This window comes from Macaca thibetana, chromosome 18 (genome assembly GCF_024542745.1).
Source record: "Macaca thibetana thibetana isolate TM-01 chromosome 18, ASM2454274v1, whole genome shotgun sequence".
Lineage (NCBI taxonomy): Eukaryota > Metazoa > Chordata > Mammalia > Primates > Cercopithecidae > Macaca > Macaca thibetana.
In genome coordinates this window covers 25246980-25535337 of record NC_065595.1, presented here as the reverse complement: position 1 = coordinate 25535337, position 288358 = coordinate 25246980, and the positions used below count along the sequence as shown (strand labels likewise).

The 288358-nt window shown below is 38.1% G+C and overlaps 2 protein-coding genes and 1 long non-coding RNA gene across 6 annotated transcripts; 2 read left to right on the top strand and 1 right to left on the bottom strand.

Annotated features, from left to right (window-relative positions):
* Positions 1-92944: 92944 nt before the first annotated feature.
* Positions 92945-127588, top strand: LOC126941373 (uncharacterized). The gene is made up of 4 exons (XR_007721275.1): positions 92945-92975; positions 97883-97983; positions 126016-126154; positions 127574-127588. It is a non-coding gene; the product is annotated as an uncharacterized LOC126941373 (long non-coding RNA).
* A 29174-nt stretch (positions 127589-156762) lies between these two features.
* RAB27B (RAB27B, member RAS oncogene family) lies at positions 156763-218816 on the top strand. The gene is made up of 6 exons (XM_050767896.1): positions 156763-157455; positions 206280-206451; positions 208082-208167; positions 213028-213131; positions 216800-216923; positions 218062-218816. Exons 2-6 carry the CDS (start codon positions 206299-206301, stop codon positions 218249-218251), a joined length of 657 nt encoding a protein of 218 aa, XP_050623853.1. The 5' UTR covers positions 156763-157455; positions 206280-206298; the 3' UTR covers positions 218252-218816.
* Positions 218817-230778: 11962 nt separating this feature from the next.
* Positions 230779-287186, bottom strand: CCDC68 (coiled-coil domain containing 68). 4 transcript variants are annotated; one of them, XM_050767864.1, is made up of 13 exons: positions 285647-285913; positions 273172-273259; positions 271438-271566; positions 269741-269827; positions 266906-267046; positions 265787-265912; positions 263677-263805; positions 257715-257797; positions 248231-248336; positions 246873-246956; positions 236659-236735; positions 234211-234303; positions 230779-233280 (listed from the first exon to the last, which is right to left on the bottom strand). In XM_050767864.1, exons 3-12 carry the CDS (start codon positions 271552-271554, stop codon positions 234246-234248), a joined length of 1008 nt encoding a protein of 335 aa, XP_050623821.1. In that variant the 5' UTR covers positions 271555-271566; positions 273172-273259; positions 285647-285913; the 3' UTR covers positions 230779-233280; positions 234211-234245. The 4 variants fall into 4 exon arrangements, with proteins under 4 accessions (XP_050623821.1, XP_050623820.1, XP_050623822.1 ...); XM_050767863.1 differs by lacking the exon at positions 285647-285913 and adding an exon at positions 287014-287186 and having other exon boundaries at positions 230779-234303; XM_050767865.1 differs by lacking the exon at positions 285647-285913 and adding an exon at positions 287014-287151 and having other exon boundaries at positions 230779-234303; positions 271438-271562.
* Between the last annotated feature and the right edge of the window lie 1172 nt (positions 287187-288358).

The window sequence follows — 288358 nt, the reverse complement described above, 5'->3', positions numbered from 1 at the left end:
TGAGGATTTTTGCATCGATGTTCATCAGGGATATTGGTCTAAAATTCTCTTTTTTTGTTGTGTCTCTGCCGGGCTTTGGTATCAGGATGATGTTGGCCTCATAAAATGAGTTAGGGAGGATTCCCTCTTTTTCTATTGATTGGAATAGTTTCAGAAGGAATGGTACCAACTCCTCCTTGTACCTCTGGTAGAATTCAGCTGTGAATCCATCTGGTCCTGGACTTTTTTTGGTTGGTAGGCTATTAATTATTGCCTCAATTTCAGAGCCTGCTATTGGTCTATTCAGGGATTCAACTTCTTCCTGGTTTAGTCTTGGAAGAGTGTAAGTGTTCAGGAAATTATCCATTTCTTCTAGATTTTCCAGTTTATTTGCATAGAGGTGTTTATAGTATTCTCTGAGGGTAGTTTGTATTTCTGTGGGGTCGGTGGTGATATCTCCTTTATCATTTTTAATTGCGTCGATTTGATTCTTCTCTCTTTTCTTCTTTATTAGTCTTGCTAGTGGTCTGTCAATTTTGTTGATCTTTTCAAAAAACCAACTCCTGGATTCATTGATTTTTTGGAGGGTTTTTTGTGTTTCTATCTCCTTCAGTTCTGCTCTGATCTTAGTTATTTCTTGCCTTCTGCTAGCTTTCGAATGTGTTTGCTCTTGCTTCTCTAGTTCTTTTAATTGCGATGTTAGAGTGTTAATTTTAGATCTTTCCTGCTTTCTCTTGTGGGCATTTAGTGCTATAAATTTCCCTCTACACACTGCTTTAAATGTGTCCCAGAGATTCTGGTATGTTGTATCTTTGTTCTCATTGGTTTCAAAGAACATCTTTATTTCTGCCTTCATTTCGTTATGTACCCAGTAGTCATTCAGGAGCAGGTTGTTCAGTTTCCATGTAGTTGAGCGGTTTTGATTGAGTTTCTTAGTCCTGAGTTCTAGTTTGATTGCACTGTGGTCTGAGAGACAGTTTGTTATAATTTCTGATCTTGTACATTTGCTGAGGAGTGCTTTACTTCCAATTACGTGGTCAATTTTGGAGTAAGTACGATGAGGTGCTGAGAAGAATGTATATTCTGTTGATTTGGGGTGGAGAGTTCTATAGAAGTCTATTAGGTCTGCTTGCTGCAGACATGAGTTCAATTCCTGGATATCCTTGTTAACTTTCTGTCTCGTTGATCTTTCTAATGTTGACAGTGGAGTGTTGAAGTCTCCCATTATTATTGTATGGGAGTCTAAGTCTCTTTGTAAGTCTCTAAGGACTTGCTTGATGAATCTGGGTGCTCCTGTATTGGGTGCATATATATTTAGGATAGTTAGCTCTTCCTGTTGAATTGATCCCTTTACCATTATGTAATGGCCTTCTTTGTCTCTTTTGATCTTTGATGGTTTAAAGTCTGTTTTATCAGAGACTAGTATTGCAACCCCCGCTTTTTTTTGTTCTCCATTTGCTTGGTAAATCTTCCTCCATCCCTTTATTTTGAGCCTATGTATGTCTCTGCGTGTGAGATGGGTCTCCTGAATACAGCAGACTGATGGATCTTGACTCTTTATCCAGTTTGCCAGTCTGTGTCTTTTAATTGGAGCATTTAGTCCATTTACATTTAAGGTTAAGATTGTTATGTGTGAACTTGATCCTGCCATTATGATATTAACTGGTTATTTTGCTCGTTAGTTGATGCAGTTTCTTCCTTGCCTCGATGGTCTTTACATTTTGGCATGTTTTTGCAATGGCTGGTACCAGTTGTTCCTTTCCATGTTTAGTGCTTCCTTCAGGGTCTCTTGTAAGGCAGGCCTAGTGGTGACAAAATCTCTAAGCATTTGCTTATCTGTAAAGGATTTTATTTCTCCTTCACTTATGAAACTTAGTTTGGCTGGATATGAAATTCTGGGTTTAAAATTCTTTTCTTTAAGAATGTTGAATATTGGCCCCGATTCTCTTCTGGCTTGTAGAGTTTCTGCCGAGAGATCTGCTGTTAGTCTGATGGGCTTCCCATTGTGGGTAACCCGACCTTTCTCTCTGGCTGCCCTTAAGATTTTTTCCTTCATTTCAACTTTGGTGAATCTGGCAATTATGTGTCTTGGAGTTGCTCTTTTCGAGGAGTATCTTTGTGGCGTTCTCTGTATTTCCTGTATTTGAATGTTGGCCTGCCCTACTAGGTTGGGGAAGTTCTTCTGGATGATATCCTGAAGAGTGTTTTCCAACTTGGTTCCATTTTCCCCCTCACTTTCAGGCACCCCAATCAGATGTAGATTTGGTATTTTTACATAATCCCATACTTCTTGCAGGCTTTGTTCATTTCTTTTTCTTCTTTTTTCTTTTGGTTTCTCTTCTCGCTTCATTTCATTCATTTGATCCTCAATCGCTGATACTCTTTCTTCCAGTTGATCGAGTCGGTTACTGAAGCTTGTGCATTTGTCCCGTATTTCTCGTGTCATGGTTTTCATCTCTTTCATTTCGTTTATGACCTTCTCTGCATTAATTACTCTAGCCATCAATTCTTCCACTTTTTTTTCAAGATTTTTAGTTTCTTTGTGCTGGGTACGTAATTCCTCCTTTAGCTCTGAGAAATTTGATGGACTGAAGCCTTCTTCTCTCATCTCGTCAAAGTCATTCTCCGTCCAGCTTTGATCTGTTACTGGCGATGAGCTGCGCTCCCTTGCCGGGGGAGATGCGCTCTTATTTTTTGAATTTCCAGCTTTTCTGCCCTGCTTTTTCCCCATCTTTGTGGTTTTATCTGCCTCTGGTCTTTGATGATGGTGATGTACTGATGGGGTTTTGGTGTAGGTGTCCTTCCTGTTTGATAGTTTTCCTTCTAACAGTCAGGACCCTCAGCTGTAGGTCTGTTGGAGATTGCTTGAGGTCCACTCCAGACCCTGTTTGCCTGGGTATCAGCAGCAGAGGCTGCAGAAGATATAATATTTCTGAACAGCGAGTGTACCTGTCTGATTCTTGCTTTGGAAGCTTCCTCTCAGGGGTGTACTCCACCCTGTGAGGTGTGGGGTGTCAGACTGCCCCTAGTGGGGGATGTCTCCCAGTTAGGCTGCTCAGGGGTAAGGGACCCACTTGAGCAGGGAGTCTGTCCCTTCTCAGATCTCAGACTCCGTGTTGGGAGATCCACTGCTCTCTTCAAAGCTGTCAGACAGAGTCGTTTGCATCTGCAGAGTTTTCTGCTGCGTTTGTTATTGTTTACTGTGCCCTGTCCCCAGAGGTGGAGTCTACAGAGACAGGCAGGTTTCCTTGAGCTGCTGTGAGCTCCACCCAGTTCGAGCTTCCCAGCGGCTTTGTTTACCTACTTAAGCCTCAGCAATGGCGGGCACCCCTCCCCCAGCCTGGCTGGTGCCTTGCGGTTAGATCACAGACCGCTGTGCTAGCAATGAGGGAGGCTCCGTGGGTGTGGGACCCTCCCGGCCAGTTGTGGGATATGATCTCCTGGTGGGCCTGTTTGCTTAAAGCGCCGTATTGGGGTGGGAGTTACCTGATTTTCCAGGTGTTGTGTGTCTCAGTTCCCCTGGCTAGGAAAAGGGATTCCCTTCCCCCTTGCGCTTCCCAGGTGAGGCAATGCCTCGCCCTGCTTCAGCTCTCGCTGGTCGGGCTGCAGCAGCTGACCAGCACGGATCGTGCGGCACTCCCCAGTGAGATGAACCCAGTACCTCAGTTGAAAATGCAGAAATCACCGGTCTTCTGTGTCGCTCGCGCTGGGAGTTGGAGACTGGAGCTGTTCCTATTCAGCCATCTTGCTCCGCCCCCCTTATTTCTCTTTCCTATTTCTTAAACATCCCTCAGGGTGATCACTTTCTAAAAGAGAATATTTCAGTTAAAACTCCTGATCATATCTTTATTCAGCTCAAACTTGTTCCATAGCTCCAGGAAGCTGAAAGGGAAAGGAAGTTCCAGTCTTTTCTTTCAGGTCATTCTCCCTCCTTCATCTTGTTCTGGATTTTCCAGGAACAAGAGGAAAGATGGATAATGGGCAGCGGTGGTGACAAATATTTAACTTGTTATGAAATGCCATAGTTTGTGGTTATTCTTGTCTGGTTAGCATTAATTAATATCTGCTCTTTGCCAAGTGTTCAAATATTGGCTCTCCCATGAGGCACAACTGTGGCTTCAGGGAACATCACACTATTCCTTGGTGTATTAGTTGGGGCAAACTAGGCTTTGCTGCAGTACAAACAGCACCATAAAATTAGTGGCTTAAAAATGAGAAAGTTTTTTTTTTCTTTCCTCATATGTTGCATGTCCATCATACACAGAAGCTAGAACTTCTACTCCAAATGTCCTTGTGGTGGCATCCTAGCTGATGGTATCTTAAATATGATCTCCACTGCAGACACCCCATGGGTCTGATACCAGCAATTCATGTTCAGGTTTTTATAGCAGAGGGTAAGAACAGTTCTTGATGAAACCAAGTGATACTATTTTATTGTCCCATAACTAGCATCCTTCAAATGAGCAAGACACACAGGAACCCTAGTCAAAATTCAACTATTTAGTTCTTGGTAGCGTTTTGTGATTTTATCCTTGAGCTTGTTCAACAGAGTGTTACATCATCAGGAAGAGTTGTAAACAATACTTACATTCAAGGGTAAAAGATAAAAGATCTAAGGTAGTTGATGCTATAAAAGTATGAAATACACACTGATATGTAAAAGCAAATTCAACTGCTTGGCCACTTACTATAATTACTGTTCATAAGTTCTTCTAATTGATTGGAGCTGAACATATGGGTTTTCATTAATACTTTTAACTTTTGCCTTTTTAAAAAAGAATAATTGAAAAGATCCTTTTTCTATGGTTCTACATCCTTAGAAGATGATTTTCTCAAGTCACTTGGCTATTAAAATAGTCTTATTTCTCATTAAAATAGTCTTATTTCTCAGCAAGCAGACTTGTCAGTTCCATGTTTCTACAGCAATTTAATTTAAAAAGCAGTATAATTCTGTCCTTGAGTATCAAGTTGAAACTCAGTTTATCAAATGCCCCTGAAAATTATCATATAAGCCAGGCTGAAACCCAGTGAAGGCTTCCTACTCTGAAGATAAAACATATTTACTTTAAAATGCCATATTGGATATCTCAATAACTTTAAAATACAAGTGTTTCATGACCAAGAAATTACACTTCTAGGAATTTTATCCCGAAGGAATAATCTGTGAGATGAAAAATGATTTTTGCATAAGAATGTTCAAGCTAGTGCTACTTATATTGAAAAAATAAGAAACCACTAAAATGCTCATCAAAAGGAGATTCATTAAATAAATTAACCTATAGCATATAGAAAATATCCTTGCCAAAAATGGTATCGTAGAGGAATATTTAATGACATGGAAAAGTGAAGAAAGGAGCTGAAAAAATAGTACGTGTAATATTGCCTTGATGTTATATGTAATCATTCATTTACTTATTGGAGAATGTTTATTGAATTTCAACTACATGAAATTTAATATGATGGGCCCTGTGATAAAATGCAGACGGTATGGGAAAAATAGACTGATATAGATCAGATTTCAAAGTTATAATATGGTTTGGCTGTGTCCCCACCCAAATCTCATCTTGAATTGCAGTTCCCGAAATCCCCACATGTGTGGGAGGGACCTAGTGGGAGGTAATTGAATTATGGGGGCAGTTTCCCCCATGCTATTCTCATGATAGTGAGTAAGTTCTCGTGAAATCTGATGGTTTTATAACAAGCTTCCCCCATCACTTGGCTCTAATTCTTCTCTCTCCTGACACCATATGAAGAAGGATGTGCTTGCTTCGCCTTCTGACATGATTGTATGTTTCCTGAGGCCTCCCCAGCCCTGCCAAACTATAAGTCAATTAAACCTCTTTCCTTTATAAATTACCCAGTCTCAGGTATGTCTTTATAGCAGTGTGAGAATGGACTAATACGGTTACCATTAACGGTTATCTCAACCCAGGTTTCTAGAGTGTTAGGAGTGTATTCGTCCCACAAGTTTATTTGCAAGGATTTCTCCACACCAATGCCAAGTTCTCATTGGATAGTAGGACTTCTTATGTCACAGCTCAGGACTTGAGTCAACTATTCCAGCAAACCAAGTGGAAGCTACATTGCCTTTTATGACCTATCCTCAAAAGTCATATAACACCATTTCTGCCTACTCCACTCATTGACCAGTAATGAATGGTGTAGGTTCAATGCTCAGCCTTCAATGGGACAATGCTAAAGAATTTGTGGACATGATTTAAAACCTCCATAGGTAAGAACTCAATCATCTTATCAATCACGATTTCTAGTTTTACTTTAATTAAAATTAAAGTTTAATTTTTAGTTTTAGTTCTAAAGAGTAATGGAAGAGTATCAAACCATTTTAAGCAGAGGAAGAACTAGATTATGTGTGCATTTTGCAAAGATCCGTCTGGGAATGGGGATGGAGATGGGGAAAGGTCAGGAGCAGACATCATAAAACAAAACTATTGAAGTGAACTAAATGGGAGGTGTAGGACATTTGACAAATGGGCTAGTTTTAGAGACTGAGAAGTGGACTGATTTCAGAAATCTTTCAAAAGTGAAATCTACAATGTAAAAAAGAGAGACTCCATGGAGTTAGTTTTTGGTGAGGATGAATAATGGAAGCTGATCAAGTTTGTGGGAAAATTCCATCTTAAACATGTTCAGTTTGAGTTATCCTGGAGAAGTTCTAGAGAAGATGTCAGATATACCTGGAGCTTTGAAGAGATGTCTGGGTTAAAGATGCAAACTTTTGATAAAAATAAAAATAAACATATTTAATAGGATATTGAGTGACACTTTTTCTGTTGCCTTAATTCTCACTGAAGCCCCAAATCTGAACACAGTAGGCATGAGCCACATCCTAAGATGCTTATATCATAGAGCGTCACGGAGGGGCCAGGCAGCCCTGCAGGTCTTACTGCAAAGTGACCAAAGTGGTTCTGTGACCATCATCCTATCACCCACTTCCCTGCTACATAGGATTAGAAATTATAAGAGTGTACTATAGTTGTGACTTTTCAACCTCTCAGATGTTGGGGATGTGCAAGGATGTGCAGAGCCAGGGATGTGCAGAGTTCATAATGAAGAGGCTGAAGAGACTTTTCATTTCTATTCCCTACAGGAAAGAGGAAAAAGTGGCCCACCCCCATCTCAAAACCATGTGAGAAGGGCTCTAAAAACAATCTCTCGGAAAGAGTAGCGGTGCCAATAAGAAGCAAGTAAGGAGAGGAAACTGGCATCTCATGCCCTGGTTGGATGTTTACTTAGATTTGTTGGTCTGCCCTATGCCTACCTATGCAAGAGGACAAGAAAGAGACTACAGAACAATAAGATGGCCAGCATTACATTGTATTTCATGGCAAGGGTGAACAGGGAGTTTATGCAGGGGAAGCAGCCAGGCATGAGCCTTTTTGTCCATATAAATGTAGATAGCTGAGAAGCAAAGGGGGTCCCTATTGCAAGGATCTGTGCGTGATGTGCTGGTGAGGGTTGGTGGGAAGATTCATCCTGGGCTGGAGCCTGCTCTCATGATGCTGGCAGAGGCCCCAGAATGTCTCCCCTCATCCAATAACTTTACATATGCTCTGTGGAAGAGCCAGCGTTGAGCACCTGCCACCAGGGACATCCCAGAGAAACTGCAACAACTTCCTGATGAGTTTACAGTCTCTCTTCCTGCTAAGCAAAAATCTTTTTAGCCGTTTACTCCAAATTTTACACTCTCCTGTTTCCCTATGCCCTAGTAACAGTAGAGCTACAGCAGGAAAGAAATGGAAGAGCAAATGATAGCCTCCTCCCCTCCAATTTCAAGCAGAAGCTGGAGAGAAAGAAAAGGATGAGATTAGAGCTTAACTAGAAGGAAAAATTCCTGTAACTTTAAGGAACTCAGCCTTGTTTTGTAGCAGACCCTATTCTAATTGCTTTACAACTATTAATTCATCCAACTCATAATGACTCTAACAGACACAGGGAACTGAAGCACAGAGAGATGTAATCAGTTTTCCAGAGGTCACACAACTTAAACTGGCAGGCTAGCTAGCTCTTGGGTTACCACTACATGATACGACCTTTCTACATGTTAAGAACTGAAGAAGGAGATTTGAGAGTAGTTGTTGAAATGATTGTAAATGGAAAAGTAAATAAATAAAACTATTTAATGACTGGACCTCTAGCAAGTTCAGACTAATCTGAACTGGAAATGTGCACATATGAGCAAATGATAGTGCATGCAAATATACACATAAAATAATACTTTTATTTTATTAGAGGATGCTATTTTATTTAGAGGATGTTCACCCAAATATTAGCAGCAATTATCGCTGCGAGATAGGATTATGACTGTTAGTTTTTCTTTGTATATTTTAGTATTTTCCCCCAAATTTTCTACCATGAATAAATATATAGTACTTTTATATACTAATTAGTAGAAATACAAGAAAAACTCATATAAACAATCACAAGTTGAATCCAAATTAAAACATACCATTTACCACCTAATTGCTTTTTCTGTTCATAATGCAAGTAAGATAATCTAATGAAGCTACCACATTCTTAGGAATTCTATTTACAATCAGTAAAGGAGATAGAGAGTAGAGAAAAAGAAATGACTACCAGCAAATTCCATGAGGTAAGGGTCATGCTTTTCTGTTTCACCATGGTGTCCCCAGAAGTTAGCCCAGCACCCAGTGCAAACTACCTCCCACAAAACCAAATGGCTCCATGGCCTCAGTGGCTCAGTTGTGATGGTGAACTTCAGTGCCCAGTACACATAGTGGCAAGAGTGGCAGAAGCGCCCAGGAGGCCCCTAGGTATCCAGCAGAGATGGCGCTAGTTTAGACGAGAAACGAAAAGGCAGAGAGCACGATGGTAACTGAATAAGAGACCATGGGGATCTTTCTGAACCCTTTAGAAGGGGTGCACATTTCAGGGAGCTGAGGTCCTGCATGCACAACTAGGGGCACAAATGAAGTGCCATCAAAGTGATCACCATTAAGGTTACCCCATCTTTATACAACAAAATGGGTGCAAGGTAACAAATGCACTGCTTGCAAAGCCATCTAGTATTTGACTATGCATTTTGTAGCTGAATGTCATCAACCTCCAAATAAGTTAGTGGAATATTTCCAAATACGTTAGTGGAATGCTTCCATAGGCTAACACATACAAATATCCTGACCATTATCTGAAACCTGGAGCTTTTGTCTAACATTTTGGCTTTGTGCAACTATGTTATAAAACTTCCAGTTTTATGATTTAATTTACAAGTTCAATACCTTCTACAAAGGTGGCTCTAAATGCCAGAAAACCCTAAAGAAGTTAAATTTTTTTTACATTCATCTCCCCTTACCAGCCCTTGGTCAAGAATAGTTATAATTATCAGTTCAAACTATATAAAAATTATTGCTCCTGGAATTCTTTTTCATTTTTTTGTTAGTGCAGTTTAGCAAAGTCTATTTCTTCGTAAATACTAAGAAAATCCAGGCTTTGGTCGGATACTGGAATTTTAGTGGAATTCAGATTAGTGCAATTTAATCGTAAGAACCATTTACATTTTTCCATTTGTGTTAAGATCTAGCTATTTGCCCTGCATATAGAGAATATAGAGTAGATAGATTTCAATATCACCTTATGTGTAATTTAGTGACTTTGAGACTAGATGTGTCTGTCTGGAACAACTGTCTCATTAATCATTAGAATTCTTGGATCATTTTCTTGACCTGGTATAAAGGCATTGTCAGAAAAATTTTGACAGTTGTTTAGTGCCATCTAGTGGTTAGTTTCTTGTGAACAATAAAAAAATCTTATTTAACAGAAAGGCTTGTTGCATTTTATTATTTATAAAATCACTGTATGCAATTTTAATTTCAGATTTTATAAATTAGGATAAAATAGAACTATCAAATTTTAGAATTGTTTCCTATTACATTAAATAACTTGTTTTTCAATTAGCTAAAAAATACATTGATTGCCCAAACCGCTTACAATCACTCTCTTTTATTGAAAAAAATTGAAGTTTTCACACCTAATATAAAACTCCACAACATATATTTCTCATTAATTCAAAATTTTAAATTATTCTATGCAGAAGAAGTGAGTTGATAGTGCTATTAAGTGTACAAGTGTTAATAAAGAATGTAATTTCTCACCAAATTACTTAGTTTAGATAGCATATGATTTACTACAAATAAATACTTCAGGGAAATAATCTAGCATATTTCAGCATAACAATCATGATGGTAATTCCATAAAATTTTGTTCATTAGTTTCAGAAACAGGGTATCAAGTTATATTTTACCATTATTAAATAAAATTTCTTTTTAAATAATCACTTTTTCTAGCTCAACACAGAACATATGTGCGTGCTTATTGGTCAACATCATTTATTGAATAGCAGGTGCTTCAGAGTGATAAATAGATAAAAAACATCTTTGGCAATGGTGCTAGTGCATGAGCACAGTTGAAAATATATTGGGATGCAAAAAACTAGAGTTCACACATACTAAAATCTGAAGCCTTTCTCTTACCTTAATTGACAAGAACTTGGTAATAATGAGAGCTACACAATGTTGAGATGACTTGTCTTGTGAGATATGGATCTCTCTTTCACTAGATATGTTCAAACAGTAGTTGCATGATGATGATGATGACAATCATGTACCAAGACTGTTCTCTTGCTTTTCATGAATTATATTAACCTATTCCTAATCATGAATTATATTAACTAGCAATTCACACGGTAGTATTCATCATGTGAATATGATTTATTAATGTGTCCTGTTCTCAACATAGCTAAGAAGATAGTCTTGCAATATTTTTTGCATATTACAATACACATTCTCATGCTCAATTAGATTATTTAAACTATAAATCATAGCTTTCTCACTAATTTCCTTCAGATTTTGACAGCTGAAACAGAGGGTGAAAGACAGGGAAGCCAGCAGTGATATGATTACATTTCCCAAGAGCCAAGTGGTAAAAGGATTCACATATACACCATGGGATACTATGCAGCCATAAAAAAGGATGAGTTTGTGTCCTTTGTAGGGACATGGTTGTAGCTGGAAACCATCATTCTCAGCAAACTATCGCAAGAACAGAAAACCAAACACCGCATGTTCTCACTCATAGGTGGGAACTGAACAATGAGATCACCTGGACTCGGGAAGGGGAACATCACACACCGGGGCCTATCATGGGGATGGGGGAGGAGGGAGGGATTGCACTGGGAGGTATACCTGATGTAAATGACGAGTTGATGGGTGCTGGTGAGTTGATGGGTGCAGCACACCAACATGGCACAAGTATACATATGTAACAAACCTGCATGTTATGCACATGTACCCTAGAACTTAAAGTATAATAATAATAATAATAAGGTTTTATTTCATTTTATGCAAATTAAATAAAATAATAAGTCATTTCTTTCTTATCTGAGTCTGTATTTGCAAAATGATACCCGTAAGATGGGTACTATGTGTCAAAATATAGAAGTCAAACATTTAAGTTGAAAATATTCTTTGCACTGATATCAAAATATAGAAGTTAAACATTTAAGTAGAAAATATTATTTGCACTGAGGTCAACTTTGATTTCAACATCTGATAAATGAGCAACAAGGCCCTCCATTCAGGACTTTCCCACCTGTTTAGACTGAGAGGACTGAAGAAGCAGAGTAAGAAATCTGTGCTCCTGAGACTAAGGGTCATAGTAGCGTGGGCGTGCAAGGCAACAAAACAGGTTGAACAAACAAAAGAAGATGACATGGGCTGAGCAGGGCACGTGTGTGTCAGGGGTCAGGCCAAGAGAGACTGTCAGCCACAAATGCCTGCTTCCAATCAGCATGGTTAAGTGTCTCAGGAATGGGAGGACAGGCAATTAGAGAAGAGTTTTACCTATTTTTCACTATCTACCCCATTAAGAGTCAGTCTTTAGCGATTCTAGCTGAAACATCTACAAAATATAACCAGGGATATTCAGAGGCAATGACTCCCTGGCATGGACCTTGGCTGATACTAAAAATCCACAGCTCAGGGAGGCGCAGGAGTAGGATTGGAATGAGTTCCCTTTCATACCCATTAGCAGTTGTCTGATGGGACCTAGACTTTGAAATGTATTCATCAAAAAAAAAAAAAAAAAAAAAAAATTAGCAGCACTGTGTTTTGTTTCTAATGGTATTATAAAAAATATCTTCTGATACATAGTTCACAAAAATATTAGCGTATCACAGGCTGGAGAAATCCTTTTCTCCTTTCCCTGAAATAGATAATATAATTCTATGCTCTATAGCAGGACTCCTCAACCCCTAACAGTCCATGGCCTGTTAGGAACTGGGCCGCGCAGCAGGAGGTGAGCCACGGGCAAGCGACCAAAGCTCAGCTCTGCCTCCTGTCAGATCAGTGGTGGCATTAGAGTCGCATAAGAGTGTGAACCCTACTGTGAACTGTGCATGTGAGTGATATAGGTTGCACCCTCCTTATGAGAATCTAATGATAAATGTAATGGGCTTGAATCATCCCGAAACCATCCTACCACCCTCCTATCCATGGAAAACTTGTCTACTATGAAACCGGTCCCTGGTGCCAAAAAGGTTGGGGACCACTGCTCTGTAGGGAATCCTGGCTTCAAAGAGATTATTTTGGATGGCACCAAGAGCAACCCTTGTCTTTGTTCACACAGTTGCTGGCCTATCAACACCAGCACACACAGAGTTCATCCTCCCAGCTAAAATGTTGGACACGCTCACAGATTGGCCCATGGTTAACCAAGGGTGAAATAGTGTTTGCTTCTTTGTGGAAAATTTCCACTTTCCAAGTTTGGCATTTGGAGGTCTAAGTCAAGAGCATTGATTTCACAACAGTGGGCTCTTTACTTCTAAGGCTGTGTTTTACTCATGTTGGTTTGTCATTGGATGGGCTCCCAGTCTCACTTGAAAGCATTTCTGCTAAAAAAAAATAATAATCTTGGCAGAACATAGACTAATATTTCTTTTAAAGGTACATCTCCAATCTCTCCTACACAAAGTCTTCTCTGATTTGTGGCCAAAAGTGGCCACTCCTTCCTCTAAATGTCGATGCAAATGTGTTTGTAGTTCATATGTCATTCACCACATTCTAGTTATATTACACCACGGTGTAATTACTTTTTAGTATAACATAGTGTTTAATTCTAATTAAAAACTTGGGCTCTGAATTCATAGATATTTGGGCTTGAATTTTTGCTCAGACACTTGCAGGTTATGTGACTTTAGACATGTTGCATGACTTTGTCTCACCTGTAAAATGAGGATAAAGAGAGAATGTAGCCCTCAGTGTAGCTGTGGGAATTAACTGAGAATTAAGCATCTAGCACAGAATAATTGCCCAATAAATATTAACTTTTATTATCATCTCTTTAACCTATAAGCTTTTTTTAGAGCAAAACTCATGTTTTATTCAACAGTGTACTAGTCTAGTAGCCCATGGCATAGTGTCTTAACACAAAGGAAGCACTCAAAAGTGATTTTGAATGGATAAGAGAATGGCAAGGCCTTGAGATGATGAAACATGAAAAGGAGACAGGAAGAGAAGCTCATGAAGGAGCCTGTATGAGTCCATTCTCTCATTGCTGAAAGGAACTACCTGAGTCTGGGTAATTTACGAATCACTTGAACCCGGGAAACAGAGGTTGCAGTGAACCGAGGCTGTGCCATTGCACTCCAGCCTGGGTGAAAGAGTGAAACTCTGTCTCAAAAAAAAAAAAAAAAAAAGAGAGAGAAAAAAATTAAATAACTTGTCCAAGGTCACATTGTTATTAACAAGCAGAACTGGGCTTTGAGTGAAGTACTTGTCCTATGATGCTCTCCATCCAACTAACCTTTGCCTTCCATATTTGTTGGCTTATTTTGTCCTGGGAAGGACAGTGTTTCTAGAGTACAGACTTTTCTCACCTTGTCTGAGTCCTTAACATCAGCCTAAGGGATGCTGTGTCACACAAGGTCTAACATGTTCAGTCAGATTACTCAAAGTCTAATTTGGATGGCTGCATGCTTAATCTATTTAATCCTGTGCTTAATAGTCCATTAAAATGGCTGACAACACAGTCCCCAGAATGCCTTGGGAGATTCATTAGTCACACACAGAGGCTGCTTTTGTACTTCACACAAACCAGGCCATCTGAGAAAGCAAGAGAGGATAACATTTTAAATCCTCTATTCCTGCACTTCATTTTTTTGTTTTCTTTTAGCTTTTGCTGATTTTCTCTTTGAACATAGGGAACTTTTTTCACATTCTTTAGATCCAAGGCTCTGCCCCAAATTTATCTCTGCCAGAATTCACCTAGGTATAAATTCAAGGAAAGAACTAAAGTGAAATATGATGAGCAGTTTCTAAGTACTTTAACTGATACGGTGTATAACAAATATTTTGAGAGAGATGTAAATTTAAAAAAATATACCTAGCTTATTATGTTACGCTACTTCATTAAAAATTAGAGTCAAAATTGAATTCCTGTTTATACACACACACTGTATCTCTTATACCAAAACTAAGAATTATAAACATAAATGTTAGTAAATGTTAATCCGTGAAAGTCTTTCCATTTTCACATGGAAAAGACACAATAAACCAAAGTCAATAACAAACCAGGAAAAAAATACTTTCAACACATAGAAAAAAATTTTAAATATTGCTTACATATAATGAGTACTTACAAATTAATAAGATTTTTATAGACACACACTGAGAAAGAGGAACAAAGGACATTAATGTGCTCGTCACAGAAGAAGTCTATGTAATGAATAAAAACAGAGGGTAAAATACTTGACCTCATTATAGTTAAATACATGGAAATTACAATGAAAGTGATATATTTTTATTACCAGGTTTAGACAAATTTTCTGAAAATTAGTGACTTTTTAGGAAGACATAACTATTTGATATTTGTGGCCCCACTATGAAAAGGAACATGCCTGTAAGAACACTTCTTGAAATATACACTAAAAAGTAAGATATCAGCAGACTCTGCTACTAGCTTTGCTCATTGGATGTGAAGACATGAGCTCTCTTTCTCACTATGTTTCACCACCTTCCAGCTATTTCTAGAGAGTTGGCCATGAGCCTCAGTGGACATATGACCCAGGTCCCCAGGGGTTCCCAAAGGAAATTTGAGTTTTGAGGCATTTGAAAGAGTTAGGAAGAAATATCTCTTCCTCTGAATTTTTCCCAAAGGAGATGAGGAGATATTTTAACAAAGGCATTTCAATCCATGAAAGGCAGTGATTACGACAGAGGTTCCAATGTCAGTTCTGCCACTTATTATCTGAGTTACTCTGGGAAAGGGCCTTATTTCCTCTAAGTGTCAATATCCAGATGTTTTTTATACATTCTGAAAAAGTAGAGCAATCAAGAGTAACTCCCAGATAATAAAACATGCTATCAAGAACTAATAATTAAAACAGTGTGGTACTGGTACACAAACAGAGACCCACGCAAAAGCATATAGAATCTAGAAAGAGATTCCCTCTCCCAATATAAGAATTAGTAATAAAGATGGGATCTTATACCAATAAGCAAAATGTGAACTATACTTAATAAACAGCATCTCTATTTAACAGCAATCTGGGGCAGGGGGAGGCTGCATCCACACCTCATACCTTACACCAGGATAGGAGAGTTTAACTTTCTGAGTTGCCCAAATGAAAAGACCTATAGTTACAGATACTGGGGGTTTTCTTCCTGATCATCTAATGGTAAAATCCACAGTCAACAGCCTCACCCTCTAAGCAATATACAGAAAGCTTTTTTTTTTTTTTTTTTTTTTTTTTTGAGGCAAAGTCTTACTGTGTCTCCCAGGCTGGAGTGTAGTGGTCCATCTCGGCTCACTGCAACCTGCAACCTGTGCCTCCCAGGCCTTACCCTCCCAAGTAACTGGGACTACTGGCGTGTACCACCATGCCTGGCTAATTTTTTGTATTTTTAGTAGAGACAGAGTTTTACCACGTTGGCCATGCTGGTCTCAAACTCCTGACTTCAAGTGATCCACCCACCTCGGTATCCCAAAGTGCTGGGATTACAGGCATGAGCCACCGTACCTGGCCTCATACATTCTTTTAATCAAGAAATATAGGCCTGGTGTGAGGGAGGCTGAGGCGGGCAGATCATGAGTTCAGGAGTTCGAGACCAGCCTGGCCAACATGGTAAAACCTTGACTCTACTAAAAATACAAAAATTAGCCAGGCATGGTGGTATGTACCTGTAACCCCAGCTACTTGGGAGGCTGAGAGAGGAGAATCATTTGAACCGGGGAGGCAGAGGTTGCAGTAAGCCAAGAACATGCCATTGCACTCCAGCCTGGGTGACAGAGCGAAATTCAGTCAAAAAAGAAAAAAAAAGAAAAAGAAAGATATACAACATTAACTTTAAGTTTTATGAGGACAGGGCTCATGTCTGTTTTGCTGACTCATGTCTGTTAAATGTGCAGCAAAGGTCTTGAGATATGTGAAGCACTCTATGTCCTACTTGTTGAATGACTCCAGAGGCAAGAGGAAGAATGAATCGTGGCATTGTGAGGAGAGAAGACTATCCATCTACTTTCTGGATTTGGAGGAAAACTGTATAGGAGGTGATAGATGATAAAGGAGATAGAGGATCATAGCAGAGCTACGAGAAATGGAAAGACCCTCAGTAGAAAGATCATACCCTCTGCTCAACACTTTGTGTCAAAGAACCCTGTCCTCTCAAAAGGGAAATGAGGGGAGATCCAAATCTAGGTAAATATAGACTGCATTTAGAAAGGATGAAGTAAATATTATCTGTATTACAAGCAAATATATCCTAAACATACTTAGTTTAGAAAACAAAGCAGCAAGCAGCAACCAGGTGACAAATGAGTACTATGGTAGGTTTTCACATTTATGTTTATGTGTGTATATGTATGTTTATATATACATGTAAATAATGAAAAACATATAGCAATCTCTTTGCAGTGGTCTTCTCTGGAAAATCGTAGGATAATGAGAGGTCTGAATTTTTACAATGTGCATGTGCTTTCATAATCATCAAAAACAATAGGAATCCTTTTTCATGGCTAATACTTATGGCAATATGATCAATTCTAAAATTAAGTAAACCAAAGGAAATGTGTCTTTTCTTTTGTGTGCCTCTTCATTTCTCTTCTGCAAATCAATATCAATGTACTGTTACTCTTCTGTTACATGGTAATGGAGATGTATTTATATGAAATCTGCTACACAGATAATGTTTCTTCTCTTTGGTTCTAGTATAAACATATGCTTTCTCTTCATGTGGGAGAGAAAGGCCATAGGAATAAATCATAACTATTGTGTCAAATAGTTAGGCCTATGATGACTTAAGATCCATGAATCGGCCAGACGCGATGGCTCACACCTGTAATCCCAGCACTTTGTGAGGCCGAGGCGGGCAGATCACGAGGTCAGGAGATCAAGACCATCCTGGTTAACACGGTGAAACCCTGTCTCTACTAAAAATACAAAAAAAATTAGCCAGGTGTGGTGGCGGGCACCTGTAGTCCCAGCTACTCAGGAGGCTGAGGCAGGAGAATGGCGTGAACCCGGGAGGCGGAGCTTGCAGTGAGCAGAGATCGTGCCACTGCACTCCAGCCTGGGTGACAGAGTGAGACTCCGTCTCAAACAAACAAAGAAGCAAATCCATGAATCACCTCATATGTTCCAAATTCATTCTACAATTGATTCAAAATTCAATCAAGTATTGCACAGCTCAGCTAGGGCTATCACTGTTCTCCACAATTGTATTTGGGGTTAAAGTATTCCGTGGAGTGAAACCTAAAACCACCAGGCCTCCAAAGACGTCCATGGAATATAAAAATACAGAACAACAGTTGAGCAATTCTAGAAAAGTAAAAATAGGCTTGCAAAAGATTAACCTATCACAAGGCAGGGATGACCAAAGCCATGATCCCTTTCTGTCCAAGAGGTCAGCTCCTTCTAAAGCAGAGCCCAATAGCCTTGGAGACTTACTACCTGATCTTTCCTCTTAAAAGTAAACCTTAGGGTCTCAGCTTCAGATGTGATTCTAAGAAAATGTCTCAAGCAAGTATTTCTAACCCTTTTCATAATTATTGCCTGCTTCCTGAGTGATAGAAAATAATCCATGAAAAGATTGGAATGGCATCTACAGATTTTTCTAAGTGGGCTGTATTTGTGAATTTTCCTGTTGTTGCCTATCCTCCGCCTCACTTGCTGGATTTAACAGAGTTGGCTCTTTGCCATTGACTGTCAGAAATGCTATAAAAAACAGTAGAATGCCTGTCATGGAAAGATTGGACTGTGAGTACATCAGTCCCTCCAGACTTCCAATTAATCGTCCCAGGTTTTGTACAATATAGTTGTCTGCACAGTTGAATTACACAGTACCTTTATTCATTGCTGAACAGTGCTGTTGAGCTAGGATTCCTTATGACACAGAAATTAATCTCTAAAAAGACAGACCACAAGAAAAGAAACCAACCAGTAGATGTCTCTGTGGTGCTTCAGTTGATCATGTTCTTTCACGATTAGCCACAGATGTCTGTAGGTTTGGAAATGCAACGATATGAACATTTGTACCTTTTATTTGGGGCAAGTAGCAGGAGAGACCAAAGTGCTCTAGAAATATATCAAAACTCTTCAACAATAAGCTTTCTATACTTTCTGAAAATAAACCTAACATCTGCACGTCTATCTTTTTTAAAAGTGTGTTTTACTTACAAAGATGAGCCAGTATGAAACTTTGAAAAAATTTTGTAAAACGATCACATTAGTAACTTCAGAAGTGTGTATCCAGGTAAAAGAAGTTTATGCTGAGAAAAAATACCTCATTTCCTATGAAACAGTTCCAACCCCCGAATAGCAGAGGAAGTGGTTCTATGGAAGGAAACAGGACAGCATTAAAGAATGTCCAACAGTACAGACGACTCAGAATTCTGGGGACCACTGAGAACTCATGTTTCTGTCTGTTTTACCTTTTAAACATTTTCCTGTTCACCCCAGTGGTGGGCCCTGAGATGGAGCTTGGAGCATTGAGATGCTGGGTATCTGTCCTTGGGAAAATCACATGCTACTAAAGACTCTCCCCAACCCTCTTTAGCATGTCAGGGTTAAGATTTTCTAGATTTTGCTAACACTAAAGCAATCACCCTGAGTCCATTTTGTAAAGAAAATATTTGAAGCAAAATCATTAGAGAGCAGGACTTGCCTATCACAAGGCAGGGATGACCAAAGCCACCATCCCTTTCTCTCAGGGCTTGCCTGCTCTCTAATAATAAAAGTAAAATTTTAGAAACACATGACTCACTTTAAACAAAGGGTATATATCTGCACAGTCTACACTTTTTCCTCCTTGTGAATTTATCAAAGAAAAAAATGCGTATGTAAATTTAGTTTAAATATATCTATGAGAATTATCTTGTGAGGTTAAAATCTTTTTCTTCATTTAGTCAAGGGAATAATAAACCCCTAATATGTCTTTCCTATAGGTGTGAATTTTTAAATCAATTTTTAAATTGATATTTTTGTTGAGGTGATTATAGATTCACATGCAGTTATAAGAAATAATAAAGAAAGATCCCTTGCACACTTTACCCAGTGTCTCCCAATACTATAATTTTTCAAAACGATACCAACATAAACAAAATAGTGATACTAATACAACCCCCCAATTTTTTCAGATTTTTCCAATCTTACTTGTACTCATCTGTGTATACTTAGTATGTATGCACGTGTGTATGTGTTTAGTTCCATGTAACTTTATCAAATGTGCAGTTTTGTGTATCCATCACTACAGGGGAGATACTAAACAGGACCCTCCTGTGCTTTTATAACTGTTCAGTTTTAATCACATCCACCTCCCTCCACCCGCATCATAGCTCCCCTTACTCCCATCAGACCTTGGCAATCATCCATCAATACTCCATTTCTACAAGTCTTCATTTCTCAGATGTTATATGAGTGGAATTATACAGCATGTAATCTTTGGAGACTGGCATTTTTGGGTCAACATAATTCCCTGGAGATCCACTCTCAAGTTGTTATGTGTATCCGTGGTTTGTTCTTTTCATTGCTCAGTAGCATTCTGGCATATGTATATACCACAGCATGTTTAACAACTTACCTTTAGAAGGACATGTGGAAAGGTTTTGCTATTACAAAGAAAGTTGCTACAAAGATTCATAGACAAGTTTATGTATAAACTCAAGTTTTCATTACTTTGGAATTAATGCTGAGGATTGTAATTGCTGGGTCACAGGGTATATGTAGTTTTTTAGCAATTTTCTAAACTGTTTTCAAGAGTGTTGTATCATTTTAAGTTCCTACCTACAATATCTGAGTTTCTCTGCATCCATGCCAGCATTTGATGTTGTCATTGTTTTTCATTTTAGCTATTCTGATAGGTATGTAGTAATTCCTTGTTCTAGTTTTAATTACATTTCCCCAGTAGTTAATGCTGTCGAACATCTTTTCGTATACTTATTTGCTATATACTTATTAATCTTTTCAATGAAATGTCTGCTGTGTCTTTTGTCCATTTTCTAATTGCAATGATTATTTGGGAGTTTTACTATGACTTTTGAGAATTTCTCATATATTCCTGATACCAGGCCTTTGTTGTATATGTGGTTTGCAATTATTTTCTTATGGCTAAAACTTATCTTTGCATACTCTTCATATGAGCTTTCATGGAGCAAATTTTAAAAATTCTGGGCCAGGTGCAGTGGCTCACGTCTGTAATCCAAGCACTTCGGGAGGCCAAGGCAGGCGGATCAACCTGAGGTCAGGAGTTTGGGACCAGCCTGGCCAACATGATGAAACCCCGTCTCTACTAAAAAATTACAAAAATTAGCTGAGCATGGTGGTGGGCACCCGTAATTCCAGTGACTTGGGAGGCTAAGGTAGGAGAATTGCTTGAACCCAGGATGGGGAGGTTGTAGTGAGCCAAAATAGCACCATTACACTCCAGCCTGGGCGACAAGAGCGAAACTCCATCTCAAAAACAAGAACTTTTTTTTGAAGAAAATGTATCAATTTTCCCTTTTATAGATCATATTTTTTGGTGTCATGTCTAAAAACTCTGTCTAGCCTTATATCCCAAAGATTTTATATTTTTCTAAAGATTTTATAATTTTACATTTTATATGTAATTCTATGATTCATTTTGATTTAATTTTGTATAAAATATGAGAGTTAGGTCAAGGTCCAATTTTGCCTATGGATATTAAACTGCGTTAGTACCTTTGAATTGATTTTGTACCTTTGTGAAAAATAACCTGAGCATAGTTGACTAGGCCTATTTCTTGGTCCTCAGTTGTGTTCCACTGATCAATTTGAAGTATAAATTTTATTGTCTAAATTTTATTAAAATCATATATATATATATATATAATCTCCCCTCTCCTTCTCCATATATTAACATTTTTATTCATTATTTCACATTCAACTTTCATGCTCTCCCCCACTTCTAAGTTCTCTTTCAGGGTTGATGATTAATCTCACTATAGTACCATAACTCTTTATGTATCTCTTCCAGGTTTATTTAATGTTAACTTCTGTTTTATAATAACTTGTTATTTGTAGTCAAAGATTCATAGTTCTACATTTCAAACTTACTGAGTATTACATGTTACAGAGACAGAGTATTACTGGCATGTCCTAGTTTTTAGAAACCCCTAACTGAGATCTCAACCTTTCTGCATCATTCTCTAATCCTCACATGGGAGATCTGGCAAGCTTGTTCTTTCAAGTGAAGCTATAACTCAGAGCCTTTGAATTACAGACCAATCTCTAAAGTGAAATCTAACTCTGTTTTTCAATGTTCTTAGCTAAGCAGAGAGAAATTCTGGCACCTGGGCACATAGTGATCTTGAGTTTTATTGTGTGCTGTCTTAAAGTAATAATTTTGAGATTAGAATGTCTTGTTTTGTTTCTGCCCTCTGGTCTTGATATTCATAGTGACTTTGAAATTGGTTGACCTTCCCAGAACTCCCCCTTGGGGTGGTACATGGTCTCAAGAGATGGATGGTAGGTAACATGGTTAACAGTTTCTCCACTGCTCACCTAAGGATGTTATTTTTCTTTCCTAGGTTATAGCCAAAGTTTCTCTGCCTTTGACCCCATTGTGATTCTGTAACTCATCCCAAACATTCCAGAATTCCCTAAGGGAGTGTGCTTATAATGCACATTATGGTCCTAATTTCTGGATCCATTAAGATTTTTTTCAGACAAATAAATTGATTCTATTAAATTAACACCAAAATAAATAAATAAGAAGACTGGATCACTAGAAAAACTGTAAAAACTAAGAACTACGTGCTTAAGTCTTGGGAAAGACAGGAACCAGGGCAGCTGTAGGAATCACAGTAGAAAAAGCTCACTGGAATTTCTCTCTGGCACATTGCTGTCAGAAGACTGGCTTCACTCATCATTCATCCCTGTGTGTTGTGCATGCTTTCAAAACTCAAATAACTTGCGAGAGAAACTCCAAGAAGCCAGGCTTAGATCATGTGCACCCCCGTGGGGTGGTGGAAGGGGAACATGAAGGGATGGAAGCTTGGCTAGGATGATGTAATTTGTCATTACAGACTTCATTATCACAACCATATAATGATCATTCTTAAGCTTAATAATTTGCCTGAATTTCATTTATTTTCTTAGGATGGACATCTGGAAGTCAATTTGCTGGGTCAAAAAGTTGGGAAGTAAAATGAAACTATGATTTCAGACTCTTGGTATCACAATTACTCCCAGAAAGCCTAAACTGGTTTATCAAGCTTCGAAAAGTACAAAACAAACATTTCATCATGTCGTATGGACACTAGTTATTACCCTTTCAAAAACTGGCAGTTTGGTAGGTTAGAAGAGATCTATTTTTTGTTGTTTGATTTAATGCTAGCATAGGATAGTCCAAATCACAATGCTGGATATTTAAATTTTTCTTTCTCAGATTTTTTCAGATTTTTGTTAAATAATAAGGGGTTTATTTTAACATATTTAGAAAGGAAACTACATGTTTAAATAAATCAATGTATTACATTTAATTAGGTTTTAATGGTAATTCATTGGGGGGAATACAAATAATTTTAACTTTTAACATATTTAATTGTTTAGTGCAGTCTCTCAAATGACCACACACAGCTTGTAGCTAGTTTTATGAATGTTTGAAGGAAAAAGAGTTACTAATGAATGCAATTTTGTCATTGAGTTTTTGACTTAAGTGTGGAAAAATTCCAGAATATGATGTAAAATCTAGAGGAAAAGTCAATAAATTATGTGTGATTCTTAAATGTACTTGTTTCAGTGCTTATAATGCAATCTACAATTAAATAATCAGGCCAAAAATGAACATAGCATAGTGAAAAAATGTAAGATTGAGAAATCTTAACTGGTTGCCCATGAGACTCATTCCAACATTTAATAATTAAAAAAAAAATCCTGGGAGACATCAAAAAAGAAGGCTTCCTAAAGAAGAAATCAGATAGAAATCAAGCTTTAAAATATAAGGCATTGTATACTATAGTTTATCAAAACTCAAAATAGTTTATCAAAACTCAAGATTCAGGGCTACAGTTGAGAATGTTGGAAAAAAATGAGATTCAAATTGTAAAAACAAATAAAAAACAGTAAAACAAATCATCCATCTGAGGGAAAGCACACGCACAGTAAAACCGCCTCCCGGGACTGGTTGCATAGCAACCAAAGAGGGATGCAGTAGCAGGAAAGGTCTAAGCCAGGAAGGCAGCAGGTCAGCGGTCCTGACGTGGCAAAGGAATTTCCTCAGAACAGGGCAGCAGCAGAATTTCTGAGCAAAATTACTGGACAGGAAGATCCGTAAGGTTTTAAAGGAGAATGCAATTATGGATAAGAATCAAAAGAGATCTAGTTGCTGAAACATTTCTTTTCACATTTACCCACATTTTATTCCATGTCTAAAAAGCCAAAAGAAAAAAAATAAAATAAAAAGAAGGAAAAGGACCATTTGATATTTTCAATATCAAGTAATACACACACATACACATGCCCGGGATCACTGCATTTGCAATCTATTCAATAAATACTTGATAGTATTCTACTGTACTTTATCACAATGGGAGCTGTACAAAGAAATATAAGGTATCCTCTGCCCTCCCCTCGAGAGGATTGTAACATAATTGGGAGAATAAGGCTCCAATAGGTGGGAAGTTTGAATAAGTGATAAAAGGGAAAGGAGGCTGGGCGCGGTGGCTCATACCTGTAATCCCAGCACTTTGAGAGGCCAAGGCAGGCAGAATGCCTGAGCTCAGGCGTTTGAGACCAGCCTGGGCAACTCAGTGAAACTAAAATATAAAAAATTAACCGGGCGTGGTGGCGGGATCCTGTAGTCCCAGCTACTCGGGAGGCTGAGGCAGGAGAATGGCGTGGACCCGTGAGGCGGAAGTAGCGGTGAGCCCAGATCGCGCCACTGCACTCCAGCCTGGGCAACAGAGAGAGATTCTGTGTCAAAAAAAAAAAAAAAAAAAAAAAAAAATGAGAGAGAGAAAGGGAAATGAACAAACATGCATGGAGTGTTCTGTGTACTGTGCTAATAACTTTTCGTACATTTTTCATTAATCTTTGTAACTATTATTGACATTAATGTATTTTAACCCTGTTTTGGGTCATGGATACCTTCGAGAATCTGATGAAAGCTATGTGTCTTCTACAGAAAAAATGAAAATATGTACACATAGAAAATATTGTTTACAATATTCAGGAGATTTGAGGACTTGCTGAATTTCATCCATGAATTTCAAGTTAAGAAATTCTGCTATTAGGCTTATGGATCATTGCTCTCATTAATTAAGGTTAAAAGTGAGCCTAGCAATTTACCTGCCTAAGTTACTCTATAAAGTCATATAGCAAGTAAGTAATGGATTTGGGGCTCAAATGCCTCTTTTATTACATGTAAGAAACCTCTGTAGTTAATATATCAAACTATACAAGGAAATATATATAAAACTTACTTATAAACATTACCTTGAACCTTGCAGAATGTATTAGAAACTTTGCAAGAGGCTCTAGACTATCTCTAGGATATTGTTGTTGTCTCTGTGATAGATTGCCTCTTTTCCACTAGAGTTTTCCTCTATTAAATATTGATGAAAGGGCCAAGTGCGGTGGCTCATGCCTGTAATTCCAGCACTTTGGGAGGCCGAGGCGGTCAGATCACGAAGTCAGGAGTTCGAAACCAGCCTGGCCAACATGGTGAAACTCCATCTCTACTAAAGATAGAAAACATAAGCCAGGTGTGGTGGCGCACGACTGTAATCCCAGCTACTCGGGGGGCTTACACAGGAGAATCGCTTGAACCCAGGAGGCAGAGGTTGCAATGAGCCGAGATCATGCCATTGCACTCCAGCCTGGGTGACAGGGCAAGACTCTATCAGTCTGTCTATCTATCTATCTATCTATCTATCTATCTATCTATCTATCTATCTATCTGCCTACCTACCTATCTATCTCTAACTATCTATGAAAGCTTTCTGGAAATTTTAATTACAAGTTTTTGAAATCAGTATCTGTGAATGCTTTTTTCCACTCAAAGTATAAGAAATGCATACACACCAGCTCGAGTAGGTAAATTAGTCAATTAATTAAAGAGTATTGAAAATAAAGATAAAGGGATATTTTATGTGAGCAAAGGAAATATGCCATACCTGTAACCAAGAATGGAAGAGCTATCAAGGGACCAAGAATTCTTCTCTCACACTTTCCTTCTTGTAATTCTGTGACTCTCATCTCTGCTCCTCTGAACCCATGTGGAACAACAACTGAACTTAGCTCCCAAATAATCTTGGTCTCACTTTCAGCAGTTATAAACACCTGACATATCTTTATAATCTCCTCAATTCCAAGTTTTACTCCAATATCCATAAATAGATAATTGTATTTGTTCATTCTGGGTCAGTTTTCAACTCTTGTCTAACCAGCTATCTTAGGGAGGGGGGAATCAACTAGTAGAAATATGATGCTAGGGCATGATGATAGGGACCCATCCCGTGTGTGCCTAGGAGATGGGGGGCACTGACCCCACAAGATTTCTATGAAGAGCCAGATAGTAAACATTTTAGGGTTTGTGGTCCAGATAGTCTTTGTCACAAATACTCAAGTTTTCTTGCAGCACAAAAGCAGCCAATGCATAAGCAAATGAGAGCATCTGTGTTTCAACAAAAATTTATTCGTGGGGCCAGGTGCGGTAGCTCATGCCTGTAATCTCAGCACTTTGGGAGGCCGAGGCAGGTGAATCATTCGAGGTCAGGAGTTCGAGACCGTCCTGGCAAACCCGGTGAAACCCTATATTTACTAAAAATACAAAAAATAGCTGGGCATGGTGGTGCATGCCTATAATCCCAGCTACTTGGGAGGCTGAGGTAGGAGAATTGCTTGAACTCAGGAGTGGAGGTTGCAGTAAGCTGAGATCATACCACTGCACTCCAGCCTGGGTGACACTATCTCAAAAAAAAAAAAAGTTTATTTGTGGACATTGAGGTTGAATTTCACATAACTTCACATATCACGGTATATTATTCTTTGGCTTTTCCTTCCCCAACTGTGTAAAAATTTAAAAACCATTCTTAGCATGCAAACCATACAAAGTATGCCATATTTGGCTCATGGGTCATAGTTTGCCAACTCCTGGCTTAGCACAAGAAGAGCTTACTTCTTCCTTATAAAGTTTTTGAAGTGCTCTCTTCCATCTAGTGACTTGGAGATCCATAATTTCTTCACCTTGCAATGTCCCTATTTCAGCGTACAGCTCCCAAAGTCACTGCAGCAAGGGGAAAGGAAGAATGAAAGGAGAACACGTACACTTAACTGTCTTGACCTAGAAGTGATGCACATCACATATTATTGTTCACAGTTCATTGGCCAGAAATAGTCATGTGACTGTAAACTAATTACATGGGAATTGCAGAATGTCGGGCAGCAGATGAGATATGTGGTGAGTAGCAACTATCTAGCCACAATATTAAACCAAATAGTGGTCAATAATTTATGGCTATCAATCAAACTTCTTCCAAGTTTTGCATTCCTATTCTTCCAAGTTTTGCATTCCTAATAAATAAATTCCTATTATTTATCATTGTACAGCTGGATGCAAACAACTTCAGAAAACTTTCACCCAAATAATATTATAGTACAAACTAAAGAATTCTGGCCAGGCATGGTGGCTCACGCCTGTAATCCTAGAAATTTAGGAGGCTCAGGTGGGCGCATCACTTGTGGTCAGGAGTTCAAGACCAGCCTGGCCAACATGGTGAAACCCTGTCTCTACTAAAAATACAAAAACTAGTGTGGTGGTGCTCACCTGTAATCCCAGCTACTTGGAAAGTTGAAGCACGAGAATTGATTGAACCCGGGAGGGAGAGGTTGCAGTGAGCCACTGCACTCTAGCCTGGGCAACAGAGCGACACTTTGTCTGGGAAAAAAAAAAAAAAAAAAAGAATACAGACCTAGTATAGTAAATTTAATTAAGGTTTAAGATAGAATTCATTCTCATTTCTTAAATTCTTTGGTAGTATATTCTAAGTTTATTTTTATTACTACTTTATAAAATGCCAAAATCTGTTCTTTATGCTCATTCTATCATAGAAACAATCCATGTCTCCAGCTCATTAAGATGATTAGAAAACATCTTCCACTACTCAGTTCTATATACCAATCAAAATGCCCATGCAAAAATTATGTTCACTTTTATCATGTAATAGCTCCTGTATTTTTCCTATTAATTTATGTTAAACTTTACCTTCTTATTTGATTAATTTAAATTTTTAATCTGCCTGGTAATTAAAGTTCTCCATCAACTGTTGTTATCTGACTCATCATCCCAGTATACAACTTTCAAATCACATAACACACTTCTTTACCATCTCTGTTCATTCTTCATTTATTTCTCTGTTGTTCTACTGTGTAAAAACTTTCTTCCCACCACTGTCATCACCTTCTGACATTATTCATCTTACATTTTATTCAAATAAAATTTTATATTTCTCTGCTCTCTGAAGTCCTACTGGATTAGTTGAACTTTATGGAATCTGTTCCTAGTCTTGATTTCCTCACACTATTGAGGATCTGAATCATACTATTATGTACTTACTATTATAGTGACAGTGATGTGCAGTTTCATGTAATTTCTTTAAATCTTATTTTTGCATTTAGATTTTAGTCTTCTAAATGACAGGGACAGTCTGTTTTCCATTCAACACAATATTATTACATAAAATTATTTTTGAAATTCATCAGTCATCATATAAAGGGAAACAAAAAGACCATAAGATATTTTAGTATTTAACATTTTCAGAAATAAAAATATTATTAAATATTATTTACACATATTGCTGAATTTGAGAAGAATTGCTTTTCATGAGTCAGTTACTGAAAAATGCAGTCTAGAAGACAGATGGTCAATGTGCTATGGATGTATTCCAAAAGCATTGATAATCATTTAATTTAAAGCTTTACTCACAAGCATGAGCCCAAACCTGTATATGCACCATTTTATGGAGAACATTTTGCAGCATTGCACAAATATTAAAGATACAACAGACATGTCATTTTAAAAATGAAGGGTTAAAAATTGAATAGGCACTTTTCTTCATGGATTATTTTTGTTTTCTTAGGAAATAAAATTGTGGTCAGAATTATTCATTTCGTACATAGAGAAGACAAGAGTTACAATGAGGTGTATGCAGATGATAGCTTTTGTGAGAAGAGAAATAGCCCAGAAGGGAAAGTATAGATTACAGTACAAGGAGGATGACTTAGTAGCCAAGCAATGTGCTGCAGAATCAGGGGCTGTAAGTTGTAATTACAACATCTTACAACGGTTAGTCCTTTTCTAGCTGAGAGCTCAGAGTATACCCAGGCTAACAACTTGGTCCCAAACCGAGTCATTCATCCTCAGTTCAGTTGTCTACAAAATGTAGATGAAGAATGACATACTAACAATTATATGGATAGCTTCAACATAGAAGAGAGATGAAAAGAAATTAATTCAGGATGTGAGCAAGCCTGGTGACTCAATATCAAAATGAAAGAAACAAGAAGAAATATAGGAAACACACACACAAAAAAAAACCTGCCTCTAATTCTCTCTCTGATCTCTAAAAATTCTCTCAGATTGCTTCAGAAACTCATTTCAATGACTTCTAATCATGTAATTTCAGAAACTGTTAGCTTTCAAACCTCTTAGTCCAATAGAAAGTAGTTTCAAGTTTCATAAAGAATCATACAGAGATTTCCTTTGGAAGTCATTTTAGATTTGCTTAAAATATAGATCTGCTAAGAGAAACATTTTACACAAGAAAAATAAAATACTGGTTTTAAATATAAACATAAATACCTCCCATTTTTGCATATTTGTGCTGTAGCAAATGAAAAGTGCTGAATTTAGGACAAATACAAACAAAGAAACTAGGTTAAAACTGTCATTGATTGACTCCATACCTTAGTTTCCTTGCTTGTTTTTAAATTATACATTGGGTCAAATATCTTTGCATATATGGAATCTTTTCCAATATTTAATCATGGTGAGGGTGACAGAATATCTTATACATTTACTCAACATTTATATATTAATTTATTGGAGTTTTAGTATCTGCCCAAATTAGGGATCCTTCCTTACACACTCTGGCCAGAAAGTACCATAGTTCTTTTCATCACAATGAGAAGTAAATTGTAGACAACAGAAGACAAATAATCTTCTCTTTTAAGAATAATGGTGAAAGCGTATTTAAATATTTCCCTCACTGTTTTCTGGCCTTTATCTGGATATTTCCCTCACTGTTTTCTGGCCTTTATCTAAAGGCAAGAAACTTCTTGCATTTGGATTATCTTGGGCTTCAGAACCAACATACATTCTCATAAATAGGCTTCAGAGAAAGAACAAGAATTTGCCCATTTGTCTACAACTAAATCCCTATAGGTTCAGACTACCTTTCCAGCAACCCCAGGTGGCCTTCTAATCCATTGTTGGAGCTTACTCAAGGACCAAGACCTCCCTCAGGTGAAATTCCACCAGATCTATTATTTTACTTAGAGAAAAGGTGACAAGTCTCCCCTTAAAAGCAGAGTATTTAAGACAGAGAGGAAATTATTTGAATACAGGTGCAAAGAGGGAATATTTATGTTTGTGATGTTTGAAGACCAGTAGTCATTAAGTTTTGTGTAAAGGAATGCTATAAGCATTGGATAGGAAAGTAGGTTCACACCATTTTTTAAAAGATCTTAGATGCTAGATTGTGACATTTAAAGTTTTAGCTCCCCAATAATGGGGAGCCATTGATGGTTAATGAGCAAAACGAAACAACATAAAAATGGGTACTTTAAGAGGAAGTTGAAAATACATAGGGTAGATTGGAGGTTTAGGAGACTAAAGGAAAGAATAGTTAGGAGCTATTTCAATGACAAATAAGTATAAAAGTGGATTTTTTTTTTCAAAAAAAGGAAGATAAATACAAGAAACATTATACATAGGAAATCAAGCAACTCAATATAATTTCTTTCCAAACCATTAAGAGAATAATGCAACCCACTTTCTTCATTAAGACACTAAAACATATTTAATCTTGTAATACTTTACAATCATAATTTAATACATTGAGTAGTAAAAATAATTATTTTAAAAAACGGACATAGAATGAATCAATTTTCCTAGTTTACTTCAGTGATTTTTAAGTACTGTTTATAGTCTTCACATTTTATTTAATCAAAATAAAAAAAGAACCAGATGATTGTGTTCCCTATAGTTGAAGTCTTGGCAAATTGTCATACAGACAGGGTTGGTTTTCATATGGCTTAGATGTTTTTGAGGATGGATAGGGTAAAATTTTACAATCTCTTTGAGCTCTGTAAATCTGTGAAACTCTAAACAAAAATATCACCCAGCATTAGGAAGAAAAGAACGAAGAGAACAAGAAAAAAAACCCTTTATTTCATTCAGTAAAGTTCATCTTTAGCATATTCCTTGTGCTAATCCAAGAAAATGAGGAAGAGGACATTTATTTTTTAAAGATAGAAAATAAAGAGCGTTTAAAGTAAGATAGAGAATGAGCTTTCCAGTTTGTGCTGGCTAAATCCAATAACCATTTTCAATTTAACACTGAAGGCAGATTGTATCTTTTAAGTCCTATTTTTGTATTCCATACAGTGATGAGCATGTCTTTCTCTTTAGTTGTCAGGATAATGAACGCTAATCTGAAGATACTCTAAGGTATTATTTTTCCAATGCATTCACCTACGCCTTCTGTGTATGCCTACTCACTGTAGTTATTAGTCTTATAGTCAAGCAATGATGCATTTCATTTATAAATGTTGAAGTGGAATTAAGCTTCATAATTTTAACTGGGAGTGATAAATCTCCTCTGGTAATATCATGTCATAAGAAAGCACTGACTTTCCTGATGAAATTTTATAGATGGTTAATGTTCTAATTTTCTGGTGTTTTCACCATTTTACTACATCCGACATTTTACTAATCTTTTATATTTGTATTGCTTTTCAAAGATGAGATAAGTAAGACAAAACATCACAGAACATCTTTGTCACCTTGGAGTAGACAGGTTTCTTAATCAGGGCACCAGAAGCATTAAGCATGAAAGAAAAAAATGATAAATGAATTACATTAAAATAAAAAACTTCTTCAAACAATATCTTTAAAAAGTTAGGAAAAGCAACCCACAAAATGAAAGCAGATTTTTTATATATATATATGTATATATGTATATGTTGATATATTATAATCAATATAATAATATACATAGGTATACTATATATGTATACATAGATATATATATCTATATTATCTATATAGATATACAATATATATCTATATTATCTATATAGATATACAATATATACAATATGTAATATACATCTATATATTTTATATCTATATATATTTGAAAAAATATAAACCAAAATACCCTGATAGAAACATGAACAAAAGACTTGAACAGATACTTCATAAAAGAGGATGTTTAAGTGTCCTTTAAATCTGTAAAAAGGTGTTCAACTTCATTAGTTATTTTTTTTAAATGCAAGTTAAACCACAAGATGCCGGCCGGGCGCGGTGGCTCAAGCCTGTAATCCCAGCACTTTGGGAGGCCGAGACGGGCGGATCATGAGGTCAGGAGATGGAGACCATCCTGGCTAACACGGTGAAACCCCGTCTCTACTAAAAAATACAAAAATCTAGCCGGGCGAGGTGGCGGGCGCCTGTAGTCCCAGCTGCTCGGGAGGCTGAGGCAGGAGAATGGCGTAAACCCGGGAGGCGGAGCTTGCAGTGAGCTGAGATCCGGCCACTGCAGTCCAGCCTGGGCAACAGAGCAAGACTCCGTTTCAAAAAAAAAAAAAAAAAAAAAAAAACCACAAGATGCCATCAAGTAACCACCAAAATGGGCAAAGGAAAAAGGCAGATGATACCAAGTGTCAGCAAGAATATAGAGTAAACTGAACTCCATCCACCACAAGTTGAAGTGGAAATTGATAAACACCATTTTTGAAAAATGCTTGGCAACATCTTTCTCAAGAAGAATACATGAAAAGCTTATAGCCAGTAGGTCCACTTCTGGGTGTTTCCCTAGCATAAATGTATACCTATGTTCACTCACCAAAAGACGTGGGAGAATGATCAGTGCAGCTCTACCCAAAGGACCATCAATAATAGAGTGGACAATACATTCTGGTATGCACATCTAGTAGAAAGCAATGAGACTGAAAAATCTAAAACTGCAATAATAGTGACTCAAAATCATAATATTGAGCAAAGGAGCCAGGTACAAAAAAATTACAGTACATGATTCCTTTTATATAAAATAACAAAATACGCAAAAATAATATTAATTGTAGGTGTCAGGATGATGATTACCTCCCATAGTGGGGAGGGGTGGGGAGGAAACAGGAGAAACCTTCTGGAATGTCACTAGGGTGCCACAAATAAAGTACGAGAGTGAGTATCCCCACTCTCTTGCTACTTAACAATGTAATTAATCTTTTGAATTTTGGACAATGTGATAAACAAAACATGATTTTAGTTCATTTCAGTTAGCATGGCCCAGATTTGTAATGAGGTTGAGCATCTTTTATCTTACCACCTCCTCTTTTGAAAATTTGCTGTTCATGTAATTTGACCATTTTTCTATTAGGTGACCTGTTTTTACTTTCTTTAATTTGATTTAATTTGTTCTGTATTAATTATGGAGATCAATCTTTGCTCTGATTTATAGTTTTCATTTAGATTTGTATGTATTTAAAATTCTTATTTATCAATCTTATAGTTTCTATGTTTAGTGTATTGCTTAGAAAAACTCTTTAGATTATAAAGATAATCCATTATAGTTTCTTTGTATTCATTTTTAAGTTTTTAGTTACTTAATCTATTTAGATTTATTTTTGTGTCTTGTATGACATAGATATCTGATACCTTTTCTCTAAATGGATAGCCAATTGTACCCATACTATTCCTTAAATAGTCCGTCATTTTCTACTGATTTTAAATTGTACCTTAGTCATAAATAATATTTTCATATTATATTTTCATATATATCTTTCTTTTTCATGCTGAATTGTTCCACTGTGAAATTTGTAGATTATGCATCAATGCCGCACTTTAAAAAATTATTCTAGTTTTATGGTGTGGTTTGATATTTAATAGAGAATTAGCAAGGGAAAGCTAATTATTCTTTTCCAAATCAGCTTTTAATTCCCATAAAAATACTTTTGGTAATATCATATTCATTGGCCTTATGTTTATAGATGAATTTAGTGAAACTTATCCCTATAATGTTAAATTATTTCAATACAGGAAGTTAGTCTCTCTCAATTTTTCTCTCACTGTCTGTTTTAATTGAGTCTTCCTTTATGTCCTTTAATAAAGATCAATACTTTTCTTCATGAATTTATTCATGTAATTCTGCTCATTTCTTCATGCTCATTTCTAGTTGAGTTTGTACATAGGAATTTCATGTATTTTTGTTGCTATTAGGAATATTTATCTTACATAACATTTTAATCTCATGGGTTATTGAGGGTTTATGGATCTATTTATTTAGCTTCTCTAACTGACTGAGATCAAGCTCACACTCCTGTCTTTACTTAGCTATTCCATGTGACTGACTTCACGGCCTTCCCACCCTGACCTGACTGTAACTATTATTCAAGCCAAGTTCCACCTCCACCCACTCGTCCCACACATCCTTCTTAGACTCCTTGCAGTTTTCTGCCATGTCTGAATCAATGCTGCATTTGTCTCAGAGCCATTTCTTTAATATTTAGCATATTACTAAGCTACATGATTTTACAAGTATAAATAATGAAGAGTTTTAATAAATCTTTTATTGTTATGGTTTTAAATTTTATTCTGAGCTTTTCTCAGAATAACAGGGAAGGAGACCTGAAAAGGAAAGATTCAACAAAGAAACAGAGCTGTCTCTTGGTACACCACATTCTCCTGAGCCCACCCACCGCAACCCCCACCTTAGGTAGCAATTTTTAAATTATGGTTTTTTATTTTTATTTATTTATTTTTTTGAGACAGAGTCTTGCTCTGTCACCAAGGCTGGAGTGAATGGCGTGATCTTGGCTCACTGCAAACTCCGCCTCCTGGGTTCAAGCAGTTCTCTGCCTCAGCCTCCCGAGTAGCTAAGATTACAATGCGCCCACCACTACGCTCGACTAATGTTTTGTATTTTCAGTAGAGATGGGGTTTCACCATCTTGGCCAGGCTGGTCTTGAACTCCTGACCTCGTGATCCACCCGCCTTGGCCTCCCAAATAAAATTATGTTTTTTAAGGGCCCCACCTTAGGTAGCAATTTTAAAATTATATTTTTGGTGTTATACTAACACATGTGACTTTCAGTGGACAAGGAAGAGTTGCAAGAGAAAAGGTGTTTCCTAACACTGTAGTTTGAAAAATTCTTTAGGAGGTATGGCTGAAGACCAGTAGAGAGAGTGCTTCTACTAGTTCCACAATGATCACCCATGACTAAATGTCTGTGATAAATCAACCTGCAGCTATGATGAAATAATTCAGAGCCTGAAGCTTTTATTGAATTGACTGACTTTCACTTCAGTCTACTTTTGGGGAAAATTTTCACACTGTTTTATAAATAGAAAATTTAAGTAAAATATGAGTTTATACAATAAAATAGGAGAATATGCACAACAAAATTGGGGTGAAAGTCATATAATTCTAATTAGATATATTTTCTTTTAATTTTCTTTTCTGTGGCATTTTGAATTTTTAGAATTGAATGGGAGTTGATCCTATTCCTTTCAACTAGGGTCTTTTCTGACCTTATTTAGAGGTTCAGGCAATGATTTCTTTGTTTCTGTGTATTAATTGGGCATTTATACCTGAATTGCTATGAAACATATAAGTGCTTATCTCTTGATAGGTTTGGGGGGCAACAGAGTCAATAAAATGTTTGTCTCAAAGGACAGTGATCTACGCACCAGGATTTAAAGTAGAGCCTTCAAGGTGGAAGACAGAAATTGGGTAGTTTGTGACAGAGCATTTTAGGTTTGGTGGGTCCATTGAGGGATGGGCTTGAATAGAATGTTGATAAATTGTTGTTTTATAAGTAAGCTGTTTGCCCAGATGAGCAAACTTTTCCTAGACAGATGGGTTTGCAAGAATTTTCTAATGTAAACAGAGACTTTAAAAAAAATTTTGGTTTATTTTTCTAATGTAAACAGAGACTTGAAAAAAATTGGACAAGCATTTTTCCAGAACAAATAGTCGTCATGTTGACACAAGTGTTCTTAGTTCTCAATCCTTATGGTTGAGTTGTTTTCAGGCAGGTGACGTTAATTCACATAAAGCAGTGTAGCTGCAATAAGCTAACTAAATAAGAATACAGAGAATCTTGAAAGATGCTGAAAAACTTGATTGTTCTTCTGAGTATTAAATTTGTTTCAGGATAGTAGACATTGCTACTATGAAGCTATTTGGCAATATTGGAGCCCTCTTCAGTTTGTTCTTGGGCTTCCCTGTCTCCCAAATCCTCAGCTACTTGTTCTGCTTTGGCAGTTAAAATAGAAACAAACTCCATTTGGGCTCTAGTGTTTCTGTTCCCTGTGGCTTCCAGTTCCACATCCAGAGCCTCTGGCTCCTACCAATACTTCTAGGCAACACGTCACAGTGCATGGGATTCGTCTTCCCCAGAAGATGCCGAAGTGGCCAGGTGACATAACCTGGAGGTGTAGGAGAGTGTGAACTCCCTTCATGGTAAACCTCAAGGAGTGATAGAAAGAGAAACATGTTGGATCCAGCAGTAAATCCTCTCTTCCCTGCTCTGACATACTATTTTGAGGCATGGTACAAATGTCTGGAATTCTCTTACTAGACTGAACATACGTATTGCTGAGTGGCCAGCTTTCTGGGAATCAGTGGTCAGCTTGATAATGCATTTGCTTTCTCTCTTTGCCTCCCTCATTTACCATTTTAAAAATTCTTACTAAGCAGGGTTTTCCTTCCCAATAAAGCATTAGTATTTAAGCCATGCCTCAGGTTCTATAATATTTTCTGGGAAACGTAGGCTAATACATTTACCTGAAGCTACTAAATCTCCCAGTCCTCAGTTTTCTTGACTGTAAAATGAAGGGATTTACCTAAATTATTTCTATGATCCTTTCAGCTCTAGATATACCATTATTATAATTTAGCCACTAACATTTTTGTGCAAGGAAGTATGATAGAAAGCTGACTCTGGTGGCACACACAATCAAGATTGGTGGAAGTATAAGGAAAATAAGCTAATGCAATCTGGGGAGAACAGGTACTTGCAAAAAGGGTTGCCCTGGTCTGATGACTACTATAACGAAGATGATTTAATCATGGCTCTCAGAAAAGTCACTGAAATTGCACTATTGTGAAAATAAACGTAGAAAGAAAGATTATATAAAAATTCATTGAAAACACATGACTGATGCTGACAGAGTCATTGAAAAAAGGTGGGCTTCATGAATTCATTAATTCATGCTTCTGACCAGGACATGGTATCTACTTTGCTGCCAGAACACTGAACTCCAAAGGATTTCTAAATAGAAAATAGCATATTTTTCATATTAAGAAATTCCTTGATAGCTCAGTGGCTTCTAAGAAAATCGAATTCCCCAGCATGTTGATTTGGGGCCTTCCCAGCACACATAGTCTGTATAAGCCACTGAACAATGAGGGTTCAGTTTTGGGTAAGGAGGGAGATGTCCAAAAAGATCTTCCAACAAAAAAACTTCCAGTGGCAGCCACAGGGCATAAGGTAGGCTTTATGGCGGTGGGTTTAGAATGTCTATCTGAGATGTTGTCCTTCCTTGTCTACATAGGGTGACATGGAATCTAGATGTTCAGAGGTGGAAAGGGTCTCAGATATCACCTAGTTGAGCCCCTTCACTTTACTAGTAGGGAAAAAGAAGCCCAAAGAAGTGAAATAACTTACCCAATATTACAAACCTGGACAATGAATGACCCTAGGAAAAAAAATAGGTTGTACAGATTGTTTTTTCTCCACATTTTACAAAAGAATCAAAATAAAGCCAATGTTCTGTAAAAAATGCATGAATGTACTAATATACCATGGTGGGGAAGTTTTTACTTCCTCCAGTAACGAAAGCTTCTTTATCATTGAACTCAGTTATAGTCCATAGATAATATTAAGTATGAACAGTATACTTTCTTGTCCCTCTATCATCTGGAACTTTGCAAATAGACAAATCTTTGACACTATAAAGATATGGCAAAACCCATGATTTAGTTAATGTCTAATGTAATGAATTAGAATAGAGAAGTCTACACTGCTTCTCAATTGGCCACGTCAGCCCCATACCACACATCATCTATTCAGTGCAATGGACGAGCAGGAACTTCCCTTGTCCCTGGTTGACTTGAAGTGCCACTACTGTGTCTTGATGTATTATGAGGTGAGTATATTGTGCTAATATTTACCTCTTTTTCCATGAGTAAGCTGTAGCAACATTGATGTAATAGGTTATGCAATACCGTTGAAGGCCCGAATCTACCATTCCCTGGTTTTTATTTCAATGTTGCATAAATCACAAGGTATTGAACTACCTTCATACTCTCTATCGTCTATTAGGGTAATAATCAGTTCATTCACCGAGTCATTCATTCGATACTAATATCTCCATCTTGTGGAAGCCACAGCACAATGAAGATTCAAGGAAAAAGAAGGCTCAAAGCACATAGTAATGTAGTATAAAAATAAACAGCAAGATAAAATACTTTCAGGAATCACTGTGTAAGAAAATATTACATATGACAGGTACAGATAAAATAGAACTACTATGGAGAGTTGATAGGAGGGAGATAACATTTTCTGGCTGATGGGATGAAGCAAAAGTAAATGAATGACTTTCAACATAGGCCATGAGGAATTGGTATGATTTGAATGACTGTGCAGCAGGTATCAGGGTAAATGATATAAAGACATCTTATGCACATAGAATGCACCACAAATGTATAAGGGCTTAAACATTCAGACTAGGAAAGGAAATTATGGTCAGAAAGGCAAGTTGAGGCTGATTTAAAGAGTATTAACAACGAATTAAAGGAATTTTAATTTTATTCTCTAAGCAATCTAAATTCATTGAAGATTTATGAGCAGGTTGATATGGTTTGGCTGTGTCCCCACTCAAATCTCCATTGTAATAATCCCCACATGTCAAAGGCAGGGCCAGGTGGAGATAATTGAATCATGGGGGCTGTTTCCCCCACACTGTTCTCGTGGTAGTGAATAAGTCTCACAAGATCTGATGGTTCTATAAATGGGAGTTCCCTGCACAAGCTCTCTTGCCTGCCGCCGTGTAAGACACTTTCCTTATACTTCCAACAATCTTGACTTTGCTCCGCCATCACCTTCCGCCATGATTGCGAGGCCTCTCCAGCCATGTGGAATTGTGAGTCAATTAAACCTCTTTCCTCTATAAATTAACCAGTCTCAGGTATGTCTTTATTAGCAGTGTAAGAACAGACTAATACACAGGACATTAAGTTAATTAGAACTTTTTAAAAAGAAAACTTAATCTGGCACAAGTATGTAAAGAAAAAAGTTGAGGAAGATGTGACTGTAAGAAGTAGACCAGTAAGGAGGCTACTTCAGTGGTATAGTCTAGAGGTAAAATATGCCAGAGTGAGGAGGAGACTGATGGTAGGATGCTAAGAAGCTGATGTGAGAAAAGATCAGGTGTGAGTTGTGAGAGAAAAAAGAGCCAAAGCCTCTTCTTGGGAAATTTCCACCAGTAAGATACAAGAGGAAGAACACCTAAGGAGAAAAAGAAGGAGCAGAGGAAAAGCGAAAACTGGAGGGCTTTGGAATCCAAGAAAAAGAGAGCCAGAAAAAAGGATCTGTCATGTCAAAGGCCTGGAGAGGTCAAGTAAACGAGGAATTCTCACTGTAACTAGCAGCAATGACAAAGCAAAGGGTCACAAGGAGGTGCTGACAGTGTCCTTGCAGAGGATTTGGATGTATTCTTTCCAGAAGTTTGGCTGTGAATATCGGTGGTGATATCAATGGGTACAACCTTCTGGAAGAAAATGTGGCCGGCTACGTGCTTAAACTCTTTACACAGGACATATATACTTTGATCCAGCAATTTCATTGTAAGAGTGGTGGCAAAGATTAAAATATATAATAATGAGGAATTGTTAATTTATAATACATTCATAAAACAGAATACTATTAATAGATAGGCACTAAAGTATGTCTTTTAGCAAATTTTAGCACCTTTTCTGCAAAGGCCAATTAGCTTTATGGTGCAATCTCCATCACAACTACTCAACTCTGTTGCTAAAACTTTGGTTTATATGTAAGCAAATAAACATGGCTGTGTCCTCATAAAACTTGGTTTACAAAAGCAGGTGGCAGGCTACACTTGACCTAAAGGCCATGATTTGTCAACACCTTTCTTTGAAGAATATGTAGTGAGTTGAAGACAATATGACAATTTAAATAATTACAATTAACCATGTGAGAAATGACAGGCTTTCCAAATTAGTGAAATAAAATGTGGCATGTGTGTATGTGTGTATACCAGTCTTTAAACAGAGTGTAACTTTGAATATTGGCATCACAGTGAATTTTATTTCTCTTTAATGCCTATTTGTATTTTCACATTTTCTACAATAACTATTTACTCCTTTTTTGTAATCAGGAAAAAATGCTATTTTTATATAAAATTTTGTAGTAAGAAAAGTAAAATGAGATTACAACTGAAATGGTACCTTAAATGATGGTTCCAAACTGAAAACCCAGCAGGTCTTCATGAAGAGTTGAAAAATTCCATTGATACATGAATTCTGAGTTAATGGTCCATAACTTTAAAGCCTTCTCCAGGAGCTCTGTCTGTTGAGGAACTTAGCCAGTCACGGCAAGGCTAATCAACACTTGCTAATTAGCAAGATCAAGTTTTTGTTGCTGTTGTTGTTGTTGTTTTTCTCTAGATGAAGTCTTGCTCTGTCACCCAGGCTAGAGTGCAGTGGCACGATCTTGGCTCACTGCAACCTCTGCCTCCCGGGTTCAAGCGATTCTCCTGCCTCAGCCTCCTGAGTAACTGGGATTACAGGCACACACCACCTGGCCCAGCTAATTTTTGTATTCTTTGTAGAGGTGGGGTTTCACCATGTTGGCCAGGCTCGTCTCGAACTCTTGAACTCATGATCTGCCTGCCTTGGCCTCCCAAAGTGCTGGGATTACAGGCATGAGCCACCAAACCCAGCCCAAGATCAAGTTTACAAGGACCATCTTCCTAACAAGGTGATAAGATAATGTCTATGATAGCACTGGCATTGGTATTTCAGAGGTGTTCACACGCCGAACTCCTCCTCCCTACTACCATCCTAACATCTTTCAGAGCTTTCTTTCTATTTCTCATTTTTCCATGTTATTCCTCGAACTTGCTGCTTTAAAGTCTTTGCACATGCTCTTTCCTCTGAGTGGAATAGGACTTTGCTCTCTCATTTCTTTTTAGAGAAGATAAAAATTATTTGTTACGTACAAAGGATTAATATAAGATGCACATAAGAGTTAAAGTATAATAATATAAGGAATGCCCATAAACCCAAGAATTAGATCATTAGTAATAAATAGATTGCTTGCCATGCTTTACTATCCCATCTTGAAAGTAATCACTAGCCTAATGATCCCCTGCTTTTTCTGAATACATAGTTTTATCCCATTTGCATGTATGTTTAGTTGTTTAATTCTGCTAATTTAAAAAAATTTCTATAAGCATTGTATTGAAATTATTCTTCTGGAATTTACTTTTTTAGTTAACGTTATGTTTCCAAAATTTGGTTGTGTATAGTTTAAGGTTCTACATTTTTACTGTTGTATATTATTCTACATTTTTACTATTGGATGTTATTTTTTGTGTAAAAAGAGTGCTGATGGTTTATTTAGTCTCTTTTTCACGGCAATTGGAATGTTTGAGTTTTTATTACTCAAATATTGTTCTCATGAGCATTCTTGTATATGTCTCTTGGGTATTACTCCATGAGCAGAGTTACTGGATTATAGGATATTTGTTTTAACTTCTTTCATAATGTTAGGATGAATCAGACTTTCTGTTTCTTTTGAATCTGTTTTGGTAAATTGTATTTTTTTCTAGGAATTTGTCCATTTTCAAGTTTCCAGATCTATTGGCATGAAGTTGTCCATAGTGTTCTCTTGTTACCTTTATCTGCCATTATCTGTCTTTATTGTTTTTTAAATTTTAATCAGGCCTAATTTGCATACAGTAAACCACATATATTTAAAGCGTCTAATTGGCTGAGGCTGGCAACCATGGGGATGTGCTTCTCACATCTTCTACTGCTAGGAGAGTGAGCGAATGAGGACACCAACACTGGGCTCTGAATCCATCGCTGTGTTTGTGCCAAGACCACAGTTTCCCAAGGCTGCTTCTTCCACCCAGGGACAAAGTGCAGTAGGGAACTGAGATAGGTCCATTCCTGCAAAAGGCAGCACTCTCCATCAGCCTTGCCAACCTTTCTTAGAGCTCCACTCTAGCCCATGACCTTCCTATCTTCCATCCTGCTTTCCTCAGGTTTCTCTCCCCTACACCTGGGTCGGTTCTGCCACTTGTCTGCGGGCTCTCCCAGCCTCCCCCGGATCCTTTCTCCAACTCCCTTGCAGTCTATTACCCCAGTAGATCTCTCATGATCTGGTCCTGTCATGGTATCTATCTGCTTCTGTGATGATATCTGCTTCTTGAGGACTCCACTTAACACCGACACAAGTACACTCTATGAAAGCATCACCACAATCGAGATAATGAGCACATCCATCAGGCATTGTTTCCCAAAGTCTCTTCTTGCCCTGTGTAATCCATCCTTTCTTCTGCCCCTGTCATCATGCAACAACGGATCTAATTTCTGCCACTATAGATTAATTTCCATCCACTGGTAGTTTATAGAAATGAAATCATACAATCTGTGCCCTTTTTAAAATATGGTTTTAAAAATTCAGCATACTTATTTTGAGATTCTTTTACATTGTTACATCTTTCAATCATTAATTCCTTTTTACTGCTCAGTGGCATTTTACTGTACAGATATACCACAACTCGTTTATCCATTGTTATCCATTATCCAGTTGCTTATTATGAGATAATCTCTTGATGGAGATTAATGTTGTGTTCCATTTTCAATAATCATGATTAAAGTTGTGATAATGGAAACTAAACTAAAGTTAGTTAAAGTGAAACTAATAAAATTTAAAGTGAAACTGAAGTTGCTAAGAAAATTTACGTATAAGTCTTTGTATAGTTTTTATCTTTCTTGGACAAATACCTAGAAGTAGAATGAATGGCTGGAGCATATGAGAGATGTATGTTTAAATTTTTAAGAAACTGAAAAACTTTTTTCTAAAGTGTTTTTAAATGATTTTTGTGCCTTTTCTCTCTTATATTACATAAAAAATAACTTTTGACTTTGTTGATTCTCAATACTATTTCTTTCTTTTTACTACAGATTTCTTTCTTATTTCATTGATTTCTTCTCTAATATTTACTATCTCCTAGCTTGATTTTCTGCCTTATTATTTGCTAATGTAAGAATTTAAGACCTGGAATTTATCTATCTCTAAGTGTGCTTTCATGGATTTCCATATGTAGTGTTTTCTGATTTCTAATTATTTTAAAACTTATGTTGTGATTTAGGTTTTGACCTATTAATTTTTGAGAAGCATGGTTGTATTTATGAACTGTACAGGAAAGGTTTATTTATCATTTTGTTCTGATATATATAGATCTCATATGTATATATCATATATATCTCATATATATCATATATATCTCCTGTATATATCATATGATATATACATGATACCATATGATACGATACATGTATATGATATATATATGTGTGTGTGTGTGTGTGTTCGTGTGTGTGTGTGTGTGTATGAAATTGCACTCTGGCCAAAGAACACAGCCTGTGTGATACTGATTCTTCAGAAAATTTTGTGGCTGGGCATGGTGACTAACGCCTGTAATCCCAACATGTTGGGAGGCCAAGGCGGGAGGATCCCTTAAGCTCATGAGTTTAAGACCAACCTTGACAACATGGAGAAACCTCATCTCTAAAAAAAAAATACAAGAATTAGCCAGGCATGGTGACATGTGCCAGTAGTCCCAGCTAGTTAGGAGGCTGAGATGGGAGGATCACTTGGCCTGAGAGGTCAAGACTGCAGTGAATCATGTTCATGACACTGCACTCCAGCCTGGGCAACAGAGCAAGCCATAAACCTGTCTCAAAACAACAACAAAAAAGTTTTTACAATTTGAATTAGGACCAAGCACATGATCAATTTTCTTTTTTTGAGTCAGGGTCTCACTTTGTCATGCAGTCTAGAGTGCAGTGACATGAACACGGTTCACTGTAGCCCCGACCTCCCACACTCAAGCAATCCTCTCACCTCAGCCTCCTGAGTAGTTGGGATTACAGGCATGCCCCGCCATGCCCAACTAATTTTTGTATTTTTTATAGAGGTGGGGTCTTGCCACATTGCCCAGGCTGGTCTCGAACTCCTGGGCTCAAGCGATCCTTCCTCCTTGGCCTCCCAAAGTGCTGGGATTACAGGTGTGAGACACTGTGCCAGTCTGATCTATATTGATAAATGTAACATGTCTATATAAGAAGGAGATATATTCTCTGTTTTTCTTCATATCTACTAAATCAAGATTTTTTTTTAATGTTGGGTCTTTTTGATTTTTCTAATAATTTTATTGACCTATTGATAAATGAGAACTCTTTGTGTTCCTATTCATTTTTGCTCTACAAATTTTCAGACTATTTTATTCATGACATAGAACTTTCTCTTCTTGAGCGATAGATCTTGAGATTATACATGTCTTCCTAAAACATAATGATACACTAAAATTTTCATCAGTGTATAGTGCTCATCTCTCTTCCTATAAAGTTTCTATTTTAATGCCTCTTTAATCTGATACTAACAAGTCATGTCAGCTTCATTTTGGTTAGTATTTGACTGATTTATATTTTGCTTTATTTTGTTTTTGTTCATTCAAAATACCTGTGTTCTTATGCTTTAAGCAATATCTCTTGCTGATGATATAGAGCTGTATCCTTTTCTCAAAAATCAAATCTGATAATCTTTGTCCTTAAAATGGTGAGTTTAGGACATTTACTACTATGGATATTGATCTATTTGTACTTGTTTCTTTTGTGTTACTTTTGCTTTGTAATTGTATGACTTTTTCTAAGCTGATACAGTTTAAGGAATTGTTGAGGTTTTTTGCATTTATATTTATTTAATTTTATTTATTCCTGTCACTTGATTGAATGCATTCAGTGTAGATTTTACTCTTTCAGTGATTGCCCTCAAAATTTTATCATGCATATTCTCTTTAAAAATCTGAATAAACCTAAACATCTCTTATCCTTCCAAACAATAAAATATCTGTGGAATAATTTAATTTGCAAAACTCCCTTTCTATTTGCATGCTATTTAATTCTTTTTCCTTTTTCTTTTCTTTTTTCTTTTTTGAGATGGAGTCTTGCTGTGTTGCCCAGGCTGGAGTGCAATGGAGTGATCTCGGCTCACTGCAAACTCCGCCTCCTGGGTTCACGCCATTCTCCTGCCTCAGCCTCCCGAGTAGCTGGGATAATTCTTTCTTCTTAGCTACACAAATTAGACTTCATTGTCTGCATTTTCCCCCATGGATATACAACATAATTATAATTTAATTTGTGTATCATTCTTTATTGCATCTCTGATGTTCTCCTTGAATTATTTTCCTATTTATGATCCTTTAGAAATTGTCTTATATGGTTCTTTTTGTGATAAACACCCACATTTTTAAATCTATAAAAGTCTTTGCCTCATCCTAATTCTTAAAGGATGTTTTTTTTCTGGATATTCGATTCTACATTGATTCTACTGTCATTTGACTTCCACGGATGCTGTAGAGGAATCTGATCTAATTTTAATTTCTTTATAGGTGATCTGTTACCCCCACTTTTAAGAGCTTCTGTCTTTGATGTTAAGTAGTTTCACTATGATGATTCTAACTGTGAATTTTTATTTTTATTGTTATTGTCCTATATTCTGCCTAGTGTATGTGTTTTCTAGATCCATACAGATTCTTTTTAAGCTTTGAAAATTTAGATCCATTATCAAATTAAATGTTGTTACATCTCCACTTTCTTTAATCTTTAATTTTGGGCTTTTCACTAGATATATTTTTGATTTTCTTATTCTAGCCCCTATATCTCTTAATGTCTCTCATTTTCTACCTCTTTATCACTCTATATTGCATTTTGGATAATTTCTAATGATATATATTTCAACTCATGTAGTCTTTCTTCAGCTATATGTACTATGTTATTAGGTTGATGGATGTAGATATTATTTCAACAATTATATTTTTATTTTATGAAACATCATTTTTCCTCAAACTTGCATGATTATTCCTTGGCTATTTCTTCTTCATTGGTCAGTTTATCATATTCCTTATTTTTTTAAGCATGAAATACGCAGCTCTTCTGTATTCTGTACCTAGTTGTTTCAAATTACAGTTCTTGATCATTTAAATATGGTATTTTGAACATTTGAGTGATTCTTTCTTATTGTGGCTTTTTTGTACGTTTGGTGATATTTATTTTTATTTTTGTTTTAAGTTCTGGGATACATGTGCAGGATGTGCAGGTTTGTTGTATAGGTAAATGTGTTCCATGGTGGTTTGCTACACCTATCAACCCATCACCTAGGTGTTAAGCCCAGCATGCATTAGCTATTTTTCCTAATGCTCTCCCTCCCCTCACCTACCCCACAAGATGCCCCAGTGTGTGTTGTTTCCCTCCCTGTGTCCATGTGTCCTCATTGTTCAGCTCCCACTTATAAGTGAGAACATGCAGTGTTTGGTTTTATGTTCCTGCATTAGTTTGCTGAGGATAATGACCTCCAGCTCTACCCATGTACATGCTAAGGACATTATCTCCTTCCTTTTTATGGCTGCATAGTATTTCATGGTGCGTATGTACCACATTTTCTTTATCCAGTCTATCATTGACGGGCATTTTGGTTTATTCCATGTCTTTGCTATTGTGAACAGAGATGCAATGAATATATGTGTGCATGTATCTTTATAATAGAATGATTTATATTCCTTTGGGTATATATCCAGTAATGGGATTGCTGGGTCAAATGGCATTTCTGGTTCTAGATCTTTGAGGAATCTTCACACTGTCTTCCACAATGGTTGAACTAATTTATATTCCCACCAACAGTGTAAAAGCATTCCTGTTTCTCCACAACTTTGCCAGCATCCGTTGTTGCTACACTTTTTGATAATTGCCATTCTGAATGGTAGGAGATGGTATCTCATTGTGGTTTTGATTTGCATTTCTCTAATGATTAGTGATGTTGAGCTTTTTTTTCATATGTTTGTTGGCTGCATGAATGTCTTCTTTTGAGAAATGTCTATTCATGTCCTTTGTCAACTTTATTTATTTATTTATTTATTTATTTTTTGTAAATTTGTTTAAGTTCCTTGTAGATTCTGGGTACTAGACCTCTGCCAGATGGATTGATTGTAAAAATTTTCTCCCAACCTATAGTTTGCATTTGGTGATATTTAATTGTGTATTAATACTTGATTTTAGTCATTGGGAGTGCTGAGTTTCTAAGTTGGGAATTGGAAAGAATTCCTCCCGAGAGAATTTTTTCCTGTCAAAAGAAGGGCTTCAAACCAACACCTGTCCCCAGGATACCCTTATGCATATTGCAGATGACCTAAAGACCAGTTTGCAGACAGAAGAAATGCTGTGAGCATCCATCCTGGGGTAACCCTGCCCTTTCCAGGCACCCATTCCTGTCACTGGCCTACGGGCAGCTCCTTATTATCCTGGCATTAGCTGATGTAATTAGTTTTGTGTTTCTTATTTGTTTCATATTCAACAAATATGATATCCATGGGATATCCATGGAGACTTCTTTGGATAGTCACCTGTGAGAACACTGCTATACCAGAGAGAGAGACAGAGCGCGCGTGTGAGAGAGAGTGTGTGTGTTTTAAGGTTTTTGTTCCTGATGCGAAAGTGGAAGTTGAATACCATTATTACAGTCTAACTGCAGATTAATAAGTCATAACTAAATTTTTAAAATGAAATTGAAAGTAATAGAAAAAAATTAGTGTGGATTGCAGGTAGTAAGGGTTAGTGTCATTGTAAGAAAGTTTTGTTTAAATTTTATGTATGTATATGTTTGCATGGGTATGATAATTTAAAATATTTAATATATATTTGTGGTTACAGAAAGGTTTGAGAGCTATTGGTTCAGAAGTCTTCCTCTTTTGCCTTCCTTTTTTCACCTAATTAACTCTCTCCCATCTTTTAAATGTCAGCTCAAATGTTACTTGCTAAGGAAAGCCTTCATCATACTCAGATAGATTTGGTTCTATTGTCAATTGCTTTCAAGATTCATTTCCCTTTACTTTCAAGACTTCACCTCAGATTGTAAATGAAATTTCCCAGTGATATTGTTTGATTGATGTCTGTCTCCCACAGCAGACTGTGGGCTCCATGAAAATAGACTCTCCATAGATTTGTTCATTCTCGTATCCTCAGTGCCTAACACAATGGTTGAAGCATAGTAGGCACTTAATAAATATGTGTTAAATAAATGAATGTGTCTTATCATGAAATCTTCCCATGTGAACTCATTTTAGTGAAACCAGCAATATTGGAACACCCCATGGGGTGTGATGAGCAGATTGAGGGCATCTTGTTTGACTAGATGTGCAAGCTCTTCTGTGAATTAACTCTTTAAATCACAAAAGCACATTCCTAGTTTTCACAAAACTGGGACAGTGATTGAATACAGATGGAATAAAAAGGCTTCCCCTATTGAAACTCACAGCAGCTCAAAGTAAAATTTGACAGTTCTTTTTTTTTTTTAGACAAAGTCTCTCTCTATCGTACAGGCTGGAGTGCAGTGGTGCGATCTCAGCTCACTGCAACCTCTGCCTCCCAGGTTCAAGCGATTTTCGTGCCTCAGCCTCCTAAGTAGCTGGGATTACGGCCACGTGCCACCATGATTGGCTATTTTTTTTTTTTTTTTTTGTATTTTTAGTAGAGATGGGGTTTCACCATGTTGGCCAGGCTGGTCTTGAACTCCTAACTTCAAGTTATCTGCCTGCCTCGGCCTCCCAAAGTGCTGGGATTACAGGAGTGAACCACCGCACCCAACCAAGAATTCTTTTAATAATGACCTCCAGTTTAGCCCTTCTGATAGTGTGAATGCCAGGTACACTAAATGGTAGAAATATGAACTGGGGTCTTTCCGAAAACTTTCTGCTACAACTTCTTGTGAAGGCAAGAGAAGGCTTTGCTCTAAAGAAGCAATAAGGCATACTCACTATACATCTTTTAGCAATTATTCTGCAATCATGAAAATTCTGAAGAATACAAAATAACTTCAACACCTTTAACAAAGAATTCAGTGAAGATGAAAGTGTTTTGGAAAGTAGATTAAACATTGATATACTATAACTGTTACAGCAGGTAGCTAGTCAGGCATGAGTGGAGCAGGAGAGCCTCTGCCTCCCTAGGAATATCAGGCAACCATCAGGTGATGGCCAAGCAGTTATTACACTGTTTCTCTAAAATAATAATTGGTCACCGCTGGTGCCAGGGAAAGGCAGTCTACCAATAGAAAAACCTGAAACAGGTGATTAGTAGCTTCCTGATAAGATCTCAGGATTTGGGTGAGTGGGCTCAAGCATGCGCATTAAGAGGTAAAGTGATGGAGTTGAACTGTTCCTTCTAGGAACATTCAGCTGGTAAGGGAAGAATGCCTCAAGTGAGTATCCATACAACTCCAGTAAACACACTGTGCATAGGGCCCCTCCCAAGTGCTAGCAGGCCACTGTGCATGCAGACAGCCCACCCCAAGGGAAGAATCAGGGGAGAAAAGAAACAAGACCTCAGAAATATGCCAACATATAAAACCTCAAGTCAAAGGTCAAACTGTGCACTTGATCTCCCAAGCCACCTGCTTGGCCCTCTTTCAAGTGTACTTAATTTCTTTCATTCCTGCCCTAAAACGTCTTAATAAACCTTCACTCCTGCTCTAAAACTTGTCTTGGTCCGTCACTCTGCCTTATGACCCCTCGGTTGAATTCTTTCTTCTGAGGAGGCAAGAATTGGGGTTGATGCAGACCTCTATGGATTCACCACCGCTAACATAACTATATTCATTTCCATCATGTTTTTATGACAAGTAAAAACTATATGATGATGATGATGAAGTTCCTAATAATGGGGTTTTGTTTTGTAAATAATGAAAAAATCACTGATGGCAGCTGATGAGATTATTTGTGGCCATTTTTTGGTCTTCATTTTCATAGACTTTAGAGAATATATTTTCAAGATATTTTCAAGGTGACCTTTCCTCGGTAGAGCATACCTTCCGTGCCATTAAATATACACACAAACTGGGTACGACTCCTTCCATCTGTTTAGGAATTTTTGTGTAGAGTTCTCCTGTCTATGTACATTTCCTGGACTCTACTTAGCTTATTGACAAAGATGCTCTATGCTATGTGATTAAAAGCATTTATATTAGATGATACTGCTTTAATTTCTATTACATATAGTGGAGCAAAGTCCATATTAAGTCCTTTCCTTGTGCCACTATAAATGTTTAATTTGGTTCAGGACAGGAAGACTATTGAAGTTATATCCAAACAAAGCACATGATGTATTACAAGGGAAGTCTGATGTGATCAGGATGCCACCTTGGTCATTAAAACAAAAATGCTAGTTACATTATATATTCAGATGGCTTTGCAAGGGTTTTGTGTTCTTGCTCCACTTAACAGAACTAAAACTAGAAATTATAGACACTCGTTGATACTCATACACACTCAAAGGAAAGAACTTGTCCTCATTGTAAAACAGTGGCAAATAAGTTAACATTTATCTATTTTAAGTTGAGGTAAAAGATTTAAAGTATATGTCTTATGCTTTCTAATGTAACTAGCAGTTTCACTCTTGCTGGAGTGCAATGATGTGACCTTGGCTCACTGCAACCTCCACCTCCCAGGTTCAAGCAATTCTTGTGCCTCAGCCTTCCGAGTAGCTGGTATTACAGGTGTGCACCACCACACTCAGCCAATTTTTGTATTTTTAGTAGAGACAAGATTTCGTCATGTTGGCCAGGCTGGTCTGGAACTCCTGACCTCAAGTGATCTGCCTGCCTCAGCCTCCTAAAGTGCTGGGATTACAGGCATGAGCCACCGTGGCATAAAATTTTACTTTGAATTCCCTAGAATATTTTGGGCCCATACCGGATTTGGCAACAATTTATTTTAGCAACTCATCTTTATCTACTTATTACAAAGCATTACATTTATTTTTCTTAGAAATAATAACTTCCTTGTGCACTCATATTTTATCAGTATAAACACCTTTCAATTAAATTATATAGTTACACTAAAAGTACATTCAACATTAACAGGTTTGGTACGATATGCTAATGAATCTTGGTTTATGTGCAACTCAAATAGTGAGAGTGGAAGAACATGGACATGCTTGAGAGTAAACACTAGCCTTCTGCATGTGTGGACATCAGTCAGCATGTTTTGTTGAGCAGATTGGAGTAAGTCAGTTAAAATGAGGGGCATAGGGACTGGAGGTGAGGCAAAAGTGATGGCAATGATGATTTATTGAAGTTTCCTTAAAAGGGCTTTACTCTATCTACAAATACGAATTATTCTCAGTGTTGGTGTACTCTTCTACCGGCGTGCTCCCTCCATGTCCTCTCAATGTCCAGCAGCTTGTCTTCTTCCACTGATGTGTTCCCCTCGCTCTCCAGCAGCTTCTGTCTCTGCCTTGCGAGGGTCTTGGCTTTTTATAGGCCCAAAATGAGGGCATGGTGGGCCAGGGTGGTCTTGGAAAAATGCAACATTTAGGCACAAAGGCAGAAGCATCTGTCCTCACCTAGGTCTGGGGGGTCTATGGGGTTAGGGCCCTAGCCAGGGAACTGCCTTACTCTACCCAGCATTTCCCTGCCCTCCGCCTGTATCACCTTCAAGAGGTAGAGGTTCCGTTTTATTTTAATAACCACCACAATTTATTTAACCATTCTTTGATCCACATGTAGAATATTCATGCTAAGCACTCTGCATGCATGATTCTATCTAATCCTAAACAAACTCTTCACAGAGGTATTATTACTGGATTATACTTATGAGGAAACTGAGATTCACTTTGTAAAGCTTCGAAGTAAAAGAAGCTTGAAAGTCATTGCTGTTGTCAATGCTGCACATCTCCAGACTGGCAGCCTTTGGCTTTATGCTGCTAAATATAGCAGTTTCCTTTTTTAAAAATAAACACTTTTTTTTTTTTTGAGATGGAGTTTCGCTCTTGTTGCCCAGGCTGCAGTGCAATGGCATGATCTTAGCTCACTGCAACCTCTGCCTCCCGGGTTCAAGTGATTCTCTTTTTTGGGCCTCCTGAGTAACTGGGATTACAGGCATGTGCCACCACGCCTGGCTAATTTTGTATTTTTACTAGAGACGGGGTTTCACCATATTGGCCAGGCTGGTCTCGAACTGCTTACCTCAGGTGATCCAGTGGCTGTGGCCTCCCAGAGTGCTGAGATAACTGGCGTGAGCCACCATGCCCGGCCAGTTTCCTTTTTGTAATGGGCGGCTGTTCTGTGCTAGGCCTTTAAATGTAGTTGACGTGGAGTCATCACAAGAAGCCTATGAAGTACTATTTATTCAACTATATGGAAGCACAAAGAGTCAGATTTAAATCCAGGTCTATAGTCTTAAAGTCAGTGATTATCCCACCCTATTATATAACAGGTGCATTTGCATATGGCACCTGACTGCTACAATTCACTAGCACATGAGTACACATAAGGTCACATGTAATAGATAACCAGTCCCATAGGATCTGAGCCCCCCTTCACCGGCTCATCCATGAATTCTAGCTCCTTACAATGTCCTTCACTTCAGAGTCATCTTGAAAAGCCACAGACTGGTCCAAGTCACACTGTGCTTATAGTCACCATTGGCTTTTGGCAAGTTGAGCCCAAGATCTGTGATACCAGCACCCCCCTTTACAAACCTGGGCACTATGACACAGCTGTCCTTGCAGAACCAGCAGTTCCTGGACTGACGGGGGTCCCCGATGATTCTTCCAGGCACCGAATCTCACACACCTGTGTTGGCCAAACAGCCTGAAAGGGAAGATGATATCAGCACTCACACATTTCAAGTTTTCTCAGGGCCAAAATACTATAGAGTTTATGAGCTATCTATCTTAGTCAATTCAGGCTTCTGTAACAAAGTGTAGACTGGGTGATTTACAAATAACATAAATTTTCTTTTCACAGTTCTGGAGACTGGAAGTCCAAGGTGAGACTGCCAGCACAGTCAGGTTCTGCTGAGGGTCTTCTTCTGAGCTGCAGGCTGCCAACTTCCCTTTCGATCCTCACATGGCAGAAAGTGGGTGAAAGAGCTCTTGGGAGTCTCTTTGATAAGGACACTAATCCCACCCATTAGGGCTCTACCCTTATGACCTAATCTTTCAACAACTACCACATTCTGAAACCATCACATTAAGGGTTAGAATCCCAACATGTGAATTCTGGGGAGACACAAATATTCAGTCCATTGCAGTATCTTTGTGTTTTAAGTTCGTGTGGAGTCTTTTTCTATTACAAGTGTGTCCATCTCAGTCACAAAGCTCTACAGAGACCCACCACTCCCCTCTGCTCCCAGGTCCTGTGGTGAGGTCTGTTTCCTCATGCTGGGATCTTTCTGACTTATGGTGACATGTCTCTCAGCTGCCCCACTTTTCCTCACTCCACCTGGAGTCATTGCACAGATGACATGTCAGTGTATGTCTGAGGCCCAATTATGGACATAGTGCTTTGTTTCTCAGGGAGCTCTCCAACATTATAAAAACCAGTAGCCACAGAGAAATGCTTAATGATGGGGCATTGCCTCCCTCACACACTAGCCACTCCCCTTCTACAGTCCAGCCCATTCACCACTTTGTAGTAACAAGGATCTCATTGAGGGTACATTAGTGTCTTTTGTTGCTGATCAACTTTTTTACAAATAAAAAAAGTCTCATTTCAGAAAACATGCTGAATTAGGAAGAAGCGGAAAGAAGTGCAATGGATAAGCAAATCACAATCCTCAGGGCTCAACAAGGCATTCTTTCATTGATCACTAATCACTCTGGGGTTCGCCTGACTCTAGTGATCAACATAGCTCCCTAGTCTTGAAGTTCTTCAACCACAGTCAAAGCTGTCTGACCTGCACATGACAAGCAGATTGATTTCTGAATCCTTATATCGTATAAAACATCACTGTCCCTTGTGGCTGGGTTCACTGTCACCCCATGCCTTTTGGAACCGTACTTTTCCCATGAGAAACACCAGCCTCGAGTTCTTCATAGCAAGAGTCTTACCTTGATTTTTTTTCTCCCTCCCTTTTTGGTTGCAGAAGCCCTGAGTCTCAGCCTCAATAGCACGTTGCCTTGTTATGGGGTGATATACTTTGTTACTGCTGCTACACTTCATCACATGGTCTGAATGCCTGGACCACAACCTATGAGCTGCCCTCCCTGCTCTGGAAGGCAACCATCTCTTGGTGGAGAGGAACACTCTCCTACTGACTACCTGCCAATGTTAGGCTTTGATCCAGGGCCTACAGTGCCCACATACCTGTACCTGTACTCACTCTCTTCACCTGTCTTAATACCTGTATTTACTCTACTAACCAATCTTACTAGAGTTAACTTTCCAGATTCTAGTCTCTTCTGTACCAACCTGCCCACTGCCACCCGAACTCTATATACTCTGGGAAAAAAAAGAAATCAATTGGGTTGAATTTCTCAAACCCAATCCCTCAGCTCCACTCCATACTTATAACATCCAGACATAGAAGCCCTTAGCAAATATAGCATATTCTGACTCATATTGTCCTTTCTTTTATGGCAAGTATTTTATATACATGTAATTATTTGATTATAGACATACACTAATATTTTTCTCTACATTTAAATTATAAGCTCCTGGCTGGGCACAGTGGCTCACACCTATAATCCCAATACTTTGGGAGGCCAAGGTGAGCAGATCACTTCAGCTCAGGAGTTCAATACCAGCCTGACCAACATGGTGAAACTCTGTCTCTACTAAAACTACAAAAATTAGCTGGGCATGGCATGCACACAAGAATCACTTGAGCCTGAGAGGCGGGAGGCTGCAGTAAGGTGAGACTGCACCACTGCACTCCAGCCTCCGCGATAGAGCGAGACTCTGACTCAAAAAATAAAAAATAAAAAATTATAAGCTCCTTAGAGGCAAACATATACTTAGCATAGTCCCTTATTAAAAGTAGTTGTGCAGAGAAGTATGCTAAATTGAATTTAATCGCTTATGAGATTAACTTCTGTACCTGCATTCTGTAGTGTAATTTCTCAGCTTCCTGCCTCTTTCATCTTTTCACAAATATTTACTGAGGGCCTGTTACATTCTGGTAATCTTCCAGGGGTTAACTTTTCAAAGTCAAAGAGACTGGGCGTGGTGGCTCATGCCTGTAACCCCAGCACTTTGGAGGCTGGGGCAAGTGGATTGCTTGAGCTCAGGAGTTCGAGACCAGCCTGGGCAATATGGTGAAATCCCGTCTCTACCCAAAATACAATTAATTACTCAGGTGTGGTGGCACACACTGGTGGTCCCAGCTACTCTGGAGGCTGAGGTTGGAGAATTGCTTGAGCCAGGAGAAGGGGGTTGCAGTGAGCCAAGATGGCACCACTGCACACCAGCCTGAGTGACAGGAGGGAAACCCTGTCTCAAAAAAAAAAAAAAAAAAAAAAAAAAAAGAGTCAGTAGAACAGATTCCTTCACAGATACTATATTGCAGGGGAGTTCAACAATAACTAAATTAAAAAATATAAATGTCATGAGGGTAAAAACGTGGGGGAAATGAATGGAGAAAGATGAAGTGTGGTGTTTACATGAAGCAGCACTTGAACATTTTCCCTCTTTTATAGGATAAGCTTCTGGAGGTCTCCATTTTGTTTGCTATTCCTTCTATTTCATTTTAAATGTTTGAACAGCATAGGCTACTAAAGGACTTTAGGCTTTTAGCAAATACTTTTTGAAATTGTTATGTAAATATATCAGACTTTCAAAAACCTCCTACTTCTTTATTTTTATCCTTTACACATTAAAAATGGAAAAAATAAAATAAAACAAATGGATTTTAGTAGATACAGTATATTATCAAATTAGTTCTCTTTTTAACAGCCCTCTGGCTTCAACATTTTCATGAACATCATTTATTTAACAGACAAGACCTATAATCCTTTCTAGTTTCAACAGCAGTTTCTGATTGACAGTAGCAAACTGTATTCACTTATTATTTTTCCCAAACCCAAACCCCACTGCCCTGATGCTTAGCTGGCTGACATCCCTGAAAATCTTTGGTGATAATCACTAGAAGAATTAGCAGAAACAGGGAGGCTCTTTGGAGCTACCTTGTGTGCTAACCTGGCGCAGGCACTAGGACCGCCCAGGAGCCGATAGGCAGCCACGCTTCACAGCCCGTCAGAGGGACTGAGCCGCCTTTGCTGTTACACAGGAAGAGAGCAGGCAGCATCAGTATCGGCTCAGCATCCTTCCCCTTTCTGTTCGATTAGAAGGTATTTACTTGCTATTTATCACTCAGACTTTGAATACTGTCATGTACCTTTAGTGTTCCCTTAAAATGATGCTCTGAAATGCCGTCCAGCACCTATTGGGTTACTATATTATTTTATGTTAATTCCCACAGCTGATCGAAGCAACAGTGCCATAAAGAAATGGGCTAGATATTTCCAGAGGCTGCAATCTGGAGGCATTTGGAGATGTGAGTACGTTGGTCACAGATCTCTAATGTGTTGGCTGTCTTAGTCGTGTCTCTTGACCTTCCTCTTCTTCGTTGAAAGAGCCAATGTGAGATGCTATCTGCATAAAAAAATCATTCATAAAGCAAATGCAATTAGATGGTGACAGAAACCACTAATGATGGGCCTGAAACTCTACTTTGGAGTGGCTGTGGTTTCCTCTTCCAGCCTGTGGGTTTGCAAGAGAAGCTGGGTTTGCAACTGAGTTTGGATGGGAAAGAGATTATGCTCAGGGCTGTAGACTGCATGCTTGGATTCTGCTTTCTGTTTTCAAAGCTCAAAGACTGTCCTTTCTAATCATTGCCATGGTGCAGTGTAGGAGTCCTTTTATGCTTTCTTTATTTCTGCAAATACTCCTATCATAGATGTGGACTGCCAGAAAACTATGAAGCCATTTGGTGCCTCACAGTGTAAAGCCACTGAAGAGAAATCTAGTTTGCCTTTTCTTAACAATATACCATACACTTTTTCCTGACTCAATACCACAGCTAGTAGATGGCACACAGCAGCATTAAAAAGCAATGCTAATCTAAGATTCGTTTTTCCTTTTCAAAAATAATCTTGATTAGGCGTGATAAGGGAGTAGTTTGCTGTTAGAAAACCCAATGATTATGATTTTATGGCAGAAATGGAAAATTCTTTTTGAGCATTTTACAAATCAATTGAAGGTGCTTTTTAAGAGCCTTGGCGCCAATTTTATGCATTCAAGTCTCTTTTAAAAGTTTAAAGCCTTCCCAAACTGTTAGATGTGGTTTTGACCACAGTAATTAGTTTAAATGTATATATATTATGCCAAAATGTAATAGGTAAATGTATTCATAAAGGAACAAAATATTAAGTTCTGCTAGTGGTCAGTTCATGAAAAATTGTAAGATAAACAGTACCCTCAAAATTTATTTCAGGAAAGAAAATATTTAACTAAGACACAATGCAAGGCATCAACATGAAAAGTGTGGCTTGAATGACAAGCATTTGTTAAAGAATTTTTAAAATACTTTTAATGGTTCAAAAAGGTATATGTTTTAGTTTCTTATATTTAATATATTGAAACACCCTAAATGTGATTTCAAAATGCTTAGGTATCAAATTTTTGAAAATGTGCCTATAGTTCCCTTAAAACTCTTTATTTGGTAAACAAAAGAGGGGCAGAGGATATGAGGGAGAAAGAGACTAAGTTTTGCTTTACTGGTTTTTTATATTTTGAATATTCTGATATAATATTTACTATATAAGGATGATACCTATACTTTTTAAATGTAAGTAAAATTACAAATGATTGTAATCATTAATTTGCAATATCTTTAGCAAATGAAAAGAAATATATTAAAAAACATGTTTATATTGCTATATAACATTTCTTAGGCAGAGAAAGTCATTTTTTATAGACAATGACTTGCTTCTGAAGGAAGTTAGGGAAATTAGATTTGGGGCAGTAATAAACTTTCGTTAGTTTCTGAGGCAAAGTAATTTTTTAAACTTATTTTTGCATTGGTGCACCTACAATTTATTTTCAAGTTTGTGTATATTACATATCTTCATAAACTTTGTGTTACTAAAGTTTTCTCCTTTCTCTTTTAAAAATACTTCCTATACTCCAAGTCTGTGAAGATGACTCAATTTTTCAAATTAAAACTTAGTTTTGAAAATTTTTACCCATCATATAATGATTTGCAGCCTTAAACTTTGGTTTCATGTCTATAAAGATTCATTGAATTCAATGATGACAGGGGAAAAATCCCAAGAATGTATGTTTTTATTCAGAATTTGACAGACACACTTTTCAGAACATGAATTTTGAACTTTCTTCCTGAATTTAGGTCCTAAAATTAAGTCCAGTGGCTTGACCTAATCAAATGAACACAGTTGGCACAGTACTTAGCAGAAGTTCAGAATTACTAGCAAACAAATGGGACTTAAGCTAAGAAATAAAATGTAAAGGCTAAAACAAATTTGTTAGAATGTGAAAGTATTCTTTCACTGACACTCGTTGACAATTTGTCAATGAGTTTGATGCCTGAGGATATCCCTAGGCCTTGAAAAGTCGTGCAGCCCAAGAGATTCAGGTGGATATCAATATTATATAGATTTACTGGCTAGTGTTAAGGTAGACATTTCTAACAGATGGATTTTAACATGCATATTTTTAGCTAAAAGAGTTCCAATAAATAGTAAATCTCATTCCACCAATTTCACCAACAGCAGTCCTTTTCCATCCGCAAAGACAGACAATATTCCCTAATAGAAACTCTTTCATGAATAGAATACTTAGAAAGACATTTCTGAAAGACAGCTTTTACATTATTTCTACATAGGAAAATATAGCATTTACAGTACTAAGCCATCCAGAAGAAGCTAACATAAAGGAAGAAGTTATCAGTAAAATTATTCTGGTATTGCAGTTTGCTTAAAAAAAGTTTTTTTCTGAGCATCTGTATAAGCAGGAAAACATATCTCCTAGTAGAAACCACAGAAAAATGCAATAAGGCATCCAGGGACAAATGGTAGGCCAGTGGGAGACAGTGTTTACTGAATGGATGAAAAAAAGAAATGCAGAAGAATAACAAACGATCCTTTTTTATTTGTCATGAAAGATAATTGCAGTTCTAATATGAGTTTTTAAGAATCTGTTGGCCACATACATACACATGCCACAATAAATAGGAATTACATGTAACTTGAGATTTTCCCATTATGATTTCCCCTTAAATAAAAGACTTAAAGGAAAGAAAATGAGAGTATATGAGTGATGTGTCATCTCCACATCAGTTATAGTTGTCTGAACTGGGAGGCACAAATAATGTATTTTGTTGGAGTTTGGCAAAAGGCAAAGTTATTATCCATATAGTTTTGGAAGAAGTTTTTCTCCAGAGCAAAGGTTTTGTTGTTTCCAGAACTGGATATTACTTATAAAGAAATAAGTTTGGAGATATAGCAGAAAGCTTTTAATATGTGAGACTCAGTTTTTGAGTGTAAAGGACATATGTGCAATGTGTTGATGCATTTGTTGATATGCACGTTTATCCAAAACATTGCTTTAACTCGTCCCTCCTGGTTGACACAACTGTAACTGATGTGAACATGGGAGACGATTAATATACCTTCACTCCTGTTCCCTTAAATATATTATTTGATAGGGAGGAAGTTAACACTAAGGAAGCTTGTCGATAAATATCAATCATGATTTCACAGATGTTTAAATTGCAAATAAGATTTACTCTTTCACATAATAGTGATCATTGGAGTTTGCATGTTGCAATCAGTGTAAGGTTTTTTGGACACAGCATTTAATGTCTTTGGATTATTTTTCATTAATACGTATTAATGATCTCTTGCTATATCGCAAGTATGGGAGTTGGAACAGTAAACAAGTTATGTCCCCCTTTGCACAGTTTACATCATTTCATGAAGGACTAGAGGCAAAAAGCAAGCAATTAAATATTATTAACCAAAGGCATTGTTACTAAAATTATGTTGTTATTATTGCTATAATTTATTACCAATTAAATAAACCAGAATTTATCTGATAAGTGCTAACTGGAAAATTAAAAGACAATACTGTGATAATGAATGACTTCGTGGCATTTTCAGTTAGGGTTGTTTGGAAGACTTCCTGAAAAAGTTATGTATCATCAGGGATCCAGGTGAAAAAGTTAACCAGATAATGAGAGGCACGATGCTATGACAGCAAGAGTATGGATATAGAAGCAAACCTGCTGCAGTTTAATTTCATTCTATGTCATTCTTAAACCTTGAAATCTTGAGCAATTTACCCTTGGAGCCCGTTTGATAAAATGTTACAGAATTTTGACAAGAGGAAAAATGAGATGATATACATTGAGTGTCCGTGACACTATGGAAGAATTTAATTTCCATGATGACTTACGAAGTGCTGAGACTTTATGAACTAACTCCTTCAAATACTTCATCCAATAAACAAGTATTTGACTGTTTTACCACTCCTGTGCCCCTTTCTTTAATTTTTTTGGGTGAATTCTATCACAGAGTTGAGGGAGAAAAGACTGGCACTTCCACAGACAACAGAAAAAGAAAGCATTGTTCCTGAATCTTCTAAAGAGCAAGCCTCAACTAGGATCTTTGTTAGATGCAGATGTTATTAATTTTGCTCATCTCCCCAGAAACCACCAACACACTGGTAGATGGGTGTTAATTATGGTGCTGTTCCTCTCAGGCAATACTGGAGTGAGATGACTACATCCACAGAGGTTAGACATAGCCTCTGGCAGGACTGTGCTTACTGGGCTCAGCCCATCACATCCGCCTTCTTGAGAAGCTGAGTGAGATGCACATGGCATTTCATAGTGCACAGCACAGTTTTCAGCTCAAGTAGAAGAGGCAATTGATAAAAATAAGTAGTTCTTTGATAAATTTATGGATAAAGAAGGTAGTTCATTGACACTTGGAAAATTCACATCTAAAGATGCTTGGGGTTTTGTCATCTCATAGGCATGCAGAAATACATACCTGCACACAAACATGCACATGTATTCCCCCAAGTAACAGCTATACATTTTTTTAAAGTAGAAAATTGCTAGGTTATGATTTTAAGTATTTTCCTTCTATTGTTCTTGACACTACAGTTATGGATGGATAGGATCAAAATGGTTCAACAATGTTTTTCCCCCAGTTATTTCAAAGGAAAACCTTCCTCCTAGAGTCTATCAGCTGGCTGTATTTGAAGGTACTTTATCAAACAAAAGTCAAAACAGAAAACTAAACTAAATTTTTTAAAAATGGAAAAGTCTGGCAAAGAAAAGAGGCATGGTTGGGGGAAAATGTCTGTGATGGGTTTGGACTTGATTGGGACAACTTTCAAATCTTATAAAAGAAAACGGAATTCCCCTGAGTGGCAGCCACAGACAAATTGACGTGTTCAGACTAAAATGTGTCCTTGTTCAGAACCAGGAAGGAGCAAAGCCTCTTGCTGGGGATTAAAGAAGCAGTGGGAGAGAGTTAGGCCAGTAAGTAAAATTCAAGTTTATGAGACTTTGTGCTGCTACTTGTTGAAAATCTACCTGCTAATCTGAGGTGCCCCACCGGCACGTTATTAGAGACGTAACTTGATCTACTTGGGTCCTATTCTTTATTGCTTTGTATTGGGATTGGATTTTATGATAATCAACAATCTCAGGTATTTTGTCATTTTCTTCAAAAATTTATCTATTATTCAACTATTATGCTTGGAACCACTCTGGAACTTATGTTTATTGCAAATACAACATTAGAAATCTGGAAGGAATAAGTCAGTACAGGAGGTCTACTAATGCCACATATAATATAATCCTGAATATAAGTAGTAATATTGACTGTAAATAATAAAAAATTTTATCGATTATGTAATTCTGAGAGAAACAATAGATAGAGAATTAGATAGATAGATAGATAGATAGATAGATAGATAGATAGATAGATAGATCAGTAGATAAACAGACAGATAAAGTCCCTAGTAACACATCAGCTTTTAAAGACAATCTTCAAGGTATGCATCTAGCAGTTTGCATAATTCTTTCTATCCCACATTTTAATTCAGACAATTGAGTATTTATTTAAAACACCAAATTATTTACAACTTTGTTTTAATTATGATAGCTATGATTCCTTTCAGTGTCACTACCAATTAATCTACCAGTAAATGTCATAAAGCAATAAGGGCAACAGGTCATGATATATAAATATATTTGTTCATATAAATATTTATTTGCAAAGATGAGACTGTAATACAACTGTTGGATGGCACCAGAACCATGGCATAGTGGCCAAAATGTGTACTCTTTAGGGAACATATTTTATAAATTCACACTTGGTTTTTCAAATGTGATTTTAGTGATGAGGAGTATCATGTGTGGAAATGTGGGGAATTTTTATTTACATCAAAAGTTGAATGTCAAAATAGAGGTAAAACTGGCTGAGTCTCACAAAAATACTGATGAAGCAGGAAAAATTAAAAATATTTTAGAAGCATCCAAAAATTCAACCAGGTCAAGAAAGACATGACTTAGCAACAGCATGTATATAAAATTACTTAGTAGTTTGAATTCTCAGTAAACTCAATTTGTGTGGACAATATGATGTGGCTGCTAGAAAAGTTAATGCATGCTTAGGCTACATTAAAGGGAGCAAGGTATCTAGAACATGAGAGATGACAGCCCAATATGTATTACTGGCTGGGTGCCGTGGCTCATGCCTGTAATCCCAGCACTTTGGGAGGCTTAGGTGGGTGGATAACTTGAGATAAGGAGTTCAAGACCAGCCTGGCCAACATGGTGAAACCCCATCCCTAATAAAAGTACAAAAATTAGTCAGGTGTGGTGGTGTGCTCCTGAGGTGGGAGAATTGCTTGAACCTGGGAGACGAAGGTTGCAGTGAGCCGAGATCACATGCATTCTAGCCTGGGTAACAGAGTAAGACCCTGTGTCAAAAACAAACGAACAAACAAAAACCTACTGTACTACTGTATTACTCAGTGATTCTGTGTCCATTTCTGGACTTCTCACATTAGGAGGGCTCTAGATTCATTAAAAACCATATCAAGGAGATTTTTAAGAGGATGGAGAAGTTTCAAACTTTTTCAAAGGATGAACAGAGGATATTTTGTTTCGTGAACAGAATGGTTAAGAGTAACCTTGATTCTTACTTATGATCTGTCGTTAACGATTTGAACGGCTATTACATGAAAGAGGAATGAGACTTGTACTTCAGGGCACAGTAAGATAACTTTTCTAGACCAATAGTGTAATCTCAGTGGACCTCATTAGGGATGGTGACTCCTGTGGCAGAGAGGTATGTTTCATGGCAATGTGGTGTAGAGGGAAGAACGTGGTTTGAGGAATCAGATCTGTAGGCACCTCTTAAGGGTGCCACTTATGACTTATCTCTGTGATCTATACTTCTTTAAAAGGAAAATGGGAAGATTGCCTTTCAAGGTTACCAGAATGATTACATGAGATAATATATGTAAAGCACTGAAAACAATAGGTATCCAGTAAACATTAGTTCTTTTTTTTCTTCCTTCTGTCTCTGGTGGTGATCAACCTTTGAGAACCATTTTAGGGTGAGTTTACTAAGGATTCAAGTTTCCAAACAGTGACAGAACTACATGACTTTAATGTACCTTACTTACCTCATTGAAATTCCATGTAAAAATACAATACTGGATTTCTTTATAGGAGTTGTGTATGTTCTTTAAAAGGTAATATTTGTAGCTTGTATTAGTGCATTCTCATGCTGCTATAAAGAACTGCCCGAGACTGGGTAATTTATAAAGGAAAGAGGTTTAATTGCCTCACAGTTCAGCATGGCAGGAGAGGCCTCGGGAAACATCCAATCATGGCAGAGGGCACCTCTTCACAGGGTGACGGGAGGGAGAATGAGCCTAGTGAAGGGGGAAGCCCCTTATAAAACTATCAGATGTGGTGAGAACTAACTCACTATCACGAGAATAGGATGAGGGAAACCACCCCCATGATTAAATTATCTCCACCTGGTCTCTCCCACAACATGTGGGGATGATGGGAATTACAATTCAAGATGAGATTTGGGTGGGGACACAGCCAAATCATATCATAGTCTATGCAATGTGTTCATAAACACTAGCTTACAGAAAATTTAAAGAACTCTTTGGAATCTAACTTGTTATGGAAATAATTGGTGAACCTGCTGCATAATAAAGTGAAAGAAGACAGCTTCAATATATTGATACCTCATGACAGCTCATCTATGAGACCTGCAGATGTCCTGAAAGTTAGAGTGGAACTAATTTAGAACATTTCACTTTACATGAAACAGCCTGTATTTTCATAAGCAAGGTCCAATATACTACAAATCTACTTTTTTAAGTTAAGTTGAATAATAATTCAAGCAAGAAAGACTCTAGGCCCACTCTTTCCCCCAAGTTCCTCAATAGCCTATTGTATTTTTAAATAAAAACTCAAGTATCATAAATCTGACGATTGCAAAGTATATTTAGTATTCCAGTTTAAATTATCTAGGTGATACTGTCATTAAACTGGTGACCACAACATTAAGAAAAAGTGGTTGGCCGAAGAGAATTTCTAACACATCTCACACTGAAGTATGATATCATTTTTGCTTGTTTTCAGGTTTCCAAAAAATTCATGATGTTTAGCAGTAAGATTTTCCCCCACAGTCTGCCTTTTAAACTAGCCTGCGTTATGAATATCTATCACACAGACTACACCACTGTTCTTGCTGTTTGCTAACATTCAGCAGAGTTGATTTCAAATTGTTTCACAAAAAAAACCCTGTTAGGAAGTGAATTTCTAATTTCACACATGATTAAAAGTAAACACACAAAAAGGCCTTTTAACCCATATTTTGAAGGGCACATAGATTTAATTCTACAGTAATAATACTTGAGGAAACATTGTTTTAGATTCTTGTAAAATATATTATGATTTGTATGATTTTCTTTATATAAACACTTCTACCTTCAAATTGTGATTCAGTGTCATTAATTTTGCGGTAATTTCATTTATTCTGTAAGGGCAATTCTACCTTTTCAACCATTATATTGCCAGTTTTGAAATACATCTATTTTGTAAAGAATCTCTAGACTGCTAATGGGTTTGCCTGTTGGCAAGGATACAGCAGAATAAACAATAACTAAAAATCCACGTTGACCTGTTGTCATCATTGTCATATCAAAATAAGACTTTATTTTAAAAAAAAACAGATTTAAGACAGAGTTTTGCTCTTATTGTCTAGGCTAGAGTGCAATGGCACAATCTCAGCTCACTGCAACCTCTACCTCCCGGGTTTAAGCATTCCCCTACCTCAGCCTATAGCTGGGATTACAGGCAAGTGCCACCATGCCCAACTGATTTTTGTATTTTTAGTAGAGACAGAATTTCACCATGTTGGCCAGGCTGGTCTCGAACTCCTGACCTTACGTGATCTGCCCACCTCGGCCTTCCAAAATGCTGAGATTACAGGTGTGAACTACTGCGCCCAGCCCAGAGTTTTATATATATATATATATATATATATATATATATATATACACACACACACACACACACACACACACACACACACATATAATCTAAATTTGTTAAATACAAATTGACACAGAAGAGTAGAAAGTCAGGTGTATATATAAAATAAAAAGCAAAATGTAAGTCCAAGACAGAAAATTTTGGAAAGCTAACTTTGATTTCAAATTCAACTTCATAAATATGATTTGGGATTTTCTTAGTGGGTGAATAAGGGCAGGCAGGTAAGGTCCATTCTCTTACTTTCAAGAGCTTCAGTTCTGGTAGTGGGGTGCCTCGGAGGCAGATAGCAAAATGTATGCATTAAAACAAGCTTTGTGTAAAGGATGTTAGACAAAAAACTAAATATTTGTGGGTGAGTTCTTAATACTAAATAAAGATATTTGTATATTGTTTTAAACAAATTTAGATTTGCCTTTTAGATATAATCACATGCATTACTATAAATTAATTTTTTCCCTTTTAATATAGTCAGGAAAAATCCACAGCATTTAGCAACAGCACACCTTTGGATAAAACTGTTTATAGTTATATGTTTTGTTTCAGCATCAGTGAGAAAATACACATTATTTTGCCACCATTTAAAATGCTGGTACTCCTTTATTTTATATAGTGTTTTGTTTCATATGTGGAATATTAAAATCACCTTAACAACTGCAGATGAAATAATCACACTCCATGCTACAGCTCCCTGACTACAACTAAAAACTCTGCATAAAATATGACAGGTTTGAAGGTCTCTGAAAGGACTCTGAAAAGTGAATAAGAATAAGGGGACTCATAGGAAAGTCAGAAATAGAGGGGAGAGTGAGCAGTGTATTTCCTGAGGTTATTACATTCTGTATATCCCAACAGGCTCCAAATCAGACTAAACTGCAGATCTTTGAATAGGAACACACCAAAAAAGCTTCAGAAAAGTTCACTTCCTCTGCCCAGAAGATGGGAGTGGGATAGGGGTGGGGAGGCTACAGAAAAGCCTTTAGACTCTTCTTGGCCATCTCCATCCAAGTGTCAACAAAGAACTAGTAGCCCTCCCCTCCCTATCATGGGGGTGGCAGTGCGGATGGCAGCCTCAGTGGGGTGAAGTTTTTGTTACCTTTTACTCTTGCCCCCCTCAGCTAGAAAGACAATCTCAGACCCTAAGGGGTGAAGCCTATGGTAACTGTCAATCCAGAATCCTCTATCTAGCAAAATTAAATCTCTCAGAAATAGAGCAAATTGAGAAAATTATCAAGTGAAAACTAAAGAAATTCATCACTAGTAGGTCTACTTAAAGGAAATACTAAAGGAAGTTCTTTGAGTGGAAGGGAAATGGTTAAAAGGGGAAACCAGCTGGTTGTGGTGGCTTATGCCTGTAATCCTAGCACTTTGGGAGGCAGAGGCAGACTGAGCACTTGAGGTCAGGGGTTTGAGACCAGCCCAGCCAACATGGCAAAATCCTGTCTCTACAAAAAATACAAAAAATTAGCTAGGCCTGGTGGTGCACACCTGTAATCCCAGCTACTTGAGAGGCTTAGGCAGGAGAATTGCTTTAACCCGGGAGACAGAGGTTGCTGTAAGCCAAGATCACACCAGTATACTTCAGCCTGGAAGACAGAGTAAGACTCTGTCTCAAAAACAAAACAAAACAAAAAAACAAAGGAAACCTGCCTACAAATTCAGGAATTTTTGTTTAAAAATTAGTAGAAATCTTCAATATCTGAGTAAACAACATGGGCTATTTTTCACCTCTTATATTCATTATAACGTATACGACTGTTAAAAGCAAAAAGCATAACATTGCCTGATGGACTTTGTAACAGGCTGACATAGTTACCTGTGAAAACTGTAACATCAAGGAGACAGTCTACAGGGACTTATATATTTGTAAAGTGTCTATTTATTAGTGCCATTTGGAATATAAAATATCACTCTAAGGAGATTCAGGAAAATTAAAAGGGAAGCACAAAATACAAGGAACCTAGAATTATTAAGTTTAAATATTTACCTAGTAAGAATTTCAAGATAAGAGACTAGGGAGAAAAGCAGAAGAGTGATATTCTAAGGGTTGATGACCAATAGCTTTCCTGAAAAAGGCCAGAAGAAAGACAATAAGCACACTTAACCCCAAGAAGGGTATCTAGAAAGGAGCCTACATCCTCAATATATTACAGTTAGATCGTGGAACACCAATGACAAGAGAAAATTTGAATGAGTTTAAAAGCAAGGTGGAATTAAACTACTAGAAAACAATAACATGGAAATAGGGCAATCGTTTGATTTATAGCATTCTAAAGTATTTTGTATTGCTTGAGAAAAGGTTAATTCTGTTAGTTAACTTCAGACATTGTTAAGTCAAGTGTGTTATAAAGTTGTTGAAAAGGAATAAGAGGGAATTTTTAAAGCCTAATTAATCTACAGAAAACAGGCAAGTATAATAGTAAAAACAAGCAAAACAGGCAAGTATAACAGTAAAAACATGCAAAACTTAGTAAATGGAAAGCACAAAATAAATCCCCCATCAAAGAACAGGATACTGTAAGTGAATTAATCAAAACAACTTTAGATTTAAAAAAAAAAAATCCACTTATGTGCTTCTTATAAGAGATACCTTTAAGACAAAAGGACCAGAAAAAAAATGTTGAAAGTTAAGCCCAGCCTCACATTAGTGATTGTTCAGTTAATGCCTTTTGCTTTAAATGACTCTCGAAGAGTTCTAATTTACTGAAGACTCTTTTTCTCCATTTGGTATAATTCACTAGGGAAGGATGCCATAAGAAGTGATAATTTGGGTTTTTTTAAGGTAAAGTCATGCCCACCAGTTTACTTAATATAACATTTTCTGATCAGAAAATATCTTTAAAAAACAAATTTATATATTCATAATTCTAATTATGCATTGTGTTTGGGTAAACCCAAAGAGAGAGGTGAAGAGGTCATATCTTTTATGACATTTTAGTCTGTCATGTACATCACTGTTTCCATAGATTTAGGAAGTGCTCTTGTGTTTAGTTTTTATTTTGTCCTGAAGACGTTGTCTGTGCCTATAACTATGTTCAAGTGCATTTGGAATGAAAAGCTAACCATAAGTTCCGAAAAGTTGAAAACCAGGTGTTGATATAGACTGCAGCTTCTGACAAATGCATGGTTCTCCGCCAATGCCCCCCCATCATCATGTCCTCCTCACTTGACAAGTACAATAAACTGTCATCATGCTGTAGTTATATTTGTGCTGCAATTATTTCTTTTTATTTTTTAATTACCTATATGATATGGTTTGGATGTGTGTCCCCTCCAAATCTCATGTTGAAATGTGACCTTCAGTGCTGGAGGTGGGGCCCGGTGGAGGTGTTTGGGTCACGGGGGTTGATGCCTCATGAGTGGCTTAGTGCCCTCCCGTGGTTATGAGTTCATATGAGAGCTGATGTTTATGCAGCCTGACTGCTCCTCCTCACTCTCTCGCTCCCTGTCTTGCCATGTAATGTGCTGGCCCCACTTCACCTTCTGCCATGAGTAAAAGCTTCCTGAGCCCTCACCAGAAGCAGATGCCAGCACCATGCTTCCTCTACATCCTGCGCAACCATGAGTCAAAATAAACCACTTTTCTTTATAAAGTAACCAGTCTCAGATATTCCTTTATAGCAATGCAAGAACGCACTAACACACTATATGACTTTGTTTACATTATTACTGTTTTTCTGGCTGTGCTGTGAAAGCTTTTGAGAATCTTGGATTGGGATGAAACACATTGTCACTTTTGTTACCGAAGTAATAGTCTTATGTATTTTTTCATTTGAAATTATTTAATTTGGCAATAAGGATTTTAGGAATAAATTCATATCACTAAACAAGGGATAGGTATGATACACAAACGTCTAACAAGCAGATATGAAATGAAAGCTGGAATAGCAATAATCATAGTAGGGAAAAAAATTTTAAAGCAGAAAACAATTAGGATTTCAAGGGATTGTGAAATAATGATAAAAATTATAATTCACTGGTTCAATACATACTGAACCTGTAAGCACCTAATGATGTAGCCAGCCTAAAATGTATTAACAGAATATACAGAGCAGGGAAAAGTGGGCAAATTCACAATCATAGTGAGAGATTTGACCAAAGTTCTTTCAGAAACGGGGCAAAAATTCATAAGGAGATAGGAAGTTTGACCAACACAATTTAAATCTCAATCCAATGGATGCATATGAAATCTTCACCCAATCAGCTGGGCACAGTGGCTCACGCTTGTAATCCCAGCACTTTGGGAGGCCGAGGCAGGCGGATCACCTGAGGTTGCATGTTCGAGACCAGCCTGACCAATGTGGAGAAACCCCGTGTCTACTAAAAATACAAAATTAGCCAGGTGTGGTGGCACACGCCTGTAATCCCAGCTACTTGGGAGGCTGAGGCAGGAGAATTGCTTGAACCCGAGATGCAACAAGAGTGAAACTCCATCTCAAAAAATAACAACAACAAAAAAAGAAATCTTCAACCAATAGAAGTTATTCTTTTTTAAGTATACATACAAATTCTTTTTATGCATAAATGTTTCCAAAAATGTACTAGGTTCCAACACAAAGCAAGTCTCAACAAATGACCAAGATCAATATCATACAATTAACATCTTTTACTCACAATATTAAAAAATTATTTTGTAGGCTATTGTAACAGAATCTTAGGATATAGAAGTTTGTATGGCCCTTAACAGACTATTTCAATGTCTTTCCTTGATAAGTTTAGTTGTTTAAAATTTCCCATTTGTCTAAATTCAAACTAGATCAAAATTTTATTCCAGATCTTTAGCAACTTTGCTGTCAGTATAAAAAAGGTGGAAAGACATACTGAGTATTGTGTAAGCTCTCTGATAAAGAATTACCATTTTTTATGTCTTGGCAAGAAGAAAACTCTAGGAAAGACATAAATCTTGTCTCATTCTATGTGCATATCAAAAGTTATCTATCTAAAGAACAAATGGCTCAATAAAAGAGCAATTGCTCCTGGCAAAGTTATTTAAATGGTACTTTTTCATTTAGAATGGATCATGATGGTTGTTATTACAATGAAAAGATTTGGTGTATTCCAGGCCTGTTTGAGTTGTCTTAAGAATGTTCAAGTTTATTTCTTTCAATAATATTCCGTCTCTGTTAATATATTTCAAACTTTTCAGTTTTATAATATATAAAGTGACATTTGAAGGAGACATTTGAGATCTTGGCCAACACCCACAGTTTAGAGGTGACAAGCCTGAGGTTCTAAGTGTGACACATCATTACTGGAAACAGAAGCCATGGCTTATGATTCTTAACCAGGTATTTTTGTACCAGAATATAGTTTTGTTAAAATATAATTTTAAAATAAAAAAAATCATAACTCTCAGGAAATATGTAATCAACATGTGTAAAAGATTTTCTTTAGCTTATTAGTTAATAAAGAATATCAGTAAGATATAATGACCAGTTCAGAGAGCATTTAAGAAATTAGATATTAATTATCAATTTTAAAAACAAATATTAGGATAAGATTGCTGAGTTAAAAATAAAAGGTATGGAAGTTTTCTGTTCCACTAGACAAAAGTAATTTATATTTCTACAGGACAAACCTCTACAGGTTAACAAGCAACTTCACCAATTCTGGGACTTTTAATCAATAATAACATTGATACGAACTAAATCCCTTCCCCTAGACAATCCTAAGTGGCTTTTCCCCTCATATATTATTGAAAGGACTTTCTGCTCATCTTTTGCATTATTTTCATGGTTTAGATTAGGTCAACCAACTAGGTCTATGTGTCAAATTCAGCTCATCACCTGTTTTGTAAATGAAGTCTTTTTATTTTTTATTCTTTTAGAGATGGGATTTTGCTCTGTTACCCAGACTGGAGTGTGGTGGCATGATCATAGCTCACTGTAACCTCAAACACCTGGGCTCAAGCAATCCTCCTGCCTCAGCTTCCCAAGTAGCTGGGACTATAGGTGCACACCACCATGCCTGGCTAATTTTTTAAAATCTTTTGTAGAGATGGGGTCTTGCTATGTTGCATAGGCTGGTCTTACACTCCTTAGCTCAAGTGATCCTCCTGCCTCTGCCTCTCAAAGCACTGGGATTACAGGCATGAGCCACCATACCCAGCTATGAATGAAGGTTTCTTGGAGTCCAGGTTTGATTTGATTATTTCTGGGGGTGTGTCAATAACATTAATTAATCATACAGTTCTTCTTGAGTTTGCTCTGCCAATCTAGAACTCTACAATATTGAGCAACTACTAAGGCCACAAAATTCACTTCTGTCTAGAAATTTTCAGAAGGAACTTGGGTTGGACTCTTGATCTCTCTTGTTGTTGTTTTCTAAGGCTAGGAAACCAACCCAAAAACATTCCCTCCACTAGATTTTGCCCGTAGTACCTATAAATTTAGGTGAAATCTTCTATTCTAGAGGCCCGTCAAATTTGCTAAGTTCTTTAGCCTTCCAGAATTTTACTTCTTTCCTATTCCCTGTCCTAGGACTCTAGAAGCAGGTCCTGCATCAACTCACATATGTTCCTTAATGGTGAGTTGCTGCCATACTTGATTAAATATGAATCCCTCTCAAATATGACACTCCAAGTGTAGATTTGGTTGCTACAGTGATTTAGGCAGTTAAGTTCTGGTAAAAATAGGCAGAGATTCTTATCAATCCTATGCAAATAACTTATTACCTTGGAAAGTAAGAAGACTCTAAATATTTGCTTCCAAATTTTGAGTGGGTCAGTGACACTTAGATATCATTTAGAACATTTGACTTAAGTTTACAAAAGCATAATCTACTAATATAGCTTAAGAAGAAAGATAGTGATTCTCTATATACTTACTAAAAGTAGAAAATTAAAACAATGTCAGTCATATCCCAGACAAATAATCACAATTAAATTTTCCTCATGAGCTCATTTTGCCCTGGTGATTAATTTTTCTCGCCTTGGATCTGAGGTCAGCGGTCTGCCTTCATATAATACGTCTGCTAGTGGACTGAAAGGAGCCTAGGAGATGATGACTCACTCCACTGTAGAGTCGGAGAATTGTCTAAGCCGTGAGAATTTGGAAACCTATCCCTAAGAGCCTGTTCTTTGCAGAGTACTTGATACTGTCTCTTCTATGAGACTCTGGAACTGTCTTTTGTGCCAGATACCAATTCTAGCCTATACCTTAGAGCAGAGACTTCAGGCAAGCACCAGGAAGCAGAGATGTATTGGCTGTGGTTAATTTATTACAATAACCAATAATATAAGAACAAACGACAGTAAAATCTTCCAATAGGTTTTCATAATGACTTGATCAATGTTTTCTCTGAGGGTAAGATTAGATTATGGAAGGCACTGAAGAATCTCCAAAGCCTTTTTAAAAACCACATAATTTCTGATATATTTATATGAATATTTTAGTTATATAAACAGCCTAAGGAAGCCTGGGCATCTTCTTTGGTTTTATTATTCTTTCTACAAATCTCTTGGAATGGTATTGAACAAGTTAGTAAATAGGAAGCCACCAAACAAACCTAAGTATTTCTAGCATCTTTCATTTTATAAGATAAAAGAACAAATTTCTCAGGTGCCCTCTATGAAACCTGAGAAATAATTCTATGGGTGAATTTTAGGGGATCCAAAGCTGAAAGACAATTTCCAAATTATGAATCTCAAACATAAATGTACATATGTGAATAATTTTGTATAACACATTAATTAATAAGAACTAGATTTATGGTTTGGGAAAATGTGAGAAATTATGTGTATCTAGACAATTTAACAAAGACTTGTTAAAACAAAATTACTGAGTCACATTATAAAACTGGCCAATATCTACCATAAATCTTTGACATTACTTGTTCCACCAGGCAAAAATTATTTGCGTATCTAACAGACAAAATTCTACAGATTAACAAGTAATTTTACAAAGACTAGAACCTTTCATTAATAACAATAAATGAGACAAAAGTGCATTCCTCTATACCTGTGCTGTCCAGTAAGGTAGCCCCTAGCTATTTAAACGTGGCTACTTCAATGTAACTCTAATTAAAATTAAATCTAATGTAAAAAAAGCAGTTCTTCAGTCACACTCTGCACTTTTCTTGTGTTCAGTAGCTACACTTTCTGAGGCTACCATACTGCACATTACAGAAATGTCTTTGGGACAAAGCTGTGCCTATCTAGACAGTGCTTTGGTGACCATGGCCCTTGTATGATATTACTGGGACATGCTGACCACCTTTTTGCCTTATTTCAGATAATTTTTCTAACACTTTTTTTTTTTGAGATGGAGTCTCACTCTGTTGCCCAGGCTGGAGTGCATCTCAGCTCACTGCAACCTCCGCCTCCTGGGTTCAAGCAATTCTCCTGCTTTAGCCTCCTGAGTAACTGGGATTACAGACACCTGCCATCATGTCCATTTTTTTTTTTTTTGTTTGTTTTTGTTTTTTTTGTAGTTTGAGTAGAGAAAGGGTTTTGCCATGTTGGCCAGGCTGGTCTCAAACTCCTGACCTCAGGTGATCCACCCGCCTTGGCCTCCCAAAGTGCTGGAATTACAGGTATGAGCCACCACTCCTGGCCGACACTTTTGTGATAGAATTTATAACAATTTAAAAGTAAAACTAGGTAGTAAATGCCTGTTGCATGAAAGATCTTTTCATATATCATGATGATGCCAAACTGGATAATTGTATGAGTAAACCAAATTATACATAATAATTTTTGGTAGTGTCACATTATAGAGAAGTGGCTTTAGAGCAACACATACTTTTAAAAATGTATAATATTACCAAAATATAGTACGTATTACTTGGTTTACTTGGTTTTATAGGGTTTGATTCAGTCAACCTCTACAAAACCATGCAAGTTGGGATATTTGTGAATGGTCTGGTAAAACTGAGTAGGGTCAAAATGGGAAGATGTGAGGTAAGGCAACCGCAGTATCTAAGAAAATTTGTGCTGCCTTTTGCTTCATGTAGAATTTTATTTTTCTATGCTCGATTATGATGAAATGGAATTACAAATATTGCTGCAAAAGTAACTTTCGTATTCAATAGAACCTAGTTTTATAACAGCACCCAATGGTCAGTAAGGAAATACATTATCTGATTGGATGTTATTAAAATGAAGATAGTTAACTTTATAATAAAGAACTACTTTACAATGGTTTTCTCATTAGCAAAATGAAAGTCTTATTTCCCTGAATTTCATTATTGTAAATTTCTTCATTTAGTAAAAAAAATGGCTATTAATAGCTATTAGGTGCCCATTACATAAACAAGATAGAAACCGGGTCTTCCCATCTGGAGGGTGCAGACTGATAAGGAAGACAGAAAATGAATAACTAATTAATAAATTTTATGAAGAAGTACAAAGGGAAGACTCTAGTCTCTGGGCGTGTGTGTATGGAGGATGCAGTCAAGTAAGTCATCTCCAAGCGAGTGATATTTCAAGAAGACCTGAGGATAAGCAGGGATTTTCTAGGCTAAGGGGGGTTGTGGAGGGAATTGAGTGAGGAATTTAAGGAGATATCAGGTAGATAAGCCCTGACAAAAGAGATAGCATAAGCATTTGAGTTTTTCATTGTATGGGACACTGCCGGAGGGTCGTATGTAATGGCAAAGTATGAACAAATAAGCTATGTTTTGCCAGACAGAAATGTACACTCACCCACGGGAATGTAATCATCAGGAATGGGAAGCTTTAGGGACTTGAAAGTACAGTTTTTAAATGTTATTTCCTTTTGTGGCAAAAAGAAAGAGAACAAATTGGTACAGATTATCTTCATACATCAGATTGCAGAAGAAAACTGCATAAATAAACCACCTCCAAATGACATGCTTCTCATTCACAATTGCTCAAAATGATTCTCTCTGTGGAAGAAAAAACTACTTACATAGTCATGGACTTTCCACAAAGGTCAGTTTTGAACCGTATCATAGTTTACTTATTCACTGTTGACTCTCTGGGTTGTCTTATGCACACAAGGCTTCTTCCCTGGATGGGTTAAGAGTTAAGTCTTGGATGGGCTTATTGGCTTTAGGCATCGAGAAGAGAAAGAGGCTACTCCCTTTGTCTAGAATAACAACCACAATTTTATTGCCAAAAGTACTCAACCTTTATTTATAGTTTCAATTATAGGGCATCTACATTAAGATACGTAAATAACATTAAATTTGATTGCAGAGTTTTATATTAGCTAATGAGTAGATTGATCAAAATTTAATTTTGAAGTTTATCGGGTACATCTTGGCATCATTCTCCCTTTCCACATACCTCTTATGATATATTTATCCAACTCTGTTAGAAATATATGTTGCTGGGTTTGGCATTCTTTCTTGAATGTGAGCACATAATAATCTTTGTATTTCCAGCACTTACCACTGTGCCTGGCAAAGAGAGATGCTCAATATATGTTTATTGAAAGAATAAACAAGGGAAAAAATGAATGTGAACATACCAGGAGAAAGGAGAAATCTTTAAATTATTTTCTTAAATAAATGAATTTTTCACTTCAAATGTATGTGATCACATCTAAATTATTTGACTAAATAATATTGAAGAAGCAAGAATTTTCAAACATAAGAATATCAATATAATCATTCATAATATGTTCAACTTTTATTGAACACCAACTAGGTTCAAATCAGCCATAAAAAGAGGTGTCAGATATGCTTCTTGGCCTTCTGGAAACTTGTGACAAAGTTGAACAAGAAAAATGTGTGCTTAAAAATGTAATGGCCAATGTATAAAATGTATATTAACTGATGAATGGGTACAATAAAAAGTGAGAGATGCCAGACTTTGGAAGGTAAAGAGAAAATGTCTTACAAATCACAGGTTTATAAGAGAGAAGAGCTTACATATTATACCACACTCCTCTGTTCTTAGATGACTAACCACTGAGTCATAATCTTGTCTTTCTGCATATATTTCTTATTATTTATTTTATAGCTGACTGCCTTTGAATACATTGCTTACATTTTCCACATAAGAAGAACTGGAAAAGAGGAGGAAATGAATATTTATTGATCACCTATTGATATAGTTGGGCTCTGTGTCCCCACCCAAATCTCATCTCAAATTATAATCCCCATAATCCCCACATATTGAGGGAGGGATCTTGTGAGAGGTGATTGGATCATGGGGGTGGTTTCCCCCATGCTGTTCTCATGACAGTAAATGAGTTCTCTTGAGATCTGATAGTTTTGTAAGTGACAGTTTCCTCTCTTTCTCTCTCTCTCACCTGCTGCCATGTAAAACATGCCTGATTCCCCTTCCGCCATGATTGTAAGTTTCCTAAGGCTTCCCCAGCCATGCAGAACTCTGAGTCAATTAAGCCCCTTTCTTTATAAATTACCCAGTCCCGGGGAAGTTCTTTACAGCAGTGTGAAAATAGACTAATAGACCTATCATATCCCAGGCATTGCAATCAGATTTTTCCATAATGTACCTCTACCTTAAATCCCTTTTTAGAACATAACCACATTCATCTGTTTTTTAATTTAATCTGTACCTTTTGCTAGTTGTGGAACAAAACTTACCTGAATGTTTTTCATAAAACAATTTTGTTGTAATATACTTTACCTAAAATAAGCCTCACCTATTTTAATTGTAAACTCAATGAGTCTTGAAAAATGTATATCTCTGTGCAACCATGGGTGTCTTCAAGATAGAGAATATTATCACCCCCCAAACTTCCCTGATGCTTCTTTGCAGTCAACCCTCATCTTGGGCTGCCTTTAATATGCTATTTGTCACTATAAGTTGATTTGCCTTCTCTGGAATTACATATAAATGGATCATACAATATGTACTCTTTTGTATATGTCTGCTTTCACTCGGTGTCATGTGTTTTGTTTCATTTTAATTGATTAGTTTTCAATAGTATTCCACCATATAGAAATACTACCTTTTGGCCAGGTACGGTGGCTCATGCCTATAATCCCAATACTTTGGGAGGCTGAGGCAGGTGGATCACCTGATGTCAGGAGTTCGAGACCAGCCTGGCCAACATGGTGAAACCTCATCTCTACTAAAAATACAAAAAGTTAACCAGTCATGGTGGCGGGCACCTGTAATCCCATCTACTCGGGAGGCTGAGGCACTAGAATTGCTTGAACCTAGGAGGCGGAGGTTGCAGTGAGCTGAGATCGCGCCATTGCACTCCAACCTGGGCAACAAGAGCGAAGCTCTGTCTCAAAAAAAAAAAAAAGAAATACAGAAATACTACCTTTTTAAAATCAATTTTTCCTGTTGATGTACACTTAATCTTTCTCTTTCTTTCTTTCTTTCTTTCTTTCTTTCTTTCTTTCTTTCTTTCTTTCTTTCTTTCTTTCTTTCTTTCTTTCTTTCTTTCTTTCCTTCTTTCTTTTCTACTACAGATAAAGTTGCTATGACTTTGATCTTCAAATCTTTGTGTGGCATATTTTTATTTCTCTTGATAAATATCTAAGAGTGGAATGGCTGAGTCACATGCTAAGTGTACATTTAGCTTTGTAAGAAGTTGCCAAATTGTATTCCAAAGTGATTATTGCATTTTACTTTCTCCAGTACAAATAGTTTCTCTACATTCTCATCAGCATTTCGTATTCTTAATATTTTTAAGTTTAACCCTTCTAGTGGGTATGTAGTGGTATCTCATTATGATTAATTTGCATTTCTTTGAAGGCCTAATGGTATTCAGTATCTTTATGCGAGCTTATTAGGTATGCATATGTCTTCTTTTGAGAAATGTCTACTCAAATAATTTGCCCATGTAGATGTGTAAGAGTTATCTATATATTCTGGATACAAATTATTTGTAAGATATATGTATTGCAAATGTGTTCTTCTCTCATTCTGTAGCTTGCCTCTTTATTTTCATAACAGCTTAATTTGATGTAGTCCCACTTACCTATTATTGTCTTTTATGGTTTTTCATGGTCTGGTGACAAGTTCACAGAGGAAGAATTCATCTCAAGGCTACAATTATTAAAATTCAGTTACTTGATTGATTCTGCATAAGGCAGTAATGATTTCTATAAGGACTTTTCTATAAGAATGATTGTATCTTATGTTTTCTATTAGCTAATCCCCCAGATAATGAAACAATTCTCAGACATTGTCCTCCTAACCCCTTAGATGTCTAAATAGAAAGAGTTATAGAGCGTCAGGGATATGAAGGAAATAAGTCATTCTTGCTATCCTTACGTTGAATAAATATTTTAGTATTCAGACCATTTTTCCAACACAAATTTCCAGAACGTATTTTTATTAAAGAGAGCAATGTAGCATAACTCATCTGGATATTAGAAGAAGAAAGCAAATGAGTACCTTCTTTCCAGTGTTTTATTTATAGGATGCCTGCCTGAGTTTCCACAGCTTGACAGTGGAAAGTCTCTAGTCAACGTATCACCTTCTCTCAAGTAGAATCATGACCCGGCAATGGCTAAAGTGGTCCTGTTGGCACAGTGAGAGCTTTCTAATTAATTAGAGCTAGGTATGCATGCTGGATTAGCAACTTTGGCAAGTCTCTTAAATATTCTGAGCCACAGTTTTCTTCATTTGTAAAATGTAAAGCTTGGGATATATAAGCCAGTATATAGCAGGCTCTCACTAAGTGATAGACAGATAGACATAGACAGATGATAGATAGATAGATAGATAGATAGATAGATAGATAGATAATAAATAGATAGAGATAGACGATAGATAGATAGATAATATAAAGAATGAAATGAGGAGATTTTATTGCTAGTGCATTTTTATTAACAGAAGAAAGGAGGCTGAGAAATTGATGAAAACATATAATAAGACTAAAACTTGGTCTTCATTTTCAATAAACTCTACCTAGGTTTTTGGTCATGATGATAATCTAATAACCTGCTTTCATAAGAAGCATTTATTCTGGAAGTCACGGATACTAAATAATGTCCCTGGCATACAAAACCTAAGAGGCAAGTGGTATCACAATAATTTTCAAAGATAAGGCGAAATACAGTTAAATGTTACTAAGACCTTATCTCCCTATGACACCTTTTAAATTTTTAATTAGTAAATCAAAACTTGAAAAATACAAAAGGACTACATTAGAACACTCACCTACATTCCTCTGCCCATCCCACCATGTCACCCACAGCCCTGTTCCTTAAAGCTAAAGTGGTTTATTACCTATTCAGGGTTTCCTTTTGCCAATACAGTCAAAGATAAATGTATATTCTTTCCTACCTTTTGTCACACAAAAGTTAGTGTACTAAGCTCACTGTTGCGCATCTGGCTTTTAAGAAATATAGTGGCCATGAGAAGCCAATAAGAATCATTCCAATCTTAGGTACTGTGCTGCTGAACCAAGAACTCTAAGCTCTTTTTTTCTTCTTTTTTTAAGACAGGGCCTCGCTGTGTTGCACAGGTTGGAGTGCAGAGGTATAATCTCAGCTCACTGCAACCTCTGACTCTTGGGCTCAAGCCATCCTCCCACCCCAGCCTCCCAAGAAGCTGGGACTACAGGCATGCACCACCATGCCCAGCTAATTTTTTGTTTGTTTGTTTGTTTGTATTTTTTGTAGAGACAGGGTCTTGCCATATTGCCCAGGCTGGTCTCGAACTCTGGGCTCAAGTAGCCCACCCACCTCTACCTCCCAAAGTGCTGGGATTATAGGGGTGAGCCACTGTACCTTGCCTCTAAGCTTTCTTTAAGTAAAAAGTGACCTACCTACTGGCAATGACTTAGTTCTCCTTTTGCCTAGAGACAGAAGGTGACAGTAGGTAAAAAGTCAAGGCCTCTACAATGTCTGAAGACATAATCTAGAGTTAAATACTTGTGAAAACAAGCCCTGAGGATTCTGACATTCTACCTTCTGGCAAAATCAGTCTTAAGGAGTTTGTTTTAGCCTGAAGGCTTGTGCTACAAATCAAAGTATATTTCAGCGTAAAAGTTAATGCAGCTTTTAATAGAGGAGTGAATGTTTTCATATGCAAAGCTTGAAAGGGAAAGAGAATCTAAAGCAGTCTTATTTTTCTGATTAGGACAAATGACCAGGAGAAGGCCTTTAAGGCAATTGTTTGCAAGGTGACTTAATTGTCACCCTAGAGGAAACTGTAAGCCTCTTGAAACACTGTCCTTCAGGAAATTTATAGGAGAGACCTTTCTGGCAGTCGTAATGGTGGGTGGAGCACAGTGTTGAAGTCATTATTGTACATGCAGTTTATTTGATGACTAAACTGCCTGGAAGCAGTTTCATCTTTCTGAGTTTGTAAGCATCCTAGCTTGTTTTTCAATAACCTAAAAGTACATGTATATGATGTTACTTAAATCTATCAGAACGGAAGGCAGGAGGAAGTTGGGGTCAGTGATACTAATATCATAGAGTATAAGGTCATTTAAATCATTCGTAATTTATTTTCTAAGAATACATTTGCTATGTCTGCAATAGATTGGCCTTCATTTCTGTGTTTTGCCTCTGCTGATAATCAAGTTTATTTGCATTTTCTGAGTATAAAGCAAGTAATTATGAGAACAAGTGCCCTGAAGACAGCTGAGTGGTAGGTGTAAGGCAGTCTGGCTTCCAGATTTTCTATGTTTCTAGATTGTGAGAGAGAAAACAGCAAATCCCTGGAGTCTAACCACAAGGAGGATGCTGCCCACTTGCATATGAAGACCAAAAGCTTCCAGTTGCATAACACTGTGCTTACCTCTGTGGATGTTGGCCATATCCCAGGACCTTGATAATAGGGCTCATGCCTCCTAAATTGTGCAGGAAAGCCTTGCAAATTTTGCATCTATGTCAACTCACCCTGTGAGGTCAGCTTTTGGCAGGATGACCAGACCATGTACTACTTTTGGAAGCCTGCAGAAGTTGCTGGCAATCCTCAGAAGTGTGTCTTCCAATTTGGAACAAGATTTTGAAGCCTAGATAGAAACAGAGAAAATCACTTTTCTTCCGGGTCCTGTATAACATAATCTCAAGCTTTCTTGGACGCCCACTCTTATTGCCTAAGCCAATTATTGTGTATCTGGCCCTTAATTCCACACTACTCTGCAGCATCTCATTCAGCTATTGTGCTATTTAGCTTTTACATACTGTAGTTTTCAACACTTTATGTCACTATATTAACAAAACTGAATTAGAAGCTCTTTTGTGGCAATATTCTATTATTCATTCATCCCATATTGATTGAGTTCCTACTATGAATCAGATCCTCTTCTAGGGGCTGATAATAGAGTTCCTGTTATCTTGGAGCTCCGGACAGTACAATGCAAATATGGAAATGCATCTATAATATGTCAGATGTGAATAATTAATGAAGATCAAGGGCCAAGAGAGTAGGAGCTGGTTTCCATTGAATCATGAGGGAAGAAAACTCAGTCCGTGTGGAACTAGGCAGAGTCCTGAGTTTAGTGAGGGAATGAGCCATTCAGACAATAAATACGGGAAAGAGCACCTAAGGCAGAGAGAATGATGATTGGTGGATGCCTGGTCCTTGCATAGCAGTGTGTTTGTCACATTCCAGGAAGATCAAGAAGGTAAATATGGCTAGAATAAAGAGGGAGAGGGGAGAGTAATAGGAGGTGAGATCAGATACACAACAAAGAGCCACAGAGGACAGAGCGAATCAGCTCATAGATCCTTGATAGAACTGTGGCCTTTATGCCCAGTGAGATGGGAAACCCTTGAAGAGGTGGGACAGATGAGAGACATGCACTGTCACATGTTAACGGTTCACTTGAAGGCTCTTAGGAAATTGACTGTAAGGGAGCCGGGGTGAAACACAGACCAGTTACAGAGATACCACATCACAGTCCAGACAAGGGATTTTAGTGGTGAAAACTAGTGCCTAGAGGGGTGATTCTGATGTAATTTATATCCAGCAATCATCCCTCAAGAGAATTTGGGCCAAGCAATTTGCCTGAATCTGTGCTTTTTACCGTTGTACTAATCTGTTAAAATAGACTTTATAAATGTTATATTAAGTGAATAAATGTTATATTAAGAAGATAGATTGATTTCATTCATTGGAAAGTGTGTGAGCCATGGCTACTTGTACATCTCTTAGGTAGCTCATACTGGACTGAGACAAAATGATTAGCAGATTTGGATCTTTAATATTTCTTCTACCTTTCATGTCACATTTTAGGATAAAGTTCTAGTTATTTATTTTTATTTCAAAATGTGATAAAGAAATCTTCTAAGAGAAGATAAAAACCTGTTTTTATTTTCCTTTAAGATTTGGACTATACTCATATTCTAGCATTTTGAGGCTTAGACAGTAGGTGACTATATCTCATCATTAGCAATCTAGACCCAACAACTTGTTTCTTTTTGAAGGAGAATGTAGAGCGGGTCAGGCCCAAGGCTATCCGAGGAAGAAAAATATTTCAGAAAATGTTCTTTTCATCACAGTCACACAAATGACACATGTTTGGGGTAATGGATATGATAATTATTCTTATTTGATCATTACATGTACACATTGTATACATGTATTGAACTATCACAATATACCCCCTAATTATGTACAGTAATTATGTGTCAATTAAAAATAATAATAGCCTTTCCATTTACCCAGAGAGGGTCCATATGGCATTATTCTGAATTCCCCTCAGAACTTAAAGGGAAACTTTTATTTTTTTTTTTTTTTTTTTTGAGACGGAGTCTCGCTCTGTCGCCCAGGCTGGAGTGCAGTGGCGCGATCTCGGCTCACTGCAAGCTCCGCCTCCTGGGTTTACACCATTCTCCTGCCTCAGCCTCCTGAGTAGCTGGGACTACAGGCGCCTGCCACCACGCCCGGCTAATTTTTTGTATTTTTAGTAGAGACGGGGTTTCACCGTGGTCTCGATCTCCTGACCTTGTGATCCGCCCGCCTCGGCCTCCCAAAGTGCTGGGATTACAGGCGTGAGCCACCGCGCCCGGCCTAAAGGGAAACTTTTACAATGGCCAGAGACTGTGATGTCCTGAACACGAAAGAGGAGGATGTCCTCAAATTTCTTGCAGCAGGAACTCACTTGGGTGGCACCAAGCTTGACTTCCAAATGGAACAGTACATCTGCAAAAGGAAAAGTGATGACATCTGCATCCTAAATCTGAAGAGGACCTGAGAGAAGCTTCTGCTGGTGGCTCATGCCATCATCACTGTTGAAAGCCCTGCTGATATCTGTGTCATATTCTCCAGGAACACTGGCAAGTGGGCTGTGCTGAAGTTTGCTGCTACCACTTGAGTCACTCCTATTGCTGGCCACTTCACTCCTGGAATCTTCCTGCACCAGATCCAGGCAGCCTTCCAGGAGCCATGACTGCTGGTGGTTACTGATCCCAGTCTGTCACAGAAGCATCTTAAACTAACCTGCCTACCATTGCTCTGGGTCACACAGGTTCTCCTCTTTGCTGTGTGGACATTGTCATCCCATGCAACAATGAGAGGCCCCTCACTGGGCCTGACATGGTGGATGCCAGCCTGGGAAGTTCTGCATAAGCATGGCATCATCTCCCATAAATGCCCATGGGAGGTCATGCCTGATTGCTACTTCTACAGGAATCCTGAAGAGATTGAATAGGAAGAGCAGGCTGTGGCTGAAATTCCCAGGAGGAATTTCAGGGTAACTGGACTGCTGCATCTCTTGAGTCCAGTGCTACTCAGCCTGCAGATACCCCTGGGCCCACTCAGCAGTTCCCTACTCAAGACTGGAGCTCTTGGCCTGCCACAGAAGCCTGGTCTGCAACTCGACTCCTCAGGCCACCAGATGGGTAGGAACAACCACTGAGAGGTCTTAAGCTGTTCTTTCACAGACTCTAAAGCAAGATGGAAATAAGCTTGATGGAAAACAACCATCAGTTTCTAAAAATATTAATAATAATAAAAGCAAAAAAGTATTTTTAAAAGTCATTAGAAGCATTCACACTGTCAATCAGTATTTATAAATATTTATTGGGATATGTATTCATAAGTATTTATGGATATTTATTAGCTACCATGCTGGCCAAGATAAATAGATACAAAGGTGGATACTGCAGTCTGGTTGATGAAATAGCAACCAATATACAGCTACATAGAAGAGTGATTCCATCCACAGGATACAGATGTGTAGGATGCTATGAAAACTTAGAGAAGGGAGGCGGTCTCACTCTATATGGGTGAAGCATGCCACAAGATATTGATATGTGAGATGAGGCTTCAAGGAGGTGCATGTGGACAAGCAGGTCCACTGACAAGTTTTAGTCTTTGTTTGAGAAGACTGAAATTAGTAGGGACTCCCTCTAAAAATGAAATAGTCCACAACTGAAGAAAAACTTGAAGATTACGCCAGTGTCATCAGATGGCAAGAATATCCATAGATTAGGTCTCAGGTGTGAGGTAAGACTCCTAATTGCTAATTGGATGAGACAAAAATCGTGAGGTTGACTGTGGTTTCTGGATGGTAAGCATGTTACTGCTACTGGGAGGATTCGTGATAAGACCTGAGCCCTCAGTGGTGTCAATAATCTTTAAAGACTTGTTTTGAAGTATTGCTATATGGGTCATACTTTATTCCATGAAAAGTTTCCTGAAATATTGCAAGGGTTTTTGAAAAACAAATTTGGCCTTATTTTATACAGATCAGAGATGCTTGTAAATATAAGAATCTTACAACTAATTGTTTTTATGTAGTTAACACTCTTTTCGTCTTTGGAGGCATTCAAGCTTGCTATTAAGATAGAGAGGCTGAAATAAATCAGCTTTGATGCAGATTCTGGCTCTAGTACCTACCTGCTATCCTTCTTTACTTTAATTAGCCTTTGTTTTGTCATCAAAAAATTGAGAGAATAATAGTGCCTTCATCACAGAAATATGATGGAAACACAATCAATATACGTAAAGCACTTAGCAAAATGGCTGGCATGTGTTAAGTACTTAATGCGTAAGATTTCTTATTATACTCAATCCCCAGTTCACTTTTTGTACACTTGCATTTCATAATGATTTTGCCTCAAGTAACACACTAAATTATATAACACAAACCAACCTTTATCTAAGAATTCTGGCTTAGGGGATATGATAGAATATGCTTCCTGGTAGTGAAGAAAAACAGTACAGAGATTTAATGTTTCTCTGTAAGTAAAATAAAATCAGTGTCTATATATCTAAAACTTGTGTATGTGCTTCAGATTCTTTTGTAAAGTTTCACCAGGCAAGACCAAGACAGGATTTTTATGTTTGGCTTTGTTATACCCTAGCCTGCTCTCCAAAGAGCTGCACTTCCTCCCCACAATCTCCAATCCTATATAGCCTCAAGTTTCTCCTCAACTGCCTTCATTTTTGCTTGTGAAAGAAGAACTCTATCTTGTATAACATTTTCTGTCCCCTCCTGATAATGAAAATTTGACGGCTCAATGTCTCACTCTCCATATTACCTTATAGAAGAATCCTAGTTAATATAATAGTAATTGTTAATATCTATGGCCTACTTCCAAATGACATGGATAAACTAACAAGTCCTTTTAATACATTGGCTTTGTTTTAGTATTAAATAGATTTAAACAAAAATAAAAACCTGGGTAAGATCAATGCCATTTTGCCATGAATATGAGTTGTAAATTGAGAAAGATGGCTGGTGAGGCTTAACGAATGACCACAGTGGATAATTCAGTCTGAGGAATGTGAGAGGACTTTTAAACAAAATCTGAATAATAGGTCTTGACATTTCAGTGCACATGTGTTTCTGTGTATGTGCCCACATGCATGTATATGAGTTCATTTAAATTCTTTTGCTTCTCACACTTTGCCTACCAAATAATTATGATATTCCAAAATATGCATGGGTTTCAGAGCCAATGTTAGTTATTAAATTGTGTAATTAGACTTTGCAGCTCACGTATTTTATATTCTCATAAAGACTTTATGCATAAAGACTTTTGTGCATAAAGACTTTATTAAAAGTTTCTCGGCTGGGCACGGTGGCTCAAGCCTATAGTCCCAGCACTTTGGGAAACCAAAGGAAGGCAGGTCGCTTGAACCCAGGAGTTCGAGACCAGCCTGGACAACATAGTAAAACCCCATCTTTACAAAAAATACAAAAACTAGCCATGCTTGATGATGCACACCTGTTGTCCCAACTACCTGGGAGGCTAAGCTGGGAGGATCACTTGAGCCCAGGGAGGTGAAGGTTGCAGTGAGCTGAGATGGTGCCACTGCACTCCGACCAGGGCAATAGAGTGGACCTTGCCTCAAAAACAAAAACAAAACAAAAACAAAAACAAAAGACTTTCTCAGTGGTTGATCCTATTCTATTTAAAATTATAATATTTCATTATATCTACGAAATAATTTGAGTTCTCTTAAGAATTTACACATTTCCTGTGAGGATGCTGTGATAAAGATATAAGCACTAAAGGGACTTTGGAGTGCTCTCTAGAAAAGTCAGAATGATTATTGTCGGAATTTGATGAGATCGATTCTCCCAGAACCTCACAGCAGTTCTCACTTCTATGCCTTAACATACTGGGATTCACTATGACATATGTCACAAATAATTTCTTATTAATAAAGTACAAACATTTCCAAATGAGTTGCTTAAGTTTACATTGATTTAAAACTCTCCCTAAAACAACGTGGTCCTCTTAAGTGTGAAAAAAGGCAGTAGTTACAGATATTTTGTGTATGGCTTAAAACATGGTCTCAGACTATAGTGGGACTATGAGTCCCCTGGGGAGGCTGATAAAATGCAGATAGATGGACCCAACCTAGGTTGAGGCACAAATTTGCATGTTTAACGAGTAACTCAGGTGATTCTGATACAGATGCATAGACATCACATTTTCACAAACAGTGGTGATGGGGTCAAAGGAAAGCTTCCCCTCTGTCCTTTATAGGTTCACTGAAAATGAACTGACAAAAGACCGATTAATAGGGGAAAAAGGCAAACAGCATTTATTTTAATGTGTATATGGACACAGAAGCCATACCCAAAATATGAAACTCAAAAAGGAGCTAAATGGTTGAGGTTCACATATGCTCTTTGTAGAAGAAAGGTGTACAGACCCAGGAGGAAGATATCATTTTGTAAACTATTCTCTTTGGAAGATAGATGGAACAAACTACGGAAGGTGAGGGGCAGAACACAGGTTGTCTTATTATGCAGGTAAAGTTCCCCAGGTAACCTCTGGGAGCTGCCATTAGAAGAATAGCTGAGAAGACTGTCTGGGCATGGTGATGACTTCCAGTCTCTTTTCTTCTTCCTTGGTGTGATCCTTCCTGGTTATTGATGGGGTTCCTAGGGAGGGGGCCTTAAGACAATTGGATTTCTTTAGAAAGAATCTTCCTTAGATAAGAAAATTTCAGACAGAGTCCCTCCCAGTGATTCTGGAAAGAGGATCTGAGAGACAGGGAGGTAGGGGAAAGTCAGAGAGAGACCTTGGTTCTTAGGCTTATTTCTATGATCTTTCCATTTTGAAAGCACTCAGCACGCTGAAGAGCCAGGTTTTGGAGAGTCATTTTCTGAGCCCAATGGCAGCTTGACTTCACCAATCTCAAAGAGACCTCTTAACTTCCTTCCAACCCAAATCCCTTACTCTAATTCTCAGTCTCTAGGACCTGCTGGGGTATATTCTCAGCCAAAGGAGTTTTGGCTCACAGAGCCTAATTCCTTACAACAGGTGCTGACATCTGCTAATTCCTAATGAGTTACCCTCCTACTCAACTCTATTATGGGAGATTGCAGAGGGATTCTCTAGATTGTATTTCACTTCCACCTACAAAGAAAACTGAAAAACAGGTTTTTTTTAAATTTCTAAATAGAATGTTATATTTTTTAAAAGCTACTGAGTAGGATAAGAGAGTCCAAAGAAAGCTACAGTTATTAGCGACTTATCTTGACATAAGGAGAGATAATACAGAAGGAACAAAGGAATAACATTTTTCTAATATTCATAAGTGCAAAATAGAGGCTTTGGATTTGGGTGGGGGGTTGTTTTTTTTTTTGCCTCAAGCTCTAATAATGTTAGCTGTATTTTTACTGTCAATTAATACCTCTTAGTAATTGTGCTCTTTGTTTTGGAATTTTAAGAATAACTACTGTTTAAAAATCTATAGAGACAAACTTTTAAATATACCTCCTGTTATTGAATGGCCCATCATTGATGTTTGGGATTTTGCATCAATTAATGTCATAATTTCAACAATTCTGTGCTTGAACTAAAAAGATAAATGACTCATGCTATATTTATGTACAACAGAAGTTACCTCCTGTTATTGAATGGCCCATCATTGATGTTTGGGATTTTGCATCAATTAATGTCATAATTTCAACAATTCCGTGCTTGAACTAAAAAGATAAATGACTCATGCTATATTTATGTACAACAGAAGTTCCAGCTTTCCTCACTAGTCACTCTAGTATGTCTCTATCCATTCATATATGTAAAGGGAACTGCTTCTCTCCATTTTTTATCATTTAAATTAATGATCATTTTCAGAATCTTATAATGATCCAGTGCTAGAATATTATAAAACAAATATTCTATTAACAGTCAGCAATCTGAAGATGTAACTATCTCTTGAAATGTTAGGAATCTTTGTTTTTTATTTGCTTGAATAGAGAAGGATAACATTACAAATTTTACTTGAATTTTTAATGTTTAAAGTTTTAAATTGCACTGAACAACTATATAGAAATTGGACCGCCCTTCCTTCCTTCTTTTCCTCCTTTCTTTTCATTGTCACTGATACAACACCTATTCATTGTCAGTCAATTTGGCTAACACTAAAGAAACAAAGACCCAGCCTTTGACAGATCTCCAGGAGTTAATGATCTAGTTGCAGAGGCAGAGGAAGGACACAGTAAACCCAATAGAAGTTAGTAAGTACTGTGGAAGCATCAGATACTGAGTTCACTGAAGGAATTCATTCATTTTTGGAGTGCCAGGCTCTGTCTCAGTGCTGAGGATGCAGAGTACATTCACTGAATTCAAGACACTCAGCTTACAGAGAAGAATGATTAATTATAATACAATGCTATAAATCTAATGATAGAAAATTGCACTGAATATTTCAAAAAGCAAAGAACCTGTAAGTCAATGGAAACAAGGTGCCATTTTCTGGAAGAGAATATAACAGAAATGAGTCTTTGGTGATGGGCAGGAGTTAGCCAAGCAAAAAGCAGAAGGCCACAGTCACAGGTTATAAAGCATGTTGGAGAGGAGCAACAAACAAAATGTTACTTCTGGGGAATTGAGTTCTATGCGGAGAGTAGAGAGTTGTAAGTGGAGAATAAGGCAGATGACAGTCTGTAGAGAGGCCCGTGGCCACCTGAAGAGAAAGGACTTTATCCTGCCCTGGAGAGACACTGAAGTTAAGAGGACAGTCAGACAACTTTACCTTTTACACCCTGGCAGTTGTATAGCCAATTGGTTTGAGAAAGACAATACTAGGAGCTTGGGGCACTGGAGAAGTTCATGTGAGAGGGCAGGGACAGTAGTGCTGAAGAGGATAGTAGCAGAGATATAAAAGAGGTGAGATCTGTAGCACTTACTGGTTCGCTGATAAGAGGAAGTGATGTAGAGGGGGAAAGTCAAGAAAGACACCCCAAGTTCTAGCTTGGTTGACTAGATGGAGGGCAGTGCTAGTGACTGAGACTGTTGGAGGTGAAATAGGCATGCAGAAAATGATTACTTTGCTTTTGGACACGTTGATTTGAGGTGGCTGTGTATCCTTCGATGAGCCATCCCAGGTAATTAGATATTTGAATGTTGGAGTGGGCATTTGAGAGATTAAATAGACTTGGGGGTCACAGATTAAAGGGATCGTTGAAAAACTCTTTTGAGTTTTATTTTGGACACAACGAATTTAGGAAGTCATTGGAATGTAGCAATGCCCCTACAAAACTCAGAAGTGAGGTTAAGTGAAAAAAACAGTAGCATATTCACGGACTGTATTTCTCTGAGAATACCCGAAGTAGGACTGACTAGGCAGTTAAATCTACCCAGGTGATGGAGGAAGATGTAAGAGATACAGGGAAATTGATGAAGCATAGAATAAAGAAGCACAATAAGAAATTGAGCATCACATGTATGAGGATGTGGGAAAGCAGTTGAGGAGATGACAGAGTCATTACAGAAAACACTGAGCCAGGAAATTATAGAAAATACTGAGCCAGTTCCTGAAATGAAAATTTCTCTGGTTATCACTTCTCTTGGGCTACAAAGTAACAATTTACACTAGCTGGGGTTTCATAGTCCTCAGTGGCCCCAACAGGCTCATGCCCTTAGATCCAAATTGTGGCGTTATGATAAGGAGCTTGTTCTTCCCATCACAGAAGTTATTACTACTTGCAGCCATTCAATTTAGCACTTCATGACATACAGGTGTGCATTTTTCTGTACTTGCTTTGCATGTAAATTGAGGCAGTGGTGAACACAGTGGGTGGTGAGCTCACTTTTTTAAAATTTATTTTTAAATTGTAAGCTGACAACTTATAATTTTCCATATTTATGGGCACTAACTGTCACATTAAGCCATAGCCTCGGTTCATTCAGTCTTATGGGTGGTGACTCGCAACTCTGGCTAGCAACTGGAATCATTTGGGGAGCTTTAATTAAAGACTGATGAAATAATACACGCCTCAAAGATTATGAGTTAATTGCTCTGGGGTGGGGCCCAAGGTCTCATAAATTTTAAAAATAACCACCAGGTGATTCTCATGTGCAAACAAGATTGAGAATCATTGCTGTAAAGTAAGAAAACACCTGCTTTACCAAATCAGAGTAGCTGCGAAGAAATTGAATAAAATAGGGAATGTGTGGGAGAGTGTATTCACATGGTGGGGGCATTGAGGAGTGAAATAGCAAAGTCCTAAGAAAGCAGCAAGAAAGGTTTTCTGTTTGGGGTTTATTTGTTATTTTTAACATTTAAAGTTACCTGTGGCAGGTAGGCAATTGACTGGAGCAGTAGGCAACCTAGAAGTTTCTCTGTTCCTCCCAGCAGCCAGGAGGTCTATGAAAGTCCCTTATCAGCAGAGCAGAGATGCTGCTGTGGCAGGCATTCTACAGGACATTGATCCCACCATGGAGGAGTTCCACCAGCGCATATTTATAGTTGCCTGCCTTGGGGAGTCTGTCTCTTTTTCCAAGCTGTCCACTTGGCTGTCTACTTGTTGCATCTATCTCCAGAGAGATATAAAGGAGGTGACTGACTGATAGGGGAAGTGATATAGAGGGGGAAAGTCAGAAAGGACACCCCAAGTTCTAGCTTGGGTGACTAGATGGAGGGCAGTGCTAGTGACTGAGAATTTTGGAGGTGAGGCAGGCATGAAGAAAATGATCAATTTGCTTAACATTGATTTGAGGTGCCTGTGTCACCTTGGAAGAGCTATCACAGGTAATTAGAAATTTGAATGTGGGAGTCTAGGCATGTGAAATATTAAATAGATTTGGGGGTCACAAGATTAAAGGGATCATTTTAAAAACTCTGAGTTTAATTTTGGACACAATGAACTTAGGAAGTCATTGGAATGTGGCAATGCCCCTACAAAACTCAGAAGTGAGGTTGAGTGAGAAACCAGCAGCATATTCATGGACCATTTTTCTTCCATGCCTTGTATTCTAGTACCTCGTTGAACCTGCAGGCTTAACTAGTTAATCATTGTTTGGCCTTGGGCAAGTTATTCTAATTCCTCTACTTTGTATTTCTTCATCTGTACATAAGTTTGCTGTGAGGGTAAAATCAGATAACACATCTAATGTACCCATCTCAGTGGTAAACAGATTGTATTAAGCCCACAGAAAAAAATGGTGATTTTTCTTTTTAATGGCAGCCACAATAATGTAGCCTGATCTTGTGTAAATCAAGTGGCAGTGCAGTTCTATGCATTATTTATTTTTTATTTTATTATTTGTTTTCTTCTTCACCTAGATTTTTCCCTAAAACAAAAACATGTCTATAAGCTTTTACAGGTACGTCCAATGTAATGAACAACAGAAGAAATAAGAAAGATATCTGTGTACGTTAATTGCTTGGTAATTTGCACATAAATTATCTCAACGCATAATTTATGTCACTTATCACACCCAATAGTTTCGCTATTTCATAAAATACTAAGTTAATTTCCAGCCCACTGGAGCCATACACACTCACACACTTGGTGTTTAGAATAAATATTTGTACCAGCAGACCCAACTGTTTATGGATTCTCTACTTCCACTTAGAGAGATTAGACTAAGAAAATGGTGCCCTGTTTACATAATGAGGGTTAAACAGGACTGTTCTTTTTGAATGTGTACACTTGTTTAAAAAAATGCTTTATAAATTGCATTAATGATATGGTTTGGCTCTGTGTCCCCACCTAAATCGCATCTTGAATTGTAATCTCCAGGTGTTGAGGGAGAGACCTGGTGGGAGGTGATTGGATCATGGGGGCAGTTTCCCCCATGCTGTTCTCGGGATAGTGAACGAATTCTCATGAGATCTGTTGGTTTTATAATTGTTTGTTCCTCTCTTGTTCTCTCTCCTGCCACCATGTGAAGAAGGTTTTTTCTTCCCCTTCACCTTCTACCATAATTGTAAGTTTCCTGAGACCTCCCCAGCCATGGCAAACTGTGAGTCAATTAAATCTCTTTCTTTTACAAATTTCCCAGTCTCAGGTAGTATCTTTATAGCAGTGTGAGAATGGACTAATAATATTAGCTATATGAATATAAGTTATTGTTAGCAGAAAAAGGAGTCTTGATCTAGACCCCAAGAGAAGGTTCTTGGATCTAGTGCAGAAAGGAATTCAAGGCAAATTGCAAAGTACAGTGAGAAGAAATTGAGCTTTATTGAAAGCTCCTCCATTACAGAATAGGGTGTCCTCAGACAGCAAGTGGAGGAACGCACCGTCTTTGTTTCTAGTTTTTCTTATATAGGGATCTTGTCTATGTAAAGGTAAACTAAGCTTAAGCTATGCCTGTGTGTAGGTGGGCTGACAGCATGACAAAACTTATCATTTTATTGATTTAAAGAAAACTATTCCTGACATTTTAATGTGTAAATGCATCAAAGCATAACTATAATTATCCTGAAAGCATATATTGTTATGAGTATTGAGACATCTGGACTTTCTGTTGTTGTAGGAGTTTGTCCTTGTAGGTATCTTTATATTGTTTCCTGAGTAGTAAATATCTTATGACCATGTGACTGGCAATAAATGTGCCTTACTAGTTTTGAGATAGAGTTGACTTTAAAATAGTGTCAACTCTGACTCTCCTGGGCTCCTGCATCCCTGACATTATTGCTATTAGGATGCTGATTTATTGACTCTTCTGTGAAAGAAAAAGGTTGAGAATAGGACATTTTCAGTACACAGCATATTGCTCTGTTGGCACTTTGTAAACGCTTGCTTACTTGCATTTTTAAACATATCACTTAAGGCTGGGCATGGTGGCTCACACATGTAAACCCAGCACTTTGGGGGGCCGAGGCAGGCGGATCACCTGAGGTCAGGAGTTCGAGACCAGCCTGGCCAACACGGTGAAACTCCGTCTCTACTAGAGATACAAAAATTAGCCAGGTGTGGTGGTGTGCACCTGTAGTCCCAGATGCTTGGGAGGCTGAGGCAGGAGAATCACTTGGACCCGGGAAGCAGAGGTTGCAGTGAGCCGAGATCACACCAGTGCACTCCAACCTGGGCAACAGAGCAAGACTCTATCTCAAAAAATTAAATAAATGAATAAATAACTTAAAACTTTCACCTGAAAAGGATTTGGGATTCAAAAATAGTTTCTCTGTGGCATCAGGTTTAAGGGAGATTCTCCAGAATTCTTCCCCTATATGATAATGACAATGTAATCCTCACAATTAAAGACCATGATACATTACAAGTTGGTGATTTCCCCTTCCAGGCGCTTTGGCATTTCACCCTTTTCAGAGCTAAGGAGAAGTCAGATAAAACAGGCCAACAGTATGATCCGCATCAGATCACTACTTTGCAGTAGTTTTATTGTGCAAATGCCTCATCTGATGCCTCATCTGACACCAGATCTCCGTCTGTATTAACATTTAGTTTGAATTCCTGGAAGGAAAAATCAATAATAGCAAATGCCCCTGTTTTAGCACAGCCATCAGAGTTCCATCAGCCAAATGAATATGTAGGAAAATCATCCTGTTATCAGTGGGCAATGATCTTATTAAACTATTGCACAAGGGGAAGCTGAATGTTACATAGAAAGCTAATACCAGTGCCACCAAAATCTGTCCTTTGTCACAGCCATGTTTGAAATAAAAAACAACCAGCAAAGACTTCAACCTATTAATAGTAACTGTTTTGATTAGGTATGAAAATAATCTTTCAAAATGACAAAAATCCCATAAATTACAAATTCTTTTAAAAATTGACAAATACAAAAAAATTCACAAAATCTAGAAATGTTTTTATTAGTGAATTATCTGACATGCCTCTACAATACTTGCTTTTCTTTTTTTGAGACGGAGTTTCACTCTTGTTGCCAAGGCTGGAGTGCAGTGGCGTGATCTCAGCTCTTGAGTGTTAGGTATAAGATCAATGTTGTACTTTGTAACCTAGGTTTTTTTAAGCCTGTATTTTCTAGACAATGTGTTTCCCTCTGTTAGATAACAATCAAGTGTTTTTTAATTCAATTTCAAGGTAGAGGTATGACAATTAAGATTGTTGTCAATTCCCTGGTCATTTGATACAGACGCTGCCTTCACTGTAATTAAAAAAAATAATTCAGTAACTTCTCATTCGTTCCATTCAACATACTTAATGCTTACCTGAGCCCTTATGTTTAGGGCATTGTGTTAGTAACTGTGGAAGGTAGAGAAAGCATTACAGCTAGATGGAAGGTCTTTGAATACTACTCTTAGGAAATAGGAGAATATTCTTTGGATCATATATAGGAAGAGATCATTGTTGAATCAATGGGAAAGGTCTATGGAGAGACAGCTGTTAAGAGAGAGGTATTCTTTTTTTTTTGTACTGAATATCAAGATATTTGCTTGAGAATCTGATATCATAAATGGGATAATTTATAGTGTTTCATTTCCTTCATTCTCCCTGCATGCCTTGTCTCCCAGAAGTTATAACGTGGGAAGTAAATCAAGATTTCAGCTTAAATTGACACCAGAGAACTCAGAAGTTCATACCTAGCAACATCGTCGTTTTTCAGGCTGAGCTCAACTCCTTAAACTCTTTAAGATGTAAGTCTTTGCTTTGCTTTTAGATAGGTGAGATCAGTTTCCTGCCCTAAAAAGAAATATTTTCACTCAAATAGATAGAGTGAATCAAAATATAGAGTTGTTACAGTACTAAAGTTTGCATGAGAAATTCAACACATTTATTCATCTCTGCCACATAAATGCATTTCCTATCTTCAGAACAATTTATCTTCAAAACTTTGCTCTATTTGAATTGCAGCAAAATGTATTACGCTATGGGTATTTTTAATAAGAAATACCAAACAGTAAAACTGGAAAGGTACCCTACTTCCCTGCTAACATACAACGGTTATAAACCTTCATCTCAGTTTATCCTCTGTTCACAGCCGACTCAAGTAGGCAATAACAATCACTGGGCTACCACATAGCCCTTTCTCTTCCAAAAACCAATGCTTCTCTTATTTCTAAAGTGGTGAAGAAGAAAAACTCAAGAGGAAATAATCCAATGTGTTAATAAATCTCATTGGCTCTATTTGAAAATCTGAAATAGAAGCACTTCTGTGTCACCAGACGATGCCTCTGATGGATTATTGACATCTGAATGGTCTCTTAACTGCTCTGGCTGCTTCACCCTTATTCCCTGTAGTGGATTGATTAGCATCACTCCAAAATCCATGCCCACCCAGAGTCTCCTAATGTGACTTTATTTGGGATTAAGTCTTTACCGATATAATTAGGGTAAGAATTGAGATGAGATCCTAATGGATTAGGATGGGCTCTAAATCCAGTGGCAATCTCCTTGTAAGAGACAGAAAAGGAGAACATACAGAAACACAGCCAAGAAGGAGATGTGAAGATGGAGGCAGAGATTGGAGTAACGTATCTACAAGCCAAGGAACAACAAAGATTGGCAGCATGAGATAGATTCTCCCTGTGAACTTCCTCAAGAATCCCCCCGTTGACCTCTTGATTTCACACTTCTGATAATTCTGTAGTTTTGTTTTTGAGATGGAGTCTTGCTCTGTTGCCCAGGCTGGAGTGCAGTGGCACCATCTCGGCTCACTGCTACCTCCACCTCCTGAGTGCATGTGATTATCCTGCCTCAGCCTCCTGAGTAGCTGGGATTATAGAATTGTGCCACCACGCCTGGCTAATTTTTGTATTTTTAGTAGAGACAGGGTTTCACCATGTTGGCCGGGAAATTCTGTAGTTTTAAACCATCCAGTTGGTTGTAATTTTCTACGGCAGCCCTGGGAAATGAATACACTCCCCAATAGTCTAACTTTATTTCCTTCTACTCCAGCCCTTGTTCATTCTGCTACATTGTGTACTTTGCAATAAGTTAGACCATCCAAAGCACAATCCTGACTTGAGCCTTGACACTTGCTATTTCCTCTCTTGGGAGTATCTTTCCTTCAGATGTGTGCTAGGCTTTCTCAGTAACATCTTTAACACTCTGAAAGATTACTTGTCTCTGAGGTCTTCCCTGGTGATCTTGAAAAATCACATACCTTCCTCCTCCCCATATACAGATAAGGAGGCCCCACTCCTTATCTGTCTTCCCTGTTTATTATTCTTCCCAGCACCTACCACTCTGACAAATATTTTACTCCTCCATTTGCATATTGTAGCTCCTTCCTCCAGTTTGCAGGCTCTGTGGGCAGGGATTTTTTACTGTTTTGCTTGTACCTATATCCCTCACACCTGGGGGGGTTCAGCGTGTATCACAGTGAGTGTACCCAGGCATAAAGGAATAAATGTGCAAATTAAAGATATGTATTTTACTTTAAATTTATTTTTACTTAATGCATTCATTCATTCATCAAATATTTATTGAGTCTCTAAGCTCAAGGCTTTGATGAATATTAGGCTTTTATAAAACAACGCTTAAAGTTTTAAGTTTTCTGAAGGCAAGGAAAACTTTCAGAAAACTTAAAACTTCAAAGAGTAAGTAAATAATATAGACAAAAAGCAGTAAGGGAGGGCAAGGGAAAGCAATCTAAAGTGAGAGTATTATGGTTCACATACTGTGCTGGTATTTTTAGTGTTTGAAATATTTTAATGTATTTTAATAAATTCATCATTTTATGTATATGTCTGTATTTATTTATTTATGAGAAGTCACGAAACAGACCAATGAGGGACAAGCGCCTTCCAAAACCATAAATTGCCATAGAGCCCAGGAAGGGAGAGGCCATTTCAGGCCAAGTTGTTCAGGGAAGGCTTCATGGGGGAGGTGGTATTTGAGCAAAGCTATGATGGGATGCATGATTTTGGTAGGCGGTGATTATCAGTACCTGCTCCAGGGACAGCAAATGAGATCATGGATGTAACATGTGTGTACTGTGTCCAGGTTTAGTGGGAGAGAAGCCTGGAAATACAGGCCGAAATATTCTGCCTATGGTACTATGTGTAGTGGATTCCTCCAGTTCTGTTCGAAGGAGAGAGAAACAGGTAGGAAGAGTCTCTGCCATTTGAATGTATTTGAAAAACTTTATGACTCAGGCTTTTATCCTTAAATCCCTGTGCCTTATTTGTTTCTTCTCCTCTGGGCATATCCATTTTAAGTACTAAAGTCCCACACTCAATTCAAGACTCCAGCAAGTGTCTGGTCTCGGTAGAAACTGGCAAATTGGATGAATGAGAGGTATGATGGAGCCTGGTTTTCAACTCTTGGTTTGTGTTAAGTATTGAGAAGGGGAAACTTTATAAGTTCTCTTTCCCTGGTTATCTGTGACATTTGTCACCTCTAATCAAGTCATCTCTCTGCCAGCTCTGATGTCTGAACGTTGTTCTTTCTCATGCACACATTTCTTTTCAGGAGACTATTCTCTGTCTTGCCTGTAGTAGATACTTATGAAGCAGTAGTTCTTGATTTTTATTACTGCAGTTTGTTTATGGATTCCTCTTTCTTCCTCCTAGCTTTCCCTAGATGTCATTGACCCTGTGTTTACCATCTTTGCATTGCCTCATTTTGCCACAGAGCCAAGCACAGACCAGACACCTAATGAACACCCATCAAACTTGGTTAAATGCTCAAGGAATAAGCATTATTTTGCTACTTCAACTCTCATATGCATATGGGTAAATTTCAATACTCTGTCTCTGACCAGACTTTGTAATTCAATTCTGTATCTCCTGAAATGCAATATTGTAAATATTGTAGGAATTAAAGTCTTAGCCATACTCCCTGTTGAGTGAGTGTATTTTAAAGCAAACATCTGATATCTCTGCCACTCACTTTTCTCGTCTGCACAATGGGGATGATAATAATCATATCCATATATCATTTGGGAAATAGGCTAAGATGTGAGAGTAGCTATTTGAGTAGTTGTGCCTTCCCTACGCCACCATTAGGTGACAGAACATCTCCCTTTGGATATTTGTCATTATTTCCCAACATAGAATCCCTCTACGAATCCTATTCCCTCTTAGAATTTTCCTTTCTCTGTGACTGACCCTACCACTATCTTAAGTCTAAACTTGGATGCTGTTTTTCCATTGTCCCTTTTATTTCATTGTTCCTCGGGCTTATTGATTCTTCTTTCAAAATGCATTTCAAATTTATCTACTCCAGGGAAGGTGTTTGTCCTAAACTCCAAACTTTGTCTTCTAACTGCTGCATGCTGTCTGTAGCATCTCACAATTCAACTCCCATCAGACATCACCAACCAGAAATGTTTTTGAAGAAGATTGCTTGTGTCATTTTACTTCCCAAACAGAAATTCTCCAGTTCTTCTCCACTGTGCTTCTTTTCTTCGTGCTCATTTGTTATTTTAATTAACTAACATTTTTAAAATTCCTATTTCATGCCCAGGCAGGTTGTAAGATGCTAGGGAGGAAAAGGAAAAACAAAGCAAAACAAAACAAAACAAAACAAAAACCCAAAAAATAAAAATAAAAAAAAAAATGATTTTGGGAAGATTCTGGAGTTCTCATTAGCATAACGATTTTTACATTCTGCTTAAATTCCTCCACTTCAATCTTTATTTTGCTCCTGACTTCAAATGATCCTGCTGCCTCAGTCTCCCAAAATGCTGGGATCACAGATGTGAGCCACTGTGCCCGGCCCCTCTCTGATCTTAATTTCCCATCCCCTGGAGCCAATGCTCACCCTCACTCCTGTCCCAGACACCCTAGGTTCTACATTCCCATGAATAACATGTTTCATTCCATTTGACTTCAAGATATTGTTCGTGCTGTTCCCTAACCCAGAATGTCCTTCATTTGTTAAGCAAATATGCATTGGTCAACCTTGTGCCAGGCACTTTCATTTCTGTATGTCCTTCAGGATCTAATTTAAAATATGCTTTGTTCCAGTTAAGTTCAAATGAAAAATCCCAGTGCCTTCATCTGTACCTTATGGAGATACTGGACACTGAATTATTTACTGCCTTAGGGTTTTGCTTACTTGTTGCATGTCTTGTTTATACCCAATACAATTATAAACTCAAGAAATCCAGAGTCATTTTTAACTTCTTATATCTCCTTCTTCCTTTCCTTTCCCCATACCCACTTCAACCACACAATGAGCTGCCTACAGGAAACATTTTGTAAATTCTTTTTAGTAAAACAAAGTATTGAAGGAGGAGATATTGGCCCACACCCCATTGCTCACTGTGATAAAGCAACTTACTAATGTTTGTTTTGTGGAAGGTTAGTTGTTTCAGAAACTTAGGTACACACAAGAAGAGTTTCCATATTCAAATATATTTGAGAAATTCTGAGTTAAAGTTAAACCAATGTATTTACAGCAGGACATTAATTTCTTCTAGATGAAATTATAGTTTTCCAAACTTATTTTTAAAACACCAACTTTTTGGTGAAGACACATTTTTAGAATGAATGGGCAACAATCACACGTCCAGAATTGCCTGAGAATTCCTGGAGTTCAGTCTGAGATTTGTAATTGTTATACGGAATAACATATGACTTTCTTCCATCTTACTACTTCATCATCTTCATGGTAGACCCTCCAGAAATAATCAAAGCAGGAAATAATAGAAATAAATATAAAGCAAAGTCAACAGGAAACACAGTAAATGGAGTCATTATGGATGAGTGAAAGGACAGTGATGGCCCTGTAAATTGAAGCTAAAGAGGTTGTTTTGCAGTTGAGTAGAAGCAGGCAGGCATATGCAAAGAGAATCAGGTTAGGATTTGGGAGACCTGGGTTTCATTTCTGTCTTTGCCTTCAATTGCCTTAAAATTTGAGCAGATCGTTGAACGTCTCCACATCTCCTTTTTGTTTGGTTTGGTTTTTGTTTTGTTTTGGTGTGTTTTCCCATTTATATAATGAAGAGATTAGATTAAATAAGTGCTAAAATACCTCCTAGATCTAATGTTTATGTTTCTGCAATGCAGATTCTTTACATTTTAGTCGGGCTTTACCTCTGCATACAAATCCGTGAAATATGCCTAAAGACATAGGCGTAGTGAATGAAATATTAGTAATCTATGGTGAGGAACTCCTGAAAATGACTGGCTGATGTTGCATATCCCCTCTGGTAGTTTCTGTGCTGGTTCTCTAGAGATAATAAACTCAGGTTGTTAGTTGTGAAATGTCATTTTCATTCTGAAGTGAGGAAACAATGGCTGCCTAGGGAATTTTTAATGTGATGTATGGAGCTTAGTCATCGCTAATGCATTGTAATGTGACTTTTCTAATGGAGCCTTGTGGAAGATTATGACTGGTTCAGTTTTGGCTCCTCCTTAAATTGTGCCAAATGACAAGAATGCAGGCATTTGGCCAAAGCTGACCAGGAACTTTCGAGGACCATCCAATTCACTAAGTTGTGAGTGACCACAAATTTGAGTTCTAAACACATAGGGAGGAAGGTAGGGAAATTTTAGTCAATTACAGATTTTCCCACCCTAGGAACCAAAGATTTTCCTTTCTTTTATCTTGCATTTTTAACAGATTGCTTACAAGAATGAAACACCCAAATACCTTCTCCATTTGCCCTCCTAAATGTTTGCTCTAATACTCCTAAAACAGGTTTTTGCTTGGGCAAATAACATGGAAAGGCAAATAACTCCACACACAACTGTTTACCCAGTAGCTCATGCCAATGTGTGGTGGGCAGTATTGATTTTTCAGGAGTTATACAGCTCTTTTAACTAAAATGGCTAAAGGTCATAGTATAGTTCTCAGGTAGGGTAATGGTCATGAGGGTATTTAATTGCCATAGTTATTCAACTCTGTATTTTTGAGATACCAGAGTAGATGGTGATTAATTAGTGACTCTTTTTGAAAAGCAAGATACAACTAAAAATAATGTAGGAAAGGACTCTTCGTATCAAGGTGTTCATAAACACAATTAGAAAATCACTTCACTTTTGTGCTTAGATGATGACCATGAATAATAGTATGAAGTCAATGATGTTGTTTATCTTCAATGTTTATCTTATTTAATATATACTGATTTCATTCCATGTGGTCTGTCCACAACCAGCTGAAGTCAAACCTTGATTATTTTGCCTGTTTCCCACAATTTACACAAAATAAGCATAAATGCCACCCTTGACACATGGAATGTTGCTATAATTGTGTGACTTGAGTTCTGCTTATTGTGTGGACTCAATAAGATCAACCTATCTCCAGCAAGTAATCAGATTGTAAAGGGATGTTTGTTCCGTAAAGTTACCTAGAATCATCTCGGGGAATGCTTGTGTTGGGGGAGGTAGTGGGAAAATTAAATAATGATCAGGGATATAGTAATAAATAAGAGAGAGTCTCTTCTTCCAAGAATCCCAGCTAATAGAGACTTGGAGAGGAAAGATGGGGACAGCAATAATTACAGTACTGTCTAGTAGGGGCCAATGCAGAGGAGAGACAAGGAAGATACGGGGAGAGTGGGTGGATACCTGGAGGAGGTAAAACTTGGGCTCGCATTTGTGGGATGAGTAGAAATTTATTAGGTAATTAAAAAGGGAATCTTTTCAGATATAACAGCAAATCCAAAAGAGGGGATTAGATAATGGGCTGTGTTATGGGAACACAAAAATGTTCCTATGGATAAAGCACAAAGATGTTTGTAAAATGTAGCGATATGTGGCTTGTGGCTGGAAGTAGCAATATGTAGCAATGGCTGCATTGTGAAAGGTATTGAATGTCAAACAAATTTTAATTTTAAAAAAATCATTGTTCAAAGGTACTGAAGAGCCATTGGTAACTTGCAACTTTTTTTCCTCCTCTTTATGTATAGATATATAATTTTCATATGACTAAAAGTGGTCATATGCAGGCTTTCCTTATTTGATTCCACCTTTGCCTCTTCATTGTCATTACTAAACTACTTTCTCAAGGTAATCAGTGTCAGCAACCTCTCATGTTTTTCTCAGGATTTATTGTCTATTCTCACACTGCCATGAACAAATAGCTAAGACTGGGTAATTTATCAAGGAAAGAGGTTTAATTGACTCACAGTTCTGTATTGCTGGGGAGGCCTCAGAAAACTTACAATCATGGTGGAAGGTAAAGGAGAAGCAGGCACCTTTGTCACAGGGCACCAGGACAAGGTGAGTCCAACAGGGGAAATGACAGACACTTATAAAACAATCACATCTCATGAGAACTCATTCACTATCATGAGGACAGCATGGGGAAACTGCACCCATGATCCAATTGACTCCACCTGGTCCTCCCTTTGATATGTAGGGATTATGGGGATTACAATTCGAGGTGAGGTTTGGTGGGGACACAGAGCCAAACCATATCATTCCACCCCAGCCCCTCCCAAATCTCATGTCCTTCTCACGTTCCAAAACCAATCATGCCTTCCCAAAAGTCCCCCAAAGTCTTAACTCATTGCAGCATTAACTCAAAAGTCCACAGTCCATAGTCTCATCTGAGACAAGGCAAGTCTCTTCTGTCTATGAGCCTGTGTAATCAAAGCAAGTTAGTTACTTCCAAAATACAACAGAGGTACAGCCATTGGATAAATACACCCATTCCAAATAGGATAAATTGGCCAAAAGAAAGGAGTTACAGACCCCATGCAAGTCAGAAATCCAATAGGGTAATCCTTAAAATTCCAAAATAATTTCCTTTGATTCCATGGCTCACATCTGTCTGGGGCAGTCCACGGTGTGTAAAATGCCATCTGATGATTACATAAGAACATCTTTTTAAAAGTATATTTCTTTACCATTTCAATTTGATCTTCTAGAAATAGCCTCTTTTGTTTGTCCGTCTTGTTTTTATTTTTTTATTTTTGCTAATTTTTGAGAGCTCTTTTCTATCCTCTGCAATAGTAATATTTATTCAAAGTCTATGATTTTGTTAGTAGCATATTTTGCCATACAAAAGATCTAACTTTATCTGGTATCTTTTTGCTTACACGATTAGGGTTTCCAGTTGTGGTTAAGAAGGTCTCCCATGTGATTACTTAGATATTCTTGCAGGATTTTAAGGTTTTATATACATGATTAAGTTTCTAATCCATGTGGTATTTGTTTTTGTATTATATAATGTAAACCAGGGGTCTGGTTTCATTTTTTTTCTAGTTAAACAGTCCATTGGACCAATACTATCCATTAAATAAACCACATTTTTCCTCCGCTGAATTTAAATAAAACTGTTATCATATGCTAAGTTCTTCTTTTATTTTTTGTTTTTTGCTTGAGATAAAGTCTTGCTGTCTCCCAGGCTGTATTGTGCAATCTTGGCTCACTGCAACCTCTGCCTCTTGGGTTCAAGTGATTCTCCTGCCTCAGCCTCCTGAGTAACTGGGATTACATGTGTGCACCACCATGCCTGGCTAATATTTTGTCTTTTTAGTAGAGACTGGGTTTTACCATGTTGGCAATACGGGTCTGAAACTCCCAACCTTAAGTGATCCACCAACCTTGGCCTCCCAAAGTTCTGGAATTACATGTGTGAGCCACCACACCTGGCCATCATACACTAAGTTCTATGTTCTAAGACAGGAATTGCCAACACCTGGGACATGGACTTCTACTGGTCTGTGGCCTGTTAGGAACAGGGCCACATAGCAGGAAGTGAGTGGAGGTTGAATGAGCAAAGCCTCGTCTGTGTTTACAGCCACTCCCTATAACTTGCATTACCGCCTGAGCTCCACCTCCTGTCTGATTGGCAGCGGCATTAGATTCTCATAGGATCACGAACCCTGTTGTGAGCTGTGCATTTGAGGGATCTAAAAGTGTACACTTTATGATAATCTAATGCCTGATGATCCGTTACTGTCTCCCATCACCCACAGAGGGGACCATTACGGGAGAACAAGCTGAGGGCTCCTACTGATTCTACATTATGGTGGGTTGTATAATTATTTCATTATCTAGTGCAACGTAATAATAATCAAAATAAAGTGCACAGTAAATGTAATGGATTTGAGTCACCCCCAAACCACCCCGAACCAACATGAAAAAATTGTCTTCCACAAAACCAGTCCATGGTGCCAAAAATGTTGGGGACCACTACTCTTTGATCTATTTCTAGTCTCAATTCTGTTTCTTTGATGTTTTTTTCTATTGCTATACCATGTTGTTTAATAGCAGATGTATAGTACTTTCTAGTATTAGATAAAGAATATCCCTCTCTGTTTTTCAACATTTTCTCCAGCCCTTTTTATCCCATTATGAACATCAGCATCATTTGATTCAATTCAAAAAATCTTTTTTGGGTTCAAATTAGAAATGCATTATATTTATATGTTAATTCTAGGAGCAAAGACACTAGTTTTTCTCATTTACTTTCTGTCCCTTTCTTGTTAAACTGGAGGGTCTTCAGGAGTGGCTAGATATGAACAGATGTGTATTTTGAAGGCTCCATGCAGCACGAGGATGGCGGATGGATTAGATTGCAGTAAGATGGGGTGAGCAAGAAAGACCAATGTGTATTTTTTGCCACTACCCAGAAAATGCTGACTTCTGGCTAAAGCAATAACAGTTAGTGTGGCTAAGAAGACACTGAAAAAAGAGTCATTTTTGTAGATAAGATCAACATTAACTGGTTTTCATAAACAGTTTTATTGAAGCATTGATATACAAAAAGCTGCACGTATTTAATGTATACAATTTGGTGAATTTGCAACAACATGAGTATTTAACAGAACTTGTGTGGAAGTTGAAGGATACTGAAGAGTCTAATGTCTCAGGGTCTTGGCTGGATTGTGACTGGACTCATATCTGTGCCATTCATGACAAGAAGTCGGAGTGAGGTAAACATTTCTAAGGGTAGAGTGACAATGAGCCCATCATTGGACACATTTCATTTTGAATTGCCTAATATTAGATGATAATTTGGAAATTTGGAGTTGAAGTGAGAAATCAAGGTTGGAAATATAAAGGGGGTATTATGGTGATAGAGCTGATAGTTTTGTGTGTGTGTGTGTGTGTCTGTGTGTGATTGCTCTAAAAAGACTTTGTAAAGAAAAAAGTTCATCAAAAGAACTCCTTCACTTCTCTTTAAAAACTCACATTTGACTTCATGCTTGGAAGGTAGTAGGGGATATTTCTACTTACAAAGAAGCCAGGCTAAGGAGAAATCTTCACTCAGTTTTTCCAAAATCGTTAGAAGAAAGGACAAAACCCAAGCAGCCTTGGACACTGTGATCTGAAGACCACAAGCAAGAATGAGTATTTGTTTTATTTATGATGTTGACGAAGCCTAGTCACTACTTTAGGCAGTTAAGAGAAAAATATATCATCTCTATTACTTAATGGAATAAAGACTTTCACATTTGAACGCGTTGACTCACACACATGCAACCTACACAAACACACTGGTTTACTGAAAAGCTCCTCTTTAATTTCTTCATGTTGGTTTTGCTTTTTGGTGAGCTGCCATGTTTATTTCTAATGATGAGTTTCTTTAGGGACTGTGTCTCTTCACCTCTAGTGACAATATTATCAGTATAGTCACATAGAGGTCCTGGACAGGGACTGCTTTGTTAAATGACATTTGGCAACTGCCTGATGAGGTTTAGCCAATTTTCATGCCAGATATCTAGTAACATAATGTATCATGGGTTAGATGCCAATGGTTTTTGGACCATTTCCTGTCTGTGCTTATGTGCTATGGACCCAGGGGGTGACTAACAAAGTGGCACACTTTATTCATCTGTGAATAACAGCATGTGCAAATGAAGCCTGGGAATTAGAGCTCTCCTGCCTCTGCTGGAGAAAAGAGAATGTTGTGGTGGCTCATCCTTAATTCTGTATTGGCCTCTAGGCTTATCCATGTTGATTGTTGCTATCGTTCCACACAGCAATTTGAATCAAAATGTGAGATCTTTCGTTTTAATCATTATATTCAGCCAAATTTCAAATAGACATCCAGTGTGAGAACAAGAGACATTTTGCCTTGAACTAATTACATTGACTTAAGACAGTTAAAATCCTTACTCCAAACCCAATCTCTTTTATAAATTATTAAATAAACCCTTAAGATGTTACATTTAATATTGAATCTCTTGCATAATCAATCCTATAAGCCATGCTTCTTATTCATTCACTTATTTAACAAGCTTTCATTAGGGATGTACTTGGTATAATCATCAGGCTATACCTACCTTGTATATTGCATTACATGTCCTCCTTCATGCTTTCATCTGTTTCTTCCTTTCTTTGTACAACTTTCCCTTTGCTGTCTGGAAGAATAATATCAATTTGCTACAGAATTTAATTCAGTGTTCCTTTTACACATTTTGTACTTGATGACTGTATCTACATGCACTTTCAAATCCAATGTATCTTCAGAATGTTTTTAAAGCCATAGATCAATTGCTATGCCAATACTACTTCTTCCTCCTCCTCCTCCTCCTCTTCTTCTTCTTCCTCTTCCTCTTCTTCCTCTTCTTCTTCCTCTTCTTCTTCTCTTTTTCTTCTTCCTCTTCTTCCTCTTCTTCTTCTTCTCCTCCTCCTCCTCCTTCTCCTCCTCCTCCTCTTCCTTATTCTTCTTCTTCCTTCTCCTTCTCCTTCTCCTTCTCCTTCTCCTTCTCCTTCTCCTTCTCCTTCTCCTTCTCCTTCTCCTTCTCCTTCTCCTTCTCCTTCTCCTTCTCCTTCTCCTTCTCCTTCTCCTTCTCCTTCTCCTTCTCCTTCTCCTTCTCCTTCTTCTTCTTCTTCTTCTTCTTCTTCTTCTTCTTCCCCCCCTTCTTCTTCTTCTTCTTCCCTTCACCAGTCCTTTTTTGGTTCATTTGGCAAAGGCCATCTCATATTTCTGTCCTGCATTTAATTAAATTGAGCAGACATTAGCTTTGAAATTTCATTTTCTAAAGCACTAAAGGAAATAAATGTTTTTAGACTCAAGTAAACAGTTAGAGGGATCAAAATTTTCCTGTTACTAAGGTCATCATTCAATACAGGGATGCCCATTCTCTTCAAAGATGCTCTTGATGTACCTTCCAAATAGAAGCTCAGCAACCATGGCATGCTGCCTTGGTGAAGGGGCTGTAGAGGCAGAGTGGCTGCACCAAGGGTAGAGATGAATTTGGCCTGATTTTCCCAAAAGGAAACCACCCACAAAGCTTCTGCAAAGGAAGGGATGGAGGTATTGCCATGGTCATGAATTAGTTTCATTCTATGATGCAGTATGATAGTCTTTAGTCTTTTTCTGTGAATTTTTTCACAGGTAGCCCTATCTTCCAAGCACATAACTCTGCCAGGCACTATCTTAGGTATTATAGATACACATGAATAAGAAGGATTCTTTGCCATGAGGATTCACATTCTAGCAGAGGACACAGAGACATAAAGCAAGAGACAATCTACTTTCTTCCTTTTTTTTTTTTTTTTGAGATGAAGTCTCACTGTGTCACCCAGGCTGGAATGCAGTGGCGTGATCTCAGCTCACTGCAATCTCCGCCTTCCGTGTTCTAGCAATTCTCTGCCTCAGCCTCTTGAGAAGCTGGGATTACAGGCACCTGCCACCACACCTGGCTAATCTTTGTATTTTAGAAGAGATGGGGTTTCACCATCTTCACCAAGTCCAGGCTGGTCTTGGACTCCTGACCTCGTGATCCACCTGCCTCGGACTCCCAGAGTGCTGGGATTACAGGCATGAGACACCACACCTGGCTGAGACAATCTACTTTCTGCAGCCAGAATAGGTTAATTAATTTAACTAAATACAACTTCTGTTTTTTTCCTATCATATTATTGTCTTCAAATAGTAAAAAGAGATGCCTTCAAGAAACTATATAACTGAGTAGCTAACACACACGGCATCCCTGCCAATTTGTACCCTCAACCAGCATTCTACTCTACCTCCTCCAACAAGTGATGGTAAGAGAGAAAAAATCGTGTATTATTATTCAGAAACAATTATAACCCTAGAAGGTTGATTTTAATGTTAGGAAAATTTTCCAAAAATATTAACATGTTAACAGGTAACTTATATTGAGTATCTATTCTGTGCCAGTCACTGAATCAAGCCCTTTTGATGTGTAATCTCAATAATCCTTCCAACAACTTGACAAAGAAGGTACTATTATTATTCCGTTTTATTGGTAAGAAAACAGAAGCTCATAGAGATAAAGTAACTGACTCAGGTTACATGGGTTTTCAGGGTAGAACCAGAATCCAAACACAGAACATTTGGCAGGCTTTGAAGCCAGTTCTCCTGACTACTGTTAGGAGAGCTTAACCTCTAGAATATCCTCATCCTCATTAAAAACTGGCAGTAAAAATGTAAGCAACTGAGTAGTGATGCTTATTGCATTTTAGATAGATAGCTAAGTCTTTCATAAACACATTCCTTTTAATTCCCTTTACAACCCAGAGAGGTGAAGACTGTTCATTTCCACTTTCATTTATATTCTATAATAAAGAAACACTGTTCAACAACTGTTCAAGCCAGTAGAATAGCATCTTTTCTTTTTTCTTGGTCATTCTCTATCCTGTTATCCTGCTTTGTTTTCTTTACAGAGCTTTCCTCTATCTGAAATAGCTGATATTTATTTGTATATTCTCAGCCTCCCCTCACAGAATCAGAGGTTGCTTGTGTTTTGCTCACTGCTGCATCCCCTGAGCCCTGAACCTAGAACTATACCTTAAAAATGCTTGGCACCTAATTAATATCTGCTCAGTAGATGAATGAATAAACACAAAAAAGCCTGTGTGTTGTCGGGAGCTATCAGTCACTGCTTTTGCATCCTGGGAGGAACTTGACCTCTGTCCTTCCCACTGCTTTCTCAGAGAACCTGACCTCGGAGCAGGTGTTCAGCTTCTCACCCAGGTACAACTTGGGACTGTGTCTCCCCTTCTTTGGTGTGGCGTCTTCCTAGAGGCCATGACCACAGCATCAACATGAAGCAGCTCTGAAATTGCGTAAGACCCAGAAACAATGTCTGGCAAATCCTCAAGCTTCCATTAGCTAAATGATAGAATGGAGCAGCTGCACTTCAGACCTTATTCTTAAATCTGGAATTGATGCCAAATTAACAATATTCCAGCCATTACTCTTCCAGAGAACAGGGTGGATTTCTTGGCCTAAGTTTTGTCCTCTTGGCATCATATTGCCAAGGAAAATGTGTAATTTGTCTCCAAAAGCCTGCTGCCTCAGGCTACAAACTGGTCATTTCATCACGCGGAAACTCTTCCTATTTCTGTCAATTGTCATGTTTTGCCTCCTGGCCTTCAGGATGCCACTAATGCATATGTACCAATTGGAGTCTGACCCCAGAATAAATATCTGCTGCAGTGAATTGAATCTGACACATAATGGTTCCTGCAATCTAACTTTGTCTATCCCTTCATCAACTTCTACATCCCTCTCCCATGAAACTACTTATAATTTCCTCTGTGTCTATGCTGCCTCAACTCAGAGCTCTTGCTCACGCTGCTGCCTCTTCCTGAAATGTTCGTGAAACTCCCCTCTTTGTCACCTAGCCAATTTCTACCATTCCCCAATCTCTTGCTAATGCACCCATCACTTATACCAGTGTATTGTCAGCCTTGGCACTGTCATTCAACATCATGCACCTACTGGGCATCCAGGTGCCTTGCAGTGCACCAGGCACCAGGAAGTGTAGTGATGTCATAAGATAATCATGGGAAAATTATAAGACTTGCTGGCATCTCCACCAAAAATCTCTTGTGGAAAAGATGCTGGAGTTGTACAAAAATCAGAACATGTAGAATCTGCAAATTCCTGTGTATAAATCCTATTTGTTTGCAAATTAAATTGAATTTGCTTGACGGTGGTTTTTTTTTTTTAGAAAATGATAGAAACTGGCCTGTTAGTGTTTCTGATGAGGAAAGAAATTTGCCCATAATCCTAGAAATGGTCTCCTGCTCAGGCAGGCAAAGCCTCACTACAGGCAGAGGCGCTCACCATCTCTTCCCCACACTTTTCTATTCCACCCCATCTACCGAGTAAAACAAACTTTTTCTGAGGCCTCAATAAAATCAAGCCTCTGACCTTCAGGCAGAAAGCAGGAGCAGCCTGATTCATTGTGAGTATTACTGAGCCCTGAGTTGTGTAGGCAACAGGGGTCAGTAAAGCCCAACCAGCTGGTCTGTTTCTAACCCTGGTTTCCTGAAACCTCCATCTCTTGTGGTTGAGTGAATCATAATAAGGACAATCCAGAAGAGAGTAGTCATCACTCATTTTAGGAGATTGCAAAACCAGCAGTGCACAAAACAGACAACTTCTTTATCCTCACAGAGGATAATTCTAGTGGGTACTGCCACGATACCCTGTGTGGATTTCTGTGTGGGCCATGTCAACAATGTTCTACAGTTGTTGGTTTGTGTGCCCGCCTCTTGGACTGTGAACACCTTTGGAGTCTTATTCATGTTCATGACCAAAATGCCTAGACTATCTCCAGCTCCATGTCAGTCACACAGTGAAGGTTTGATGAATGAATAAATCTCAGGTCTGGCATAGTCAGGCATGCCCGTAATCCCAGCACTTTGGGAGGCCGAAGCTGGTGAATCACTTGAGAGTAGCCTGGCCAACATGGCAAAACCCCATCTCTACTAAAAATACAAAAATTAGTTGGGTATGGTGGCATGCACTGGTAGTCTCAGCTACTCAGGAGGCTAAGGCAGGAGAATCTCCTGAGTCTGGGAGGCAGAGGTTGCAGTGAGCCCAGATGGCACCACTGTCTTGGGCCTGGGTGACAAAACAAGTCTTGGTCTCAAAAAAAAAAAAAATTAAAATAATAAATAAATCTGGCCATAATAACATAGATCACATATAAAAATATGGTGCTTAGATGCATGCTTTATTTGTATACATTCTGGGAAGTGTGAGAGAAATCCTCAAATTTACAATAACTTTTTGATAAAATGCATTAAATGTTACAGGATTGAGGATTTGAATTTTTGTCTGTTTAAGCAAAGAAGGGCATCCCAAGAATGGTAATTAATTAACAGTGAGTGAGAAGAAAGAGAAAGTATTTGTGCGGCACAGAGAACTTGCAGTTTTCTTAGATATCTTGGGTACAGGGATGGGTGCAAGTAGTGAATGAGAAAATGTATTGACTTGAAAACTGATCCTTACAGGGTTAGAAATGGGTGCAGTATTTCTACAGCCCAGCATGCATGCAAACTCTGCGTGAGCTCTAGCTGCACTTAAACTCAGTGGAGAGTTTTAGAATACAAACTGGAAGGGGTTGAGAGAGATGTGTGGAGCAGCATGGAAATAATTTACGTTTCGTTTTACGTAATCAGAGAAGAGAACTGCAAATGCAGTTTGTGTACTCAGGAAGTAAATTATCTGTACTCACGGCTGCAGTTCTTTAGGGTGACTGTATTTAACGTTAGCTATAAACTTTGTTTACTACTTGTCTTAATTTTCCCTATTACCTTCTGAAACATAGATTTAAGTTGCAAAGTGTATTTTCTTATTTCCTTTATGATATAATAAAAAACAAGTTTCTTCATGAATTTAATTAAAATTAGCTAGTTTTAAAGTACTTCTTTGGACATAATAGAGTGACATCGTCTCTCTCCCCCACCCCTTCTTTTTATTTCTCTTCTTCCTTTGCTCTTAATTTAGCTCTTACTTTCACTGATTGTTTCCGGCAAAAATATAAGGTAGCAGCACACCAACATGGCACATGTGTACCTATGTAACAAACCTGCATGTGATGCACATGTACCCTAGAACATAAAGCACAATAAAAAAAAGAAAAAATATATAAGGTAGCAATATTGTCAGGCAATGAAAACTTTTAAAAAGTCAACTTGCTACAGAACTCAAGGTACAAGTGAAGGTACAAGGAATAATTTATAGCTTTTCATAATTATACATGTATGTGTAGTTTTTCCTTCAAAAATCTTCAGCCTAATGTTGACCTGGCAATTTCCTTCTTACCAATAAGTCACGTGTCCTTTCTCGACATACCTCACAATATAATCAACATTCCTTTCTCTAAGGTGCTTCCAGGGTTAGCATTTGAGCATCTTGCCCTTAAAGCCATATTTATCAACTTTTTTTCCAAAATGGCTAGCTTGCCTGAATCCCAATTTCTCTTGCTCCAAATCCTCTACTGTTTCTCCACTTCCTTCAGCATAAGAATCTGACTCCTTAGCTGGAAGAGCATGGCATGAATGAAGGCAACTGATCTTTGAGTCACAAAGTTCTGCATTCAAATCTGCGTCTGACACTTGAGTTAATTAATTAGCTCTGTGAACCTGTAAAGGGAGGTAACAATACCTGCAGACAGCTTTTGATGAAACCAACTAACACAGGCCCTTGAATTTCTTCACTGAGCCCATTTGTATTGAGTTTCTGCTTTCTGCCAGACAATTTGCTTGATTCTAGGGATAAATGACTCTGTCCTCCTGGAGTATAGCATTTAGTAAATGCTCAGTAAATTGGAGCCATAACTGATTACTGTTTTCTATTTATGGCCATCTTCTTCTGCTTTAACCCAGTTTTCTGCCCTCATTTCCTTCCTCTCCATTCCTCTTCCAATAAAAATGATCTGTTCAGGGTCTCTAAAGGCATCATGCACTTCTTGCCACTCTGTTTTGTTCACCTTAACTTCTACTACCTAGAATCTCTTTATCTTTACTTTCTATACAGTTAAGTCCTTTTCTTTCTTTCTTTCTTTCTTTTTTTTTTTTTTTTTTTTTTTTTTTTTTTGACAGAGTCTTGCTCTGTTGCCAGGCTGTAGCACAGTGGTATGATCTCAGCTCAGTGCAATCTCCACTTCCCAGGTTCAAGTGAGTCTTCTGCCTCAGCCTTCCAAGTAGCTGGGACTACAGGTGTGCACCACCACACACAGCTAATTTTTGTATTTTTAGTAGAGACAGGGTTTCACTATATTGACCAGGATGGTCTCGATCTCTTGACCTCGTGATCTACCTGCCTCGGCCTCCCAAAGTGCTGGGATTACAGGCGTGAGCCACCGTGCCCAGCCAAGTTAAGTCCTTTCACACTTCAAGAATTAGTTGTCTCCAATGATGTCATTCTAGATTATTTTAAGTAGCAGTTATTTCTTCATCTTCTAAAATTTTGTAGCTGTGGTCCTCACCATTGAGAAATATAAGAATCAACCAGAGATGTTGATGGTGCCATTCCCAGGTCCTGTTTCCACATATTACATTATATTACAGGCTGCTTAGTGTTGAGATCAAGAGTACAGGTTTTGGAAAAAATTTACAGTCACTTCCATAGCATAACACAATTTCTGTTATCCCATTGAGAATCCCACATCTAGAGACTTGAAGGGAGTTGGACAAATCCCCTAAGACTGCTCAGTGGGGCACAACACAGACAGAATCCCAAGATTAATGCCTCAAGTTAATGCCTTTAGGACATGGTCAAACTCAAGTTCAGCACAGCCAGGGAGGAATCTACCCAGCAATGTGAAAAGGTCCAGGACGTGAAAGCTATTCCATCAGCTGGAAAGACTAGGTCAGTGGGTCTCAGAGTGCGATTCTTCAGACCAGTGATATTGGCGTCAATGGGAATTTGCTAGAAATGTACATTATTGGGTCCCACCTAAGACCTATTGCATTAATTTTCTAGGGCTTCCATAATGAAATACTACAGATGGGTGACTTAAACAGCAGATATTTACTTTCTCATAGTTCTGGAGGCTAGAAGTCCAAGGCAAGATGGCAGCAGGGTCGGTTTCTTCTGAGGTCTCTGCCCTTGGCTGTCCCCTCTCCTGGCGGCTTCCCTCTCACCCTCTCTCCCCTTTCCCCTCTCCTGAGGGTTTCCCTCTCACCCTGTCTCTCCTCTCCTGACTGCTTCCCCCTCACAGTGTCTCTCCTCTCTTGACGGCTTCCCCCTCACCCTGTCTCCCCTCTCCTGATGGCTTCGCCCTCACCCCGTCTCCCCTCTCCTGAAGGCTTTGCCCTCACTGTGTCTCCCCTCTCCTGATGGCCTCCCCCTCATTGTGTCTCCCCCGTCCTGATGGCTTCACCCTCACCTTGTCTCCCCTCTCCTGACGACTTCCCCCTCACCGCGTCTCCCCTCTCCTAACAGTTTCCCCCTCACCGTGTCTTCCACATCCTGATGGTTTCGCCCTCACCGTGTCTCCCCTCTCTTGATGGCTTCCACCTCACTGTGTCCTCGCGTGGCCTTTTCTCTCTGCACTTACATGTCTGTTTCCTAATCTCCTTTTCTAATAAGGACACCATTCCTATTGGATTAGGGCCAACCCACATGACTTCATTTTACTATAATTACCTCTTTAAAGGCCCTGTCTCCAAATATGGTCATATTCTGAGATATTGGCAGTTAGGATTGCAACATATGGATTTGGGGGAGGCGGGACATAAGCCCATAACACCTACCCAATCAGAAACTACGAAGAAGGTTCAGGGATCTGTGTTTCAACAAATTCTCCAGGTGATTCTACTGAACACTGAGGTTTGCAAACCACTGGATAAACCACCTGGGAGGTTGGATAATGCTGAGCTATGTATTAGGAGTAGCATATAGGCTAACAGCTCATTAACAGTGTTCTATTTAGCCTCATATTCACACCCATGGTTGTACCATGACCTACAGGGCTGGGAGAAGTACCCAAATTATTAGGATCATGCTGGGCATGCATAGTGTGGGTCTCTTCCACCCACTGGGTGAGGTTAAGCTGGCTTCACCTTAGCTGCCCTACATTATCTCTGATCTCTAAGGCCCAGTGACAGCCCAAATGGCCAGCTAGCTGTGGCTCCCTCCTACTCACCAAGCAGGAAGTGGAAATACTCAACTACTCCATGCTGCTACCTGATTGAAGGTATCACAATGCAGCCTTTGTCTCTAACATTAGTACAGAAGGCCAAACTACCTGCCCACTGGTCTTTCTGCTTGAGTTCGTAGTGTTAGTTTTCTCTGACAGTTGGAAGAGAGTAGAGGGCAGTGGGTGAGGAGAATGGAGCCTATCCCTGATCTTCATGCTTAGTTCAGCCAGCTTTCATTCTCAGCAGGCCCCTGAATTTGACCACACTTTATTAGTCTTAGTCATGATTCAAGGTCCAGAGAGCTTGCCTAACCCTATAAATCCTTGCTTCCACAAAATCTTGGTTGCATCTAGTCCTGCCTGTCTATTTGAATCTCTAATAACTTGATGCTTACACAGACTGGACTTGAATTTGCTTCTTAAACTTTCAACTTGTGATACTAGATTTGGGCTTTCCTTTTGCAGCTTCCATCCATTTGGGTTCTAGCTCCATCCTACATACCTTTTTCTGCAGGAGTTCCCGGTATGCTGTCCACAGGCACCATGCTACAACATTTATAGCATTGCATATAACACATGGTAGCCGACAAACTTCTTTGCTGGTTCAGCAGTAGCTATATAACCAATGAGCAAACATTATAATCAGGTAGCTGTGATATCTGTTTATTTAGGATCAAAAAGGGGTTACTGATAGGACTACTCTGAAATGTTACATCTTTCTCAGGGAAATTTTTTTCACACAAAAAGTTAAATGTTAGATACCGATTATACTCATAAAAATAGCACAAGTGCCAATCCTGTACAATAATGTGCCCACTAAGCTTTTAAATAAAATTTTAATGAGTTCAAAAGTTAAACATTCTTGAATTTATTAATTATAGGGATATTTTATTCTGAAGTATAAAGAGTAAGGTTTTAGAAAGTTAATGAGAAAAATTATTTTCTGTTGGCTATCATGCCCAGCAATAGTTAACATTCCACTGTGCTCAGGGTAAAGAAATTAATTACTGTTCGAATTCATTATTCTAAAGAATATCCTGCACATTGGTGCAGTTGTTATTCTAATATCCATAAAGTTTATAACAAAATAGCAATATAAAGCCAATCTGATATGTCATTTTCATGTCCTGTTTACAAAATAAAATGCATTGAAATTTGACTTCAAGAAGTTACTGAATGTATTTTAGCACAGATTTGGAAAATTTAACAATAAAGTCAGATAGCATGGTTGCAAAATGTAATGGAAAGAGGAAAAGAAATTTGAATGTAGGAGATATTTTGGATGGGCCACTATGAAAAGATACTTTTTTTGCAGCAACAACTTAGTGCATTCTACTTACTCTGAGAAACTTCACTTCCTTCCATTGTTCCTTCCTATTTCTTTACTTGTATAACACAACAGTAAGGGATAACCTCATTGGCTATTCTGATATATTTTTGTCATTGATGGTCATATAAATATAATGGAAATTCCAAGAAAATGTCTACAATGATTTTCAAAATTGCTATTCCTTAAATTTGATCATAAAACACGGACTGTTCGTACACGTCCTGAATATTTTCTGAATAGGAGTCAAGATGACTCTTGTATAACTTCAGAAAATCATAGTAACAAATCAGTAAACAATAGCTGAGGCTACAATTTGTAACTGAAAATATAGCATGTAGTATTCAACTTAGTTCCATTAAAAGTGTAAACAAAGTATCAGAACCCTGCAGGAAAACAGAAAAAAATAGGCATCTGACACAATGGTGGGGTCATTATGGATTTCTTAGGATAACATTGACAAGAGTCTCATAATAACTTTTTTTTTCCCTTTGAGACAAAGTCTCACTCTGTCGCCAAAGCTGGATAGCAGTGATGTGATCTCAGCTCACCATAACCCCCACTTCCTGGGTTCAAACGATTCTTCTGCCTCGGCCTCCCGAGTAGCTGGGATTACAGGTATGCACCATGGTGCCTGGCTAATTTTTTTTTTTTTTGTATTTTTATTAGAGACATGGTTTTACCATGTTGGCCAGGCTGGTCATGAACTCCGGACCTCAAGCAATCCACACACCATGGCCTCCCAAAGTGCTGTGATTACAAGCATGAGCCATCACGCCTGGCCTCATGATAACTTTTTAAATGCTTTTGGGAACACACCAAGATGACGATTATCATTATCTCAATTATTTTGGAGTTTGAATAATGTGTTTTATCATCTCCCCTACTGTGATTTTTGCAGCTCTGATAGCCATTTCTAAGAAGCATTTTAAATGTGGTGAATTTGCTTCACCTAACAGCTCATTAATTAGTAAACATTTTGCTTCAGCTTTAAAATGTTAATTATGGAGGCTGTGGCTTTGTGTGTGTGTGTGTGTGTGTATGTGTATGTATGTATATATATAGCATAATACACTGTGATTATTCTACTTTAGGTTTCTTGTTGTCATGTCAGGCTCTTAAAGTTTTAATATTACATATGAATGTAACAAACTCCAGCTTAAGGTAAGCGAAAAGGCAATTTATTGTGAGGTGTCTAATGGAAACCCAGGAAGCTGGACATCACAAATGACCAGGAAGCAGGTACTTTGCACTCTCTCCTCTCTTGTCCCTGCTTCCCTCTGGGCATAGGCTTCATTCTTCCCTCTCTGTGGAAACCATATTCTTCCACTGCAGTCTTCATGGTGGAAAATGAATGCCAAACATGTCCCAAGTTTACATTCACTCCTTAAGAGAACAGTCAGACTCGACTCTCATAATTACATAGGTAGGAGCCCATCGGGCCACTTGGGTTGTGCCTGGCCCTGAATGCTTGTTTGTGACGAGAGGTAGGGTCAATGTTACCCAAATACGTTTGCTCCCATATAGAAATATGAGAAAGAAAGGAGAGGGAGACAGTTTTCAGAGACAAGGGTACTGGGAGAGTTATCCATAGGAAGTTCACTATAGTATGCTAATTTGATCACATTACAGAAAGTCGTTGCTAACCTATGGCTGGAGAGTCATGTTATTAGTTGAAACAATCAAAGCAGAAGTTAGAGTGACATGGAATGAAGGAGAGAGGCTGCTTCTGATCCACAGATGTACATTGAACCAAGGAATCAAATAATATCCAAATTTCCAATTCCATTTTCTTTTTTTAAACATTTTATTTTTCATTTCAGATTCAGAGGATACATGTGCAGATGTGTTACATGGGTATATTACATGATGCTGTGGTTTGGGCTTCTAATGATTACACTGCCCAGGAAGCAAGCATAGTACCAGATAGGTTGTTTTTCACACCTTACCCTCCACCCTCTGCTCCCCACTTTGGAGTTCTCAGTGTCTATTGTTCCCATCTTTGTGTCCGGGAGTACCCAAGTGCATACACGGTGTTTAACTCCTGCTTATAAGTGAGAACATGCAATATTTGGTTTTCTGTTCCTGTGTTAATTAACTTAGGATAATGGCCTCCAGCTGCATCCATATTGCTGCAAAAGATGTGATTTTGTTTTTTTATGGCTGCATAGTATTCCATGGGATATACATATCGCATAATTTTTATCCAATCTACTGTTGATAGGACCTGGGTTGATTTCATGTCTTTGCTATTGTGAATAGTGCTGCAGTGAACATATGAGTGCAGGTGTCTTTTTGGTAGAGCGATTTATTTTACTTTGGGTGTATACCCAGTAATGGGATTGCTGGGTCGAAAGCAGCAGACAATGTGATACTCTTAAAACATATATCAGATCATGTCATTCCTCAGATAGAATTCCTCTGATGGATTCTGCACTCACTCAGGGTGAAAGCCTGCCATTACTTTGCCCTCCTCTGCCTTACTAAATATGTCCTTTGCTCCCTCCCCATGGTGTATGCTTCCAGTCACAGTGTCCTCCCAACCTATCAGCCAGTCACATTCCTGCCTCAGGGCCTTTGTACTTGCCCTTCCATCTGGCTGAATGTTCTTTTTGGGTTTTTTTGTGTGTGTTTGTTTGTTTGTTTGTTTGTTTGTTTGTTTGTTTTTTGTGAGACAGAGTCTGACTCTGTCACTTAGGCTGGAGTGCAGCAGCCTGGGTGCTCGACTCACCCAACCTTTGCCTCCCAGGTTCAAGTGATTCTCTTGTCTCAGCCTCCGAGTAGCTGGGATTACAGGTGTGTATCACCATGCCTGGCTAATTTTTTTGTATTTTAGGTAGAGACAGAGTTTCACCATGTTGGCCTGGCTGGTCTCAAACTCCTGACCTCAAGTGATCCACCAGTCTCAGCCTCCCAAAGTGCTGGGATTACAGGTGTGAGCCACTGAACCTGGCCCTGGATGAATGTTCTTTACTCTCACCTTCCTTGGGTTTTTTTTTTTTTCTTTTTCAAAATGCCACTTTGTCAGAGGGGCTTTGCCTAACCACCCTTTTAAAAAAATGATTCCCCCATACTGACTATCCCCCTCCTTCTTATATATACCCCAGTAACAACACCTTACACGAATTTGTATACAGTATACTGATTTATTTTGTTTATAACTATCTTCTGCCATCAGAATGTAAGCTCCATGAAAGTTTGGGGTCTTATTTGTTTTGTTCCCTGTTCTATGCTCAATGCCTAAAACAGTGTTAGGAACATGAAAGGTATTAAATAGGCATGTGTTGTTTAAACGTGTAATATGTATACACTGCCTAAGGATAAGGAGAACATTTTATGAACAGTTATGGGCCAGCAACCATGGCAGATGCTTCAAATGTCTTATTTATCAGCAATCTAAGACGAAACCAATACATAAACATTCTTCTTATCTTTCAGTTGTGACTATGGAGGCCCCAAAAGGGAAGTATTGTCCAAGGTTTTAAGCATTGGAAATGGGAGTAAAGCTATGTTAGTCTGACTGATTCTTTCCAAAACCACATTCTCTTTCCATGCTTTTAGCATCCAATCTGTCTCATCCTTCTTCTCCTCTTCTATTTTCTCTTCTTCTTCTTGATTTTCTATACTGTTCCTCATCCTCTATTTCATCTTTTCTGTCTTCTGCAGAGTATTTCCTCCTTCCTGAGATAATGTAATGTCCGTTACTAAAATGTCTGAGAAAGGACGTCCTTTCATCTTTGTATAAAAATTATTTCCTTGAGTCTTTCCTGAATAATTCTAACCAATTCCAAATTTTTGAAGAAAAGTAATATTAACAGTCACATGCCTTTGACAACACTTACTGTCTCTCCAGACCTGTTCTCACTTTTCTCTCTCTGTGTCATCTCACACAGAGAGAAAAGAATGGAAGTTCACAGAGAGCAGCTGGGACCCAGGCTTTATTTCTGTCTCATTCCCTGATGATACCCTAATGTGCCACTTGGTTAATACAAATCAGCAATAAAATAGGACACAGCTGTCTGAAAAGTGTCTCATCTGAAATATCATGGAAATCCCAAGTTACACAAGAGAATATCTTTCAGTACTTAATTAAATAACATTTAACTCTAGACACATATTTTGTATCTTTAACGTATGCAGTGGAAGTGCATAAGAATAGTCTTTAAATTATTCTATAAGTTCTTTATTCTATAAGTCATTGAAAATGTTAACATAATAAGTTTGAGAGATTTAAAATCACTGTGAAACCTAAATTTTCAAGTAATTATTTTTGAAAAATCTCGGAAACATTTATCTGGAAATGGACTATCTGAAGTTTATCAACTGCAACTGGAAGAGGAGTGTTGACAGTTAAAATTCACTTCAAAAAGCTATTGAGCTATAAAAATGGCCTTAAAATTTATTGCAAGGTGTTTGCCTCCTGAATAACACTATTTAAGCACATCACTCTGCATGAGCAGATATTAATAAAATTCCGTTTTGCTCATATGCATCAATTAATAAGAAATTGAGTTAAGTTTGCTTGCTTTTCTTTCTTTCTTTCTTTTTTTTTTTTTTTTTTTTTTTTGAGACGGAGTCTCGCTCTGTCGCCCAGGCTGGAGTGCAGTGGCCGGATCTCAGCTCACTACAAGCTCCGCCTTCCGGTTTACGCCGTCCTCCTGCCCCAGCCTCCCGAGTAGCTGGGACTATAGGCGCCCGCCCCTCACCCGGCTAGTTTTTTGTATTTTTTAGTAGAGACGGGGTTTCACCGGGTTAGCCAGGATGGTCTCGATCTCCTGACCTTGTGATTCGCCCGTCTCGGCCTCCCAAAGTGCTGGGATTACAGGCTTGAGCCACTGCGCCCGGCCGCTTGCTTTTCTTAATTCATCATGCCCAAGGCAATTTAACAGTTCAAGACACAGTGGGTATTCTGAATAGTGAAGCTCAAAAACCTCCCAGTATTAAAGACGGAGTGAAAGATATTACCATCTGAATTGTCATTTGGGCTCAGTCCCCATATCTTGGCTCATTTCTCCGAGGTTGGCTGCATGGACAGGCAGTTTCTTGCTTGTAGGGGGTACCAGCTGCCAGCTGGTCCAGGTTTATTTCCTTCTCATGCAAAATTATCTGGAGTTGTAGTTCATCGCTTTTGAGCCTTTCACTCTGGTCACGTGCCCACTGTTGATTCTGGGGAAGGTTCTCTTTCCTATAGGAACTACGTGGTCTAAAAGTGAGCAAAGAATCATTCTCCAAGTATAACTATAGTGTTGTAAAGGAGAAGGAGCTCTGAATAAACCAAAACAAGAGACATTTTTACTGTCCCATGGGAGCTTCTAAAGTAACTTTCACAGGAAGAGATGGAGAGGATCCTATTGTTCCCTGTTCAGAGAGAAGGCCTGATATCTTGCTTAGCAGGCAGAAGTTTTGACTTCTCATCATATGCAAACACACAAACAGAAGCAGAGATAGAATTTTTAAAAGATAAAATCTAAGTAATAGCAGTAATGGCATCAAGCTTTAAAAATATAATAAAATGGAGAGAAATCTTTAAAAGTCAGTGCAAGCTTTCAGAAAAAAACATTGACTGGATAAAAAAAGAAACAAACAAACAAACAAAAAACAAACAAAAATGCCTCTAACTTGCCAATCCCTAGTGAGATGGTCCAGTGAGGTTTATGAAGAATTTATGGCTTTGGCTCTATATGTACATGCCTAAGTTAAGTGTTCATCACTTGTGCTATATAATTTACTCACATTGATTGTTTTCAAGTCAATTTAATTGGCCTAAAGTTCTAGTAAAAGATTCCACTCAAGGAATGTTGGAGCAGAAATATCTGAATCTACATGGACCCCAGTTGTCACTCAGAAGTTGCTATTGTGGGATCCAAGAAAAGCTCAACTTTGAGTGTGTTGCTGGCACCAGTTACGTACATCAGTGTTTTTGGTGTATCTCTTCCTGTGTCCCTCCTTGCTCTACTTTCTCAGCAAGGCCAGACAAAAAATAGAGTGGAAAGAATTAGCCCAGACTAAATTTACACAAACTCAAATGGGAGACATTTCACTAAAAGAGTCACAGGTTTAGAGACTTCTAGACTCTCTAAGCATTTTAATGTTTGTATGAGTAATTGTTAATTGTACATGGTACTAAAGTATGGTGATTCCACTGATTTGTGTTTTTTGTTGTTGTGGTGGTGGTGGTTGTTTTGAGACAGATTCTCACTCTGTCACCCCAGCTGGAGTACAGTGGCATGATCACAACTCACTGCAAACCCTGCCTCCTGGGTTCAAGCGATTCCTCTGCTTCAGCCTTCTGAATAGCTGGGATTACAGGTGCCTGACACCACACCCAGCTACTTCTTGTGCTTTTAGTAGAGATGGGGTTTCACCATGTTGGCCATGTTGGTCTCAAACTTCTGACCTCAAGTGCTCCTTCTGCCTTGGCCTCCCAAAGTGCTGTGATTACAGGCGTGAGCCACTGTAACTGGGCTCAGCTGATTTTTAAGAACAACAACTCTACGACTATGTCCCTTGGAAATGCTCTCATTTTACCTTTGGTTCTCTCCCTCGACTTTAAAGTAATATTAGAAAAAGAAAATAAAGAATAAAGGATAATAATACTTAAGAGTTAGTAACTGGAGTAGATCTGCCAACAGTGACATCTGAGAAGAAGCTATTTTTGTGTAGGAGCCTCTGCTTCCATTCGCAAACTGTCTGTCAGGGAATAAAACGTGGATTTGGCCGGTATCTCACCCCTTTGCTTAAGGCTTGCATTGCAAGGAACTTGGTAGCACAGGAATGGTCACTTGGATGAAGAGTGTGTGTGATTTTCACAGTGTTTAAGAGGTCACTGAAACTGCAAACTATGAAATTCACAAATTCATGGTCCTAAGTAACTGTGACATTTTTTTCCTAATATATTTATCTTAAGTATTGTGCCTGGTTATCTTGCCAATAAGGAGAATTTTAGACACTTGGTAGAGTAAGTTAATTTTTGTTGCAACATTGCAGTTGAAGAAATATAAGACATCACAGGCAGAGCTGTAAGAAAATTTTCAATTCTTATTGATGATCATATCCATAGCATCCTTAAAAGTATATTATGAAAATGAAAAGGACATGTCAACATTGAAACATGTTATTTCTATATTCATACCATTGGCTTTATGCTGTTTTTTATGCATCAAAATAATAAAATTATGTATACCATGGTATGCTTCTAGTCAAAGTGATTAATGTTTTCTAAATTGCTATGTGGAATACCATTTAAATAACAGTTATTTCTTTTTAAATACTAGGTAAACAAAATATTAGAAAGATGTTTAGATAATATTGCCCCAATAATTAATAAATGATAGAAAAGTAATGTATACAAATACCATTTTGCTACATAAATATATGTATACATGTTCGTTTGAATATATTATTATCCAAATACAGATTTCATGTGTCTTATCTCTACATTCTTTTTTCTGTTTTCCAACACAAAATAATGTTTTTTATTTGAACTTGGTAAGATGTTGCAAATGATTACTGTTAGAAAAAAAACAATATGATGAGTGACTTTTTGTAACTTTTACATGGGTTTTTAGATCAAATAGTCTTTGTAATATACTTAACATATCAGAAGGACTGGTTATGTTAAAATTACTTTCTGCTTCCTTCCTATTTCATTTTTGGAATTAAAGTTAAGTACAGTAAAGTTATCTGTTACTAGGACTTTTTCAAGTGAACAACCTATCCCAGTGCATTCCACATTTACTAAGGTTTTGCTTTTACCTTTGAGCAGTGGATTATTTTGATAAATTTGAGATAAATTGCTATTTAGCTATACTTTTTAAAAACTAAATTCTGTAATTATTTTAATTGATCTATCAATTCATTCAAAATGCTGGATTTCATAGCTCTTGTTAGTCACAGCTTAACATGAGATAAATTCCTTATTGAAGGAAATTAATGAAGTTGAGCAATGAATCATTGAAACCTGGTCTCGATATTTGTAGGAAAAAAAAGAGTATTTAGAGTATTTAAAGATGTTTTTATTAAACACACACACACACAATTTGTTGATCTTACAAAATATTCTCTAAACGTTCATCTCTGCAAATAAACTATATCAAAGTACATGTGAAGTATGGCATATTTAAGGGAAAAAAAGATATATAAACCAGATGGTTGTAAAAGTGAGGCTTAGCAACAGTATTTAGAAACAGTATCCAGGAAACCTCAAAACATTTTTCAAAATGAATGAGTGTACTTGTGAAAAATTATTCCTTTTCAAATTCTCCCAACCATTTTCTCTAGCCACCGCCATGACCATATCTAGAGGCATTTTGAATGTTGACTACATAAAAATTATCAGTGATTTAATCTTGTATCATTCTAGAATACAAGCACAATAAGTTTTTTTCACATTAAAATTTAGAGAAAAGAATGAACAATTTAGTAAACAGCCAGATTACTTTCAAAAAGCAAGGTAATTAGCATATATCTTAATAGGCACAATTTTCAATAAATAAAAACTTTTTTATTTTTTCTTGGAGTTATTTTTGTATAAGGTGTCCACATTCTCAATATGCTATCTCCAAGATTTATTATTACAGAATAGCTATGTGTAGTTTTTTATAAAAGCATATGAGAATTTAGAAATCCAATTAAGTGCTATCTCTAAAATCTTTTTGCTCTGGAAAATTATGACTTTTTAAATATTGTCAACACTTCTGTAAAACATTTTAGCACTTGTAGAATTATCTTCAAGCCTTAATTTTGAACCATGCAGAGCATGACATCACTGAACTTCTTCAACTCTTCTATTTATCACACTAGATTCAGAATAATTTTTGGCTTTTTCTAAATATAAATTTCATCCTCAAAGTACCAAAATTTTTCTGTTGCTAAGACTATTGCAAAGACACTAAGGGCAATTTTAAAAGTGGATTTCTGAACACATTTTGAACAGGAACATTGCATTAAGAAGGTGGCCCCAGATGACTAATACAAGAAGGTATCATTTGTCATTTGGATTTTAGCATCCAATATTTGTTTTCCATTTTAATCTCTCTCATTACTTTATAGGCTTGTCTCACAATAGTGATCTAGAGTATAAAAAAAGAAAGAGAAAAAAAGAAAGAAAGAAGAAGAAGAAAGAAAGAGTGAAGAAAAGAAAAGAAGAAACCCCAATTCTGTATGGATCAAGTGTATCAGACTTGACTGGGTGCGGTGGCTTATGCCTGTAATCCCAGCACTTTGGGAGGCTGAGGTCCGAGGATTGCTTAAGGCCAGCAGTTTAAGACCAGCCAGGGCAACATAGTGAGACCCCATCTCTACAAAAATATTCTTAAATCAGCTGGGTGTGGTGGAACACACCTGTAGTCCCAGCTACTCAGAAAGCTGAGGCAGGAGGATCACTTGAGCCCAGAAGGTCAAGGCTGCCTTTGATAAGGGAGTCCTGGGAAGGGAAGAGTGTGGTCCTTTTAAATGATACCAAAGAGCGGAAGGGAAGTGCTGGGTAGAGGAGGGTGTGGTCCCTGGCTAGGGCTACACCTGCATGGACCTAGGTGAGGACAGGCACTCCTGCCTTGGCACCCAAATATTGCATTTTCGAAGACCACCTGGGCCTGCCACGCCCCCAATCCTGGGCCTATAAAAATCCGAGACCCTAGCAGGCAGACTCACAGGCGGCCAGACGTCAAGAGGAGTACATTAGCAGACAAAGACACCAGCAGCTGGACAGAGAGAGGACATCTAGGGAGCACGCTGGCTGAAGAGCACACCGGCAGATGCTGGCAAGCCGGCAGGCCATCAACCCAAGGGACGAGGTGGAGTTTGAGGGGCAGTCGGAGGAGAGCTGGGACCCCCAGGCTGCCCAGCTCCAGGGAAAAACCATCTCCCTTCTGGCTCTCCATGGTGGGACAGCTCCTTCAATAAAACTTTGCACTTATTCTCCAAGCCCAGGTGTGATCCGATTTTTCCAGCACGCTGTGGCAAGAACTGAGGATACAGAAAGCCCTCTGTCCTTGTGACAAGGTAGAGGGTCTAATTGAGCTGGAGCAACCTATAGACAGCAAACTAAGAGATCCTATAACACACGCCCACTGGGGCTTTAGGAGCTGGAAACATTCACCCCTAGACTCTGCCTTGTGGTTGGAGCCTCACAGCCTGCCCGCCTGTATGCTCCCCTAGAGGTTTGAGCAGCCCGGCACTGAAGAATCGAACCACACTCCCATCACATGCCCTTCGAGGGGAACGAGGGAAACTTTCCCCTTTCACCATGAGCCATAGTTGTACCACTGCCCTCCAGCTGAGGCAACAGAGCAAGACCCTATCTTAAAAAAAATCAGACTCATTAACTTTGTGTGCTCCACGCCTTGGTCTTTCTACATGGTCAAATAAATAACAATTTAAACCCCTTTATTCAGTAGCATAAACTGAGTAAGATTTAAGAACTTAGATGAACACTCATGTTAATAGACAAGAAGAAATATATTTATGCCTGCAACTTAGTGAATAAATTGAATAGACCCTGGTTTTCTAAATAATCATTTTATTTGTTTCCTCTGGTTATTACTATAATTGCTATTACTGTCTTCTTTTATATTCCAAACAAGAAATATTTTTTTCTTCACTGCTCCAGGACCTAACACTCTCTGGTGTTAAGGAAATCACGAAGATCTCCACTGGATTACTACCAGAAGAAAATGTGTTTTACAAATTTCTAACAAAAAGTAGGTATTCTAAAGTTCTGGTAGTACTCATAAAATAGAAAATACACGGGTGTAAGAGATCTGCAAAATTGTCACCAGTGTCAGTAACATAATACAGTCATTCCTCAGTTTTGACTGTAGTGGAATTGGTTCCAGGATTCAAGTCCACAGTCCTCTGGTAGAGCTGGAGTATAGGAGAAGTCAGCCTTCTGTATATGTGGATTTTGCAGCCCGTGAATTATTTTTAATCTGCATTTGGTTGAAAAAAATCTGCATTTAAATCGACCCATGTAGTTCAAACCCCTGCTGTGCAAGCATCAACTGTAGATTTTTTTATTATTATCATTGACAGCAACATAATGGCTAACTTCTGATATTATTATGTGAAAATTGAGACTATCTCAGTTCCTGATGTAAATGCTTTAGAAACTTGGTAAATGAATGAATATTTGAATTTTCCTTGAGCCTTTCAACAAAAATGTTTCAGCAGACAAAACAGAAACAGAATTTGTTGGGTTAAAAATATTTCAAGTCCACTACTAGCAAACAGACTTAGAGAAAAGCCATTTGATCTGACACCTTCTCATTTCCTCCTCTGAGTATTCTTTATCCAGAAAGAGTATCCTCTTTCATGTGATATGCCGCATAATGAGAGAGGAACATGGATAGGCGATAAAGGACAAGAATCCCCACATATGCTGAATCAATTTTGACAGTAAACAGAGAGAGAGAGAGATGTCCTTTCCACATGGTTTTCCCAAGCTCTCAATTAAGGGGAGTTTGGACCAGATAATCCCTAGGATCTGTCTCTTCCAATGTTCATTTCTTAGGATATTGTGATATGTTTGAAATAACAGCAAGTAAGCAAATCAAGTCTTGTGATGAACATATAAAGTCTTCCTCATGTTACATATTGGGCTGAAAACACCACTGGTGATTTGTAATAAATTCAGAAGATGGCACACTGTAATGATCCAATCAAGTCTGAAAGTAGTTAGAAGCCAGGCGTGGTGATACATGCCTGCAGTCTGAACTATTCAGGAAGCAGAAGTGAGAGGATCTCTTGAGCCCAGGAGTTCAAATCTATCCTGGGCAACATAGTGAGATCCCATCTCTATTTTTTAAAATAGTTACATTTATTCTATTTACTGCATCACAAGAATGCATACAGCCTGAAATTCTGGTATAATTGTCATGATCCACACAAAAATGCACAATCATTTGGATACTTATTAACTTTTTAATTTGAAAGGCAGGCTGTCAGAGGGATTAAAATTAGATTGTGGAGCCAACCTGATTGAGTTTGAATCCTAGCTCTGCCACTTCCTATGTGTGGAAGAAGTTTGACAAAATACTTAAATTTCTATGCTTCAGTTTTTCTATCTGTATGGAGATTATAAAACTAGTACTTCAAGTGGTTATAAGAATTAAGTAAATTAGTATATACAAAGTAGTTAGTATGGAACCCTGAACTAAGAAAACACTAGATAATATTAGTCTTCATTGTACACTCTAGTCCTCTTAGAACTCCCTATACACTTTGAGTGCTAGGTGAACACATTTGCATATTTTTTCTGAGTGTCATTATCAATGACATTTCAGTAAGATTGCATTTTTATTAAATAAAAAGTTGAGAATAATCAAAATGAGCTCCAGTAGCTGTATTAAATGTACACCTTTTGCATAAGTTTGACATAAGCTCTTATAGAGTAAAAACAAAAATCTTCATATTTTTCTGAGAAATGAAATTACAGTCTTACATGTAGGATGATTCTCTGTCTGAGGATATTAAAATGGTTTTGACAGAGATCACATACTGATGTGTGTATTTGATCCATACAATGTTGGAAAAAATATTGGAATGGCTGTTCCTATTGTTTTAATGGAAGTTCACGTAAAATATCTTAATTCCCAGCTTTTTTTGGAGAAGGAGAGACTTGACAATATGTACTATGGTGATGATTAGCTAGCGCTCAACAGAAGTGGTCCCCTTTAGAGTGAGGAGCAATTTCCAGAATGCCACCATCTCCAGCAGTTTAGTTTCTAGGTTCCCCCCACCCCCAATGTGTTTGTGTCCTGCTTCTTCTATTTAGTACAAAATAATTAAAAATGTAAATAGAGACAAGCCCAGCAATCCTGTCATATAATGCACAAATGAAGTCATCCTCTAAATTACATGGCTGGTTACTATCTATTTGTTACTTTTTTGACTACTATTTAATGTAGAGACTACAAGAATTATTTTTCACAGTGAAACCTTCCATTCCTAACTGCAGCATGGCAGTCTAGTCTGTTTCCGTCACCAGCTTTCCAAATTTATCGTCTTTATACCAGGAAGGAAATTGAGCTTTAGAGTCACTTTTTAAAACTTTCCCACTTATGGTTAATTTTACAGAATTTGTGATGCTGCCACAATGCCATTCACTGTCACATACCTGAGTCAAGAGAGTTGACACCCGCCCTAGGAAGTAGCTGTGCTAGACCCCCAGTTTTAATGAGAATGTTTCACCTTTCACTGGTAAATTTACCCCATAGCAACAAGGCCAACATTGTATTATGGATGTACATGTGTTACCGAAATGCCAAGGGTTCCATCTAGGTCCTCGCCACACAAAAAGCCAATCACTGAGATGGCAAGTATTGCCAAGAAAGGCTTTAATCAGGTGCTACTACCAAGGAGATGGGAGATATGTCTCAAATGTATCTCCCTAACTAACTAAAATTAGAGGTTTATGCAGCAGGGAAGAAATGTGACTTTGTGTGGGAAGAGAGGAAGTAGGGAATGGTTAGGAAGCAATCATGATGAATGAAGGGTCTGGAACCTCATTTGTCTGGAAGTGATGATCTAGTGAGTTTCAGTTCTTTGATACTTTTGGAGAGGCCTGGGCATCCTTTCCTAAGGAAGAAACTCAGATAAAACAAATGTAAGTTTCAAGCTTTAAGACTAGAAGGGTCGATTTCTATGTATATCCCAGAAACTGTCTCTAAGACTATTGGGTCAGTTTCACATGTATGCATGCTTTGTATTATGGATGAAGCCATAAGGTAAAAGCTTAAATTTCACATTGGAATCAGGTGTGAAGGTGAGTTATGCAGAAAACCTGTATTTAGCATTAACATTTTTATTTAAGCAACTTTATTGAGGTCTAGTCAACATATGCTGCACACATTTAGTGTACCATTTAATAAGTATTGAAACATGTATACACCCATGAAGCCATCACAATAATCAAATGAATATAATCATCATCCCCAAAGTTTCCTTGTGTCCCTCTGTCCCCAGGCAAACACTGATCTGCTTTCTATTACTATAGACTGGTGAAATGGGAGAGTTCCCTTATCCCCCTTGCAGGATGTGTGACGGGTGTGACTCTCTTTGGCTGCCCCACTCCCCAAATCCCTAGAGGAAGCATGCAGAAGGGCAGGTACAGAGGCCATGGGGAGTGCTTTTGGGCTCCAGCCCCATCTAGAGGTGGGTGTCTGTGACTCCCAAAGTCCAAGTGGGCATGTGTTCCAGTGTGCTCTTCCGTCTTTGCCATCTGTAGACAGCTTGTGCTAATCAGTTCGATAGACTCTCTGTCTTATCACAAGGGCGGAGGACCAGTATGATAGCTGTCTGTATCCTGAGTTCTTGCCCAGTGTACCAGAAAAATCGGATCACATGTTCGCTTGAAGGGTGAGTGCAAGGTTTTACTGAGTGGTGGAGGTGGTCATCAGTGAGATGGGTGGGGAGCCAGAAGGGGAGATGGAATGGGAAGGTGGTCTTCCCCTGGAGTCAGGATACCCAGAGGCCAGACTCCCCCTATTTTCTTACTCTGCTGCATCATTCTGCCATCACTGGTTTGCCAGTCTGCTGCTGTCTGCTGGTGTCTATCGGTCTACTCCTCTGCTTCTCTCGATGTTCACCCACTGTGTGTGTGCCTGCTAGGGTCTTGGGTTTATATGGGCACAGGATGTGAGGGCATGGCAGGCCAGAGTGGTCTTGGAATATGCAACATTTGGGTGCAAGAACAGTAGTGCCTGTTCTCACTTAAGTCTGCAAACACAGGCCCGAGGGTGGACCTCTCGCCTGGGACCCTGCCCTTCTCTACCCAGCACTTCCCTGAAAATAAGACAAAATAGTGGCATCATAGTTGTAATAACAGCTTGGCCACACAGTAGTTGGTCCTGAGCAAGATGTAAAGACATAATTTTCTACAACATCTGAGTTTAAGAAGAGTCATTGCAGTCTTTGCTCCGTTTCAGAAACAGGGATGCAGACTTTTATCTACCCCGATCATGTCTAATGTGACTAATGCCTCTAATTCTGTCAACATCGAAAAAATATATTTCTAGTTCTAAGTGGGTGCAAATAAATGATATATGCAGAAAGGCAAGCAGATATTTGAGTACAAATGTGTGCACAGGGCTATAAGAATTTGAAATAGTTTCTAGGGAATCGCATCTCTTTTAAAATGCAAAAGTGGCTGCGCACGGTGGCTCATGCCTATAATCCTAGCACTTTGCGAGGCCGAGGTGGGTGACTCACCTGAGGTCAGGAGTTCGAGACCAGCCTGGCAACATGGTGAAACCCCATCTCTACTAAAAAAAAAAAAAATAAATAAATAAATAAATAAATAGCCAGATGTGGTGATATGTGCCTGTAGTCCCAGCTACTCTGAGGCTGAATTGCTTAACCCCAGGAGGTGGAGGTTACAGTGAGCTTCGATTGCACCACTGAACTCCAATTTGGGCCACAGAGCAAGACTCTGTCAAAATGAAATAAAATATAAGATAAAGTATAAAATAAAATGCAGAAGCATCCATTTCTTTGTTCAGAATAGTCTAGTCTAAAGTATAGCTCTTTCTCACTCATGGTGACAGACTAAACAGCTATCTATCTCTATTTTCCAATGACCTAAGTCTGGTGTCTAATAAGGAACAAATATTAAAGGATTGCAGAGTGACTTATGGTCTAGTAGGTCCAACCTTGGCTGCCCAATAGACTCGTCTAGGGAGTGGTCTGGGTCATTTTTGTAAACTGAGAATCATTAACATTTCCAAGATTTTTAAAGACAGTCTCTATTTGCATAATGGTATTTCTGAATGGACTTAACTTCTTCCCTTCCTCAAATGATATACTCACCATCATCTTGTTTTGTGGTTTTCAATCCGGGCTGTGCAACATAAATATACAGGAGACATTGTTTTTATCCTTTAAGTATTAGTGTCAGCTCTCCCCTTAAAGATTCTGACTTAATTGAGTGGGATAAGTTGAACATTGGTATATTTTTTCAAAACTTCTTAGGTGGTTCTAGTGCAAGAACCACCATCTATTCTATGATCTAACAACTGACTTTGCTTTCCTTTTCTCTGATCTATTTCTCTTTCCCATTAATGTTTTATATTGAGAGTTCATTCCTCCTTCCCATTGGTTAGCAATTCATGTCCTGTTTCCTGAATAATCACAAGCATGGGAAGCAACCATCCACCGTAGAGGAACTAAACATAGAGGCAGGCCTCCTCCAAGGCTGAGATGCCAACAGGAGACCCTGAGAAATCCACAATTGAAGTGTGTTCTTGGATCTGGTCACAGAGTCATAGAGGGTGAGGGCTTGAAGAGACCTCAGCTATTGCACAACTCTTCCATTTTGCTGATGACAAAAGAGAAGCATGAAGATGACATGGATGACAGGATCAAAGAACTAGTGCTGGTGGAGCTAGATGAGAACCAAGACCTCGGGTACCCAGGCTTTCTCTGTCTCCACTGCATCCTGGTCTCATAGGAGAGTATTAGAGTCTTTTCATATAAGTGTCCAGGCAGAGAAAAACCATTCCATTCTGCATAGGTGAGTCAACCAACACTTGGGAAGTTCTTCTGTGTGTTAGGCCTTCAAAGAAAATAGGAAAAACATAGACAGTACTGGCAGCGGTTCAAAGTACTACTTAATATGAAGATGATAGGACTTGGAGATTCTGAAACTTCTAAGTTGCTAACTTTCAGTCATAATGTTCTGTATATCAAAGATGTACTAGTTGTTTGAACACTAAATACAATTATTTATTTATGACTTATTTTCCTATTAAGAATTAATGTAGTGTATAGCCACATCTTATAAAATCAAAAGAATAATGGTCCATGTCCTAAATGTGTTATTAACATTTAAGAAACTATTAGAACATTAAAATCCTCAAGGACAAAGATGAAGGTAAAAATCAAATTGTATGTTTTATCAGCCACAATCACAAGAGGATCACATATGTAAGGACTGTCTTTTATTCAAGTTTTCTGGCAATTTTAACTTAAAAGAAATTTACTATTGTCATTGGTCTTTTTCTGGAAACAATTTTTTATTTTAGGCTATGCTTAGAATGAGTTACAAAAATTAAACTTTGTGTAATATTAGACTAATATTTTTTAACTAAAATTGTGACTCATTAACTTCCAAATTTGTGTTATTGATTATGCTAGGATCATGAGGGAAAATATAGTAAGTTTACATGATTAGTTTAGTTTTGTTTGGACCACTTCATTTATCATCAATGACAGAAAATGTACTAACTTAATGGCACTTTTGCTAATGATTTCTCTCAGACTCAAGGAGAAACAAATAAATCAACTGGAATTTTCTTGATTCTTAAAAGATCAAGTGATATCTGGGGTTAATAATTTTGTAGGTCATAAAATACTATACTAGGTTTCCCCATAGGGTATGATATGTGAATATTTTATAAATTTAAATGTATATGTTTCAGATTGATTTATACATGAAAATAATAATTTATGTTTTTTAAAAAGCAATGGTTAATACTTTTATTACAAAAGCAAGGTATACTTGCAATATATACAGGAAAAAATAACAGAAGATACAATAAAGTGATTTTTTAAGCAGAAGAACCATTATCCCACCACACAGAAACAATCAGAAAGGACATCCACCAATAGGAACTTGAACTAGTGAGAACTTCTCTTTCAAAGACTTAACTGACTGTCCCTCAGCTTTTCCATGTGTTTTACTCACTGATAATATTTTGAGTTTATAAAAATATTATAATCTATCTTCCCTCCATACATAGAGTTGTTCATTCCCTTTGGCAGCTGTAAACCGCCACACTGTGTGGTTGTTAATAAATTATATTTAACCAAACTTCTGTAAATAGACGTTGGAATTATTTTTAATTATTTGCTATTATAAATCATGTTCCAATGAACAGAATTGTGTGTTTACCTGTATCCACCTGTTCAATTATTTCCCTAAGATAAGTCCCTAGATGTAGACTTGTGCATGAAAGAACACGTACATTTTTAATGTGATTCAAAGCCTAGGTTGCAAAGAACGTTTACATTTGCCAGGATTGCATTAGTGGTGCTCTTCATCCCCCCAACCAATGCTCCACAGCACTGGGCATTAATTCCTTTTTAGTATAATTGATGAAGATCATTTCATTTTAATTTACATTGACTTCATTGTCATTGCAAATATTCATCTCTTGCAACTGTTTGCCATTCTTCTTTTGAGAGGTACCTTTTGTAATTTTTGTCTACACTTTTATTGGAGTATTCCTTGCAGTACCTATTTGAAATACTGCTATAGATTACAGATATTAACACTTTGTCCCTGCTTACCTTCCCAGCCTCATCTCTAATCTCACCAGGAATATGATGCTATAAATTCACCTCTTGTTTATACTAACTTTTTTTCCATTGTATTCATTTTCTCTGGTTATTACTGTTATTATAATGCCCATATTTAAACTGCTGTCTGCTCTCATGGGTGCTTAGACTTTATTATGCTGTTATGATCGGCTTATATATAATAAGTAAAGTACTAAATCTGCAATGGCAAACCCTCAATCCACAGGCCAGATCCAGACCACTAAATTTTATTTTATTTTATTTTTTGGAGTCGTTTAATTTTTAAATTTGTTTTGTTCCTGTTGTTTGTCTTGTTTTGTTTTGTTTTTTGTTTTTTTGACAGAGTCTTGCTCTGTTGCCCAGGCTGGAGTGCAGTGGCACGATCTAGGCTCACTGCAACCTCCGTCTCCCAGCTTCAAGCAATTCCCCTGCCTCAGTCTCCCTAGTAGCTGGGATTACAGGTGCACGCCACCACGCCTGGCTAATTTTTGTACTTTTAGTAGAGATGGGGTTTCACTATGCTGGCCAGGCTAGTTGCAAACTCCTAACCTCAAGTATTCCACCTGTCTTGGCCTCCCAAAGTGTTGGGATTACAGGTGTGAGCCAACGCTCCTGGCCTGTTCCTGTGTTTTAATTTAGTTTTTCAACATTCTAAAATTGATCTTCAACATTTATTTAAAAACACTATCAAACTGATTTACGACAAAGTATATGACTATTAAAAACCTACAGTCTTTCTCTCTCCTAAAAAACTGGAAAATCTGTCATCACTGTATCCCAGGTCACCAGCTTCTCCATGATGCCCTATTGCTTCATGGCCAGTTCACACTTACTATTGCCCATCTAGGCCTGTTGACCTTTGAGCAGGGTTCATCAGGTTCAGACCTGTTGACATTTTGAGGCAGACGATTCTTTGTTGGGGCTTGGGAAGCTGTCCAGTACATTTCAGGATGATTAGCGCATCTCTGGCTTCTACCCACTAGATGCTAGTAACACACACTCTACCACCCAATTGTGACAACCAAAAATGTATCCAACCATTGCCACAGGAGGAACTCTATGGCCTCACTGTGAGAACCACTGCCTTAAGATTTGAGACCTCTGATCTAGATTTGTTAAACCCATGGAAGATATGGGCTCAGTCAGCAACTATGGAGGTAACTTTTTGCTATTCCCTATTAAAACTGTCATCCCTATTTTTTTAGTGTGGAGGAGGGCTACAGAGAATTGAGGACAAGCTCTAATCTGGGGCCTGTGAGAAGGAGATGGAACAGCTGATGGACTTGCGTTCAGAATACATAGGCCAAAAGCAATCAACCATCAGGCACCTTGGTCCCTCTTGTTGAGTAAGATACTTGACCATGGGATTCTCTAAGCTACAAAACCTTCGTTTTGGTTAGCAGATGAAGGAGTAAAGCCAGGGATCAAGGTTATTCATGGTACAATGAAATCAAGTTGAAATAATCTTTACATTGTTTACAAATACAATCTTTGCAATATTTGCTAGAATGGAAAACACACACCCCTGTGAAACTGTTAGAAGTAGAAATCCTTGGAGAAGGAGAACACAGAGGTTGTACTCCTGAACTGAGTTGAGTTTCTTCCGTTATTCCTTTGCTTTGGGCAATTGAAGTTAGCTGGTGCTTGAAGTTCTTTTGCCATAGCTTTTCCATTGGCCTTTGCCCACTGATTCAGTTGCTGCTCTTATATCTGGTACATGGTGATTCAAGAGTCAAGGTTTTTCTAGGATTTGTTGCAGTAATCTCCTAATTTATGTCCAAGATAGCTCCTTTCTGTTTTGACTGAATGATCAGCAAGAGGAGATTTTCTCTCAGGTCAAATCATCTCTATACCCTCCTGAAATCTTTCAAGGTTTCTTGATGTGTGATTCTACACTTCCCTATATTCCTAAACTGCTACAGATATTTTCTTATTTCTAAATTCCTTAGTTATTTCAATGGAACATAAGGCAAAAGAGAGTTTAAACATATAAGCTCAATTTGCTGTCTTGAAACCAGGAGAAGTCAGGAAAAATTTCCTGGCTAGCATGGGGCATATCAGCATTATAAAGTCTAACTGGACCAGGATCATTCTGTGAAACTTTAGGTAAGCTCCTGAACATAGCATGAGAATGGGCTATGTCAAGTCTTTGTCAATGGGACACATGCTGATTTGGAAAGGTTTTGTCAACGGTGAGTAATTATGTGAGGAGTGACAGTTTTATCAACTCCCCATTCAGTCCTTTGCTTACATAAGCATTTTGATTTAAAGTAGCAGTTATTTCTTCATTCATTTATTCAGTTAATATTTATTGAGTTTGTTACAACTGGCACTGAAGCTGAAATACATGAGTGAAAAAAGAAATACAATATTTCTTTCCTTATGAATGTATATCTAGAAGAAGAAAGGAATGCTAACTAAGCAAGGAAAAAAGTAAATAGCATAGTTTCATATAGTGATGATGTTTATGATGAAATAAATAAAGATAGGGGATAGAGAAGTACAGAAACTGGGAATACAGGATCTTTCAGATAAGGCAATAGGAAATTCTCCTAAGAGATGGCTTTGAGCAGAATTGGGAGTGGGAAGTAGCAAGCTATGTGATGTTCAGGATGAAGTATATGCCAGGCAAAAGGGGCATGAGGCTTGACTGATCAGAGAAAACACAAGGAGGCCAGTGTGGCCAGAGTGCAGTGAGCAAGAGGATATGAGAGCAATCCCAAAGATCCTTGAAAGCAAAATGAGCAGTTTGCATTAGTGTTTTCCCCTAAACATGATCAGTGGCCAGTAGAGGTTTCAGGCAGGGGAGCCTGACTTACTTATTTTTCAAAGTTCTCCCTGGCTTCTGGGTGAAGGGGGACAAGAATGGAAGCAGTTAGACCAATCAGTAAATTACAGTGGTAGTGCAAGCAAGAGATGATGGATGGGGATATGCAATACATTGTGAACCGTAGAGACAAATACAAGTGAACAGATTTGGGATATGTCTTGGAGTTAGGTGGTTCTGCTGGACTGGCAATATGAGCTGAGCAAAAGAGAAGAAGCAAGGGTCTTGGCTTTGGACTTAAGCAACTGGGAGGATGATGGAACCATTCACTGGGATGATGATAATTTGGTTAGGACAGGTTTGGGGGTTCATTTAGGATTAAGAGAATCAATAGTTCTGGAAGTTTGGAATTTCTAGTGGTGAAATCAATGATTAAGGAAAGTTTGGAGTTCTGGAAGTGACTTCATTAAACCATCACAAAGGATCATGGGATTAGTCCTGATGAGGGGAAAGGTGGATAATCAGTCCTGATTATTTCTCCCTCTTCTTGATTGGTGTCTTATGGGGCTCCTCCCATTAAAATGTGGTCAGTCACATTGATGACCTTGGAACTTGATAGAAATGCAGAACTATGGTCTTATTGAATCAGAATCTGCAATTTAGTTAAATTCTCCATGAGATGCCTATGCATATTAAAGTTTGATTTCTAGGAAAGAGCAGCTAATCTAATGATGAGGAAACATCCAAACTGAAGGACATTCAACCAAAAAACTGGTGATATGGTTTGGCTGTGTCCCCACCAAATCTCAATTTGAATTGTATCGCCCAGAATTCCCACATGTTGGACAGGGGTGGGTAATTGAATCATGGGGACCAATCTTTCCCGTGCTATTTCCCGTGCTATTCCCATGCTACTCATAATAAGTTTCATGAGATCTGATGGGTTTATGAAGAGTTTCTGTTTTTACTTCTTCTTCATTTTCTCTTGCTGCCACCATGTAAGAAGTACCTTTTGCCTCCTGCCATGATTCAGAGGTGTCCCTAGCCATATGGAATTATAAGTCCAATTAAACCTCTTTTTCTTCCCAGTCTCGGATATATCTTTATCAGCAGTGTGAAAACAAACTAATACAACTGGACTGTAATCTCCAACAGTGTCAAGATCGTGAGGGTCAAAGGAGGACTTTAGAGTGGTTCCATACTAAACAAAAATTAAGAGACGTGAAAACTAAGTACAACACATGATCCCATTGAATCCTTTTGCTCTGGAAGATATTTTTTGGACAACTGGCCAAACTTGACTGGGAAATGGGATCTATGGGTGAGGTATATGAGAGTTTCTTTCTGCTGTGGCCACTCTTTTTATATGTCTTTGAAAAGGTTTTTTTGTTTTGTTTTGTTTTGTTTGAGTTTTCTGTTCCTTTGTTTTTTAAATTTTTGACTGCTCTCCACCATTGCATGATGTGCCCAAGCTGACAGGGAGGTTTCTGGAGGTCTCCTTAATCCAAGGGCACTCTGAGCACCCTCCCTAGAGCCTCAGCGAGTTAAGAGCCTCAGCAAAGCCTTTCCAGGGACACGAGGCACTCTGCACACTTCCCTTGCATTCAGCTCTGGTTGGCATCACAGGCAGCAAGTGGGAATCTTATCAAGTGCCAGGGATGTAGCTGGAAAACAACTCGTGTAGACTAGGGGTCACTGTGGCATTCATCCCTAGGAAAGTCTGTGCTAGAAAACACTACAAAAAGATTTACTCTGGGTCTGGGTTTCTTTTCCTGCTGGTTTATTTGTTCCTTCAAAGACTGTATGATATTAAAATTTCATACTTTCCTTTTTCTGTGCTTGTAGAAATTTATGTCTTCCTACTTAAAATGTCAGGGTACTATTTCAGGTATATATACAAAGCACAAAAACAATTTTCACAACAATAAATGGTGGTAATTTTCTGTATATACTTAGAGAATTCATGAGCAAATTTGTCCTTTGTGATTGAAGACTTCCCTCTTTGAAAAGACTACAATCCAGTAGTATTGATGTGAAAATTCTAGCGTAGGTAATTTGTGAGTTCAGGAATCATGTGTTATTCATGTCTTGAAAGCACAGTACAAGTTCTTAAGAATCACTAATAGAGTTGAATGTCTTCTTGAGGTTAATTCATCATTCACCAAGCACTTGTTTTAGTTATTGTATGAAACTTAAGTTCCTGCTTTGAAGATCAGGTTTCAGAAGATTGGATCTTATATAGAGTAATAAAAATGCCTCAGAGAAGCATTTAATTTTTATTCCACTGGAAATTATAATTTAAGTCTCCAAATACAAGTACCACCCCATCAAAATCATACATTGATTAATCGTAAGTTGAAACAAACCCAATTCATGTGAAACTATGTGCTCATTTTTATACCAGGTCACTCAATTGTATAGCTTCTAATTTAGCTGTTTCATCATGATGCATTGTGAAAATATGAATGATATACTTAGTCCATTTGATCTGCTTGCAACCCATGGGATTTCCTTTAAAGATATAAAACATTTTGCTAGTGCTTCCTTTTTTGTTCTGGTACCCACATCCTGTGCTCTGTGGAGAGTCACAGTTTTTGAAACATGTTGACAGCCGGCACAGATAAGCAGTGTACTTAGCCTTTGGTCAAGGACTGGAAACTGGCTGGTATCTGAATCATCTGCTTAATGCAGAACTGCCCTCGTCTTAGGGAGATGCAGCCTGGTGTGTGGTATGACATGGAGCTCTATGGTGTGTTACTGTGTGGGGAGCATAGGAGACTGGTTAAAGGAGCAGTCTCTCTTTTTGTATCTTTTCACTTTGATTTCAAGTATATATAAGCATGGAGTATCCAAATGAATATATATATATGTGTTATATGTTTTTATATAATAATATATAATGAGTAAATGGATAAGGAAATGGGTCCAAGAATGTTAGCAATGATTTTATATATATATAATTATATATAAATAATATATAACATATATAATTATATATAAATAATACATAACATGTATAGATAGATAGATAGATATAAATAGATATATATTTCTTTCCCATTCTTTTTTTTTTTGAGACAGAGTCTCACTCTGTCACCCAGGCTGGAGTGCAGTGGCACAATCTAGGCTCACTGCAACCTCTGCCTCCCAGGTTCAAGCGATTCTCCTGCCTCCATCTCCTGAGTAGCTGGGACTACAGGTGTGTGCCACCACACCCAGCTAATTTTTTGTATTTTTTGTAGAGGTGGGGTTTCAAAGTGTTAGCCAGGATGGTCTCGATCTCTTGACCTTGTGATCCCCCCACCTAGGCCTCCCAAAGTGCTGGGATTACAGACATGAGCCACCATGCCCAGCCCCATTCATATTTTTAAGTTATTGTTATAGGAGTTGTCACAATGAAAATTTTTATAATGATAATACTGTGGTTCAGGCTCTTTCTATTCTGTTAGACTTAACCAACCTGGGTGTTTAAAAAGTACTTTTTTGTTTTGGGGTGTGTGTGTGTGTGTGTGTGTGTGTGTGTATGTGTGTGTCTTTTTCCATGTGTAGTGGTGGGTGCCTGTAATCCCAGCTGCTTGGGAGGCTGAAGCATGAGAATCACTTGAATTGGGGAGGTGGAGGTTGCAGTGAGCCGAGATTGTGCCACTGCACTCCAGCCTGGGCGACAGAGCAAGACCCTGTCTCAAAAAATATACATATAAAATATAAATATATATATATATAAATAAGAAAACCTCTGTGAACTCTTTCCCTGCAATTATAGACTCCTTGAGACCAGGAATCATGGCTTTTGTATGAATTCTGCTGTTAAATTATCTTTGTATCTTCAGCATCTAGTCCATTATTATTGGTGCTCAATAAATGTTACCTGAAATGAATATATTTCCTATGAAAAAATATAGCCTGATATTATAATATTAGAATTTGGATTGTTTTATTACTTTTTGGTTAGTCTCCAGTTTCCTAAACTTCTGAATGGGGGAAGAGGCACACTACATAGAGACTGTGAACTCAATAGTATCTGAGATAGGTCTCAACCAATTTAGAATGTTTGTTTTGCCAAGGTTAAGGACATACCTGTGACATGGCCTCAGGAGGTCCTGATGAAATGTGCCAAAGATGGCTGGGGTAAAGCTTGCTTTTATACATTTCGGGACATGAGATATTAATCATTATGTATAAGATGTAAATTGGTTCAGTCCGGAACGGTGGGACAACTCAAGAGCGCGGGAGCTCCCAGGTCATAGGTAGAGAAGAGACAAACTGCTGCATTTTGAGTCCTTTGAGTCTTTGATCAGCCTTTCGCTGAATACACAATTTACATGTGAGAGGAGGATGTAGGAATAGTCACTTATGCTTTAGTCTGACTCAGTTAATCTGCATTTTTACATAAACAATAGGGCAGAGGAAGCAATCAGATATGCATTTGTCTCAGGTGGGCAGAGGAATGACTTTCTGTCCTACACCTGTGAAGATCAGCTATCGATTTACATTGCCAGGGTGAAATTCAACAGAACTGTGTTTTAGGGTAAAGATCTTGAGGCGCCAGAGAATTTCCTTGTGGACAAATTGTGAGGGAGGTATGTGGCTTTTTATCTTTGTAGCTATCTTATTTAGGAATAAAATGGGAAGCAAGTTTGCCTGACACAGTTTCCACCTTGACTTTTCCCTTTGGCTTAATGATTTGGGGGTCTTGAGATTTATTTTTCTTTCATAAGACATTCACTCAATGCCTCTATTGCAACTTCCTATCCACCCAATACTTTTTACATTACCTGGTATTTTTAAATGCTGAACATCTCAGTGGTTCTGAGCGAATCCATCACTCTCCTCCATGACCCCTAGTGCAGGGATTTTGTGTAAGTTTGCTCTGATAAGGTAATAAGCACACTTGCTAATGTCAAAATATCTGTTGTACCTTTTCCTTGCTATTGTCTTTATGAGTGAATACCTTTCTATTAGTTTCATTGACATTTTGGGGGGTTTGGGGATGGAGAAAAGACAAACATGTTGTTGTATTAAACAGAATTTTAGAATCCGGGTAATATTGAGATCAATAGTTGGCAAACAGAAATGAATGGAGGATCTGAGTTGCCGGGTTCACTTTTTTTTGTTGTACGTGATTTTGTTTCCTCATCTGTAGAATGAGTGGATTTAACTACATGAAAATTTATAGATGTTCTGGAAATAATCCTAGGAGATGTTAAATAGGAGTTTTACGAGTAAAGAAATGTTATTGCCAAATTACCTTTGATGAGACAGGCTAAATAAAGAAGTTTGATTACTTTGGAGACCTGAATGTGTTAGTGCTCATTGCAGAGACAGTAGTAGAGGCAGCATTTCCCATGGAACTCCTTTAACAGACACACGCAACTATTAATACCTTTCAGACATAGTGTTCCATGGGAGAGAGTTTGGGAAACTCTAACCTAGATGATTGCTTTCAAATTTTGAGATTCTATGACTCTACATTAGTTAACAAGGACATTTTAGGAATTGATTTTGTTAATACTTTATTTCTAGTGGTTTAAAGATGAAATACTAGAATAATTTAAATCGTAGTGTGAGGAAAACAAAATATATACAAACGCGCCCACACACATATATATATGTATACATACATCTATACACAACAGTATACCAAATAGTTGCAAATAAAACTAATAATTCAATAAATATTTTCCCCATCTTCTTGGTGCAAATGATAATTCTGTCTCAGCCTGAGAAATAGAATGAATAAAGAAGCAGATTCTCTCTCATCCTCTGCAATTATACCCCTTAGTTGACATAATTCAGAGAAGAAACAAGATGTCATGCATAGAAATATGCTAATACCTTGTTCTAATGCTGCTCTCCGTTGTAGCTTTTCTCTGAGGTTCTGTGGTTCTTGTCTACCACTGTGGCTGGAGAATACCCCAGCGCTGAAGGGGTTTTCTTTACTCTTTTCTGTATCACATCTGCTTATTGAAAAATAAATAAGATAGGAGTTTCTTACCTTCTTCTATTGCCTTCTTGAAGCAGAGGTAAGAGGAACATTTAAAAATGTAGTCTGCTGTGCCACGTACTAGACATCCTATGAGAAAGTTTACGTGCTTCATTTAGTGATTAAATCTCCATAAGGGATTGATATGGTTTGGATATTTGTCCCCTCCAAATCTCATGTTGAAATGTGGTCCCCAGGTTGACAGTGGGATGTAAACGGAGGTGTTGGGTCACGGGGTGGATCCATCATGAATGGCTTGGTACCATCCCCATGGTCATGAGTGGATATGAGTTCACTCAAGATCTGATTGTTTCAAAAAGCATGGCACCTCTCCCCTCTGACTTGCTCCCTGTCTTACCACGTGATACACTGGCTCCCCCTCTGCCTTCTGCCATGATTGTAAGCTTCCTGAGGCCTTGCCAGAAGCCAAGTAGGTGGTGGTGCCCTGCTTCTTGTACAGTCTACAGAGCCATGAGCCAAAATAAATCTGTTTATAAATTACCCAGTCTCTCATATTCCTTTACAGCAACATAAACAGATTAACACAGGAATAGATATAAATATGTCCGTTCACCTCAAATCAGTTTTTGGAAGGAGATGAGCGATATCTATACTTGAACATCCCCAGGTTATTTTTTTTAATGGAGAAAGAAGATAAAGTAACTTATTTTCCCACACAAAGGATAATTAGTTGGTATGGTCAGTAATGGAACTTGGGTCTGTGAACCTCTGAGAGCCAAGCTCTTTCAGCTCGAAGCACCTAACATAATACTTTGTGTATATGTGCACATTTCAACAAAAATTGACTTTCAGTATGTATGCTGTTTTCAGTTGCTTAGTTCATATGCATTTTGCATCTATTTTCATTTAATGAAGCACTCTCTTATAATAACATTTCAATAAATGCAGTCTGTTTTGAGTGGATGAACAGTAATTTATTTAACCAAATCCTCTATTGTTAGGGACAGCAAACTTTCTCTGTAAAGGGCCAGATAATAAATATTTCAAACTTGTAGGCTATGTCAACTGCTTTGTCGCAGTAACTATTCAACTTTGCCATTGCACTGGGAAAGCTGTGAAAGATCCAGATTTACAATCCAGATTTATTGAATAAAGCTATTCTATTTTTAAAACCCTACGTAAGTTAGTATTTGTTTGAACATTAATGTGGAAATATTTTTTATTTAGTTCAAAGGAATAGGATCGAATGGAGGAGGGAAATCTATGGCTTTTCTTCACATGTTGTTGTATTCTTTCTCCAGTTGCCGTTAGAAAACATTTTAAAAGAATTAAATCCCAAATAGTGATCCCACCTTGTCTGAGCAACGCAATACTCCAGAGCAGATTACCCTCCTGGCTGTTTTAAAAGTATTTTTAGCAATTGACAGGATATACTTCTTAGATTAGCTATATCTAATCCCTCTTCTGTAAACAATAAGAAGGCAAGGTTTGTTAAGCATATATTTTTATCTTCCCGACACAAAAATAGGATTAGTAGAATAACAACCATGCCAAAATATTAATATTCTAAAACCACATTAATCTTTTGAATAGATGTATTTCAACATTTAACTGAGTTAACCCATTCAGTTACTTGAGAATATATACTACAAATAGTTTTTATTGTAGGATATTGAATGAGGTTATGTTCATCAAGTTTATATGTTTAAGTGTCTGTGAATACGTTTGTGAGTCAGGGCTGAAAGGAATGTGCTGTTATTATTTTGTGTTTGGTATTTATCAGTTTTTCTTATCCTTTATTTCACAACAACCATCTCAACCCCCGACCCCACCCTAAGAAGCCTTTTCAGACGTTTTTTTCCCTAATTGCCACCCAAATGAAAATTTAATACCACAGATACACTGTGTATCTGTTTATGTGCCATAGATATATCTGTGCTTTATACATAAAAAGAGTAAGATTATTTCACTTCCCAACAACAAATTTTGCCTCCCTGGGGCAGTATTTTTCTCACTGAAAATGCATGGATTATAACTACTTCAATTGTTGTCCAAGGGTCATACTAATCTTCCATGAAGTATTATTTCGGGAGTATGTTATGTGTGTACTAGAGAAGGCTTAGAACCACTTGCAGAGGATCCTCCGCTGTTTTAAACTTGAGCAGAAATAGGGAGCCCTTTGTGCAGACATAGCCATGTCAGACTTCTCAGCTTTTGTGGCAAGACATCATCTTACATCATTGGCTAAAGGATAATGATTCTCATTTAACCACCAACACATAAGAGCTATTTTCCAAGCACTCCTGGGAGATATAACCTCAAATCCCTCTGCCTCTGGACTTATCAAAATCTGTGTACCTGAGAATAGTCTATCAATTCCTTACTCTAAAATCAATTTATTGATTTAGCCAAATCTTCAAGGAGCATCATTTTATAAACCCCTCACTCCCTTAGAGAAGCTCTTACCTACTTTTCTTGATAATTCTTTAATAATTTGCTATTCATGTCATTCTTCTACATTGAGGACCATTTTAAGAAATCACCCAAAGCAATTCATGATGGTATTTACTACGCAAAAATTCTTAAAGTTATAGCTCATTATGTCCCACCATGCCCAGCTAATTTTGTATTTTTAGTAGAGACGGGGTTTCTCCATGTTGGTCAGGCTGGTCTCGAACTCCTGACCTCAGGTGATCCACTCGTCTCAGCCTCCCAAAGTGCTGGGATTACATGCATGAGCCACTGTGCCTGGCCAGTATTATTATTAATAAATTGCTGTCTAAATAAATCTTCTCTCTTTAAGTATAAAAATTGTTTCAATATGTTTATTTATCAAGTTTAGATATCGAAACCCCTATCTTTTTCAACTGACTTAATATATAGTTTGTGTATGTGATGGCACAAATTCACCAGTATAAACATCCATTATTTTAATATGCTTAAGTGTGAGTAGCAAGCCCTTCTGGAGTTACTGTGAAATGTAAAGTTGGTTGTTCCTTGTCATGGCTAAAAAATATCAATTGTGCCAGCAAAAACATTAGTAGGTTAAAAATGCTTTCTGGTCCCTACTGACCAAATTGAGGGTATACAGCGAAGGCCAAATCAAGAGTGGGTGAAATACAATAATAGTTGCTTCTACATCAAACATGGGATCATAGAGTCATGGGATTAGGTGTTGAATTCAACTTTGAGATATTTCACAAATTTCCAATATTTTCAAAAACTTGTATTTGTAGTATTTTTAAATCAGTAAGTATATCTGTGCCAAGATGACTGAGGGATTGACATATTTGGAGCTATACGTTTAAATACTTTTTAATTTGTTGAATGATCATTAATAAAAAAATGAATGGTTTAAGCAAATATTTTATTTTATTTTTTAACTTTGAAACAGAAAAGATTTAAGGATAATTTTTATCTTGACAATGATAATCTCAAAGAAAGTGAAAAACACTTCCAGTTAGTTGGAGGAAGCAGGTTCCAGATTGTGGTGCCAAGCGTTAAAAGATCTTAGAGTTGGGATCAGTTAAGTGCAAGTTTGGGCTGTGTATTTTCTGATTGTCACAAATCCATTTTGTCCATTAATGAGTTGTGGCAAGGCTAAGGGCAACCAGCAATAGCCAAGGCATTTCTGTGATTTATTTATTAAAATGCAGGACAGAGAGTTGCTAATATGTTTATCACCAATAGTGACATAAGGTCATAATATAATGACTAATGTGAAGGAGTTCCCCTTCCTAATTTTCATAGAGAAAAACATACAAATATTTTGTATCATTATGGCTCAATAAATGTATTTGCTATAGACTTTTTTACTTCAAATCACATTTATTTCGAGAGTCTGATATACAATACTTTAAATCATTTTCACAAATCTTTATTTCTAACACTTTACATCTCAATTATTTAAAAAAATCAAAATTTCTGAAATTTAAAGCAAGAAATTCTGTGCTCTTTTCCTTGAAACTTTCCTTGCAAAGGATGTGAAGGTAATTAGCAGATTCATTCAGTTATTTATTCAACAAACATTCATTCTTTGGACAACTATTGTGGCATCAGGTGTGTGAAACTTTCATCAGCAGAATGAGTTATTTTAAAACCTTCTATTTTGAACATATAAGGTCAAAGATTAATTTATCACGTATCTTTGGCAGAACTTGCAGTAAAATCCAAGGCTTTAGATTTAGAGTTCTTATTGATCTTACCCTTTCTGGAACTTGGGAAGACCCTAAAGTTTATAATGTATAGGCTTCCAAACTAATTATCCTACTAGGGAATGTCACAGGCTCTATTCATCACTCTGTTCTATTATCAATAAATAGTTTATCATAAATCTCTTGGGCATAAAATATGAGAAACAGAATGGCTTTGTCTGAAATCTGGATTTGTTGGAAAGTCTTGCAAGTAATTTAGTAAGTAAGTCTCTTAAAACCATCTATCCAAATATACCAAGTATTAGAATATGTATCTATTTGGTTAGCTGCATTAGTTGCAATTGAAGTTATTATCTGATTAAGTTTATAGCTATTCGCTGGCATTCTTGAAGACCCATCCCATCCACCTTCCACACAGTCAGTGTAGAGAACCTAGAGGAGATCTCATAAGAATCACCAGAAATTAGTATCACCATTAAGGATTCAAGTCCTTAATGGTGACATTAATTTCTGCAGTTCTTTCAGAAAATGACTGTCCTATTGGACATATTCTCTTTAGTTGTGTTGCATAGTTTCAGTATCTCTGAATTCACTCTTCTGTCACATTATCCTTTGATCTGTAGGAAGGGAGGAAACAGCAAAATAGATATGAGGTGGATTTGAGACTCCTACTGAGCCCACATTGAAGTTGAAGTTGGTTAAGCCACAAATCCTGACTTGAATCTTTGAATTTCAGTGGATTTCTTGTTATCCAGCTGTTAGTGATAGCTTAGAGTCAATTTTTCTATTATTCTGGAAATGTTCCTGTTCTCCAATGCCAATTACCTTGGCAAATAACCAAGGTAATTAACAATCAAATTAACCAACAAATAAACAATCCTTTAGGAAATTTCAGACAGCATACATTCTGAGTGTATTCGTAATGGTATTGCAATGCCCTTCCTAAAGAGTTAGGGTGGGTCTTTGAATTAAGACAGGGTTTAATCTGAGTTTGAGTTTCATCAAACTGAGAAAACAATTACAAGCCCTCCCAGCTAATCAAACTGGTATATTATATCCTCTACATCTACATTAATCAATTCATCCTTTTCTAAAATTGTGCTCCTTTCTCCTTGGTACGAGCACCCTCAGAATTCATTCTCATACATGTTTCTCACGTTGCTCATACAAATGATCAAGTTCTATATTTGTTTTGGTGTAAGACTTCTTCTCCCTCATTTGGCATTTTGTTGTCCCCACTCCAGGGCATCTTATGGAACTAGAGCCATAAGCAAAGGCATTCAACCATGTGGTTAGGATGCCTCCACTGGAACCACTCAGTGCTATTGCATTCAGGTTCTACACACCACTATTCCTGCCATGAGCACCTGACCTCTGACTTTTTCAGTGGACTCCCACTAAGACATGCATCCGAGGAGGCCCCACAAACAGGAAAGAGATTTGAGTGCCCTATACCAATGTGACTAGTGTTCACCACATTTTACAGGGAGAGAAATGCAAGATAATGAGAAGTTCTTATTAATTCTATCTTTATCCTAATCGTGTTTTTTTTATCAGTTGTTATAAAACTTATCTCTTCTGTTAAGACTCACACCAAATATATGACTATAAAAATATATTGTTTATAATTGATTTAAAATAAATTGAATGGTTCTAGCATATTCATATTTTATATGAAGTATGTGGGGATTTTATTCCAGCCACTCAACCTTCAGTAGCAATGAAATCTGTAGCTAAAAAATCCATAGAACAGAAACCTACTTAGTGTTTATGGCAGCAATACATATTTCAGAAGGTATTGTATGGCTGTAGTATTTAGAATTTTCACATTACTTTAAAAATAGAAATTTACTTATAAATAATTATATTTTAACATAATTATTATTAATGAATATTATATACTATCAATATTATAAAATTATAATTCTAAATCAATATAATAATATAATTATAAAATATACAAAAATATAAACATACTCATTACATTACATATTTTAGTATACTACTAGAAATATAAAAAAAAATAATAATAAAAATTCCTTATAGGCATATAAGCTGTTACCATATTGATATTAAAAATTGACTAGATCATACAAAAAATTAGCTGAGTGTAGCGGTGTGCACCTGTAATCCTAGCTACTCAGAAGGCTGAGGTGGGAGGATCACTTGAACCTGAGAAACAGAGGTTGCAGTGAGCCAACATCATGGCACTGCGCTCCAGCCTGGGTGACAGAACAAGACTCCTTCTCAAAAAAAAAAAAAAAAAAAAGAAAAAAGAAATAGATCATGTTGCACATAATAATAAGGTTTATTGACATTATTTTCCAAAGTATAGTTTTAAAAAAGTAATCATATAGCATGTGATTCTTGGCTATGATCAAACCTTAATTAACTAGCTGTTATTTTTATTTTTTTGAGATGGAGTTTCACGCTTGTCGCCCAGGCTGGATTGCAATGGCACGATCTCGGCTCACTGCAACCTCCACCTCCTGGGTTCAAGCAATTCTCCTGCCTCAGTCTCCCGAGTACCTGGGATTACAGCCATGGCCCCCACGCACGGCTAATTTTTGTATTATTAGTAGAGATGAGGTTTCACCATGTCAGCCAGGCTGGTCTCAAACTCCTGACCTCAGGTGATTCACCCACCTCAGCCTCCCAAAGTGCTGGGATTACAAGAATGGGCTACCACGCCCAGTCAACTAGCTGTTATTCTTTACAACTTATAACATCATATATGGCCAAAAATAAGGCAAGATGATTTCCCAAATTATATCTTAAAAAAGAGATAGTTATCTTAACATTGGAGTCCCGACAGTTCTCTTATAAGGAAACAATCATCAAATTAATTTGATAAAAGTGTATTTTGAGAAGGAAAGACATATTTGCCTGAAATTACATTAGTCAGTGTTAGTTGCGATGCCTAGAAAAAAATACCTTATAATTGGTTAAAAGGCCAGCGAAGGAATTTAAGATGACTTAATAGTCATTCCTGAATATATGACATCACAGCTTGAAGTGTTTGCAGTTTAAAAAGTAGCAAAAGTAACAAAAACACTGGTTTTAGGTAACAGCTTTTGGGAAAATGGAGAAATCACCATATATTCATTTGTACTTATATGGTAAGCCCATATGACATTTTATTTTGCAGCTCACCATAAAGCTACCAGCAAAGCAAATATAATTATAAATTTTATATGGCTTTGCATATGACTGTACTTATGTCCACACATACAATTATATATGCTAATAAATGACTATAGTTATGTATGCGTATTTTCATATGACTTGTAGAAAATGAATTATTCTTTCCTGTGTGCTTAGTTCTTATTTTTATAACTTTTCTTCTCTTTAACCAATTTTTGTTCTTGTAATTATTTCTAAAATTCTGCTTATAGGTTTTTTAATAAAGATGTCAAATATTCATAGACAGGATCATGGCATACCCACACTACTGTGACTTCTTGGCAAGTTAGTACTTTTCATAAAGGCTATATGTGAACATCACTCGTGACATTATTTGGACCTTTCCCACAGCATGTTCCTCTAACATAAGAAGAAAAAATCAGACAAAATTACAATAATTTCTAATAAGGTCCAAGTATATCTTCATTACACTTTCTAAAAAACAGGCAAAATGAGGTTGGAACTGGGAAGGTTGAGACCTCACCACAGAGTAGATGCTGTAGGTACAATTGTGAAAACATAGCCAGTTTAATGAGAATATATCTAAAATAGGTCTTTATATGCTATACATTTAAAGTAATTTGCCAGTAGAAAGTATCTTAAGCATATATATTTCTCAAAGTTACATCTTCGTTGTGAAAAAAACTAGCATGGTCTGGAAGTCCAGTCTTATGACTTGTTAGTCGTGCTGTGAGGTTTTCTCAAACTGGAGAAGGGTGGATTTTGATTTGTGATTAGACAGACTTCTTCACATGAACAGAATATCAGCAGGAGGTAGAGGCACACCCGTGCATAACTTTCTGGTGAAGCCTTCCCTGCAATCGCAAGAAAAGGGTTACAAAATCTCAGATCTCATCAGTGAGGGGGTCAAGTCAAGAGAAATTTTTAAGAGGATAGTGAAGGATGAAAGGCATTGTCATGACCAGAAGGTCAGTGGCTCATGCTACTGAAGACAAGAGAGAAGAAACCAAATATATTTGTTACTTAAAGCTTAAAATGCTGATTTTCTCTTAGAGCACACCTTTATTTTTCCTTCATGTTCTGCACTGCATCCCCCATACCTGGCAGTGTACCAGGCACAAGTTGCTTAATAAATGTTTGTTGAATGACTAAATCATTGTGCAAACCTATCAAATCTTTCTTCATTCTGCATTTCAATTCACTTTCTCCACTGCTTATAGATCATTATATTAAAGTATATATAAATACTTTAATAAAGCATAATGTTTTCTCTATAGAACAAATATCTTTTGTTTCCTTTTGTGTATTTTAAGTGTAATTTAAAATTAATTTTATTTTTATTAAGGTAATATATCTCATAACTTAAAACAAAATCAAAATCTACGGTTCTTGTGGAACAGTGCAGGTCTCCTCCTAAGCCCTGATCTTAATCCCCCAGGCAAACATTTGACTCTTTCAGTAGCTTCTTAACTGTACTTTTATATTTCTAACTGGTTTGCTTATCCTGCTATTTCTTTAGCAACTTTACACATTATTTATTGATTTTTGTTATAATAGTTGAGGGTTTAGTTGTCTTACATGCACATATACATGGAGAGTCTTTCCCTCTGCCATCCTCCACCTGTAGTTTTATTATAGTTTAGGGTTAATACTCTTGTCAGTGTTCCCAACATTTTTATTATGTCCAGATCTGAACAAAGTGGTATTCTATCATAATGTTTCTTTTCTCTTGCAACTTTTTGTTTCTCATGGAGTTAATAATGTCCTTTTAAAATTAATTCAGCACACTCTGTACCTATTGTATATTATTCACAATTGCCTCCAACTGATCTTAACAACTGTAACAGAATGATCTAACTGTGGTAACAACTCTAAAATATCTTCTTGGCATTATACAATACAAGTTTACTTCTAGCTCATGTGGTAGTCCAGCATGTGGCAGCTGGGGTTGCCATGTCACACCCTAGTTCAGGGTCATGACTTTTCGTCTAGGGGCTGTCATGTCTTCTAGGGCCTTAGAGCTCTTCGTTGGTTCTTTGCATCTGCACACTAATAAGGGAAGAGGGGAAGTGTAGAGGATCTCCGGGCATACCCTGGAAGTGACGTACATGACTTCTGCCCACAATCCATGAACCAGACCTCAGTGACATGCGTCCCCACCTGCAAGGGGCTAAGAAATGAAATCTAGTGTGGTGCTCAGGAAAAAGAGCAGAACATGGAATCTGGTGGGCACTTCCCACTATCTACTGTATTTTCAAATGCACATGTGTATCAAACAATCTATCATTTTCTTTTCATTTTTTTTTCTCAGAGACATTCCTGCTGCAGATCATCTCTTCACCTCTCTTTAGGCCTGCTTCACACTTATTGCTCTGGAGAATTTATTTTACTGCCTTTTATGTTGGGCCTGCATTTTTGGGGTTTCATCTCTTCCTCTTTCTTGATTTACAAGCTTATTTGGGGAACTGCTACTTTAAAATGGCACACAGGATGTGTATTTTTTAAGTCCATGCATATCTGAAAATTTTTTAAAATCAAGCTTGGCTGACAGTTTGTCTTGGTATACAATTCTAAGTTCAAAATAATTTCATTTAAAAATGTGAAGGTGTTCAAAGAAACTTCTGGATCCATTATTGCTCTTGAGAAATCGGATGCATTTATTTTTTCCTTTGTATGTGATTGGCTTTATGTTTCTGGAAGATGTTTTAGGTTTTTCTCTTTATTCCTGCATTTCTTTTATCTCAGAATGATATATCTCAATGAGTTTAATTATTTGATTAATTTAAAGGATTGTTCTCCTGGACATTTAGTGAAACTTTTGACCCCCAAAGTTCATCATCTTCATTTCTGGTGTTGTTTTTGCATTTTTTTTCAAATTAGTGTTTTTATCCTTTTCTGCATAGAAAGAACTCTTTTCTAGAGCTTTCTGAGATTTCCATTAGTCAGAATTTTTTTCCATTTAAAAAAAATTTCTACAGCTTTTTGCTCTACTTTCCTGAAGATTTTTCAACTTAGTCTTCTCACCCATCTGTCAGTTTTTTGTAAATGTTGAGTATATTTTCAATTTCAAAAGATTTTTTTCCTGTTTTGTGTATAAATTTCTTTTTTTATTCATTATCTCTAGGAGCAGGGTAAAAAGGCATGTGTTCAGTTCATCTTGTTGAACCACAAATTACTCTAGTTTACTTTCTCCAGAAAATAAACCTCTAGTCTCCTGGAAGCTGGATTGAGCAGATGGAGGAACTTATGGTTGGTTGATTGTGTGACAGTGGGGAAGGGAACTTTGGGTCCAAGCATTCCAGTAAACAGACGTACAACCAAACCCCTGTGTTTACCCCACCACCTGGCCTCCTTCTATGCTGAGATTTCTGCCTCCTAGGCCTGAGTCTGCCCAGGTTTTGCAGGAAGAATTGGCTTGCTTTTTATCCGTAATCTCTCCTGCAGGCATGCAATGTATAGAATCCTCTGCTCTTCCAAATCAGCCACCACGCCTCCATCTGATTTAGCTTCTTCCAAAATTCATTGCAAGTTTATCTGTTATTTTATCTGCTTATTTGACTTTGTGGTTCAGTAACATTTTAAAAAATTCATTTATTCTTGTAATAAAGCAGTTTGAAGAGAGATGAAATACATGTGATAATTTTGCCATTTGTAACGACATATCACCCCATGTACATTAACGTTTACCTCAGTGCCATATTGATTGAATTAGACAGATGTTATGTCTAGTTAAGTTGGGCTACATAAACTCCAGGTGAGGAAGACCTTATTACTATTATCATGACACATAATGCTGTCCCCGTGTTTTCACTGGTTTTCCATTATTTTTTATTCTGCTCTACCTCTAGTCAAAGTGGTCTTCGTGGAGTGGCCAAGCAATATTTCTCTTGTGTCTTCCTACTCTTTCTCTTTCTTGGAACCCCTCTTCCCAGGGAAGGAAATGCTCCGCCACTCTCTGGTAGTGTCACTATGTAACACTACTGGATCTGAGCCTTGGAACCTCAGAGACAGGACTCTATGTGGCAAGTCACTCCAGGAGAGCTATTCCTGCAAGAGTTGGTCCTAAGCAGGTGACACACTTATCTAGGGAAAGGTGGCAAGGAGAGTAATCAATAAATGTGTGTGTCAGATTTTCTCATGGCAGAAACTTTTTCTAGAAGTTGCAAGTAGGTAGCACAATGCAGTGACCACTATGAGCTCGGCATTCAGGATCAATAGACCTGACTTCCGTCTTTTGAACTTCATCACTTTGGACAGATTTACTGCGACTTTCTCAACCTCAGTTACCTCATTCTGAAAATGGAGACAATAAATATAATAGATGCCTTGCCTATTTCACAGTAATGTTGTGAAAGTCAAATGAGATGAAACTATATTGCGTACAGGAAATAATAGCTATTAGGATTAATGTCAGTGGTGAACACATGAACTAGGTAAAGAATATGGGTTATCATTGTATAGCACAGAGGGTGATTTTAAATCAATGTGTTAACAGTGGAAAAGATTCAAGTTTCTTATGTTCTTTCTTTTATTTCTGTCTGGGACCATAGACACATACTTGTTATACACATAGATATTGCTGTTAAATGCAAAGTAGATTTATCATAAATATAGATTCCAAGCATACATACTTTGAAAAATCTACAATCTGAGCCTCATATGCTTTTATGTAGTAGATCCAAAATAATTTTTATGAACTGGATCTTACTTGGCGAAAATGGAGTAGATTAAGTGTTACCAAAATTATAAGTATAGCCAACAGGTTCATAGAACTTACTGTGCCAGGCACGTTCTACGCACATTACTGATATGAAGTCAATTCCTCACAATAACACTATGAAAGTATTATTACTCTTCTTTTCAACTTTCAAGAACATTGAAGGACATAAAATAGAACTTCTTTAATAGTTTCATAATAGAATAGACAGATTTCTATGAGACCAAAATGTTTTCTCTAATACTCAATTTTTCCACTACTTTGCTATTGTTTGTTTTGTGTTTTGGTTTGGGCTATTCCTTTGCTCCTTTCTACAAGAAATTCTCTGGAAGCTGATAACAGCAGTGCCTCCCAGATTGTCTCTAGGGCATTGAATAAGAACCAAGTTAAGCAATTAAAATTCAAGCAGTCATTGACATCTCATTGTTTACTAACATGAATCCAAGTCACAGGTTTGGAACTTTTAAATTCTGTTCACAGAGGAGTAAATCGGTTGCTACTCTAATGTAACCAAGCTTGTATTCTTACCTCTACTACCAGTCTGTAAATTAGGGATGTCTGAATGTGTCTAAAATGTAATCCCAAGATGGGTAGCCAGGATCGTTGCTTTGTGGACGAATCTAATGTGTTTAGAACAGGGCGTAGCACATAGTAGGTGCTTAATAAATATTTGTTCAATGCCTCCGTGTGCTCATTATCTTACTTAGTGGTAGCCTATTGACCTCTGAAGTGACTTTAGGAAGTGCATTAGGACTTTGGGAAGTGAGTTTAGATGTTGCATACAATTAATGCATTCATATGAACACATCCTAACTTTTGAAATATTAATTTCTTTCCAATGTCCTCTTTTATTTCCCGAGGCCATCCTCTGCTCCCCACTCGCAATCCCTCACCTTCACTCCCCATAGTTAATAAGACACCCCCTCGGAGGACAGAACGCAATGCCAGGGCCCCAGTTCTTCTCACAGCGCCCTGGGCTTTTTGAATGAGAGACATCAAAGAAAACACAGGAAAAAAAAAATGAATAAAAATGAGCTCGCTGCTAGGGCTCGAAGCCCCACAGTGTGGAGATTTCATTCCGGAGCGGAGTGTGTTTCTCACTGCAGCAGTTGAGTCACCAGCAAGACTTGCCTGAGGTGAGCTCCGCACATCCGCGTTGGGACTTGCAGACACGCCTTCTTCTCACACAAACCTTACCCAGCCCCGCCACCGCGGCGGACTCCAAGGGTGGTGCCACCAGCCCTGCCACTCGCAGTCCTGACGGGCAGGGGCTGCGGACCGCCTGGCCTTGGACCCATCCGGAGCCACAGGTTGGAGGAGATAAGGAGCTGTCCCCGTGCTCGTCGCCCTGTGGAGCAGATCCTGTCTCCTTGCTGGCGGTGGAGCCCGGGAGTTCCAGGGCTTGAGAAGGGGAAGGAAACCTCTCTGAAATCTGACACCTGCTCTCCCGGCAAGGAAACTTCGCAGGCTGGTGAGTTGGGAAGGCGGGCTGTTGCTGCTGGAACGCGTTCCCACCCACCCGGGTGCTGCAGCGCCGGCCTGCACTGTTGTTAAGTGAGGCCTCTGTGTGTGTGTGTGCGTGTGTGAGTGCCTGTACACCTTCGATCGCGGTTTCCATCAGAAATCCTTGCAAAGAAGACAGTAGTGATGTGTGCTGCACGGATGGCATGGGTGAACTCGACCTGGCTCTCTTTGAGTAAACACTTATCAAACAGCTGGTTACCACCAAAAAAAAGCAAAAAGAAAACCAAAAAGCCTAGGCACAGCAATGTTAATTTCCTTTCATTTGCAGCTCAAAAAAACAATCAAAATAATGAATAAGAAAAAGCATGGATGATGATGTGCTTAGAGTTTCATTCCAGGAGGAGTGACTTAGTGAGGCAAGCCAGGAGAGTGATAAGACATTTATATGCACTTCCTTACATGAAATAGCCACAGAGACCTTAAGAGTACTTTCTGTTTTCCAGTTTTTTGCTCTGTTACTTTCGAATTCTGATCTAAGTGTCGCACCAACTAGGGTATATGTGTGCATGTGTGTTCACTCAAGTAGTCACAATAAATTAGCTTTCAAGACTTTCCCACCCAATGCAATATTAATTAAGCCTCTGAAAACTACTGAAGTAGGTAAACTGCAAGCAGACTGCGTTCCTAGGAAAAAGCCGTGTTTGGTTAGAGCCTTCACACCTGTATCATGTTTTATGAGTTTTTTATGTCAAGATCTAAAGCTAAGGTTATGCAATTCCAGTTTTAAACTGCACAGCATTAAGTCCAAAGTAATAACATATAATTTCAAGGTTATTAACAACAAAATTATTGTTTAATATAATACAGCTCTGAATTTTGATTGTGTTCTGTTTATAAGAAAAATGTCTATGGTTCTCAATATTTAGTTATAATCACATGTATTCAGTAATATCTATATAAAATATGCAGGGTTTTATGGTTATAAATTTTGAAAAGTTGATGGAAAAGAGGGACTTAAGCATTATTATAAACTCAGATATTTGAGTTTAATGAATTTTCAAGCTGCTGTAAAGTCCATATTGCAGTGATGAAGAGAAAAACATACCTGTCATGTGCCATTGCCCCTCAGTTATTTTTCACAGTTTCCTAGTATAATCCTCTACCCAGACGGGGTCAGCCATCCTTGAAGGCAGGAGGTGACTCCTACCGATAACCAAAAAAGGGTAATCTTGACAGATAGTTTAAAATTAATGGGGCTTTCCTGTTTCAGAAATGACTATGGCCTCTCATACAGTGTTACTGACATTGCCTTCGAAAGGAAAACAAAACAGCAGATGAAACTGGATGAGCCTGTTCTCATAGTTGCCAAGAAGGAATAAAGGGAATCTGTTGAATGTAAGCAAACCACAGTTCCTCTTTCTCATAGGTCATTTCTGGAACAGGCATGTTTGACCCAATAGGGAAGGTAACTCTAATATAATTGATCTTCTTGGTAGGAGAAGATCAGTTGGTATGCCAGTTTACACTACAACTATATGTTGGTTTCAGAATTGCTGTTCATTTATCTCACTGTTTTTCTGGAAAAATGGAAGTTATCCAAATGTCCAGGTGGTTCAGAATAGAAACCTGCTCTTTTCCCACCCTCACTCCTGCAAATTTTTGGTTAGGTTTTTGGGCTCTCAGATCAGTAGGGCATGAAATATAGAACAATTACTCATATAAAGCTCATCTCACAATCCAGTTTCTTGAGTTGATTCATCACGGCAGGTTGACCAATAGTTCAGCTGTTAAGCAAGTAATTGTAACGTTGAGATGCAGGAAAATGATTTCAATAAAAACAGACAGGACATACCAAGTGTTTCCCATGAAGAATATGTTCCTTTCTAAAGATGGCTGCCAAAGGGGAATGATTTTTTTAAAAATTCATTATTAGGTATATATGGGGCTTAAGTATATCCTATAGAAGTAGGAAGCAGCAACATCACTATGCATAATAACAAACCTATTGTAAACCCCAAATATGGAGTTGATAGTATTACTCAATTTGTTTCACACCCTTTGCAATCATTATTCATGTTCTCCAAATATTAACCTCCCATTGGCACTCCTTAAATAAGACAAACTTGTCTAGATTGCCAATAAGGAGAGTAACATTCTGTTTATCAAATGGCCAAAAAAATCTTCAATAAATTTAGTCTTTTTAACTAAACCACTGCTCAATATACTGAGATAAATAATTAATTAAGTTGCTCGTTCATTTATTCAACAAATATTTGTTAAAAGTGTTATGCACTGAACTCTGTGTGGACAGAAGTGGACCAAAATTCCTGACCTTATAGGGCTTGTCTTTTACCAGGGAGACAAAGACCAAACTAGATAAGCAGGGTGAGTCTATGGCACATTAGCGAGAAGTGCTCAGCAGACAGTATGAAGCCCAGGAGGCATGCAGAAAGTGTCAGTGGCTGGGGTCAGGGAGAACTGAAATTCTATATCAGATGCCCAGGAAGAGCCTCACTGAGATGATATTTTATTATCGATCTGAGGCAAGTAAGGGAATGATCCACATGGATATGTGGAGGAAGACCATTCTAGATTGAAGCATTCTGGCATCTTTCAGGAACAGCAAAGAAGCCCACGCACCTGGCATAGAGGGAGTGAGGTGGGGGTGGCAAGAAATGGAAGAGAGGAGATAATGGGGACAGGTCTTGGAGGACTTTGAAGGTCCTAATAAACTTGTTGGCCTTTGTTTTTTATTCCAAGTAAAATGACAAAACACTATGATTTAGACATAGCCCGTTGAATGTTTTTCAATAAATATTTACTGAGCATACTATGAACTTTAATATTCTTCTAAGCATTGTGGATAACAGAGGTTAGTGAGATATACGAGGCCTCTGCTGTCACGGAAATTATATCTGGGGTTTGGAGAGAGACAGATAAGTAAATAAATTAGTAATTCTGGAACTTTTAGTGATACTAAGAAAAAAAAATGTTAAAGGATAATATAGTGAGAGTGACCTGAAGGGGACTGTGTGATTCAGTGGTCAAGAAAAGCCTCAGGGGAGGTGATTTATTTTTATTTATTTATTTATTTATTTATTTATTTATTTATTTATTTTTAACCAAGACAGAGTCTTGCTCTGTTGCCAGGCTGGAGTGCAGTGGCATGATCTTGGCTCACTGCAACCTCCACCTCCTGGGTTCAAGTGATTCTCCTGCCTCAGCCTCCTGAGTAGCTAGGACCATAGGCGTGTGCCACCATGCCCAGCTAATTTTTGTATTTTTAGTAGAGATGGGGTTTCACCACATTGGTCAGGATGATCTCGATCTCCTGACCTTGTGATCTGCCCACTTCGGCCTCCTAAAGTGCTGGGATTACAGGTGTAAGCCACCGCGCCCGGCCAGGTGATCTTTTTAAAAGATCACTCTGGCTTCCTTGAAGAGACTAAGTCATAGGGTGACCAGAGTAGAAGAGAATCCAGTTAGGAGGCTATTCCAATAGACCAGTTATGACAGTGGCATAGATTAGGGTCAGAACAGTGGCCACCTAGATAAGTAGAGACATTCTATTTTGAAGATATTTGAAGGCAGAGCTGACAGAACTTACTAATAAATTGGATAAAGGTGGAGGTGAAGAAACAAAAGAACCAAATGATCAACAGGATTTCTACTGAAAGATACTGGGTAGACAGAAGGCCATTTCCTAAGATGGATAAAGCTAGGGAAGAAACGGTTTTAATGGGAAATGAGGAATTTCTTTGCAGCCTTCTGAAGTGTTTTTCAACATCCAAGTGGAATTATCAACTTGGGCTTTTGCATATATGAATCTGGAACACCTAGAGGACATCATAGCTGGATATAGAAATTTGAGAGGCAAGTGCCTATGGATGCTATTTAGAGTGATAGCCTTGAGGACATCACTCAGAGAGAGATTACAGAGAAAAAAATCAGGACTTGAGGATGCAGCTCTGGCTTATGCAGACATTTGGGACCTTGAATGGGAGGAGTCAGTAAAAAGCCATTCAAGTGAAAGGTAAACTGGATGAGCATGTCATCATGAACCTAAGCCAGGATGTTTTTTTAGGATGAAGGGTGTGGTCAATGGGGTCAGACAGGACCAAGATAAACAGTGAGATGAGGACAGGGAAGTGATGATTGCATGTAGCAGTGTGGAATCATTGACAGTTCGGGAAAGAGATGGGGTTCTCAAAATAAGATATTCAGAAAAACTAACTTTAAAAAATTCTGAAAATAGCGTTTCACCTAATTCTAAAGATAATTGAAAAGAAGGATGCCCCCAGAAAAGCTCATGAGGCCACATACATAGAAGCTCTAATAAATTCAATATTTTTAAATGACTTCTAGAACAGATGAATAAAGGAAACATATAATTAGAAATAAGGAAGGTGTTGTCAGAGCTGTAAGCATAGTTTGAAGAATAGTAACGCACAGTGAGTGGAAGCTTGGGGAAAAATGCTCACGAGAGTGATAGATTATTTTCACATTGTTTGAAACAAAGCAGTGAATAAAGAAGGGTCATCTCCCTTCATGCTGGTGCTGGTGAACGTGAGAGAAAGTAGAATTACTCAGTTTCTACTTTGAGTCCCTCTTCTTTCTTTTCTTTTCTTTTTCTTTTTTTTTTAGATGGAGTTTCTATTGCCCAGGCTGGAGTGCAGTGGCGTGATCTCCGCTCATTGCAACCTCTGCCCCGGGGTTCAAGTGATTCTCCCACGTCAGCCTCCCAAGTGGCTGGGATTACAGGCATGTGCCACCACACTAGGGTAATTTTTGTATTTTTAGTAGAGATGGGGTTTCACCAGGTTGGCCAGGTTGCTTTGAACTCCTGACCTCAGGTGATCTGCCTGCCTTGGCCTCCCAAAGTGCTGGGATTACAGGTGTGTACCACTGCACCCAGCCATGAATCCCTCTTCTTTCTATGTGAAAGAAAATAGTGTTCAAAATGGAAGGTCTACACAACACCAAAAGAAAATTAAAATCAAAGAAAGCTGGGAAGTTATTGCGACTGCAAATCACTTCTTTAAATGAGAAAGACTAATGGCAGAAGTGGTCAAGAGGACTACTGTGAGGAAAGGACATTTCAGTTGAGACCTAAAGGTTGCCTGGTTGCTAGTCAGGTGAAGGGGTTGAAAAAGAACAAACCAGATGGTACAAAAGCATTTGCTGAATTCTTAACCTGGGAAAGATCTTGGAGTATTCAAGAAACTGAGGAAAGGAGTTTGGAGAATGGAAAGCAGGTGGCAGAGAGAGGCACAAGGTGAGTCTGGAGGCACCAACGGGGAAGAGTCATTGCAGAAACTAGACAAGACCAATGAAGATCAGGAAGTGCAGCAACCTAAAACTTAACTTGTCAGAGGTGTTATAGAGATGGCTTCTACTGGGAGGTTGAACTAAACAACCCTCAAGCTCTCATCCAAAGCTGTAATCCTACAAATACAAGAACACAATTTGTTTAATATTTGATAACATGTTATAGATATTTTAAATTAAGAATTGATAATGAAAGTTTAGTTATAAAATATAAAACAGATCAAAGTAAATTAAGTAGTGACTGCCTTATAAAGCAAATGTTTAACATCCAGAAAAGCAGGAAAAATGTTTCTAGGTAGCTACAGCTGTATTCAAGGATACCAAGACCCACTCACTTAATTTTGGAAACGACTTCATAGAGAGGAGATGTAGACTTCTCCTGTAGTCTAGATGTAGACTGGGATTTAAATAAAACCAGTAGGAAGTCTATTATTAGTCAAATATTCCTAGTGTTGAGTAGTGTATAACTATAGACAGGGCATTCAGTCTCCTTAAGGATCTTGATTTTCTCCTGTGTAAAATAAAAGGTAAGGGTTATTTTAACATCCCTACTGTTCAACTCTAGACTTGGGCAACACATAATTCTTGTTTTATGTTTACTTCCTTCCTTCTTTCCTTCTTTTTCCTTTTCTTCCTTCCATTTATGTGTCTATCCCTCTAGATAGATGATAGGTAGAGATAGATAGATAGATAGATAGATAGATAGATAGATAGATAGATAGATAGATAGATAGATAACCTTAGATCTACCTAAGGTTATCTTTATGTTATACATAAATCTGTGTGCATAAGTATATGTGTGTGTGTGTGTGTGTGTGTGTGTGCATATACGTAAACATGGAAGAAGAGATAGAAACATATGAACTCTATAATAGACAGAAAATTTCTTTTTAATAAGTTTAGGGAAAAAGTACAAGACTTCATTTTAGTCCTCTTTCTGGCTTCGTTCTAGCACATAAATTTGTTTTCAATCATATTGAACTTGGAGTCAAATTAATCTGTTTTCTTCTTGTTTCTCTCCTTAACTTGCTCAGAAAAAAATGAGATTATGTATTAAATCTGACCTGAGGGATATACCAGAACAATAATAATTAGAAAAAGCAAAATCAGCTTGTATTATATTTGCCCAATCTAACTTAGGCAAGGTAATCAAAGCCTGAGAAGTTCATTAAATGAATTATTCAGTTCTTATGGTCTATTATTCAAAATATATTATTTTCATAAACAAAATGGACTGTTGATAAGTGTTCCTGTACATATCTAAATATTAAAAATACAAAATGAAATTAGATTTTTCAGAGGGAAAGAGAAACTAGTCGTGTCTTAGTGACTTTGAAAAGAATTAAACACTTTTTCTAATATCAAGAGGTGCCACATACTGACTTAGGTGCCTCCTTGGAGTAACTTAAGCCTCTGATTTTCTGGGACTTTGTCCCAAATGCTGTAAAATGTAGGAGCAATGCAACCTGTTTGCTAATTTATTAATTCTTTAAGCGAACTAAAGATAGATATCACAACTAACTGTATGGAAACTGTCATTCCCAGTCCCTATATCTGTCCCTCTCCCACTCAATCTTTGATCTTAATCTTTCTAAGGTTTGTAATACCTATTCTCAAATACTGCCTCTCAAGGTTTGGAAGTAAAAGCTTCTATTAGGAAGAACCTAGGAAACAACACTGCAAAACATATCTTACAGGAAAAGAAATGCTGTGATGAAAATATTCTCATATTTATAACAGAGGGTTAAAACATAACAAAACAGGCTTAAATAAATAGGCCATCAAGTTTGAAAGGTCTATTCTTTAATCTTCAGTTGGAAACGAGATGCTAGTTGATGAAGCCTGCATAGCAGTAATAGTAATAAGATGAAATGAGCAATTTTGGGTTTGCTTTTTTCTTGTAACGTCACTGGGCCATCATCAGGTGCTACTTATTTTGAAATTGTCCCATACAGTCTCCCCAGATCTCCTTTGCTATATTTTATTTTTTCACTTACCTATTAGGAAAACCAAGAAGACAAAAGTAAGATATACCCAACAAGTATTCATTAGTATTGTTTCTGAACACCTTGAATTTGGGTGCCCTCAGGAATGTACGTACTTGGTAAGAATTTATTCATCTGTGATTATGGAGCAGCTTATATTTAGATAAAGATGAGGAGAGATGAAAAATGGATAAAGACAAAACATACTGATCACTAAGTACAGGTACACCAACCTGCAGGCTTTGTGTCCTCTGCAAACATGGAGAAACCTTGCTGGGCATCTGTTTCCTGTGCAAGCTCTGAGGAAGTCATAAAATTCTACATTGAGGTTTTCTTTGGAAATGATTAAATGATAATAACTGAGTTGCTTTGAAGATGAATTTGCCTCTAATTATACTGTTATTCTGCTTCCCAGCAGATCTTCTTATCAAGTGTATTTTCCATGGTTCTGATTCCTTAGTTTTCACCCTTTCAAAGTTCACTTTGACTTTTAAAGTAGACTTATGCATGAGGCCAGGGACCCGGAAACCAGTTTCCCATTCTTCAGTTCTAGAAGGTGTTAGATTCTAGTGATTTTAGTAAAACAAAGCCGTGAAGGTCTAAGCAGTCTAGAGCAGTGAGGTTGATTCTTAAAATCAATATTGTAAATATTGAGACACATGAGGGTATAAGCTTGGCAACTTGAGAACAGAGAACTAATTCAAAATAGAAAAGGAACAATTAAAATTCATAAATATTAACTATATGTTTAAAGAAATATGTTCTGTTTGCATTGCAATATTTTATAACCAGTAGAAATATTTTTGTCTTATTTTTCAGGAATCATGTTTTCTAAAAGTACGTAGAAATTAGAATCGGAGGATTTAAAAATAGCCCAGAACTGCTTTCTAATTGGTGTTTTCCACAGTAAACTGAACTGTGGAAAGTTCAGTTTATGCATTGTGCATAGTCACTTGATCTGAAAGACGAAAATAAGAAATCCAAGAATGAATGACGTTCTTTGAAGAGCAAAATTTCTACCTGTTGTAGGACATTATAAACATTAAGAAAAATGTTAAGTTGGTTAAAGGTGACAATGTTATTACAACAAAAGACCTGTCACCGTGTTAAACCTGACAATACCAATTTAATCTCTGGTATAATTTTCGTCTATCTGAATTTTTTTGCTTAAAACATTCATTAAGTGCCTACTATCTGGCAGGTCATATTAGGTACTTTAGTTGTAATGGTCATTAAGACATAGTTCCTGCTCTTAAAGAACTTAGAATCAAGTAAAATAGAGAGTTACATGAGCAGATAATTTTAATGTAACTTGATAAGTTTTCAGTTAGTGGTTTGAACGCAGTATTATGGTAATAAAGAGGAAGATAAATTTAAGGAGGTTAAAACTGTAGAGAGATCAGTGAGGAGTGGGAAATACCAAAGGTCTGAAATTGTAAAGTTGGAGAAGATAAATTATATTAATATTAAAGAAATAATTAGCAGGAGTGGGCATTAACCAGACATGGGGGGAAAGGAGAAATTATTATGAAGTCTAAATTTCTGGTTCTACTAAGGCAATAGATGGATAAATAGTGGTCCCCAAAATTGAAATCAGGCATAGAAAAGGAAAGGCAGGTTAAGGGAGGAAGAAGTACTGCATTTGAGGTAACTGTGGTTATTCAATTGCATATGCTCAAGAAAATAACTCTTGAAATCTAGACCTCTCAGGAGAGGTCAGGCTGATGATAATGACTGGGAAATACAGGCACATGGGTGATCCTCAAAATCTATGAGACCAAATGCCATCTGTCAAGGAGGTCTTGGAAAGAAGGAGGTGGAGTAACCATAAGAGAGGAATAATTATTTTCTTTATTTTCTGCAAGCACTACTCTGCTTTAGCTAATAAGTACATTTAAGTTCTGGAAGGACTTAGGGAAAATTTAAGGTTATATATCTAATTATATATATGTGTGTATATATATGTATTTATCATTAAAATCATTGTTGTTAAATTGGAAGGACATAATAAATATGCCTGTAGCTTCTGTGGGGGCAATCACTAAGTAATTTTTCTTTCGTGTAAAATTCTCTTCGCTTATGTTCTCTCCCAACCCACCCTGTGAAAAATGACAAGTCATATCTCAATTATAAATACGTTCTAGTAGTAGAGATTGGGAACCCAACAGAAAGTGATTGAATCAAGTGATTCTGGCTCATTAATATCATGCTCTAATAATTGATGCCCAGCTAATGTTAATTTAAGTTCAAATTAACTCCCATTCTCTTCATTTTAATTAGTAGCTTTGTTCTAGCTTTGCTGTCACAAAATTGATGACACTTTTATCCTCAAGATCTACTTACCAAAGCATAACAAATGTATCTTGATGTTCTAGAAAAATTACAGAATAATTGTCTAGTAATGAGTATTTGTGTAGATTCCAATAACATGTAAAATATTGTCAAGAAATTGACTTGAAAAACGTGTCAAATGATTGACCAAATTTAGGGAAAGTTACCTTGTCTCTTCTTCTGCCTCTTCTCTTCCTCTTCTTCATCTCCATGTTAATTTTTTTTTAGTTCACTGTTTGAAAAAGTTTGGGGGATATTCTATTAAATTTATAAAAATTATTTATATCACCATCTGGGTGCTTCACACTCTCCATCACAAGTATTTCTGACTATTAAATAATTAGTATGAGAACATATTGCATGCCTACTTGTTCAGTTGAGATGTTCTCTGTGTTCCTTCTGGATTTCAGGTGTATAACTCTTTCTTTGTTATGGATCCATCATTTGAGACATCTAGTTTGAACAAATATGTTTTTCATAAAAGCTCCTTATAATATGGCAATATCCGAGTTATTTCTGTTGTGGTGATCATAGATGGAGAACATTTAAATGACTCATGTACGAGTCAGACACATAATCCACACCTACAAATATTCCAGGCAAGATTTCTGATTACAGTATTGTGGACTTCAATTTTTTTTTTCTTAAGCATTTGGCTACTTATATTATTCACTAAACTAGTATCGAACTGCTAATCTTCTGTGTTATCCCTATCTGTAAATTGATCAACATTTCACTTTCTTTTGGGAAATATCAATGTGTTTTTTCTTGTGTTTTGATTGTAGGTAAGCTAACATTATAGGGACAAATCTCTTGTTTTGTAAAGAGTATATGGACTTATATAAGAGAGTAATAATAAATACGGAAAGACACACATATTGCTGGAAAAAGTCCTCCTACAACTTATGATGAACATTTGTGAATCATTTTAACTGATGACTATTTGACATGGTTATCAAGGGTGAAAATGTACATTGATGTTAAACCCTTGACTAAAGACCAACAATAAGCATCCCCATTTTCAGCTTCGAACTATTATCAGCAAAAGTATACATTCATTGAATATAACAGTGTTCAAGTCTAGGCTATTGTATAAGAAAATCAAAAGTTTAGTAATTTTGACTTTAATGGGAAGAGTTTTGCAAATTCTATTTTTTCTTACTACTGCTTTCTCTTTGGAATACGTTTTTACATATAACTTGTTAAGATTACAAGACCTTTGTGCTGTAAATATGCACAGCATGGAAAACATGAAAGAGAGTTAAAGTAAACAAACATTCTCCCATTGTAGCCATAGTCTTTCTGAGTCCAGTTTTAGGTAACACAATTACCAAAATCAGCCCAAGGAATGATTTCAAGGCACAACTGAACTAGGTGATGCAGGCAACAGTTAGGTCTTCTCCAAACCACAGGGTCCCAAGGACAAATAAATATAAGGGCAGAAAAGTAAAGGTTTTACTAAAGTCCTATTTCTTTGTCGTGATGTACTATCTAGCACCCCCAGATGCTGAGAGTATACCTCAAATCGAACACTAATTAAGAAAAGTCTAAGAAGTAGACTGAATGGTGAATATCTTTTTGCTTTTTTAGCAGCAAATATCACTTCATTACTCTGACTTTAAAATTACCCTGTACACATGGATCAGAAATGGATTTATACTAGAATTATAGGAGTGAATATTTTTATGAAATTTATTCCAGTGATGAGTTTCCAGAAGTACATTTACACTATAGCAATAATGTCTATACATAAGTCAATAACATTCTAAATAATAGTTGCTTTGTCATGACACCTTAGTAAGGAAGAATCAAAAGATGCTTTTTTGCAGACTTTGTGAAGAAATAATATAACTTCAGCTTCTCCTACTTAATTGGAAATAATGAAGCTTTTTATAAGGTCAAACATTTTCTATGGCTCCTAAAATTCTGTCTGGGCAAATAATGTTATGACTTGTCTATTTTATCATGAAGGTAAGATTGTCTTCTTGAGTATCCTTCATATTAATTGAGGGTAAAGTTCTTTCCTTGCAGTACAAATCATGGGTAAAATTAATCTTTCTTAGAACTTTATTTCAGAGCCCATCTTTCTCTCTTTTGATGTTTTTCTACAGTGCTTAGTGCCATTTTGCAGCCCCCAAGCTAGCAAATCAATGATTTGTTGGCCAGTCTTTCTGATAAATTAATTTCTGCTAAAGTAGTTATGGCTAAAAACAACTATAAATTACTGTTCCCAGTAAATATATTTGCTTGTCTACATGTAACAAAAGTTGTTTACATGTAACAAAAGTCCAAAGTCATGCCTAATGTTAGAGGCTCCAGGCTTAAAAATAGAGTTGTACGAGAAGAATTGCGGGGCAAAAATAACTTTATCAGTAAAATCTAATGTGACCATCTGGATGGCAGTGCTATGGCCTGGAATTTCTGGAGCAGCTACTACTTTAAATATTCCATTACACTGGCAGATTCAGGGTAAAATGAATAATAAATATTTAGCAAGTTAAATAAATGTTTTGATCCATAGTTCTGAAAATATGGTCACTATCCTCTCTTGTAGAAAGGACCTTTTGTCTTCCTCTGTAGAGTTTCTAAGTCCATCCTCAGGAAGGGAATTGCATAGAATTTGAGGCTTATTCACCAATACTATCAACAACACCTGACTGGGTATCTTTGACAATAAGTTATCAGTTTCCCACCTATTTAACATTTAAAAATACAGATAGCCGGCTGGGCACGGTGGCTCAGGCCTGTAATCCCAGCACTTTGGGAGGCCAAGGCAGGCGGATCATGAGGTTAGGAGTTTGAGACCAGCCTGGCCAACATGGTGAAACCCTGTCTCTACCAAAAACACAAAAATTAGCCGGACGTGGTGGTGCAAGCCTGTAATCCCAGCTATTCGGGTTGCTGAGGTGGGCAGATCATGAGGTCAGGAGATCAAGGCCAGCCTGGCCAACGTGGTGAAACCCTATCTCTACCAAAAATACAAAAATTAGCCAGTCGTGGTGGTGCAAGTCTGTAATCCCAGCTATTCGGGTTGCTGAGGTGGGCAGATCATGAGGTCAGGAGATCAAGGTCAGCCTGACCAACATGGTGAAACCCTATCTCTACCAAAAATACAAAAATTAGCCAGTCGTGGTGGTGCAGGCCTGTAATCCCAGCTATTCGGGTTGCTGAGGCAGGAGAATTGCTTGAACCCGGGAGGCAGAGGTTGCAGTGAGCCAAGATCACGCCACTGCACTCCAGTCTGGGCAACAGAGCAAGACTCCATCTCGAGATGGAGAGAGGTACAGATAGCCCTCCCCATTCATAGGTTCATTATCCATAGATTTAGCCAACTGCAGATCAAAAATATTTGGGGAAAAAATGAATGGTTGTATCTGTCCTAAATATGTACAGACATTTTTTTCCTTATTATTATTCCCTAAACAATATAGTATAACAACTCGTTACATAGCATTTACATTGCATTAGGTATAAGTAATCTACAGATGATTTAAAATATATTGAAGGACATTATATGCCAATACTGTGCCATTTTATACAAGGATTTGGGCACCTGTGGATTTTGGTATTGACCGAGGGTCCTCGAACCAATCCCCCATGAGCACTGAGAAATACTGTATATGTAAGTAGATTGAGCTGGTGAATTGTCAGATGCTGTGGTCATTCTGCAGACTAAAGTATTAGTACCTGATCAACTAGCCTGAACATTTTTCCATTGAGAATGATGACATTATTTTCTAAGCCAAATTTTGCCAACTACCAGAATAAGAGATGGGCTTATAAATAACTGTAGGTTCGGCAAACAGGTCCACCGTTGCAAACTAAATGGCCAACCTCAAAGATACATGATAGCAAAAGATCTTTTGGTTGATTGCACCTTAATAATTTTAGAGTAATCATTAATGCTATATTGCCTCCTCAGTCATTGGCTTCAGAAACAAGACACCAATATACTATTCAGTCCAATTTCCAGTCCTCCAGCCTAGAAAAATAGACTCATTACATAGAATAAAATGGCTCACAATTAAGGATTTAGACAATGGACAGGGATCACAGACAACAGCTTGACTCCTTAAAAACATACCTTATTGATTAAGGTAAATGGAGTCCAGTATCTGCCATATGAACATGTGTGTGTGACTGTGAAGGAATAAGTTAGGTCAAATGTCTAGTGACAGAAGACTACTATGTGAGAAATAGCTCTAAACTAAACTAATTCGTTCATCACAGGGAAATTTAGTCCTGGTTTTCTATCTGTACTTGGCTTATCTCCAAATGATAATTTCAAGTCAGAGAAATTTAGAAAACGAATGTGGAATTGGTTGCCCCACTTATTTGTAAGAAAAGATCTGTAAACAGTTTCTTGCTTATTCCAGCACAAGCAAAGTCTAGATCAGATAACTATTGATATTCTTGGAGAGAATTGATGCGTTTTTCTTTACAGAACTGCTAGAGGACTTAATGAACTGCACTGAAATAGCTTCCAGTCTTACTTCAAGGGCATACAGCTTTGAACTATTTTTCAGAAAAGATTTCTGTAAAGCTTTATGTGAAAAGAGAATTTCTTTTAATATTTTCAAGTAATTTTAGGTATAACTAGGTTTATCAGGACATTTTCAAGTCCATCAAAGTTTAGAAGATAATATCAAGAAAGATAAACAAGACAACCTTATATATTAATAGGATAGGTAAAAATCTTTTTCCCTTACATCAAAGCAAAAATCAAAACATTGACTAAAATAAATTTTAAGACACACCTTGCTGTTAGGTCTTATCTGTGTATTCTCAAGAGCTTATTTAAAAACATTCTTAGTCTGCAGGGCTGCTGCAACTAATTTCACCCTCCATCCCCTAGTTTCAGACAAAAGTATTTGTTGCAAGTTTCTTCAATTTATTCAATAATACTATTTTTTAATGAACAGGTAACATAAACTTCTATAACGTAAATCACTGTCTTTCAAATTCATTTGTACCATTGTCACTGGATATTGTGTCAGCAAGGAACATAACCTACATAGAATTTGTAGTAAAAATATCTCTGATTGTTGAAGTTCAAGAAAACACTATAATAAATTACAATAAATTAATGCCCTGTACAGTTGATTTTTGTTAAAGCTTTGTGGTAATAACATACCTATAAGTTTAGATTTTCAATAAAGCTCATCTTTTTTTTTTTTTTTAGCAGTGCTAACCTATTCTATATTAAGAAGATGCTTCTTTCTGACTCACTGCAAAGAGAATTTACACTTGAAGAGTCATTTTTAAGAGTGTCAGTAATATATCTGCACTCATCTCTGCTGTTTCCTCTCCTGATTCTCCAGGGACTAAGGGTGATACTAAACACATTCAACAACGAGCACGACACCTGCTGATCAATCAAAATAAACCACACTGGTGTGTTCCGGCTGCATATCAGCTGGGCCAAGGGTCTGATGTCAAGCAGAGCAAACTGGCCTGTTTGGAAATCAGATGCATTCTAACTTTCAAGTCAATCTACTTGATCCTAACACTTTAACGTATCATAATAACATGAAGATTATTTCTATTCTTCTAAAATGGAAAATGTTAATATAAAGTCTTTTCTGAAATGTTTCTTCAAATTCTGTAAAATTTGGCCAAATAACAAGATCAAAACATTTAATGTTAAAAATCATGACTATTTGGGCAAGGTCCCTCCTACACTATAATCTGTATGTTGGTTACCCATCCTAACAGGTTTAGGACCACAGTCCAAATGAAGGACAGGAAGGATAAGAGCCACAGAACTAGAAGAAAAACCATCTCATAACCCTGAGATGGCTGCAGGGAGGAGGAGAAGAGTGTCATATTAATCAGAGATAATGAGGGTGCCACTTCAAGAACTGAGCCAAGTTCATGAATAAAACACATCATATTGATATAGTTTTTCAATATATCAATATCTTCTGAGGGATGTAACTGTGGGAAGAGACAATGAATTAGCCAATCACCCTGACAAATGATTATGAGTTAAAATTTCTAAGGAGGTCTGTGATACAAATAATCCTAATAATTTTCACAAAATGGAAGATCTGTGAGGGTTAAAGTTGAAGACAGTCCCAGTACAGATAGAAAATTTACTCTTTCTTTCTTTCTTTTTTTTTTTTTTTTTTTTTTTGATACAGAGTCTTTCTTTGTCACCCACTGAAGTGCAGTGGCACCATCTTGGCTCACTGCAACTTCCACCTCCCAGCTTCAAGTGATTCTCCTGCCTCAGCCTCCCGAGTAGCTGGGATTACAGGCATTAGCCACCACACCTGGGTAATTTTTGTATTTTTAGTAGAAATGGGGTTTTGCCCATGTTGGCCAGGCTGGTCTCAAACTCCTGACCTCAAATGATCTGCATACCTTGGTCTCCCAAAGCGCTGGGATTATAGGTGTGAACCACTGTGCTCGGCCAAATTTAGATCTACTTCTTACATAATAGATCCCTGAGACACTGAGAATCTACTACGTTGCAGCATCCTAAATAAATGAGCTGATCTGCTTATTTTGTCCTACACATTTCACATGTTTATTTTCCAGCCTGCCTTTCTACCAGTTTTCACCGGTTGGGTGTCTTTATGTGGGTGTTGCTGTGAAAATGGAGGTATAGGGAGGGAGTTGGCTCTTTCAGGTTTAATAAAGTTTTTCATCATCAACACTGGAAATATGACATCAGGTTTCCTTTAGAATCTGATGCCTCAACTTTTACTAACAATTTGGCCAAAGCTCCTTATGCATTAGGCTACTATTAGCATCACAATGCCCACTCACATGGCCTGATGTGTTGTTAGCCTAAGTGTAGGGTCAAAAATCTATTTGGGGCCTGTTGCAGTGGCTCATGCCTGTAATACCAGCACTTTGGGAGGCTGAGGTGGGAGGATCACCCGCGGTCAGGAGTTTGAGACCAGCCTGGTCAACATGGTGAAACCCCTTGTCTACTAAAAATACAAAAATTACGCGGGTGTGGTGGCTAATGCCTGTAATCCCAGCTACTCGGGAGACTGAGGCAGGGGAATCTCTTCAACCTAGGAGGCAGAGGTTGCAGTGAGCCAAGATCACGCCACTGCACTCTAGCCTGGGTGACAAGTGAGACTCCATCTCAAAAAAATAATAATAAAATGAAATAAAATAAAATAAAATCTATTTAGGAAGAAAGTAAGTCTCTCCGGATACTTCTAGCTAAGCAATAATGAATATAATAGAAGGGTCATTGCAATAGAAAAAAAAAAAAAGAAAATTGTGAAATAGGTTAATGCTGTCTCCTTTTTAGCCTAACCTTGTTTTTCCTAGTCTGTTCCCAGGGCCCTGAGTCGCTGGTCAGAACCCCTGGCTGCCCCCTGGAATATGCTCGTTCTGTCTTTGCTCTAGCCTTTTGCATATTTCTACAAGGTTATCCAAGTATACTTTTCACCAGTTCCACTCCCACAGAACCCTCCTTTCTATTTGTTAACCTGCTCTTCTTATTGTTGTAAATATGCTAATTGGCCAAAATATAATAATATTAATTTTGAGATAACATACCATCAATCCTTGTGATTCAATAATCGTGTATTTGCAAATCTGCCTGCTTAATAACATTTATTTGTGATCCCAGAATCAATACCATGGTGCTTTTGTAGTTATTTGCAGGCATATACAGAGTGGTAAAAATTTGCATACAACTTGCATATTCTCAACTGAGGTCAAACAAGTTGGTGCTGTACATTCTTGTTTTAGCTCTCATATTGTAAACAAGTGTCCTTTTCATGATTTATTTAATGCCATATTTTTCACATTTTTGTCCTTTCAAGTGGCGGTTTCTCTGTTTAAAATATCCCCCATGGGCAGTGCTGAGGGACTGTCTAGTGTTCTTAAGGGCAAGCAGGCTGTATGTGCCTTAAGGAGAAGATACACAGATAAGTTTCGTTCAGGCATGAGTTATAGTGCTGTTGACCATGAGTTCAGTGTTAACGAATCAACTATATATTATATAAGATATCTTTAAATGAAAGCACATAGAAAATAATGTTCTATTTTGCTCAGTTGATGAAAATACTGTGGCCAGAGGCTCACAGGAGCCTAATCCCATTTCCTCTAATAGCAATGACTTGATATTCACTAATTCAGTGTTTGTAGCAACTTTATAGAACGTATAACTCCTGTGAATAACAAGAATGAACTCTATCTCTTCCCATGAAATAATTTGCAATCATTTAGGAATAGAGATAAAAATTCAATCAAGTATGTAAAAGAAGAATAAAAAACAAGCAAGAACCAAGCCATGTAGTCTAGGAGTAGAGAGAGGTAAAGTAGTTGAACCAGAGAACCTTTGATACCTACCATATTTGAGCAAAAAACTGAACTCTGAGCTTCCAGGCAATAGAGGCAAAAAAGAAGGCAATGAATACCTTAAGCTTTTCTTTTCAGGCTAAAGCAAATATATCAGATATTTGGGAGAGATGCTTTTTTTTTTTCTATTAGTAAATTCTAAGAGTAAGTTTATGCCACAAAGCACATAATGGCAACGTTTCCCATTGTACTTTTATAAATAAAGTAGAAATGGACTTCACATGACTTTTTTGTTTGTCTGTTTGTTTTGAGACAGAGTCTCCCTCTGTCATCCAGGCTGGAGTGCAGTGGTGTGATCTCAGCTCACTGCAACCTCTACCTCCTGGGTTCAAGCGATTCTCCTGCGTCAGTCTCCTGAGTAGCTGGGATTATAGGCGCCTGCTACCTTGCATGGCTAATTTTTGTATTTTTACTAGAGACAGGGTTTCACCATGTTGGCCAGGCTGATCTTGAACTCTTGATCTCAAGTGATCTGCCTGCCTCAGCCTCCCAAAGTACTGGGATTACAGGCGTGAGTCACTATGCCCAGCCATGACTGCTTTTTAAATGGACAATAATGAAGCTCAAGGCACTGATGCTATTTTCGTTGCCCTGTGAACGCATTCCTACAGGGATCTGAAGTTCTGCATGTTTCTGGGGCTCTGACATAAAATGCATTTCTACTGCACCTGTGAAATTATCCTAATGATAGGAATACCCAGCTCTCTGGTAAACTGGAAGGGGAGATATGTTTGAGTGAGCTGCTGTGTTGGTACCCCTAAAACCACTGTAAAAAGAAGACATCTGCATTGGCCTACAAATTGAAGAGTCAACATACGGCAGCCCAGAAAAATGAGAATAGTCTCCAACCCATAATAGACTACCCAATTAGGAATATGATGTTAATTAGAAGTCTTGTGTTAATTATGACATTAGATGTATCTGAAACTCCCTTCTCCAAGTCCTTGACTCTTTTAAATATCTATGCTCATTTTAATTTGTTAATTTGTCTTACTACTGATGCTAAAATTTTCTGATATTATGTGGAGAACATACGAAATACGGGTTCAAATAGTGAGTAAAGAAATGTTCAGAAAAAAACAGGAGACTGAGTAAAACCTTATCAACTCATTTGAACCTCCCCATATATTTTCTGGATTGGCTGTTGATGTCCACATGTTTTAGCTTAATTTGTCCTGATTTTCCAAACATCGTTGTTAACACATTTGGGACTTGTTAAAAAAAAGAAAAAGAAAAAAAAAAACTTCAGCCAAATTAAATTTAAAGGAGTTTAACTGAGCAATGATCAATTCATGAATCCCTTAGGCCCAGAATCACGCAGATTGGGACACTCCAGCGCAGCCACGTGGTGGAAGAAAATTTATGGACAGCAAAAGGAAAGTGATGTTCAGAAAACAGAAGTGAGGTACGGAAACAACTGGATTGGTTACAAGTTCTGCATTTGCCTTATTTGAACACGATTTGAACAGTTGGCTACATTTGATTGGCCAAACTCAGTGACTGGCACAGGTGTGGGCTATGGTCGGTTTATACCTCCATTTGTATAGTTCATGGTGTACAGAAAAACCTTTAGGCTGAACTTAAATATGTAAGGAGGCAACTTTAGGCTAAACTTGATTTAACAGACTCTTTAGGAATACATATTCTGGAAGAACGAATTTATGAAAATAATGTTTATGGCTGTCTCATAACTGCATAATCAACAATTTTTGCACTATAGAGTTTTTGTGTTAGGCCTTGGTCCTTTATATCATTAAAATTTAAATAGGAAAAATCATGGAATTTATTCATACATGGATATACATCTATTTCCCCAGACTATAGGTAAAGAACCATTTGGGTAAGAATTGGCTGCTGACCTGCAAGGAGAAAAATGAGAGCTTCAGTTTAAAACCATCATAGTTTATAAAAGATACAAACCATTCAGTTCCTCTATTTCTTAATATTTAGAAGAGTAAACAAAAAATTGATTCAATTAAATGTAACAAATACAATTAAATGGAGATGCAATTTGATTTATTGAAACTAACATAGTTTTAATGCAGATTAACTGTAGGCAGTACCTTACCAGAATGTAATGCATTCTGGAAAATATCTACCGACTTAAATACGTAAAAACATTAAAAAATTTCATGGTATGGTGGAGAGAGGGGATAGGAGGGATGTCTGTTCCTAGGGAGCTAAAAGTAATGTAAACTCTTTAATTATTTGTTGCTTTGAGACATAATCTTTGATGACATAGATCTATCATGTTATACATATTCTTTCATTTTGTTCTTTCAAAAAAATTATCACTCTGATTAGAAATAAATAAGAAATAGAATATTCAGATAATGGCTCAAACACTGCAATACAAAGACAGCGATAGGGACAAATGGAGCCATCGCCAGGTCAGCAGCACATCTGGGATTTCATTTTAGAGATTGAGTCCTGAGCTGAATTTTTTAAAGCATGGATTTGGCATTGTAATTTTGCCAGCTCAGAAATGTCAATGTAATGGGAGAAAATGCATGGGGAATTCAGGGCCTGCCTGAATCTCCATGTGCCCAGCCTTGGTACACTCAGGCTAGAGAGATCTGTGAAAGGCTGTTTCACCTAGTCACCACTCCCACCCGGACGTTGGTTGCAGATCCTGCCAACTATCCAGGGAGGCTGTGAATCTCTTTCCAACGGGATGCTAGCTTTTAGTCAACTGTTTTAAAAATTATTAACTTTAACGGCTCTTGAAAGATTAGCTTTCTATTGCCATTTCTAGATCTTTCCTCTCACTCCGCACCAGCACCTGCACTCTAAAGAAGGTAAATCGGCCGGGAGCGGTGGCTCATGCCTGTAATCCCAGCGCTTTGGGAGGCCGAGGAAGCGCGGATCACTTGAGGTCAGGAGCTCAAGACCGGACTGCCCAACTTCCTGAAACCCCTGTCTCTACTAAAAAATACAAAAATTAGCCGGGTGTGGTGGCATGTGCCTGTAATTCCAGGTACTCAGAAGGCTGTGGCGGGAGAAAATCTCTTGAACCCAGGAGGTGGAGGTTGCAGTGAGCTGAGATAGTGCCACTGCACTCCAGCCTGGGCGACAGAGCCAGACTCCGTCTCAAAACAAACAAAAAGAAAGTAAATCACTAGGGAATATATATAAATTATATGACAAGATAGACTTTAGAAAAAAGTTTTTGAAACCATTTACAAAAGGAAACTGATTAGACCCCTGACATACTCTTGTCTCCAATAAGCTGTGAAAATAATACTGCTTTCATCACTTAAGAGGCGTTAAGCTGTTCTCTGGTAAATATTTACTCATACCTTTAAAAGAAATAATTAGCTAAAGGTAGGCTCGAGTTAGAAACTTAATCTAACTAGTTAAATCCTCTGAAATTTGGCAAAATTCCTCTTCACACATAAACCACTTAATACAAAACCATGTTTTGTATTAAGACCCCCAAATGCAAAGGGCAATTAGCCAACTCCTAGATCATCTAATGCTATACCCTGTCCAAAAATAAACCAAGTGTGCTCTGGCACATTATAAAAATATCTTCCTGTCTAAAAAACACTTAACAGGGTTTGTCTAAGAAGCAGACTCCCAACTTTATTCTAAATATAATTATATTTGCATATATGTAATTTACACACAACTTTCCTGGAACACAAGTATTACACAAAGTGAAGTATACTGTATATTTATTTAAAAGCAAACAAACTATATATAATATATATTTATATATTTTATATACATTTATATATGTATGTATTTTATATATATATATATAAAATTTTTTTTTTTTTTTCCTTGAGACAGAGTCTCACTCTGTCACCCAGGCTGGAGTGCAATGGTGCGATCTCAGCTCACTGCAACCTCTGCCTCCCTGGTTCAAGCGATTTTCTTAGCCTACCAAGTTGCTGGGACTGCAGGCGCATGCCACCATGCCTGGCTATGTTTTGTATGTTCAGTACAGACGGCGTTTTGCCATGTTGGTCAGGCTGGTCTCAAACTCCTGCCTCAAGTGATCCACCCATCCTAGGCTCCCAAAGTGTTGGGATTACAGGCGTGAGCCACAATGCCTGGCCTCAGAATACATTTTTTTTTTTTTTGCCAGTGTGTCACGTTTCATAGCTCAGTGACTGATGAAGGGACTTATTCAGTGCTTTTCCTTTTTGCATTGATATTTATGCCTAAAGACGAATTTTCTGACTCTTTAGGAATACATATTCCTAAAGAGAGTGTTGTGTTGTGTTGTATTTAAAAGCAAAGGGCTGTGGATTTTTACAGACCTTCAAACCTCAGGCTGCTACTCATTAGCTGTGTGGTCTTGGGCAAATTATTTACCCTTTCTGAGTTTAAGCCTTTTAATTTGCAAAACCTCTGAAGATTATTTTGAAGATTCAATGAACTAATATATGGAAGTGCAATGCAACAGGAGGTTGCTAATATTAATTTGAGTTATAGTCTGGCAACTGAAAAAGTATTTGTTAATATTCTATAGATATCTGACTACACTGAGAAAATGAGTGTAATAGAACCAAATATTTAGGCAAACTTCTATTGGTTTTGTTTGCTAGGTGCATCACATGTATTATTCATTTTGTCTCCCTATATTGATTTTTAGATCCTGTTAGAAATTGTTTATCTTTCAACTTTATAATAGTGTTTGTTTTAAAAATATGTAATATGTTTATGTGATTCAAAATTCAAAAAGCACCAAAGTATACCATAAAAAACGTCATTTTCCTCCTTGTCTCCTGTGGTAGTTTGTCTACCCAGAAGCAAACCTGCAAAATCTATCTTACGCATATAAAAACAATTAGGCACATATATAATTCTTTTCCCCCTTTTTGGCACAAGAATTAGCATACTATTTAGGGTTGCCAAATGAAATATGGGACATCAGTTAAGTGAGCAGTATTTGGGACATATTTACACTAAAAAGTAAATTGGTGTTTCATCTGAAATTCAAATTAAACTGGGTGTCCTGAATTTTATTGGCTAAACATGGCATCAGTAAATTATTATCCACCCTATTCTGCATCCTATCTGCTTTTTTTTTTTTCTTTTTTTCTGCATTAGATCGCCTAAAACGCTTTTAAAACTCCCTATGCCCAAGCTACACACTCCAGACCAATTTCATCAGAATCCCAAGAATCATTCTTGGGCAACAGTATTTTTTTCTGTGATTGTGTTTAATTGAGGAATAATTTACACAAAAAAGCACCCATTTTAAGCGTACCGTTCAATTCTTTCCACCTGTTTTTACTTAATACTTATTTTGGTGATCACACAAAAATCAATTTTTAAATTGTAAACCCTTTAGAGCACATTTTGTATTTTATGCTACTTTTGTTCATTGTATTTGAGCATTCTGTGTTTCAGAGAAACACAGGTTTACTAACAACAGAATTCTTCATTTCAGTTATTATTTAGGTTTAATGCACAAAATGAGAAATGTTATTAGTGAGTGTTTGCAGTTGCAACACTTGTAACAAAGAAATGCAAAGGTTGCGAAGAAATGGTTGCAGACAGTACTTAGTACCAAGAGATCATTTCCACCTACTCAAGATCTCCCCACTGGCTAAGTGGTATGCCAGGTGCTTCACATATACCATATGACCCTACAAATCCCTACTTATACAAGAGGGATCTGAGGACCAGGTCAAAGAAATTGTTCAAGCCACATAGCTAATACTGTGAGGAGCTAGGATTCAAACCACATGTTTAACCCAAAATTCTTAGTAAGGATACTTCTCAATATGGCATAATTTTGAGATTCCACCTTTCTTCACACTGTTCAGAAACTCCTATTTTTAATTTGGAAAATGATTCAGAACAGCTGTTTCCGTTTCTCAGCAGATGCTTATCTCAGCCAAAATGCCTTCTTGAGAGAACTAGTCAAGAGAAACCAAACAGGTCAAATTTCTTCAGGCTCAAGTTTCTTTGATCTCTATTAAAGCCTTTACAAGGTAGTTCTGGATTTTGTGTTTGTTGGTTCACATGCCTTGGATCACCTGAGCATGAAGGGCTTATTAAAAAAAAAAAAAAAAAAGTTGAAAGGATATAATTATAAGCTGTGATTTCAGGGGGAAAGAAGTAGTGTCTTTTGTTAATGAACCTTATTGTTGCCCTCAAGTTGTGTGTATATCGTATCCATGCCTTGACATGCCACTAAAATGAAAGAATTGACTTAAAACACTAGGGGCAAATATCTTGTTCCTGCACATGCCAACTATCTTGTTTCTCTTCCTTTATGGATGTCTGTTTTGAAATTCAGGATGTAGAGACAGACCACAAAACCATTCTAGTTTCTGCAGCGGAGAACACAATATGAGTATCTGTTTCAAGGTCATTTCCTGATAATATTATCTTCCAGTAAATTTGAGGCATAGGTTCAGGGAGGAGAGTAGGACTGAATTCTATTCCTGGCTTAGGTGTTTTCATCTGCCTCCATCTTTAAAGCAATTTTGAAAGTCTCTTGCATATAGTTGATGTTCAGTAAAGGTTGAATGAACTGTCTTGATGTTCTTTTTGAAAACTGAGGATATGCTGTGTTCTGAGTAACTTGGCAATGTGTCAGTGAGGGCACAATTATGAGTCAGAGACCATAGAACTGCAATGGGATCTTAAATTCTTTTAATTGTGGCAATCTCAATTCACCTAGAAGCATCTTTAGAAGAGCAACTGAACTTGAAATCTTAACATTCAGCAATAAGTAGATGAGAAAGAACTTTATAAAGTCTGAATTTCAGAGAGAACTTGATTCCTGGCAGTCTATGGCAAGTTGTGGACTTGTGCTCTCTCTCTCTCTCTCTCTATATATATATATATGTGTGTGTGTGTGTGTGTGTGTGTATATATGTGTGTGTGTGTGTGTATGTATATATAAAATCTTGAAACCACAATTTGATTGATTCGAGTAGTTTTGACTTGGGTCTTGGCCCAGAATTCAAAAGATAATGCTGTGACAGCAACAATGAAATTGTAGGTATAGTTTTCTCTAAGTACTGTGAAAGAAGAGAAATGGAAACTAGGTTAACTACTTGATGTTTTGCTAATCCTGTTAATTGGTATGAAATTACTTGATTCTGTCTTTTTTGGAAGTATCACAATCATACCTGATTTATATACAGTGGGGTTTTTTTTATGGGTATTACTGTTAGTAATTCCCTTCATCTACTTTTGGATGGACTACCTGTTGTAAGCGCCGAATGATATATAGCTTTTGTTAGTTTATAAAATTCCCTTTTTTCCAGCCTAGACCTTTCATAATCTCACATCTAATGTTTTTTCACCTCACATTATCCTCTTTCTTCCACCCTCTTTCATTTGTATTTTTTTGTGTAGCTTTTTGCCTGTGGCTTCTTTTACATCTAGAATCCAGTAATGCCAATATGTATTTATAACTTCTAGATGAACAATTTGATATTCCTCCTTTACTCCCCACCATTTACTGCATCTTGTTTCAACATATAGCTTTAGTTTTGGGGATCAGTGAAAGTGCAGAATATTGTACATTCAATGAAATGCCACCAGTAAGGGGCAGAGGGGTTTCTCCCAGGTTAATTATTTACATTAGTCTTTAGAATCCTGAGTTCAACAAACGTGGGTTGAGACCAGTTAAAATACAGATATTTAGAAATTTTTGCAATATCTTTAGAGTCAGCCAGGAACAAAATTGTCAGAAAGGGAAGACAGGCGCTTGACTTCGGATCCTCCCACCCACCCACATACACACTTTTTCATTCTTAAGTGTCTCTCCATGTGCCTATTGACTTTATTCTAGTAAGCTTCTGGTTCTCCACTTTCCCATTTAGGATTTTCCTTGGTAGAAATATGTCCCATTCCAATGTTTTCTTTGTGTCTTTTCTATTAACCATTTAACAAATATGTTGTGCCTCTTTACTAGCTACTCTGCAGATCAATGAAAGGCTTAGTTTAGGTGGTTGTGGGAGTAATGAGATTAAACATAACCTTTACTTAAAAAATATGTAGAGATTAAAAAAATGATTAAGTGTGAAATTTCCTAGCCCACCATTTAGATCTCTATAATACAGGTTCTGAGAACTCAACATAGCTGAAATTTGTCTACAAGCAGACCTGCTTTCAGAGTCCAGTCTCTTACAGAACAATTAATTTATAAGCTGCTGAAGAATCAGTCCAAAATAAAAATAATGGTACCATACAAGCTTCATCCTTTAGTTTACATATAATGTGAGTTATTTATATCCTTTAATGACAATGTTCTCTTGAATTTTCCTGAAACGCTAGCCATATTTATCCATTTAAAACAACAGTCCCCAACCTTTTGACAGCAGGGACTGGTTTCATGACTATTTTTTCACAGACTGGGGTAGGGGAGATGGTTTCGGGATGATTCAAATGCACCTTATTTCTATTATTATTACACTGTAATATATAATGAAATAATTATACAACTCACTATAATGTAGAATCAGTGGGAGCCCTGAGGTGTTTTCCTGCAACTAGACTGTCCCATCTGGGGGTGGTGGGAGATAGTGACAGATCATCAGGCATTAGATTCTCATAAGAAGCATGCAACCCAGATCCCTTGCATGCGCAGTTCACAATAGAATTCATGCTCCTGTGAGAATCTAATGCTGCTGTTGATATGACAGGAGGCGGAGCTTGGGTGGTAATGTGAGCCATGGGGAGTAGCTATAAATACAGATGAAGCTTTGCTTGCTCTCTGGCTGTTCACGTCCTGCTGTGCGGTCCAGTTCCTAAGAGGCCACTGACCAGTAAGGGTCCATAGCATGAGGGTTGGGGACCCCTGATTTAACATGATTCTTGCCTTCATTTAAAGTACAAATTATTTGTATTATATAATATATATCATCAAAGGGTGATGTCCGAGGTGTTCTGTTGCTCCATTAGCAGCCTTGGATACAAGGTAGAAGTAAGCATTTGAGCCAATGATTCTCTTGAATGGAATTCCTCTTCAGGAGTCTTACCCTTCAGCACCTAAATAAGACCCGTTCCAGTATCTCATTAAAATCCCCAACACATATTTTTACCGAGCATGGTTCTGAAAACCACAGAAGCAAAAGTAGGTATTCAGTAATTTGCTGTCTTAAATGCAGCTATTGACAGGGTTCAGTGTACTATTGAAAAGTATATACTAATTCGTCAGGATCCCTTAATTCTATAGCTTTTATATTTGTGAGTTTTGGACTGGATTCTTCTTTGGATTCAACATATAAGGTACCTTTGAGTAGAGATACTTTTTCTTATATAAAGTGCAGTGTTCACTTTTCTTATATGTACACCCTGAAGTTCTCCAAGACCAGTAGTCTTTATTATACAACCACACTGAATTAGATCCAACAGGGTATATATTAGTGTTTCCAGCAAACATTTGTTGAACTCTTATACTGAGCTAGACCCTAAAGTAAACAAGACGTGCAAAGCTTCTGCCTTCCTAGAGCTTGCACCCTAGAGGGAAAAGCAAGTGTTAATGAACAAGAAGACAGACATCAGCTGGGGAGAAAGGCTATAAAAAGAATTAAAATATGGGAAGCCACAGAAGATGAATGGGAGCCTTCTTTAGATACAGGGTTCTGCAAGATCTCTCTGAGGAAGAAAAATTTCAGCTGAGAACTGAATGATAATTAGGAGTCAGCTTATGAAAGTTGGGGAGAAGGAAAAGTTCAGGTAGAGAGAACAGCAAGTGCAAAGGCCTTGGGGCCAGATGAAACTTGGCTCCTTCAAGAAATATAGGAAAGAGGGCAAAGAGTATTAGTAGAGAAGTAGCCAGAGCCAGATCATGCAGCATTTCATAAGCCAGACAAGTGGCTTTAGGTTCTATTTTCAGTTTGATGGGAAGCCACTGGAAAATATTAAGTAGAACAGTAATGTGGTCTGACTTATATTTTTAAAAGATAACTCTGCTTGTTATGTGGAGAATGGATGGGGGAAGGGCAAAACTGGGGGCATGGAGACAAGTTAGGAGGCTCTTATTAGTTGCAGTGACCTTGCAGTTTATCCAAAGCAGGGCCTTTCAGAGGGTGAAGGTGGGTGCCACTAACAACAGGGAATGTCAACTGGGCCTGTGCTGAGCAGACCAGGGCATGTGGCCATTTCAGGTGTTATAGTGGTCTTGCTGGAGAGGGAGCAGTGGAGCCTTTTAGGATGCTTCATGTAATCTTCACAATAAACTCTGTGCCCAATGCATATTAGCACCTGATAAATGTTTGCTGGGCGAGTTAATGAGTTAATCTGAGGGAAGATTAATATCTTTGTTTCGTAAAAGAAGCTATGCTACAAGCATATTGTGAACTCTAATTCCAATGATAAAACCCACACTCTTTCTTTAATTTCTTACCTAGGACATCATAATTGTTGCTTTTCAAATGTTTTTAAACTACTGTACATATATTTCCATAAATGAAGGCAGAATTTCATTTTCTTCTCTCTCCTAGGTTTAGTGTTCTGCATGCAAAGGTTTCATAAATGTATTTGCTGTATTCATTTTTATCAAAGTCAGGAACCAGAGAGACCGTTAACAATATAGAGTCCCCAGGAAACTTTTTGATCTTTCCTTTTGAAGCGCCCTGTTCCACATTTAATGCCCAACCTCATAAGGTCTCCACCTGGGTACTCTGTCAGTGTTCATTTAACAAGTCTGATGACATGTGCTGTCTTACCTACCCACTCACACCTTTTACAAAACACTCTCTCCTCTGTTCTCTTCTGCCCATCCAGGAAATAATTCCACCTTACTTCCAGGTAAAGAGACTTACGAATCATTTCCATCGTACCCACCACACCCTTTAGAGGTAGAGTAGCTTTTGCATGTTGGATAACTTTCAAATTATCAATAAAAAAGAGCATCTCACTCTCCTACTTTGAATTATGAATATTAAAAAATTTCAAATTTATAAAATTTGTATTGCAAATTATATATATTTCTAGTTTACTCCATAAACATTCAAAATAGACATATCTTCTGGCACGATCAGGTTAAATAGAAGACTGGCATATAAATAGAAGATGTGCATGCACCAGCTTAATGATGGGCGCATGCTTGACGTGCCTGTGTATGTTGTGTATGCTCATGTGTTCATGCATGTGCATTCATGTGTGCACATGTGGGCAGGCATGCAGACGCATGTGCACATGCACTCATTATGACCCTGCTCATCCTCTATAATCCATAAACATGATATAGCCCACTCAGTGCTGTTATGCTTCAGGAAAAAAATGTAGCTTGCATCCTTATACTCATTCCTCCTATTTTGTCCTATTTAATTAGATTGCTTAAGAAAATATAAACCTGTATACCATGAGATAAAGGATATTCAACACGATCATCTTTCCCTTAGATTTACTTTTTAATTTTTTATTTATTTATTGTTTTTTTTTAGACGGAGTCTCGCTCTGTTGCCCAGGTTGGAGTGAAGTGGCGCGATCTCCGCTCACTGCAAGCTCCGCCCCCCGGGTTCATGCCATTCTCCTGCCTCAGCCTCCCGTAGCTGGAACTACAGGCGACTGCACGCCCGGCTAATTTTTTTGTATTTTTAGTAGAGACAGGGTTTCACAGTGTTCGCCAGGATGGTCTCGATCTCCTGACCTGGTGATCTGCCCGCCTCGGCCCCCCAAACTGCTGGGATTACAGGCGTGAGCCACCGCGCCCACCCCCTTAGTTAGATTTATAAAACTAGTTTCGATTTTAAATCCCAGGGAAAATCAGCTCTTTCAGATGATGCTGGAAGATTTTAAAGTTTACAACATCATAGTCCCAACCTTTGCTTGATTAGGAGAAAGATAATGGACCTTTATATTAGCCTGTAATCGTCATCGTGTAAATATGAACTAGTTGATTAACTACTGAGTAATATTATCAGAAAAGGACAGTGCTAACATTCTTCTAAAATATAAACCCTCTCATAGTTACATACAGTGATATACTCAACTCAATGTATTCATAGATAGAGCAAATGTGAAGCATTTCTATTTTGTTATTCCATGCATTAGAATTTATATACTTGAACTTTAACATGTAAACCTTTAGTTTTCATAATTATGCCTTTTGTTGTAAGAATAGCACCTACCAAAATGGGCTCAGGTTCCAGCAGGAAAACTCGTGAGTTTAGCTGTTAAAAATCCCCTTCTCTCCGCTTCACTGCTTGCAGTTTAGGTTATTGGAAACTTATAAAATAAAATTTGGATTTGGATTTGCCTTTTTAAAAATTAACAGAAACGAGTTAGGAAGAGCATTCTTTGACACTGGAGGGGCAGAGTGATCCCCAAGAATTTCTTTGAGACTGGATCATCAATAAACTGGAAGTGTCAGATACAGCAAATCTATTCTTTGTGAATGATAACTTTTTGTGATCTTTATTCCACTAAAATGTTAACATTTACCTTTTAGTGTTTGACTTAATGTAGTAAGTTATATGTTCCCTTTTGTTCAAATATATGAGAAATTAACATGTCACTTTTTAATGGAAATTGTCATATTTTTTCCTGGCCAGGAGTAGGCTTCAGGGTGGTGACTTTGCAGAGATGAGATGTAACACAGCCCAGTCTGTGTCCTTTCCGAGTGCCACAAACTCTCCTTTTAGATCAAGTCTGGAAAATTACAGGCAAACCTATGTCATAACAACTGTCTTATAACAAATCTTAGTTTGTAAGAACTACAATTCTTGATGTTTATTTTATTTTATTACTGAATTTGTGATTCGTTTTCAGCAAGAACAGTCACTGTGAATATCAGTAGTCAACAGAATATGTTTCCATATGAAGATCCCTGTCCCAACTTAATGAAAAGTTTAGCAAAAGCATAATGCACAGTTCTAAGTAGCAACTTTTTTATAAGTGTAATTTCATTAAACCATCCACACTTTCAAATATTTCATGACTTTTGTCAACCAAAAATTGCAATTAATCCAAAAAAAATCACCAATTTGAAAGCTAAAGAATATTGTAGAATTGGGAATGGCACTCTCCGTTGTCATATCCTTAGCAGGCTCTGAGTGAGGCACCAAGAATCTGCCTTCTGCTCTGTTCTGATTAAACTTTAAAAAGCACCCAGCAGCGGGAAAGGTGGTCATAGCTGTAAATGTCTTTGTGCTAATGATGACTTTTCTCACCAGTAACAGCTGGAGAGTGAAACTCGACAAAGACAAAATTATAAATGTTTTATATTGGAAAACACTAGGTGAGTTTGAAACATGGTCAAACAATTAGGTTACTTCCAAGAGGTAAACAGTAGACACATTAAAGCTGTAATTAGTCAATGTTGACATATTGTATTTTTAATCAGAGCTCCAGTAGGGGATGAAGTGGCTGAAATCATCTAGTGCATAATCTAGTGCTTTGTGAAGCAGAAGTAAAACCAGATTTCAAAAACTCAGCCATGCCTTTCCCTTGAGATTTCTATACTACCTTTGCTCTGATGAAGTTGGTAACTTCAGTTAGATTAATAAGTAGCCTATAATAATTGATTAGTTGTTTTGTGTTTTGTTAGATTGGGTACTTGTCAAAAGGGTTTTGTGGTTCCCTATTTCATGGCATGTCAAGAGTGGAGAGGAATTCGTGTGAATTCCTCTTCAAGGGAGGGAGCCAGGTATGTTACATACGCACGACTGCAGATAAACATCCTAAGAATCAAGGGTTAAGTACTTTTTCCTGTAGTTGGTAAATGGCTAAAATTGAGCTTCTCAACTCAGGGCTGTGGATTCCAATGCCTGCCTCTTTCCATTATACCATAGACAACAATGACCCTTCGGATCCCATCTCATCTGCCAAGGCCCCAGAAGCTTCTGCTTCCATCTAAACCGAATCTCCTGTAACCAATGACATTCGTGCATATTCTACCTCCAGGACCACCACTCTCCTCATTCCAGCTCTCCCTAACTCCTTTGGCTATCAAACTCCAGCTCTCATCTCACCTCCTCCATGAAGCCCTCCTGATTATTTCTGCCCACCCCACCACACATCCCTTTATGAGTTTTTCCTCTCTCCTCTGAACTCCTCTGTCAGATTTAGAACCCTAAATTTTCTGAGGTAGAATTCATTCCAAATAAGTTAGCGGATGAAGAAATATTTTCCCCAATCACATAAGAGTTAAGAATCATATGTAATTGCCTTCCTTATTTTCTGTTCAGTTTCAAATCGTGCACATCGCAGAAGGAAAATTCCAAGTCAGAGATTTTTATTTCCATAGGCATCTATGTAGGGTAGAAAGAGACTGGTGAAACAAACACGCACCTTCTTTGGACTAACTCCATACTCTGTAGATATAATATCCATTTTCCAGCATTTATTCAACTCATAAAATGCTTCTTGTAAAATATCTGCTAAAACAATGAATAGCCAACATTCTTTTTCTAAAGAGATCTTGGCTTTTCCTTGGAATCAAATGGCTCTGTGAGTTATCTAGAATTATATTTAAGTGAGAAATTTTTAATAAAATGACACATCTTATTTTCATAGATATTTGCCTACGAACCCATAGATGCTATCTAATTCAGCTTCCCCACATCTCAGAGAGGCAGAACTTGTAGGCAGATATTTTGATTAGCTTGTCCTTTCTCTGATAACAAAGCAAAGCAGTGGAACTTTGGCATGACTTCCTCAAAGCAGCTGTTACCTAGAAAATGAACCCAATTTGCAAGTAATAAGCCAATGTCAGAAAACTTAATAAAGCATTTTATTAAACGAGCCATATTTTTAACTTAAAACCAAATCTTTTTCTCTATGGAGACGTTGTTTAGGAGTAGAAACTTCAATTTGCATATATAAATGTAATATGCTTTCGTATATCACATAAATCTACAGAGAAAAGGGATGGATTATCTGCTTCACTGAGGGTGGCATATCATTTTCATGATAAGGGCAATGAATCACGCTGCGACTGGTGCTGGTGAGCCCATTGAATCAGGTGCCTATGGTGGGAAAGGAGCCATCTTCCTAACTAAGCACTGTCTTAGGAAAAGACATGTCTTTATGAGTGTGGTCTACTCTTCTAGTAGCTGTAGAGTGAGACTTAGGAATCATTCATTGGCAGTGAGGAGTTTCTGGACTAAGAGGTAGGGCAGTGCTTCTTAGCCCTGGCTACATGTTGGAATCATTAGGGAGAGTGTTAAAAGGTACACATACTTTTGTCATATCAGAATTCAGATTTACAATACTTAAATTGGTATATGGCCTGGGCACTGGGGAGTTTTTAAAGCAGCCAAGTTTGAGAACCACTAAGTTAGGAAAACCCGTTTTCCTGTCTTGGTGACTGATCTTAGGGAAGGCATTGGCCTCTTTGGGTGTACTTCCTAGTCTGCTCAATGACATTGGTTCTGCTTCATCGCATCACAAGTGTTTTCAGTCTCAGAAGAGACTTATTTGAAAGATTCTTTCAATATACAGCTTCACAGAATTTCAAGCAATTTACATTTATTTTTCTTGTTCCTTAGCTGGAGTCCTGGCAGAAAGGATCTAGGAAAGCATTTAAAGAAAAAAAAAAGCATGACTCCCTTAGAAAAATTGAGTCATGCAACCAACTTAAGAAGACAAGCAGAACAATTTTTGAAATCAAATGATAAATCTTTCCAAAAATTCTTGAAGTGAGTTTATTTAATCCAAACATTTATATAACATCTCAGTGCATCTGTTTTGAGTGAGTAAAATTATAATATTTTGGGGGCTACTCCTATTTTTCAGGGAAATTTAGAATTTGTGAGGGAACAAAATCATATGTAGTGGGGAAAGCATATTAAGGACATTTATAACAGTTTTCAGCAGAAGGAGAAATCTGCAAGCTATGTGCCAAGCTTTGCTGATAGCCATCAGTAAGGAGAAATTGCTCTAAACTGCCACAGGATCAAATTATTAATAGATAAATAGGCTCTTTTCTTGACCAATGGGTTTTCTACACTGGAATGGGGTGCTGAAGGGATTTATAGAGTCTCAAGATTCTGGAATAGTGCCTTCTAGACATGTCTCAAAGTGAAGGATGAGGATGGAGAAAAATAGTTTTCAGACCTGGTTGCTCTTCTGTTGATTCCTAGTGGAATATTTAAGCTCCCGTTTGTCCAAGACCTGCCTGAAGACATTCTGCTTCAGCTTATCCAGAGAGTCCCTCGAGTTGGTATTTGTAAACTTCACAGGGAATATTGATGATCCCCAGTGTGGGACCCACTGGATTATATACATGCTCCAGTTCTGATCCAGGATCGCTTGGCGGTGCCTGGATCACCAACCTGCCCTGCTGTTTCTCAATGATTTTCAACTACTCACTCCTGATCTGTAAGCACATGTGCACAGTAGATTGGCTGTTGGAATTTTGTCAAATAACAAACATTTTTATAAATAATGAATTACTTTATTTGTGAGAATTATTTTTTAGTCAAGATTGTTTTGGCTATTCTGTGTCCCTTTCATTTCCATATGAGTTTTTAAGATCAGCTTGTGATTTTTGCAAAAAGGTAGCTAGAGTTTGAGAAGGAATAAGTTGAATGTGTAGTGTTGTGGCATTGTTTTAAAGATTAAATGTGTTAATCGTTACTGTTTAGTGATTAGACTAAATGATAATAGACTCAGATGATAATAGAATAATGATAGAACAGTACCTGATTAAATATATATAATATATGATTAAATATATAGGTGATTAAAGGTATATATGTTTGAATATATTTATCTACATCAGTCCCTGTTTTATCATTATTCTATTATCATTTGAGTTGTCTCAAATATTCTTTTCTAATTTTTGATAGAAATGTATTCTATGGCCTATAGATAAAATGTATTCTATAGGCAATTTCAATTTGGTTTCAGGAGGGTATTATTGTTTGAATATGCATGATACTTACTAGTAAGTAACTACAATGCAAACAAACAAGTGTTGTAGAGCTAGGCCTGAAAAATTATTTGTAAGAGAAAATATAACATTCTTACCTTGTTGGGGTTTTCAATAACAGCGTTATTGAAATGTAATTCATGTATCATAAAATCTATTCTTTTAAAGAGTACAGTTCAGTGTTTTTTTAGAATATGCACAAAGTTGTGCTACCATTACTATTTAAATCCAGAACACTTTCACCCTTCGTCCCAAGAAACCCATATCCACTGGCAGTCATTCCTCAATCCTCCTCTCACCAGCTGCTGGCAAAAGCGCCTGTACATTATGTCTATATGGATTTATCTATTCTGGACATTTCATATGAACAGAATCATAAAATATTTGGCTTTTGCTTCTGATTTTGTTACTTTAACATAATGTCTTCAAGGTTTACCCATATTGTTGCCTTATAAGCACTTCATTCCTTTCTATGGAGAATAACATTGAATTGTACATACATGCCACATTTTGTTTACACATTCAGTGGATGGACATTTGGTTTGTTTATAATTTGGGGCTATTATCAATAATGCTGCTATGAGCATTCATGTACAAGTCTTTGAGTGAATATATGTTTTCATTTCTTTTGTGTCTAGACCCAGATGTGGAATTATTGGGTCATGCGTTAAATCTATGTTTAAATTTTTGGAGAATTGCCAAACTGTTTTCCAATGTGGCTGCTCCGTTTACATTCCCACCAGCAATATAGGAGGGTTGCAACTTTCTACATCCTCAACAACACTTGTTACTGTCCATCTCTTTATACCCATCCTTGTGGGTGTAAAGTGATATCTCATTGCGGTTTTGACTCATGCTTTTCTAAGAACTAATGCTGTTTTGTCTTCTTTTCCTGTGCCATTTATATGCAGTCTTTGAGAAGATATCTCTTCAAAGCCGTTGCTCATTTTTAAAATTTGCTTATTTGTCTTTTTATTGAGCTAAAGAGTGCTTTATGTAGTCTGGATACAAGTTCCTTATCACATATATGATTTGCAGGTATTTTCACCCAGCCTAGGGGTTGTATTTTCCTTTTTTTCATGGTGTCTATTGAAGCACAGAATTTTTAAATTTATTTGTTGTTTTTTTTTGAGTCTAAGAAATCATTACCTAATCCAGAGTTATGAAGACTTACTCCTATATTTTCTTCTAAGAGTTTCATAGTTTTAGCTCTTATATTTAGGTCTATGATCCATTTAGGTTAATTTTTCTATTAAAGCTTCTGTGTTGAAAGGACTATTCTTTTTCCCATTTATTTGTCCTGCCACCCTTGTCACAATTGACCCTAAATGTAAGAGTTTATTTCTAGACTCCCACTTGTCTTCCTTTGATCTATTTGTCTATCCTTATACCAGTGCTACACTCTCTTGATTACTATAACTTTGCAGTAAGTTTTGAAGTTGAGAAGTATAAGTCCTCCAACTTTATTATTTTTCAGTCAAGATTGTTTTGGCTATTCTGTGTCCCTTTCATTTTCATATGAATTTTAGGATCAGCTTGTGATTTTTGTGAAAAGTCAACTAGATTTTGAGAGGGATTAAATTAAATGTGTAGTGTTGTGGCATTGTTTTAAAGACTAAATGTGTTAATCATTAGTGTTTAGTGCTTAGACTAAATGATAATAGACTCAGATGATAATAGAATAATGATAGAACAGTACCTGATTAAATATATATTATATATTAAGTATATATATGATTAAATACATACATATATATCAGGCACTGTTTTATCATTATTCTACTATCATTTGAGCTGCCTCAAATATTCCTTTCTAATTTTTTATATTTTTGCTATTGTTACTGCAATGGCCTTGTGTGTGTGTATGTGTGTGGCCCTTTTCTCTTCATAGTCATAATTTGCTTTGTTTGGTGAAAACTTATTAAATTTATGTGGAAATTATGTTAGTTGGTACATAAAAATTGCCAAGTGTACCTGTCTGGGTAAATAACCATAAAATTCTATACCATAATGTTGTAAAGAACTATCTATGAAGTTTCCAGTTACCCTTTATGGATTTCACGAGGCCTTTAACTTGAGAGTAATCTCTGAAGGTGCCCTATTCCAAACCATGAAACAGTTATTCTTCCTTTGGCTTAATAGGCTGTAAATTAGACAAGGAGCCAAATTTTCCCCTTCCTTGTCATCAATGTGAGCTGAAGGTCGATAGATGGATATAAAGCAAAAGTTCTTTGATCCATTTGCTATTTGATTTTAAGACAAGTTAGCATCTACAGGTCTTCTTTTGGAGAATTTGGAGGGAAATGCCAAAACTACACCTTAGAGTTAAATAAGCTAATGTTAAATGCTCATAACTTTGTTTCAGTGAGTATAGAAATACTGAAATTGAATATGTGATAAACACTTCAACTATAGGCCAGTTCACTGAAAGACCCTCTCAGCTGGTTATTAGGATATATAAGCAGGATACCTTCATATGGTAATTATATGGCTGTCTTTCAAAACTGGAATGTATAGGTTGAAAGTAAGTTATGCAGAATGTCAGATTTGAAATAGCAGTTCTTTTCATGGCCCTATCCTAGCTGTAACAATATCTATACTTTAATTTTCTAAACTTAAAAAAATAAAGACAGGTACCTGATGCTGGATTATCAACATTCTGGAAAGTTTTATCAGTGAGAGTTTTATCAAAAAAACCAGAATCACTATGAGTGTGTTTTGAGAGCCCCCAGCTAAATTGGGGTTCCAATCCCAGACCTGCTAGCAACACTGTCCTAAAGGGAAATGAAGGGCAGATGGACTTGGGTGTTTACAGTGTGAACAGGGGATCCTGATGGGCTCCTTCTCCCCGCCTCCCTGCCCCCGCCCCTGCCCCCCACCCCGCGCTCCCAGACGGAGTCTCGCTCTGTAGCCCAGGCTGGAGTGCAATGGCGATATCTTCTCACTGCAACCTCTGCTTCCTGGTTTCAAGCACCTCTCCCGCCTCAGCCTCCCTAGTAGCTGGGATTACAGGCATGTGCCACCACACCAGGCTAATTTTTTTTTGTATTTCCAGTAGAGACAGGTTTCACCATGTTGCCCAGGCTGGTCTCAAACTCCTGACCTCAGGTGATCCGCCCGCTTTGGCTTCCCAAAGTACTGGGATTACTGGTTGACCCACTGCGCCTGGCAGGGATCCTTCTTTTACCTGGCAGAAGCCCAGATCCCTAGTTGTCTTACCTGTGACGGGAGGGTAGGTGAGGGCAGGGATCCCTCAAACAGGTAATGTTTATACTGACAGACACTCTGGTGGCTCTTGTCTGACCTGTGTCCAGTTTATGCCTGCCTGACCATCATTCTGGCACTGGGAGCCAAATCGTTTCTTCTCCTCGGTGTCCTGGAGAAAACCCAATGTGGGGCAACTCCTCGTGTTTTTGATGGAAGGCACAAATTCAAGGTACCGCCGTCACAGGAAACAAGTTCAAAGGTTTTTCTGCACAGATCCTGGGCAGGGAGGGTGCGATGAGTCAGTGAGACAGCCCTTCATCCCCAGGTCACACAAGGCAGGCATGAAGAGTTAGACCGAGAACAAGAAGAGCACGTAGCACGTGGCAACTAGCAGTGTATATAAGGAGTAGGCTGTGGGTCACACTAAAGTATTGAGCAAATGCCTGAACAGTCTCTTTAAAGGAAAGAGCAGGAGGTGGGGAGCCCACTTTTTTTGGTTTAAGTTTAAAAACTTATTTTAACGATAATAACAACCAAAAATGAGTTTTGGGTTAAAATAAGCTTTTGTTTTATTAAAATAAACGTGGGAGAGATGCTAAGTGGCAGAGATACCTCTAAATTCTTATCTCTGGCCACCAGATTGAGCCAGTTAGGTGTGGTGTTCTACTACTGATATGCAGTCAACAACCTTGGCTGTGCTATTCCCATTGCAGAGTGCTACTGAACGATAGCATTATTAATCAGATTAGACCTTATGCAATTGTAGGAGCTGGCTGGGCAGTCTTTGTAAGCCTGGTGCTTTTTGTTTGTTTGTTTTTTCTGAGATGGAGTCTCACTCCATTGCCCAGACTGGAGTGCAGTGACACTATCTCGGCTCACTGCAACCTCTGCCTCCCGGGTTCAAGCGATTCTCCTGCCTCAGCCTCCCGAGTAGCTGGAATTACAGGCGCCCACCACCATGCCCGGCTAATTTTTTTATTTTTAGTAGAGACGGGGTTTCACCATGTTGGTCAGGCTGGTCTCGAACTCCTGACCTCGTGATTCGCCTGCCTCGGACTCCCAAAGTGCTGGGATTACAGGTGTGAGCCACCACGCCCGGCCACCTGGTGCTTTTATGTCTTATGAACCTGAAGTTAGCAGAACCAGGGGCAGCGAAGAAAGATGGACATGAAGTAGGGGAAGCAAGACTCAATAGGAATCCATGAGAAAAAAACGAGAACTTGCCTGCCTCTCTCACCACCTCAAACCTCAGTAGCGCAAAGTATTTACCAAAGAAACTCGTGGCTTCCCATGGAACTGCACACACACCTAGTGATATAGTTCGGAGATTTGTCCCCGTCCAAATCGCATGTTGAAAATGAGTTTTCCAATGCTGGAGGTGAGGTCTGTTGGGAGGTGTTTGGGTCACAGGGTTGGTTCCCTCATGGCTTGGTGCTGTCTTTGTGATAGTGAGTGTGTTCGCACAAGATTAGTTTTTATTTTATTAAAATAAAAGTGGGAGAGATGCTAAGTAGGGGAGATGCCTCTAAATTCTTATTCTGGCCACCAGCTTGAACTAATTAAGTGTGGTGTTCTACTTCTGATGCCCAGTTAGGAACCTTGGCTGTGTCACTTAAAAGTATGTGGCTTGCTCCTGCTTTTACCATATGATGTGCCTGCTGCCCTTTTGCCTTCCACTATGATTGTAATCTTCTTGAGGCCTCCCCCAGAAGCCAAGCAAATGCCAGCACCATGCTTCCTGTAAAGCCTGCAGAACCATGAGCGAATGAAACCTTTTTTCCTTGCAAATTACCCACTCTCAGGTATTCCTTTATAGCAATGCAAGAAAGGCCCAGTACACCTAGCCCTCAGCATAACCCTGGGCACGCTTTGGCATTGCACACATTTATCATTTATGTTTCCAAGAAGGATGTGACATTCTAAACTCTCTGTTTTGTTGTTGTTGTTGTTGTTGTTTGCTTGTTTATTTGTTTTTTGAGATGGAGTTTCTCTCTTATTGCCCAGGCTAGAGTACAACGGTGTGATCTCAGCTCACTGCAACCTCCTCTGCCTCCCGGGTTCAAGTGATTCTCCTGCCTCAGCCTCCTGAGTAGCTGGGATTATAGACGTGTACCACCATGCCTGGCTAATGTTTGCATTTTTAGTAGAGATGGGGTTTCACCATGTTGGCCAGGCTGGTCATGAACTAAACTCTCTGTTTTTATTAAGAGGTATTTTAGGCTATCAGCATTTTAAAATGTTTCTCAATTACTTATAGCCCATAAACACAATCTCGCAAAGTCTTCTCTGAATCTGAAACAGCAAATTTGTGTAGTACTGTTTTGTTCCTCCTGATCATTTACTCACCTGAAGACAAAAGCCTAAATTGTTTTAACTAACCCTGAGATTTGGGTCTTATCTGCAAAACAGTGTTCTAAAGGATATATTAATTAGGGATTCACTTTCTATCCATGGGTGTATGTGAGCTTCAGGGATAATACTAGCCCTTTGCTTTCATGTTGTTCTCAGATGGAATCCATTTGGAGTATCTGACAATATTGTTCTGCACCTGGGAACAAAATAGCTTTGTGCTGGTTTGGGTCCTGCTGAGTTGTAATCATTTGTAGCAGGGAAATGCATGACAAGCGTTGATCTGAATTGATCAATATTATTAGTAAACAGTGATTTAAAAACACATTCAATTCAGGCAAAATGTCTTAGATCAGGGAAAAGTCCTTTCCCAACACTGACTACAAAACATTATTGACAAGCGTCAGAGTTCCCAGCAAGAATGTTCCTTGAGCAAATGTGGGTTTTAGCAAATTCATGTCCAGATTTTCAAGGTTCACTAGAAATTAACCTCACAGTACTTGTCTATTAGTTGGTGTATAGAAACTGGAGTAAAACTGGAGAAGTGCGAGAACTCATGGACAGCAGAATTGTGGGTGTGATTAAATTTAGAAGACAAGAGTAGTGCTGAAGAGGACACTCTAAGCAAAAAGTGAATGGTGGTAGGAAATAGAATTAATGACCTAGGCTATATTATTAATAAAAATAAACTCTTGAAGAAATAACACTGGTGCTTTGTTTTCCAAAGCCTTCCACAAATAGGTACAAATATACAGAATTAGAAATGTCAAGTAGGAAATAAGTATCAAAACAGAGGGAATTTTAAAAATCATATGAAAATAGTTTGTACAACTCCATATAAGTACATTTGAATTCCTAGATGAAATGGTTAATATTCTACAAAATTTCAGCTTTACAAAACTGACCTAAGAAAAAACAGGATTAAATGGACCAATTACCAAATAAAACAGAAGATAATTCAGAAAACAGTCCCAGACAACATCACCAGGACAACGTGGTTTTACATAGAATTTCTTTCTAACATTTAAAAATCAGATAATCCCAAGAATACATGAACTATTTCAGAGCACAGAAAAGATGGAAACATTTTACATTCTATGAAGTTAATATAATGCAAAGGTCAAAACCAAAGATTGTTTCAAAAACAAGACAAATTTTACTTATGAATACCAATTTTTAAAATTAAATAAAATATAAAAAACAGAACCCAACAGCACATTAAAAATGATACATCATGAACAAGTAAAATTTATTTCAAAAATATAAAGATGATTCTACATAAGGAAATCCATTAAAATCCAGCTAAGGAGAAAAATCAGAAGATCATCTCAATAGAGGAAGAAAGTTCAATCAACATATTTAATAACCACTCATGTTAAAAGTAGCCAGCATGTTGCTTAATGGGAAAACGCTAAAAACATTTTCAACTAAAATCAGAAACAAAGAAACCCACTCCCCACTACTACTCTTTAATTTTATGATAGAGATATTGGCCAGTGAAAGTGGATAAGAAAAAACAAAGGAAGCATAAGAATTTGAGAGGAAGACCTTAAAGCTCTATTAAGAAAGGATATGGTTGTACATCTAGAAAATTCAAAATAATAAATTGAAAAACCATTAAACATATGAAAACATACTTGACTTTGATGTGTTGTAAGTGAAATATAGGTTAAAATATCATTAACACATGATTTCAGACCTATCTAATTCTTAAGAAGTCAACATAATAACCTTCTCTGTAGATATATACCATGCCAATCGTGGTAAGGTTGAGAGATCTTGTTCTACAGATATGTATTGAATTATTTATGAAAAAACATCATGTCTGACATTTGCTTCGAAATAATCTGGTAGGTGGAGAGTTATCAGGCAGATGAAAGAAGAATGGCTATATATTGATAATTTAGAAGCTGAGCAATTGATTATACTATTCTCTCAAACTTAGTATATGTTTGAAACTTTCCGCAATAAAAAGTGAAAGAATATTCCTATAGTTTCAAAAGATGCAACTAAACTAAGCCAAAGGCAAATATGTTATTTAGAGAAAAAGTAATTTTTTGGTTGATGTTAATTTATGTTTGCAATTGTGATCTGAAACCTTTCATGCGGATACTCATGAATTAATTCTAGATAGTCCTTAAGTAGAGTTGAAATAAAAATTAACTGCCTTCCTAATAGAACAAAATGCTAAAAAAAAAAAGTACACTAAAGAAACTTCCCCTTCCCTCACAAACATACCTTCTGTTCTCTTGGTAGTCAGAAGGTCCTTAGAGTACTTTAGCCACCCATAGTTTAATTCTAACCTTCAGGGCATAACTGTGGTTACGGGAACGAGTATTTCATAGTCAATCAATATCTTGTGCTTGACAGCTTTATTTTACTCACACTTTGTACATGGAATGCAAAGAAATGTCGCTGATACCTTATCTGCCTACTATTTTGAGATTTCCGAAGTGCCTTAAGAATATTTAAGTTGTGGAGGTGGGCAAATCACGAGGTCAGGAGATCGAGACTATTCTGGCTAACACGGTGAAACCCCGTCTCCCCTGAAAATACAAAAAATTAGCCAGGCGTGGTGGCGGGCACCTGTAGTCCCACCTACTTGGGAGGCTGAGGCAGGAGAATGGCGTGAACCTGGGAGGCGGAGCCTGCAGTGAGCCTTGTCTGGGCCACTGCACTCCAGCCTGGGCAACAAAGACTCTGTCTCAAAAAAACAAAAACAAAAACAAAAAAAAAACAAAAATTAAGTTGGTTTCTGTTAATTTAATATGTTAAAGTCACAGGTTCATAGTTTGTCAAGGCATTCTTGAGATTGTTATCCAGTACACTGGCAAAGAGCACCAAAGTGTGTGTGGGTGATTCCAAATGTGGAGTAGCCATCAACACGTAACTGTAGCATTTGCCAAGCTCCCCACTGGCAAGCAAGGAGTATATCCTCAGAGCCATGCAAAATGCCATGCAAATAAGAGGTAGTAATGAGGGTATGTTAGATGGCAAATTGATGCTTATACGGAGGATCCCAGTTCTCTGAGCCCTGACCTATTCAATTAACAGCTTTATGTGTTCTCTGCCAGCACAAATTTCACTTTTGAGTGCAGTTTCTCTGTGCTTTGCCTTTTCTCATGTTATTTGAAACTATTCCTCTGAAGATATAAATATTCTATTTTGAGAAGGTTTTGTACTCTTGTGCAACTTAAGAGAAAAATGAGCTCAGGGGCCAGGCGCAGTGGCTCATGCCTGTAATCCCAGCACTTTGGGAGGCCGAGGCCGGCAGATCGCCTGAGGTCGGGAGTTCAAGACCAGCCTGACTAACATGGAGAAACCCCGTCTCTACTAAAAATACAAAATTAGCTGGGCGTGGTGGTACATGCCTGTAATCCCAGCTACTCAGGAGGCTGAGACAGGAGAATCACTTGAACCCAGGAGGCGGAGGTTGCCGTGAGCCGAGATGGCTCCATTGCACTCCAGCCTGGGCAACAAGAGTGAAACTCTGTCAAAAAAAAAAAAAAAAGAAAGAAAGAAAGAAAGAAAGAAAGAAAGAAAGAAAGAAAGAAAGAAAGAAAGAAAGAAAGAAAGAAAGAAAGAAAGAAAGAAAGAAAGAAAGAAAGAAAGAAAGAAAGAAAGAAAGAAAGAAAGAAAGAAAGAAAGAAAGAAAGAAAGAAAGAAGAGAAAAGAAAAAAAAACAAAAATAACAAAAATGAGCTCAGGAAGCCAGACCTGGAAAGCACTACAGTGATCCTTTAATCTAAACACTCACCTCACTGATAAGAAGGGAGAATCCAAGTCCTTGCACTCGGATGCATACCTCTTCCACAAATGGCTCATGAGATTAATTTCATTAATCATGACATTTGCATGGCTGCAGATAGCTTAAATAAATTTATACACTCAACAAATATGTATTGAGCTCCTTCTATATGACAGCCACTGAGCTGAGCTCTGTGAATCCAGCAGTAGACAAAAGAGATCAAGTTTCTGTGCTAATGGAACTTACATTAAACAAAAATAGGCGGAGCTGAGAGGTAGAGTGGGTAAGAGTGAATCCATGGGCAACTTCGTTTGAGATATTCTAGCTATGGAAATTCTGTTTCTGCATATATCCAGGATAAAATTCCCTTTCTATATAAAATAAAAATATTCCTACCTTGTTCCTATCTAACACACTTTGTATTTCAAATTATAATAATAATCTTGGATTTTCCTTCTCTGCATGTGACTTCTCATCCAAAAATTGAGGGGCTACACCACCTGATTACTTGGGCTCCTTTTTACCTTTACAATTATTCATTAAACAGAGCCTCATGGGTGGTGTGATACATTTCAGTTCTTTTCCCTACTCTTTTCAGCCCCTCGCCTTCCCATGAAGTCCTCCTCTGTATCTAAAAGTCCTCCTGGTTCTTGTGGTACAGCTTGTGACACCATGATAAGGACTGAGTGAGATGCATTTCCTGAAACACTGTAGTCTTCTGACCTTTTCTTCCCTTTTATATCCACAGAACCAAGAACCAGCAAGACCATCAGCCACTGTGCAGGAATAAACAAAAGGTTAAACTTGTCAGCCTTTTGATCCTTCCCACATCATTTTTTTAGCCCAGTTCTAGGAAAGTTTGCCAAGACTTTTTTTTATGGTGTATTTGCCATGCCAACAACCAACAATAGAATGTTGAGGCTATATGATTTTAGGATTCAAAAAAATCACATAATAATAAAAAGAGGAGCTGAGCCAAATACTGTGTGTGTGTGTCTGTGTGTGTGTGTGTTGAGAGAGGTAGACATAGAGAGAGAGGAGAGTAGTGATATAAAAAATAAGAAGTAAAATTCATTTTTGAAAGAAGCTTAGAAGTGAACTATCTCATACCTAGCTTAATATGTCAAATAGCCTATGGAAAAATAAAGATTTTTCCACAGTGCCAAACTTTGCATTCATTTCAGGTGGAATTTGTGTTAAATGTCACAAAGTGTCCAGCACCCACTTATAGCAAAGAGGCAGTGTGGGCCACAGTGGAACTGATTTGTGTTAGCCTGCATTGTTCACTCTGGATTAGACTTTGACTAGGAGGTAGCACCAGTATTGCCCCAGGCAGGTTTATGTGCAAACAACGGAGAACAATCTGCCTGCCAATCAGGAAAACATGATAGGTCATGTAGTTGGCAAGTGGTAGTGTTCTCATTCTACAAGTGGAAAGTAATCTCTCATGCCATGGTCCTGTATCTCCTCTCCTCATGTCTAATTCCCCTCCCTGCTATAAGGTTAAATGCAAATTTTCCTTCCTCTGCAATCTTCTTGGATCACTGCAGTCCATGAAGACACTGTTTTGTTTGAATTGAAAACACAACCAGGATTTAACTCATTTATCAATTAATCATTCTATCTTGCAAAATTACATTGTATTTTCTCACATCCTTATTTCACTTTTAAGTAAATTCATAGCTTGTCAGAAGCTAGACTAGAACTTCCATTTTTAAAGTTTTCATCTTTGGGCCTAACACTATGTATTGAAGACATTTAACTAGATTTGCTCATGACTTAGCGTTTCTTGAGACTGTCACGCATGCATACACACACATTTGCCAAAAAAAAAAAAAAAAAAAAAAAGTTAACTGTAAGCAAAATTTTAAAGTATGTAGGTGTGTCTTATTGACTCCATTCTTTTCATTTTTTCAGGGAGCCACAGAATCTAGTGTCTTCAATTTCACACCCCCACCCCAAAAACTCTGCTCAAAAAATTAAGGCTCTTGCCTAGGGAAGAATTTGGCTTTAGTTACTAATATCTTAGAATAAATTTCAGCACTGTCTTTTTTTCTGAAAATTAACAGTTTCATCCAGTTCTACTGGTGAAATGGCAAACATTATCACCCTCCAAAATAGTTTTACATGAGCAAGTTTAGGGAAAGAGAGAAAAAGGTAGAGTGATGGTGATAACAGACCTTAAGTGTGGGGGGAAATCATACCACTTCAGCAGAAAACTCCTTTAGCTACCCATTTGGGTTGACCAAGAGCAGCAAGTAAGAATAAGAGCAGCAACATATTCAATGATACAGTCCTGGTAAAATATTTTACCAGGCTGGGTGTGGTGGCTCATGTCTTCCCAGCACTTTGGGAAGCTGAAGAGGGTGGATTACTTGAGCCCAGGAGTTTGAAACCAGCCTGGGCAACATGGTGAAACCCCATTTATACAAAAAATACGCACAAAAATAACCAGGTTTGGAGGCATGTGTTTGTAGTCCCAGCTACCAGGAAGGTTGAGTTGGGAGGATCACCTAAGCCAGGGAAGGTCGATGCCAGTCAATTCTATGCAGTCACACAATATAGACATTTTCCAATGTCTATATTGGAATAATTGAGACATGTGTATCCTTCATGGCAATAATTGAGACATGTATCCTTTTATTAAGGAAGACTGGTCTTGATGGGTGCTGTGGATCTCTTCCTAAGAAATGATTATTCTTTGTCTAGATCTTTTATTTTTCTTTCTCTTTTTTTTAAAGAGAACACCGATGGTCAGCAAAAATCCATCCAGAGAGCTCTACTAGTGAAGAAAGTGTGTTATACGGCAGGGAAGCTTTAGAGTAAAAGTATGAATTTGCAACTTTAAAAACATCCTACCTCAAAAAGCATTAATTCATGAAAGAAACATACATTCATAATAAAGTATAATGTAAAGCAATGCAAATATTCCAAATGATATAATGATACCAGATTATTTGATGAGTACCTCATTCTATTCTTCATCATTATTTACCCAAAGACATAAAAGTTTTCAGTTTTGATAGGTGACTAAAGTAACAATATAAAAACAAAAAAATTGTTTTAATTTTTTGAACATGTACATGTACCAATTTTTTTTACACATAAAAATTTATTAGAATTATCTAGTAATTTTAGATATGTCCTGTATTAGTCCATTTTCATACTGCTGTAAAGAACTGCCCAAGACTAGGTAATATATAAAGGAAAGAGGTTTAATTGACTAACAGTTCAGTGTGGCTGGGAGAGTCCTCAGGAAACTTACAATCATGGCGGAAGGTGAGGAGAAAGCTAGGCATCTTCTTCACAAGGCAGCAGGAGAGAGAGAGATAGCGAAAGTGGGAAGAGCCCCTTATAAAGCCGTCAGATCTTGTGAGAACTCACTCACTATCATGAGAACAGCATGGGGAACCACCCCCATGATTCAATTACCTCCACCTGGCCTCTCCCTTGACATGTGGGGATTATGGGGATTACAATTCAGGATGACATTTGGGTAGGGACACAAACTCTAACCATATCATGTCCATAGAATAGGCTGTTGTTGAAATTTAATTTTAATTATCCCAGAATGCTTAAAGAATACAGTGTTTTCTGGATCTTCGGGAGTGGGGAAGTTTTCCTCCCTCTCACATAATACTGAGATAAACCTTTGCATTCTAGAAAAATCTGCATAGGCCTTCCTTCACATGAGATATGACCCATTTCTATTAATATAGCCCATGATTCAGGAAGTTGTACTGAGCAGTAAATTATTTTGCTCTACTCAAGAGTGGAGAATTCACCAAGTAGGCAATTGTGTCAGTCAAATACATGTCCTGGTATTCTCGGTGTTACCAGTACAGGATTAAAGCTTGTCATGTCAGTTGTTAAATGTTTTAAATTAAAAAGGAATAATTTGTATACAGATTATATAGAAGGCTCATCCTGCATGGATAGATGCAAAACATATCCCTCTGCTTTTTTCTTCCATTATCTGTCTATAAGTGATGTCTCTCTATAGGATATCTGCATAATCTTGAACTGGGTTTTCTGTTCCCTGTGACTCTCTCCTCTTCCTAATACCATCCTCCTAATCCCAAATGCACTGGTTTTAAAACACAAGTCTATGACTTTTTACTTTAAGTTCTACTATTGCTGTGTGATATGGTTTGGCTGTGTCCCTACCCAAATGTCATCTTGAATTGTAGTTACCATAATCTCCATGTTTCATGGGAGGGACCCAGTGGGAGGTAATTTAATTCTGGGGGCAGTTACCCTTATGCTGCTCATGTTATTTTCATGATAGTGAGATCTCACAAGATCTGATGGTTTTATAAGGGGCTTCCCTCTTTGCTCAGCTCTCATTCTCTCTCCTGCTACCCTGTGAAGAGACTCCTTCTGCCATGATTGTAAGTTTCTTGAGGCCTCGCCAGCCATGTTGAACTGTGAGTCAAACCTCTTTCCTTTATAAACTACCCAGTCTCAGGCAGTTCGTTACAGCAGCATGAGAACAGACTAATACACTGTGGCAACTGATATTTTGCATATTTTTCCATACGAGGTGATATGATGTAAAAATATTTGTACTGAGTAAAATACTAGATGTGCCTTCACCCCTAAAGCTGCTTTGATCAAGTTAATTTTGAATATGGCAGAATAGAAGTATTCGACTTTTTAACCCTGAAAATTAAATTTATGTTGTATTTTGATATAAAGCAAATGAAAATCAACTTTAATCAAAACATACTTGTTTTCCCTCTCCTATACAGACCGACCAAGACCATCACTATGACCGATGGAGACTATGATTATCTGATCAAACTCCTGGCCCTCGGAGATTCAGGGGTGGGGAAGACAACATTTCTTTACAGATACACAGACAATAAATTCAATCCCAAATTCATCACTACAGTAGGAATAGACTTTCGGGAAAAACGTGTGGTGAGTTTTTAATCGTACTGCTAACCTTGTCACTCATCCCCCTATATAAAATAAGAATGAAGAAGCTATGTTTATTGCACTGGAGTCTCTTTTGGCACATGAGATTCATAACCTATAATTTTAATTTATTTTAGAATATTATTTGCTGCTTTTCAAATATAAATAACATTTTCCTAGAAAAGTATTAAATGGCACTCTCTTGTCTCCCAAAGTATACAAGGCAATCCAAATCAATATTTTACTGATTTGTGTAGTGTGTTTTCTACAAATTCTTAAGAAATCTTTCAAAACTTGAATTATTAGAATCTAAAAACATTAACTCTGACCTGAGTTAAAGTCCTCAATAAGAGCAAGTGATCATTTCCCCACTCTTAAGAAAGAAGTTAAAAGTATGATTGGCAAATATCTGGAACATGAGCTTTTTCTAAGTTCTTGCTGCATTTTTATTTATGTGTAGACTCAGCCATCAATCACTGGCTTCTTATGAACAGAATGTGAGACACCAATCATGCTATTTTCCAAGATAAGAGAGTTTAAGTGAGAATCACAACCACTTCCTTCTCCTATGCTAGACACTATTGACAGGAATAAGGATATTGTGACATGTGAGATGTGTAGCATAGGCACAGAAGCTCAGCCAGATTTACTGCCACCCTGGGTATCCTTGATTGCCAAGATGGCTGTGGCTTCCAGCTGATGTCACAAATCCACTCATTCCTTGAGAATTGGGAAAGAAAACAAAAGAAATGGTAATTGGAAGCCATTGCCTGGGAAGTTGAATCGTGGTTTCTTATATTGTGCTGGACCTGATCTGAAAGTCAATACATGGTTGTGTAGGCTTAGCAAACTCCCTGACAACCCATTCAGGGTTTTTCTGCCTTCTCTCCTTTCCAGTGTCTGGGTATATGTCCTTGCAGAAATTTTCCTTTAAAACATATTCACTAAACTATACTTAAGGAAACTGAGTAAATATTAAGTATTTTAGGCTTTGCTTAAACAATAAAAAGGCCAGAATTTTTTTAAAAAATTAAACTTACCTAAAAAGAGCCTTTGACTAAATGACTAGTGAAGAAAGGCTTGAAATGTCCTGTGTCAACTTACTGAGAAATCCTGTGCATATTTCATGGCTAAGTCATTTTGAAAGTCCATTTTACAGCAAAAGATATTCGGGTATTTGTAAAGCACTTTACTGTTTTTAAAAAAATGCTTTAACATCTGTGATTTCACTGAAGTTTGCAGTTTGAAGTAACTCTGTAAAGCAGGAAGGGGTTATGGATCTCAATTTTAGAGATAAGAAAATAAGACTCAAAGAGGTTAAATGAAGAGTTTGTGTTTGAACCTAGAACTTGGGTCCTAAATCTGATGTTTGCTGCCTCATGAGGAAATGACAGAAGGTGTCTAATTTAAGTTTGCAATATGCCTAAACTGTGTTGAAAATCATACTTGCACTTGACATTTAAAAGTGAGAGTACATGTGATAATTCTGGAAAAAAAATATAGAGCAAATATTTATTCTGCACTATGAACTTTGATTATAGTAATTGAGAAAAAACATGCTGAGTGAACCCAGAGAATTTGAGTATTGACAAAATCCAAAGCAACCTCAACTAATGAACATTGTGTCTTTCAGGTTTATAATGCACAAGGACCAAATGGATCTTCAGGGAAAGCATTTAAAGTGCATCTTCAGCTTTGGGACACTGCGGGACAAGAGCGGTAATAGTAAATTGCTTTATTTGTAGCTTAGAAAAACTTACTTTAAAATGAATGCTGTATGTGAATTTGAAAAAGAAATAATATGCACCTCTTCTCCTGGTTTCAAAATAGACATTTGTATCCAGAAATAAAAATAAATGATTTGTAATTAATTAATCACAGTAGCCATGTGCAGTTGGTACGAATTTCAAAAATCAGACTTTCAAAAATCTCTCTGAAGATTCTTGCTCTGCACTGTCTTTGCACTTTTTAGAAGAAAAAAAGGTTCTCTGGAATTTAGTTGAATGAAGATGGGAAATTAACGCCATTATAAGTGCTACTTGAAGAGGGAGTTGAAAAAAGGGTGTTAAGATCTTCCTTGTCTCTTTCTGTTATTTCAACACAGCCTCTTTGTCCCATGCTGTGCGACTGGCTTTGTCCTTTCAGACTTTGATCATAAACAATTGCCCTCCAGCTAGAATATTTTACTCTTTTCCCACTTTTTCTGATCCTCTCCTTGTACCAGGCCCAGCTCATATTTCCTCCCCTCTATGAAGCCTGTCTGAACATCCCAGCTGAAACAAACTCACTTTTCCTCTGAACTACTGCAGACACCAGTTCTTTCACCCTTAAGGTCTAAAATAATTATATGCCACCTTGTCATAAAGTGAACATTCTATTTCTGTCTTTAACTGTTGTTCCTGATTCACTTGGAGCCTTCTCACCCCAATGAAATTGTCATCTTTACAGGTGTGGAGATCTTGTCTGGCTTTTCACATTGTCTCTGGTACAGTGTCCAAGCTAATACTCGGTAGTGTTAATTCCTTAGAGCTGGAGGTACTATTCTATTGTCAGATGGAAAAAAAAAAAAAAAAAAAATCCAAGATTTCAAAGTGCAAAAGACCCCAAGCTAATGAATCTTTTCAATATTAGATTAAATTAAAAGTGGCAAAAAATTGGCAGAGAGGATATTTAGAAGGCACATACCTCCAAATCCTGCATCGTATGTCTTAGAATGCTTCTGCTTGTAAACACTTCCGTCTTTGAAATGCATCCAAAGCGTTCTCGCTTTCAGTGAGTGTAAACGCCAGGAGAGGTGCTGGGCCCTCTCTGTTAGCTTTTTTGACTGTGAATTCCATTTACACACACCCTTCAACACTGCTGGTTCCTCTGAAGCCATTCCTCACAAGAATCTCTGTTCATATGTCAGTTTTGTTGTCACAAAGATGTATGTTTTATAGAGCACTTTAATTCATTTTTGAAGTAATATGAGAAAATGTGGTTCCCATATGTCCTCGCACATGATATGTCAGCCTTGCATGATGGCAGCTTTCTCTGTCTGTCCCCTGAAGGCAGCTGCTCTAGGGGGGAAATGGGGAATACTCAGGGCAGCCTTTGGAACACTTAGGTTATTCATCCCCTGAGAATTTTGCATTCTGTGTATATATAAGGTGTAGCTAAGCAAGATAAACAAAGCCTCACACCTCAGCCCCGTGCCTAAGGACATCTGGCTGTGCAATCCATGAAAGATAATGGGTATTGATAGAAGTCACATCATGGGAAGGAAGAGAAAACGCATGGCCCTTATGGAAACTTAAAGGATACAGGGCACAGACTTCATTCCCAGTGAGGGGGAAGAGTGATAATGTGGCATTGGGGTCTGTTTCTTCTGTGATCCTAGTGTTCTGGAGCAAAAGGGGGTCATCACTCAACGTGCTGGAAGCCAATACTATGACACTGAATTTTGAGAAAAGGAAAGGTTTTATTGCAAATCGACTTGCAGGGAGACAGGAGGGTCAAGCTCAAATCTGTCTTTTTGTTCTGGCTTTTTGAAGAGTATTTTTATTAGAAAAGGTTGGGGAAGGAATGGGTTCTGAGATTAACAGGTGATTCGTGGAAGGAAAGGGGAGGGCTGGAAAGTCCTTGGACATGGGCACTTATCTGTGCATTCTATCTCAGGGGTCACGTGTGGAAATTCAAGGGGAGTTAGTATGAAACATGTGGTAGAAATTCAGGCTGTGACATTAGCAAGCTCGTTCTGTACAGATTCCAGTCGGCCATATCAGTTCTAGTCGATTTCAGCCAGTTCACTTATCTCATAAGCAGAGGGAGTGTCAGTGTTTCAGCAAGTTACTTCCTTCTTTATCTGCCATCCTGCAAACTCAATTCCTTTCATCATTGGTTTCTTTAACTCTCTGGAACATGGTTTCACTGGTTCCTCCACCCTGCTGACTCAATAGACAGAATGAGATGGGTGGGGGAGGCTGGAAAGGAATTACTAGTCTCCTCATGGGGGAAATGGGGGATATCAAAGATACTGGACAGAATAGAGCAGGATGTCTGTTACTCCTCTGAAATAAGCATGTCCTATCCATGCTGCTGTGGAGGAGAAATTGTTTGCCCCAATCAGATCACTATGGCAAGCACGTTTTTCAGTAACTTTGTCATATGCTCTGGGCAATGAGAGGAAATAACACAAAGTCTTGTCCTCAAATGAGACACACACACTTAAGGAGAGAACAAAGAGCAGTTTTCCTGGCATGACACAATTATGGTCAAGTAGGAGACAATTTTGTGGGTACAGCTAGTCTCCAAAGAGGGATAACTATTCAATCAATGCACTATAATCTCTGTGGGATTCCAAGGAATGGTAGAAACAAATCCACAAGAAAAAATTGAATAAATTTTTTTGGTATTTCTGCTCTACATTTTTAGATCATGATGATGCCCTACAAACAAATCCTACTTTGGAAATAAATAGCAGTGAAAATATCTCTTCTCCCATCTTTTCATATGAAAAGTATCATTCTCTGTTGCAGTCATTTACATATTCACTAATTGCATATATTTTACTGTTTCTTTCTTTCTCTTGCACTGTTTAACTTCACAAATATTTAGTGAGCAAATACCATGTTCTGAGCCATGAAAATACGATGGATAGCAAGTTAGAAACACAGCTCCCTTACCGATGGAGCTTACAGTCTAGGATGAACAAGCAATTGCAATGGAGCCTTAGGAAAGTAACAGGAAAACAAAGACATAGGCAGGCCCACCAGGGGGAGCGCATAGCCCACATGCAGTGTTGGGAAGGCCCCTTGGGAAAGTGATATTTCCTCTGATACCATTATCTATGTACTCATGCACAATGTATGAGTGAGTACAATCCAGGCTCAACAAAGTGGTAGGAAGAAAAGGAAGCACTAAGACAAGGTAACCCACAGAAAGACCAGCATATGTGAAAGCCCAGGGGAGCAGAGTGAAATTTCTAAGAACTAAAAGGTCAGCATGTCTGTGGGTAGTCAAAGGGATGAAGCTGGATAGATGAACAAAGATCACTTCCTGCAGAGCCTTGCCAGCTTTGTAAGGAGTTTGTGCATTAGCTTACAAGCGATGTCTAATCATTAAAAATGTCATTAGTAGAGCATTGATATAATCTACGGGAAGAAATGGAATGGTGATAGGAGTAGGGTCCCAAACAAAACTGGACACAGGAAGCCTAATGAGAAAGCTGTTGAAGTTGTCCAGGTGAGAGAGAATGGGTTTGAATGTAGAGCAGTGGTAGAGTAGATGGACAGAAATGAGCAGGTCAAAAGATATGTGTTAACTGTAGACATCAGGTGACAACCAGACATCGTGGCAACCAGAAGGATGGTGATGTATAAATGGAAAAAGAAATTAGGAAGGGTGGCCAGTTTGGTTTTGGATGTATGAAGTTGGAGGTGCCTGAGTTTCCTCCAGGTGGAAATATCCAACAAGTAATTAGGCATCTAATGTGAAAGGCAGGAAACCTCTAGATCTCTAATTTTGGGCTTCTCAACATACAGGCTACAAGTGAGCCAGGGAAGGGGATAAGATTTTCCAGTCAATGTATGTAGAGTAAGAGGGGTCAACAGTAGACCTCGGAGGAAATCAACACAAAGGATCTACAAATTAGCTAAAATAGGAGACCAAAAATTAGAAGAACATTTAGGATAGGAAGCATATCTCTAGTTCAAAGTTGTGTGCCTTTCTAAAATCCCATTGCCAAATTCAAAACCTTCTCTGGTCCCTGTATGTGGTCTTTGGTTTTACCCATTGCTCATATTGAAGTGAATCTCAGCACATCTTTAACTTCACTAAAGATGGTTGATGGTGACTGGGGTCGGGAGTGGGGGCATGGAAAGCTGACCAGGCAGGGAAAAACTGCATTGCACACGAAAGAGCAAATTCTCCAAAATCCTGATTAGAAATGAGAGTTCTTTCCTCCTTTCACCAATGACTATGTCTCTTTTCTGTCCTGACATCCACTCCGTCCCTCAATCATCTTCCTTTTCCTCGTGAATCCTAGATGCCAACCTGAAGCTCAGTTTTATCCCCAAACAGTGCTTTTTAAAAAGAGTTTTGTCATCAATATTTTTCCTTACAAAAGAATTCCAGTTCCTGTAGCTAACAAGTTGCAGCTTCCTTCATATCATCACAGGCATTCATTTTCAGGCTACTGTGTGCCAAGCTTTCTTCTGGGCACAGAAAAGAAAGATGGAAAGTATAAGTTAAAGTCCCCACTCTAAAGTGCTTTACGTTTTAATTGTGGACCACAAAATGCCCACGAGCCGAAAAGATTCCAAGAAGCTGTGTAAGCAAATCCGTGATTGAATGTTACAAACTGTGTGTATAAAGTGCTGTGAGATCAGAAAGGCAGGAAGTGGTCTTAGAAAAAAATGTACAACCAAATCTTCTCCCTTCGTTCTTCAGCAGTCTCTCTGCCCACATTCCCATTCCCCTAGGATATTCCATAAGGGCTAGCCACGGAGAATTCATGCCTGAAAGGGAAGCTGTTGTTCGTGTTGTTGTCAAAGTTATGTGGACTAACTTTCAGAACTACCCACTGTGTTTCCTCGGCAGGTTCCGGAGTCTCACCACTGCATTTTTCAGAGACGCCATGGGCTTCTTATTAATGTTTGACCTCACCAGTCAACAGAGCTTCTTAAACGTCAGAAACTGGATGAGTAAGTGGGACTGAGTAATGTGCATTGGCCGCTTTGGGACCCAACTGCCCTAGGTGCTTGTTGGTCTTACAAGATGAAACCAGATTGGGTACCACAGATGAACTTTCAAAGTCATGAGTTTAGTGTTGCCTGTGTCACTGCGTCACCTTCAAAGTGGTAGCCTTTATGTGGACCACCCTAGGTAGCTTGGAATTGTATTTTCCTTTGATATTTTTAGAGGAAGTGTATGTTGCTTTATCACCACTTGTATTTAAGATCTTTATTATTGTCATTGAAAGGCCATTAATTCCACTTCTCCAGTAAATCTTGAAGGACTTCTTAAACCTAAGTGAGCTACTACATTTGACCTGGAGAGATCACAGGGAAAATTGGCAGTATTTTCTGAGGGGACACTGGCACTTAAGGTGTGTTAAACACTAGTGGGTTAATTAGGCATGAAACCAGAGCAGACCAGTCGCATAATGATAAGGCGAGGCACAGCACGTGTGTTGGTCAGTCAGCTGCTTGGGAATTTTATTTTTTAAAAATGGTTCAAATGTGAGGAAACCGTGTAAAGACAAATCTCCAGCCTCCGTGGAAACTTCGATATAATACAAATTGAAATGTTGCCTAATAAATTACTAAAGTCATATTGACATACATCAACACAGGAGAGAAGTATTGGAATTTTCCTTTATGTTTTACTTGATGTAGTAATAAAGGGCATATTTCATTTGCATTTTTTATTACAAATAAGAATTTTGATCCTAGCAGGATATACAAGTAGCAGGACAGCTGAGTCGTCCTATGGGGCTGCTCTTATTTCCAGATTTGTCTGGGCCATCTGTAGCTAGAGTTGTATTTTTTAAAAACTAGATCATGTTTTTCTCCTGCTCAAAGTCCTTCTGTAACTTTCCATCTTACCCGGAATAAAATCCAGAGTCCTTCACTTACCTGCAAGGTCACTGTGATGATGTCTGGGCTTCCTCCCTAGTTCCCTCTTACTCGGGCCAAGCTCACCAGACTTCAGCCAAACTGGGTCCCATGCTATTCCTAATATGAAAAGCCTGCCATTCTCTTTATCTTGTTTCCTCTTCTCCCATTTATAGCCCTGTGCTAGTTTCTTCATTCACTTCAAGTTCTGGCCAAACCTGATTTATTTCTTGACTGACCACCCCATCTAAAATGGTACTCATCACTCTGTATCGCCTCAACACACTTTATAGCTCATGGCCATCACCTGATAATGTGTTATGTATTTTTTGGTTTACTTTTTGTGTTAGTTCATTCTTGCCTTGCTGTAAAGAAATTCCTGAGACTGGGTAATTTATAAAGAAAAGAGGTTGAACTGGCTCACAGTTCTGCAGGCTGTATGGGAGGCATGTTGCTGGCATCTACTTGGCTTCTGGGGAGGCCTCAGGAAACTTACAATCATGATGGAAGCTGAAGGGGAAGCAGTCACATCTGACATGGCAGGAGCACCAAGTGAGCAAAAGGGGATGTGCCACACACTTCTAAATAACCAGACCTCATGAGAACTCACTATCATGAGAACAGCACCAGGGGATGGTGCTAGACCATTTATGAGAAATCCTCCCCAACGATCCAGTTGCCTCCCACTAGGCCCCACCTCGAACAATGGGGATTACATTTCAACGTGAGACATGGCTCCAAACCATACCATTTCTACACTCCAAGTTTTACCCAAACTTTATTTGTCTCTTGACTGACCACCCCATCAGAAATAGTACTCATCACTCTATATCCCCTCAACACGTTTTAGAGTTCATTCAGTCCCAGCCATCACCTGACATGATGTGATGTATTTTTGGCTTACTTGTGTTTTTGACGCTTTCTACTACTAGAATGTAAGCTCTTATGAAAGTGTAGACTTTTCCATTTTATTTCAATGCAATATGCCACACCTGGGTGTGTGCCTGGCACAGAGTAGATGCTCAAAATAGATACATTTCTTATCACTACATATTATGCAAAATTGATAATATATTTTGTATATAATTCACTATTCTATATAATAATTATATAGAACCACTCTCAGTGTGGGTTCAATAACCTTGTAACCAATGGGGAAACAAATTCTGACTTTCATAATTGCCTCTCCAAACGAATGTTTATCTTAGGATCTGTCCTTTATTTCCATTTAATACTGTATTTCGTTACCCAAATTTTGGTGGTAGCATTAGATTCTGAGGAGACAAGGAGATAATAAGCTTATTAAATTCTTTCAGAGAATGGTTTGTTTATCCTTTTTCAAGGCAGATGAGAGTCTCCCTTGTTTTTAAACATCTCCAGAAGGATATTGCTGGGATTTAAGATAATTAATTGTCATGCCTAATAACACTTTAATTTTAACACCCAAGTGATTGGTGTTACAGAGTAAGCCTTTCTTTGTCTTCTTCCTTTGGTCTCGGCAAGGTAGCACACAGCTTGCCTTATGATAGACATTAGAGCAGCCTCTGTAACCTCGAAAACACAGCTTGACAGGTTTCTTATATTTTTTTCCTTTTTTTTCTTACTATTCACTTCCTTCCCTGACCTGCCCTTCCCTCCCCTCCCCACCCTTCCCTCCCTTTCTCCCTCCATTCCTTCCCTGTATGTGGTCTCTGGTTTTGCCCATTGCTCATATTGAAGTGAATCTCAGCACATCTTTAACTTCACTAAAGTTCCTTCCCTCCCTCCCTCCCTCCCTCCCTCCCCTCTTTCCTCCCTCCCTCCTCCCTCCTCCTCCTTCCTTCCTCCCTCCCTCCCTCCCTCCCTCCCTCCCTCCCTTCCTTCCTTCCTTCCTTCCTTCCTTCCTTCCTTCCTTCCTTCTTTTCTCTCTCTCTCTCTCCTCACCCCTCCCCCCAACACATAATGTTTTTGGAGAAAAGAGAAAAACAAGTTACTTGTCTTAAAATTGTTTCTACATGAATTTGTAGTGATTAAAAAATGTTCCACACTATAAATCATCACTTCAAAGATTAGGGAAAGGAAAGGTAGCAACTTCCTAAAGGAAAAAGCAAATTTATCCACTTAAAAATCATGTTCTATTTACCTCCACCTATATTTCAGGAACAAATGGTGTGAAGTGGTTATGGCCATTTCAGAGAGCATCTCCCAGATGTATTCCATATTTACTGAATACTTACTATGTGCTAGCAACTTGATATATATTATTAGAAGAAATCCCCTTAACCAAGAATAGCACACGGATTGAAAAGATCTTCCAGAGGAATATATGTGATGTTTTAATGAATTACTTAATAATAAAAGCACCTAACATTTACTAAATGTTTGGTATTGACACAGGTGCTTCATATATATTATTGGAAGAAATCTCCTTAAGCAAGAACAGCACATGGATTAAAAAGATCTTCTAAAGGAACACATGTGATGTTTTAATGAATTACTTAATAATAAAAGCACCTAACATTTACTAAATGTTGGGTATTAATACAGGTGTTTCATATATATTATTAATCCCCTTCATAATCTGCAATTTGTAGGATCTTATCTCCATTTAATAGATAAGCACATTGTGACTGGGAAGAGGAAGTAACTTGGCTAATATAACTAGTGAGCAACCACACTGGAGATGAACAATTAGATCAGGAATCTGGAATATGAGCAGTCATTTCACATCACTTATTTATCAATAACTTGCTGGTTCCATCTGCTTTCTTTGCAAGGCCAACTGCAAGCAAATGCTTATTGTGAAAATCCAGATATAGTATTAATTGGCAACAAAGCAGACCTACCAGACCAGAGGGAAGTCAATGAACGGCAAGCTCGGGAACTGGCTGACAAATATGGGTAAGTCAGTTACACTGAGATGGCATGTGACTTCGCACACTGCTTTTCAACAAATGGAGCAGAGACATTAGATTGATATTAGAAGAAATCCCCTTAACCAAGAACAGCACCTGGATTAAAACAATCATTCAGCAAGATATGTGTGATGTATTAATGAATTACTTAATAATAAGAGCACCTAACACTTACTGTATACCTATAATGTGCTACCAACAGTTCCTAGACATTAACTCATTTTGACCCATCATAGCTAGAGTTATCCCATTTTATATATAAGAATTGAGTCACAGAGAGATTAAGTAACTGATGGAAGGCCACCCCATGCAGTGAGTTAATGCAGAGGCAGAGCTTAAACTCAATCCAGGCAGTCTGAGATTGAAGCTCATGCTCTTAAACACTGTATTCTTCTGCCTCTCAATCAATAGATGTAAAACTCTAAGGAATAATCCCTGACATGGGCATGAAAATGTGGTCTTTATCCCAGCTGAGCTTGAATGGCAGCTTAAAAAAAAAAAAAAAAAAAAAAAAAAAAAAAAAAAAAAAAACCAGAAACAGCACCCCATGTAATTGTAAATTGACTTCCGCAGCAGAATCTGTCATTATTTTTTAAATTTAAAGTAGCTTTATCATATCTGCCATTTTTTATGGAAGAATTCTCTCTGAAAGCTGTACAATTTATATGTCTTCTTGAAACTTTTAAATCCAAATAAACATTGACTGTATTCACATGAATATCCTTATTCAATGCATACCTATTTTTAAAGCAGATTTCTAGATAATTGAGTGGAAGGGAAGCAGTATTTTAATAGTAATGTTGGTCAGTAGTTTTATTGATCAGGGGGTATTTTTCCCCTCCTAATTTTTTAAGCAGTGATAATGCCTTGGCTTCAACTTCCTGACTACTTCTTGTGTCAATTTCCTTGCCCGTAAAACTGGTTATTATCATAATAAAGAGCAGCTCACCAATTTTTACTCACTGAGGAAAAAACAAGGATGCTTTCCAACTTAGCCAGCAAAACCATAATTATTTCACAATCTCTCAGCCAGCCGTTTTTGCATGTGTGATTCACTTGTACATCTTGCTGTATCTGTTCTGATTTCTTCCTTTCAAAAATATTTGTCATCCTTTCTATGCTAGCATACCATATTTTGAAACAAGTGCAGCAACTGGACAGAATGTGGAGAAAGCTGTAGAAACCCTTTTGGACTTAATCATGAAGCGAATGGAACAGTGTGTGGAGAAGACACAAATCCCCGATACTGTCAATGGTGGAAATTCTGGAAAGTTGGATGGGGAAAAGCCACCAGAGAAGAAATGTGTCTGCTAGACTCTAAATAGGAACTGAACATCAAGAACCCCACCAAAATATTACTTTTATAAACAATGACAAACCACACAATTGTCGTTGAGTAAACCATGCACAATGGCATGTCTTTCTTTTTCTGCCAGAAAATCTATTTTAAGAAACCAGAATAGTCAACAGTGTTCAAAAGAATTGACTAGTTATCCCCGAGACCCTTTCAAACAAGATCAAAGATTTCCCACATGTGATCTCATCATCATGGATACTCAATTTGTTTTTCTTATAGAGAAAATGAGTATATAAGACAACATACAAGAAGAAATATCAGTGAGTTTTAAATCAGAACAAGTTACCTGTCACATTGGAGAAAAGGGTGGGCTACTGAAGGGCGAACACAGAAACAAGAATTTCTAAAAGGTTGGGTTTACTTCTTATATTGAATCAGATGTATACTTTTAGATTTGCATTGGGGAAAACGTATTAACTAAAAATGGATACACAATGAAGAATTCTATTTGGCTAATTAAGAATGACATACTATGTACACCCAATAAGCTGTACTAGAATGAATAGATTACTGATAAGGTTACAAATAGGTAAATGTCACACTTCAGCTAAAATGCAGGAGATAGTGTCATAATGCCATCTTTATATTCTTAATATATAGCACATTGACAAGAACAGGACTGTAAATGACAAAGTACAAGACAAATACCCTGGGAAAAAAATGAAAGTACGAGAAATTGGCAATTGTACAGCTGAAATTCAATGTATCTGTTAGAGATGTCTGGAAGGGTTACTTAGCCAAATTTTACTCAAGCCAATTAGAAGCTGACATTATCAGCTGGTATTCAGAGAACTCCAGAGGTTTCCAATTCAAACAAAATTTTAGAAATCGGTTTGGTGTTCAGCTTCACATTTCGTTTTTTCTTAGCACATGTTGATAAAATAGTCACAAGGAGAAATTAACAGTTACGGTTTATTAAATCTCTTTTAAAATGCAGTCAAGGAAAACTTTTTTTTAGATAAATATTTTATGGTGATATGAAACAAAAAGTGACAATTATTGCAGGTTTCCTTTTAGTTTACAAAAGCACTGGAAACTCTAAATCATATTTCTTCCCTCCAAATCCCACCCATTCCTGACTTTGAATCAGCTGCAGAATTGCAGGTGTGTTACTTTGTTGATCAGTAACTTTGGAACAATTATGGATCAATTCTGTGGTCACTCTGAATTTTCATGTCATTAATCACATAAAAATTGATAATACCTCATTCTATATTACAATAGATTTTATTTTGCCAAAGGCAAAACACCTATAGTTGAGCTGTATTTGGGGGGTTGGGTGAGGAAGGACCTATATCTTATATCACCAAAAAACTGGCCAGTATTTTTTTAAAATGTAAAGCTTCTTTTTCTTTCTAAAAAATAATAACAAAATCATTTTTCATTGGCCTATTCTGTCCTTGTGTCTAAACTAACATTACATTAATTTTTGATCTTAGTTTCTGATAAACACAAGCCATTCCTATCAAAATATTATTTATTTCAGTCAATTTTACCAATAAGAAAGACAATATGTTTTCATTTTTTAAATTATGAGCATACAATTTTTTGACAGGCTGTTTCCTTGTCCTATAATTTTTTCCCCATCAAACCTACTTTTTTCATACTCTGTGCATATTTTTTGTGAAGTTATACACATTGAAGACCCTAAAAATCCCATTCCATCATTCAGCTTCCCTCTACCAACTTCTATCTGGTATTGATTCAGTTTCAAAAACACAGACAGATACAAGGAAATGTCTCTTTATAATGTTCTTAGGATGGACTAGACCCATAAATGTGCCATGAATCAAATTATTAATAATTTGAAAGCTTTCATGCTGTTAGTCTCCAATGAAATTCTCAGCATTAATTGGGCAGCTCCTCTGATTTCTGCAGCATCGCAACAGGTTCTAAGATGGATCGTGGCTGGGTATTCCCTCCCATGTTGTTTCCTCTGGGATGCTCTTCATTATCTCAGTGCCTGTGCCATGAAGATAGAAAACTGTAAGCTAACATTTAAGATGTTTCTTCTGGGAGGAAAGTGAGCAGGAACAAGTTATATTGCCACTGCTGTGGCAAATTTTGGTGAACTTTTGTGGTCATTATATCAATTTTTTCTTTGGATTCAAATTGTAATGTCCCCTGCATTTCCTTAATCAGGAATGTGAAGCCTTTATAAAACTCTAAAAGTATTCTGTTTTGATATATCTTTTTGTTTCTATTCATTTTCAGTTATATGATTGATTTACTTATGCCAAGATTCTGTCACTGTCAGTTATTTAATGAGTGTTTTTTCAGGGTCTGTTTTAAGATCATTATTTGATAGCTGTAGTATGAAGCAGAGGCTGATGATACCTATAATTACAGGGGTATTCCTGTAAAAGTAAAAATTATTGGGTAATAATTTCAAAAGGAATGAGAAGTGACAAAATTGATTTAAAATATTGTTCTACTTATAAATAAATGCTTGATCTAAAAAAAAATTTATCCATAAAGTTTGACACCTGACCCCAGATTCTATGTAATCATTATTAGAAATTCTTTCTCTCATTATTTCAGGATTAATAGTTCTGTATAATTCATTTTACAATTTCAAATTGATCTGGTGCCATAAACTATACAGACTACTTTAAAGATTTCCAAATCCCCTAACTTACCCCACAACAGCATGTATTTTTAGCTAAGATATGTCTTGTTACTAAGTATCTCCCAATGCTTTAGTAAAACATACTGTATTTAGGAGAAATGTTGAAAATGTACATGAAGCTCCTTTCTGATATAGAAACCATTTCCGGAGTATTTATACTGGTTTGATGTTTACATTGCTGTAACTCAGTGCCTCAGATACCTCTGTGACCAAATTTGCCTCCAACCACATAGCTCATTTCCTATAACGTTATATCATAGGAAACCCTCACAGAGACACTAACACAGCTAAAGATCTTCTGATATTATCACCAAGGGATGCAATGACTTTATTGGAATCTGGAGAGTTTAACCACCTTCTGTTGGTCTCCTCACTTACTTCTTATGAAGTTGGCATTACCTGAGACTCTTAGCTGTGATTAGGTACAAGGTTACCTAACAGGGTAGCAAAAGAAAGATCTTTTGAAAAATTTATCAAAAATAATCCAGAGAACAAAATGTTTGTCTTGGTCTGATGATGATAAGAAATCAAGGATTCGCAGAGAAAATACTAAATGTCAAGAGTTGAGCATGTGGGTCTCTCCGTAAGAGTTTTAAAACTTTTGCGAGTTACCACTTTCCCAATTTACTATTATTTTCGTATTATCAGCTATTGCCCTGCAAAATATTCAAAACCAGCCATTTCTAAAGTAAACATTTTATGTTATTTTTAACCAGATAGGTGTCTTTGTCATCCTTCTACTATAAATTGTTCTTTGCCAACCTGTACAGGTAGATGAACCAGGCAAGAATTTTAATCAGCCCTTTCTTGTCCCCTTTGTAAGAAAGAGACACTTGACCATAGAGAAAGACAAGACTACATTAAAAATAATTTAATAGCCACAATATGATGTTCTTTAAGCTGTAAATTGAGTACACTGGGAATCAACAAATTTGATGAAGCTTGTCTATCTCTTCACCAGTGGAGTGAGTGCAGCAGTTAGAAAGAGAAGCAGTACTGTGCAACTGGTGCAGTGGTTAGTTAAGCATAGTATATAACCTTGTGTTCATGAAACAGATTGTTCATTGTTCTGCATCTCTCTTCATTTAAAAAAGGGCACATAATTCTTTCCTTATGGAATATTACACCAAGCATTTGAGGGGAAAATCCTCATTCGTAAAGGATTTTGGATTTATAATCTAAAACTCAACTATAAAGAAATAATATTCCAAGTCTCTGGTTTCCTAAGATACATAACAACTGTTTATAAAGACGATCTGAGAGCTGGTATTTTCCAAAGTGATAGAAAAGTTGTTTTTTCCTCTCTACTAACAAGCTTTAAGACATTAAAAGAAGTCTAGTGTATTTGAATATTTTAGAGAAAGCTTTATCATTTTTTAAGATGCCAAGATGCTGCCTATGTTTGCAAAAGTTGTCTAAGAATTCACCATAAGCTATATTTTCTTCTGGATCTTTAACCAAGGTGATGTCAGCTTATTTCTGGGGGAAGTGCTGAGCTCTTATACATGAAAATGGAGATAGGCTATTATTTGGGATGAGTGTCGTTTCAATGCTTTATAAATCCATGAAGCTGCTTGTCTCATAAAGTAAAACTGATACAAATTTTGATTGGATATATAGAGAATTTTATAAATTTGTTGCCTTAGAATTTCTGGGTGGAGACCCAACTACAATGACATTGTCATGCAAGAACTATAAAGATAATTAGAGTTCAAAGTTGTTTAAATTGTGCCCTTGAATACAGCAGAACCTGGAGAAGGTCATACTTCAAAGGTCGATTTTGAGAAGGTTGATTGTGAGTCCGAATAAAGAAAGACCTAGTAACAGATAGTTTTTTTTGTAACCAGATCCATAGCAAATATGTGTCCATTTTTTTCTACCAAGTAGAGGTTTATGCCCTTAGAACTAAACTAGTAAAAATATCCGAACAAAAAACATTTCGTTATTGGCATAAAAATATGGGACACTTAGAGATATTTTGTTTATTGCATATAAATCTAATTTACAGAAAAATTAGATTTATGATATTTTCATAAAGCACTTGATTAGTTTTTCAAGGAGTACCATCACAAAGACGTTTTCCTGCAGAGTTCTTTGTATCAACAGTCCATGGTTGAGATATTTTCTCATTTCCTATATAGAGAGAATATCACTAACACAAAAGCAAAAACATTAGTGCCAGAATAGTGGAACTATTTTGTCATCTTTTCAGAAAAACTAATATACAAATAAATCATCTTTTCACTGAGTGGGTTTCCTGGTTCTTTTCCAGTAGGCTGTGGAAGTAATGGCTAACATCCCTCAGCTGACTTTGTCTACAAGGATTATTAGCAAATTCTGTAGGAGCAAGCATGTCTGACCTTAACTTAATGGATCCCTTATTTAATCAGTGGCTTCTGTCTTTATGTCTGTTGGCATATTAAAATAATTTCTGTTCCTAGAAAAGTAATAACATATGCTTATCTTTATTCTTTTTCCAGGTGATTTTGTTTTCAAATGCTCTTTGCAAAAACACCTAGTGTTGTAGAAAGGAAAGTGGCCAGAAAGAACAACTTGGGAACCATGAATAGGTCATTAAATAGCTTAGTGATTTATCCTCATATAGGGCTTATAAACTCTGTATGTGTTTATATGTGCCTCACAGAGTTCATGTCAGGCTCAAACGAGATATGTATAAGAAAGTGGTTTGTAAATTATGTTCCATTTCATAAATACACACTATTCACAAACTAAAATCTAATAAAAAACCACAGTTATAATTTAAACTGCTTGATGTGAAAAGAGGTATCATAGCAAGGAAAACACACAAATTTTCGTACAGTAGAAGTATTAAAAACTAAAAATGGGCAGGCAACTTGAAGTCATTGTATTTGATTGAAAATGTTTAATACATCTCATTACTGACAAAATATGTATGTCATCTTGTATTTATTTCAAGGAAACCAATGAATTCTAGGTAGTATATTACAACTTGGTCAAAATCTTCCATGTACAAATAGGGCTTCTGTGTCCATAGCCTTGCAAGAGATACTGATTGTATCTGAAATTATTTTTTAAAAAATAAATTATCCTGCTTTAGTGTGTTAAAAGTAGACATTGTTCTAATATAACACTGAAGTGCTTCATTGTATCCCAACAGTTTACCTTCAAGTAATATTATCCTTATTTTCAGGCTAAGCACGTTTGATTATTTTGTCTGTCTCCTACACAGATCTGTTTTGTCTAGTGCTATAAATGTAACTTAAAACTATAAACATGGGGGCCGGGCGCGGTGGCTCAAGCCTGTAATCCCAGCACTTTGGGAGGCTGAGACGGGCGAATCACGAGGTCAGGAGATCCAGACCACATCCTGGCTAACATGGTGAAACCCCGTCTCTACTAAAAAATACAAAAAACTAGCTGGGTGTGGTGGCAGGTGCCTGTAATCCCAGCTACTCGGCAGGCTGAGGCAGGAGAATGGCGTGAACCCGGGAGGCGGAGCTTGCAGTGAGCTGAGATCCGGCCATTGCACTCCAGCCTGGGCAACAGAGCGAGACTCCGTCCCCCCCCCCAAAAAAAAAAAAAAAAAAAAAAAGCTATAAACATGGAGTTTTTATTCTATATGCCCCTTAATAGACTGTGGTTCCTGACGCACACTGTTAGGTCATTATTTTGTTGTACCAAAGTTCTAGTGGCTTCAGAAATCATAGCATCCAATGATTTTTGTGTTGTCTGGGTTTGAGTATTATGGTTGAGAATTGTATTCAGTGATTGTTTCTGCACACTTTTCAAATAAAAAATGCATTTTTATCAATTATTTTCTGTACTCAAAGCAACTTTATTGCTGTGCTGAAGTTGAGTATATGGTGAGTTGGAAACATTAAACCAATATTAGCATGGAACTTGTATCACATTAAAAATCGATTCCATTCAGAACTAGGAAATAAGTGATTTGGACTTAGCAAAGCGATTTTTACTTATCTCTTCAAATTTTTCATTAATTATTTAAAGACTGGGCTTTGCAAGTGAATTTTTAAAATGATTTTGAAGGAAACAGTTATTAAACTTAGCAGTTAACATGTTGAAGTGTTCCCTAGTACATAAGCACTTCCACGTAATATAACCTATTTCTTCTCCATAAGAAAATGCTGAGCGGGTGGTGGTATCTACCTTAGTGGCACACTGGTGAAAGATGGCGTTTGAGGCCAACTCCAGACCACAACTGTACAGCCTCCTTTACAATGTTCATTTGCAAAGGCTGACTTGTTCCCAGAGTAGATCTCCCTCCATATGTCACTTACATCGGCTTTGCCAAGATAATGATGAGTTCTTAATTTAAAGATAAACAGTTCTCCCACTGCAGGCAAATAAATCCTTGACACTATTCTCTCAACTTTATTCCCCAGTAGCAATAATGCTGTTTCTCACGGGCAGAATATTTTGCCCACTGGGTTCATCTTAAATAATTCAGGATAAGTAACTGGGAACTCATTTTTCTTAATGGTTTTATAGAATTTTTAAAAAGTCATAGCATGCCCCATATTAAGGAAAGATTAAAAAAAAAAGAGCTGCTGGACATTCACTGTAATGATAGAATTTCTGTTTTTAAAGCCATGTATAAGGTGTATTATTCACAGTCCTCCATGCCAAGGAGAATTTCATTTCTAGTATGGATTGCTACTTGTGGGGAAAGAATAGCCATAATATTATGAGCATGGCTGTTCTCTTAGAAACTCATTTAGATGACTTGCATTACAGCTTAGGAAGCCTATACACTAATTAAGATTTAACTAAAGCTATATTATAGGTACTCAATGTTTTGTGATGGTAATCTGACTTTTGCAATTATCATAGTTTTGGACCATTTCTCTGAGAAAGACAAAAGACTGTCCATTACCAAAAGGATAAAAATTAAAACCAGCAAGATTACAAGAGAGAACTTCATCTGTTCGATTGATACCTCTGAGAAAGTTACATCATGAGCTCGTTCACTCTCAAGAGAAAGTGAACCAGAAGGGGTGATTTGGAGCTGTGCTGTTTAGAAAGTTGAATTATGAGTACTCTGACTCTGAGCAACCTTGGGCCCTTTCTCCTCCCCTTACTTCCAGCAGTATTTCCTCTAGCCAAGAGGGGAGATCAAAGCAAGACCACTTAACTGAACCATCTAGGCGCAGTTTTTCTTTCAATGCATTTTGCAGAGAACATGGGCTTTCTCAGTATATTGGGGAAACTAGACCCAGGAGGGGATTGAGATACAGATTCCAAAACCTTGTTCGCTAATCACTGCTCAGCATTCAAAGAACTGGAAGGATAACTTACTAATCAAATAAAAGGAACGATTTACACAAAGGAAATACGACAAAATATATTGCATAGGTAAGGATTTACATGATACTGAGTCTTACTCTCCTATTTAAATTGCAAATCTATAGTTAACATTTGTTAAATTATCACCCAATTTAAAATTGCAACCACACTGTCATCCCTAAAACTCCCTATTCGTAGGCTCAGCTTTATTTTTCTTCAATTCTTCAGACACCTCTGACTATATTATCTGTCCCTCCTCACTGGAATGTATTCCCATGAAGGTAAAGACTTTTTCTTTCTTCCCTGCCTCTCCCTGTCTACCCCACCCCCAAACTGCCCACTACTGTAGCCCTGGCATCTAGAACAGTGCCTGGCAAATAGGATGTGATCAATAAATATTCGTTGAAAGAAAAATGAGTGAATCCTGCCAGAGAACCTGATTGGGTGGATTGTAGAATAACAGTGCTCATGTCTTTTACTACTTTATTGAAGCAAATATTATATACAATACATAGCACATATTTAAACTGTATAATGTAATGACTGTTGCCATGGAATGTTCCCATGAAAAACATCACCATTTGGAAGACACTAAACATTGCTATGGCCTCCAGTGTTTCCCCGTGCCCTTTTGTAGTCTCTTCCTCCTTCTACTCCTGTCCCCGGGACCTTTGAAAAATGTGGGGGTTGCAAGCACAGACCATTCCCTAACCAGGAAGACAAAAACTGGCATATAACTTCTGATTCCCCCAAAACTTAACTACTAATAGTCTGCTATTGACCAGAAGCCTCACTGATAACATAAACATTCGATTAACACATATTTGGTATATGTATTATATACTGTATTCTTACAATAAAGTAAGCTAGAGAAAAGAAAATGTTATTAAGACAATCCTAAGGAAGAGAAGATACACTTACTATTCATTACGTGAAAGCGAATCATCATAAAGGTCTTCACCTTTGTCTTCACACTGAACAGACTGAGGAAGAGGAGGAAGAGGAGGGTTGGTCTTGTTGTCTCAGGGGTGGCAGAGGCAGAAGAACCTTCGCATATAAGTGGACCCTTGCAGTTCAATGCCGTGTTGTTCAAGGTCAACTCTACTAATTTGTTCTCTGTCATTATGATATTGTATAGCATATCTTCTTTTTCTCTCTGGTTTCTTTCACGTAACATAAGGATTTGAGATTTATCTATTGTATATATTTGTTTGTGATTTGGTCCTTGTATATTGTTGAGTTATATTCTAATATATAAGTGTACCACATTTTGTTTATCTATTTATCTGTTAATGGACATTTGTTTTTAGTTTGAGGCTCTCACAAATAAAGTGCTACAAAAATTCACATACAATTCTTTCCGTGGAAAGAATCTTTTGTTTCCCTTGGGCAAAATAATGAGGAATTGAGTCACTAGCTCAAATGGCAAGTTCATATTTAAATTTTTAAGAAACGGCCTGTTTTCCAGGTGGTTGTACTATTTTTGCATTTCCACTTGTACTAAATGAAAAGTCCAGTTTTTCCACATCCTCAGTAAGGGTAAGTCCTTTTAATTTTAGTTGTTCTAATGGGTTAGAGTGTTAGACACCACTAATGCGGTAACTCTTAGTGGTTTTAGTTTGCATTTGGCTGTATTTATACAGCTAATGTATTAAGCATTTTTCAGGTGTGTATTTGTCATTTGTATATCTTGTTTTGTAAAGCAATGGTTCAATCATTTTTGCCCATTTTTATTGTATTATTATATTTATGTTTTAAGAGTCTTTATGTATTCAGGATTCAAACCCTATATATGTTGTATTTTCTCTAATTCTATGGCTTACTTTTTGTTTCTCTAGTGGTATCTTTCAAAAAGCAAAAGAGATGAATTTTAATAAAATTCAATTATAATTTAGTTTTCTTTCATGGCTCATGTTCTTTGTGTGCTATTTTAGAATCTTGCCTGCCTTAATATTGCAAAGATAATCTACTAGGTTTTCTCCTAGAAATTTTGTAGTTTTAGCTTTACATCTAGGAATGTTGCCCATTTCAGGTTAATTATTGTGTATGGTATTCAGTAAGGATCAATGCTTATTTGTTCCCCCCACCGAATGCAGACATTTCCAGTATTTCTGGCACCATTGGGAAGACTTTCCTTCCTCCATTGGATAGCCATGACATCTTCCTCAAAAATCAATCAATCGTCTAGATGGACCTACTTATGGATTCTTTTTTCCAACCATTGATATGTCTGTCTTTTCACCCACTGCTAATATATTGATCCTTTTAATCTTGTACTCTGTGACCTTGTTAACTTCATTTTTTCCAGTTTTTCCCCCGGCTTTATTGAGATATAATTAACAAATTAAAATTATATATATTTAGGATATATAACATTTTGATATACATAAACATTGTGAAATGATTACTATAATCAAGCTAATAAGCATATCTATCACTTCACATAGTTACCTTTTGTGTGTGGGGGGTGGGGTGAAAATATTTAAGAACTATACCCTTAGCAAAGTTCAAGTATACAATATCTGGTAGTTTTGTAGTTTCATTAGAGTTCTCTATATCAATAATTATATGAAATGCAAAATGTAGATAGTTTTACTTTTTCCTTTCCAATCTGTATGCCCCTTCCTTCCTTCCTTCCTTCCTTCCTTCCTTCCTTCCTTCCTTCCTTCCTTTCTTTTCTTTCTCTTTCTTTCTTTCTCTTTCTTTTCTTTCTTTTTCTTTTTCTTTCTTTCTCTTTCTCTTTCTTTCTTTCTTTCTTTTTTCTTTTCTTTCTTTTCTTTTTATTCTTCCTTTCTATTTTCTTTTCATTTTATTTCTTTTTTCTTTTCATTTTATTTCTTTTCTTTTTCTTGCCATATTCCAATGACTAGGACCTGCAGTACAATGTTTAAGATAAGTGGTAAAAAAAGCAGGCATCCTTGCCTTTTTTCCACTATCAGTAGGGAAAGCATTAGTCTTTCACCATTAATTATATTAACTGAAAGCTTTTCATAAATGCTCATTATCAGAAATGATGAAGTTTTCTATGATTCCCAGTTTGCTTAATGTTTTTATCATGAAAAGGTGCTGAATTTTGTAAAGTGATTTTTTCATGTACTAAAATTATCATATAATTACTCTCCCTTTATTATGTGTATATGGTGAATTACATTAGTTGATTTTCTAATGATAAACCAACCTTACATGCCTAGGATAAATCCAAATTTTCCATAATTCTACCACAACTTTAAACACCTTTTTGTGTGCAGGGGAAAAGAAATATATTTCTTTCCCATCTTAGGTTCATGGCTGAAGCCCCTATAATAAAAGATAGATTAATAAAAGACTAATATACACATTTCTTTAATATAAGTTGTATGTAGCATAGGAGCCTTTATAAGAACATTAAGACCTGAAGAGATAGGTAAAGCTGTGTATTTTTTAATGCTAGTTTTGATGACTATGTGGATAGTTGTGAAGAAGTATATTGGAGAAAAGGAGTATGAGCTAATGTTAACAAAGTTGGGGGAAATTAGCAAGCCCTGTTGGTTCTGTATCCCTGTGTCTTCCCAGATAGGGATATTCCTTTCCTGCGGGTATAAGGAGGACACCTCTTGAATGAGGGTCATATAGGGGAAAGTTTAAAAAATAAACTCGTGCTAGATTTTATGACCTGCTTCAAGGGAGAAGGACAGAAAGTAAGGGTTGCCTTCCTGCTTCTGCTGTTTTCTCAAATGCCACGGTGCCATGTTTTGGGATAGCATGTCATGGGGTAGTATATACTTTAATAATAAATCCATTAATATTGTTACCTAAATCTTTATTGCCTCCTTAATATTTTCCACCAAAAAATAGGAAGGAAGGGAGACAAGAAGGAAGTTATAATGATTGCAATATTAGTTGGGGGACTTTTCAGTTCTGGGTAGATAGAGTAACTACTTGGATATTGACAAGGATTCTGTATTTATTTGCAGGTCAGAAGAGAGGTAGAGATGTTCAAAGTAAAGAAACATGAATGAATTTGAGAAGCTGTGTGTGTGTGTCTGTGTTCCTCTTAATTTTATAACTCTTTTTACAAATTTAGAGTAAAAGCTTAGCAGATTTATTTTATTGTGAATTTGAATCCAAGGAAAAGCAGCAGAAAAAAATCTGTTGACTGACCAAAACAATACATACACTATGGATAATATTGTCATAAACAATCAGATAAAAACTACTGGTCTGGCGCCAGGGGCTCACGCCTGTAATCCCAGCACTTTGGGAGGCTGAGGCGGGTGTATCACCTGAGGTCAGGAGTTCGAGACCAGCCTGGCCAACATGGCAAAACCCCATCTCTACTAAAAATACAAAAACATTAGCTGGGCATGGTTAGCGGGCGTCTGTAATCCCAGCAACTTGGGAAGCTGAGGCAGAAGAATCTCTTAAACCTAGGTGGTGGAGGTTGCAGTGAGCCGAGATTGCACCTTTGCACTCCAGACTGGTCAACGAGAGCAAAACTCCGTCTCAAAACAACAATAACAGCAACAGCAACAAAAAAAAAAAAACCCAGAAAACAAAAAACACCACAAAACCCAAAACACTACTTAATTTATTTATGCATAATTTTAATATAAAAAGAAATAAAACCAAATAATTCCACAATGTGGCATCAATTTTCTTTATGGTAAGGCATATTATAAGCAATTATTTGAAAGATATACTACAGCAATTGTTTAAACATTTCATAAAGATAATTTGTAACGACATATGTAATCATGGTAGAATTAAGTTTCTTTTCTTTTCCTGACTTCATGTATGAATTTCAGAACCACCTCAGACCTTGCTATCCAATAAATTCAAGAGTACAATTAGAAGTACATTTATTTAGAATAAAACTGAACTAGTGTTTGTTTTCCCGTATTTCCTCTGGAGTACTCTTTTAGCTGAATAAATATTATTCCCCCTTGTAATCTTGCTTTCTCACTGAGAAGTGTTTTTTTTTTTCCAAAAAAAAAAAAAATTTCAAATGATAATTTTATGATAGTGGATATAGGAAACAATCCATATGTGACACATAAATGATGAGGCTGATGGTATTATAAAGACACATTTATATTTGAAGAATTCGGACTTTTGGGGGTCTCTGAAATGGCTTATTTATTCTCAGGAAATCCAAAGATTTCCAGAGTGAGCCTGGAGATGTCATGAACAGGTCTCATCTGTAGTATGTTCCACTGTAACTGCCCAGTGTGTTTATCTTGCCCTCTGCCTACACAGAGCTAATTTATCATGGCAGGGGGGTTGCAATAGAGAAAGAGTTCAATGCACCTAAAGCTGGCTCAAATCAGCCTCCCTGAAAACTCAGAGGCTAGGGTTTTTCAAGTATAGTTTGGTGGGCAGGGGGCTTGGGGGAATGGGAAATGCTGACTAGTCAGGGACGCAATCATAGGAGTGCGGAAAATGGTCCTCCTGCACTAAGTCCGCTTTTGGGTGGGAGCCACAGAGGAGTTGCTTGTCCAGGTGGGGCCATCTGGTCATCAGAAGTGCAGAAGCGGACTGGGTGTGGTGGCTCATGCCTGTGATTCCAGCACTTTGGGAGGCCAAGGCAGTTGGATCACCTGAGGCCAGGAGTTCGAGACCAACCTGGCCAATATGGCAAAACCCCATCTCTACTAACAATACGAAAATTACCTGGGCATGGTAGTGAGTGCCTGTAATCCCAGCTACTTGGGAGGCTGAGGCAGGAGAATCATTTAGTTTTGGGAAGGGCTACTATAATTTAACCTATAAAGTAAATTTCTCCCAAAGTTAGCTTGGCCCACACTCAGGAATGACCAAGGGCAGTTTGGAGGCAAGATAGATAGTTAGGTCAGATCTCTTTCACTGTCGTACTTTTCTCACTGTTATCATTTTTGCATAGGTGGTTTCACCACTGTATTTCCATGTTCAAAAATGAGTATCGTGAAATCAAAATAAAAACCAGCAGTGTCTTTCCACTTTTGACCTTAGAATAAGTTTTTCTTATTCTAAGATCATCAAGATTGTTAGGTCAGTTAAATAAGCCCATTCCAAAATCTGAAATTTATTACAATCCAGCACGATGAATGAGGTATTAAAGGAATCTGGTCTCCTAGTAAAAGACGGATTCTCTTACTACACTGCAAATATTTAAAGCAGGATTCATGGTCCTAATTTTCCTACAAGTGTGCCTGAAAATGTATCACGAAGAAATTCTTCAATGTGACATAAAGTCATAAATAATAAATGTATGATAAACAGATTTTTAGCAGGGAAGTTTATCTCAACTGAGTTCTCACAATGGTAGTCCAACTGGTGAAAGATCAACTCATTTCGGCAAAATATTGATTTTATCAGTATTTGTTATTTCTTACTGTCATCCACAAAATAACACAGGCAGACATCCAGGAAGCTATGTGTTGATTAAAGTGGCAAAAACAGAGAGATTTCTATAGCTGGGAAATTTCTTAGACCACCATGTAAGCAAGTAGAATGAATATCAATAGCCAAGTCAAAAGGCTCAAATTTTTGCTTCACAGTTAGCAGCTGGGCAAATTACTCAACCACTCTCAGTATCTTCCTCTGTAAAACAGAAATGATATGATCTGCTTCTGAGGGTTTTGGGGAAGATAAAAGGAATTAATGCAAGTAAAGTGCTTAGTCTTGTTCCTGGCATAGGGTAACTATGCCCTAAATGTTAACAGATAAATATACCTTCAAAATAAGCAAGCAATAAAAATGTTTTCAAAGATACCATGAAGCATAAAACTCACATACAGTTACACAACAATTCAAGGATTACAGTACTTGGATAAATTTATAAATACATTATATCATCTCATTTTTATATATCTTCAAATACTTTATAGACAATACTGATATTTCACATTCCACTATGAAAGCGTCAGCATCTTTCCTGAGCAAATATTTAAAGTTACACACTAGAGGGGAAGATCAAAGGCCTAAAGGAAATTCATCCTTTAGGGGGACCAAGGTCTCTCATTATACATTTAATTGAAGTTTGTTCTTTCCCGACTGTATGTCTGCATTTCTGCAAGTCAGATTTGGTCTATTCACTGCAATCACAAACTCCACCTACAAAGAAGGCATGTATCAGAATTTAAGCAAACTTTCACAAAAACACGAGATCTATCATTCCAATTCATGAATTCAGATTCTTTCTGGCTGCAGACAGCAGTCATTCCTTTGAGCCTATAATAAATGTTTTCATGGAAGTATGGGCTAACAGCATTATTTTTCTACCCCCCCATACTTTATTTAGATACTATTAATAAATATCAAGAAGAAAGTTAGTCACAAAGGTAGAGGACGCCATGTGCATCCCTGTGTGTTTATGTGTACAGGTTACCTCTAGAAACCAATTTTTAATCCCAGAACTACCGAAGAACAGTCATTCTCTGATGTGTGGTGAGGCAGCCATGACTCTCAACTTCAGAGGGGCATATGGGTTGGGGAATTAGCTAAAAGAAATCCACTCTTTCTCCTGTCCGTAATTCAGTTGAGTATAATTCTCCAAGAAACAATGGATCAGGAGATGAACTCATGTCACTGTAAGATTTTTCTTATCATCCAAAAGTCAGTTTTCAAATATGTATGCTCATTCATACATATATATGCCCTTCATACATATATATGCAGGAAATGTATGTTCATTCATACATATATACTCTCCCTTCTATTTATACTCTTAAAAACCACTATCAAAAAAGTCAGAGTTGATAACCTTAAAACAGTCCCCGTAGAAAAAAATCTGAAAACAAGATTCAGATTTGTGTTTTTTTAATTTAAAGCAGAATCCATCTTCCATCAAGGGAAGGCACCTGGTTTCTTCACCTACTTGGTAAGTTTTGAAGAGTCCATCCGTTAAATATATATTTGTTTGATTTTCTGAAATGTCATCTTCTTGCAAAGCCATTGGTATATAATAAGTTCCATTTAAATAATGGCATTGTGCCATTTTAACATGAAATTTGTGCTGTGTTTCAGAGAATAAATAAGACTCACGCAGTCTTTCTAAATCAGATCTTCAGCCAGCCAGTTCATTTCCGTAACCTAATCAACATTAAATAAGGGGAAACACCTTCGGTCTTCAATTCACTGTAGAAAAGACAACATGATGATCAAAATGCAGAATGTTAAACTCTAGTGATCATGGCTGGACCACCATACTCAACTACCACAATACTATTTGTCTATAAGTTTTATGTGTACATAATTTTCTAATTTCAGTCTTAACAGTTATCTTTATACTCAAATCTCTCTCTAGAGTTAATTCCATTGTATATTTGTAAAGCCAGATTTACAAAACCAAACTACCACTTACATTTTTCAAGCAACCAATGGGCCATATTTTATTCTGCAAATGTGGGTCCTGCCTTTATATCAGGGGTGCCCAGCCCCTGGGCCAGGGACTGGTACCACTCTATGGCCTGTTAGGCATGGGACTACACAGCAGGAAGTGAGTAGTGGGCAAGAGAGCAAAGCTTCATCTGTATTTACAGCCACTCCCTATCGCTCACATTACCTCCTGAGCTCACCTCCTGTCAGATCAGCAATGGCATTAGAGTCTCATAGGTGCGCGAACCCCATTGTGAACTGTGCATGTGATGGATCTAGGTTGCACACTTCTTATGAGAATCTAATGCCTGAATATCTGTCTCACCCCCGGATAGGACCAGCCAGTTGCAGGAAAACAAGCTCAGGGCTCCCACTGATTCTACATTACAGTGAGTTTATAATTATTTTATTATATATTACAATGTAATAAAAATAGAAATCAATGTAATGCACTGGAGGCACCCCAAAACCATCCTCTCCACCCTGGTCCATGGAAAAACTGTCTTCCATGAAACTGGGCCCTGGTGCCTAAAAGGTCGGGGACTGCTGCTTTATATCATTGACACAAGAATTTCTATCAAAAATCACAGAACAAAGGGGCCATTCAGTCTCGTTTCACCACTGCAGTTAGGAAATTTCCACCATTTGGCCTTTCCCAAGTCACAGGGAGAAGAAAAAGAACAGTAAACCTTTAACTATTAATTAGTTAAATGCTAATTAATAGCTGTAGCTAAAGAGTTGGCAAAAGAAGTCATTCTCTACAACATGACCCCTATATACCAGCCAGAGTGCCAGCATTCAATACTAGAGTAGTTACCATATGAAGATAACCAGCTGTTTCTTTGTCTGCTCCATTCTGGCCCCATTACCTCCAGGTCCAAGCAGCTATGATTGGCCATAGTGCTTCACCACTCCAATGGGAATGGTACAGATGGAAGGCAGCAAAATATTAGCCATCCTTCCTTCCCTTGGAATGTCACGCTTGCTCTCCTAGTCCAAACCTTTCACATCTTCCCCAACTGAAGTGACTCCACTCTCCCTGTTTCTGAAATGTAGGCATTTCATCTCCTCCTGGGAAACCTCTGGGGCTCCATTTCTTTTCTTTCCTAGAAGTTGCAGGGCTAGTGGCCAAAAAGCTTATAACAAGCATCTGTAGGCCAAAAGATTTTAGAGGACTTGAATCCTAATAGTTTCATTTCTAGTCTCTAATTACGTACATCATTAGCAAAATGAAATACTGTTTCAGACAGTTTTAAAGAGAGAGAAGAATCTTCCTGAATTCCTAGACTGATGCTAATCACAGTGGGTCTGATTTTTTCCACCTCTGGCACTGGGCTGAAGAGAGTTTTAGAAAATGAGATTCTTCCCAAGAGAGACTAGCTTGGGAAATTCAAAAGTTGCTAGAAGAGGAAGTTTTTAATCACTTTTTAAATGATACATGTAATTAGAAACTATGTTTTCTTTTAAATGATAATTTCATGGGGTTTGTGGAAATGAGATTTGAGCCCAGATTCTGATTCTGCCAACAACCACAACAAAAATTTAACTTAAAAAAAATGACTTAGTTGGTTTCAACCATCATTTCAATTTCTTTAACAGGTTGTCATCATCACTTGAAATCATTCATTATTAGATAGTTGTTGAAGAACCTTGTCCTTAGCAATGCAGGAAATTAAAAAGAACTATTCTTGCCCTGGTGATATTTATATTAATAATTTATTAGAGTTGACAACATAGCAGTTTCAATAAATGCCAACAATTAAAGATTAAAATGTCCATCAATGGCATAAAAATACAGCAACAGAAGAGGAAAGACAATAAAGGAGATGATCTATAATGTCTAGGTGTTGGAGTTGAGATTGGGCTTGTTTTGGGGCAAAGAAGAAAAAAGAGATATCTAAATTTGTTCATTAATTTATTTAGTATTTCTGCGTTAGGCTTTGAGGATTAAATGATGAACAAGATTAACACAGTTCTGAACAGAAACTGAGGGACAGACAGTAAACAAATGATTACATAAGTAGTGACATACTGGAATCTTTCTTCAGTGGGTTGAATGTCAAACATGTTCAATATAGGTTGTGAAGACGGGGTGGAAGAAGACAAAGACCTTACCTTGTAGAGACAGCCTTAGATACCTTTGTCCTAGGAGTTTCAGATGAAAGCGCTACCTGGGTTTTTAGTTCTTTATTCTAAAATTGAAAAAAATGCAGACATCAAGTAACTAACACATTTATTAGCTACACCCTGAATGCTTCTATTCAACCCAACACCTGCCTCACTCCTTGGCAGTAAGTTTGTTATTGCAGTTATACTATAGAACAAAGAAAATAGACAGCTGAAAGTCACTAAATATTATCTCTGAAGATGCAGATACTCCCTGAAAATGTATAATTTACAAAGTGACTAAAATATAGTATTCTGATTTAGCATCTGAAATTCAACAGCTGAAGGATCTATATTTTATTTTACAGAGTTTTAAAAATACAGACAAATGAAAAGAACTTTTAGGGAACCTTGTTAAAGATACCCATAATATCGATCACATGTTCGTCTTCCTTTTGCAATCTCTTGATTATAAACCCCATGAAAATAGGTCCCATCTGCTCTTTACTATTAATGTAAGTTCATGGCCTCTATAGCCTCAATTTTCTTATGAAGCCTTAGTTTCTTCATATCTATACTAGCGGTAAATGATACACGTACTGCCTACTTTGTGTAAATTGTTGGAAGAAACAAGTGTCGTATGAACATAATATTTTACATCTGGAATCACTCTCATAATTCTGGGAGTTCATGCAACAGCTAAGAACAGGAGTAATGGTTAGAGCACAGGTTCTCACGTACAAATCCTAGCACGGTCACTCACTAGTTATGTGACCTCATTTAGGTTACTTAACCTCTCTGTGCCTAATTTCCTCAACTGTATTACAGATATAATAATAATAACACCTTCTTCACAGATTTGAAATGAGATAAAAAATATGTCAAGTGCTCAACTAGTGCCTGGCACAGATTTTAAGACGTAAAGGCAGTTGGTTATGATTTTCTAGTCCAAGTGCCTTTTTTTATTTGTTTTTAGGCACCATCTGGCTCCGTCACCCAGGCTGGATACAGTGGCACTATCTCAGCTCACTTCAACCTCCACTTCCCGAGCTCCAACCTGCCTCCCACTCAGTCTTCCGAATAGTTGGGACCACAGGTAAGCGCCACTATGCCTGGCTAATTTTTGTATTTTTGGTAGAGACAGGTTTCACCATGTTGTTCACACTGGTCTTAAACTCTTGGACTTGACTGATCCACCTGTCTCAGCCTCCCAAAGTGCTGGGATTGTAGGTGTGAGCCACCGTGCTCAGCCTCAAGTACTATTTTTATAACTACAAATTGAATTCCAAAGACTTCCAGTGCCCCACATCCTATTCATGCAGAGTTCAATGCCAAGCTGTGTCCTCCCGTCCAGAGCCAGTGTTTTCTCTACAACATAGTCAAGCGAGCAATTTCACTTCCCAGATCTGGAAAGTGAGACTTAAAACAGTGAAGGATCATGAGCAATGCGGAGTTGCCAGTGGGTTGCACTGTCGGGTCAGGGGTCTTTAAAGGACACACTCATATAAAAGTGTCTGGGACCAAAAGGTAGCTGGGTGGAACGATGACAGGTGATGAACAGCAGCACACCAGCTCCCTTCCCTTTCTAGGAACACAGACGTAGAGAGTCATGTAATTACAGTTTAAAAGGTATTTTTCTTTTTCTTTTTCTTTTTCTTTTTCTTTTTCTTTTTCTTTTCTTTTTCTTTCTTTTTTTTTTTTTTTTTTTTTGAGACAGGGTCTCACTCTGTCACCCAGGCTGGAGTGCAGTGGTGCAATCTCAGTGTTACAGGGTGTAATTTTTTCTGGCCGGAAACCTTTGAGGCCAGCGGCGCCTTTGCCAAAGTTTTACTTGGGTCCGTTGGGATCATTTTGTCCACTCAGTTTGGCAGGCTGCACGCTACTGGCCTAGGTCTCAGGCCTATCAAAGGCGAGTCAGGTGTGAAATCGCGAGGGGTGTTTGAGCAAGCGTGGGGTCCAGCCACTGTGCACAGTCAAACATGCCGGCTGCTGCAGTGGGGCACACAGCGCCAGGCACTGGCATAGGTGCTGGCTCTGCGAGGCTGCAGCCAGACCAGGTGCACCACAAGCAGCTTCCACAGCCGGCACTGGGGTACACGGTGGCATCTAGAAGCTTGGAGATGCCAGGAACCGCAAGGCCCCAAAGAGAGTCACAACCCTGGCTCAGGGAGCTCCCAGGTCTGGGCTGCCCAAAGGGCCACAGCTCTTTTTTCCTTCTCTTTGCCAGCAACATGGAGAGCAAGGGGCATGTCTCAGCCCTGTTTGTGTTATAGCTCTTTTAGCCCAGGCATCCAGTGGGTCCTGAGTTCTTGTCCAGCAACCAGGAAGAATGAGGTACACAGACAAGTGGAGCGTGACCAAGACAAAGAGGAGGTTTATTGAGCAGCTCAGAGGAAACCTGCAGGTGGCAGCTCCTTTCCACAGCCAGGGTGTCCTGACAAGTGTCCAGCTCCCAGCAGAGAAGGTAGCTCCTCTCTGCTAGGCAAGTAATCCCAAGTGTTCAGCTATCAACAGAGAGGGTAGCTCCTCTCTACAGCTGACTGCCCTATCGTCTGTGCGGCTCTCATCAGAGGGGAAGCCCTAGAGTGAGTGGCTCCTCTCTGCAGGCAGGTTGTCCCAATATCTGCTTGAGTCTCAGCAGAGAGGAGGCCCAGGAGTGTAGCTCCTCTCTGCAGCTGGTCATCCCAATGTCTGCCCAGCTCTGGCTAAGCCTGGGGCTTGTATGGCCTCCGAGGGGAAGGAAGTATGTGCTGATTCCTCCATGGGCATCCATGAGTGGGCCCAGAATAGGCAACACAAGTTCTTACTCCAGTCCATAGGACTGGCAGCCTGGCCCCCAGCCTTTAGACCCTCCCTGTCCTGGAGGTGGGGACTCACTGGGACCTGCCCCCTTCTGCCCAGGAGCCTGTCTGCCTTCTGCTGTGGTTCATAGCACCTACGCTGTTTGTGCCAAGGGGCACCTTCAGGCCAGCAGCAAACTGCCCTCAGCACCCCCTTGGCTTCCTTCCCATGCTTATTGGTGCCCAAAGTCCAGAGGGGGTTGAGGCAGAAGGGGGTTGGCATGTCAGCGCTGACCCAAACATGTACATACCCGGCTGAGCTGTGACAGTGCCCAGGCTTGGCCCCAACTTTGCTCCAAAACTGGGGAGGGTGCCAACAGCAGGGAGAAGCCAGGCAGTGGGAGCAGGCACTTCAGAGCCTGCAAGGGCAAAGGGGGCCTTCCAGGGCTGCCAGGAGTGCAGGGACTCCTGAGTCTGCAGCCACAGTTCAAGCAGCTACAGCTGTGCCCAGCAGGCATGGGGCTCTTGTGGGCTCCAAAGAGAATGCAGCCCTTGCCACACCTCCCTGCTGCAGCCAGTGAGATGGCAATAGCCCCTCCAGATGGCCCATTACAGCCATCAATGGCTCACTGCAACCTCCACCTCCATCTCCTGGGTTCAAGAGATTCTCCTGCCTCAGCCTCCCGAGTAGCTAGGATTACAGGCATGTGCTACCACACCCGGCCAATTTTTGTTTTTTTTTTTTTAGTAGAGACAGGGTTTCACCATGTTGGCCAGGCTACTCTTGAACTCCTGGCTTCAAGTGATCCGCCCACCTCAGCCTCCCAAAGTGCTGAGATTACAGGTGAGAGCCACTGCATCTGGCCTACAAGGTATTTTCTGAAATCCCACCTGATGGTTTGGAGTAAGTCAATGGTTTAGAGTCAGCCTTGGACTATGCCCCTTCTTAGCTCCCAGCATTTATCATGAATAATAACTCAAAGATGGAGCCAGTATCTTCACATGCAGTCATCATTTCACTGTGAAATTTCAAGAGTGAAGCTAAGTTTCACCCGGGAAATGTACTTCAGATTTGATCAATTGATGGTAAAGATTTCCTCATGTAATGAATATAAATCTATTATACACTCCAAACAAGGGCAGGCACATATTATAGGCCAAGCATGTGCCTAGAAAAAAGTCCCTCTTTATAGTACTTTACACTTGACAAAGCAATTTGAAATGCAGTCTCTTGATGACAAGCACCATTGAAATGAAAATATTCTGTGACTGGTCAATTAGGTATAAGCTACTTAGGTTTTCCCCAGAATAAACTCCCAGTTTCTCAACCAATTCAGTACCAAATAATATAAAAGCATAAGAGTTATTATGTTAGACTCTCTTTAATTTATTTTAAATTCCATGCTGATTTGTTTCATCTACCAGATTTAGGCATTTAGTCTTGATTCATAGACTTTTCTGATTTTTCCTTTAACTAGGACAGTATATGCATGAGTTTTATTTAAAAACTACAAATCACTGGCCAGAATATGCCTGCCATTATTATGGTTCCATCTAAGGATAGTTTATTGAAATAGTTTTCAAAAAGAATATAATTTTTTGCATACTTAATATTTTAGCAACACACTCCAGAATTAAATTTTAAGGATGATGGTGCTTATATAGAGTAGGGTAATCTTCAAAGTTTAGAAAATGCAGTAATTTCTGAAAATGCATTTCCTAAGGAGCAGGTCCTTAGTGAAGAAACTAGAAATGCAATAACTATAAGATGAGTGTCAGAGCTGTAAATTAAGATGATGAAAGATATGCAAAAACAGAAAGAAAGTAAATAATTTTGGTAGAGTTAAGCAGAAATTTTCTGGTGATATTTAAAACTGGTTAAGAAGAATTAAAGATTTTTTAAAAGATAGGGTTATATGAGTCAATGTTATTGCCTATAGGGAGGGGAAAAAAACTGCTAGGATAGAAAGACCAACACAGGAAAAAAGGATGTATTTCCATTACTTGAAAGCTAGAAGTAAAATAGAAAATATTTAATATAGTAACTGTGACAATGACTAAAATCAATGTAAAAGATTACGCAAACTTAATGTTGTAACCATGTGTTTAAAAATATATTGGCTACACATATATATTGCACAAACATGTATACGCACACACACACACACAACACACACACACACACACATTTAATCACCCAGTGTATTAGCCTGTACTGACACTGCTAATAAAGATGTACCCAAGACTGGGTAATTTATAAAGGAAAGAGGTTTAATGGACTCACAGTTCCACATGGCTGGGGAAGCCTCATAATCACGGCCAGAAGGGAAAGGAGATGCAAAGACACATCTTACATGGAGGCAGGCAATAAAGAATGAGAACCAAGCAAAAGGGGTTTCTCCTTAAAACAACCATCAGATCTCATGAGACTTATTCACTACCACGAGAACAGTATGGAGGAAACTATCCCCAGGATTCAAAGATCTCCCACCAGGTCCCTCCCACAACACGTGGGAATTATGGGAGCTACAATTCAAGATGAGGTTTGGGTGAAGACACAGCCAAACCATATCACCCAGATACAGAGATAGGCAGATATTGATGGGCAGGCATGTGCTGCAAAGTTAAGCAGACTCAAATGCAGGTTCTGCCACCTGCTCCCTGAGTGATTTTAAACAAATTGCTTCACTTCTCAGACCCTCAGTTTTGTCACTTGCAAAATGTAGTCAATAATAGCTCTCTTGGAGCAGCTTTGAGGATTAAAGAAAACAAAATATGTAGCATGACTAAACAGAGACAAATGATTTTAGCATGAATGAGAAAGTGGTGCTGTCTTTATGGTTTAAAAAGTCGATGTGTTTAAAGGGTTGTTCAAGCTCTGATGATCATTTTTCATAAACTGAATAAGTCCCTTCTGTTATTTCAGGAATTCCAAAATGGGCAGTGGCCTTAAATTTGCAGTGCAAGACAGTGTACTCCTGCACATTTTATTCTAGTTTAAAAGCTTTATAACAAGCCATTCACCAGGAATAGGATAGAAATGTATTCACTATGAGGCTAGGTGAAGTGGTTCACACTTGTAATCCCAGCACTTTGGGAGGCCAAGGCAGGAGGATCACTTGAGCCCAGGAGTTTGAAACTAGCCCTGGCAACACAGTGAAACTCTGTCTCTACAATTTTTTTTTTTTTTTTTTTAATTAGCCAGGCATGGTGGTGTGCGCCTGTATTCCCAGCTACACAGAAGGCTGAGGTGGGAGGATTGCTTGAGCCTGGGAAGTTGAGGCTGTAGTGAGTCATGATCACGCCACGGCACTCTAGCCTAGGCAACAGAGTGAGACCCTGTCCCTAAAAAACATATAACAAAATAAAAATAAAATAAAATAAATGGAATCACTATGGCTCAAAGTCACTGTATTTAGGTATTTGGATACCTGGTCCAACATCACATGCTCAGAGATGCCCTCCCTAATCCCTGTTGCTCTATGACTCCCCACACTCTTCCACTCGTCCTCAGAGAACTTGGCCCTTCCTGAGCAAGCTGTAAACTTGCTTGTTTATGTATTTATTGTCTGTTTCCTCAAAGTATAAGTAAGATGAAGTCAGGGACAATCTGTCACATTCACGGCCATACACCCAGCACTTAGAACATTTCCTGACACACCATAAACACACAAAAAATCTGTTGAATAAGTAAGTAAATATGGCTTGGACTTTTTAAAGCTCAGATGGGCAAATAACATCCATTGCTGTGAAGGAAAGATTTACCTATTGAAGAAAATAAATATTGAGAACATAAAGTCACTCCTCAGATACTGTTATTATTGGAAGCCTTTTTTTATACAAGTGTTAGAAAACACTGGCTTGAGTCTGGGCACAATGGCTCACACCTATAATCCCAGCACCATGGGAGGCCAAGACAAGCGGATCACCTGAGGTCAGGAGTTCTAGACCAGCCTGGCCAACATGGTGAAACCTTGTCTCCACTAAAAACAAAAATTAGTCAGGCGTGGTGGTGGGCACTTGTAATCCCATCTATTTGGGAGTGTGAGGTAGGAGAATTGCTTGAACCCGGGAGGCGGAGGCTGCAGTGAGCCGAGATTATGAGATCATGCCACTGCACTCCAGCCTGGGTGACAAAGTGAGACTCTGTCTCAAAAAAAAAAAAAAAGAAAAGAAAAGAAAAGAAAAAAGAAAACACTGGCTTGGGTTGAGCTACATACAGAGAATCTAAGACAACACTGAGAGGTTCTGTCGCATTACTGTAGAGAGTCTGCCACAAACCAAGAAATTTCCATGAAAGGAGAGGGACACACATCTATTTCTGTGGCATAATTGCTGAATAGTCAGTAATTATTTGCTAACTTTTGGAATATACAAACAGAGTACAATGGAAACAAATACATCTTCCTTGTCTAACTGTTTAACCAACAGGCCAACTGGATAATGTACAGTATCTGGGTTAAGTTGTCAGTTTATTTAGGAAGATAAAATCCTCATTGGGAACAATATAAATAAATAGGCATAACTAAAGAACACAAAATTGAATTAGAAGCAGTAGTACCACTGACACCTTGACTTTGTGACAAGAATGGGCACTTAATTAGATATGAGCAGAGCCCAGAACCATATGAAGTGAAAGATCTGAGAATGATGCCAACCCTAAAACAACCTCTCCATAAAACATATTACAGATGTACAATAATTAAAGCAGTAAGCTATTGGAGTCAAAATAGGCTGATTTGCTGTTGGAACAGTTTCAATAAGAATTTAGTCCAGAAATTCACTCACTAGCCAGTAAGTTCCAGGGAGCAGGACTCATGTCTATTTTGTTCAACATTGTTTTCCGGAATTTAGTGCCTATATCGTAGTAGCCACTCAATAATTAAGTGTAGAAGTAATTACATAATTAGTGATGTGGAAAAATGAATAAAATGAATGAAAGTTTAAAAACGAAAATTCAATAGGCACAGTGCAGTGCCATATATATTCTATAGTTAGTATGTACACACAGGTATATAACAGGCACATAGATTCCCACAAAACATAGATATACCCAACTATGCTGATTTAGTATTCAGGGATGGTACTTTTATCAGTGATTTTCTTGTTCTAGTTGCTTATCCATTATGTCCCAACTTATATGGAATAAATGAATGTTAGTTACATAAAAAATACAAGAAATAGGCCAGGCATGGTGGCTCATGTCTGTAATCCCAGCACCTTGGGAGGCCAAGGTGGGCAGATCGCTTGAGGTCAGGAGTTTGAGACCAGCCTGGCCAACGTGGTGTAAACCCATCTCCCCTAAAAATACAAAAATTAGCCAGGTGACATGGTGTGCACCTGTAATCCCAGCTACTCGGGAGGCTGAGGTAGGAGAATCGCTTGAACCTAGGAGGCAGAGGTTGCTGTGAGCCGAGATCATGCCACTGCACTCCAGCCTAAGTGACAGAGTGAGACCCTGTTTAAAAAAATATATATATGAAATATATAATATATTGCTATATGTAATAATATAAGAAAAAATATTTTATCAAGTAACATTTGCCAAAAAGCCACTAAGAAAGGCTGTGAAGAAATGTCTTTAGAGAACATTTCATACAAGGAGGCTTCACTGTGACATGAATCACATAATCTGAAGGTCCGCTGATATAAATTAGCCAGCTATTACTGGGCACTTGAGTGAACACTAGTTTTGAGCCAATTATTCCACAATCAAGGCATTTTTAGCTGCACAGAGCTGAGAGCAGTGTGTTAATCAGTCCCATACAGCCTGAAGAGGGCGAGAGTCTAAGGAGAGTGTGAGCTTCAGTGAGGTCTATCCTCAAAACCAAAAGAGAACAGTTGTCTGCTGGGAAGGTAGAAATGGAAAATGAGGCTACAAAAATTAACATGTAAAAAACTATTATTAGGATTATCTTCTGTTTGGGGAAAGCGGAAAGAACATGGTAGTGGAAGGAACAGTTCCAAAAGATGATAAGGCCTCCAGTGGGAAGTCAGAACATCTCCACAGTCCACAGGACTGGGCAACATTAACATTGGCAGGTGACAATTAGCAGAAAATCAAAATACTGAGGGATGGAGGAGAACAGGTCCCCAGCTCCAGGCAGTGGGTGATGAGCCATTTGACAGAGACAGAAGCAGAGACACGGCAAGAAACGGAGTGAGGTGGAAGTGCTGTGGGGTCTTCAGAGGAACTCCAACCTTGGCAGGGACTTCACTGCACTTCCTGCAAGGCAGCGGCATCGCCAGCCGAGGACGGCAGCTGAGTGCCAGCAAAGGGATTGATATGGTTTGGCTCTGTGTCCTCACCCAAATCTCACCTTGAATTGTAATAATCCTCACGTGTCAAGGGCAGGGCCAGGTGGAGATCATTGAATCACGGCAGCAGTTTCCCCCATACTGTTCTCATGATAGTGAGTGAGTTCTCACAAGATCTGATGATTTTATAAGCATCTGGCATTTCCCCTACTGACACTTCTCTTGCCTGCTGCTACGCAAGCCATGGCTTCCACCTTCCGCCATGCCATGATTGTGAAGACTCCCCAGCCATGTGGAACTGTGAGTCCACTAAACCTCTTTTTCCTTATAAGTTACCCAGTCTTGGGTATGTCTTTATTAGCAGCCTGAGAACAGACTAATACAGGGGTCCTGAGGAAAGGGGGAGTGAGTGGGAGGGAAGAAAAGCATTTCTCATCCCAGGACATTAGGATATATTGTGCTCAGTTTTAAAACACTGAAAAGCAAGACAATTATAACAGGCTTCTAGAAGCAGGTAATCCTGGAGGCAAAGCTGGGAGGCCAGGATGGATACGAATGAAGAAAGGAGGAAAGAGGACATCTCAAGCCAGGAAAGGATTATGTGTACTAACAAAGGCAGGAGACAGGAAGCCTGGCCATCTGACTAGAGTGAAATTTACACAAGAGTGTACTTGAGCAAGCCTCTGATTCGAGCCCATATCAAGAGAGGTTATCATCTGTCTCTCCATTACAGCGAATATTCTGGAAAATCTGAATGAACTTTTAATAATAATTTAATAATATTTATTTAATATTTAACATTAATAATGCTAATAATTTAATAACATAATACAATCTTTTAAACACTTCATAATTTAACAATCATTAAATTGTCCATCCTTTTTTCCATAGCGCTAATTTCTTATGCATAGAATATGCACAGACACACTCACAAAATGACACTTGGATACACACAGAGACACACGCACATACACTTAGACATAGACAAAGCACACACAATCACACAGACACTCACACGCCCGCTCCCAAACAGAAATACTAGTAGTGTTATACAGGCATACAATTGCATACTTTCATACATAGGCTCACTGATACTGATACCCTTGCACGCACAGATACACACACACACGCACACATGCACACTAACACCTTCACAACAAAATGTAAGATAGGTTCCCTCCTTACCTGGGCTTCAAGTATGTTAACCTTTTCTTTGAGATTTTCAATTCTTTTGTCTTGTTCTTTTAAATTATTTTTTAATCCTTCCATCTAATAATTAGAAAACACAATAGGAAAAACCTTGTCAGACCACAGGAAATAGTTACTTAAGTCAGAAATTGTATGGATTTCTGAAGTCAAAAGATGTTCATCAAATTTAAAAAAAATTAAATCCCACAGCATTAGCAGACTCAGCAGGCAACAGAAAGTAGCAGGCCAAATTGACACCTGGGGCTGAAAGCCCTCAGCTGGTGCCGTGATTCACTTTAATCTTTGGATAACCTGTTTAAACCAAGTTCAGCAGGAGTGCATCCTATGAAAGCAGCACTGGCCGCCCTTCTGCGTCTCAGCAACTTGATGTTCTCATCCTGCAGATGCAGCTGCTGGTGGACAGGATGCAAGGCCACTGCCTGGTGTGCAGAGGCTCCCTGCGGTAGAGATTTGTCAAGCAGCAGCATAATAAGGTGAACCTGCTTTGCCAAGAGGCAATGTGGAGTCAGGAGGTGGGGTGACGAGATTCAAAGCGGTGAACGAAGAGCGGGGACACATGGATTCTAAGACCAACTTTGGCACGACTAGCTGTCATTAAACTGCTCTATAAAAAGAGGGTGTGGGGTGTGCCCAAAGTCCCTCCTGGCTCTCAAATTCCACTACTCAATTATCTGGCCTTTTAGTGAGGTCATAGCCAAGCAAGCACAAATGCTGTATCTGTGTCAGGAAGGCTCTGGAGTTATTTGGGAGGACTTCTATTTGGTAGTAAAGTAATTGAATAGAAGTCTGATTTTAAATTTTAAAACAGACCCCCAAAACCAGATCAATGCATATCTTGAAGTAGATTTTAAATACACACTCCACCATCTAGCTGGCTGCTACCACAGTTGCCTCTACTTTGCCACCTGTCAGGCTGCTCCCAGAGAAGAAGGGCCAGGCTACACCGGTACCCTAAATCATCTCCTAAATAAATTATGAGGTTATATAAATAGATCATTTCATGCTCAAGGAAGGGCTGAATCTCCTGACCTGTGAAATTGTCTAAAGACCAGTGTACATTATTTGGCTCAGAATACTTTTAGAAAATCACCGAAACATCTAAAAAATAGTTACATATAATTTTCCAAGCTATCTTCATTGACAGTATTACAGGTGTTGGTGTTACAAACAAGAGAGGTCATTGGAAACAGAGCCATATTGCATGAGAAACAAAAAAGGATATGTCAGTAGGAAGAGAAATCTCATTGCTTCGAAAGTCCAGTCAAGCCACTCATATTTGGGCTCCACACCATAAACATATTGTTTACCAGATAAATACAGTTGATTAAACTGACCTTCTGGATGACACTGCGCAGGTTCTGATGTTGGGAGTGAATCACGAACTGCAGATGAGAGATCTGCTCCTGGAGAATGGAAATCTCCCTCTGAAGATCCTGGCAACTGGGAATACAAAGGAAAAAAGAGCAAGAGAAAATGATTGGTTCACACGTTCCATAGCTTGCCCTTACTGCTAGCCCTCCTCCACACCACACTACTACTGGGGATCAGGTAGGTAAGACCCCAGGGCTCCATTATGCCACACAGGACACACTGAAGATAAATAGCTATGAAGTGGGCTCTGATTTGTTTGGATTTGACTTGAATGAGAATATCAATTCATGTCAAAAGTTCCTTTCTGACCATCTGTGACTCTTCTAGCAGGTAGTGGAATCAAGTTGTATTCAGTATGATAAAGCACTTATATGCTAAATTGCCTTGTCTGAGCACCCACAGACTTGGCACCCATCAAACTTCACAGACAATTGCATGGCAATAGCAGAGTCAGAACATGGGAGCAGAAAGGGAGATTTTATCTATTAATATATTTATAAGAAACCAATTTCTAATGATTTGGGCTTAGCATATGTTGTAGATTGTCTGTGATTGTCTTTTTTTATTTTTTATTTTTTGGCTTCCTACTTTTGGTAATTCTACTATTGGTCCATAGGGAAAGGGAGAAAAAAAAGAGAAGAAAGGAAGAAATTAAATTCCAGCAAATATTTTTGAGTCCACATCAACCATTATGGGAAAAAAAAGTCAATTTTGAACTTAGATTATTTATACTTTCCCAAAGCTCCATTCAGGTAACTGGAATTGGTTATACTGTTTTGGCTATTTCTCTACTTGCTACTATTATTAGAGTTATGAAGCCACATACATTGTGACAACACTACCAAGCTTAGAAGCATTGTGACCTCAGAGAAGTCACTTGGCCTTTGCTCTTATCCAGTGTCATCCCAATTCTGTTTCCTTTTTTCATTTGTTGTTGTTGGTGGTGGTGGTGGTGGTTTGTTTTTTTTTCAGACAGAGTCTTACTCTGTCACCCAGGCTGGAGTGTAGTGAGGTGATCTTGGCTCACCACAACCACCACCTCTGGGCTCTAGCGATTCTCACAGCTGGGACTACAACCATGTGCGACCACACCTGGCTAATTTTTGTATTTTTAGTAGAGACAGAGTTTCACCATTTTGGCCAGGCTGGTCTTCAACTCCTGACCTCAGGTGATCCACCTGCCTCAGCCTCTACGTGTATCACAAAGATGGTGGAAATTCATAAGATACTATACAGCATGTTCTAATTAAAAAAAGGAGTTATCAGTTTCCATTTTGTTTCATATAATGGACTAAAACATTGTTTCAGAGAAATGCACATCTAAACCACTATGAGATACCATCTCATAGCAGTCATAATGGCTATTATTAAAAAGTAAAAAAATAACAGATGTTGGCCAGGATGCAGAGAAAAGAGAATGCTTTTACACGGTTCGTGGGAATGTAAATTAGTTCAGCCACTTTGGAAAGCAGTTTGGACATTTCTCAAAGGGGTAAAAACAGAACTACCAGTCAACCCAGCAATCCCATTACTGGGTATATACGCAAAGGAAACCCAATCATTCTACCAAAAAGATACGTATACTCGTATGTCCATCACAGCAGTATTCATGAGAGCAAAGACATATAAACAACCTAGGTGCCTATCAACAGTGGATTCAATACAGAAAATGTGTTACATATACACCCTGGAATACTTTGCAGCCATAAAAAAGAATGAAATTGTGTCTTTTGCAGCAACGTGGATGCAACTGAAGGTCATCATCCTAAGTGAATTAAGGCATAAAAAGAAAATCAAATACTGCACAATTCCACTTATAAGTGGGAGCTAAACACTGGGTAAACACAAACTTAAAGAAGGAAACAATAGATGCTGTGGACAACTAGAGGTGGAAAGAATGGAGGAGAAAGGGTTGAAAAACTACCTACTGAATACTATGCCTTGCTACCTAGGTGACAGATTTAACAGTAGCCCAAACCTCAGCATCAGGCAATATACCCATATAACAAATTTGCACATGTACCCCCGCAGGTAAAGTAAAAGTTGAAATTAAAACAAAAAAAGGAAGCTTTATTTTAATTGGTCCAATAGAGTCCTGGGAAGAAAAACAAAAGAAATTTACAATTTATAATTATAAAATAAATTATTGTAAACTTCCAGGACTCTTGAAAGAGACAGGAGGGGAAGATAGGAGGATGTTTGGGAGTACAGGCACAAGAAATCTACAGGGAACAGGATGCCTAGGACATTGGTGAGGGGAGGGAAGCAAATGAGGGGCCTGAGAGAAGGATGCAGAGAACAAAAAGAGAAGGTACAAAATGATGGGGGAACAAGAACATGCATCAAGTGTGCTACTCTGTTTTAGATGATAATCAGAAACATGTCTGATTATCATACCTACACAACTAAATCTCACTGCAAAAGTCCATTTCCCTCCTCTTAATTAATACTACAAGCAACTATCAAATTAAGAAAAGCCATAAAAGAAATGTAGACTGTCAACACAGGCTGAAGGAAGATCACTAGTTCAGCTGTGCCGATATTTTATCTGCTTTTTATAACACGATCACTTAAAGGACCCCGTACCTGGCAGAAAGCCTTATCTTGGTCTTTCTCTCTTGGAGAGGGGCAGTAGGGAATCCAAACAACGTAAATGAGCAAGAAGTCCCTTGTTTTCCTTTCCACGGTCCATGGCAGGAAGTGTTTGAAAAGAAATAAGCTGATGCCTGATTCAGATGAAAACGCTTTGTGCCCATGTAATTTGAACTGGCAATGGCAGCAATACTGAGCTCTCACAGTATTTCCAAAATTCAAGTTCAGAGAATGGCTGCATCAGCACCAGCCTGTATTCACATTAGATTTCAGTTGTCCCTAGATTTGAGGTTCAGAGGCTTCTTGAGGCACGGGAGACTGACGAAATTTCAGGACCCCAGCGGGTGAGGCTCCAAACCCTAAGGATGTTGCGGGGAGATGGACGAGCTTTCCAAGGAGAGACCAGACTTTGGATGTCTGCAAACATTCCTAACAGACAGTGAGAAGGATTACTGCCCACAGAGAATCTTCAGGGGCAGGATGTCTTCAGAAGTCCAGGGAGATTGGGAGCGTGCGAGGGGCAGGGCTGAGAAATCTGCAGATGTTGCTCAGAACCCTTGCAGGGTAGAATTGCTGCAAACATGCAGAGGATGGAGTAACTGAGGAGCCTCAGAAGAAAACCTCAGTTACTAGGAAAAGATGACTGGAGAATATAAAGATCAAAACAGGTCAGGCATGGTGGTTCACGTCTGTAACCCAAGCACTTTGGGAGGCCAAGGCGGGCAGATCACTTGAGGCCAGGAGTTCGAGACCAGCCTGGCCAACATGGCGAAACCCATCTCTATTAAAAATACAAAAATTATGCTGGGTGTGGTGACTCACACCTGTAATCCCAGCACTATGGGAGGCCAAGGTGGGTGGATCACTTGAGGTCAGGAGTTCGAGACCAGCCTGGCCAACATGGTGAGACCCTGTCACTACTAAAAATAGAAAAATTAGCTGGGCGTGGTGGCGTGCACCTGTAATCCCAGCTACTGGGGAGGCTGAGGTACAAGAATCGCTTGAACCCAGGAGGTGGATGCTGCAATGAGGTGAGATTGCGCCACTGCACTCCAGCCTGGGCGACAGAGCGAGACTCCGTCTAAAAAAATATAAAAAATCAAAACACAGAGGGCAAACAGAAATTGGGTCCATAGCTGGTGCTAAAATTCAAAATTGCTGCAGCAAGGATAGTGAAAGAAGAAAAGATAAAAATAACAGAAAGAGCAGCTATGACCCACTTAATGGTCAGACTCAGGACTTTCCTGGGAAGTAATGAGAAAGAGCTTAAGACACCTTGCAGAGGCAAGCTAGCTGTGAATATGCACGAAATATAAAAATACTGTAAGCTCTTAAAGGTGAGTATTTAAAATGGTTCTCTTTGTGTCCCATGACCTAGAACCTTGGAACCATTGGGAAAAAAAGATGGCTTGAGATACGGGGAACAGATGTTATTATTTTTCTATCAAAAATACTAAGCTCAGAAAACTTTCCCATGTACCCCTTGAAGATATTACCATAAAGTTCACTGTGGAAAAAAAACACCAAAAACTTGAAATTGGCCTCAAAGTAGAAGAAAAATATTTCTAGAAGCACTCTTGAAAACACAAGGCCTTGAGGCTTCACTTATTTCCATTAATACGCTAAAACAGTGACTAAAGGAAATTGCAGAAAATCTCTATTAGGATTGTCCAATAAGTATGAAGCCTAGTCATCCATTTAAGACCTTTAAATGTAAAAATATATCTAAGTAAGCTGCCACTTGATCCTCTTTTGAGCTTTGCTGTTTATCTTTCTGTTAAAGCACTTTTCTTTTCTTTTCTTTTTTTTTTTGAGACAAAGTCTCACTCTGTCGCCTAGCGGCACAATCTCGGCTCACTGCAACCTCTGCCTCCTGGGTATAAGTGATTCTCCTGACTCAGTCTCCTGAGTAGCTGGCATTACAGGCTCCCACCACCACGCCCAGCTAATTTTTGTATTTTTAGTGGAGACGAGATTTCACCATGTTGGCCAGACTGGTCTCGAACTCCTGACCTCAAGTGATCTGCCTGCCTCAGGCTCCCAAAGTGCTGGGATTACAGGCGTGAACCACTGCACCCAGCCCAGTCTTAATAAAGAGGTACACAAGCAAAACTGGAGGAAGAAAACATAAGGAAGGGTCAAGTCTAAAAAAAGGAGGCAAATGTCCGTATCCGGGATTCTTGCTCTGCTTTCTGATGTCTCAACATAATTTTTGACCATGTTTTCCTCTACAATGCAACTGAATAAAGATATAAAGCAAATGTGGAAATTAAAGCAGAACTGAAAAGCTTTGGCTTCTAAGAAAATGTAGAAGACATGCTTTTCCCCATTCTTTCCACTAAGTACAACTAAAAGCCCTGGATATTGTATATGAAAAAAAAAAACACAAGAAGACTCCGAACAGTGGAGAGAAGAAGGCAGACTGGCTCCAGAACCTGGGATCCAAGAAATGACACAATGGTGAATCTTCTGGGGTTTCTTTTTATCTCACACATCCCAGACTTGGAGCTGGCAAAAAACAGCAGCCTGGAATGCCAATGGGGGCAAGCAAAAAAAAAAAAAAAAAAAGCCCCAACAAAAGGAGAAGAGAATCTCTGCCCTACCCTTTTGAGGGAGGGAATTGAGGATTCTCTCTCAATTCATCACTGAAGGAGGGGGAAGAGACAACTATTTCTGGTTCACTTCCTGTTAGATTCCTTAGCATTCAAGAAGAGAAGTCAATCCTATCTTTAACTGCAGAAATGTGAAAAGAAATTACTTTGCCTCTAATTAGCAACATGGGAAGATCACAGAAGCCGCACCTGACAGGAAGCCCACCCTCAATTTCTGTACTCCCCAACGTCTCCCAAAGGGTTGGTGAAAAGAAAGTGAGTTCATGGAGAATTGTCTCTCCCTCCATTCCTCACGATACTCGAGAATCTATCTTTGGGTCAACTTATACCACAGAGGGTGGCATTACTGGATTTTCTCACAGTGCCCTCTGATCCTGTTATAGTGGCTTTTATTGGATTCTGTTGGCATCATGCTATTCTGTTTAGATGATGTTTTGAGGTAAGCCTTTGTGTTTATTACAAGGGGTAAGTTGAAAACATTATTCAGGGTTCTTTTTATGACCATACTCTGGCCTTATAGCTAGATTAGAAATAACTGAATGATTGCAAACACCTGATTGGTTTTAATCATGTGGAATTGTGACTCACAATACTAATCATCATTTCCTGTTTGGGTTGGCTGCTGGAAAATTTAAAACTGGGTCAGTGGTCTCCTGTGAGCAAGTTTGTAGCATCCATGGGCCTAATTTTGTAAACAAACTTTATGGTATACCTATTATTTTATCTCCCTGTCCTCATTATCTAATTTTTTTCTAATTTAAGCAATCATATTATATTTTGCATAGTTTTTATAAATAACCTTAGATTTTCTTAAAAACTTCACAAAGGGCATGAATAGCCTGAGCATGGCCATATTTACACAGCCCAAGAATATAACACATTTCAGTCTTTATAAAGTACATTTATTACCAGGGATTCATATAGTAAGATGTTTATGAGAATGAAAATTCCAGAAGAAACCAAAAGAGCTAGGTGCTGAGACAAAGAAAGTAAAAGTAGCAATGAAAGCCATGTTGCAGGCTCCAAGAGGCTACTTCTGGGTACACTATAGATTTCAGAGGCATTGGAAATATGAATAGCCCTACATAGAAATCCCACAGGATAGAGAAGATAGTGAGATTAGTGGCATCCTAGAGCTTCTTTGAAGCTATAAAAGAATCTTACTACCATCTGTGGGGACTCATATTGCCTTCTATTTAGGATCCAGTGTTTCTCTGGACTTCCATGAGTGTGAATATCACTGACTATGGGCCCCCCGTGGAATAGAGAATAACTAGGGACCACAACCACAAGAACAGAAGAGGTCAGATTCCCATTCCCAGGCCAGACTAAGGGAAAGAATCAACTTGGATGTAGGTGTAGTCCTGTTTGCATTTCAACAAAATTCATGAATGTGTCTATTTTCCATAAAATTCTTCTTTATTATTATTTTCGTTGGTGGTACCAAAGGCGTGCCTTGAGAGAACACTCCCACCCCAAATTACCACAGATAAATGTACAATTTAGGTAGCAACCATATGCTTTGACATGCAACCTCATCTTCAAGGTCTTTTCTCCTCTAAGGAGTTTCCATTCCTAAGCGGCATCTATGTAAATATGGAAGGGCCAACACTGTTTATTTTTACAATCCCTATTAGTCTGTTCTCATGCTGCTATGAAAACATACCCAAGACTCGGTAATTTATAAAGGAAAGAGGTTTAGTTGATTCACAGTTCTGCGGGGCTGGGGAGGCCTCAGGAAACTTACAGTCATGTTGGAAGGAGATGTAAACATGTCCTTCTTCCCATGGCGGGCCAAAACCATGCAGCAAGAAATGCCAAGCAAAAAGAGGAAAAGCCCCTTATAAAGCCATCAGAACTTGTGATAACTCACAAGAACAGCAGCATTGGGCTAACCGCCCCCATGATTCAATTACCTCCCACCAGGTTTCTCCCATGACACATAGGGATTATGGGAACTACAATTCAAGATTCTCATCTTTTTGGGTAGGGACACAGCCAAACCGTATCAATCCCAAATATGTTTCCCCAAAAGATAACTCTTAAAAAGGCCTGCATATTTGTTTGTGATGTGGCAGGGCAGAGGGAAAAGTTGGAAAATGGTCTTTTGCTAATCGTTACTCAGAGGAATGAAGAACCCAGTTTGAGAGATCTTCAGAGGTTTCCAGAAATAAAAGAAAGATGGTCAAAATCTTTTACAGTAAAATGAGCACATGCTTTGCTATGTATGAGAATGTAGGAGCGAAAACTCCCAGCTCTATAACTTCTGAGAGATTGAGCAATCTTGCACAACTCAATTAGAATTTCAGCTCTTTCCTGGAAAGGTGAATGCAAGGATTAAAATAAAGAAGGTACCTGAGGTTATTCTGAAAACTGCAAAGCATTTTACCTATGTCAATTACCAGTAATGGTAATAGAAATATGGAGTCAACCTTATTTTTAAGAAGACAAATCTTTTTAACTTCTCTGTCTTCTTTTTATGACCCTATCTATCTAATCTTAACCTAACAGAAACCTTCTTTTTTGTGGTAGCTTAATCAAGTCTCTATTACTTCAACCAAAAGAGTCTGATTCCTACTGATTTCATTTTCTTGTCACTTCACAAACTGAATGCCTCTACATAAAGCTCAGACAAAGTAATAAGTAATCACAAATATGTGTGATACCCAAAATCTATAAAAATTGCATAAGCCTGGATGTTGAAAAACCTTTCTAGAAACACCAAACATCCACTTTCCCCAAGAAATTTCTAAAACTTCCTTAGGAGCTTTTAAAGAATTCTTTATAATAACTGTTTATATAGAAGTGAAAGAATAGATCAGGTTGGTTTTTAAAAGAGCTACATTGTTGGCTCAAAGACGGACAATAGCCCTATCACCAATTTTTTAAAAACACATTTTTTAAAGGAAAAAAAAATCAAACTTGGACGGCCTGAACTTTTAATGGAAGACACGTACAAATCAGTAGTTCTGCTACAAGGAAAAGCTCTGCCTATTTAAGAAAAATATTAACTGAAGATTTACTTAGATTGAAGTTATGAATATCCATATGTAATTCCAAGACCTAAGGATACTTTCTGCAGTATTTCCTTCAATCTCTACAGAAATGTGCAGTGTTATAAAACTATCTTAGAAGTCCCCTGTTTTGGGCTACATGTTTGTCACAGGGAAGAAGCTAGGAAAATTAATAACTTATTGGAATCTTGTATGTTTCAAATGTGTGTGTGTGTGTGTAATTGCCAGGATCAGTCCATTTCTGGGCTTTGGCATATGTGGTCCAAAATGCAGGAATACAAGCCAGGCAGAAGGTACAACAGATGAGGACAGGTGGGAAAAAAGATAAAAAAGGAAAGGAAGCAGCACGGAGCCTGTAGGGGGGAAATCGAAAGACTGAGAAAGAGGGATGTCTGAGTACATATCATTGAATAAATGACATATCATTGAATTCTGTCCATAACAGTGCCTAATATCCTAGCAAACAATAGTTCTAGGATGACAAACTAAGATCTTGAAATTGATTTGACTTTGAACAATGTAATTATATCAGAACATACAATGATTGTGTTGGACTAGAATTTTTAAAAAATAAAGAAAAATCTCAGAAAATATCTTATTATATGATTTATTACACGATAATACAGATACTTTTTCTAATAGCAGCTGAGTAGCACAGCGATTATGGCGATATCCACAAACCCACCCCCAGCATACTAAGGACTGTGACTGCTTGTAAACTGTGAGTATTTATAAGTCCAAAGAACTATGGATATTGTCCCTAGTATTTCCTTCACCCTACAGAATTAAGGAGTATCAGGAAACTATCTTAGAATTCCGCTTGTGGGCTGGCCAGTGCAATGTTAGCTGTAAAAGAAACTCATTAACTAAGACAGAAGCATCAGAGAATAAAGACCTCTCAAGCGTCCTCCTTAGCATAAACGGTAAACCAGGAGGTGCCAGGCTTACTCACTCATTCACTCTTCAGAAAGACTAACCTTCCCGTGGGGTTCCCTGCACCCCCAATGGACTCTGCCCCCTGTTCCCAACTGCTCCGTGATTCCTCTGAGTTTGAGGAAGGGGAGGCACATAACTACATGACTGTTAATCCCAGGAATTCAACCTTCCTCCTGCACTGTCAGTCATCCTATTTCTTTGGGGGACAAAAGACCTTCTGTTCCCTGGCTGGCATACCAGTGGACAGGAAAGAAATCAGGAACTGCTTTTACTTAACAGGTAGCTTCGCAAACCTTTTTCCACATGTAGCACTGGATTTGAGTTGCAGTAGCTTGTTTTCCAAAGACAGTTTTCTTTCTAGTAGTGTTCTCTTTTCCTAGGAGAAAATGAGATACAAATGTTGCTGAACTACATGTGTATGTTTGGTAAGGCCTTCCTCTTGTCATACTAGAACTATGGCTTGAGCTAAAGAGTTAATTTCCCATGTGCTGTTACTCTTATCTTCAAGGAAACCTAGCTGAGTATTCTCCTGTGTGCTTTACACATAGTTCAACTATAGGCCAAAAATAATTATCTTCACTCTCTCACCTGCCTGGAGGACTTCTTTTGCTCATCTTCCAAGGCATTGCCCATAGCCTGTTCAGTTCAACCTCTGCCACTCACCTCTCCCCATCCTACCACACATAAACAGCCAGCTCATCCCTTGCTAGACCCTGGCTCTCCCACCCTTACATCTGCTTCCCCTGCATTAGATTGAGTTGTTGGTATCCAAGGACACTAGATACCTCTAGGTACTACGTGTCATCTGTCAGAAGGTAGTAAAACAATAAACATATTTTTGATGAAGGATCAAGGCCACAAAGGATACAAATGCTTTCCAATTAGGATACAGGAGAAACTCAGATTGCAATTTTATGATGTTGGGAAAGAATATGTTTTAAAAAGATGCCTTAATTTGATTATTAAGCCAAAGCCTTTCCATTCAAAAGGAAAACAGAAAAGACCATGAAAAACGAAGCTGAGATGACTGTGTTCATTTTATATTTGATGGCACTCAGCTGAAAAAAGGAATTTGGTGCTTTGGCCTGACGGTTTAGGTTGCCAAGTTGGAAAGAATCAAGGGAGATTGAAAAGAGGCAGGAATTGGTATTGGCAACTTGGATGGAATTGACTGGAAGACGTGTGCTGAAACTATCTATAATGCTGTTTAAAATTACTTCCTGCTGCAGCATCTCAGTGAGTAGTACAAAACAAGGCAGTGCTGTCTAGCAGAAACATCACAAAGATTGTATGTAGGGACTTAACCTGGTTTCTAAATTTTGGCCAAGGTTTTCAACTCTCGGGCCTTACCAATGTTAAGAAAAATTAACCCAAACTTGGAAATAAAAACAATATACAGCACGCAGTTTTAATGTCATATTGGGTCATCATTTAATTATCTGACCCAAGATTTATTTAATTCTCTCAGAGAATTTTCCTCTGTTCGCTTTTATTATTTATTATTTGATTAGAGCCCTGGGTCTGTGAAGTTGCATGTAAATTTGTAGATTTCTGTCTGGTAGAAGACATAATCCCAAAGGTTATGGTTTAATTGCCTTAAAGAATATTAACTGTTTTTTTAAATTTAATCTAGTAATCCTATACTATTTTCAATTTTTCTCCAAAATGCCTATAAATGACTAGTTTCTGAAAATATTTTATTTAAACCAGCTTTCTCATCTTACTGTTTCACTCATTAATTAATGAGTTACAACATTTGACATGTATTCATTCTATATTCATTTGACTCATATTTGTATCTTCTAAGCATTCCTAAAATGGGGATAATATTACCTATATTGAAATGTTGGGATGATAGAGATAATATATGTAAAAGAGATACAGGCTTCCTGGCACATATTTGGATCTCAATATATAATAATTGGAAGGCACTGGTTACTTCATATCTTATGTGTTCTGTATGCTTTTTCAAATTTTTCTTATAGTATTCTTGCCACATAAAAATAGCCCTGGAGTTGCCCTAGCTGTGTTCAAATTATTTCTGAGGGATCACAGATCTCTTCCTTCCTTCCTTCCTTCCTTCCTTCCTTCCTTCCTTCCTTTCTTCTTTCTTTCTTTCTTTCATTCTTTCTTTCTTTCTCTCTCTCTCTCCGCCCCCCCTTTCTTTTTTTTTTTTTTTTTTTTTCAGAGTTTTGCTCTTGTTGCCCAGGCTGGAGTGCAGTGGTGCGATCCTGGCTCACTGCAACCTCTGCCTCCCAGGTCCAAGCAATTCTCCTGCCTCAGCCTCCCGAGTAGCTGGGATTAAAGACATGCGCCACCACGTCTGGCTAATTTTGTATTTTTAGTAGAGACGGGGTTTCTCCATGTTGGTCAGTCTAGTCTCGAACTCCCGACCTCAGGTGATCCACCCGCCTTGGCCTGCCAAAGTGCTGGGATTACAGGCACGAGCCACTGCGCCCGGCCCACAGATACATCTTACAAGCGTATGATGAGACTTGGATTGTCAAAAAACACACCACAGATAATGTATTTTGAATTTGTAGGGTGAGGGAAAATGGTGCCTAACAAATGTTTAATAGTCTTACTCTTGATTAATGGATTTTCATAAACAGGGGTCAAGGGAACCAGACAACCAGACAAGTAAATGCTCTCCCTTGGCCAGGCTCTGCCATCTAGCTTGGGTTCTTTTTGCCTCCTCTTTGACAACACAGAAAATCTCACCATACCAGATAGCACTTTTCAGGCAATGTCTTCAGGAAAGGGAAAGGGAGTTCATAGCACCACACAGTGGGCAACCCACTATTCCCAGAGCCATACCTCCAGACAGCTCCAGGTTTCCCTCACCAGGCTGATCGGAGAAGGCACCAATTTCAATCATGGCCAAATGCTAACATCTAAATGTTTTGAAACCAACTCTATCATTTTTGTCCAGCATGAGAGAAGACGGGGGCATAATGGAAAGGGTTGTGATGTAGAAAGTGGAGGACTGTGGAACAGTTTCAGGTTCATGCTGTCCTCATTTATAAAATGATCATGAGGAACTAGGTGGTCTCAAAAGTGCCTTTGAGCTCTAAAATTGCAATGGAGCTAAATCAATGACACTAGAAAATAAATATGATGTAACAGAATTGCACTGCTAGCAAATGGAACATATGCCATATTAAAATGCTCTTACTGGGCATTTTTGCTAGCTTATCACTGTGCTTATGGAATTCATTCTCACTGCATTCCTGATTAAAGTGGGACAGATGGTGAAGGTTTTAAGTAATGTGTTCATTACCAGACCTCATACCACTAATGGCTATTTACTGGAGCAGTGGATTGTTCAAGTGAGTAGCAAGTAGATTTTTCTCCAGGGGGCACCCACGACCAGGGCAATATTTATCAACCTTTGTGAGGATGTTCATTTTTAATTTTTACTTTCTTTTTGAATTTGTGTCTTTTTCCTATTAATACAAAAGGCCCAGTACACCCTGCCCTTATTCTGGCCCACACTCCCTCCCTGAGACACCCTACCTCACAGCCTGTCTCCTCAGTCTCTCTTTAAACCAAGATGTTGCCCAACTTTGTTCCTTATAGTTTTATTTATTTGCTTGTTTCACAAATATAAAGTATTTTAAAACCAATTTGCTTTGTTTTGTTTTGTTTTGTTTTTGAGACAGAGTCCTGCTCTATTACCCAGGCTGAAGTATAGTGGCGTCATCTCAGCTCACTGCAACCTCCACTTCCCAGGTTCAAGTGATTCTCATACTTCAGCCTCCAGAGTAGCTGGGACTGCAAGCACGTGCTACCATGCCCAGCTAATTTTTGTGTTCTCTTAGGAGAGACTGGGTTTCACTATGTTGGCCAGGCTGGTCTCGAACTCCTGGCCTTAAGTGATCCTCCTGCCTCAGCCTCCCCAAATGCTGGAATTATAGGCATGAGCCACCACACCTGGCCTAAACCATCTTTTACTTTAAATAAAACTGCACATTGCCCCTCCACATCATCCCCACTTACCTCCACCCTCCAGAGATTCCAGTAGGCTGCACTTTAGAAAGTCACTGAATTATTCTGGAAGGTTGCTGCATGGCCTTACTAAGTCATGCGCATCCTGTCTACTTCCTTTGTCCAAGATCTCCTGGAGACAGCCCACTATTAAGAGTTATTATCAGGGCAGGAACTAGGCCATCACTTCCCAAGAATGTCCTGCCAGGATCTGAGTCACTGAACCTTATTCTAGGGCATACTCCTCTGCCTTTGACTGTGCTTTCAGCCTCCCTAAAGGACTCATAGAGGAATTAAGAAAGGGAGATTTAGGAAGTTCCTTGAGCCTCACACAATCCAGATATACTACATTGTCATATCCACAAAAAGAGACGGGTTCATTCACAAATATATATTCAGCCCCTAGTTCTGTTACACATGGTGGTGTTCAAATATTTGTTTAGTAAACAGTCAAGTAAATATACCCCAGAACTCTGAGATGAACTAACATCTAGTATACATTTCCTAGGATCGCTAGGAAATAGAAATTATCTTCTACTGTTCTTTTTTTTTTTTTTTTCTGAGATGGAGTCTCGCTATGTCACCAGGCTGGAGTGCAGTGGCACAATCTCGGTTCACTGCAACCTCCCTCCTCCTGGGTTCAAGTGATTCTCCTGCCTCAGCCTCCCAAGTAGCTGGGACTACAGGCACCTGCCACCACGCCCAGCTAATTTTTGTATTTTTAGTAGAGACAGGGTTTCACCATGTTGGCCAGGATCGTCTCGATCTCTTGACCTCATGATCCACCCACCTTGGCCTCCCAAAGTGCTGAGATTATAGGCATAAGCCACCGTGCCCAGCCTGTTCTTTTGTTAATTTGGGGGCACTAAACCTGACCCAATATTACTGGGTTTGAGATGGCATGAGCTCTACACTAAACTTAAATTTCAAGCTGGTTAATCAATCTGTTTGGTTAAGCAATTCTATTCGTTTCCCAGAATTGTCTTTCTTTCCTTAATGCAAACATTCTTTGTGCTATCTTAGTTTTATTAAGCTGTTTATTATAGGATCAAGTATTCTGCCACTACCAGGTACACATCCAAATATTACAGTTTTTCCAAAACAGCATAATTATAAACTGTCATGCCTGGATAAACTAATTGCTTAAGGATATTCTAGCCCAGTGATTCTGCTAAAGTATAACACTCAGTGACCTACCACATAATACACATGCAGCTGAATACTGTTATCTTAGAGCCACTTGATAATGGGCATATTTAATTTTTATGATTTCCTCATAGGTCCTTCACCAAGACTACGAATTCAACCAAATCACAATGTCATAAAACTTTAAATTCTTGGGAAATATTTTTAAACAAATCAAAGTTCCTTTGATAAGAAACCTAAATATTGAAATGTGATGTTTTTGAAATGATATTTATGAAATGGCATAAACCCAGGCAGACTCATAAAACAAATTAAAGCTAAAAATAACAGAGGCAAATACAATAAATATAAAAAATGTATTGGGCAATATTTACTAGTATCCAAAGCCTATATTTTTCTCTATTCCCAATTCAGTTTCAGAGATGCCAGTTTTCTCTTTGTTTTGCTATTAAAAAATAATATTCCTTGATTTGTCCAAGCTCTAAATTCTAAGGCATACATACACAAATTTACGTGTTCACCTTTTGTGTATATTTGGAATGCTAGCTAGTTAAATGAACATGGCATGAAATATTTTCAAATTTTTATTCTATTATTACTCTTCTCTAAATGTGCCTTCTTAAAGTTCCAATTTCTATAGAATGGCTTTTCTTAATGTAAACTGTATCTCTCCTAGTGCAGCCATAGGTTTTTACAAACACAAAGTAGACTTGGGTGATCAAAAATGGATACTGCACTGACTCTGATACATAAAAATGCTGTGATTACAGGGACCTGCTATATTAATACTCCTAGTAGATGGACTTTGTGCTCTTTTCCATTAGTTGCATTCACAGCCTCACCTGGTTCCCCTTTCTAAGTCGTGTATTTCCTAGAAAGTGACAAATGATGATATGACTACAGTATTTGCAGAAAGGTAAGTCAATCACTACAGTATAGATCATATGAAATGTTTAAGGGAAAATTAATATTAAATGCTTCCTAAGGGCAAATACTGTAAAGAATACTTTCACTTAGCATTATCTTATTTAATTTAATATCCTATTTATTTTGGTATTATTTTATTTCATTCTCATCCTAACCCTGTCAGTAAGAAAATCCTCTAATTCTCCAGGGCTGTACCTTTTCCATTCTCTGTACAAGGTTCTCCAATTCTGTAATTTGACTGTGTTTTTCTTCAAGTTTTTCAGCAACTTGATTCAGATTTTCAACATGTTGTTTCAATTTCTGTTCTTTTTCAAGCTTGTTAACCTATGGTCAGAGAAACAGTTGTGTTGTGAAAACTCTGTTTTTATTAAACCTATACACATATTACCTCTTTCTACAATTTTCTAATTAGCCAAAAAAATTCAGAATTCATACTTGCTTAGAATTGCTCTTTTTGATTTCAGTGTTTCCTTCAAAATAACCCTGATAGACTACCACAACATTAAATCAAGAATTAATATTATAATAAACATAAATATCCTTCCTAGAATGCTTCCATTTGTTACCATAAAGCATACTTTCTGAATTGATACACGAGAGAAAGATGCTAATTTAACAAAAGCAACATTGTTGACTTTTTCTCAACAATTATTATCCAGAACCAAAAAAAACCATACAGGTTCAATTAAAACACTTTTTATTTTTAATCAGAAAGTGTCATAAAATCAGAATAACTCTCCTCAGCGTGTCACCGTGCTACTTCACAGGCATAGAGCAGGGGTTGTGCTGAGGGATCATAGGAGAGAAGTTTCCATCTAGCAGGTAATAGGCTACAGCGGGACTGTGTCGACTAACTTGTTACTCTTCCGCATGTGTATTTAACAAAGCTTGACATTTCACAGGGAAAAATAAGTGTCTGGCTTCCTTTGTAAGTACCAAGCGCGCCTTTCAGTCAGTTCACTCCAGGCTAGTGCTGAGCCCACATTACAGGGATGCATGCTTCTTGTCCCCACAAGCCCCCCCCCATAGCATAGCACCCTCATCAGCTTCCCGCTTATGTTCTTCATCTGCACCCTGCATGCATGTGAGTATGCAACCATCACTACCACAGCTTGATGCATGAAAGGGTGTCACCTAGGCAGTGAATTTCCTACTGTACTCCCCTGGGGACCTTCCTACAGCCTGAGCTGACAGACACCTGGGTGCCCCAAACTATTATGAGTGAACTTACCTATTAGCTGTTTTATATTTTTAATTTTGGCAAACACACACATACAGGCATACACACACTTTTTTGACTTCTCCAGTTCTAGAATATATTTTTCAGACAGATTTTATTGGCCCTAGTGTATACACTTCAGATTTAAAAACAAATGAACAAAAAAGAACATGTATAAGTGTATGTACATTTTTATTTTTAAAATTTATATATTTACATATTAAAATATAAAAATATATAACTTATATATTATATATTATTTATTATACTTTATATATAATATAATTTATTATATATAACTATATATTTTAAAAATATTTTTTTTTTTTTTTTTGAGAGGGAGTCTCACTCTGTCGCCCAGGCTGGAGTGCAGTGGCGCGATCTCGGCTCACTGCAAGCTCCGCCTCCCGGGTTCACGCCATTCTCCTGCCTCAGCCTCCCGAGTAGCTGGGACTACAGGCGCCCACAACCGCGCCCGGCTAATTTTTTGTATTTTTAGTAGAGACGGGGTTTCACCGTGGTCTCGATCTCCTGACCTTGTGATCCGCCCGCCTCGGCCTCCCAAAGCGCTGGGATTACAGGCGTGACCGCAAACATATAGATACATATTTTGTTTTCTATTTTCTATAACCCAAAGTATGTATCCTAAGTCCAAAACAATTTTGAAATCATCTGTCTAGCCCAACTCTTTCATTCTAGAGACAAGGACACCCAAATCCAGACAGGAAGAATGGCTCAGTCTGGGTCATCTAGCAAGTCAATGGCAGAACCCGAAGAGAGGTTACCAGTCAGGCTCCGCAGGGCCAGCCCAGATTTCCAGGCAGGGTGGCACTGCCTCCCTCCCACCTGTGCTCATGGGGGATCGGGCAACAACTGCAACACAGCAGCTCAGCAACATCTGGGGGTGTCGGGCTAAGCAGGGGCGAGGGAAACTGGCAGAAAAGACTAGCACACCGCTCCTTTCCCAAGTCTTTTGCCAAGTCACTTGGCCATTGCTTGTTTCATTTCTAACTCTTCCAGAAAGATGAACTTGAACAGCTCAGGGTGGGGGCTAGTTCTCCCATAGACAAGCTGCGTGTTTGGTACCTGGAGTAAGTGTTTACTGTCCTCATGCTTCTTTCTCACTTCTTCAGACTGTGTTTGGTAGTTTTCAAATAATCTCCGGGCCACGTTTCTCAGAGCTGCTGCTCCTGCTTCTCTGGAGGCTTCCAGCTAGAAAAAAGGTCACTATGCATGTTCTGACATTTACAACAAAAAACTTTAAAGGCAGAACAGTTTGATGGGCAATTAAGAACACCAAGGGTATAACTATACCTTTTACAGCCTCATAGACAATGGATAGGAGAGAAGACACTGTTATTTGGTAAGAGGAAAATGTAAAAGGAGAAACTCCTTATTTAGAGGGGCTGTTGAAAAGGCAGATTTGCCATAGTCAAACCAAACCAGAGCTCTGTGCACAGTAATGCCCTGCAGTGATAGTCCTCACTGTTCAGATAACTCTATGCTGCTCTGTCAGCTTATACGCTTATTTGCAAGCCTTTTATCATTAATGTCCATAACAGTGTTAAAAAGTGTATCTTCCTGAAATAGAAGTGGGACAAGGTTAAAGTATTGAGGACAATAATGCTAAAATGTCGTGAATCTTTCCGGGATTTAACCTGAGGAAACAATCAAGAATGACTATAAAGATTTCCCTATCAAGATATTCATTGCAGGACAGCATATAAAATAAACCTTAAAGAAGAAAATCAAAAGCATTCAGCCATAGACAAATTTAAAAAATATTGTGGCATCTGACTATGAAGGCTATAATTAATATTTATTAAATATGAACACACTTTTAAAAATGTATTGTGGATTGTGGTAAGAACACTTAACATGAGATCTACTAAGTGTGTACAGTACAGTATTGTGAACTATAGGCATAATGTTATGCAGTAGATGTCTAGTCATCTTGCATGACTGAAATTGTATAACTGTTGAACTTTTGTGAGATATTTTCAATAACAAAAGAAGCCTCAAAAATAAAACAGTGAGATATGATTTGTGAAATATAAAAATGCTTCTCTATGTAAGGGAACACACAGATGGACCTATGGATGTGTGTACACATCTCTCTGCTTTTACAGAGCCACCAATGCTAACAACCCATCTTATTAGCGCAAAGGCTCAAAACACAGAATTTGAAACTTCTAACAGTCATACCTTGATTTTCAATACTTCATTCTCTTTGTGCATTTCTAAGAGCTGTAGGTCTTTTCCTTTTATCTTTTTCATGAGCAAATCCAAACTGCAACAAGAAGGATCCATCTCAGAATCAGAGCCCTGTTGAAGGTTTCCACAGTGCTGAAACAGACAAATGACAATCATAGACCTAACTATCTTTTCCTCTACAAGCTTTGACAACAGTAATGATCATTTAGTATTACGTATAGCAAAGAGGCTTCAGGTCAGCATAAATAAACATCTTTTGAATCTCAAATATCAATGAGAAATTCTGGAAGCACCTGTCTTCTATATTTGCTCAAATTTGAACAGATTCTTATATTGAAAGAGGTAGAATGACATTTTAACTTTTATATTTTCTATAGTTTCAAATATACTGATAAGTGCTTTTTAGGAGATAAATAATGTCCACAAGGCCAGACATTTTTTAAAAATCTAAGTTGTTGACATAATTACATTTTTGTTACATTGCATTATAGACTAACAGTCAGACCTGACAGTTACAATACATAATGGTCAATGTTTGGTGATGCTTCACTGTAATTACCTCATATTAAATTTCCAATCAGAGATATCAGAACTGAATGGCACTGCCATTATAACTTGATGTAAGCTCTAGCTTACTGAAAATACACTTGGAACATAAATATCATCTGGAATTGTGGACACACGGAGGTGAAAAAGAAATAATAAACCATCTAACTTAACCTGTCCATTTTACAGATGTAGAAACTGAGGACCAGGGCCCAAGTTTCTGCAGCAAAGGAGTGGGAGAGCTCCTGGCACAGCCTCTTGAATAGTTATTGTGTGCTCTTTCTGTTCTTTCAATTTATTTCAAAACAGAGAAACTATTCACAATTACACATACCCTACAATTATAATAACAACTTCTATTTGTTAAACACCTGTTATGTGCCTGCTCATCTTTTACATGTTTTACATACAGTCCTTTGTCTGAATACTGAAAACACTGGAAGGCACTAGGCCCTTTACACAGGTGAGGAATTTGAAGATGAAAGTTTAACGAACACACCTAGGGTTATACCTAAAATAACTGCCAGACCAGAATTAGAATCCCAGTTTGTTTAACAACAAAATATATAATATTTTCACTATAATATAATAACTACGACTGTAGAAATAAATAACAAAAATAACATAGTGTATGTGGATAACATCCTCCCTCACCATAACTCTGCCACAATTTGGTTTCTTATAGTCCAGACCCTAGTGCATATTTCTACTCTCCATATACAAAGTAGGAATTATTTTCTTTTCTAATTTGTTAAAGAATATTTGACAGAAAAAACTCTCGTAGAAGGTAGATTATCAGCAGTGGCAGATGGCTACAAAGATCATTGATCAGTGCTTTTCAAACTTCAATATGCCTATGAATTACTGGGTGATAGATCTGGTTAAAAAATGCAGATTCTGAATCAGGTCTGGGGTAGAGCCTAGATGTTCCGTTTCTAACATGCTCCCGGTGATGCTGCGCTGCTCGGACTGCAGACCACACTTGAGAGTAGCAAGGCCCCAGATCACTATGGTGAAATCTCTACAGGGCCAGAGGGCTGATGTTTTGATGCGTGGTGGATCTGCTGACCTTCTGTGGACTGAGGTGGCTGAGGCAGACACACAGCAACACAATGTCAACATTACTAGGAAGCTCCTCCTATCTATGGTGGGCATTTGGTCCTCAATTTCCTTGGCCCATGGACAGCATTTGACAGGGGTGTCCCGCCCTGCTTCTGAAACCCTCTCTTCATTTGCCTTCGGTGACTCCTGCTACAGTGGCCTTGACAGGAGTAGCTTCAAACCACAAAAGGTGAGCAGATCAACCACACATCAAATCACCAGCCCTCTGGCCCTGTAGAGACTTCGCCATGATAATCTAGAGAGTACTCTCAAGTGTGGTCTACAGTCCCAGCAGCTCAGCATCAACAGGAGCTTGTTAGAAATGCAGCATCTAGGCTCTACCCTAGAGCTTTGAAATCTCCTGTTCCTTCTAATCCACCAGCCTGATCTCAGCTTCCTGGGATGGTTCTTCTTCCTAACATCTCAACATTGGGAATGGGCATCTACTTGGAGGTCTAACAGGCAGCTCAACATAGCCCAAACTGAATTTTTTAATCTTCCCTCTCATTCCTAAACATAACCTTGTTTTCTAGTTTAGAAGTACTTTAAATAATAATGGAAGCTAGTTATGTTAGTGTGGGAGGCTGAGGGTGATGAAAATGACTACATTTATGCATCATACCCCACGTTATGGTGGACTCTGTGGCCATGCTTATAGTGGACAACACTGATGAAGTACACTTGGCTCAGATGTGGTTTAGCTTGGTGTAATCCAGGCAAAGCTAAGTGCAGATTGCTCGACCTGAGGTATATAAAGCTGATGTTGGGGAAGGGAGTACATTCAAGCTTATCAACTATTTATCTGACAAAGTCTTCACTCAACTCAGGCCTAAAAGCTTCAACTGTGTATGTCTATTCGTGTGGCCCACGTGAGACTAAAAGCTCTGCCTGTCATTGGGAAATGTTGCTGTCATGAATCTTGGCTAGACCAACATGTTCTCATTTACTTTCGATAAGTAAGCCTTGTTTAACATATTCAAGTAAGGCCTAGCCATTCCAATTTGATCTCATAACATTTGTGGTTAAACATTTCACACATATGGCCATTAACATCTTTAGATATGCATGAAATATTTCAACACTCATCCTTTGAAGCTTCAATGAACTTAGTAATTGCCCAAAAAGTTACTTTAAAAAGTCTAAATGGCTTTATGCTAATCTTCTGCAGGAAATTATTACCTTTGTATCTAGTTTGTTATTTGTACTGTCATGTCTTATTTCATCTTTAAACATTTGGGTTCTGATCTTTTCCAGAGTAGTTCGAATCTAGAAAAGGAAAAAAAAATTAATTCGTTTCAAAGGCATTTAATGCCGAAAGTTTTTTCTCAATACCAGTTACAGGGTACCTGATTACCTAGAAAGTAATACATATATATTGATATCAGATTTAAATAACTGCCACCATCAACCTAACTTGCATTTAGGCTAATATTGTTTGGATTGCTGAAAGTAAGCATTTGGTCTTTACAACTCTTTCTCAGACAAATCTAAAACACATCACTTAAGTAAATATTATCCCCAAAACAGTTATTATTTAGTAATTAGTACTTAATATTATTTAGTTTTGTTTTGTCTTTTTAGTAATTTAGTACTAATTTACTGTTTAGTAATTACTATAAAACAATTACTACTTAGTAATCACTATAAAATAATTACTATCTACTAATTACTACAAAATAATTACTACCTAGTAATTACTACAAAATAATTACTATTAAGTAATTACTACAGAATAATTACTGAGAGATCACATGCATTTATGCATGAAATATAAGCCCCATGTCTTGATGACCTATGGAGTTGCAAGACACTCAAAGATGATGGAATTAATTGATCTGAGCAAGTTATAAACTATGCCAGAATTTGTCCATTATTTAATTAAATAATCCAAAAAGGTAAAATGTGAAATTTCTCTTTTTATTCAGTATCCTCTTAGATTGTCAGACTGTGAGAGTAGGAGCGAGGTTTATACTCTAGCACATTTTTAAATTTTTTATTATTATAATTTTTTTTTTGAGACAGAGTCTCACTCTGTCACCCAGGCTGAAGTGCAATGGTGCAATCTCCACTCACTGTAACCTCTGCCACCTGGGTTCAAGTGATTCTCCTGCATCAGCCCCCCAAGTAGTTGGGATTACAGGCGCCCACCACCACGCCTGGCTAATTTTTTTGTATTTTTAGTAGAGACAGGGTTTTGCCATGTTGGTCAGGCTGGTCTCAAACTCCTGACCTCAGGTGATCCACCTGCCTCAGCCTCCCAAAGTGCTGGGATTACAGGCATGAGCCACTGTACCTGGCCTACTCTGGCACATTTTAAGTGCTTAATACATGTCTGTTGTAAGAAACAGTTAAGAATATATATTTCTTGTCAGCCATTATCATTTTGGATTCTCATAAGACTTCACACGTTTAATGAAGTGACATGCCAACCCGCAGTCACTGACAATAGTTACCCTGAACTGTGAAAAGGAACAAGGTAACGAGAGGCACCAACTCAGCAGGAAATGTAAACATCTACTTGGGAACACGATCAACACTCGTGAAACCACTGGAAAACATTATAAAACAGTAGGAAATCCAGTGGTGAATAGTGAGGGACAAATTAAGTGCTGATAGGTGTTCTGAACCCTCCTGGCCCATTATTCAATTTTACTGAGTGAGGAAAATTATTTTACTCCAAGGGTAGGAACAGTTTCATATCCTCAAGAGAAATGACTAAACATGGGTTTAAATTTCAGCTAGGAAGAGTGTCCTTTGCCAAATTAGAGTTGTTCCTTTACATATGTTCTATGGAGAGGGAAACAAAGTCCTCCAGCCCATATTGGAATTTCTCTTTAAAAATCATATCATACTAATGATTTCTGCTACCCACATACCTTTTTCACATACTCGGTTTCTTCAATAATGTGAGCGGACGTAGACTCATACAAGGCAGAATTATCTTCCATCTTATCCCTTGGCGGAATTTCTGTGGTCACTGTCACCGTTGTCATCGTGAATTCTGGCTTTAAGAAAACATAAATCAGCTAAGCAAAACAGACTGTTTTGATTGTATGATTATATGGTTCATAAACTGAAATAAGTTGTTTTATCACTATGGTGAAATATAGCAGAAAAGCTATAAATCATTGGTATCTGTATATAGTCATAAATCCAGGAATTAACTTCATATAAAGCCATATCATCTGAAGGAATCTTGAATTAAAAATTTCACATTTAAATAATCTAAGAAGGTAAATCTGAAATTTCTCTTTTTATTCAGTATCATCTCAGACTGGAAAAATCTAAAATCTCAGACTGTAAAAAGGAATGAGGTTTATAGATAGTCTAGCACATTGTAAGCACATAATAAATGTAGAATTAACATGATACAATTATAACAACATTATATTTTTTTGTGTGTGTTTGTATCTTCATACATAGTCCGTGAAGGTGATTTACTATTAGGAGAACTAATAGTAAGAGTCTGGAAAAACCCCATGCCAACAAGAAGAGGATAGATTAAATAAACTATCAACTGCTAAAGAGTCATCACTAGGATGTATTATTATCTCATGAAAAAGCATAGAGCAGAACAGAATATATAATATCATATTTTCTACAAGAAGGGTAGGAAATAGGAATGGAAGGAAGAAATCTGTGTCTTAAGGTTTTAATACTAAACCACGTATATATTTTATTTAACTATGAAATAAAATTGACAGAAAAAGTAATCGTCCAAAATAAAGGTGAAATGAAATAAATTAAACAAATAAATATATCTGTATATCAAGTTCTGTAACCACAAGAATTATTCAAGTGATTAAAAATGACATACCAGGAACTATCGATCCCTGCTCTATATTCTAAGAACAAAAAGAACAGCAAAACAATCTTGAACAAATATTCACTCATAATATTATTAGTGGAAATATTGGTATTGCTATTTTGAACTGCGAACTGTGTTTGTGTGTGTTTATGTACACAGGTTCGCACTGTAGAATAAAGCCAACAGGTAATTGTGTTAACATCATGAAGAATCAAGCTATTTAGCATAAAAGAAAAAATAAAATAAAGAACAAAAATGTTAGGTGAAGCTGGGCATGGTGGCTCACATCTGTAATCCCAGCATTTTGGGAGGCCAAGGTGGACCGATCACTTGAGGTCAGGAGTCTGAGACTAGCCTGGCCAACATGGTGAAACCTCGTCTCTACTAAAAATACAAAAATTAGCTGGGCACGGTACACGTGTGTAATCCCAGCTACTTGGGAGGCTGAGGCACGAGAATCACTTGAACCCAGGAGGTAGAAAATAATGATTTCTTTTCCTTAAAATAATATATATTCTACCTTTATTCACCGATAAACCTAGAAATAGTAGTGGTTAGCATCCCTCATTGCCAGACTGTAGTCTTTGAATATCATATCCTACTAAAAAGAAACTAGGACTTCTTGACTGATCCAGGTCTGGGGTAAGAAATATGTAAAGTGAGCCTATAATTATTATTTACTATAATAAATAGTAAATAACCAATAAGTAAACTATAATAAAAAGCCCTGTGAGGTAGGATTATTAATCCTCTGTTACTGATAAGAAGCCAAGACTCCACTCCCATAGAGACATTAACTTACCCAAGATGAAGTAAAATTAAGAGCTAAAACTCCAACCTTGGTCTTTTAGAAGTTCAGAGATGTTTCCATTATATTAAGACTGGCTTCCCTGGAGAGAAACAATAACAACAACAAAATATTTAAAATCTAACAATGACCTAGGCTGGAAAAAAACAAAGAATTTGCATATTTGAGAGCATCACTTTGAAACAAGATCACTTCTGGGGACACTACAAAGTCCTTTAATCTTCAATGAAATTGACAGAATATGCCAAGAATTTTCCATTTTATTATAAATCCTCTTAGCAGCTATGGCTTCTATTAAATATTTGTTTCAGCAGAAGTTGATTTGGCAGCAGCAACTCTGCAAGTGTGCTTTTGCAAACTACGAGTGGAAGTACGTCTCTTACTGGGTCCTCTGAAGTCTCTTCCGGGATTAAGATATTGGTGCAAAACAACATTTAAATGCTTGAAGTAAGAGAAACACCCATAGGGTCAATACGCAGTACGCTTGGAAGCCAGACAGACGATGGTCAGGCCAGGGTAGGGGTCAGCAAACCCCAGCCTGGGAGCTCAATCTGGTTTCCCTCCTGTTTGTACAGCCCCAGAGCTAAGAATGGTTCTTACATTTTTGAATGGTCAAACAAAAAATCAAAAGAAGAATAACATTTCATGGTACATGAAAATTATATGAATTTCAAATTTAGTATTCATAAAAATGGTTGAAAAAAATCAAAGGATAACATTTCATGACACATGAAAATTATATGAAGTTCAAACGTAGTGCCCATAAATGAAGTTTTACTCTAATGCAACATGGCCATTTGTGTCCATATCTTTTGCGTAGCTTTGGCACCACAAACAGCAGAGTTCAGTAGTTGTGACAGAGAAAGTATGTGGCAGGCAACGCCTACAGTATTTCCTATCTGGCCCTTTACAGGAAACGTTTGCTGACCTCTGGGTTAGGGCTTGGCAAGGAGTGGGGCAGGACCAGTGGGAAAATAGAGGCAAGCAAAGCAATCGATCTGGCCTGAGTTGGTTTTTTCCTCCAGTACAGTACCCTTGATCTACAGTCCCCTTTGACTGATTTACTTTCATTTTCCTTTTCGTATGTTATGCAGTGTGTACATTAACAGATGATAAGAGGCATTTTATCACAGGAATGAATCACTCTTTAGAATGAATCTGTCTGCATTCTCAGGCTCTTTCATAATTTGAAAATTGCATCAGGCCTTACGTCTTTTATCCTAAAATATACTCTCGTATGTACCTTTTATTCTTAAAATCAAGGAATTTTGTCTCTTGATCACTGATATTTCTGAAAACTTCCCACCTTTTCCCCTCACTGGTTGGGCCATGTTAAACAAGTTACATAAAATCTTAGTTTTCACTTAAATAGCTGTCAGATAGGGGTGATAACACCTAGAGATATGAAAATGAAGTTTTTGTGTTTTTTTTTTTAATGCCTGCTAACAGAAGGCACTCAATGGACTGTCACTGGCAATATTGTTACCCTGTTATTTTATATTATCAATAGCCACAGAAGACAAGCAGGGCAGGTAGTTCACCTCTATCTGGTTGCAAAGCTTTATAACTGTATCCATATGAAATTAAATTCCATATCTGTCCTTCGTTCAGAAAACTTTTGTACCCAGAGTCCTTGGTTCGTAGAAAGAAACCCAAGGGGAACACAAGCCGGCAAAGTCCAAATTGCCATATGGCATTACTATCCTCGGGAAAATCCATGTTAGCATTTTATTTCAGCCAGAAGTAGATTAAGGGGATAAAAATTTCAAAATAAATCACAATCAGTTAATTAAAGTAAGGAAATACTTTTCTTTGTCTTATGCTAGAATGGATTGAAGACAGCTTACAGGTGGCATCACGCCAAGAGGAGGTATTTCCTAGACAAGGGCCTTTCAAACAGGGCTCCCAGGGAGGAGGCGGAGGGCTGCTGAACAGACAGAGCTCTGCCACCTCAACTTCAACCACAGCAGCTCTGCTTTGTTCTGTCACACACACTGAATTTTCCCATGAGGCTTTCTGTGAAGAAAGAGGGTTCCACAGCCGAAACAGTTTAGAGGTAGCCTGCCTAGTCTCATGGCTCCATTCTGCCACTCCGTACCTGTGTGACCTCTGTTAAGTCCCTTAACTGCTCTGTGCCTCAGTTTCCTTAACAGTAAAATGAAAATAATATTAATTCTTAACAACAATAATCAATGTGGGGTTGTTCATGAGTTAATATTTGTCAAGCACTTACAGCAGCACATATAATATATAATAAATTATTTGTACATATTTGTCAAACAAGTACTTAAAATATGAAACCATTATCCACAATTAAGGCTGACAAGCAATCTGAGTGGTTTCCTTTCTTCCAGGAAAGAAGCAGGTTATATTTTAAATAATCTGCAGACTGAACTGGGCTATGAAGGAAAAATTGCTTTGGAGGACTTTAAGACTAGCAAATCCGTGGTACAAATTCCTTATTGCTAATACACTGATTATTTGTCAGTTTCCTCAAACAATGATGCTACCATCTAATGAAGAGTTTACAATCCACAAAGCAATGTACACATATTATTGTGAATTGTAATCCATATGATAAACCACCACACCACCAGGCACCCAGGAGAATCTACCTGAACCTTGTGCTCTGGTTAATGACATGAGAACAGCAGAAGTTTTATACAATAAACACAAACAAGTGCCTGTGACGGGTTGAACTGTGTCCTCCCTCCAAATTCATGTTAAAGTCCTAACCCCCAGTTCCTCAGAATGGGATCTTATTTAGAAATAAGGTTTTGCAGGTGTAATTAGTTAAGTAAACATGAGGTCAGGTACTGGAGTAGGGGCGATCCCTATTCCAATATGCCTGATATCCTTATGAAAATGAGCAATGTGGCGAGAGACGAGAACACCGAATGCCCTGTGAAAATGAAGGCAGAGATGTAGCGATGCTTCTATATGCCAAGGAACATCAACCATTACTAGCAAACCACTAGCAGGGGAGAGGCACGAAACAGATCTTGCTCACATCCCTGCAGACACCTTGATCTTGAACTTCCAGGCTCTAGAACTGAGAGATGATCCATTTCCCTGTTCAAGCCACTCCGTGTGTGGTACTTTGTTAGAGCAACCCTAGAAAAAGTTTACACACACTGTTCATATTGTAGAGACTGTAACAAGGGTGTTTCCTTTCTTTACTTGACCCTTGATTCATTTATTGAAAGAGTAAATATTTACAGAAAGCCACTGTGTTAGGAACTGTGGTTACAGGGCTGAGCCAAAGACCATAGTTTCATAGGATTTTCAGTACAGAGGGAGAGACAGACATTAAACAAACAGGTAAATATAGAGGGAGTCTAAGGGAGGCTGTGATGAGTGACATGAAGAAAGTCCATCAGGGGACTGAGGGTAAAAGGAGGTGCTGTTCTAGATGAGCAGTGAGGGAAGCTGATCTGAGGAGTTGGTATTTGAGCAAAAGATGAAGAAATCAAGTGCAAGCCGTGTGGCTCTCTAGGATCTAGGAGAAGAGAGTTCCAGGCAAATGGGAAAGCAAGAGCAGAGGCTGGCATGTACCTAGAGCAGTGTTCTGATTTTTGTTGTTGTTGTTGTTTGTTGTTTGTTTTTTTGAAACAGGGTCTCAATCTTGTCCAGGTTTGAGGGGAGAGGCATGATCTCTGCTTACTTCAACCTCCACTTTCTGGATTCCAGTGATTCTCGTGCCTCAGCTTCCCAAGTAGCTGGGATTACAGAGGTGAACCACTACACCCAGCTAATTTTTTTGTATTTTTAGTAGAGATGGGGTTTCGCCCTGTTGGCCAGACTGGTCTTGAATTACTGGCCTCAAGTGATCCACCCACCTTGGCCTCCCAAAGTGCTGGGATTACAGGCATGAGTCATGGCACCCGGTCGCTAGAGTAGTGTTCTAAGGAAACCACGGCACACAGCAAAGTCTACCATTTTCTTTTCTTTTAATGTTGCAAGACCTTTTTCTTTTTGACCTAAACTTTTTGAGACTTCCAGTTTGCCTAAGGAGTTGTCTCCTTGGCCACATTAAAACAGGCTTAGCCGTTGCTATTACGGATCCCCCAGGATTGAGGCAAAGACAAGAGTGAAGCTGCCAGGTACTGCAAGGTATATACAACTGACCCCATGTCAGCCCAGAGAAGGGGCAACAAAATCTGATTGACCACACAGAGGTATTCTTCACTCACATCTGGGGCCTGCTGATTGAAAAGCACCATGCTGGATGTCTGGCAGGTTTTGGCTAGCTAGTGCTTGAATCTCCTTCCCAGATATGCTGAGGCACCGTCTGTATGAGTCTTGCAGGAAAGGTCTCTTGTTCATGCTCACTCCTTGGAGCTAGGGCATAGGGACAACACCTAGAATCAGCCAAATGAGAGCTCCCGCTGGAAGTGCAACTCAGGGAATGGCCATCTGGCTGGTTGGAGCTGGAGGCAGTGGAAATCCAGTCATTGTTCAGGAAAGGGGGGGGGGGTCCGTGACACAGAGTGGTGCTTCAAGTGGCAGCAAATTCAGTGGCAGTATCCAGTGGTCAGTGGCTAGTGGCTATGTCAGGAGGACCCTAACTCCTCATCCCACAACCTGATTTCACTGGTGTCCTAGTATATGAGATCCTCCCATTTTCCAAACCTAGTTTTTCAACATTCCCATCAATTCCAGCAGCTGCTCTATATCCTCTCAGTAAATTCTTCTTCTACTAAGTCAGCCAGAATCAATTACTCCGGATGGCAATCAAGAGCCCTGCTTGGTTTCAGTACAGTTTCTGAGTTTTCAGGTTTTCGTTTCCTTGTTCTAAGGGATTATTTGTTCATTTTTGATTACTATTTTATAGAGCTTGAATATTAGAAACTGAAAAAGTAAGTGACTACAAAAGTGCCACAAGGATAATTGGGTTATATGAGGGAAAACAGCGAACATATCTCCAAACCTTTGATGAGACTAACTGTGCCCTGAATACTAAATAGCACACCTGTTCTGCAGCTACTTTACACAGCACAATGGTGACATCCAGTGTCAGCTGGCTAAATCTCAGGTGACTGTGCAGTTTACCTGAAAATGACACACAGTATACGAAAGACATGTATGTTACACTGCACCTAAGTTCTGTTTTCAAATAAGAATCTAAGCTTTTGCTAAGTAGAATTAATTTTATTCAACTGCATGCTACTCATTTGTATATCCACATATATTATAGCCAGTGCTACAGAAAATTCTTAGATATAAGATAAAAGCTATTTTGGAGGAAAAATGAAATATTGGTGTAAACACAATATACAAATACATGTTATTGACAAAACAGGTGCCACTTACCAAATAATTTTTCACATATTGCCAAAATTAATCATTACGACACTGTGTTATAGTTATTATCTTCAGTGTGTGTGTGTGTATATATATATATATGTGTATATATATATATAATGCAATAAGGCACAAAAAAAGATGTAAGATTTTCAGGGTTATAAGAACCTCATCAACTGAACACAAATAGGTTGACCCCAAATTCAGATGGCTTTTTCATGAAATAGTCTATCCTCATAGTTCACTGGCATAATTTGAAGCATTGAAAAACAGCTGAAAGTTTCAGCCAATGTTCAGTTCAGCAACTAAACTGCAAAAAGGTGCAAAGCACACGCATCCCTTCCCATCTGGAGAAGAGTGGGAAGCAGGGGCCAGGATTTGTTAAGTGAGGACTGTATGCCCGGTAGGGTATGCTCTCTATAATACTTCTCACATATGCCCTGAGAGGTTGGCATTATTATTCCCATTTTGCAGACGAAGAAACAAGGCTCAACAACATAAACAAAGATAACTAGTTGGTGGCCATTGGATCCCAAGCCACGAGTTGTCTGGCTCTTTCTCAGGAGTCTGCTAGCTCCTTCTAACTTACCACTTTGCCTCCGCTACATTCTGAAGGAATTTCTAAGCTTCAACTTCTTGGGCCCAAGATAGCTGAAGAATCAAAGTTTTCCAAAGTAGGTCACTAAGTAACAGTCACAGAACTCCTGATGGGAGGTCCCAGGTGTGTCCTTCAGGAGCCTGAACAGATGTTGTTGTCCCAGTAGATCTACTCCATGAACAAAGGCAGTTTGGCTGCATGGCTTAAAAACAAGGGATTTGCACTCAGTTGTTCTGCCTACAAGACTCTGTTCCACTTCCTCACCAGCTGGGAGGTCCTGGAAAATGATTTAAACTTCCTAAGCCTCGGTTCCTCAACAGAAAAATTCAGATGAGAATGCCAACTTTCTCAGAGTTATGTGAGGATTAAATGAGATATTGCATGAAAAGTGCTTAATGGAGTATCTGACTTCATGCACATTAAATTAATATTGAAACATAATGTTTATACTCACAACTTATTGTGGACATTTGCTTGTAGGACATGATTTGAAAGTGTCAGTTCCCAAGCTTAGTTTTCCCCTCACAATTCCTTCCTTATCCCATCAGCCAATTGTTCCTCTTGACTTGAACTTCTCTATTAACAAGTCACCCCAAAACCTGATTAACACTTGCCAGTCAATAAAATATAAAAGGAAGCTGAGGTCAATGACATATGTCACAGTCACTTGCAACATTTACATGATGTCCTTTTAGAAAATGTCATTTGTGGCTCTATAAAATACTTTAGAAGTGAAAAGCCCAGGAATTTATAAAATACCTACAGTTTTCTGAGCTTGTCCTGGATTATTGTAGCTTGAACATAATTTACGTCATGTAAAAAACTATCCAACAAGGGGAAAAAGAGAAACCATAACAGTTCTGGTGAGGATGTGGAACAGGTGGAATTCCTGTCTGTTGCTGATGGGGATGGAAAATGTGGAGCTGCTGTGGACAACAGCTTGGCAGTTTCCTATATAGTTAAATACATAGTATACAACCCATAAACCCTCTGCCTTGGTATTTATCCAAGTGAAATGAAAAGTTATATTCCATAACACCTGCACACAAATGTTCATAATTGCCAAACACTGCAAACAATTCAAATGTTCACCAACAGGTGAATACAACTCCTCATTAAGAAGGAATGGACCAGGCACAGTGGCTCACACCTGTAATCCCAGCACTTTGGGAGGCCGAGGCGAGCTGATCACCTGAGGTCAGGAGATCGAGAGCAGACTGGCCAACATGGCGAAACCCCATCTCTACTAAAAATACAAAAATTAGCCAGTTGTGGCGGGGCATATGTGTAATCGCAGCTACTCAGGAGGCTGAGGCACAAGAATCGCTTGAACCTAGGAGGCAGAGGTTGCAGTGAGCTGAGATTGTGCCATTGCACTCCAGCATGGGCGACAGAGTCTGACTGTTTCAAAAAAAAAAAAAAAAAAAGGAATGAATTACGGGATACACACAACAACATAGATAAGTGTCAAATGCATCATGCTAACTGAAACAGCCAAATTCAAGGGGTTACATATTCTATGGTTCCATCTATTTGACATTCTAGAAAAGTAAAAACTGTAGGAATCAAAAGGGATTAGTGGTTACTTGGGACTGGCAGTGGGAGACAGGTTGACTACAAAAGGAATACGTAGGACTTTGGGGTGGGGGAATATATCTTGTTAGTGATCATGGTTCTATGACTATAACAATTTCCCAAAACTTACAATACTCTACACTGAAAAAGATGAATTTGTACATGTTATTTAAAAAAATAGTAATCTGGCAGGATCTAGAAAAAGCAATGCATAATTGAGATTTCAAAATCCAAGAACCTCCACTGATTTTATCAGAAGTAACTGGAAGCCAAACTTAATTGGATTTGTTTTTCTTCATTCAAATTCTTGACCCCCAAAACAGTGTAAATGATCATATATATATATCTATATATATACACATATAGAGAGATAGATAGATAGCAATGGAATCAGTGTTGTTAAAAACAACAGGCAACTGGGCTGTTGATTCTAGCTCATGCTACGTGACTAGTCAATTAAACTTAGCATTCAGTATGACAGAAACAAGGAAAGCCTGTTTATTAAAGGTGATAAAGTAGAAGGAAATATATAATAATACATAGGAAATATAAGAATATTTCCAACAAACTTTAAATCTAATTCATGAACCTAGAACTTTTTTTCTCATCTATCCATTCCTTTTCTAATAGCTTTCTAGATCACAATATGTTTTCATTCTTCATATTTGTCCATCTGCATATACACTGTTGGATCAATGATGAAAATGTCTACTTATTCAGGGTCTGAAACAGCCAGGACCCTGCTTTTCTCTTTTCTTTTCTTTTTTTCGACAGAGTCTCACTCTGTCACCCAGGCTGGAGTGCAGTGGCTCAATCTCAGCTCACTGCAACCTCCGCCTCCCAGGTTCAAGCAATTCTCCTGCCTCAGCCTCCCGAGTAGTTGGGACTACAGGCATATGTCACCACACTTGGCTAATTTTTGTATTTTTAGTAGAGATGGGGTTTTACCATGTTGCCTATGACTGGTCTCAAAATCCTGACCTCAGGCGATCCACCCACCTCAGCCTCCCAAAGTGCTGGGATTACAGGCATGAGCCACCAAGCCCGGCCATGACCCTACTTTTCATCAATACCATCGCCCACCCTCCCACACCATGAAGATGTTTGACGTATCCAAGAGCAGCGTCCTACCAAATTCCAGGTGTTTATAGAAAGACAGAAGTGTCAGAGGCAGCCTCCCACTTTGGGCAAAACTAAGTTCCTTGTATCAGATCACAACAACGTAAGTGACCTCATCAAAATAAATAGCAGGTGCTTACACTTCAATACCAATCAAGCCTTCTTTCTCTTGATAAACCAACATAGCTTGGTGAATGTCTCCGCCCTAATCTGATCCCTGGAGTATTTGAAAGTGAGAATGATGAAGGTGGATTCCTGTAGATGGTAAATACCTCTTAGGAGATACTTGGTATAAAATCATCAGTATAAGGCTAAAAAAAATGCATTTGTTTTAGAATTTTAAAAATCTTTATCAAGGAAACAAAGGTGTATTACCAATCGAGATTGATTACTCCATCCAATCACACACAGATCATCAAAACAGTAGTAGTATTCTCACCTAGGAGTTTTAGGAAGTTGTTTTGACATTTCCAGCAGAAAAAAATGTGCTGCAAATGAAGACATTCAGCTTTGGAAAACTATATTATTTAACCTACATTATCTTCTTTTCAAATTGTAGATGTTAAAAAAAAATCTTTTGCATTCTAAATTGCCCATAAAATAGACTTCTAAAGCTGGCCACAGTGGTTCACATCTGTAATCCCAGCACTTTGGGAGGCCAAGGTGGAAGGATTGCTTAAGGCCAGGAATTGGAGGCCAGTCTGTGTAACACAGTGATACCTCATCTGTGAAAAACAAAATTTAATTAGCTAAGTGTAGTGCCACGTTCCTGTAGTCCCGGCCATACAGAAGGCTGAGGAAGGAGGATCACTTGAGCCCAGGAGTTTGAGGCTTCAGTGAGCTAGGATCCTGACACTGCACTCTCACGTGAGTGACAGAATAAGACCCTGTCTTGAAACACACATACGCACAAAAACAGACCTCAAGTTATTTGGATGCTCTTTTTTTATCCCCCAAAAGAAACTTGCAATTTGAGTAGGAACTTAAAGGCATTCAGAGAGACGCTGTCTTCTTTTTAGGCTCACAGAACTGACTAGATTTTTATAAAAGGATTTCTGTTCAACTACAGAAATCTCCCTAAGAGGATATTTAAGCATAAGTTGTCAAACATGACCCGCCCCCACCCCCAAAATGCATTTGCCATAATAGCACAAAGGAAGATCAATGGAGATATATAAGAAAACAATTCTGGCGGGAAACTGCTATTCCAGTTTCCTGATTCCTAATAGAGGTATACCAAAAGTCAATGTTCTTGCAAAGTTAAGAAGTTCTTTTTTGTTTGTTTGTTTGTTTGTTTGTTTGAGGCAGAGTCTCGCTCTGTTGCCCAGGCTGGAGTGCAGTGGCGAGATCTCAGCTCACTGCAACCTCCACCTCCCAGGCTCAAGCAATTCTCTTACCTCAGCCTCCCGAGGAGATGGGATCACAGGCACACGTCACCACACACAGCTAATTTTTAAAAAAATATTTTGGCCGGTCGCGGTGGCTCAAGCCTGTAATCCCAGCACTTTGGGAGGCCGAGACGGGCGGATCACGAGGTCAGGAGATCGAGACCATCCTGGCTAACACAATGAAACCCCGTCTCCACTAAAAATACAAAAAAATTAGCCGGGCGTGGTGGCGGCGCCTGTAGTCCCAGCTACTCGGGAGGCTGAGGCAGGAGAATGGCGGGAACCCGGGAGGCGGAGCTTGCAGTGAGCCGAGATCGCGCCACTGCACTCCAGCCTGAGCGAGACTCCGCCTCAAAAAAAAAAAAAAAAAAAAAAAAAAAAATATATATATATATATATATATATATATATTTTTTTAGTAGGGAAGCAGTTTTACAATGTTGGCCAGGCTGGTCTCCAACTCCTGACCTCAGGTGATCCACCCGCCTCAGCCTCCCAAATTGCTGGAGAAAGGTAGAAGTTCAGACGAGTCTCGCTCTGTCACCCAGGCTGGAGTGCAATAGTGTAATCTCGGCTCACTGAAACCTCTGCCTCCTGGGTTCAAGCGATTCTCCTCCCTCAACCTCCTGAGTAGCTGGAATTACAGACGCATGCCTCCATGCCCGGCTAGTTTTTGTATTTTTAGTAGAGATGGGGTTTCACTATATTGGTCAGGCTGGCCTCGAACTCCTGACCTCGTGATCCGCCCAGCTTGGCCTCCCAAAGTGCTGGGATTACAGGCGTGAGCCACTGTGCCCAGCCAAGTTAAGAAGTTCTTAATGTTGGTTTGTTCTCTAGACAGTTATACGCAGAAAACACCACTGCTTAATAGGAACCCGGATGTTTAACTCTTGGCATTCATATTTAAAATTATCATAGAAGAGAGTCAAAGCACCAAATAAGAGGCTGGCTCACATCAGTTATTCTCACATTATGCTACCATGGAAGCTGCACCAACGTATCTGTTTTACCATGCAAATATAATTGCATAAACATCTACTAAATGGTGAACAAAATGTGGCATAGCCATGGCATGGAATAAACCCTAGTCAAGCAATAAAAAGGAACCAACTACAGATACATGTGACAACCTGAATAAATCTCAACAACTATTCTAACTGAAAAAAGCCAGATGCTAAAGACTATATATTGTACGATTCCATCTGTATGAAATGTCCAGAAAAGGCAGATCTAAACAGACACAATAGACTAGGGGTTGTCTGGGGCTGGGGTAAGAATGGTGAGTGATTGCAAACAGGTCCCAGGGATGTTTGAGGAATGATGAAATGATATAAAATTGGATTGTGCTAATGGTTGCACCATTCAATAAATTTACCAAAAATCATTGAAACACTTAGATATATTTCATGGTACGTAAATTATATCTCCAATAAAGCTGTTAAAAAAAAAAAAAAAACCAGAAGGAAAAGTAAGAATAACTTGAATAAAGAGGCTGTTTTCCTCCAGGGGGAAAATCTAATTATAGTCATATTTTTCTAATTTATAGCAAAAAAATAATTTAATGGATAGATTTTTTTTCCGTTTTAAATTTTTTGTTTATTAATTTTTGTCTCTAGATTATTGTGATCCATACTACAAGTTTAGTTTTTATTTAATTTGCATGACATTGACACTTAGCTATTTTAAGTTAATATTTCATAGCATTAAGCCTGAAACACATGATTCCTAAGTTCTTCCCCAACCTAAACAAAAGAGAAAACCACTGACCAGAATAACACACAAGCTCCTCTATCATTTTTAGATTTGACTATTTAAATCAATTTAAGGAAATATGTGATTCGAAACTAATCTGGTTTCAGTCACGGTCGAAATTGAATGGATCATTGTGGTCTGTAAATCTATGGCCTTCACTTGGGGTGGCCTGGAGGACTCCAATGTAGTCAATTCCAGGAGGACAGAACTGTGTCTTATTTACACAGGGCTGTGTTTGGCCCAGACCTTCTTCCCCTCCCATCTGGTTCTCTCACACAGAACCCAGTGCCCTCAATAAATATTGTTTTAGTGATTACATGAATAGGCCCACAAATTTACAGATGCACCAAATAGTTTCTAAAACTGAATGTACACACACACACACACACACAAAATCTCTCTCTCTCTCTCGTTTTCCAAACCCACATAAATGGCTGTTTTTGAATGTCATTTTAGTAAATGACATTCATTTAAACATGTTAGTAAATTCATGGTAAAATTTTGCCATTATGAAATATTTTCAGTCAATAAATAGCCATATAATTTTGATGTAAATATCTCAGTTCAAAAGATGAGAAACTACTACTTTAAAAGACTTTTACATTCCCACCAAAATCTTCAGTTATTTCCCTTTTCAGTCATTATTCCAAGCAAACATACACCTCATTTTTCAGCTTTGTCTAAATTTAGCTTACGTTTTTTAGCTTTGGCCAAAATTTGGATTACAACTCACCTTCAGTGTTGAGCACACTATAAACAAATAAGCTAACAAATAACATGCCTATCCGTAATTCACAAAATAGCATCAGTATTAATTTCAAAAGTCTCTTTCTAGTTAGGACAAGGGATCAATTTATTTTGTAAATAACAAGAGGTAAGAACCTTCTAATGACGTTGGCCTTGTGACGTCAGCCCGGGTCCCAGGAAGTATAGTTGTTTTCATTCTTTCTGTAAACATTTGAGGAACCACACGGGGACACTCCCTGCCTTGGGCAGAAATTCCTCTGTGTCAAGGGCCTTCACTCAAACTGGGAGTGCGGTGGAGAAGGGAGTGGGCAGCAGGGGAAAAGCGTAACAACAGCACCAATTGTGTCTGCCAGGGTACCTGACACTCCTGCCCAGCTCACATTTCAGGAAAACCGGACTTCAGTAGCTCTGAATATTTAATAGCATTAGGTAAAATCAAAAGGACAGATTATCTCCTCTCTATCACAAACACAGAATAATTCCTTTTTGTATTCTGACACTTCATCCGATCTATATACACCAAGAAAGTAAAAGAGGTTTTGATTCCTAAAATAAAACAATTAGAATATAATGGGGAACAGACGCAGCTTCAGTTAGCTTCAGGGCTTGTTGCTTTTTCTGATCCTTATATTCAATTTTGTCTTCACTTCCAAAAAGGCTGAAAATTCACAGCTATGTTATCATCCAGTCTAAAAACTACACCTGCACGGTCCCATACTAGTCTTTAGTAAGGTAAGTGTTCCTTTGTCTAGCTGCCTAGCACTCTGTAACTTCCAGCTCTAAAATCTCATGATGCCTACTCAACATGAAGGAAACGGTCAAGCAATGGGCTGTTCTTTTAACTACACCTGCAGCTGCGGAAGCCCGGACAAATGAATGAAGACAGCCACCCTCATTCATCTCTGCTGTTTAAAAAATACGAGCCCAGTGACCTGTCAAAGTCACCACGCTGGAGTTCCCAGGTCAGGGCGTTTACCGCAGGACTTTTCTCCACAGCCTCTGAAATTAGCAGGCAGAAATCGCGGGGACCCCTGACAAACGCATTGTATAACAACAACCTAAATAAATAATCAGGTGTGCGCCGGGTTAAGTAGGGGTTCCTCTCTGCGGAAAAAAAGTAACTCTTCCCAGTGGAGAAGAAACTTCTCGCCCAGGAAATTCGAGCCCAGAACCTAGATTTTCAGGAAGGATTACCTTTTCACCAAGGACCCTTTTACAGGAAATGTCTTTGATGCCAGGAGCTCCGCTGGGGAAGCCGCTGGAAAGACACCTGGACACCCACATACCTGGAGGGGATGCGGGGGCGCGCCGCAGGGACCGGGCCCGAAGATCCCTACCTTCGGACTCGCCTACCTTGGGGGGCGCCCAGCCGGCACGGGGTCTCGGTGCTGCTCCTCCCCTGGGTGATCGGGCCCTGGGGCCAGGGTCGGTTGCCAGGGTCCTGGGAGTGCAGCCGCCACCGCCCGCAGGTTTGGCTCCGCCCCGCGGGGCGCGCCCAGGGCAGAGTCCGGCGCCGGTGAGGCTCCGGGGAGGAGTCGCGGCTGGACGCGCCCGCCCATCGCGGGAGAGCCAGGCTGTGACCCTCACACCCCTCGCTAGGGTGCTGTACAGGCGGGTTGGGGGAGGGGATCGGCTGCTGCTTTTCAAGAAGTTTCTATTTGCACCCTAAGTTTATAAACTTTTTTGTTTTTTAAATAATCTTTGATTTTATTGTTTTTAGTATAAATTTATGGCGTACAAGTGCATTTTTTTGTTGTTTTTTTAAAAAAACTTTCTTTTGGAACTCAAAAAAGTTGCAAAGATAGTAGAGAGAGTCCTCTATATACCCCTCAGTCGGTGTCTCCTAATGCCTACAGCTTCGACAACCAATGGCACATTTGTCAAAACTAAGAAATTCACACTGGGCCCGGAACGGTGGCTCACGCCTTGTAATCTCAGCATTTTGAGAGGCCAAGGCAGGCAGGAGGATCGCTTGAGCTCAGAAGTTCGAGACCAGCCTGGGCAACACAGCGAGACCTCATTTCTACTAAAAATATTTTTAAAAAGAAATTAACATTGATCTGCCACTATTAACACTACTCCAGACTTGATGTAGCTGTCACTAGCTTTTAGGCTAACCCCTTTCCCTTTCAGGATCCCGGCCGGGATACCATGCTGCATTTAACTTCCTGTGTCTTTTGTCTCCTCTAATTCATAATAGTTTCTCTGTCTTTTCTTGACTTCGACAGCTGTAAGGAATTCTAGTAAAGTATTGTGATAAAGTATTCTGGTAAGGTATAGTTTTGTGGGGGTACCTCGACACCCACTCATACGGGTGTTGTCTACTGTTTTCTTCTCATGATGAGACTTGGGGGAGGAAAGCCTCAGAGATGAAGTGCCTTCGCATCTCATCCTCTCAGGGATGATGGCACGATGGCCACGTGACTTATCACTGGTGACTTGACCTTGATCCCTTAGTTAAGGTTGTGTCTGCCAGGTTTATCTACTGCAAAGCTGTTTTTCTCTTTCCATACACTCTACTCTGAATGGCATGACTCCATTCAACCCACACTCAAGATGAGGGCAAGATTAAACTCCATCCCAGAGGAGGGAGTATCCATATATTATTATTTAGAATTATTCTGTAAGGAAGATTTGTTCCATCTCTCTTGTTTATTCAATCATTTATTTCAGTATTTGTTATGTCAATATGGACCCA

Coding starts and splice junctions, on each gene's coding strand:
- RAB27B (XM_050767896.1), top strand. CDS start 206,299: ATGACCGATGGAGACTATGATTATCTGATCAAACTCCTGGCCCTCGGA. Junction 206,452..208,081: donor ACTTTCGGGAAAAACGTGTG/GTGAGTTTTTAA, acceptor TGTGTCTTTCAG/GTTTATAATGCACAAGGACC. Junction 208,168..213,027: donor GACACTGCGGGACAAGAGCG/GTAATAGTAAAT, acceptor TTTCCTCGGCAG/GTTCCGGAGTCTCACCACTG.
- CCDC68 (XM_050767863.1), bottom strand. CDS start 271,554: ATGACAACGGTGACAGTGACCACAGAAATTCCGCCAAGGGATAAGATG. Junction 265,913..266,905: donor ATGAAGTATTGAAAATCAAG/GTATGACTGTTA, acceptor CCTTTTTTCTAG/CTGGAAGCCTCCAGAGAAGC. Junction 248,337..257,714: donor AGTGCTACATGTGGAAAAAG/GTTTGCGAAGCT, acceptor TTGTATTCCCAG/TTGCCAGGATCTTCAGAGGG.